This window comes from Patella vulgata, chromosome 1, assembly GCF_932274485.2.
Source record: "Patella vulgata chromosome 1, xgPatVulg1.2, whole genome shotgun sequence".
Classification (NCBI taxonomy): domain Eukaryota; kingdom Metazoa; phylum Mollusca; class Gastropoda; family Patellidae; genus Patella; species Patella vulgata.
Window position 1 is genome coordinate 40,710,552 of NC_065879.2, and position 225,843 is coordinate 40,936,394.

The 225,843-nt window shown below is 34.0% G+C and overlaps 3 protein-coding genes and 4 long non-coding RNA genes across 11 annotated transcripts; 3 read left to right on the forward strand and 4 right to left on the reverse strand.

Annotated features, from left to right (window-relative positions):
* Positions 1-16,566: 16,566 nt before the first annotated feature.
* Positions 16,567-68,521, forward strand: LOC126827225 (LIM homeobox transcription factor 1-beta.1). Of its 2 annotated transcripts, XM_050556467.2 has the most exons (8): positions 16,567-16,709; positions 27,682-27,776; positions 46,203-46,398; positions 63,884-64,101; positions 64,288-64,427; positions 64,749-64,826; positions 65,590-65,737; positions 65,943-68,521. In XM_050556467.2, exons 2-8 carry the CDS (start codon positions 27,704-27,706, stop codon positions 66,188-66,190), a joined length of 1,101 nt encoding a protein of 366 aa, XP_050412424.1. In that variant the 5' UTR covers positions 16,567-16,709; positions 27,682-27,703; the 3' UTR covers positions 66,191-68,521. The 2 variants fall into 2 exon arrangements, with proteins under 2 accessions (XP_050412424.1, XP_050412433.1); XM_050556476.2 differs by lacking the exons at positions 16,567-16,709; positions 27,682-27,776 and adding an exon at positions 37,633-37,729.
* Positions 68,522-70,975: 2,454 nt separating this feature from the next.
* Positions 70,976-74,271, reverse strand: LOC126816056 (uncharacterized). The gene is made up of 5 exons (XR_007678203.2): positions 74,106-74,271; positions 73,664-73,708; positions 73,329-73,348; positions 72,417-72,504; positions 70,976-71,193 (listed from the first exon to the last, which is right to left on the reverse strand). It is a non-coding gene; the product is annotated as an uncharacterized LOC126816056 (long non-coding RNA).
* Positions 74,272-80,874: 6,603 nt separating this feature from the next.
* Positions 80,875-84,799, reverse strand: LOC126821967 (uncharacterized). The gene is made up of 4 exons (XR_007680597.2): positions 84,670-84,799; positions 83,881-83,918; positions 83,314-83,402; positions 80,875-81,010 (listed from the first exon to the last, which is right to left on the reverse strand). It is a non-coding gene; the product is annotated as an uncharacterized LOC126821967 (long non-coding RNA).
* A 1,054-nt stretch (positions 84,800-85,853) lies between these two features.
* On the reverse strand, positions 85,854-88,187 carry LOC126820267 (uncharacterized). The gene is made up of 4 exons (XR_007679895.1): positions 88,133-88,187; positions 87,820-87,870; positions 86,481-86,568; positions 85,854-86,194 (listed from the first exon to the last, which is right to left on the reverse strand). It is a non-coding gene; the product is annotated as an uncharacterized LOC126820267 (long non-coding RNA).
* An 11,061-nt stretch (positions 88,188-99,248) lies between these two features.
* Positions 99,249-113,342, forward strand: LOC126808948 (uncharacterized). 2 transcript variants are annotated; one of them, XR_007674853.2, is made up of 4 exons: positions 99,249-99,379; positions 111,414-111,603; positions 112,278-112,507; positions 112,891-113,342. It is a non-coding gene; the product is annotated as an uncharacterized LOC126808948 (long non-coding RNA). The 2 variants fall into 2 exon arrangements; XR_007674852.2 differs by lacking the exon at positions 99,249-99,379 and adding an exon at positions 109,244-109,328 and having other exon boundaries at positions 112,891-113,341.
* Positions 113,343-114,122: 780 nt separating this feature from the next.
* Positions 114,123-209,665, reverse strand: LOC126808947 (E3 ubiquitin-protein ligase UBR4). Its single transcript, XM_050534018.2, has 116 exons — positions 209,546-209,665; positions 206,227-206,324; positions 205,314-205,417; positions 204,786-204,921; positions 203,902-204,274; positions 202,907-203,150; positions 201,746-201,805; positions 201,276-201,454; positions 200,897-201,008; positions 199,740-199,886; positions 199,103-199,226; positions 198,174-198,355; positions 194,376-194,461; positions 193,854-193,936; positions 193,081-193,166; positions 191,126-191,366; positions 189,526-189,649; positions 189,237-189,339; positions 188,882-189,029; positions 188,478-188,557; positions 186,876-186,998; positions 186,382-186,564; positions 185,641-185,763; positions 183,619-183,750; positions 183,232-183,323; positions 182,647-182,866; positions 182,247-182,334; positions 181,860-181,938; positions 181,427-181,517; positions 180,775-180,896; positions 180,351-180,457; positions 179,847-179,942; positions 179,093-179,217; positions 178,012-178,091; positions 177,382-177,573; positions 176,903-177,043; positions 176,675-176,723; positions 176,281-176,346; positions 175,510-175,580; positions 172,754-172,901; positions 172,235-172,465; positions 171,444-171,617; positions 170,893-171,144; positions 170,491-170,673; positions 170,221-170,280; positions 169,828-170,052; positions 169,110-169,197; positions 168,360-168,432; positions 167,892-168,072; positions 167,688-167,735; positions 167,282-167,509; positions 166,485-166,706; positions 165,665-165,749; positions 163,934-164,144; positions 163,117-163,183; positions 162,805-162,939; positions 162,271-162,436; positions 161,434-161,601; positions 160,269-160,390; positions 159,977-160,085; positions 159,091-159,242; positions 157,098-157,280; positions 156,560-156,619; positions 156,171-156,354; positions 155,459-155,603; positions 154,536-154,632; positions 154,127-154,234; positions 153,372-153,605; positions 151,395-151,562; positions 151,155-151,232; positions 150,228-150,449; positions 149,897-149,978; positions 149,412-149,600; positions 147,376-147,547; positions 146,684-146,831; positions 146,247-146,332; positions 145,495-145,582; positions 144,773-144,901; positions 144,116-144,180; positions 143,112-143,351; positions 142,642-142,780; positions 142,253-142,378; positions 141,876-142,007; positions 141,358-141,503; positions 140,658-140,769; positions 139,465-139,647; positions 139,250-139,334; positions 138,656-138,780; positions 138,415-138,541; positions 137,817-138,075; positions 137,463-137,604; positions 137,104-137,185; positions 136,585-136,758; positions 135,709-135,830; positions 134,616-134,769; positions 134,400-134,443; positions 134,098-134,181; positions 133,869-133,956; positions 133,633-133,714; positions 132,386-132,539; positions 129,260-129,385; positions 128,936-129,126; positions 127,996-128,068; positions 127,680-127,789; positions 127,360-127,459; positions 127,010-127,138; positions 126,718-126,807; positions 125,813-125,935; positions 124,234-124,367; positions 123,902-124,027; positions 118,916-119,110; positions 118,659-118,743; positions 118,053-118,192; positions 117,591-117,690; positions 117,273-117,432; positions 114,123-115,116 (listed from the first exon to the last, which is right to left on the reverse strand). The coding sequence occupies exons 2-116, from the start codon at positions 206,267-206,269 to the stop codon at positions 115,052-115,054; spliced, it is 15,348 nt and encodes a 5,115-aa protein (XP_050389975.2). The 5' UTR covers positions 206,270-206,324; positions 209,546-209,665; the 3' UTR covers positions 114,123-115,051.
* Positions 209,666-214,226: 4,561 nt separating this feature from the next.
* LOC126830097 (uncharacterized) lies at positions 214,227-221,467 on the forward strand. 3 transcript variants are annotated; one of them, XM_050560558.1, is made up of 8 exons: positions 214,227-214,375; positions 215,088-215,284; positions 215,835-215,887; positions 216,301-216,318; positions 216,480-217,767; positions 217,949-218,072; positions 218,384-218,731; positions 220,781-221,467. In XM_050560558.1, the coding sequence occupies exons 3-8, from the start codon at positions 215,854-215,856 to the stop codon at positions 221,054-221,056; spliced, it is 2,088 nt and encodes a 695-aa protein (XP_050416515.1). In that variant the 5' UTR covers positions 214,227-214,375; positions 215,088-215,284; positions 215,835-215,853; the 3' UTR covers positions 221,057-221,467. The 3 variants fall into 3 exon arrangements, with proteins under 3 accessions (XP_050416515.1, XP_050416351.1, XP_050416437.1); XM_050560394.1 differs by having other exon boundaries at positions 215,088-215,260; XM_050560480.2 differs by lacking the exon at positions 215,088-215,284 and having other exon boundaries at positions 214,292-214,375.
* Positions 221,468-225,843: the final 4,376 nt, after the last annotated feature.

Consider the following 225,843-nt stretch of genomic DNA (forward strand, 5'->3'; position numbering starts at 1 on the left):
CTCTGAAAAGGTTAAGGAAGCAAGCACAGAATAATGTAAGGAAAAAGAATTGAAGATACAAATCAGGCAAAATGGGTAGAAATAAAATAATGTGATACTACGGTGAATTAACTCTGGCCTCCACGTTGTGTACAAACTATTTCCAATGATCAATTGACTCTGGAAAACTATGTTTTTATGTTTATAGATCAAAAACAGGAAACTACAACATCTATGATAGTATCTAGGATTTATTATAATATCTACAGTCTGAGTTTAACAGGCCTAGAACTCAGACCCAACGGCTGAAACACCAAATTGTCTCTATCCCAACCTCGAACCAGAGGCTGATAGTACGTTCTAAGAATCCCGCATGCTGTCGGTATCCTGGCCTGTAAGCCAATGCGACTAACCTGATGTCTCTCCTATGATCTCCAAATGATGTCTGAAGGGAAATTTAACCTCGCTCTTTCTTATACAGAAAGTATAGATGTGTTAGCTGTTAGAACGCGACAATTACCATTTTTGTGTAAGTGTTTCGTATGGGCACCGTTTACGTCAACATTATTCTATTTAATTGGAATAATCGCCGATCGGCGACTTTTTCGTCTTACTGGCTTAACGGAAGTTTATAGTTAGTTTTACATGCACAATGGCTACATTTTACTTCTTGTATATAAAATCAGAATGGAGGAGATTTTGGATGAGTTTGGGCTGTCGAGCTATGTCAACATTTTCAGTTACTAGGGCAAATTAAAATTTATGAGTGTTACAGACAATTGTACTTTCAAAACCTGGAATTAGATTTAAAATGTACACGTCTTTATATCACTAAATATTTCCCCATTGATTTTAATGTTTATTCTCGTATCTTAGACCGACTCTAACATTTTCCCAAATTTTCGTTGGGTAGAACGCTTTCTGCCACAGATGGAGCAATATGTGGCAAACTCTTGCACAAAAGCATGTATACATGAGGTTCACCATGAAAAACTTGAGATACACAAGCTGGAAGTAGAGACAAGTAAACATGCAATTTTCGGCCCGTCATTTCAACCTAACCAACCTCTCAAAACATGAATATTCACCAAAACCTGGCAGAAAACGTATTTTCAAACCCTTTTCTTCGATTCTACACCAAAAAGTCAACAAAAATCGCCATGCAAAAGGGGGAAAGGGAGAGAAAGACTAAAAACTTTCGCCCTACATTCGTGGGTGACGGCGGAAAAATATTTGGTGATCTGTGTCCATATACAAGACTTAAAATGTAGCCATTGCGCATGTAACTAACTACATGTATAAACTTCCTATGCGAGAGTCGCCGTCGCGCTGGTTTAACGGCGACTCACGTGTTCGGAAAGTCACGGGTCGCCGTTAAGCTAGTACGACGAGAAAGTCGCCGATCGGCGCCCTTTTCGACGTGCTGGCTTAACGGCGACTCTCGTGTTGTATCTAGAAACATGACGATCTAAATGGACGCTTTCAGCCACCATAGTTTTCCGATTTGGTTTCCCCTTGTCAGTGGTGGAGGACGATTGTCTAGTCGTTCTAATGGGACGAAAAACCGAGGTCCCGTGTATACATTGGCATGCACGTAAAAGACCCCTCGGCAATTGGAATTCCAAATAAGAGTAGGCCGCTGTTCGGGAAAAAATTCTCTCGTAGCACACTGCATGGCGTATGCCCGTCTTAGCCCAGGGCAACCGGTGCAAAAGTAGGACGTAAACCGCATATACACTGTGAAAATTAACTGCGTACAATCCGGAAAAAGATTTGCAGCAGATTTGCCAGATTTATCCTATTCATTGAAACTATCGTTTCTCTGACACATACATGTAATATTGTTTACATGATCGAATTTAAATGTTTCTACGATAAAAACATACATTTACACGGACTCTGTAGTATATTGTTCACAGATTTAAAACACAAAAGAGGCGCGTGCAAAGGCCGTGTCGTTAAATCCAATAACAGACTGAGTATCTACCCATGTGCATTTGTCTTTACATAGAAAGACTTACCTTCACATCTTATTGTTTTTATCTGCATCGTCACCGCACATTCAAACATTCACTGTCAAAGTAAAGTCTGCGACACGCGTGCAATCACTAAATCCAATAGAATAATTTTGTGAATTGACAGAACAGTGCTGTTAATGGACAGACAAGTTATTCTGGGATATTACAGGTATTTTGATTAATAATACAATTTATATTGTTAATAAACAGATTATATCTGTTAAACATACATTATGCAAGAGCTGAATCTGCCTATTGCAGGTCTTTCTTTAGGCCTGAAATGTTATCTAAATTATCAATTAGACATTAATTAATTTACCCAGGCCATAATCAACTCTCGATGGCATCGGATTTCTCCGATATTAAATAGACTAAAACGGTTCGCCATACAAAAAGTTAATTTAAAAATGGGAAAGCGAGGCCAAATCCCGATTATACCAGTGCCCTGGTTACCACTGTGCACATATATATCTTGTCAAAACTACAAACAATGATAACTTGGCTGTGAATGAAGTAATTTGAATGAAATTTTCAATATTTTCTTTTTTTATCATCTATTTTTGAATTATTATAGCAAGAATGGACAACTCTTTATTAAACTTCAATGTATCTTTAATGGAGGAGCGAAACTTAGCTTCGAACAACCATTACGGTGGTTGAAATTATTGCACACGTCACGTGAAACCTTCAAAGACTAATATCTTCGCTCGCAATAGAGTAATGAAATGTTCAAATTATTCTTTTTACATTATCCATTTTCGAACTATTATAGCAAGAATGGCAAGCTCTTTATCTAAATCTTACATAATGTATCTTTAATATACTGAAAAGTATGTAAAAATACCGACGTTTGTTTCAACAGACAGAAATGCAACTAAAACAACAGATTTTAAGGTAAAAATACGAGTTATTTATCTCAAATCACAGATATTTCTGTGATACTAAGGATAATTTCCTTCAAATAACAAAAAGTTGTGATTTAAAAAACAGACATGTTTTACAGTGTACCTATTCACAGCCACCTTGATATATATTATCTGACAGCATGCTATACGTTATGGTAATATATACATTGTATACTATTATCTTTTCCCCATAAAACTAAAAATACAATGACATGTCTTATTGTGACATATAAGAAAAAAGTTAAATCACGTCCCATTCAAATCGTTTTTCGTTTTACATTATATATATACCGAATCAAGGTTTTGACATGATTAAACTTTGCAACACAATTAATATTCATTGCAATTTCATTGGTCATTATTTATGCATTGTTCAACAAAAGCTAAATAACTGGAAAAATAAAAAGATAACTTATCGATTGAGTGTTCCAGATTTTTCCTCAATCATCATAAAAGACTGATTCATTTTTGTCTAGCGTGAACATAATATTGATTACCATGGCATGAATGCAAATAGTCTATCTATATAAGTAGAATAATTGTCGAATTTTTGTTGATGACGGTGAAAGGAAAATTATCTTTGTGTAGCTGAATGACAATCAGAGTTTTGATCCGTAACGGCTGTGCAGATATATGAAGTATTGTAAAACTAGACATAGCGGCGTTCCGTAAACTGCCTGCCTGATCTATATACGGAAGTGTTGTCTGATTGGTGAAATACAGCAACCAAGTGGGTTTTCTTTTCGATTCAGCACAGTAAAAAATAATCTACCACCTTGCAGAGAACAGGCTCTCATCATATCGATGTTAAACATCTCTATGAAATGTGCCCACATCCGGAACGTCACAGAAAATAGTTAATTTCCAACATTTGGGTTTAATGTTAGTTTGGTATCTAATATGTCGAAACAATACATATTATCGATAATTTTGAATCATAAGGGGTCGACGAAAATTTCGGCTTACCCAATGATTCGTCCTTCGTAGGTAGGTCAATTCGTATAACAAAGGGCGAAACGGAAACCTTCTTTCTACCGCGTACAGATGGTTTCAGATTTTGTTCAGGGATTTTCTGAATGTTGACTTGGGCCTTTCAATGGTTCATCAGTCTATAGTCTTTGGCACCTAGAGATAATAATATATAGAGATCATGAAAATTGAATACAGATTGACAATGAAACGTGTTGGGATGTCTGTATAACGGGATATCGGTTTATATATATTATAAAGGGAGTTAATGAAATCATTACAGTTTACCAGAGATACACGGCTCTGTGCAAAACACACGTGCATCATTTCAAAGTACATTATAGTATATAATACAAGTCTTGGTATTATAATTTGTAACTGAAACTAGTGAAACTTATATGCAGTAATTTAAATTACCTCCGCAACAAAGAAACTAGTGATCCATGGTATGGTCGAACAAGACGACGTTTGTCGATTTCTATTCATTTCGTCTTTGGGCTTTATTGAAACGAGATGCCACGTGGACACTTGACATTGAATGGAAGTAAATAATATGTTACTCATTGCGACACGCCACCCGTTCTTTAACTGTTAGTCTAGAGCCCGGAGTAAGGAAAGGGACCAGTGAAAGACAAACTCGTCTTTTTCATACAAGTGTTAAGTAAATCGCTCTCAGTTCATCTTCACTTGTAAACTTTGCCCCGATTGAATGCTAATATCCGCTTCGTTTTCCATTCTCGGATGCCGAATTTCAATTTCGACGCCCAAATTAGCGAGAAAAGGGTACGACGAAGTTTCCACTCGAGTTCAAGTATATTTGCTCCATTGAGCGAAGAATCAAACAGTTTTTGGTGCCCCAGGGCTGTTTTGTCGTTTATTGAAAGTGTTCAATGATACAGGAGAATCAGCCCGAAGTGAATAACGGTGAAGTGGGTTGCCAATCATTTGTATGTTGAATATGTACGTTTCAATTGAAAAGAGCTGACATGTTAAGTGATGAGAAGTCATAAGGAATATAAACCCCTTTTATCATTTTTGAAGAGAATATTATTTGAGCATCTCTCAAATTTGATTTCTCTCTCAGATTGCTTTTCAAAAACTGAAAACAATTTCATAACCTCTGGTATAATGTCTGTAGTAGTATGATCAGACGAGTTTGAATATCTTTGAATAAAGTATAATTCTAATAATTATGTTAATGGGTCGAATGAAATTACTCGTAGTGCTGGTCCTTTAAACAATTCATTGTGTTATTAGAGACGAAGGGGTGGGGTAGGGGTGCTGATTACGACGTGTCATATTAGGTTTTGGGTTGAAAAAAACTTAATTTAGTGTAGTGTTCTAAACTTCGAACGGAATAGTAGGCGAATATCAAGCAATTGTTCGAATAGTTGCAATAGTTCCATAATGCAAGTATTTTTTGTTTTAAATCCCTCCATTAATATTTATCCAAATGTAAGTATTTTTGGACATATGTGACAGAATATAGATTTTGCTTTTGTTCTTTCGTGTCGGTAAGTTTATTTTGTATCTTGACCCTTGTTTGTGATGTAGTTGTATCATGCTCATTGATGAAAAACTTTGGTTTGTGGAGAAATGCCTGTGCTCTTAAAACCCTCATATTTCCTTCATTTCCATTCAGTTGAATTGATATTTTATATAGTGTTCGGCACGAATATTCGCTCGTCGAATATAATATTCGAATATTCGAATAGCAATAACGATATTCGAATATTTTCGAATATCTATTATTTATTCTATTTGCTCTCAAATATTATTAAAGGCGACTTCCCTTGCCACATTTACATTCAAAGCTTACTTAGATTACCTAACCGCAGCTTGTAAGGGTGCTACCCCTACATAGATCTACCGTCTTGAGAGACAGTTATTCGGTAAGTAGCTTGTTACCTATTTTGGTTAGCCAGTTAGTGCCACGATGGAGTTGGCTGTCTTGACCATAGAGGTGTATATATTGACAATATATACAACTCCATGGTCTTGACAAATATCACATCAAGGCTAATCTTTTGAACCACATGAAGTTAAAACATATACGTAGCTCCAGATACTTCCTCTGCAAGGGACGTGCGGTCAGGCAAGATTCAGCCAATTAAAAAGTTTTACACAAAGTTCTCCATGCAACAGCAAGAAGTATAACAAGATTCAGCGCAGCAAAAAAACATCACTGAGAAATTGATCAAGTTTGTAGCCAAGCATTATCAGCCCCTCTCTCTAATTGACAATGACCATTTTCGGGAATTGGTAGAATTAAGCCCTGAATCCATCACACAATTTGCCGTCAAGTAAAACACTCAAAAAAAGAATGGAAGAAATCTATGATGATGTCCGAAGTTAACCGCTGTGACCACAGATGTGTGGACATCAGATGAAAAAATGAATCTTGCATTAATTTAACCGCTCATTTTGTATCACCAGATTGGGAGATGGTGGCTAAGACTCTGGAAGTGAAATCATGTCAAGGTCCACATACCTCGGATAAACTAAAAGAGCATCTGGCGGAGATGGCAGGTGACTTGAGTATGGTTGAGGTCCGCGTGTACTTGATGCGATGTCATGGAAGGCCGAGGTCTTGTGTACGAATTGGCAGTTTACGTAAAAGATCCACTGGCAATTGCTAAAATATAATCTTGTGCATTGTTCACATGTCAACAGAAATTTCACGTATTTCATAATTAATTAGAAATCATAATAAATTGAATATAAACCACTTTAAATATATCTATATTAAAAAAATGAAAATATTCGAATAGTATTCGAATAGTATTCGAATACAAATTTCAAGACCCGTCGAATATTCGAATAGTATTCTTGTTCGAATATCCAAACACTAATTTTATATGCGTTACATGACACATAATTTCACATTTATTCTTCTCCGTGTGCTTCAAAAATAGCTTATCAAGTGTAATTTATAGTTCCTTTGTGTCAAAATATCAATTATCCATAACCTTTTTGTGATATCATATAAATGTTATGATGCATAGAATATGCATATATATATATATGTAAAGGGAATTTGTTGAAAACCCACTCACGGCGTATTCCATATTATATTCCCCTTATTATATTACTAATTCCGTATCTGGTGAATAACGAACAACGGGCCAGTTTGTTGTTCGTTATTCGCGAATACCGAACAACGAACCACGAGCTAACTTCACGTCGCTAATTTGTCTACAGGTAGTCATCCTCGGTATCCCCAGTGGTTTCATTCCTTTCTACTCCACTAACCCCTGGGTTAATCTATGGGGGAGACACGTTTTCAAGTTATCCGCCCTTAATGAGTGTGCTATTTTTGTCGACCAATCCCATAAATTGTTATTTGAAAAGGAAGTTGGCAAAGGGAAGTTGGCCTATTCTATATGCGTAATTACCAATTATATATTATGTTAATGAAGACTAGGCGTTCATATCATATTGTAGGTCCATTAGTTTTATCGAGAACGTCCGTTCGCTCCCGGAATTTTATGTCCACGTGATGTCTTAGACAAGTTATTGTGAATCAAATTGCCAAGTGAAAGTTCAATAATAATGAAAATAACAGAATGACATATTTCAGACAAAGAACGAATAGTAATAATTATAACAAAAGTCAAACATATAGATGTTATACATATTTGAAATCAACAACACATACAACAGATTTTGATAATACAATTACATATAAATAAGTTAGAAATATATATATTATTTACATAAATCATTGAGTAAATGGACATGAATATGGTTATCTACCCTTATAAAAATGAAGGCGAAACGATTGGTTTGTAAACTGTTTTCTGATTGGTTCGTAGACTGTAGCTACAATCTAGGCCAGGGCAGATAATTTGAAATCGTGGAAACCCTATGGATTAACCCGGGGTTAGTGGAGTAGAACGGAATGAGACCACTGCGGAAACCGAGGATGATAGGTAATGTTCAATGTGTACATAAGGCAGAGTATGCCTGATTGTTTTTGTTTCTATAACACCTGATACCATATTGACACCGCCTGCATTGGCTCAGTCAGTGCCAGAACAGTTGGGTATTGAACCCTATTTCATTTAATTTGGCGTTTAAATCTTTAAATGTATCTCTGCACTGGCATATGATATAGATATTGGATCATTTCAACTTTGGGTTACGTAAGAGGTTTTACTCTAGTGTTCTTAATACACTAAATTAAAGATACATTATGGGAGATTAGATAAAGAGCTGGCATTTGTCACTACAATAGTTAAAAACTAGATAATGTAAAGGGAATTTGCTGAAAAACATAGTCTTGATTATCCAATTCATGATTAAATCATGAATGAAAGTTGAGCAGCAAATGGGATCCTAATCCAGTAAATATCGCATAGGTTCATAAAAGTCTTGGGAAGTAGATTCTAACAACCTGTTTTGTCTACCCGAACAACGAGTTGTTTCATATTGGCGAATAACGAACAACGGGCCAGTTTGGCTCGTTGTTCGTTATTCGAAAATAACGAACAACGAACAACGAACTAACTTTACGTCGCTAGACGAATTTGGGAACAGTTTGGTCTAGATTTCTGAAACCAAAGCCCCTGTTACTATAATGTATTATAGAATGGTTAAACCTTATAAGTAAGCCTCATCATAACTCTCGGCTGTATTCACAACCAACCTACGCAGCTGGTTAATATTAATGGATATGGGCTATGGATAATACTATGTAGTTATTACAGCGTATCTAGTGGTATATAATAATCGCATTTTATTTTCTGCAGCGATTTCGGAATCTGCTCTGACTTTTTTTTCTAATCGTAAACTTAACCCTTGTTTTCTGTGGTGTGATCCTGAAATTGGCAAGGAAGATGGAATATACTCCAGTTCCATATTAATTCTAGTTAATTGTTTTTGGCATCTGATAAAATAAATGCAAACATGAGCATTGTTCTTGTCAAAAAAAATATAATATAACACGTTTCCTTAAAACCCCATTGTCATATTTTAAAAGATGTTTGTCTCAGAAACGCAATAGCATACAAAAACAGGTTTGGTAAAAGCAAAGAAGGTAGCATCGGGCGTACTTCCGGTGTCATTTCCATTTAAATGACTCGATTCCTAACAATTATTTTCCTCACATTCGCTTCATGCATAAATTAAGCAACCTTGTTTACCGAATTAGCCACGACTTATTAAACAGAACACTTGCAAAACGATCTCTAAGACACAATTTATAACCAGTCATAGCTCAAGGCTTGAAGACATAACGACTGATTGAAAAACAACCCCCTATCCTATTCTACCGGTTGCCAGTTACCAGGATACTTTCATCGCCACACGTGCAAGCTTCGGGCCGATAACTCGCACGTGCTGAAAATCAATACGTCAAGAAAGAAAACCGCAGACAAGTTAGAACTGTACTGTGTCAACCAAGGATTCTTTGCTAAATCTGAAAACGATTCCTCTCGTCTGCTTTTCATTCTTCGCCGTCGTCGGTTCTTTAAAGCCGTCTGCACGTTTAATGTTTTATCAATGGTGTGTGGAGGTTGACGCATTATGCGTCTGATCATTGAATAAAAAATGAGCATTTTAGGCCATAAATGGAACCGAGAGATAAAAGATGAAAAATATAATAAGAATAATTCGAGCGAAAATAAAAAATTATGTAAAAGTGATGCCTGGGTGAATTTTGCCTCGACACAGAATTATCAACACGTCTAATTAAACCGTATGAGTGTAATTATCCCTTTTTCAATATATTTCTCAGTTTGGGATGTTGTTGGGTAAAACTTACCCTCGTAAAAGATACAATGTCTCAGTAATATACTATATTTTGAAATTAGAAACATGGAATGCCAAAGTATCCGTTTCTCTTATTAAACAATTATTCGATTAAATGTTTTTCAGTTTAAAATGTTGTCAGGCAAAAACTTTCCGAGCAAACCAGCTACCAGCGAAATTAAACATTAAAACTTTCCAAAATTTCATAGTAGGCTACGAAGTGACTATAGTATTTAATTATTACGTCGAACTTTTAAGCTCGATCGAAAGATACGTATAACGCATATAAAAATATATTAAAGGTCCTCGGACTGCCATGAAAAGCAAGTATATCCCTTTAGTCTTATCTCCAATACTCAAACATCAAAGCATAATGTGGAAAAAGTGGAGGTTTATTTTAAACACCCTTCATTGAGTATTATTTACATGTTAAGGGAATAGATTTTTACAGTCGATATAAGACAGTTTATACGCCTAACACATGTAAAGGGGATCTTTTAAAGTAGCTCTTAAATATCTTTTATTATCAGTGTACACAATTCCAAGTGCCATGCAAGTCCTTTACGCGTTTAGTTGACTTTAACTATATAAATCTCGCCCACAACAATCGTATGTCAACAAACCATTGCTTACCCGTAACTTGGACCGTACAACAGGTGAGAGATCAAAGGATGCCGCTGTAAGCTAACACCTGTTATAGATACAATATCTATCCACGACGGTGGTTAATGGATAAAAAGAGGGAAATTCTATAGAAAAGAAACATACACTCTAATTTACATTATCAATTCATAACATATCGTAGCCATATCTAAATAGTGCATGTCTAGAAATCTACCAATTTTGTAATTTTCCACATAATATATGAAAAGGAGATGTAGGCCTAACTATAATATTTTTCTATGGCCACACCTTGGCCATTTTATTTTCAGTTTGACTTTTTCCAACAGAAAGTCGGTTATATATATTTATGCAATAACAGAGCAGTGGAACTTTCAAAACAGCATACAATACAGTGGAAATAAATATTTCGGAGCCATATTAGAAATGAAAATGAAATGGGGTTTAACGTCCTACTGTTCTGCTCCTATACTGGGCTAATGAAGACGGGCATACGCCATACAGTGTGCTATGAGGGAAATTTTGCCAGGGCAGCGGCAAAATCGCCTACTCTTATATCGAATTCCAACTGCCAAGGGATCTTTTACGTGCATTCTAATATATACACGGGACCTCGGTTTTTCGTCTCATTCGAAGGACTAGACAGCTGTCCCTTGTCAGGCCCTCCGTGAGCCATATTAGAATCGGTATACCAATTTTTAACGCTATATACTTTACCTGCCGATTACCAGGTTGTTCACTGTACCTGAAATACAACCCGTGTGAATGGTGAACAACTTTAAAAGCCTAGCAATTACTTCCAGAGTTTTAATGAGACATAGTAGCCTTAATTATTCAATATTATTGAAATATTAATTCTCTAATTTGCTGACAGAGTAAGTATTTTATCATTTTCTCGGTGTAGTTTAATAATACTAAGATTTGGTCACAATTACACGATCTGTTGTTGTCTTAAACACTCTAAAATATGCCAATAATCTAGATTATATTATTTGTTCACGGTGTAACTTGCTCACAAGCATATAATATGCGCTCTATAATAGTTATTCACAATAAATATATATTTACTGACGATGTAATAATTTATAATCTTTTTACAATAAAATAATTTTATAACATACTCATAATGTAATTATAGTTTGCTCACAATATAATGATTTTATACTTTGCTCATATGGTAAGCTAAGAACTATATTTGCTCATCAATAATTTTATTTCTGACGCTGTATAATTGTATTACATACATTTATTTAGAATGTAACAATTTTTTAATCGCAATGTAACAATACGATACATGTTCATGCATAATCAAATTTGAAGAATTTTCAAAATCTTCATATTATAGCATCTGAATATTCATCCCCTATATGACCCAAATGATCTTCATGTCTTCGGGAGAGTCCGGCATAATAAATTCTCGGTATGACATTTTAGAAAACGTGTTGAAATGGAATGACTGTGCACGGTGTTTTAATTTTGCGAGGATAGAGATGATGACTGTACTGATTTTATCAAATGTGCCTAAAATTGAATTATATTTAAGCGTATACATTAATTAATTAATATAGTAATCTTTGAAAGATTTGATATATGGAATGGAGACAATAATAGTACTTTTGTACTGAAAACAAATTGGCATGGTAGTGAGACATTATACATCTTACTGTAGAACTTATTTATGGTAGCTCTGTAAGTAGCAGAAGCCTCCGGCGAACATTCTGTTATGAAATGAAAATGAAATGGGGTTTAACGTGCTACTGTTCTGTTCCAACTAGGCTAATAGAGGCGGGGACATTCTGTCAGTTCTTCCAACATCTTTATTTCAATCAATCTAATGACATATATTTATATTGTATGTTTTAGTGATTGCTAAATAAAATTGAGTCCGGTAAAATATATAATTCGGAACATAACATTAACTAATATCAAAAAGGAATTTAATTTAATGACATTTTTTTTTAAATACTAAAAGAAAAAACCCCAACATATCTTTATTAACTAAAGTATATAATACAGCCTTATGTTTTACAAAATATATTTTGCAGAAATGTAAATATTATATGTAAGAGCTTACTTTCTGGCTTAACTGTCATATAAATTATTATTTAGACATTTATTCACATGACAAGCCTATAATCAACTCTCTAGACCGATATATTAAATGGATTAGAATTACCACCAGGCGCATGTCAAGGTTTGTATGTGGTAGGTTTGGGATGTCCGGGCCCCCACCCCCTCCCCCTCGCTTGCGCAGAGCTTATGCGTCAGATTAATGCTGTCCCACAGAGCTTGTGATTTTATACAATTCTCGGGTAATTCTCCAGACCTCATGCCAAACATAGTCTCCATCTTGGACACCCCCCCACCACCCCTTGTGCGAATTACTGAATACGCCCCTGGCCACGCCATTTAATAATTGGCGTTAAAGTGGATAGTAGAGACTTTATTTAATATCGTAGGAACAGTATTTGACAATCGAGACTATTTAAGTAAAAACTTCAAACTCCCAGAATAAAGTAATTTGACTGCAATATTCAACCTTTTCAATTTTCATTGTCTGTTTTTGAACCATGGTTGGAATTTAATGACTATCAACATACTACTAAAGGAAACCCTGTTCATTAGCCCAGCTTGATCAGAATAGTAAGACGTTAAATCCCATTTCATTCGTTTAATGAACAATCAAATATATGCGTTAGTTGAGTCTAATTGATATTTAATACGTCAATATTGCAAGAAAGAAGTAAATAGTGCATTGCAGGTAATAAAATACTAGGGATGTTAAACAAAAATCATTTTAATGAATAGTCCCTGTCAACCGGAAGCACTCCTGTACACGCCACACGAAACCCCGACCACGCACAGATTAATGATAGCTTTTCTGTCGTATCCAAAAGGTGTTCGATTATCGACTAGGGCTTTATTACTTCATCGCTATTGTTCTTTAAGTCAAGTTACGGGCATCTAATTAACTAGAGCATGATAATTGCTGCTACTGCTACCACTTCATGATGGTCTTCTGCCTCACAAGGTGCTAATAGCGCTAACATAAAATGGCCGCTGTATTAACCTAATCATCCAGATTAAGGCAATCAACGGTCAAAGATACACAACATATCGCTTAGATTTAAGGACGCTTTTTAAACTACTATATCCGGTTGTTGGCATCAACATCCGTGGGTTCACCTCTCTAATTTCTCTTTCTTCAGCAGTCGGAACGGCGTTACAGACTTCAAACGACCGGTTAACGGTAAATGAGCACGTGCCATGACGTAATGCCGGCAGGTGATCTCGCTCGAGTGATTTTTTTCCCACTACAATTGTTTAATGTGCTAAACTGAACGCTTCATTTAGTGTTTTTTCAACCAAAAAATGTGATATTTTATTTTTCAAATAATTGCTGTATGATAGTAAAAATGACGAAATAATATTTTTTGTTGATATTTTAGTCCTGGTTTTATTAATTTTATAATGATATAATTTTGTGTTTATATTTAAAAAAAATCCCGAAACATTCATATAGGAATCACATTGACTGAAACGAAAAAATGACATGCAGACGAACAGAGTTGCATTTTTAAAACAAATTCCTTGGCAGCTAAATTGTTTTTTGCTAAAACTGGTCACTGAAATAGACGTTGGGGTACGTACATGTGGTTATTAAATCATTAACGGGAATATTTTCAAATGTCCATATCGACAATATAATTTGTTTACTTCATTTTCTCGATTTAGAGGTCCTATTTAAAACAAAATTTATAACGTTACAATAAATACCATTTCAAAAAAAAAAAAAAATCCATATCCTAACGTCTAGCCCGACCTTTTTGGTGTATCAAGTCATATCGCTACTTTAAAAATGCAATGGGGTTTAACGTCCCACATTAATAACTAGACTAATTCATACGCCATGCAGTGTGCTATGAGGCTATGGCCTAATCGTATATTCCAATTGCCACGGTTTGTTTTACAGGGAACCTCGGTTCTTCGTCCCACCCGAAGGACTGTTCGTTTTCCCTTGCCAAGCCCTCCTTCCTGCACCATTGTTAAGGGGAACCGCGCCGGGAAATCCCGAAGAACGGGACCTCCAGATGGATTGTTTTGAGAAGGTGGCCATTTGGATTTGTTCTTAGCTCGTCAGATGTTGATGATATGATGTTTTAATTCTCGAAATTATATAATTATATAGTTGATTAGATCCAACTGAGGACGTAAATTAGTCCGAGTTGTTGCTTTTCATACGCCAAAATTCGAATTTGATCGAATATTGTCCACACAGTTTGTTAGCATCCTTTGAATATCGGACCAGTTTGTCATTCTGACTGTTTCTTCATTTTATGGAAAAATAAACGTTTAACGATTTTGATGAATTTCCGACACTTACTTCCAGTATCACCTCTCACCAATTTTTCGGTTGTAATTCAGTGTTAGGTTTGATTTGAATTTTTTGTTCAGGTTATTAATAGTAGGAAGACGGCTATTGATCTGTGATACTCTCCTCGAGTTAGGAAGCATTGTTTCAATTAGTCTCACTTATCATCAGATTATTTAGGAACATTAACAGGTTGTTCACCGTACTGAATAGATTTTGTAACAGTTCACTGTAATTAATCCTAAAGTTACCCCATTGACTTACGATTTCGAGTAAACTAATTCGCTTTTCAACAATTTAAAGTCATTTAACGTCACTTGAGGGATGTAGGAATTACTTGCAAACAATATAACTGTGCATGTTCAGCTTTCCGAAATGGAAATGGCGTATAGAGACTTTACCCCCCCCCCCCACACACACACAAAACCAACAAACAGAAACTAAAGTAAGTAAAAGGTCCTATGATCTGCCAAAAAGACAATTTAATCGAATGAAACTTATCCTATCATTCATCGGAATCATTTCATATAACAACCTAATTTTACGATTTTTTTTAAAATGCTTGTTGAAAGGAAATGACGATTTCATAAAATCGCCCCATAGGACAATGTTCTGGATATTTATAGATAGCCCCTTTAATCATAGAAAAGAATCTTGAGGTCGTCGGGGCATTTAAGACATTTTAGAGAGTTGTGTTGTGTCTTGTTGCCTGAATAACTATGTTAATTACGTGGCGTCTTCCATAATCATTACTGCTTACTGGTGATGTACAAGATTAACTGAACTGGAGTTGCAAATTGCCAGGAAAATATCAGAATCTAAAATGGTTGCGTAAAAGACAGGGTTGAGATTATACTGCGCGTATTTCCAGTAAGACCAAATGATATCATTTTCTAGATTTTGAAACTAGAAGAATAATGCTTTTAAACTATCATGGAAATGGCAGACAGGTTGCAGACAGATTGATAGTATCATTGAACCTATAGTATAAATATTCTGACGGTTCTGGTGATGTTGCGGGTAGGGGTGAAATTATTTTTCATAACACGTTGTCATATGCGAGTTTCGTGTGATCTCGATTATTTATTTATTTCTATAAGAAAATTACATTTGACGACATTAAAATATATATTACTTACGAAAGTAGTTTCTGTTCTCTAGAGTGAAACGATAGGTCAAGTCATTTGGGTAACTTGTGCGAGTGTCAATCATTTTGATAAATTTCATGACCGAAGATGTACTTTTTGCCCCTCCAGTCCAGAAAAGATAAAAATCGATCAAACGAGTAGATTATAAGATAAGTATTGTCTGTAGCTAGCCTAGTGCTATATATGGGCGTGGTAGCAATAGCACTTTTTATACAAAGTTCCGACTTTCTTCTTTCTCGTTATTGATACCATTTCGATAATAAATGAGCACCGGGATATTCGTTTCCTAGAAACAAACACAATTAAATAATATTAGCTTCAAATACCACTCTATCGGATGGAAACGAAAAACCGACTAAATACCGTTTCTTTGAAGTTCTGCTTGAGATGCCGTTTTATTTATGAGAAACTATAATATTTTTATAAACAGCATTGGCGATAGCTACCTAATGCGAGTCCCCACGCCTCGTCAATGTTACGGTGGATACCCCATAAAACCATTAAACATCAACGAGAAAGGGGTTTATCTTGTTTCACTCTAAAACTGATGTAAAAGACTCAGAAAAAAATAAAAGAATAACATCATTTGAATTTCGGGACAATGTCTTTTATTCTTAAACAAAATCCATAGTAGTTTTAGTTAAGCTTTATTTGAAAAGCAACTCTTTGAATTTGAAACAGGCTTTACGCACGGGAGCAGTTTATGAATGACAGCTCGGATTGTGAAGCGGTCGATCACTGCGGGACTATTTACAAAGAGCTCGCACGGCGGATTGATACGTGGCGGGTGCATTGAATGTCGATCAAAAGAGGGAGTTGTATAGATAATGTGGCAGACGACACTTTCAACCCGTGGTATGACGGTCACGCCGGGATACCTCACATAGTGGGATTATTTAGCTAATTTGCATATATGACCAACAAACGATATTAACCAATATAAGAGGTAAGTGTTTATTATTAATAACAACAACCGCCAATGTATAACATAAAAAGCAATGTGTGCATTGTCTACCATATATTATATATAGGTATATAAGTGCATTTATATACGAAATATTGAATTTATATAAAAGGCCCACAGCATTAAGCATTAAACAAGTCTTATGTTATGCTATATTGACTTTCAGTTGTTATAGCAGCTTAGCACACATTATTTGACATGACAGCAAAACTATGCGAATTGGTCTGTAATCTATACTAAAGACGCGTATCTATAAAATTCATATGGCGACAAGATAGCATTTTTTGAACGCTTATATTTTTAAAAAATGTATAAAATGTATGAATAATATTTAGATGATGACATAGAAACGCCAATAGGCCTACGGTTATCATTGCTAAACGATTGATGCACTGATAAACGTGGTTTTAATGTACCGCTAAAAGCAGAGTGACTCTATAATATGCAAGTTTATAAAGACATGAATATTTTATGCCGTTTTGATGTTAGGCAAGACCTATACAAAAATACTTTGTAAAAAACTAATGTTCATTCCAGTGTAAAATTTACCTGGAGCAATATTATATGTACGAAAACGAAGATACCCGAATTCCCATTTATAAGGTATGGAGGAATCATTCTTAAAGGTGCTTTTTTATGAATTTGCCCAGGTTCTACTAGTATGGTCGTACGCGTTTAACTGGAGAATCTAAAATGCAGCTTTCATAATAGAGTTATATTAGTTTGGAAGTTAGTTCCAAGCCGGAATCTGCTGTCTGGAACGTTTCACTAGCAGTGTTTTATTAATAATCCAAGCTTAGCCGGGACGACATTGTGAATAATATTACACCGTTTCCCTTTTTGTCATAATGGCAATAGATCTATCCATGACAAGTAATACAGATTTTGAAAAAAAAGTTGTCTGAAATCATCCCGGGACATTTTAATTATTTATTCTTTTATCCCTTTAGATATACTATTCTATATGTTAATGACGAAAGTCTCCATTCAGACCAATCAAATGATAAATATATAGTTTAATAAATTAATAGCAGACATGTTCTTATTTTGTCTTTTTAGTCATTCAATAAAGCTACTTTACCCACCAATAACCATATTCATTGTTAATAATATTATTCATTATAGGTTTTCCTATACGTTTCTATACGCTTGATGTTCACATTAGAGAGCTATTCATCTTGACAATTATATGATCATTATTATAGAAATATTGGCCCAACGTTTAAAAGAGGCACCAGATGCAGATATATACTCTATGGTACAGTTTTCATTTAGGCTACATATTAATATGTTTGGTTTTTTTACCCCCCCCCCCCCCAACAAAAACTGAATAAAATATAATATAATATAATCAATGTTACCTATAAAAGACCCGTTATTTAAACCAGAGCGATGTAACTAAAGTGAGCTGTTATAGATTTGTTGTGAATCAAAATTCTGTATAATTAGTTAGGTGTGTTAAAACATGATAAATAATAGCAATATATTCAAACTTTAATGTTAGACAATTTGCTCAAATTTCTCATTTTGTTTGAATAATAATTTTAATTAATTTGTTATGCAACATAAATGATTGTGTTGTAGTTTTGAATGGTTGAATTGTTTATAAAATAAAATCTTGGATTATATACTTGTTTCTTAATTCATTGAATTATATTTTTGTTTTGATTGAGAAGATGATTAACTTAATTATTGAATGACATGTTACTATAGAATTAAATAATTGTGACCCTTTAGCTTTGAATGAACCACTAATGAAAATGTTACGTAGTATGATTCCTTTTTCGAAGGGTTATTATATTTAATTTTTAATATTTAAAATGTATGCTAGTAGATTATCTATGGTACTTTATTCAGAATGGATGTACACATTCAGTCAGACAAACAGATTTAAATCAATATCTGATTGACATTTTGTAGGCAATAATTCAACACATGGACTACAAAATGAACAATGTTACGGTTAATATAGCATTAAATGTAACAGCTTATTCGCACATACACGAAAAAGTTATTATAATAAATCCAAAGAGAATTTTAAAAGATTAGTACTGTGTACAAATTCACATGAAATTTGTCCCCGCCTATACGGTGTATCTTTTCTCCTTTTTTTTAAAAAAAAAAGAAAAAAAGTAGACGAATTACAGTCCTGAAAGACATTTCTCGTACCTATCCCCCCCATTTAAGTCTCTTTTGAATTAGTAACACATAAAAGCGCGGAAAGGAAACCTATTTATCTAAAAAAAAAAAAAAGCTGACTGACTTTCCTAGAAAAAGTTTGATATTTGGACCAAGTCCCAAACCATGGAACTTTTTTGTTTGGAAAATCTGATATATAATTTTAATATATTACGATTTGGACAGTATTATATTTATTCTGTATTCATGTTTATTGTGAGTTAAGATCGGTAACATGCATGTGAAGCATGAATACATTTTGATAACATGTAAATCGATACAATTTGCAAAAATGTTTTACAATTGCCGGTAAATAACACGTATATTATTATCTGTGTGTTTGTTATTGATTGATACAATAAATGTTATGGTGCAACTAAAGTCATTATATAAATCAATAAAATTGCATGTTTTATTCTATATTTTTTTCTGTATATTTGAAGTGCACCAAATACATTTTATATAGAAGATATGCCAAAAAATAAAAAAACATAGTTTACAAAAGTTGTGAATAATTGTTTCATGCAAAAGTTCCCTTGTATACATTCTATGGGCTAAACTAAACTCATTTCCGGGGTTACATATGAAATGATATGCCAAAATTTAAACATGATAGTCACTCAATGGTTCTTCTTTATATGTTAATACATTCGTTAATTTATAATTTATCAAATATATTTTAAATATTAACAGTTTATTAACATAGATTATAAAAGTTTTTGTGCTATTAATTCATAACTTACAATATTATATATTATCTTTACAATAAGACATAGTTTTAGATTCTTAAACATTTTTGTACTTAAACTTTTCATTTTTTTCGATGAATATTATTCTCTTATTTATTTCAGAAAAAGTGAGTTTAAATTTATATCATTCATATGTTAATACATTACCGTTTAAAATCTTATATAAAAATAGGCATAAATGATCCTGACCAGGAGACAACAAATACATTAAAATGGAGGAATTCGGCAAAATCAAAATAACAAACATACTATATGCATAAGATTGCTTATGTATTTCGCAGAACATAACTGATTATAAATTACAGTAAAACAGAAACGGTTGAATCTAAATCAGTTTATGTACATTCATATTACAGTATTATATTTGTTGCGACCCATTTGTGGCCATTTCTATAGGTGCCAAAGAATTTATATTTAGCTCCTTTAAAACAATTTCAACTCAACCACATTTCTACAATGAATCCTACATTGAATTTTATCAATAATTCAAAAATATACTTTGAAAACTGCAGATTCACGTAATTTACTTATAAAATTAAACTGTCCAACTCGAAACAACCACGGAACGAAATAATATAAAAAGAAAGGCGAAAAATAACGAAACGAAGAGACAAGCTATCTAACATAATTTTATAAGCTATATATTTACTGAGTATTTTATTTGAAATCAAGTGAACAATGAAAATTATGTTTCATTTTTTATCGACTCGCATATAACGATGCTTGTGGCCATTTATGTAAATTTATAGTACTTTGGTTCAAAGTCACCCTTTACAGTTAAAATAATGTCTATATGCGGGCTTTTGATGTTTATTAGGCCTAAACGTTTTATTATATTTCGTGTGCATTTATTCCACTGTGCATTGTTTTTTCTTTGATAAACGTTATACATTTTTCTAAACAAAAAAAAAAATAAAAAAAAATAAAGGGTTTTGAAGTCTGCACTGAAATTGTATAAAACGAAAGGAAATCGCCTTTAAATTAGAGCCAAATACCCTTGATTAGTTTAAATGGTTATGATGTCTTCGTCTTAGAATTCATATTCAAAATAACATTTATGAAAAGCTTTCACCAATGTTGTTATTCCTTCGAAGTGTAATATTCCGATACCCACACACATTAAGCCACCTGACTAAAAAATAATCCCCACTTAATGTTTTCAAACTCTCAAAAACATATCGAAGTCACTGAATAGGGACATCTGGTTCACTGACACAGCCGTTAGTATACAATCATCTGGAGTAATGTGTCATGCATTACGGACAGAATCTAGGCAAGATTTTGTAGTCAAATTTGTAACCGATGTATAGTAGTACATGTACATGTATTTCTGTTTCTATATTCATTTCACGTAAGAGTTATTGTTATGATATTTTAGAATGTCCTTACTCTCATAAAAGGTTTCATCCATGCTAATGTTTGAGATTAAAAGATATCAAATATAAGTGAAGGATATAAAGGTGGCCATATCTGAACAAATTTGTTGATTCATACCGCGATTAGACTCTAACATTTTGCTTGGCTACATAATTTTCGTTTGCGGCTATCCATCGACATTCTTCGATATATTCCGGTAATTTCCGTGGTATTTGTATTTATGTTAGACATTATGCAAGCGGGAAGGTTAGCTTAGTAATTAAGAGAGGTTATTTCCTATTAAGATTTAGGAATGGGTAATCTTCGCCTGATGAATTCCGTAGCTATAGTTTTTTGGCGACACTCCTTCCCGCACAGTACCGCAAAAATACACACATTACACTTCAAACATACTTAAAGATACCATTCCGCGCACAAACTGGGTGATTTGATGATATATTTGGACTAAAATCTTTTCAAACTAATTAATCTATCAAAATTTTGCTTCACATCCTTCTCAAAAGGGGGTGGGGGTGGATGGCCAAATGGTTAGTATGTGCGCGCTGTATCATAAGGTCTGTCATTGAGTCAACTGGCGTTGTTTCGATTCCCCAGTTGTACGTGACAAGGAGTAGGGTCGCCTGTCCAACCTCGTGGGTTTTTTCCGGGTCGCCCGGTTTACTCCCACTGCTAAAGACCCCCTACGCGCAAGCAAATTATTGGAATAAAATTGAACAATGTGTTAGTACCGAAATGACCTAGTTTGTGTCGAGTGGACGTTAAACTCCATTTCTCTTCACCTTCTCAAAAAATTGTAATCACGATCGAATACCTTTGCTAGAAAAATATATTAAAAGAAGTCATGTTTGTGTCACGTGACTTGGCTGACGCGGTACCTAGCAACGGGTACGAAGCCGGAGGAGAATTCACTGCATATAAAAGACGACGTTTTTCGTCCCATCCGAACGACTAGACAGCTGTCCTTGTCAGGCCCTCCATCATGCACCACTGACAAGGAGAAACCACGTCGGAAATCCCGATGAACTTTCTCTGCCAATGCAGGCCAGCGTCTTACCCACTTAGCCACCGTGGTCCCCCACGAGAGCAGATCTCCCTACTCGTCGGGTTGCCGGTTATGGAAACTCTTACATTTTTCGTCCTGTATTCGCTCCATGGGCGTTTTTCAGGGAATCCAGTATTTTTCTAGTAAGATTGGATGTTTCTTCTTTCCATATATACAAAAATTGGCATACTTTTATTGGAAATAATCACTCGATAAATACTTTTATGGGAAAGTAGCTTTAAAAAGCGACGTATTTGTGGAAAATTAAAATTGTCATGCGTCTTGTATTATTCATTGTTCAGACACAAAAACACATCTTGTTCAAAATGCCGCTCACACCAAATTGCTAAATCTATATAAAGGTGGACTAGTTCAATGAAATGTTGTTAATTTTATATACTTTTTATAATCCGGTAATTCTGTAGATTTGTCTATGCAGATATAACCTTTCTGATTATTCGAATATTGTATAGAATAGGATTTAAACGTTTGGAAACATATCCTAGTATAGGCTATAATAATCGCATGTTTTCAACAGACGCTAAAGCATGAGTTGTGGGTTTCAAGTTATCATAAATGATAGTTTAATGATTAGTATTATATGTTGATTTTAGATAATGGTAAACGACAATGTTTAAAGGGACAATAACACTCTTGCTGGCTTGACAGCTCCAGAAAATAAATAATAGCCTTATTCTAAGTATTAAATGTTTAAGTGTCCTACCTGTTGTGTAAATTATCCATTACATCCTATTTACTTATCCAGAGGGTTTGAAAATATTTTTAAATCCAAGTCACATTTGAAAAGGTTTACGTTAGGCTTTTCAAATCACTTAGTTGAATTTTTCCATTTTTTTAAATTAGTTGTGATAAGATGAAATTTGTATCACCAATTAATTGGAATATTGTAAAATAGTACAATTTGTTGAACAGAATAAAGATTGGGACATATTATTCAGTTACAACAAGAGTGGTATTGAGCCTTTAAGGTATTTGTGACCAGTATCCGTGTAACATACTCGTCATAATACCAAATAAAACCGCCAAAATATTTACAAACGTCTAATAGAAAATAGAATTGATTTTACAATCATTTCCTTTTTACTTAGTTATTCTTTTAAATAGTGTAGATATGAGAAGTTATGGAAGCAGACGTTAAAGAACTAAAGTACTGTTACTACGGTAGTGTTTCAACATAACTACGCCTAACATAATCATGCGTTTACTTGTGCAGTGTTAGGAAGCACTGACGGATCCAGAATTTTCCGAAGCGGAGTGGGGGTGTAGAGTAGAAATTTCAGATCTCCATATTGAAGTGGTACAGTGACAATTCACGAGTGCAAAAATGAAACGCTATAGGTGCCATTTCCGACTATTTCGGGTCCCGGATCGCCCCCCCCCCCCCTTTGTATCCGCGTTTTGTAAGGTGACAAGTTCGGCAGTTACAGTTTTTGTATCGAGGTCTCTGCAAGTATGCGTAAAGAGATGGGTATTTTTGCAGACAATATAAACCATTTTAGGACAATAATCTGATTTATTTTGGGCAATGTCCATTCAAGCAAAAAAGGGTTCCGTGCACCTTTTATAATAATGGCACGGGCTTTCCTTGTCAGATTAGCTTTACTGTAACCGAAATAAGTGTGAAGATTATTTTTAAATAAATGCATATTCGACACTGTACTGATATTAGTCATTATGTGCCATTTCATCTAGTTCCAAATAAAATACAGTATTGTGATGTTAAATTCAACCAAATCAATTCTATATATTCTGATTATTCAGTTCATTCAACCGTCTATGTTTGATAGAGTTAACCCATGTTACAATATTCACAAAGTAATTCATGTGAAATTATCATTCAGCATACTTCTAAACATTACCATTCACTATCAAACTGCTCTGTGATTTCATTGTCAAATCTTACCAAATGGTATTGCGCTTTTATAAGCACTGATATGGGATTTAAAAAAACCCCAAAAAACAACAGGAAATGAAACGAAACATGAGTTTTTATGGGGTTATATTCTAGAAATTGTCCTATATGGATGGCAGGTTGGATGATTTGAATTTTTAGCAAACTTCCGTGGATTGGGTGGCGGGTTGGATTGATCATCGTGATTTAAGGCTTTTTAAGTTGCAGGGTTAGTGTTAAGGTTAGTGATGGCCTTTATAATGTAGGACAAGGGAATAACGGCCATTTCCCCCAAGCGAGGGGCCGATTAACAGACCAGCTTTGATGCAAAGTGAATGAGAGGTAAAATTTAGACAGGAATGTGACTTAAAAAGGCATTATTACTCTCACCAGGAAAAACAATATGATTATTTTTTAATAAAATAATTTTTACAATAACCATAGACTCAAAATGGAGCCATGACATTTTTGTCTGAAATAGTGCATAAAATCTAATTTGAACATACCCGATACAACTGGATAGCAAATCAGCCCAAATCGAAATTATTTTTGTAAGCAACCGGGGAAGAGCTCTTAAAGCAGCCATTTGACCCTTGTTCGTCTAACGGCAAATTAATGAAATAACACTTTATCAGATTCTTTCTCATGTCAATGTAACACCAACCTCCGTTCATAATTGGTAATTGTTATTCGTAATAGATACGGTTTGTTTATTTATTTATTATACTAACAAATATTTCTTCTTTTTCTACCTGTCTGACGTACTATTATGGTATCGCTGTATCAGATATATTGTTCTTGTTAGCCTTAACGATTATACTGTTTGATTGTGTGTAGGATATTAACGTAAAAGTTGCGTCTTAAGTGAAATGTACTGACTAGCCTCGCGGTAGATTTATGATCGGGGCTGATTTCTATATATACAAACTCCTTCCCATAGTTTTCCCCATTCACTCACTTCAATAATACAGGACCTAGTAGTGAAGTAGGTGCACAATGCACCTCTCTCCACCCGCCTTGATAAATGCTTATTTAATTACCTCGGTATTCAAAGGGGTACCTCTTACTAAAAAAAAAAACGACGCGAGCAAAATGTGATATAGTATTACTTTAATGTCATGAGAAAGTCCCCAGTCTGTAACGGCATGTATTTTTAGTAATCTACATGGTGTATTTTTAGAACAATTCAGAAAGAATGCAATAATATGTCCGTAGTATATGCGTTTATTTTCTTTATAAACCAAAAATAGAATACAGTTGGTATATTAAGCAGTGACATATACTATACAGTGCAGTATTATTAACACACGCTACATATTATTGACGTTAAACTTATCTTCAGGTTTCAAATCTCCGCTACACATTGGTTGTATTTAATAACAAATGTGGAGATTTTCGAAGAATAAACCATTGGTGCTCTTAGTGGAACACATATAAGACCTTTGCTGGGTTTGTCATTAGTTGTTATGTTTGGTGCTGTTCTCTGGCATTTATATGTTATGTTTTGTGGGACGATGATCAATCTTTAAAAAAAAATTACGATTAAAGCTAAAGCCAATGTTGAGATATAAAACTAGTTGAGTTTGTTCGGCTGTCGATAAAATAAGTAGCCTAAGCCTTATCTTTGGAAACAAAGGTTTAATCGCGTATATCTTTTTCCGTCACTGATCTAAATAATAAACGACATCAATCCCAAGTTTTAGTCATTGAAACTATAGGATGTATTTCAAATAATATAAGAGTTGTTGTCACTTGTCAGACATAAGCAGGCCAATGAAAAGAAATGAAATGGGGTTTAACGTCCTACTGTTCTGCTCCTATTGGGCTAATGAAGACGGGCATAAGCCATGCAGTGTGTTATGTGGGAAATTTAGCCCGATCAGCGGCGCTACGGCCTACTCTCATTTCGAATTCAAACTGTCAAGGATTGTTTTACGTGCTCGCCAATATATACACGGGATCACGGGTTTTCGTACAACCCGATAGACTATACTTTGTCCTTTGCCAGGCCCTACGCCCTACATCACTGACAAGGGGGGAACTCCAGGTTAGCGAACCAAAGTCCTACTCACTGAGCCACCGTGGCTCCCGCAGGTCACTGAACCTTGTTTACATTGCAAAAGCTTAATCGGCATATATTTGCAAGTCTTTGAATTCAAAAGTACAACAAAATATTGTTAGCCATTAGCCGTGGCGTGTTCAGGAATTTGGTGATTCATGGTGCTGACAACGTCAAGTCGGGGGAGGAAATTACCCCCGAATTTAATAAAATCAAAAGCTCCGAGATAACATTTCTGCTCATTTAGGTGCATGCATGTATAGGCCATGTTATTTTTTGGCATTATTTAGGTGAACCGATAAGAAAATAAAATATATGATCTGTGCGAGCAAGGGAGGGTCCGGACCCCCTGTCCCCTCCCCTCTGGACATGCGCCTGATGAGAACTCCTGAAAATGAGAAGTGGTATCAGAAATATTTGAGAATTAGGTAGGATGTAGATTTTGTGATCGGAGATTTCCGATATAAACAGGTTGCCTTCGAGAACCTTTTGGTTTCAGTAATATACCATATCAAAATATGGCATGATTTATTGATGTTTAGGCGAAAATGAACTATATGGTTACAAGAAAGAAAGAATCGACCAACCAGTTATTCCCTTTATGCATATGTAAATTTATTTACTAAACTGTTTATAGAAGTTATTTATTCTAATTTTCAAAACGCTAATACTCCATTATCTCTTGGTTTGTATATACCAGCACTAAACAAGAGTGTTAAACTGATTTCATTGTATAAGAAGAATGTACCATGTTTTTTTTAAACCATGTTAAACAAAACTTAATATTTATAACAAAAGTTTTATATGCTTAACATTCAGTTAATAAAAAAAAAGCACACTACTAAAATACAACATAACTGCAATTCAAACGCCTTTAATTTTATTTAACCCTCAAGAAATCGTAAATGAAAGTATGAATACACAGAATTAATAGTTCACTGCAAACCTTCAAAGGATCTCAACAGCTTTTGAATGTAACTTAATACTTTATAGGCTCTGTTTTATGAAGGTAATCTAAATTTTGATAAATAACAACCTCTTAAAAAATATCTTTATCAGAATTAATTTTTGTTTTAGATTTGAATTCTTCATTTACTGTGTCTCGTCAACAAAATACTTTGGTCACTTTGATATGACTATCATATCTATAGTTATTCGGGTAAAGCGAGAGGGGTTGGTACAAGGACCGCGGCGTTTTGACAACTTCGAATTACAACTGCCAAGTGCTCTTTTACATGCAAGCTAATGGTCAGACGGTTGACCATTTTTTGTCCCATCCGTACGATTAGGCACACTTATTGTCCGCTTCGCTAGGCCACAGGCCACAACGAGGCTTAAAAATAGTTGGGAATGAGTCTCTGCAATATCAATGACAAAGACAGGTGTACACAGGTGTGGGTGTGTGTTGGGGTGGGGGGTAATGGGCTGTGTTTTGCAAAATCGTCTTAACGAAAACATACATTAACAGGAACTTACATGCCTGAGATCGGTTCTTAGAAAAATCGATGTTTATGATGACTATCTACAGCTCTAGGTAACCCATGTTCAAAACGTTTACATAGTTCATTTTATTTGTAATATTATGGGCACAGGAAATCACCCGGGGTTAATTTCATCTTGAACATTATTCTTTACAGGGTGAGGTAGTCAAAGTTATTCATGGTTTCTGGGTTGTCTATGGCAGCAGGACTGAACTCGATTATAGATTCACAAGGGCTTCCAGAAAAACCAGGTAGGTCTGCTTCGTTTGTGTACTCTGTTGAGAGGCTTGTCATTATGATTATCAGGAATTTACAACAACGGTAAACAGTTCTCTTGAGATCAATACACGAACATCTGTCAATCGAAATACCATGGATACAATTTCAGATGTCGTGCCCGAAATTCCAGGTTGCTATGCACGTGGAAGTGACTTGTGATCATTTTATAATAGAGATTTTACGAGGGTATGCCCAGTGTGTTTTGTTTTTTTATCATTGACGTGATATTGACGTGATATACATGATAACTTAAAGATACATCCCGCGTACAAACTTTGTTATTTGATGATATATTTGGACTAAAAACATATTCAAAGTAACCAATCTATAAAAAATTTGCTTCAATTCCCTCTCAAAATTTTGTATTCGCCGGAGATACCTATAGCTATAAGTAAGCTTTGTTAAACGCAATGTATGTCAACTTAGCTTCATTGTGGGAGGGTCCATTTTTCAGAATGGATTTATCATTACTTACTGTACATTTACCATACATATTTCGAGGCCTAAGTAAATTCTTAATTATTTCTGTCAACTTCTTTTTCCGCCGTTTAATTGCAGAGTCTTTGTATGTTGACACCCTTCAATGTTCCCAAAGCCGCCTAATTATTTGATCAAGAAATAAGGACCGCTCCCTCACTTAAGCTGGCACACAATAAGCTGGCTAAAAACAGTCGGGTTGCCAGTTAGTGATATCCTGACAAATTTGTTCAGTGCTTGCCCCATGGGCATTTTTCGGGTAATCCAGTATTTTTCTAGCAAGACTGGGTGTCTGTACTTTCCATATATACCAAAATTGACATACTTTTATTGGAAATAACCACCCGATAAATACTTTTCCGGTTTTTGTTTATAAATTTCTATAACTGTTTAATCATTTGTTATTGCCGGTCGCCATCGTAGATGAATTTGACATGTTGTTCTGATAGGAATGGGGTTTAACACAATATTTCTGTCATTTGGAGACTAACATGCGGTTATTGTTTATGATCAATAGTGAAATTCTAGGGAGGAAACTTGTGCCAAGACATTGTTGTTTAAGTCTGCTTTTCGTTCGTTTGTTCGTTCGTTCCTGGAGTTTTACGTCCATTTCCACCAAGGGTGATATCGTAGACATGTGTTTCCTAAGAAACTTACCAGAGGAAACCCACAAAATAGACTGGATAAGACACAATGTCTTTGCAGGGAAGCGCCCAAGGTATATTTCATCCAAAGGAGAGGCTCCACGTGTACATTGCTACAATCTTAGGTGTGATAGGTAAATTTAGGTTTGACTGTCAGCCTGGCCCTAGGGCCCACTGCCTGTCCGACCTAGGTTCAGGGATGTGGTAGGTAAATTTAGGTTTAAATGTCAGCCGAGCCCTAGGGCCCACCGCCTGTCCGACCTATATATAGGTTCAGGGATGCAGGCAATATTTTCCGGTGTGACAGTTTGAGTTGACTCCTGGTTTGTGTTTTCTCCTGGGCACTTGCGCATGTCTGAAACTGATGTTTGCATTAACAACGAAACTATATCTACTTCCTGCGGTGTGAGTTGGTTCCTGATCACTGGTCAGTACAGGAAAAAGTACAAAGTGTACTTGATTAGAGTTTTGTCATTAATAAAAATACTTGTTTTCATGATTAGCTGTTGTTTTAGTGATCAGTAGTTACACGATCAACGGATCTAAGTTGATTGGTTTGAAATTGATACTTCTGTCGTTCGTGATTTGTTGCCGTTGTTTTTTTTTTAGTGATTAGTCGTTCTACACACGTACGATCAGTGGAAACCATACAAATTGATGATTGGCTTGAAATTATCAATTAATTCACTTCAACAGTTCCGTGAAAAGAAAGAAAGAATAGAATTGTACTTAGCACTGTAAATATCGGTAGATAATATCTAGAAATTGATTTGACCGTAAGAAAATCTTAGGGGAAATCCTATCACGAGGAGTCAATGCACACTGCGTCTGTAATGGTGTGAGGTGACTCCTACAACTGCGCATGCGCCAAACGGTAATCACACACCAGGGACCATCTGAAACTGCCACACCGGGCTAGGCGTTGTCGTGCCGTTGGCCTGATCAATAAAAACACCCCCCCCCCACACACAGGGCACCCGACTACCAGTAACCCTCAGGATGATCACTTATGGATCCCGTCCGTTGGGTCTTGGGGTAGAATCTCAAGTCTTCATAGAGTAGAACACTCTTTTCGTCCCTACGGTAGAGTGGTTCAAAGTCTGGCCATGTTTGATTTATGAGGATATAACCATCTGGACACGTGCTTTTAAAATATTGAAAAGGATGATCAGCTCCCATTCTCAAGGGAGTTAAAACTCTTATTGGCAAAACGAGTTATGGTTCTTGGTTATATTAAAGTTTGAAGCTTTGCTCTGGGACGCATAATTAATTCGGAATTCTTCGTTTTTTAAGATACTTCCAAATAACGTTAAATTTAACGCTTGTACAAAGGCACAGTCCTTAGTTTTTGAACAAAAGAGATATAGAGAGAGAAATAAAACTAAACAACTCGTAATATCAGTTATATTTATCAGTTACATTTTCGGCTGATTTTTATAAATGCACTATAAACATTCTAATAGCGGAGAAATTGGCGGTTGACCATATAAACGCAGTTTGCAGAAAGTACTTACCGTACTCATATTGTAGTCGTTAAATATCCTTTGTAGTAATCCTATTATGTTTCCAATAATTATCACAGACAAATATAAAAAAAATACACATCCAAAACAGAGCACACGTCACACGATCTAAAACGATTAGAATTCGAGTGCTATGACCGGTACCTTAATCTTTATTTTTATCAGACAAGTCTGGTTAATCAAGACTACGAAAAACCATTTCGTTCAGTTAATTTCCGGTCTCAATTTTTTTGGTGCGTATTTTAGAGCTAGCCACAATTTAACTTCTAAACCCACTGGATTTTGCGGTTAAATAAAAGTAAATTTCACAGTCTTGCGGTGTCACTAAGTTGCTGCGAGAGTGAGTTTAAAAGATCGAAACTACATGAGGTGACCCTGAACCGAGAACCGTTACAATATAAGTCATTGGTTACAATCAATTAAATAAGAAATAAAATCATCGAGTTTTAGCCAAAGTTTTAATCAATTTCGTAACTACGTATTTTTAAAAGTATATCGCGTAAGAAGAGAATTTTTTCAAGGGTTCATAGATAAATAAATGAATGAATATTGTCACGTGAATGTCTATTTTGGGCGAATGTTTGCTGCCTGCAGCGCACGTGCGACCCCGTGACTGAATAGTTTTCTGAGAATTCTGATCAGTGGAGATCATGTTGACAAGAGAAGGTTAGATTTTTATTAGCAAGATATTTGAGGCTGTGAACCACTCTACCTCCGGGGTCACATCATAATATCTCATCATAATATTCGTAGATTAACTCATGCATCTCGTATTTACTTACTCTAGGATAGAGTAGGTTCGAAACACCGAGGGCCGTGTTAAGGGAGCTCAGTTTATCCGTGTCTGCTATTCGTCTGTCATGGGTTCTTGTACGACCCCACCCGAATGTCTAAGCAATATTTTCCTTGTCCATCCCACAGGCGGTTTCCCGGACGAAACTATCACTCGACTCGAAAAAGCGGTGGACACACTAGCCGAATGATTCGGCCGAATCGTTCGGCCGAATCAATCGGCGTCGAAATTCGCCTAGTGTGTCCACTGTCATTCGGCCGAATGACTCGCCCGAATCAAACAGGTTTGATATATTCGGCCGAATTATATTCGCCTGGTGTGTCCGCTTCGCCGATGCATTCGGCCGAATATAGAATTCATTAGCCAATCACCACTCAAATCGAGAAGTCACGTGATAGATTGAAGCCATAGACGACGCCATGTTTAATCATGTGATGTGAAAGGTGATGCAATCGACAGGTTGAATCGGGCGAAGCATTCGGCTAGTGTGTCCAACCATTCGGCCGAATAAAATTCGTCGCCGATTGATTCGGCCGAACGATTCGGCTAATGTGTCCACTGCTAAACTAAATGATAACTGTACATTGTTCATATTGGGATTTCCCCTGATAAGTGTGTGTGTGATGGGGGGGTGGGTGAAAATTCCATTTGTTTTTTTCAACCCACGACGGGATTTGAAACCAGGACATTTAACCCGCGAGTCAAGTACGCTTACCACTCGACTACCGTGGCCAGTGACTGTTGTTTTAAAGTGATGTAAACTTCCCTTAAAAGAATCGTTTGATGATTAGTTTTGTAGAAATTACTATTTTGTTTCAATTGAGAACGATAGTCTAGTATTATTTATTTCGTATGAAACAAAGACTCTTTATTTAGATTTATACTAGTGCATCAAAAATTATAAACTATACTTTTGATATTGTAAATTTATGACAAGTTTAATAAAATTAGATTGCCTTTGCGTCGATTGGCTTTTACTTTCATTCATTTCAACTTCATTACTTTCATTTCATTTATTGCACAACCAGATCGATACGCTGATATACAGGAACCTTGTTTGAAGCCGTTATCATGTAAGCAAAATAGTTTATTAAAAAAAACATCAGTTACCATGGTATAGTAGACCTAACAGGTCTTTTATAGTCAGCACATTTGAACACAAAACAATTTTCCACAGGTTCGCATAGATAATAGTTGTGGTTGTACTTTTTTAAAGCTACATTTATTGTTTTATTAAGCCATTGACATAAAACAAATAACTATTTTAAAATTTTTAACCGCTATTTATTATTGTAAATTGTCCTTTCTTCTCTGTCATCACCATTTTTGAAATATAAATTAAATTTTATAGGCATTTGATAATGGACTTCCACGAAGCTTTAACGTTCGTGAAAGTATAAAACCGCCATGTAATGAGCAATAATATGACGAACTGGGTTTTTATTACCGGGCATAATATATCTTTGAAGAAACCTATAGAAATACCTTACCAATTAAATAGCTGGGTTCTATTATCCTTTTCCCACTCACGTAAACAAATAAATAACTGTCCACACGTGCTCCTAAGTTGTGATTATTATCGGTAAATCATATATATGATTGACTAGGAGATGGGGTGATTATTATAAAAGAAACACAGACAATAAATAGTCGTTATCAAATGTATACCCTATTATGTCCTCTTGTTTAGTCAATTTTCATCACAATATTCCGCCAATGGCACGCTTCAGTGATGCAAATGAGATCTCGAATCTACATCATTTCCCGCGACAATATCGGCCATAATACCTTGCACGTGTTGTCGTTTTTGAGATTTTTCTGTGTGCAATGCGCACCTGGAGGTTGACGAAAAGAATCGCTTCGTCTAGCGGCGGTTACATTATAATTGGCGCTTCTGTGTTAATTCACCGGCGCTCCATATTCTCTCTTAGCGGCGTATCTTAATTCCCGAGTAAAATTAAAATATATGGTGGTAATATCGTTGGCTGCCGACCCGACATTGAATTTAGTGCACAGTAAACAATGAAACCACCAATTTTAAACATTAAACACGGGGTTAAATTTCATATAATGTCCTCTAGGTTAAACTGCCTATGTAATTGGCAGACAACTGACAATATTTAACACTTGTAATTAAGCTAATAAAATCAAGAGATAAGGTTAGCGTAATATATTGTCTGACGTCACAATTACAGAGCGATAATTCTTATCCAGTCATGAAGAGGTCACAACAAAAAAACAAAAAAATAAATAGAAAAAAAAAAGTAAAAAAAACCCTCCACACACTTTAGGACGTGGTCCGGTGATATACAAAAATATGTTCCCAAAAATCCAACGTTTCCTTATTAAAATAAAAGTTTTACATAAACACATATACTGCCAATACCTGGTTAAAAGCTAACAAATATTGTATTTTGGATTGGAGTTGACATTATTTATGTATTTCTGTACAGAAATCTCCTTTTTTTCGATATACGATATATAAACCCATTATCCAAACTAATAACAATGATCATTCTGCATTTAACCATCTACTGTGAGATAAGATCTTTGCCCTAAATGACCGCCGTATTGAAAAGTTTGTGTACTATTTTGTTATACGGTTCTAATCTGTTTTTACATCTTTCATACACACAAAAACTAAATAAACATTTTCAATTCCATTAAAAATGAAAATGGAAGTGGATACAAATACTTCTCAACCTTCTTGAAGTATGCTTGGTGTTTTCGACTAAAATCGTCGATGGAGGAATTAAAATGTTGGTCAACTAGCTTTGTGAAGATGTAGCGTTTCCTATATTATGAAACGATATCTTTAAAATTATAGACACACCGTTCAATTTTCCACAAATTAGGTGCCAACATTAGCGTTGTTCAACTCTTCCTGAAAATAAACCATGCATGCTTACGAAGTGTGACGATTCATTAGATGACGCAAAGAAGTCACACGTCGTCGGTTTTTGTTCACCATTAAAAAAATGGCCATATTTGACCGCACGTGGCGACTACAATGGCTAATTGTCAAAGGTTGCCGATTAAATTATCTTGGTGTGTCCATGTGTATAATTTTTATAATTTTTAAACATTAGCAACAGAAACCTGATAGCATATGGTTGGGGGAGACGGCGACTTTTTTATGCACAAGTCAGCATTTATACAACCCTAAATTTTCGAAATTAAACAGTCATGGCGTGTATGTTACACTGTAACTAAAGGTTTATAAGATGTCTTTGTTCAACTGAAACGGGATGTAAAACCATGACAAGGTTTATAAGAAAGAAGGCTAGATACCAGGATACCTGACATCAGCTCTAGGTCATTACACACCTGATTAAAGGGTGAAGGATAAGAAAATTCGGCGGACCTATTCTGAAATATCACCTGAAAGGATTAAAAGTTTCTTTCTAGCTTGATCGCATGTTTTATGAAATTGATTAGAGAAACGGTTTTTATGGTATCGGGGGGTGGGGGGGGTGTTGGGGTGGGGGTGGGAGAGGGGCTAAATGTTTTCAATATACCGGAAAATACGTCAACCGTGACGTCATTTACAGAGATTGATAAGTATCAGCGTTTTTACAGTTGATTTGATGGTCTGTTTGTTGAGATTATACAAGGAAGGTTTTGTAGTTTAATCACATAACATACCAGGTGCGAGACAAGGTAGGATATATGAAATTATGGATGTTTACTAACAGTTAACGGTAATGTACTATTTCGATGTAACGACCGCTGTTATTGTAGTTAGCATAGGAGAACCACACTACACGCAAAACAAAATCTACAAGATAAACCTGCGGACAAGACAGAATACACAGAAAGTGAAAGAAATAAACAAATATCAAATCAAGTGAATGTAATTAAGCAAATCCTAAGAATGGGCTGGCTTGTACGAGAAACAGTGCAGAGTTGTTATATCTTTATTTATCTAAGACAAACAACGATGGCTATAAAGGATGAGAAATTAATGTAAATTAAAATGATCGATTTAAATAAGTTTTGGGCCAAACTGTTTCTTAATAAATGTGCGGTTGATGGTCTATATTTGACACTAAATCTGGAGGGGGGGGGGGGGTGATGACCGAATGTTAAGTCATTTCTTCGGTTGTACGTGGCAAGGAGTAGGGTCGCCTGTCCAACCTCGTGGGTTTCTCCGGTTCCGCCGGTTTCCTCTCACTGCTAAAGACCCTTACGCACTAGCGAATTATTGAAATAAAATTGAACCATATGTTAGTCTCAAAATGACCTAGTTTGTGTCGAGTTGACGTTAAACACCATTTCTCTTTCTCTCGTTTAATCTGGCATATTGGGGTTAATTTATCCCAATTTCTCTTACAGTTTTCACATTGTTGAATTCGATTCACATTTTATTATATAAAAGCTTTGTCACAAATTGCTTCAATGTGGTATCAAATTTGAATAGTGAATAACGAAGTCATTTTTCATTATTTAATCTATAAATGTATTTTTTGGGATGTCAAGATTTCCATGGGTCTCTCTCGTTGGGTTTTATAAAATCTATATGTATTGATTACAAGGGAGACATTTGATAACACCTGTAGCAAGAACCAGTTCCATTACATTTTCAATGATTAATAATAACTATCCATGAATATTTGACTACAAGCTAATTATACTAGTTAATTAAACCCGATTTATTCTTACAGTAGGCGTTTATAAATGCATTTCAAATTTTGATTAAAATCGATCAGAACTTCGCTACTTTTTTGAGAAACAATGACTTGCCCAGTTAAATAAAACCTCTTTGTTCGGGTCAAAATATAATTGAACTGAAATGAATGAGGTTTAACGTCCTACTTTTCTGCACCAATCGGGCTAATAAAGACGGGCGTTTCCGTTTTCTCTGTGTCGAATTCCAACTGCCAAAGGATATTTTACGTGCACGTCACACGTGAACTATGTATTTGATACCCCATCCTGTACCACTACGCCATGGTGAAAAAAGCTGGAAATTTCCTTCTCGGCCAAAACCGAAATCGAAACTGGGAAGTCCTGGTTGGTGAACCAGTGCCTTACTCACTGAGCAACCGTAGCTCCCAAAATAATCTCATTTTTAACAAATTTTATAAGTTCCCTTGCTCTGTGGGTGACAATCTGTCTAATTTTATACAAAAGTATAACGTCAAAGATGAGAATTGACCGCCGACTTTGTGTTCCTCTGTTGACCCACAAAACCAAAGTGAAATTAGTAAATCAGCCGACTTCGGTTTTATCTTTCGTAGCAAGAATTAAATTGTATTGAAATAATTCAATATTTTTTTTTACTTAAATCAGGGAGATTTAGCGCCTTTTTAAGCCAATGATCAAACGCCAGAGAACTAACTGGCGTTTAAATGTTTCTTAGGAGACGCAATGCAAATTTGTTTGTTCGGTTTCGGGAAGTGACGATGACAGATCATCTCTAACGGTGCCTATAGGAGTGGTTAAAATTTTTTGTGGAGAACCGCTTCTAGAACAAGATTTTTGAACAAATGTTTTTAAAATAATCATCGTCTGACGGCCAGTTATAATTTGTGATATAACTTGACAAGAGAAAATTTGATTGACAATCGGCGAAAGTATTAGTATAACTTATTGACTATTGATAGGAAATCAAGAAGTATATATGATGGCTATAATATGACGACAAAACTGGTCAATTGATAAGTGAATTTGTTGGTTAAAACAGTCATCTCTGTCCAATAGAGAACTCAACTAGATATGTGGCCGTATTACACGATTTAAGTTTTAGTTAGACCATTACGTTCTTTGACCTTAATTAAATTTAAATTAGTACATCGACAAATACATCTACTAATTAAGACAATAAATAGCTATATATCACACGTTTATATCACACGGTAGATTCGTAACGAAGATTTGAAGAAACGGTAAGTGTTGCAAAAAATGAAAAACACAAGTTATCCTTCTATATAACTGATAATACTATATTTGGAATGTATTTATCCAGTTCTATCGCGTATGTAAAAATGGCTGACACCAATATTGTCCTTTAAGGATGTCGAAATAATTGGTTGTCAGATTACTGGTTCGTCCATTACTATAAGCAAATCGGTTTCAACCCTTACTTGCATAAATGAAATTTACCCGGTTAATGGTCGTCCTTTATACGATTAACGGCAAAAAGTGAAACCGTTGCATTTCATTTTCTCTTTAAATTTCTTTACGGTTATTGTAAAAAAGGCCGAGAAAGAAAGTTATCGACAGTTTTATCGAACACAAATCTCAAATTTGGAAAATGTAAAGTAACAGCTTGAAAGTTTCAAATTGCGATTTTCGTGATTGTTTGGCAGCCGTTGGTCAATGCTGTTGGGTACTGGAGTGGATTATTGTTTATAGTGTAGTTCTATTTGTATCTAGAAGGGTATCTATATATAGATCAGAGATAATGTCAGTGTTCAGACAAGCATGGCGACATTCCGTTTAATTCGGGTTTTATCCGACAACCACATCTCGTAACCCTGTATCAGGTAAAGCTAAAGCTGTTTCCTTAACCAGGTTGGGATTTAAGATGTTATGTACATTTTAATGATATCATTATTGTTCATGAATTAATTTCAAGCAATTATGACGGTTCTCATTAAAATCGATAATGGAATTTTACATACCCCACCTCTTCTCCAGCAAGGCTTTTTTTCTATTCCACGAGTAATGTATACCAAAAGACAACATTTAGAAACAACCTATAGCAGTGATGAATTGACACCCCTAACCCTAGGTTTATGTATCCTTCTTGAGCATAGAATGTTTTTTTTTACAATATCTACTCTTTACTCTTAAAGGAGCTAAATCGCTAACATTTGGGACCTAGAAATTGACACAAGTGGGTCGCAACTCATATAATACTGTAATATGAATGTATATAAACTGATTTACATTCAATCGTTTCCGTTTTACTCTAATTTCAAATCAATTATGTTCCGTGAAATAAGCCAGCAGTCTCAATCGAATGCAAATTCCCAGCGTCTGGTTATTCCAGTCTTCATACGCCGTTTGGTTTGGTGCAATATGTCTAGCCTCGTTCCTCGGGTCTCTTGCTAGAATTTGGGCTGAAACGCATTATGGTACACGATTCGTGTACCAAGGGTAAAATATTTATTTTGTCTTAAATATTGGATATCAGAAGCCCATCTTTTTCCGGTAAGATCACAGCATCAATGTTGTTTTAAATTGACAAATAATTCGTGTTTTAAATGTTGAAGATTTTGGATGATATTGAGTTAGAGACTTAGCTATAACTTTAACATGGGTCGAGAACAACTATATTATAACTCATGTAACAACCAGAATTTATATGTATGTACAGGCGAGCTCTCGCGATTAAGTTATTTGACATATAATGTATCATTTAATTATATATCGAATAGTTTAAGAGATAGATGATCTAGTATATAACGACTTTCTTAAAGAGACAGCTGTCCGAATGCCATTAGTTATCAACTGTTTGTAGGGATGTATGTCCCATTGTAATTATATATTAAATGATTGAAAGGAAAGATGATTCAATGTAACCTTATTGAATGTCTAAAAATGTTGACCTAATGTAATTATATATCGGTCATTTTAAGGGATAGCTGGCCAAGTCTAACGATATCGACTATTATAAAGAATGCATTACTCAGATTACCTTTATATCGACCATTTTGAAGGGATAGATGACCCAAATTAGTCCTATATTGACTGTTTAAGGGTGCTGATCCAGTGTAATTAATTATCGGCTATTTTAAGTGATAGCTGATCAAATTTAATTATATATTTTAAGAGAAAAAATGACCAAGTGTAAATATATCGACTAATTTAAGGGATAACTGACCAAGTGTAAATATATTGACTATTTAAGGGATTTATGACCTAGTGTATCTAAATGTCATATAATCCTATTAGTTTTTTAGCTGGTTAAAAGAGCTTTACATTGAAACTAAACCAACCAAGTTTCCTCGTCATTTCCATCTGTGGTAGACGTAAACATTGAGCACTCTGTATCAGTTATAAAGATCGATAAGTTTTTGTCTACAACATTACACGTTATTCTCGATCAATAGGGTCAATAAATAGCTGTAGATTTGTATAGTTATATTTACTAACAACTTTCTAATGTTGCATGTACTTATTTTTTTATATACGGATAATTTTAGTAGAACGTTATTTGTTGTTCCGTTTCCTATGTATGGTTTCTAGGCGTGGTTCTCATTGATAATACTTGTGACATTAACGACATTAATTTTAAGTTTACATTCAACTTTTAGTTTAGTTTATTTAGTATTAAAACAATATTTGATTTTGTGCATTATAACACGCCATTTTACTGAAAGTTTAAACGGTTCATGGGTATATTGATTTCATATTGAATCTACATAGGGAATAATGTAGATACATTATCTACACGACTACGCGTACAAATACCAATACGGTAAACGTATATAGTTACGATAAACGTCGTATATTAGATACGGTAAACGTCGTACACACGGTAAACGTATACAAATAATTAAAGGCATACGTATGGTAAACGTTATATATTATATAGTTATAATCGTAACGGTAAAAATCCATTTCATACAAATACGATAAACGCACACGGGTATTATAAACGTGTATTGTTTTCGATTAGGGGTTTAACGTCTCCTTCCACTCTGAATATTGCAGACAAACACTTATTCTAGTTGCTGTGGGAGGAAACCGGGTTACAGTAACTCCACGAGGTTGAGAAAGTGCCCGTATCTCCATCCCACATACTCTCACACCAGGAATTGGTGCTATATATACACAATGTAAGGAAGCGGATACAGGGCGGGGTGAGAGGGGGGGGGGGGGGTACGACCCTTCCCCCGCATAGTTGGTGGGATAGGATGGGCATTCACAGCGCGAAGTAATGATATAGTACATGTGTATAAGACATTATGTGATAATTATCACAATGAAATTGAATCACAATGTGGCCCTACTAATTCCTTATAAAAATTGACGTCAAACGGGGTATTGGATTTCTCTCTTTACAAAGCTCGGTGTGTGTTGATGCCAGGAACCTGGCAAACCCGCTCCTGCAAAAATTCCTGGATCCACCCCTGTTAATACTATAACATATAGATTCATGAAATATAAACCTTAAGAGAGGATGGCGACAATCAGACGTATACATGTACAAGCAATTATATTTTGTAAATGTTTACAATATAATATTTACACTTTTTGTAGGATATTTAAGAAATAATTTCCGATATTTGAATTATCAATAATGTCGTTTAAAAACGCCCTTCATGGAGTGCGTGCTATAGGTAAAGAAAAACCCATTTTGTTTTGTTTCTGAATGTGAATTATCTGATATTGATTGTGTATAACATTTAGAATCTATATATACTATTATATTCACTAAAATCGGATTATATCCCACGCTGTCAGCTTTAATTTGTTTATCACTTAGTATAAGTGTCTGATTTAGCTGCTTTCTTATTACCTAGATTTGTTTGTTTGTTTACATGTAACAGATACAAACAAATTAACTAACATTAACGTTGAAACTCTATCTCACTCTCTCTCTCTCTCTCTCTGTAACCCAAAACAAAACTGCGGTAATGAGGGGTTGGGGGAAAATATATTAATATTGTGATGTTTAATTGTTTGATAATATACTGAATTATTGAAGTTATTTTAAACTTTTAGGACGGGGGGTGGGGGTGGGGGTTGTGTGGCCGAATGGTTGACGCATGCGCGTTGGATCAATAGGTCTGTGAATGAATCACGGTGCGCGGGTTCGATTCCCCGCCTGTATAACCTTGTGGGTTTCTCCGGGTCCACCGGTTTCCTCCCACTGCGAAAGAGGCCAACACACAGGCCAATTATTGAAATAAAATTTAACCATATGTTAATCCCGAAGTGACCTAGTTTGTGTTGAATGGACGTTAAACCCAATTTCTCTCTTTCTTTAAACGTTTGAATTGTTACTGATGTATTTTTAGTTAAAAATAAATTTCAAAATATTTCTCATCCTGAATGAAAATAAGTCCACAAAAAAGGCTCCCAACAATTCTGTATTAATAGCGTACCTTTCTCGGTGGGCGTTTTGAAATACTTGTGTATATAAACATAACCACAACCTGTCAATCTATGTGTTTTATCTTATTTGAAAGAATGTGTAAAATCATATCCATATTCATAATATACCTTATTATTGATATCAATTTATTGAATAAAGTATGCCAACAAGTCGTTAAGAAATATTATCAGCGTGAAGATTGGGGACTTGGGCTCTCACGGTGTCAGAGATATGGTTGTAACAGTTTGTTCTATTAGAATAACCACTTCATTAAGATAGTGAGAAAATTCTCTTACCACACGCCGTCTATGGATTAAATCACTTGAAATATTGTTTTTTTTGTTTTTTTTTGATCTTATCATGTTTGGGTAATTTAAAATACGAACAAAAAATATCCTTATATTATTTCCTGTTTTTTTCTTAATAAGCCAGATAATTTTTTTCTCCGTAAAATGATTAAAAACATACAATATGTTGAATTTTGCTAAACTAATCGATGATCCGATTAGGTCGAAGTTTGTATAATACTAAAAATTATAAAATAAATTGAAAAAAATATATGTTTCATTCCTTGAAAAATCATAGAAACATATGATCATATAATTTTCCCCACCCTGCTTTATGTTTATTTATAATGAACTATCGGTTATTTAGGTTAATTAACACTATATCGTAGACAAACTATAGATATTAACAGTTTGTCTTTATTGATATACGTATAACTATATAAAAGGCAGTCGGCGAAATGTATGGACATTATGTATAATTATTTATCAACGAAGAGGGATTTAATATTAAGCGAGGAACATTTAGATTTCTGTTAAAGAAGTTGTTGCGGAAACGATACGCTGAAATATTTGCATGTAATTTTCTGAAGTTCATTAATGTCAGGTAAGCGACACAATAGATTTATATATTTTCTAAATTTTATTTTTCTTATTTTTAATTTGGCTTGTACTAGCGTGTGCAAAGGGGAAATAGAAAATTGAATTCACATAATTATTGTCGAAACTAAAATGGCAATTTTTATTATAAGCACTTTATGATGAATTTATGATGATCTAAAATAGATTTCAATAAATATAGAACGCGAGTATTTTTTTTACTACCGTGTTATAACCGATGGAAAAACCTCAACATGGAACTGTGAGCTTATCGTTTATGAAATAATTTAGAATTTTATGACGGTAATTAATTTTCTTAGACGGATTACATTGGATTAGATTAAGAATATTTGATTTTCCTCATCGAAGAATTTAGTTATTATTAACTTTAGGTTTAATCTTAATTTTTGACTTTTAAAAATAAGGAAATGTGGATTGTTATATTTTAATAACTTTGAGATTAATTCTTTGTGTTTTTACAAATTGAGATTAATTAATAAATGCAAATAATAACTCCTATAAAAAGAAACGATTTTAGAAACAAACGTGACCATTTTCGTTTATACAAACTGACTGTCAAACACATTATTTATATGGCCACCTGTCTAATCTAAAGAGGAAATTTTTTGTTTTCCCAGTTTCATATCATTCATTTCTATCGGAACTTATCATTGTTTTGATGATTAGTATTATATGCTCATCTTTTAAAAAAATACAACCAACCTTGGGTAATATTAAGGACATAATTCAAGAGTTGAAAGTTCTTTTGGAAAAATTTGGATACTGTGAAAATTCTAAGAAAATTCTAAATTGTCTTTTTTAAAAAAAAAATAGATCCTACTATCCACCCATAATATGAATAAAATGGGATTATGCACTCTATAACTAAAGTATTTATATAATAATATCAATAAATTTTGTATCAATTAAACATTATAATATCATATGTATTATTAAATCTATAGTTTATTATTTTAGTATGTGTTCCCCATTAGTCAAAACGTTTTAATAATTGTTTTTTTTTTAAATATATAAAACATAAGACGATGAGGTAGTCGTCTCTCCTTTTTGCATAGAGCAGTTAAATGAAGTTGCCCATAGATTGGCCAACTGAAGGAACAGTTGGCCTTATACGGAATGAGGTTTTATCATTAGGAAATAGTAGGGAATTGAGAATTAAATTATTACGCCGAATAAACATGGGATGTAACATCTGTAAAGCCCCTAACAAAATATGGTTTGAATTAAATGACGAAACGACAGGAGGGTAATCTTGGACAAGAGAGGGGTCAAGAGGCAGGGTTTTGAAATTTTCAATAATTTGAGTCCACAGACCCACGGGAAGACAAATTTTACAGCCTGATATTGTTGTTGATATTTACTTATTGCCTTAGCTGTTCTTTAACACTATAACTCATTAACATAATAATAGTTAATCCTGGAAATCAGCTGAACTTTAACAGGTCATTGAGAACATTTTCCTTCAAGTGCTAATCTCGTGTGCTCACCATTAGAAAGGAAACGTTTTCAAACAGAACCTGAATTGAAATAAAGGCTTATTGTAGTCATATCAAGTCCCCTCTCTATTGCTATCATATTAAGTATAAACATTTATTCTTTTTATTCCTACTTGTTTTGTGCGACTGTTTATTTTTCGTATAAAGCCGTACTGAATTTTACATTCAACCCCGAAATATTAGCACTGATTAGCTCAATGGCGGTGTATCATGTGCGTGAGTTCAAGTACGGAGGGCGAAAACTTTAATTCACAAAAAAATGTCTACAATCTATTATGATATAGATTCTTTTTAGCTTTGTTACCTTGGAACAACATAATATTTGTTATTATCAATATCTTGTAAGGTGCAACAAATCAATTGATTTACGAATATATTAGAATTTCAAAATTACGTTCATCGTATTTCAACAAATAAAACATTGTAAATAATTTTATTTCTTTTTATTTTTTTATTTATTTATTTTGTTACACATAATTCTCCTTATATCTGAAAAAAGAAAAAACCCTGAATTGAGAATTTTTCAAGTTAAAAAGACGGCAACATTGTTTCAATATTTAAAAAAAATTAAACCTATCGATTGCGTCCATTACGATTATTGAATGAAGATTAATATTGCCTTTAAATTTTTCATTTGGCAAATAAAGTGAAAACAACACTTAGAAAATGTATTTTGTTGTGGCAAAATAGTCTTGATTTAAAGGTCCCTGAACGTGCAAAATATGAATAAGGGATTCATGAAGTTATTATTTTTTACGAAAATTAAAAATTATGAGCTTTTCAACAAATTTGACAGAAGCGTGACTTCAGATACACAAAATACGACGAAATTTACAAACATGTTTAGGACCAGTTAAATGAAGACCACTTTCTATTGTAAACACAGCTTTTCTTTGGAAATAAGTGGCTCTAGAATTTATTCTTAACCTTTCTGTAGGCGGAGAAAAGGAAGCTTCGGACAAACTATTCAGATTGATAATATTGGATAATTTAATTGAACATTTTGTCGTTCAAAATATCATTAATCAGCGACATTTGTCCCCCGTCCGCACAGATCATATGACAGTTTCAAGGAGGGTTTGACACTTGACCGTGTCACAAATGTCAAAAATAGAGCTCGGAAATTAAACGAAACGCGCTCCCTTAGTTTTCTCGGTCTTGCGGTCAGCGTGGTTTGAAAGAAAGGGATGTTTGGTAGTTAGAATAATGAAGTTGAATTTATACGCTTAATCCGATAAAAATGGCCATATTAGCTAAAAGCGAACAATAGTCATTGTTGCCATCCTTAAATGTCAGTTGTGTTAAAGGGTCTAGTTCAACCGAATATTGCCGATTTATTGGTGTCTTGGGAACCAAGTTGTTTGAAAACGTTCAAACGGTCCAACTTTATCTGGCCAAAGTCTACTTAACCTGATCGTGCAACAAGGAATAAGATTATACGCTTAACCCCCACGACCACCTGTAACTCAAATCATAGTACGATGTTCTTTTCATTCACTATACATAGAGAAAGTTGTATCTCTTTTATATGTGTTATCTTCTCATTCAGTTTAGCCCTTCATTCATTCAACCCGTGTTTCAATATTTTTGTTTGCGCTGCACGTTTTTCTTATGTTGGGGTTAGATAGGATTTGGTCGAGCTGGGTACAGAAGAAACAGAAGGAGAGATGGCGGAGGGATTTACCTTAAATGAGATATATTGTCATATTTCTATACCCATACTCACCTGAATGTGTGCCAAGTCAACATCAAAGAAGACCGCCTCTCAGGTGGCTTCAGGTGTGTTCGTTCGTTCAACTAGATCTCCTTATACCGTCAAAATACCTTTGTCGGGTAAACATATATTTCGTTTAGACAAAAATCAGAAAAGACCCCTTTTACACTAAAAATAACAGTGAAACTGAGAAGATAAGGGATAAAGTATTTTAAACTTTATGGAGAGATTTTTACAACCCCAAACAAAAGGGTCATCGAGTTAAAGAAAGTATCGGAACTATAAATTTACTACTCAATCCTTGACGTGAAAAACCTCGTTTGGGATTACACCCTTGTTCTACACACATTTCAATGACGTTTTCACGTTTGTACATCGCCGCGGCATTATCATTTTGTTGATCCTACATGAATGGTAAAATTTAAATGCAGTTAAGCAAATTGTAATCTTGAAATGAAATCCTTTAATAGTGGTAATTTTATTGAGATGTTTTGAAGTGGGCTCATGTCGACTGATTTTTATGTCAAGTTTTGGTGAGAAATCAGTCGGCCACTATCGCTGAAGAAAAATACCACATTGCAATAAGAGATTTTTTGTACAGAATTTTTTATTTTATTTTACTTTTGTTCCGCCGTGTAAGATAATTTAAACAGACCCCGGTGCTGTGATATTTGTGTTTTTATTTCTAGCTCTAATTTTCAATATACGGAAATATTCTAAATGTCCCTTATGTTTTAAAATAAAATGCATATTTCATGATGATTTAACGTTTTTTTTCTTTTTGTTCTTTTGCAGGAAAAATGCCGACACAAGCTTTACATAAGGAAATGTGTACTGGTTGTCAGATGCCGATTGAAGATCGTTTTTTATTAAAAGTTATGGAAAATTCTTGGCATGAAACATGCTTACAATGTGCTCTGTGTCAAATGCCTTTGAGTGGTTCCTGTTTTGTCAGAGATAGAAAATTATATTGTAAAACAGATTATGAAAAGTAAGTGGTTATTTATTCTTTTAAAAATAAAATGTATATAATTAGAATTTAAATCCCTTGCTTAGAAAAAATAACTTTTAGCTAGACTATCTAAAAGCAGCATTATTTGTCTATAAAAATAAATCAAGAGCTTCTAGCTATAATCAAAACATTTCTTTTTTTCAAAATTTAAAGATGGTGAGCGTAGTTCCATTCAACCTTCTATTTTTGATATGCATTATTTTGATGTTTATACAGTAACAAAAAAAGGATGTTTCTTTTTAAAAGCTGAAACACTGTCAAACACTTGGTTTTAATGCATGCGCTTTCACTTACTTTAAATTTATAAAATAAACATAGCAGTTAAAATAACTTCTTGAAAAATAATGTAAACATTATCTTTCAATATCAAAAAATATATTTACACCTATACTTAAGAAAAACAAACACAGCAAATTCAATGAACACCGAGTATATGATAGCAAATAATGACGATGTGCATTGAATGCATTAAATAATGTATGAAACTAATTGTGCCGTTAAATGGATAACAAGTTGAATTAAATTCTATAAAAGATAATAATATTAAAAAAGCACCTATTGTTGCAAATATTAAAGATAGGAAGAAAAAACTGACTGAGTTGTCTCTTAATTAAAAAAAAATTTGACCGTTAACGAGTTCTGACGGCAGATGAAATGAAAATATTTTATAGGATTGATTAGATTTCGATTAACTTTACTAATCCGATAAATTTAGTAACACGCAACCTATAATACAATGCTGTTTTTTTTTTTTTTTTTTTTTTTCATTTCGTTTTTCGTGAAATTGGAAATCCGACGATATGAAATTTCTCCTCTTAATTTCGGTGTTCCAATAAAAGATACCCTTGAATGAAACAATAAAAAATCTGCCGAGAGAAAACCTGTAAATAAATATGGCAATAAAACAAACATTGATCTAACATAATACACCCAAATTAGTCAGTGCGATTTATTAAAGCCAAATCTCCAGTTATTTCATCTGTTATTGGAAAAGATGTAATATGACGGTGAAATAAAATGTAATAATGTTTTTTTTAAACACCAGAAACGGAAAACGCAATATTAAAAGTGGACGTTCATAGAGCTGTGCTAACCATGTAAATGAGATCTCTTAACACCAGATAATGAGAGATCCAGCACGACAAGACATATGTCAGCTTTTATGTCCAATTACTCACTGGGGAACATGGCTTATTGTATCTCTTGTAAATATCTTAATAGAACAAACACGATTATTAGGTCAATTTGGTTCCCAACTTTCAATTATACGTTTAGCGCTTCTGATTTATTACATCGTTTCTTCTCCCCGCCAACCATTCACCGCAGCCTATGAGCTCGGGTCGTGAGCCGTGACGTAATAATGGAAATTATCCCCCAGAGGGCGATAATGATAATACTGAGCAAATACAACTGCATCCCGGAAACTAATTTGTAAACGAAATTATTCTCTCACATGTTATTGATATAGTATGGAGAGGCTTTGACTGACAATATGAAAAAGACTAATATGGCAGGAATCTAATAAAATGACTTGACATGAAGGACTACATGTTATGTTTGAAGTCAACAATTGAGCTACATAAAAATGTGTCTTGTAGACCCCCCCCCCACCTTCCAACTCTAATAAAAAAAAACCTATAACATACATTTCATACCTTCGTTATAATTACCAAATTGACATATTTAGATATAGTTTATAATTTTTAAGATATGAATGGGAAGGGTTCTTATAATTATTTCAAATAAATATTTTGAATTAAAAATTAATGGACAACAAACGCCACCCGGTTTGAAGATGGATTCCATAATTTAAAAATATATAAATTGGAACAATATTATCAACTTATATTATATCTTTGTTTAGGTAAAGGGTACAACACTAACACGTCTTATCTAAAATCATCATAATTTGTCCCCGACCTCTGTGTCAAAAATAGCCCATATACCCAAAGTGAAGGCCATCTTAAATAGTCATAAATCAATCGAGTTGGTTGTCACATTTAAAGGTATCCACGCGATGCTGGCAGCCAAGTTACAACTAAGAGCTTTGCGTTTCGTTTCTTTTCTTTATTCCAAAATCTAAACAATTGATTAATTGATTGTATAATCCTAAGTGTTTCAAGGCGTGATCTTGACCACATGCTGAACGTTGATCTGCCTGTTTTAGTCATAGAACCAACAAAAAGTGTCAATCAGAACAATCATTTGTCCAAATATTGATTGTGATGACAAATGTCAAGCAGACAGGACGGTGATTCTAGGACTGTTATGGAGAGTCTTGAACGATTATCGACGCACAGTACAATAACATATAGGTTCGATTATTAGCGTTTCTGAACCGGCTTCTGTAAACAGAGACATCTAAATATTTAATGTATACTTTAAATTCAATAACTGTTACTTGGTACAAGGTCTATGACATAGGTATTCCCATGTCTATTCACGAAACCTTCTGAATATATACGTTTAAAATTTCGATGATTGGTTGAAAATCTAGACGAGGGTCAATATTGTGAATTGAAGAACCAGCCAGAGCACGTTTCCGTCAAAATGGTAGCTTACACCATCTGGGACCATTTACATAATTTGATAGTTCTCCGACTGCTCACTGCGTCTGAGTTTTGTGTCTTTAGCTTGTGTTTCCAGTTGTCTCTGCGACGTGCTGTTAACCCTCAATTAATATAAGGTTGCATAATTATGAACATAGAAATTTTTCTTAAATGTACGTAGATATAAAATGAAATTGCAAGTGGTTGCGAATGGCGAAACATTTTCCATAAAATACCAGAAACTCTGTCCTTATTATCAGATTGTATACAACTGTATTATCGTTTACTTTAGTTATTTACCTGACAGGTGACGTGAACAGTAAAATAAATAATCATACAAGATAGGTTATGTCTTTTTAAGCATCATATACATAGTTTCTACCACGATAAGACATATCCACCCAATCTTACCGTAGTCTTAACTTAATCCTTAAACCATTGATAATTGTCCACCTTATCATACGACTTAATCACCATAGTTAGGATTGTAATGCTGTAAAGATATCCGTATCATCTAAATGATAATTGTATCCAAAACTAGAATTCTGGGCTTTGATGGTGAATAGGTATACGCGTTATGTATTGTATTGAAGTGTTTCTTGTAGAAGGTAGGGTATGCTTACGCTATATGAAACAACTATTCCTTCTTAAGGAGTTCACAAGACACACAACTAAAGCGTGTGTACTGTGGCCTAGCGTTGTTTATTAATTGGGTAACATCACCACACTTCGGAAAATTTGTACGCTTTAGTTCTGCTCGCCTCTCATAAACTCTTTTTCCTTTCGTGTAGTTTTTTAAAATTGCTATCTGTACTTAATATTTAAAAAATGTGAATGTGTTTGACGTCTCTTCCCTTTTGTGTTTGCGAAATTGTACGTTATCAAACCTAGATAGTCAAACCCTTTGGCCACAAATACTCTTATAATATTTTAATCTGGGAATCATTAATCGCCCAGCACCCATGGTGATAGTCTAATCCACACCAATCTAGTTCTATGTTAAATGTAAGTGTTTAGGGAACAGTGATATAGAGTGAAAAAAAAAACAATCCAGCCCCAGCCTTACAACATTCTTTTGAGGTTGGTTAAACATACATTATGCAATATCTAAATCTGCCTATTGCAGGTCTTTCTTTAGGCCTGAAATGTTTTCTAAAGTATTAATTAGACATTAATTAACTGACCCAGGCCTTAATCAACTCTCGATGGCATCAGATTTCTCCGATATTAAATAGATTAGAATGGTTCAGCGATACTTTGATTTCATCAAATATGGAGGACCGAGACTTAGCTTCGATCAACCAGTACGGTGGTTGAAATTATTGCACACGTCAGTCAAACCTTCAAAGGCTAATATCTTCGCTTGCAATAGAGTAATTTGAATGAAATTTTCAAATTATTCATTTTACATCATCTACTTTCGAACTATTATAGCAAGAATGGCTAGTTCTTTATCTAAATCTTACATAATGTATCTTTAATTTGATATTAGTTTTTTCCAAAAAAAGAACTAACAAGTATTGTTTATCATATTAAAACTTGTCCCTTTCAAGACGTATATATTAAATTAAACCACCATAAATAGTACACAAAGTCATGTCGAAAGTTTCAAGTCCCTAAAAGGAGGCCAGCCATGTTAATGTCTCGAGGAGATCTTGTCTCATTTACATAAGGGACCATCAAAAATCGATAGTATGTTCAAATAGGAGGAGATATTAGATTTGTTCCGTATTGCCTCTATTTACACGCTTTGTCCGCTTTTATTGTGCCATTACTCGTTCTTCGTTTTTCACCTATTCAAATGTTCGTATAAATAGACGGGCATCATCATTTGTGCATCAGTCACAGTTAATGATCGATCTGGCAGTGAGAAGCAAGTAAAGGGCGTATAGAGGCGTTCTATCGCCTCGTTAAGCTTGTTTAGCGTATGAAAAGATACGAGCCATCTTTAAAGCCGTTATTGAAATATGATATTAATCAAACAAAACAGTCGTCTTTTTCACACACAGCTTTATATTAGCCTGTCAACAAAAACACCCTCAAGGGAAAGCAACATGGGGTAGTGATGGCCATATAAGTGATTCTTAATGGTGTAAAGTAGCGTGTAAAGTGAAAAATACAAACAAACATCTTTATTTACAAAATAGTATATAACTTAATAAGTCAAAGCACGCCCCTTGTCGAACGTTTTAAATATAAGATTAAATGTATGTCTAAATAGTTTTATTACCATCATTGTTGGGCAATAGATAGATAGATTGGTAACACATCTAAGAGCAATCGGGGCTGTCTGGATTATTTTCGGCTGTTAAAAATGTAAAGAAATGCATCATAATACCTTTAATTGGATAGTTTCTTGGAACCACAATGCATTTTTGATATAGAATGTGATATCTAGAAATTTCTTGGCGGGCGGGAAAAAAATCACTAGATTAGCGATTCTATGAGCGCTACGATCTTATGCCGACGTCCATTTAAGAGAACAGGGCAGATTTAGATTCAGAATGAGCGAGGTGGTGACAAAGTTTAAATGGATAGGGGGAAAATGAAAGTGAATATTCAGTATAAGCTTGAATAAGTTTTCGAGGAGCGGCAGCGATTGTGTTAAGAAGGGCAAGTTAGAGATGTACGAAATATAAGGAGTGAAAAGGCCATCTTATAAACCTCTCTTAACTGTCCCCCTTAAACAAACATAACACTCTCAGTTTGACAACAACAAATCTTTTGATATACACTATATGAAAGAAGAAAAATTTAACATCAATATAAACTTACACTTACTTTGATAAACCTTACATACACTTGTTTATAAATGATAAATATTTACTTCAAAGTAACGCCGAAAATACCTTGCCACGAAAGAACATTTCATTCGCAAATTGTCATTAATTTAAAATGTTTAAAAGTTTAAAAATGCATGAAAATTGCATTTCAAAGTAGACATAGCATATTTTGCCCCCAAGCATTGACTTTTCTCGCAAAGGGATTATAAAATAATAACTTTGGTCATAATATATAAGATACCATAAATACCTAAGAATTGTAAAACCCATGATGACGTCTTTCTTTTAATAGTTTCAGACAGGTACTGAATACGTAACAGACACTATTCAAAGCTGTCGCCACGATGAGACCGACTGGCCAAAGAATTATAAAATGAAAAATCTACAAATATTCAAAAAAAAAAAAAAAAAAAAAAATAAATAAAATAAATTAAAATTTAGTCCAAAGAAGACTGGTTCGATCATAATTACTGAAATATGAAAAGAAAACCCAAGATGTCATTCCCATGATTTGTCAAACGCCCAAACCTCATTTACGTAGAAAACAATATGGTAAAATCTGTGTGATGTTTCTGAAAATATTCCGACACAAAATGAACATCCTGTTTTTTGTGTCTAATCTGGGCTTTCATATTATTATTGGTATTCTTTTTATATTGTTTCTCTCATCCAAACATTACCTTTAAGTAGTCAGTCAATATTTTGGTCACTGTCTCACACAGCTGTGCTCCTTTTATCCCGTGTCCACTTTTGAAAGGATTCCAGCAAACTAAAATGTCCATGTACAGCACATTTCCTATGTCCACAAATTAACATACTTACTATTGAATATAAAAAATGACATGACATATAAAATAGGGATTAGGAGAACAATACATCGCTATGTGATTTCACTGTACCGTGTAAGCGCGCTTCATATTATATGATGGAAGGGGTTTTTCAAATTCTTTATGAACTCCGAAACTTCGACTATAGGGAAACCCACCGCACAGGTCAAGCATAACCGATATCCGTAGGCTGTTATTAGCTGTAAATATGTTGAAAACATCACAATTCTATGTTGCGGCACTTTTAGTTTAATCTCATCATTTGTGTCACTTCCTCAAAAGAGCAAGAGATGAAAAAGGATAATCTTTGATCTCTTTTAGTCATTATGTGCAATGTGTGTATGGAGCTTAGAATCGCGATTCTTTGATTCCGGTTACCCCTTCACCAGCTGATAATTTTGTTAATAGAACAGGTGGCAAAAAATATTCTAATATTTTGATTTTATTGTGACCACAACAATATACTTTAAAAATATTTTGATGATTTTTGTAAGTAAAATAAACATGATCTTCTTTTTCCTCTCGCCGGACCGGCTTTCCCTACACATATAAATGATTGATTTTAGAGTTATTTTGTGGTTAGATAGTTTCTTCAAAACAAAATTCCTAATTCCACCCGTTTAACTTGAATAATTTTATAAACTTGTCGTTATTCTGGCAACATTTCCAGAAATATTGATGAGGTCATTGCTTATCTGACAGCCTCTTGAAAGTTGTGAAGTAGATAGATCCAAGTCAATAAAATAGACTTGACTGTAAATAACTACCAATTACTTGTAAATACTAGCTTATCATTGGTAAATAATGACCAATTGTAATTAAGAAAGTTTGATCAACATAATAGCTGCCAGGATCTTGTACTATCCTCTTCACGGTTTCTGTGATTATAGAGGCGATAACTCTGATCCCCGCACTTTTAATATAATAACCTTAAATTATAGCAGTTTTATTACACGTGTCACTGGATAAATCTTGTGTAATTGACCCCCAATCTAATCATGGCGTATAACTAGGGTGGGGTGGAGCACTTCCAAACCCAACCGATCTCTTCATCTGAAGTTCACATTATTACACGTGTCACTGTACAAATTTGGTGTTATGCAATCATGGCGTGAAGCTAAGGGGTGGGTGGGGGCACTCTTTAAACACCAAAGGTCTCTTCATCTGAATTTCACATTTTTTGAGGTGTTATTTTTTATGTAGGTTCCCGATTTTCGGAAATTATTGTTGTGTATACAGACAGTTACTCTGCGATTTCAGCAGAGCATCTGCACTCAAATTGTAATACCATGATAAAATATACAATCGCACAGCCAGCTGTCAGACTGGTTCTTTTTCACAGTCATTCTCCTTCATGGTAAATCTAGAGATTTGAGGATCATCAAAATCAAATAAGTCATCTTGGAATATGACTAACGTGACAAAAGTTGTATTCCAGCAACAGAGTTATGTCAGATTGAGTCTTCGTGTACTTCCGTTCTGTGAAGAGCCGTTTTGCTTAATTTTAATGTCATTAGCGTTATATCCGACACCTAAGATTTAACTAAATACGGAATGATCAAATTGTCAATTAACGTATCGACGGTGATATAAATATTTCTGTTGCACTAAAACATGTTTATCAGAACTTCAATGAAACTGTGATAACTTAGTTTCTTGGCTGGTGCATATCCAATCATGCGATTAAACGATTTTAATATTGTCAGTAATTAAGATGTACAGCCATTAAGCGAACTTTTGTCAACACCCAACGGCTAAATAGCTCAATGTCCTCGGTTTGTAAGGAAGATTCCATCATAAATAACTTTCTACAAAATTACACCGGAACGCCTTTTTACCTTAATGGCAAAATCTGTCATTGGCGGCCATTGTTTTTTAGATTGATCAGCGCGAGCCCGACGTGTCGTCAAACAATTACTTCCCCTTCTTTCTCGCGACTCACCCTCGACAAAAATAATACTGGTAATTACGTGTGTCGTTATTAATGGTGGATGAAATTAGATTACGATGTACAAAGGCTACCTTAAGAGTGACTTTTGTCCCTGTGTTAATAAATACAGGTCGATGATAGGAATTAAACATATGAAAGAAAGGAAAAGTCATTTAGCTTTGACTTTAGAAAAACCAACAAATCCATCTTCGTTAAGTAGCTTTATAGAGCTTTATAGAGATGTGTCAATACCGGTAGATAACAGAGTTTATATATTATTAAAGTTGTCTAATGAATATAAATGAGATTGTGGCGATTGAAGATGCGATTAGGAACTATAGTTGATATAATAATTAATCAAGTTTCGGATAATCAATTTTTTTAAGCACATGTTTTAAGGCGCGTGTTTTTATTTTCAATATGCTGGATATATGTAATTGACTTTGTTAGCAATATTTGAATTTAGAGATTTGAGTGTTTGATCATTTCTTAAACAAATGAGTATTAATTTAGAGCGAGTTCAAATACTAATGAAAAAGAATACAAAACACCCATGAAATTTAACAATTTAAAAAGCACAATATCAAATGCATTATAATTCATACAAAGCTCAACGTAGAATTTGATAACTCAACCCATTTGGTGTACATGTTCAGCGTCCATGCTATAAAATCAAGACATACTCCAGATGGAAACGTTCCCGGGTACGTGTCAATAAAATTACCATTGGCACAAAATCATCAGAAAATCTCAAGTTTATTGGTTACTTTCAGCACGTAGAAGTGAATACATTAAGGAGAACTTTCAAGATCCTTTCTTTTATTTCCCGATATCATTTACATACTCAAGTGCTTCAAAAATACAATTTGAAGAAAAGATCGAGAGTATGCAGTACACGAGCATTTTTTTTTAATCTCTTCGATCTTTCTGACTTTTTGTACGGGAAAGGTTTTGGTTCATGCTAGTGGGGATGCATAAATTAAGTGTTGTCGCGTGATCGTTACAATGTTTGCTGTCAAGGAATTGAAATAAGTCGTTTTTAATTCAGAAATACCCCTCTCTTGTAGTATTATATAGATTCGTGGCTTAGTTGCATAAAGTATAAAGTTGTTTCATTTTATTTGAATAATCCCCTGTACAACTATCACGCGGTTTATACAGATGGTCAACGCCATAATACCAAGGCCTGTACATTTTCACAGGTTAAAGGGGAACCTCTTGTGAAAGACGTGAAGTATGCATGAAGCATTTCATTCTTGTGTAAAAGAAGGTAGAAAATGGCTATTCTCTACCGTGTGAAGGAATAAAGGGTTATTTATTCTTCAGCGTGTGAGGAAAGAAAAGAGTGTTGTGATCGGATTTTCACCGTGTAATGTCGGCCTATTGTGAAAGGCAAGATATATTTTGCCTCTCCAGGTGTGAGGACCAAAGGGCGATTAAGAACAAGAGCGACAGTCCCTAAAGCCGGGATTAGCAAAGAGGGGGTCGCGATGAGGGGGACAGAGGTCGAGACTTTGCAGTGTTCTAAATTCTGATACCGACGTAGACTTTGTTGTCACGTTTTTTTTAAAAAAGAAAATAAGAAAAAAAAGTGTTTCGCTGGCCATTATTAGGATTGATCGAGACTATCGAGATTTTTCAGGTGTATATGGTGTATTGATGAAGTCAAAGAAAAAAAGGATCATCTCACAATGATATACTGGTGAAGTGGCCCATATTGTCACCTGTATGAAAACAAGTACTTTCGGCTGTTTTTATTGGTTACAAGATTGTTTTTTAGTTGGCTTTGTTTTGGTTTTTCCCTCGAATATAGCTATAACATCAAAACCTTGATGATGCCCCCCCCCCCCCACACCGGAAAGGTGAATCGTCTTTATCGAACTTTTGTATAATCATAAGTCTTATATACTTAAAAAAGTTAGTTTCTTTTGAGGCCGTATTTACTGACGACTAAGGAAGCTATAATTATTAGTCTTATATACTTAAAAATCTAGTTTCTTTTGAGGCCTTATTTACTGACAACTAAAGAAGCTATAATTGGATATTCCTATATAGACTTGTATGTTTGTATTTAAAAATATCAGTAACCATTCATTCCGAATAGTAGATTTTTTTTTAATTAGTTAAACGTGTGAAATCTACTAATTGTTTCTATCGTAATTTTTGAGGTATAGGAGATATGTGAAGCGTATAGCAATCAGATAGGAGCGACCGGGCTTATATATATAATTAAAAGCCGACATATTTAATATTAACCCATGGTGTTCGACATAATACCGATAGCTCACCAGGAAACCTTTGTCTCTACTGACAGGGCTTCTTGTTCCGGGCTGCTCTTATTAAATTCCATCGTCATAAATCTCCAGTTCCACTGATATTAAAAATTCCCCATGTCATAGCCGTCTTGGGTTTCATTATTTTTATGGTAGTACAGAAAACAAAGCGTCTTAAATTCAACATCGCATGGGTCTATTGCAAATAGACATAGTAAAACATTCTTGAGCATTTTCAGAATCGGTCTACCAAAGTAACCTATAAAGTTTACTCAAAACATGGTTCGGTTTGGCGTGTAAAATTATAATCTAGATTTTAAAATCATAATCTAGATTTAAAAATCATAATCTAGTTTTCAAAATTGAAAATTAACTAATTGAAATTAATCTATAAGATTAGAAAAATTAAGTTTAAAAAAAACAGAACAAAAAAATACATAGAAATAAATATAGGAAACAAGTTTAAAGGTAAAACAACAGTTCGTATTTGAGCTTCTCTAGTATTATGGTAACTCTTATGACCTTAATGCCCACAATTTGAAAAAGATCCGTTAAAAATTATAGCCTCTATCTCGTTCACGTGACGACGTAATAAAAATTACATTATTATAACTACGACGAGTTTTTGTGTGTGTTATTATTATTAAACATATTTGAAACTTTTCTGTAAAAAGTATCATTTTATTTTAATAGATTGACCATTATTTTTATACGCTACATGATTCTATAATACTTTACTTCCATAAAATATGAAACAGTCTTGTAAAATTATTTATTTAGAAACATAAGTGTATAAAGTATGTCCATTTTTTTTTTTTTTTTTTTATAAAACTCACTTTATTAAAACATTTGCGTAGTCTGAAAAAATAAGTTTGGTTGTAATGTTGTTCTACATGGATTGTTTTAAAACTGAGCTTGACGTAATGTTACAAATGTCATTCAATAATTTTCTATCAATGAATAAAAACTCAAGATTAGGCATAATGTTTTGGGGCGCATATCTTTTTAAAGCTATTATTATATACCATTACGGCGTTTGGTTAAAATTTTGTGTTCACGGGTATTTTTACTTTAAATGATATAAACACTGACGAGTATTAATTGTTACTGGAAGTGTTATTGAAGTATCATTAGTGTCACTTCCAGTTAGGCCACAAAGATGTTGGAATCTGAATTTCCTTGGTATGTAGATTTATATTTGACATTTATAGGATTATTTTACAGAATCATTTACAAAATAAGTTGGTATACTCGTGTTGGCTTTCTTGATACGATGTAGCATCAATCCCCGAACCTTTGGCTACGGCATTAAAGGCGCTGGAAGAAACATCACCAAGGAAATGGTAAAATGTTAACTACTGTCTAGCGAGATTTAATGTCGGGAAGTTGATGTGAAATTGAGCGGATAATGAAATTCTTTTTCTTTGAATTACGAACTTGGGATTAATGAGTGAGAGAACTAGCAGTTAAAACAGGTGCTGGATAACAATAGCATCAGTTTGTTTCCACATTATCCAGTCACAGACATAATGGTAAATTCCATATTGAAATGCAGATGTGTTCATGGCCCTTCTCGACTTTGAAACGGCTATCAGTAGCCAAAGTTAATTGACGTTGAAAAGAATAATTATGGATGAAAGGGCCGTGTGTGTCGAGGAAGAAATGGACACATTTAAATAATCAGAACTTCTCGTTGAAACCCGCACATTGAGTGACAGCGTCACTAACGTCTTCTACCATTTTAAAACAATCCAACCATTACTCAGAAGATAAAAATTAACAAATTCACATGGACTTCACGCTCTCACGTCATTAAACATTCGCCATTGTAATTAAAAGACAAAACCAGAGACGAACATAAAACAAAACGATTTCCGTTTCTGCCTTACTGCCTTTTCTTTCTAAGAAAAACATTTTAAATCACACCCTTTGATATAGCTCATCTGTAAAGTCAAATTTGCATATTTAAAACGTTTTTGTGAATGTCTCTAAAATGTTGCTTTTGTTCTATTTAAACATCCAATTGTTCTATTTAAACATCCAATAAAAAGAAAATAAAAAAAATGTCTGCGCAATTTTATAAATGTTGTTTGGAAGATATTTAAAACAATTTTACAAATCTTAAATATTATGTTTTAATCTGGAACATATCTGTAATTACTTGTGTCAATTGCGAAATGCCACTCAAAGAAGATGGGACGTATCTGGTTAAAATTGGAACATTTTGGTTAAAATTGGAACATTTTGGTTAAAATTGGAACATTTTGGTTAAAATTGGAACATTTTGGTTAAAATTTGTTTAATTCTGTATATATTTTGCCCCCCCCCCCCTGTGTTTTTCGGATTAAAATACGTTTTGATTTAGATTGACTATAAGCTTATAGTTATGTAAATGACTTTTTATGTTTCGTTGGGAATATAAATAAATAAATACCATGTCTGTTGATGGAACTTTCTTGTTAAAGGTCACAGAACACGTGCCACTCCAACTTTGTAAATAAGGAAAATTGTCTGAAGAAACAAAAACAAAAAGAGAATTCGACGCTCGCATTTCTGTGAGTGCGGTATTAATCACAAAACAAAAGAGTTTGCATTAACGGGCAATTGTAGTCTCACAGTGAATAAATCAAGTCTGCAGTGAATACTCTACAGCTGCGGTATTGGATAATTGATCTATTATTCCAAGGGAGAAACATTTGCATAATTTGTTGAAAGTTCGTATCGAACTCTTGTCGTGAGGGAGTTGTAACGGAAAAGATTAGATAGCGATCAACCTAACGGCTTTCAGCTTAAATCAAGTTTTTATTTTATCAAACAATTTGTGTACAATGTCGACTGAGCACCAACTTTATACCATTGCGCGATGCACTGTGGGAACACCGCTTGGTTCAAATGGATCTGTTGTCTGGAATCAGTCATGTATGAGTTGTCTTTTCCTTCTTACAAGGCGCTGTTATGAGCGGCTTTACTTAAACACGAGTCAAGTTAGTTCGTAGTTTTTGTAGACAAATATATATTGTTGTAATCCCCAAAACTCAACGTAACAACGATGACAACAGATCAACAGTGCTATTGATATTTGGGAAGCGTCAAAGCCTGATGTAAAGAATAGACAGGTCATTGGAGTTAATGATTTGGTTTTTAACTCACATGTTTTACTCAGTTCTGCCATTAATGTTCAATAACCACAATATAGTATGTTCTAGTTTGTGCCGAACCAAATTTATGCAAATACCCTTTTAAACACCATAACCACACGATTTCCTCATTATGTTCTGATTTTGTGTTGTTAATCTGTCTTCGATTTATTAGGCTTTGTTATTGAACACAAATAAATGCCACTGGCAACATAAAAATACATTTGAAATTGACTATTTTGTGTCATTTTAAAATTAATGCACCCATGCATCAACTATGGATAATCGAGACTCTTTACAGTTATTTGAGTGAGAAATCAACTGCCCATTTTCTTTGATCTTTCAGAAGATAGCCGCCGCGTTATCTTACATATAAAATATATGTGTCTTAAACAAACTGAAAGTTAAGTTACGATATGGCTTGTCATCCATACATAAGCTAAACGAGGAGTAAAATGGCTGATTTAATGACAGCCATCTTGAATTTTGCTGCGTAACGCATTTTTCCCTTGTGTATCGAAGTATTAATGGATTAATTTTATGACAGCGCTTACATTCTGTCTAAAAGGTTATTGTTTGATAAACACTGACTTCAAACCCACCAACCTGGATTTTCCTCCCGTATTTTTGTTTGAAGTCTTCAAGTTGTTTGCATTTTTATAAATTTATGACTTGTGAATTCTTTATAGTATAAGTGGGTGCTAGTAGAATATAGTTGTTTGAATAATGTTTATGTTAAGATACCACTGATGTCCAGACTCCAGATTCGTCAATCATGCAAGCTTTTCATAAAGAAATAGAATAACTTTCGAATTCTGAATACAGACGTCGTACGTGTAAAGTAATTTATGAATGATGAACAACTTTATCTTAAACTCCATTCAATAGAAGTTTGTGACTTTGGGATATCTTTTTGCCGTTTTGGATTGCTAGAAATGGCACGCTTTCTCTTATTTTCAATCAGAGATATTGTTTTGCCGCTTTTGATTGCTGGGCATAGTATATATACCAGAAGAAAATTAAACCTTAACTCCATTGTATACGCTTTATGTCAGTAATCCGAGTAAATAATCTTCAATGTTAGAATCTGATATTGATGGCATCATTTTCAATTGAATATTAACTCATTTTATGAAACGGATGCCTTTATGTCAGTTATTGATACCGGTAATCCGATATTCCGTTAATATCACGAAAAACAATGATCCGCAGTGAAAAAATAAATTGACTCTGTATACTAGAGAGGAAAATATTGACATTGTTTGTATATCAATATGATTTACATTTGATATTTTAAAACTAATATGACTGTAATCAATTCTATAGATCAAGAAAACAAGTTGGATTTTTTTTTTTGGTGCTGTTTTAAGTTCGTTTCGCAGCGAATCTTTCTCGTGTATTTGAACTGCCAACGTTTGGTAACCAATGTAATGTTTGATGAAGTGTATAGCTGGCGGTTTTTAATAAAGTCAGAACATAACGGTTGACCAATCAGCACATGTAACTGTCAATACGGTTTCCAGGCTAACTTCACCAACCGTTATAATATGAACACAGAGGGATCTTCAGAATATTAAAAATCTCACAAAACGAAATGAAACCACGAAAAATTGCTCAAAGAAAACTTGTCTGTTTACACTCCACGGGAATTATCCAGAGGCTCGTTTACCAAATATGGTTATCCATCTTAAGATTGGTCTGAATTCACAGATCACCTTGGCAACAATATCAGAAAAGAAAAGAGAATGGCTTTATATTTCTAAATTATACTGCTTGACTCAAAAGACTTTTGGCTCCACTTTTTGGGTACTTGTACGCTCCAGTTGTTGCACACGCGATAGGTTAAATGTCATTTTGAGATTAACATGCCCCGCTCATTTTAATAATAATAATAATAATAATAATCGTTTTCTATAGCGCTGAACATTCAGTCAGTCTGACTGCTCTGTGGCGCTTAAGATAACACATGGATGGAGACCACAGTGGTTTGATAGTAATCTGCCCATTTTACATTATACTAGATAAATCGCACAATATTTTACCGCCATTTCAAGTTATTCTTGATAAATCTCACAATATCTTGACGACACGGCCAGATTAAAGAAACGGTGTTTATCTTTGTGGTAAAATCTAATGACTTGGTTATATTGATATGTGACATGCTATAATAGTTAGATCATAAGCTTCAAAAGAAAGGGGTTAATCCTTTGCTAATCCCTTTATGGAATTCAGTCTTTCTTTGACGCCAGTGATGGTCACTTTCTTTGTAGCAAAATAGATATCAGTAATTTTATCAATGGCTTTTTGATAAACGCATAGTATTTTTTTTATGTCATAATCTAAATAATTACCATAAAATAAGTATTTTGTTTCTTTCAGTTTCTCATAAATAAAATGAAATGAAATATTTATTATATTTTTGAAAATCTGTTGTAGCCCTATTTGCAGTTTGAATATAAATAAAACAGTAATAAAATTTTTATTCCTATAGGCCTATACATATCACAGTGTTATGATTATTACAATAAATCCGTATTAAAATTGTAATTTTAAATATAAGCCTATAGTGTTATTTTAATAAATCCGTATCAAAATTGTAATTCCATATATCATACGCGTAGTTTTAGTCGTATATTTAAAGACGTAGTCTGTATGGCATAACATAATTATTTGAGATGATTAATTAACACATCAGTACAAAAAGTTTTTAATATATAGTTACAATACATTGTTATAAAACAATAAAAATTTCTTGGTGCATTTCATACTACCGAATGTTGGTCAATAATTTAGATAATTATATTTCTATCTAAAAAATGAAAAAATCCGGAAACATTACCACTTCGTTTAATCATTACAACTCGTATTACATAATACTACTTATGTTTTAAGAGCTTTAGGTCATTAAAACATAATATAACTTATAGGTCTGGTATATATTTTTATGTACATTATAATCTCATAAATCTTTGTCACAACTTACAAATATTGTTAGGCATTGAGTGACACATTCGAGTGGCCATACAGTGCATAGAAATTGATTTACACTCTCGAGCATTATGCTGTAGAATATTTTCTCCATGGTGTGTTGGACAGGACGACAATAGACGAAGAATATCGTTCAATGTTTATCCACTATAAGACTGAATTTAAATCGTTCTTATATTGACTTGAGTACCAGTTCACACCTATATATTTCTCTTATATTTACTAAGCTAGAGTATCGATTTTATTTAAGAGTCCAAGTTAGCCTATATATACGATTACCTTTACACCAACTGTCCAATTTGAAGTCTAGCAAATACCGAAATCTTAACAAAGCATAAATTAATCAAGAAGTCAAAATACACTTGTATTCGACCTACACAGCAACATATGTGTACATGGTCTTACAATTTAATAAATTTGAAAATATTGAAGAAACAGGTGTTTGCTTTATTCATATCTAAAGATTTATATCTTCAAGCAAAGTTCTCAAACTACAAAAATATCACGAATATTTTTTCTTTCAAGGCAACAAAATCTATGAGCATTGTATTTGGTTTAATTTTTAGTTTTAGCTTCTACTGGAAGTCACTTTCTTCCTATATTCCCGATCGATCAGTTAAACGTAATATGTTGACGTCAAAAGAGATACATAACTCACAAACTATAAGGTCATGTTCACGCCATAATATCAATTTAAACAAAAACAAACAACATAGCATTATTTATGAAAGATTTGCTTTCTGTGTGACCCTTCATATGTGCATGACTCCATGAGAAAAATAGTTTTTTCGAAAACATTTGATACCACATAGCTGACACGTTTATATACTACGAAGTAAATGAAGTAGATAGAAAATCAGGTCACTAAATCCTTTAAAGAGGGTTTTTTGTAGTTGACGAGCGAGAATCGTAATTTTTAAAATATGGGTTGATTTAAGTGTCATAGATTTTTATTTTGTGATTTAATTTATTTTCAGATTATTTGGAACAAAATGTAACGGATGTCTTCAATCTATTCCTGCCAACGAGTTAGTTATGAGGGCTGCCGGTTTTGTTTATCATCTGCGCTGTTTCTTGTGTATGGCATGCGGGCACCAATTACAGAAAGGCGAAGAATTTGTTGTTAAGGACGGCCAACTCTTCTGCCGGTTAGACTTTGAAAAAGAATTTAGTATTTTACCAATGAGTCCGAAAAGTACGTATTTATTCATTCATTTAATTAGTTTTACCCGCAATTCCGTGATGCATATCATAAATATTAAAAATATCTAAATTTTTGATAAGATGTACGCATAATGCAAGCCTTTCGGATCTTCACGGGCTTTCCTAATGTCTAATTTTCAATAAACTTGTATTTAACATGCTTCTTTTAACCATTCAGGTGATTGTAGTGATTTTTGCTATGATGATAGAGATAGTAGAGATTCTAAAGGACCTAAACGACCTCGCACAATTTTAAATACCAGTCAAAGAAGAAAATTTAAAGCAGCATTTGAACTTAACCCTAAACCATGTCGAAAGGTAAATATTTCAACATAAGACATTTGATAGGGTAAACTGGTTTTATTCGGCCATTATAATTTTCCATCCATTGGCACGTATGACGACATTGGCGATGCTATTTAGCCCTGTAAATTGTCGGTACGTTAGCATTGTTATTCATGCCAGTTATTGCCCTTTTTTCTTGAAACTATATACACTGTCTAGACCTATACAAATGCCAGGATAAATACTATATATTTGTCTAATCTTTCTGTACTATCAACCGGGATACAATATTTCTGGGTTTTTTTCTTTATCTTTTTCTTTATTTACAACCTATGATTTTTCTTCTTTTACAAGGTACGGGAAGCATTAGCAGCTGAAACTGGTCTTAGTGTTAGAGTTGTCCAGGTTTGGTTCCAGAATCAGAGAGCTAAGGTATTGTGGAATTTACAATCATTATGTATTTGCCAGTTAATTAATGCTACACGATTGTGCTGAATTTATCTATCATTCTTTGTATATTTGAAGTACTGGTTAGTGTAGGTTTAGTATCGGTCACCCAGAACCCCCTAGTCTTAGAATATTTGCCTGAATGATAGAGACTAGTGTAGGTTGTGCATGATTTGCATGCTACGGCCATCTTGTTTTGCGATTTACTTTGGTAATGTAACCTATAATTGTTGACAGTAGTATCATTAAAAACAATCGGATTAAAATACAGATCTATATTTCGTTTCGTTTTTATACTTTCGATGTCCTACACTACATAAAGATCTGACCAGTTGTTTTGGGAGGTCGCGTCAGAGGCCATACAAGCGGCTTTTGGCCCTATGACGTCAGACATTTGATTAACCAATCAGCATGGATGTTTCTAGTGGATTACTCACAGTTCCGTGCACCTCACGACAAAAGCTCGTCGTAACAGACCGTTTCATTGGCTAACCCCTTACATCATATATAAAGTATTAAAATAATTGTGCATGATTTCTAATTTTCGAAAATACCAAATTTCTGACTGCAAATGTGCACTCAGATTTGAATTTCATTTCACCATTTCTTTGTAAACTGAACGGAACTGAACCATTTTTGTACTGATATTCCTATTAAAGATTCCAGTTTAAAAATACTGTAGTTTGCAAGGGATTCCTATAGCAAGCAAATCAGGTTCTGAAACTTTATTTATGATTAATTTTTACAGGTGAAGAAGATCGCACGTAAACAGAATGTAGAAACTAACAATAACAATGATGGCAAAAAATCTAAAAAATCAATAAAACGAAAATCTGATGATGATAGCGATTCGTCTGATTGTGGTGGTAATAACGATAGTGATGAGGGTATACCAAGTAAGTAGAAAATATATCATTGCACGAATATCTTACTCTTCATACTGATTTATTTATGTAAAATAAGACATTATAACTTTATGTTTTAAACTTTTATTCTTATATTTATTGAAAAATTGACACGGTTATTCTTGCACAGAATGTCCCTTTAACATTATTCATTATTTATTTTATTATTTATTATTATTTTGGTTTATTATTGTAGGTTTACCGTCTATGAATGATGGCCAACAGTATAACCAGCTTCACCAGTTTGATAATCAAGGTCCTTTATACAGCGGACAAGCTCTCCCAGAATCCATGTATCCAGAAACCCCAATGGACGATAATGTCGACTCCATTGATCACATGTTAATGTCGGAAAATCTTACTCATAGTTCCATGGCAGGCAATTTAATAAACCCCATAGATAAACTATATTCTATGCAGAGCTCCTATTTTTCTGCCGATTAATTTTATTTCTTACGATATAACATTACGAAGTAATAAGATTTTGAAGGACGTTTCAATGGTGTGATGAATCAGTTTGCGTTATCTTCCTGTGGCTTGTAAAAAGTAACTTTTGACGTGAAAAACTTGAGAAAATAAAACGTTATTATGACAGTCTTGCCAGCATAATATTTCATTAAATTTTATTTATATTCGGAAGAAGGCAGGACAATGAAGTGCGAAGAACGCAACAGGAAGTGACTAAAGACAAACTGTGTGATTTGACCAACAGATAGTAGGTCTCCGATTCCACAAAAAATACCAGCCATGAGATAGATGTGCGATAGAGACACAAAATAGACTCACTAGTGTGTTTTCTTGTGTTCTTTTCATTTTATCACGAAATGTGAAGACAGGGGAGGAGTATCGCATGGAATAAAACGTCACCGATGAGTGAAAAGACAAACTGAAGTGATAGGTCTTGTAGTATCTCGAATAACCATTATCGAGATATTAATGATGTACTCTTAATCACAGAAAACCGAAGACATTAATTATTGTTCCAATATATTCCACGTATAAAGTACGTTATTTAGTGCAAACATTTGTATATATAGTATATAGTATTTATTAAGAACTTGAAACCAAAGTTATATCTATACATACCGTATAACAGTGAACTGTTTGAACACCGTTCGTTCAATTTCTCTGGTTGTGAGATAACTTTATAATGAGTATATATGTATATATACCAGTGCCGTTTGGTATAATTGATGTTTTGTGAATATATCTTTCTATATGTCTTGTAATTCTAAATCTTTCTTTCTCTCCATATTTACTACTATATACTATGTGCAATATATGAATACATTAGATATTATCTCATAGGTTTTATTGCAGCAAATATTCATATAAGAAATGAAAATTTTAAAAATATCCCAAAGTTCTGATAATTATTATAACAGATTGGCTTTGCATGACCTTTGATCGAGGATGGTTGCACGTCATATTTGTTAAATCTATCAAAACCTCCCTCCGAAATATCAAGGGAAACAGGTGCTTTGAGTGTTTGGAAAGATGTTAATCGGTATGCTGCATTTATTGTTTGTTTTATAAATTCCCTTTTTTAGTGCGGCTTAAGTAACTTGTCCAAAAACCTGTCTCTTATATTTTTAAAATTCGAAGTGGATCCGTAAAATCTATGAAGGTATTTCTATAAATAATACAGCGGTGCGAAAAGACAAAACTTTGTTTACAAGATGCCATGGGAACGACATAATGTTATAGTCAGATAATATTAACGATTTATTTCTTTACGAACGATCGTATTTGATATTACACAAATATCCTTTTTGAAGCTCGTTAATTAATAATTTAAATTAAAAATTTTTGAGACTAATTTATAGATGTTGATAATAATAGAGACTTTTGGCAAGCGTAAATTCCTTGTCCGTATCGTGTATCCGTATCGATTTTGCGTGTGACGTCATTAGTGCGTGTGTTTTTTTCATACGTGATACGGCAGCAATTTTAGACGTTGAAATGTTGTGCTGTAGAGTTTTTATGAATCAATGTGTATATTTGATGTGATTTTAACCACGATAAAGACTGGAATTTAATCATTACTTTTGATGAGATTTTCGCGGAATGTTCATATTTTTCCTGTCTGTCTGCATACTGGTTGATCTACGTGCTAAAATTCAGGAGGTGGGACCTTGCAAATCTGTAAAAGGGGTATATACTTTCTGAAATCGTAGATTAGTGAAACCAAACATTGCTGTCGAGTCAAAGTCGAAGATACTTAATAAGACTTGACACTATTTTTTTTTAAATTTTAAATAGCTCAGCGACTGTCGAGCGACTTTACTCCCTTCAGGAATTTGTAGGCTAGGCACTTGACTAGTACCTTTGTTGATCTTGGTAGATAACTGCCATCATGCTGTAATAGAACTAAGCTCAGCCCAGCTACCCATATGTACGCGGCGCTAAAATCTACCAAAACTTCAAACCTACAATGACGCAACGTATCACATGACACGGATGGGAAAAATTCCACTTGCCAAAAGTCTCTAATGTATACGAAAGTTTCACTTATCGCATTCCAAAAGAATGGTCGCAGCCTCTATACTAGCGATCCCTGAATATATTTCATCACAATTATTACATTAATCTGCTTTCTGCTTTATTTAAAACAAAATTAAGTCTACTATACTTTAAAACATGTTTTGCTGATCATTTCTGAGAACCATGTTTCTTTGTGTCTCAGTATATCTTTATTTATTACATTCCACGTCGTCTGTTTGTCTACTTTGATTTTGTTGTTATACTGTTATTCTACCTCTTTTATTTCTTAAAAAATGCTGAATAAAAATATACGAAACGAAATTGTTTTGTTCACAGTATCTAACTTTTGTTTGATCCTACATCTGGAAAATTAAAGATGTATATTATCACGTGTATGCTCCTGACCTATTAAGAGCTGTTTCTAGTTGTACTTCTGAACCATGTTGTGTTTTCCTGCATTCGTTGTCTTTCGCAGTTATTGTATATATAAAAATATATTCACAAAGAATCACCCTATCTCATTCTTTTACTAACACAGTATTTCAGAATACCGTATAATTTCAACAATTAATTATTAAAGGCGTATTTATGCGAATTGACTTTCCATCTTCTGCTATCTATGTTATTAAAGATGCTAAGCATGTAGTTGGAGCAGAAAGAAAACATTTTTGTATTGATAGTCATATCTGACCAATGCGTGTAATATTATTATACCACAGTATCATAATTTGTCGGGTGCTATATACCATAATCACGTCACACAGACCGACTTACTGTGAGCCAAAAATTAAGGGATCAATTTTATATCTAGTTCCATGGATATCCCTTTGAGAGATTGGTTAACAAAATTCTTCTGATATTGCTGACATCGACAAAGTTGACCAGAGCGTTAACGTACATATTACTGGTTGCATGGGGCAAATTTGATTTCGAAACCCTATCAGATCCCAAGGTTTTCGTCCCATTTTTTTCCTGATTGACTGCCTCTCGCACGTCTGATTCCGAATTCTTTCATTTTGTTTATCAATGGCGCTACGGCCACCCTTATTTCGATTTTCAACTGTCAAGTGTTGTATTCGTTACTCCTCCCATCCGAAAGGCTAAACACTATTCAGCATCTCTGACAAGGGGAAACCACGCCAGAAAATCACGAGGAATTATCTCGGTCAACACCTAGAGCGTACCCGAGACATCCTGGTTAACGAGCCAGCGCCTTAACCACTGAGCCATCGTGGCTATTTCTGCATTCGCAAGTGTCAGCCCCCATGCCAGTTCTCGGAAAAAGAAATACAAAAACTTAAAGACGATGTTCTATCATCAAAAAGCTATAAACCTAGTGATATAGATTTTATATTCTGTTTCGGTCGCAATAGTATAATGGTGTGATAATTTGCCAATTGCTAAAATAATTAATGTTTCTTAAATTAACCACTTCAAGATCAACTGGCTAGCAAGTCGTTAACCTGTCACCACTTTTGATGCCGTCATTGGGTATCCCATCTATTGTTTTTGTTGATTTATTATATTGTTTAACCCTTTATGCATTGTTCATCTATCGACATGTCAGTTTTAATTACAACGTTTGCTTTTATCCTATTATCGGAGTTTCCTTAAATATAACATAATTTGTACATTGAAGGCAGTCTCTAGTTAGGATCCCTTACTAAGTGTAGTAACTGGCCTGTCAGTACTGTAGGACGATATATGTATATTTATGTTCAGGTATATTAAAGAATTGAAGAATCATTCGAAGTCTGTTGTACCGAAGAGAGAATTTACACCTCTAAAATAGTACAGAAATGAACAACTTAGCGTATTTGGAAATGATGCTAAAATGTACGAAGGCCCAGAAGTTTCATTCCAAATTTCAAATGCGAAATTCCAAATTCATGTCTTAACAATAAAATAGCAACTTGGCAGCCCCCTCCCCCTCAATTAAAAAAATTAGAATTTAAATAAATCGTAATTTTACACAACTAATTAGTGCTAGTTTACCTATCTGATGCCTGGGCCGGATAAACACCCGTTCCAAATTACTAGATTCGAAATTCCAAATTCGAAATTCCAAATTCGACATAATCACGTGACATTAGAATCATCATGGCTTCTACAGAGAAGATAAGTGTCGCCGGTGTGGCGGATTTGACCTATAATTTTACACAACTAATTAGTGCTAGTTTACCTATCTGATGCATGGGCCTGATAAACATACGTTCCAAATTACTAGATTCGAAATTCCAAATTACTAAATTCGAAATTCTAAATTACTAGATGCGAAATTCCAAATGCGAAATTGTCTCAGGAACCTGGCTGGCACACACACCGTCACGCACACCCCCTGCAAAAATTCGTGTTCCGCCCCTGATAGTCTGCCAAGTGTACACCGCTTGTACATCTTGTAACTACAAGATAAAGAATGTACGGTAAAGTCCGTGTCGAGTAAAGAATTTAGATATAAAAGTAAAATAACTGATGCCTGGAACAGAATCTAGTTCACTTTATAGAAGAATATCGTTAAGACAATTTCAACAGTTTGTCGTTAGTTTGTAATTGTCTCTAAATTGTCTGCTAAAACCTTAGTCTCGGTCACCCAGAACCTCATAGTCTTCAACGTACGGAGAATATTTTTTCTGGATGATAGAGACTACTAAAACCTAATAATCTGACGCCCATTAAAATAATTACCTCGGGACTATAGTTCGTTCCTGGGTCAAAAAGACACAAAAAATTGGATTGACAAATAAATATTTTTGCACTATGGTCTATTTATTTCTAGATGAGCTAGAAATGAAAATTTTGTATCTGGACATACATACATAACACTCAAGATAGTAAAAAGTTTTCACAGTAGCGACCAATAGTTCCAATTCTACAAACACATTGGAAATTGCCATCATCTTGTGGTTGACATACACCATGGTTCAAACATGGTTTATATTGGGAACACAGGTGTTCAGATTTACCTGAAATTTAAAAACAATCTGTTATGTTATGTTGTGTTTGTACAGGTTGATTGCTTTGTAAAAATGAAGATATAACGGAGTTCTGTACAGAGTATGTAGAAGTTCATGTTATTTTCACTGTCTCACATTCATCAACCAGTCAATGCATGTCTCGTGGGTGGAGCCACGGTGGTTCAATGAGTAAGATGCTGGCTCACTTACTAGAATGTGCGGGGTTCGTTCCTAGTGTTGGACTAGAAAGTTCCCTGAGATTTTTCAGCGTAGTTTCCCATTGTCAATTGATTAAGGAGGATAGCCTGGCAAGAAACAGCATCTAGTCGTTGGTGAATATCTAGATCTTGTGTTATCGTGCACGTAAAAAAAAGCTTGATAGTTTGAATTCCAAATAAGAGTAGGCCTAGGCTGAATATCCGTTGTCCGGTAAAATGTTTCCATTAGCCCGGCTGGTACAAATATTACGTATATAGGCTCGAACAAATGATACAATAACATGATACCATATTTAATTATAAAAGAAATACGTGTTATGGGTTAAACCCCAATACGTCGATCTTCAACAAAACTACACTTTACAATTTACAGAGCCATTGCTGTTCAGGACAATGGGAGTTATCTCCCCAATATTTTAAAATTTCCATGATTCTTTTCATACAACTTGATTGAATATACTCCAAGAATTATAAAATATTTTTTCTAGTAGAATGCTCAATAAAATTTTACATTATAAATGTGTGAAGATCACGCATGTAATCTAAATGTATTTAATATGATTTAAAATAACAGCATTGCCTCCCTTGTATGCGTGGGCTCTAATAATAAAAGGGATATAACTCTCGTTTCCGATTTTTGATTCGGGTCAGTCGTCTAGTAAAGCCAAAAATTGCACTTCTTTCTTACACTGACAGACAAATTACATTTATGGAATCTTAAATTCACATACTATGTGCTTTGACAGTGATATTTATATCATCCAATCAACTTTCAACTGACTCAGTTATCCTGTAGTGCGTTTGAAATATATTTATAAAGAAATATAGACAATTTCATGTCAACTCAGTTCAGGAGATCTGAAAAAATGATACGCATTCCGCATACTTTGGCGATATTGCAAGTCTTGATAGCAATAGATACACCCAACCCAAAGCGTTTTGGGACCTAAATCAAAAGGACCCTCTTAATAGTAGCATTTATAAGATATCTGTCATTGTATTATGGTTACTTACTGACACATTTTAGCAGGGGATAACAAGGATCCTTTTTACAAAACACAACTTCTGTTACAGCCGTCTTACCATCAACACAATCTATAGACTACAAACAACACACTGTTTTGGTGAATAATATTGTTTTACCGTCGTTACACCGAATGCTGAGATTTTTTTATTCGACACCCGATGTTATTTCTTTGTGGCGGGGTGGGGATTCCGATCCTTTAAGTCGTGTTTTTAAATGGATACGACACAAGACAGGATAGTAATCAGGACTTTGGAAGGGCTACGGTAGTTTATATGTTTTAAAACATAAGGAACATCATGTAAGATTTAGATAAAGAACTGGCCGTTCTTGCTATAATGAACTTTATTCTGGGCGAAGTTATGACCGTTTGAAGATGTAGCGTAGGTCGTGTATTATCGTTTAGTAATAGTACTTGAAAACCGAGACTAAGTCTCGATTCTCCATTTTAAAGTTTGTAAATCATCACCCGATGATCTAGAGGGCTTCTCATGTGAATAAATGAATAATTTATTTGAAGCCACAACAAAGACCTGCAATAGGCAGATATAATGTCCTTGAATTGTAGAATTCGTTTTAACGTAAGTGATTGTATTGCCGAACTGAAAAAGAAAGTAGGCACGACACCTTGGTCCAGACAAAAAAACCTCTTCTAATCAAAATTCGAAATGGTCCAATTTTGTCCGTCGTGTTACCACTTCAATATGTTGAATTGTCGCTTTCTTAACAAAACCGAGGCCTACCTATGTACACAGTAGCGAGTACCCAAAAGAAATCCTTAAAATCGCAATTCTGGAAAGAATAGGTGGAAACCCCGCTCTCGTCAGAACAAAAGTTTCCCCCATGCAATAGTGCATGCAATTCAGCAAATCATGCATTTTATTAGAAAAATAAATACTCACCTGATGCAAATGGGTTAATGCTGAAACGGTATAATAATTTTTTTCCAATATTTAATTGATAAAGAAATAACACATTTAGGAGTTATAGGAGAAAGCATATACATATTTCAAAAAATAAAATTGATTAAGCAAACATCTGAATATTTTGGATACCAACCAAGACTAACAATCACCATTCTCTGTAACTCAAACAACTTGCCACTATAAGTTTATCTTTTTTGGGTTGTTTTTGAGTACCGCTATTGCTGCATTTTAATTACTTCTTTCCAAACAGTTGCTTAATCGGTCCCAATGAAACATTACATAATCCATATGATATGTAAATTTATACTCACATTCGACGCCATACAGGAAATAGAATGACAAGATTCCAACTAAAACTGAAATGGATTATTGTGATTTAACTTTCATGACGATTTTGTGATAAAAATAATCTTCTTTAGAATATATTTTTGTAGTCTTGATATTATATTACTGAGTTTTCGATCTCCGTGTTGGCAGGGAGATTTCCACGGAATTTTCTAGCCCGACAAGTGGTGCAGAGCGGGAAATGTGTCAAGGAACAGTGTCGTGTCGTTCAGTCGGGGACGTAAAATGAAGTTGCCGTGTGTTGGCTCTCGTGCACATAAAAGAACTTTTCAAAGTTGGAATATGACGAATTTTCCTCTTAGCACACTGCATGGCATATGCCTGTCCTCTTTAGCCCACTTCTTTGTGCAAAAAAGTAGGACGTTTAAACCTTATTTAATTGCATTTGATGTTGTAAAAGGTTCTTACCTAGATTCTTCATTTTTACAGACTTATTACTAAGTTAATAATACGAACATATGGTCATTTCTCATGGAATTAAAAGATAGCTTATCAGACGTTTCTTTTTAAAAAGTAGAATAACGTAGAACTGTATGTTAAAGTTATATAACCTCCACAAAGCAATTTATTTTCGTCGTAGATATTAGGTCGTACAGAACGTCTATATATATATATATTATCACGTCCTTCCGGAAAAGATTTCTCATCACGCGATATTCACAATAGACTTTTTCAATTAAGTTGGTTTATTATCTAGGGGAGTGGTTTCGATTCCTAGCTTGTACGTAGAGTCGCCTGTCCAACCTCGTAGGTTTTCTTTGCCCCCCCCCCCCCCGGTGCTAAAGACCCCTACGCGCAATAAAAGTGAACCATATGTTAGTCCCGAAATGACCTACTTTGTCTCGAGTGGACGTTAAACCCCATTACACTACTTTCCAAGAGAATTCCTTTCTTTAAAGGGGGAGACTAACGATTTTCAACAGGGTTTCCATAATTCTCAAATATATATTCAGAAATAACCCCCTCTGTAACACAAGCAAAAAGTTTTTGTAAGCGAGAGATTACTTTTTATACGTCCACATTCATAATGTGAACGTATTATGCCGTCGCCCCTGTCTGTGTGTGTGTGTGTGTGTATGTATGTATGTGTGTGTGTGTGTGTGTGTGTGTGTCTGTGGTTCGCCTACAGGGCGCAATTCTTCATGGATTTTCTTCAAACTTGGTATACTTATTCCTTATACCCCAAGGAAGATCCCTATTGTTTTTGGTGCATGCCCGACCCCCCGGGGCAGAGCCACGCCCATTTCTAGTATTTGTTTGTTTGTCGTCTACAGGCCACATTTCTTAACTAATAATCTTGAAACTTTGCATACACATTCTTTGTACCCTAAGGAACATCCCTATCGTTTGGGGTGCATGCCCAACCCCCAGGGGCAGAGCCACGCCCATTTTCTTTTCGTGTGTCTTTGTGTCGCCTACAGGGCGCAATTCTTACTGGATTTTCTTCAAACTTGGTATACTTATTCCTTATACCCCAAGGAAGATCCCTATTGTTTTTGGTGCATGCCCGACCCCCAGGGGCAGAGCCACGCCCATTTCTAGTATTTGTTTGTTTGTCGTCTACAGGCCACATTTCTTAACTTATAATCTTGCATACACATTCTTTGTACCCTAAGGAACATCCCTATCGTTTGGGGTACATGCCCAACCCCCAGGGGCAGAGCCACGCCCATTTCCCATTTTCTTTTCGTGTGTCTTTGTGTCGCCTACAGGGCGCAATTCTTAAGTGATCATCTTCAAACTTTACATACTTATTCCTTATACCCTAAGGATGATCCCTATTGTTTTTGGTGCATGCCCGACCCCCAGGGGCAGAGCCACGCCCATTTTTTGTATTTGTTTGTTTGTCGTCTACAGGCCACATTTCTTAACGTATCATCTTGAAACTATTCATACTTATTCTTTGTACCCGAAGGAACATCCCTATCGTTTAGGGTGCATGCCCGACCCCCAGGGGCAGAGCCACGCCCATTTTCTTTTCTTTTTATGTCTGTGTGTCACCTACAGGCCACAATTCTTAATCAATCGTCTTGAAAAATTTTCATATGAATTGCTTATACCCTAACGATGATCCCTATTGTTTTTGGTGCATTTCCGACCGGCAGGGGCAGAGCCACGCCCATCCCTAATATTTATTTATTTGTTTGTCATCTACAGATCGCATTTCTTATCGTATCACCTTGAAACTTAGCATACATATTCCTTCTATCCTAAGGAACATCCCTATTATTTGTGGTGAATACCCAACCCCCAGGGGCAGAGCTACGCCCATTTTCTTTTTTTATGTTTGTGTGTCACTTGCAGACCGCATTTCTTAATCGATCATCTTGAAAACTTTTTTATACTTATTCCTTATAGCCTAAGGCTACTTTTTTATATTTATTCCTTAATCCTAAGGCTGACCTCTATTATTATTTTTGGTGCATGCTCAACCCCTTGGGACAGAGCCACGCCTAATGTTTGCGTGTCTTGTGTTTTGCCTACAGACCGCAATTCTTAACAGATCCTTTTGAAACTTTGCATACCTTGTTTTAAAATAAAAATGGTGTTCTGTTAATGTGAACGAAATGTTAAACTGATAGCAGTCCTACAACCCAGTTTTATATCACAGACCCTCAATGCAAACTGGACCATATCAAACAAAACAGGAATGTGGACGTATATTGCTGCGTTAGCGATGCTCTTGTTTTTTTATATTAAAATATTAAAACCGGAAGTGGTGTAATTGGTTCTTTCTGCGAGCGTCGGGATACTTATCGTCGGTTGACACCCGATTTACCAGTCTATTTTGTATGCCAACTGTATAAAAATATTAACTAAATAATGATGACTATGTCCATTGTTACGACCTAATGACCTCATAGCTATAACCATATTGTGGACATAAGCTGCGTTCAATATTTAGCTGACTAAAAACTGCTATTCTCTCCGCTATTTAAAGTACAACATTAGTGTCGGTCATTATCACATATGTGATAGAACTGGTTAAACACGTTCCAAATATAATTTTAATACATAGATCATTGCTATGATAGATACGTAAAATAGGTTTGAACAATCTGAAGTGACGAGCGCAAAAGAAAAACTCGAGTTATCCCTCTATATAACTGACTGAAGTGACGCCGAAAATAAATAGGGTTCCTCTGCTTATGACACTAATGATTCAAAAGGAATTTGAACAATAGCCACGCAAAGTGTGGAGATACGCCCACGCAGCATCTATGCCTCAACAGCAGATTATTCGAAAGGAAAACTTGGTTGTTTAATAAATTGAATAAGGATCTATCATTCTTCAAGAAGCTAATCTCTATCGTTTTCACGAGCTTGTTGTATCTCTGGGACAGAAAACCTTATATTGCTGAAAATAAACAGGGGCCATCCTTGTCGCGGAACATTGAATTTCGAAAATCCGTTAAAAGCAAGGTTTTCAAAGAATGGAGACTATAACTCCGGAACGGAAGATTGCCAACCATTGAATATCAATAAAATTCATGACCCCAAAGCTTCACACAAAATTTTAAAAGTGAAGCCTCTATGGCGTGAACAAGGCTTTCAGGGAGCGGGCGGGGAGGGGGAACGGAAGGTCACAGAATGCTGAATATCGATAGGGTTCGTCCTCTCATCGTCACATATTTTAAAGAAATACAAAGAGGGATCTCTCGAACAGAAGTTTGCGGAGTACTGAAAATCGAGAGGTCCTTGTGCTTCACACCACATTTGAAAAACAAAATCAGTTAAAAACTGTAGCCTCTATTGCGTTAACAAGTTTTTCGGATAAGGAGAATAACTCCAGAACGATAAGGTGCGCTAGAGCGACAGTGACCGTCCTCTCATGGCTCCAATGCTTTACGCTAAATTTGAAACAAATCTGTTAAAAACTGAAGGCTCTATCGTGCTATTAAGGTTTTCGGGAAAGTGTGTGTGTGTGTGTGGGGGGGGGGGGGGCGACTCCCAAACGACAGGTTGTGGGGCGCTGAAAATACGTTAAAACTACGCGCACACATAAAAAATACCCGAGATCTCGAAAACATTTACACAGGATGGCAATGTTCCAGAGAACATTAACTCGAATTCTCGAGATCGTTAACACAGGATGGGGGATTCTCGAGAAAATTATTAGGGGATTTCGAGAACATTAAATTGAGTTCTCGAGAAAGTATCACAGGATCGCAGGATCTCGAGATCTTCTACAAAATTTTGCATGACCCCTATACGCTTCCGTAAAGTAGAATCTTCGACAAAGTAATTCCATCCACAATAATTTGCTCCGTTTTAGCACCGAATACAAAGCGGTTTTTAATCATCTATTTTTTTATAAACAGTTGGGGCATTCAAAATTAAATAGTACTACATTAATTACTATTATATTTAGGATCGATATATACTTTATTGACTATTTTAGTCTTAATAGACACAAAAACATAATATGGAACACAATTACTATTTTAATCAAGGCTATTGTGATGAAAATTTACTGATGCAAACGTTTTGGCTCTCCACAATAAAGGAAGTATTTCAGATTGTACTAACTATCGACAGATCTCACTGTTAAGTAGAGTCTCTAAATGTTTGAAAAATGAATACACAAGTATATATTTATCTTCCTCCTCGACAATTCACTATTAACGAAGTTCCAAAGTGGTTTTATGAAATGAGACTCGTGATGGGCATTATGTAAGGCTTTCGACAGGGTCTGGCATGCCAGTCTCTGTCGAAAGTTGGACGCTGTTGGTATTAAGGGGAGACTTCTTGGAGTGGCTGCTTCAAAGTTATTTAATTGATAGAACAGTGTGTTGTTGTCATAAATTATAGTCAAATATAAAATTATTCGCAGTTGATACATCTTTATATATGTAGATTAAAGATCCTACACAAGGTGCCCAAATTTTTAATTCAGATATTGAGAGAACATACATATGGACCAAAAAAGGACTGGTTTCTTTTAATCCCGATAAAACTGAAACATTAACCATTTCTTCCACAATTAGGCACGATTCGATGAAGTATCTCATCACAAACATTTGGGGCTTATTTTTCAAAACAATCTTAAATGGAACATACATATAGAAACTTTTTGTAATAAAGTCTAAAAAATTCATCAACTGCTTAAGATCACTCAAGTACCAACTAGGAAGAAAATCACTCAAAACAATATATACTACCTATATTTTACCGCACTGTGATTATGCTGACACTATTTAGGATGGGTGCACGGAATACTTAGCTAACCAGTTAGAATAATTACAATTAGACGCTTTGCGCACAATATGTGGCGCGGTGGGGTGGGGTGGGGTGGGGCGGGGGGGGGGGGGGGCTAGCCATAATTTAGTCTATAAAGAAGTTGGTATCTTACCTCTAAAACAACGCCGTGATGTTTCTATATAAAATAATCAACCACGTAAACCCCGATTACCTTTATGGTAATTTAAACAAAAAGCAAAGTAAATATTCATTAAGAAATGATAAAAAAACATCCATACTATTTTTGTAAAACTAATCTATTTTATAACTCGTTCTTTCCTTCAACGTGTCGTGCAATCTAGATCTTTCTATACGTAAGTCAGATACGTTGTTCATTTTTAAATAAAAACTCTCAAAACATGATCACTTTGTAAGTTCATATTACAATATTGGCAAAAAAGAGTTCAAATCATTCATTCAATCAAATAGTGATTTAAATGGACATGAATTTTCAATTCACATAACCGATTCTCCGACCTGCCGATGTCGATAAAATTATGATGATCCTTATCACTTTCTCCTGCGGTATGACCCTTATATTCAGATTTACGAAATACATTACCAACAGAATACAGTAACACCAAATTTGTATTGTATGGCTCAAAATAATTTAATATTTTCTAAGGTGCAACAATTTTTAGAATTTGAGTACTGTAATCATCCGTTATTATTACCATTACTAGCTTCTGTGGTTTACGCTGCAACATCTTTTATTTGTGAAAATATCCTTTCATAATTTAATGAATTAATAACACTACATGTATTTAAGTAAACTAATTGTAATTATATTGTTTTGTTGAAGGGAGAAGGTGGTATAGGCCGAGCTTGTTCCCCAATCCTATTCTATAGAATACAGCTAAAAAATATATATTCACTGAAAGACAGTGCAATCAGTGAATATTTATTACCATTTGCTTGATAACGTTGAGAGAACCCTCAACGAAACGCCGCCTTATCAAAATAGTAATAGTGTTCCATGTTATATTTTTTTGTTATTACGTGCGACAATTGCAAAATGCCACTCAGAGAAGATATTCATCATCAATATGGAGACAAGGCAGCGAAATCAGTGAATATTTATCGTCATTTACTTGAGAACCCTCGACAAAACATCGCCTTAATCAAAATAGTAATTGTGTTTCATATTATGTTTTTTGTGTTTATTACGTATGTCAATTTGTAAACGGCATCCAAAGAAGATATTCCTCTTCAATATGGAGATGAGGCAGTGAAATTAGTGAATAATCATCATCATTTACTTAATAGGGCTGAGTAGTAAATAGTAATTGTGTTCCACATTATGTTTTTGTGTTTATTACTGCTAATAATAAATGCCGCTCAAAGATGATATTCGTCGCCAATATGGAGAGGGCAGTGAAATCAGTGAATATGCATCACTATTTGTTTCACGGTTCTCCCAACGAAACGTTGCCTTAATTAAAATAGCAATTATGTTCCATATTATGCTTTTGTGTTTATTACAATTACGTGTGTCGATTGCTAAATGCCACTCAAACAAAATATTGTATTTTTTGTTTTTAAAAACATTTGTAGTTTGTAGTCGTCGGTCAAGTGTATACTGAGCTCATAAAGATGTTTCTTGCAGGCTCGTCGGAACGAAACATACATTGGATCGGGTATACTTGGCATATATTTGGAAACATTTTACATATTAAAAAAACAGTTAATATTGGTAGCCGGAATAAGCTGCGTTTTTTGGAATATTAGAACATAAAATATGTCTTGGTGACATCTATAAACACCCCTAAGAGCACCTAACACTGTAAAATATAATTATTTTTATTTTTTGAGAGGTCGTGAGTTGTTAAAGGTGGAGTATTTTATTTATAGAATAACAAGACACCGTTAAATTCCTTTGATATTTTTTAATTGATGTCATACACCATGCATTTGACGGAAACAGAGTTACATTAAAGGCTAAATGATAACTTCTTCGCAGTAACGTCCAAAGTACCACGATGCGCAGATACACCTGAAATCTCCATCATCTTGTGGTTTACATACACCATTGTAACAGGGTTTATATTGTGAACACAGGTGCTCAGATTTTTCTGTAAGAAAGAAAGCAACTGAATTCTGTATAATTATTAAAACATGTGTAAAACATATGCATGTATATCAGAAACACACACGAATAGTAATCATGGTTTTAATTCATTCTGCTATCTATACGTCGGTAGTTTTTGTGGTCGATGGTACAAAACATGGGGGTCATAAAACACCAGGTACTTTTGTTCCGAAATGCCCTGGCCTGATTAGTGGCGTTAAATTCCCCTCTCTATCTCCGTTACTGAAGGCGTGCGAAATCATTATCATCTTCAGATTCAGAGAGAGAGAGAGAGAGAGAACAAAAAGTATAGCAACACCGGCCATCACCCCCGAATATAGTGCTAGTGTTTGATCAGATATCGTTGCTATTTTACGTTATGGGAGGTATTCAATCTTCCTGTATGGTAAGACAAAAACTAAAGTTTAAGTAGGGGATTTAATAGATGGAAAATGGGGCGAAACCAAGTCCAAACAACAATGGCTGGTATACATCAGTTGGAAATCCTGTTTAGCTCATTTCATTTTATGTTGAAGTTGTTTACAGAGCCGTCAAAACAGTAAAAATTCAATAACTGGTGTAGCCTCAATAAGCCTAGATTATCTAGGGCTCTCCTCCTAACTGACTTAATGAGTGGTTGGATCTGAGCTTGTATTAGTTTGTCTCATTCTTGGTGTAGTGTCTGGTCAACAAGCCTAGATTATCTAGGGCTCTCCTCCTAACTGACTTAATGAGTGGTTGGATCTGAGCTTGTATTAGTTTGTCTCATTCTTGGTGTAGTGTCTGGTCCAAAACATCAAGATTCTGCACGAAAATGGCCTAGATATGTTCAACTGGTTAATCAGACCAGTGCTTATAGCTGATCAAGGTGTGTAGCAATGACCTACTAACGCAGAAAATCAACAATGACACGCGATTGTCAAAGTGGGCCATTACAACTCTGTCCATGATCTCAGTTCGTTGGTATCGTTGGTCATTGAGATTAGCTTACATATCATAATAGAGTCGCCACTAAATTTAGAACCTGCTCTAGGATGTTCCTCTGTGGATATGTCAGGTCCCTACGTCGGCATATCCGTGCTCCGCCAGCCTTCATTAACAAGAGAATGATACTCTTATCCTATCAGTGAATTATTCGACATGACGCAATTTTCGAATGATGGTCGTGCGACCTTATGGTAAGTTGACAAGGGAGGTCATCGCCATACCAAGCCCATTTGAATCGATTACGATCTGTTCTTTCGGTGGGATAGGGAGAGGTAAGTTAACCATTCCCCTTTCGACACAGTGCTTGGCGCAAAAAGAGCAACACCTTCTCTTGCAGACGTCCTGCGAGGTCGATAAGAACATTTACGGTCCTTTACTTCATAGTCTGTTGAAATTTAAACGATTAAAAGGTACATTAGTTAATAGCTAAATCTGCATATTGCAAGTCTTTCTTTAGGCTTCAAATGTTATAGAAATAAACGCTGTAGACCCTCAGATGGTTTGGATATAGCTTGGATTTAAACAGTCTTCAATTTAATTATGAAATCAATAAATGGCTGGCCAAGCTCACATTTACCGTTAATCACTCTCGGAGACTACCGATGAAAGGACTGACAATCGAGTTACCATAGTCATTGAGAATGTTACTTGATCATCGAGAATATGCGGGTGGAGCTGCCGTCTGCCAATTTGACGATCGGCAATTTCTAGTACAAACTTCCAACAGTAACAACTTCCAACAGTAACAACTTCGTTCCGAATAAAGTAATTTGACTGAAATTTCAATATTTTCTTTTTTTGAATTGTTATAGCGAGAATGGTCAATTCCTTATTAAACTCTTAACTAATATATCTTTAATGGTCGCGGGGGTGGCGACTCAAATGTCGTACAATCTGTCTCATAGACATAACTTGCCATCTTTTCGCTGTAGTGATTTGTCGACGCTCCATTGAGAAATACAGACAGTGAACACAGCGATTTTAAAACTTCCCACAATGCAATGGTAATGGCCCCTTTCCCCAATCATGCTTTTTACGACGCGGGCGCTTCGTACTTTCCTTGCGGCGTAGATTTGTTAAGTGCTACATTGGCAGTTTTCACTGGTATGTACTACATTGCATGTAGGACGTCACAATTATTATCATTTCACTTTCATTTGAGCGCATAAACATTCGGGTGTTGCGATATTTTTCTCTGTATATCCCCGCCATGAATCCATTTCCAACCACGCTCCTTAATTCGTTTTCGACAACTTTCAAAATCTTTGTATTATTTTGAAACATTGCAATACAATATATTCTAATGAACGAGTTACTTACCGACACATTTCAATCCCGGATCACATAGTCTAAAAAAAACAGTGCGCTGCCAATGCTACAGTCGTTTCACCCTCGGCACATTTTAATATCTACAAATAACAGGCATAATAAAACAGATGTAATCATGCAATAGTAAAGATTAGTTTATACCAAGGATTATTTGTCGTCGTCGTCAATAAAACACTTAGCGTACACCAAATATTGTGCATGAGAATTCCCCACGATCGCGTCAACGTCATAGTTCAGTTGTCACAGAATAGAAGGAACGGCTTGAAAAAAGCATTTAATATGAATTAGATTATTCAGAAAAAGTAATCCTTTGCATATTCCGGAAGTTGAATTATTTAATTTGTCATCTCTTTCTTTCGCAAATAAAGCACCCCGTAAATACGATATCTTCTGAATACACAAAAGTACACCTTTTCAAAGGGATTGGAACACTTCTGATTCTAACTGGTCGAGATTTGACAAAATGAGTATGAACTGACAGGATGAAGTCACGGGATTCAAACTGGTCTCATTCCTGATGAGACGGACAATGTACATTAAATTTATAATGATTCTCACCTCACGCTGATTAGGTATAAAAGTAAATGGTTGAATCGCTGAAACAGTATATAGGTGTCATTATTTATTTATATACTTATATATTTCCACCTGGCAACACATGCACATATAGCCGAAACATGTTTGTAATCAGACTTTAACGTGATTCGCCACGAGTAAATAACGTTTTCAATCCAAGCTAGGACTGAGAAGAACCTTCAGGATATACTTAAACCCTGCTTCGAATTTCTACAGCCATAGCGTGGACACCAATAGCTATAGGGATGAACCGGGGGTTTTACACTATACAAAAGACTAGGAACTGCTCGCCATCCAGATAAATCTGCTTTTCAACAAGGCGGTTTGATTTATTGTTCGAATAAAGATGTGGGAATTGAAGGAAATTGATGCCAAGGATAGGGAATTCAAAACTCATATAGTAAAGCATTTAAGTTTGTGGAGAAATATCGATACTAGCGATAACAATCGATCTTAATCGATAAAAGTACAAATAGACCAAGGAAAACGAATTAAAATATATGGGCCTAATCGCCTATAATTATTAACGTTAGCCCTCAATGTACACTAGTTTTATCCATGGAAATAATGTTCCTGAGATGTCAATAATAGGCCTAGTGATATTTCCAATCTCGGTTGCTCGTGAGTATATTTCAGAATATTAGAGAACGGTAGTCTGTAGCTTGATATCCGCGTCTGTAATAAAATCATGTTTATACAGGAAATTTAAGCGAACATTTAAAATAAAGAAATCAAAATGACCGTTTCAACACAGAGGAAAGCTATACTTACCATTACCGTTGACTTCATACAGCAAATAGACTGAGACGATTCCAAGAACTGAAATGATACGTCAAGATTTAATTCTGGTCTTAACGGCATGCGTGTGGTGGATACTTAACCATATGAAGTTGTTTTTATCTAAGCCGTCACCGGATATTTCTTCGGTGTTCTGCAAAATTATGATCGTACACAAATGGCGGAGTGATTAAATGGAATTTTTTTTAATGTCCCACTTTTCTGCCACAATATTTATGTCATACCAGTTTTTAAGCATAATTTTAAGCTTACCTAAAAGCTTCATTTTAACAGACATGTTACCACCCAGGGCTTGTGTTCAGTTCACACAATAACTATATAAGATACCTTATCATTTGTATTTTTATTTAAAAATTATAAATGAGTGATAGCAACAACATGTCAATAATACAAAATTAACAAACAACATACTTTCAACCTGATCTCGACTGCAAATTCAAACACTTTGCAAACAATACTGTGGTACCATAAAGTTGGAACTAAAAGGATTTAGCTAATTCTTGAATGTTTTAATCTTCCGTTTTGGATACCACATATAAGGGATTGGCGGAAGGTGGGCGGGGTCTCTTGGGGACATAAGATTTGTCTTTGAGCAGAGGTTCCATCTTACAATTACACGTACTGATTATTAAAGACCAACTGCTTGGAATGAAATTTCATGTTGAAATGTCCATTCAAAGTTTGCACTCTTTCTTACATATAAAGGCATTTGAACTTGTTTCACAATTTGGGGCCGACTTATTTCTTGGATAACGCTTACTTTATGACAAAAATAAACGAAAAAAATATTTCTTGGACAACGCTTACTGTATGACAAAAATAAACAAATAAAATATTAAATGACATGTACATAATTTAATAGCGAATGTTTACATATCACCAAGAACAATAACAACTAAACCTTGAAAGACCCGTGAAGCGTTAATGTACCAAATCACATATTATTAAATTTGTAAAGACCCCGACTTCACCCATTAACACCTGCGAACAAAATGGTGTCATATCCAATTTTAAAATATTCTGCTTGTTATGCAGTTGAGCTAAATGTCATCAATTACTGGAAGCGGGTATGACTTTATTCATTTTTCGAAAATCGAAACAAAAGGCCGAATAATATCAGCCTTCTGCATGGAAAATTGAATGAATGTTTTGATGTGTTCTATTTAGTCTATTGTTGATAGTTGATCCGGCATGAGCAACTATGCCCTCAGCAATCCCATCTACAGATAAGACGGGGTGTAATTCGAGGAATGTAACGTTTATTTTAGTTATAGAATAAGAAGGTAGTCAATTTGATTACTTTATTTTATTCACCAACGGATAGTTGACGCGGAAAGGAGTAGTTAGTAAAGGATTTAAGGCAGTATGATAAAATGTTCGCAGTAGCGACCGATGTTCCAGATTTGACAAGTACATTTGAAATCTCCATTATCTTGTGGTTGACATACACCATTGTGCATACATGGTTTGTATTGAGAACACAAATTTTCAGATTTTTCTGTAATAAAGAAAAATAAATTCAAACGATATCTAGTTTCAGGTGAATGTTACACCTTCACTGACTAGCATCGTTTTATGTATCTAGATAGATCCAGTATTATAACAACACAGAAATTATGTAAAATGTTGCTTAAATTTTGTATAATGAATTTGCACAACTCTCTATTAAATAGCATGTAAGCAACCCACCTGTGTATTATTATAAAAAAAGCTTTGTATTTGCCATTTTATTTCTTACGTATTTACATTTTTCTTTTTTATTTATCAACATTAGGCATACTTACCGACACATTTGAGTATAGGATAACACGGTGTTGTAAAACAGTTGACTACGTGTGATATTGTAGTCTTATTCTTACCACAATCTAGTGTCTAAAAATAATAAAATAGTTTTAATATTTACAACTAAATCAAGCAACAGTTTAATAAAGTACCACAAACGGACAAGCCTTGAAACAACATTTCCCGTTTGTTTTACTCGGTAAGCATCAACGTTGAAGGTATATTAATGTTTTCTGGAGCACATGCGACCGATAATACTTAACGTCCGAATTTTCTTGTGACCAGGAAATTAAATTTATGGACAGGTTAGCCGCTCTTTAGCCATTGTTTATCACACATTGAATGGTAACACCGCTCATTCACTCGTTGTTTTACAATTGCATTTGACATTGTATGATTCATTCATATAAATGTGTTTGGATCGTAACATACTTTTTTGAATACATTTCTAATCGAGGAAATATATCTTTAAAGCGGATATGTATAGAGTTTGTGTATTGGTGAATGAATGGTAGAAAGGAGTGTTTGAGTGGTCTACCCACTGCTAATCGAATTATTGAATAGATGTGGCAGTTAAACATAAGGCTTTCTGGTTAGGTGACTTTCCGATACCTCTGTTTTCACTCAGAAACTTTGCAATTTGTTCATATTATTTTACGTGCCCACGATTTTTCCGAAAGATCGATCAGCTCATTTAGAGACTCCAAAACGTACAGGGGAGTGGGGGGGGGGATGGCCGAATCATAAGGTCTATCATTGGGTCATCTGGCGTGGTTTCGATTCCCCGGTTGTACGTGACAAGGATTAGGGTCGCCTGTCCAACCTCGTGGGTTTTCTCCGGGTACTCGGCTTTACTCCCAATGCTAAAGACCCCTACGCGCAAGGAAATTATTGAAATAAAATTGAACCATATGTTAGTATGTTAGTCCCGAAATGCCGTTAACCCCCTCTCTCTCTCACCCCCAAGAAGGAATATGAACTATAAATTAAAGAATGAATACAGTAAGATCTTTTTTGTCTACGATATCACCCTTGGCGGAAGTGGACGTAAAACCACAGGAACGAACGTAGTAAGATTTGTAATAGATTGAAACGTAAATACAAATTATGCAGATTTTCAGATACACGTTGAAGATCAGAGTAAATGCAAATATAAAACAAATAAAAAGTTCCAGTCTCATATAGCCTTGTTCACAAAAACTTAAAACTAAGAATGCAAGAGCTATAATTTATACTATGATTTTAACGTCTAACCAATGAAAAGGCTGCATATTTCAAATATTTTAAGTCGTGAATAAGGCCCCTGGTAAAAATCTGTCACTGGTCACGGATGTTACTCACCATTCCCGTTGACGTTATACAGGAAATAGATTGACAAGATTCCAATTAAAACTGAAATGAGAGTATTGTGATTTAGCTTTTGTTAGTAGCCTAGTATTCGAGCTTTACTAAATATAGACACGTAATTTTAATCATCGCTGAAACAGACAATATGACAATATTTATTTCAAATATTTAATGAATACGCTGCATTGATTACTTTGTTTTGATTATGTAGAGATGATTAGGCAGACACAATTTGTTTTTCATCCAGTAATGCTCGTCTTAAGTGGTTATTATCATAAGTGGATATGATTAAACAGAAACTACTTACCTAGAAGCTTCATTTTAACAGACGTATTGTCGTTTTGTTGATAAGAATGGCGAGGTCGAAACTCAAACAAAACACCTGTGTTCATTTCACACAATAAATATAGATAAGTTTTAGCTCTTCAGAACATTCTGGAGAGTGAAAACACTGTATAAAATCACTGAATGAAAAAATCTTTTTGTTATTTCTGATATATTGTGTATGACGTAGGTTATTTCTGATATATTGTGTATGACGTAGGTTATTGCTGGTATGTTGTACCGTGAAGCAGGGCCCTTGAGAGGACAACAAATGTGCTGGGGGCTGGGGGAAAGGTGCCCTGCCTTTCGCGAAATCTCGAGGTTTACCAGGGTCAGGGACGACATCAAGAAGTTGTACTGCCAGGCAGTCGGCGAAATAGTTAGAGATTTCGGTCTCGATAAGCTCACCATCAATAGTATAGAAGGTACGATTAGGGCCTCAGTATCCTTGGTAGATACCGCCTTCGCCCTGGGGGTAGATAAAGGGAGTAACCCATTGGCGCCCAAGCATCTCTCCTTAACTCATTTTGAGGATAACTGGTCAAATTGGACTCGCATACACACGGACAGATCGCACAACCCCGAGAACGGTACGTCGGGTCTCGGGGTTTATATCCCGGGAAAAGAGTTCATGTACCAAATAGACTGCCAAACATGTGCTCTGTGTACGCTTCGGAAATGAACGTGATCAAAGAAGCCGTAGTGTGAATATCCAGCCAAAGGAAATCAAACTTTGTTGTCCTCAGTGACTCTCTAAGTAGCCTGGAATCAATAAGGAACCAGAGATCGGACGACAATCCCGAACTATTGACCCAGATCTACCTAGAGTACGAAGGGTCTCTGGCAAAGGGCAGACAAATAGTATGGACATGGGTCCCGTCGTACGTAAATCTAGCGGGGAAGGGAGAGGCGGATAGGCTCGCCCTAAAAGGGTCACAACTGGAAGAACCAAGTGTCAGCTCTGAATAGGAAATCTCCCTCGCGGAGCTCAACACATACAGATTCAGATCCGATGAGTCCTTAAATGCTAAGTTATCTGTAAATCACCACAGTAGGAAAATCTGCCGGTTATCAACAAAGCTGAAGGTGAAAGAAACGCTCAGTACCGTACCTTTAAGCCTATAAGGTTCAGCTGCGACACGGACGTATCTCCAGCTCATATTCTAGTAGACTACGCTCGCCTTAAGGGGCCCATACACGTTCAATAATTCCGTCAATATTATTGACCCAATAATATATTATCTCAATATATTGAATCAATATTATTGACAGGAATTGTTCATACACGATTCAATTTTTCCATCAATGGTCATTTTTCAGAATGGATGCCATGTTTACTCTTCCAAGGTTGACGATGGAATGAAAATATTGACGCAATTATTGACAGATACTCCACACACGATCAATATTGTCATTCAATAAATTGACCGTCCGTCAATATATTGATGAACCATCAATAAAAATCAAAATGGTTTTGATCCGTCAATATATTGACGCAATGATGGTTACATCAATATAGCCCACACACGTTCAATAATATTGAGTCAATATATTGAGTCAATAATATTGAGTCAATATATTGAGTCAATAATATTGAGTCAATAATATTGAGTCAATAATATTGAGTCAATAATATTGACGGAATTATTGAACGTGTATGGGCCCCTTAAGATTAGTATCCTAGATATTATGAGTGTTTTACTCTCTGAAAACTCGAGGTTTAACCCCAAGACTCAACGGACGGGATCCATAAGTGATCATCCTGAGGGATACTGGTAGACGGACGTCCCTACGTGAAGGGAGGTAGGGTGCCCTGTTGGGGGTGGGGGGATCGGGCCAACGGTTCTAGGGCCCGGCTGACAGTCAAACCTAAATTTACCTACCACACCCCTGTTAATATTTTGGCAATGAAGAAGACAAATAAAACATATTATGTATCAAATTATAAATCAGGTCCTCGCCTAATTCAATTTCGCATCCATTACCCGATAGTATTACAGGGTAATGTGAAAAAAAAATTGATCTAGTTGGCAAAAGATTCCTTTTTTTAATTGAATAACACGAATTTGTGCTGAATTATGGATTAACACTTTCTGCGACATTTTTCGGGCATCAATTATTATTTGTGAATGCATCTGCAACCATCTGATTGGATGGTTGGAATTTAGGTCGGCAGAGGCTGGGATTTCGGTTAAAAAACCATTGAACAACTTTGAAGTCGCTTAACGCACGGACTAGAAGAGTAGAAAAACGCATTTGCGGTCTTTAAATTTTCTCCGGGAAGGCGAGGCACCCATACCGCGAGACGATTGATTGGTTGTTGGAAATTCAGGTCAGCCACTAAAGGTAGACTATATTGGATCACATTGAAGTTGCTGTATTCAAAGGCTGAAATTGTAGGAAAACGCATTTGCGATAGTGGACTGTAAACGATTGATTGGTTGATTGAAATTCGAGTCGATATCTTAATTAGGCTATAATTGGAGGGGGGGGGGCGCCGCCGACTGTAACCCGATTTTTTTTTTCGGGCATTCTGGGTTCTGCCGCCCCCCAACCCCCCTAACTGTCACCGAGCCCATACGCCTATGTTCATCAGATTTTGAGATCAACTTTAATCAGGTCAGAAAAACTCTGTTCAGTTTCTGGATGCTGCTGGTTACTTGTGCATATTCCTTGCAGGACTGACTTTTGGTTTAAACCCGAATGATATTGTTACGCAGTTAGGTATTGGTTGTTAAACGAACTATTGATCAGTCATAATTTTGAACATTACGGCAGTGATGGGTGGGATTAGGTCTAATCCAAAGAAACACTGTGAGGTGTATGCACTAACTGTGACACTGCCAACTCTAAATTTTACAATGTGACGCTGTATAAATGAAGATTTTATTCAACTGGTAAAGATTAAAGGTCGTTGATGATGAGAACTATTTAAAGGTCATTGATGATGTGAACTATTGGAGTACATGTAAATGTATGTATACTATGCTAAAGATTACAAAGGTAGTTGTTGATGTAGTCAACCCGTATGACTAGTGGGCCGTATGACTAATGCGAGGACACCTATATTACATGCGTTATTGCTGATATGTTGTATACTACATTGGTAATTTCTGATATATTGTATATTACATGGGCTATTGCTGATATGTTGTATATTAAATGGGTTATTTCTAATATATTGTATATTACATGGGTTATTTCTGATTAAATGAATTATTTCTGATATATTATTATTATTATTATTATTGTTCGATTTATATAGCGCCTCATTACACGTGAAGTGTTTCTAAGCGCATATCACAAACATATACTTCAAACACACAGAAACAATCAAAATCAGGAGAACATAATTAAACACAATTAAACACAGCTGCCTGTTAGGCGCTATTATTCAAAGGTTTATATCCAACAAATCAACCGGCTAAACTCTATATTGAACTCAGTCGAGGTTTTACCTGATGAACACCTACACCAAGTAGAGTTCAAAAATAAAACACGAAGTTTAAAAGAATCAACTTCATTAACAAAAATTAAACAATCAAAAACTAAACAGATAAACCAAATTCAAACGAAACAAATAAAACAAAGAAAATGAAAAGAGCAGTTCATTACCATTCTACATTAACAAAATAAAGAAAAACAACTTGTGAAAATTTTTTCAAAAAATAAGAGCAAAGTAACACTAATGTTAATACTTTTTTAACGAACTCAATAATAAACATTAAGAGTGTCTAATGAATCGAATCTAATACATTGACTAATGACTGAAGAAAATGGAGCATACATTAGCTGACGTCAAACAGTGTAGGTTCAAATTAATTTTATAAATTAATGACAACAAGTTAGGGGATACATCCAGGGCTGTCGGTAATTTTTCACAGTAATTAGCAGCACTGCTAATCAAAAGTTCAATTGTATATTACATCGGTTATTTCTGATATATTGTATTTCATATGGGTTATTTCTGAGATATTCTATATTACACGAGCCATTGCTGGTATGTTGTATATTACATGTTTTTTTATAAATAATATTTTATTCATAAATTGAGAACAGACATGGCGTATTTAACCCTTTTCCTACACTCCTATTACATAGGTGATTGATACGTATTTAAATGGAGTCTTCCCATATCGCCGACTCAACAGAATTTGGAAAGTCGACCGCGGCACTCTTTGATGGGTTAAAAACGGATTAAAAGCATTAATGAAGCAGGGACCAGTCATTATTAAAATATAGTTCACTTAAATTGATTTTTATCAGAATTCAACTCGCTCACTAATTAATAAAATGAATATAGTTCACTTAAATTACATGAACTTGAATTTTGTCAGAATTCAACTCACTCATTAATTAATAAAATAATAGGCTACAGTTCAACTGTAGCTGACAGGTGATCGAAATTCAGTTCATTGTGATTATTTCTCATAATAAGTATAAATACGTAAATCATTCCAAGACATTTCATATTCATTTCTTTCTACGATGGCTAATGCAGTTACAATCTAAGTTTATTTCTACAGCAACAGGTGGCAGATACCTATGTGTTGCTGATTTTAAGTATAGACTGAATAAGAGAAAGAATAACAACTTAGTGATACGGCAGTGCTGTGAAAAAAGCAAGAGATGCAGGGCTACAGCATCTATCATTAACGATATAGTTAGCAGAATAGACGTCGACCACAACCACCCACCAGCCCATTCCGATATACAAGTAAGTTACTGTGTTATAAAAAGCATCTTTAAAATTGCACTTCAATTTCTTGTAATTTCTGTTGTAAGCTTCTAATTTTATATTCTACTATTTATACATTATTATTAAAAATAAATCTTATTTTATAGATTACAGAAATGATGCAGTTCTTAAAGGAAAAGGTCCAGTCTACCACAACTTCGATTACGCAACTTTATCAAGAAGAAATAAACGGTAAACGGAATGGTGAATGGACAGAAGATAATATAGCCACTATGTTTAACACTTTATGTGTGCAAAATGTTAAAATTATGTGTTATGTTATGTGTTAAAGTTACAATTTCATAGTTTTAAGTTATATTTTTAAATTGTATTAAAATGAAGCCCTAAAATAGATGGTATCTATAAACAGTCCTACCTTGTTAAATATTAATCCTATTAATCCTATAATTCACTATTGCCAGTTGAGAAATTGGCAAAAATATCATTTTCAACTTCAAATTCAAACGTTTGAAGATAGCTATTCAATGGCGGGGAATAGGAAAACAAGGGAGGTAATTGGAGGTAATTGTGTTATTATTTCCGGTGTGAAGAAAGATAACCTATAATTGTACAATAGTGAGTTGACAACCTATTGAGCAAAAGACATAGCAATAATTATGTTTTGACTTTCTTAGAAAATATGAAATTGTAACTTTAAAGGTTGCTATAAATCTTAAAAAAATAAATGCTCCCAAAATTATCTGCTTAATTAGTTTTATCCTTCAGCTTGGGTCTATTGTTCTTGGCCACTCAACCCCTTAACGCGATCAAAATTTTTCCCCTAAAACTCGACGAGTCGGCGATATGAGAATGAACCCTATCAAACATTTGAATCAAACAAAGACGTATTAGGAGAACAACCTCGTCCAATTTAAATGGACAATTACCAATACGGCATTTATATTTCGAGAGCTATAAAGAGGAAAATCCGAGGAACTTTCTGGACATACACCGGGAGCAAATCCGAGATCTCCTTGTTAGCGAGCAAGCGTCTTACTCACTGAGCCACCGTTATCCCCTATTTACTATATTATAAATAATGCTCGAATAATATATTGACAATAATATTAGGGCTTCAGGTTATGTCTACAGTTTGTTTACATAATAATATGTCCAAATGTATTACAAAAATTATTTGCAATTTTACATTTCAATTACCGATTATTCAATTGAGGGGAGTGTTTGCTTTTTAGATATTCCTTAAAAGAATTCAATCTCTTTTCAATTTACTTCAAGTAAAGTATCGAATCGGGTTGATCTGATGTCATATTTCGATTGTTAGGTAAGTATATACGGAAGTCGGCTTGTTTATTAAGTTTCGTTTCATTTTTGGATTGCTGCGTCTATGAAAACAAAATCGACTAAACCTGAACAATGGCTTTGTCTATAACCGTAGAAAGATTTATACTTTAAAATCCAAATCATAATTACGGATCCAAAATAATTTTGCAAACACGTAAGAGGGTCTCTAAAAGACCACGAAATAGGTTACACCAACGAACATCCAGGTTTTAACATTTTCCTAGTCATGTCGCAAACTCTTTGCCCATTATCGCATTCACAACAAAATTTCTAAAAAAAAAAAAAAAAAAAAAAAAAAAAAAATTTGTGCGACATTCACAAACTTTAAAACTCACAGTGTGACCGAAGAGATCATTATATAATAAATTGTTATACCATTAATTCAATAGAAGATATGATGATAACGACGAATGTGGTGGTTTCGCCATGGTGACGTAATTGATAATTGTTTTAACGTCCCGAGAAAAGTTCCTAGAAACATATTGTAAAGCGCCTTTGAACATTTTATGAAATGGGCATTATATAAATCTATGATAATGATAATAATATAATATGTTTTTTGTATTTTAGGACGGGTTTTGGTGGTTGGTAATGTTGACCTCTGTGTTGAAGTTAGAGATTAGTTTCTTGATCTATGCTTATTGCTAGGAGTGAAAGATTGTGAATTATACCCGTCCGATTGATGTGAATAATGATCAAGATGAACATCAAGATAGAACATTAATTTAATTAAAAGTTAATTTTAAAGTCAAGGAGCTTAAGATTAGAAACCAGTCGGATAAGTGAATTATAAATACAAATATATAATCGGATTTCACGCTTTCAAGTAGGGTTACGGGCATTACAGGGTTGAGATGACTTCTGTTACGTTAATATAATGAAATTAAGTTTAATGTCTTATATACTTTTGTGCAATAACAAGCTAATGAAGACGGGCATATATAATTTGAGTGGGTAGTGACGTTTCCGCATACTCGTTAGCGAATCCCAACTGTCAAGGGGTCTTTTTCATTCACCTCGAACCTTGGGTTTTCCACCCATTCGAGTCACAACATACTACCCCTGTACAACACCTGTTTTACATAATTATACGAATAGAATTAGCTCTTCTCGATATACCACTTATTTTACAGATATGATTCTAATCTGGAAAGGATGCAAATTGTTTAGCCTCGTGTCACTCGGTAATACCTGCTGTTACCTTAAACAGTTTCGTTATGAAATATAGGTTCCTCGCCTTCTTTTGTCTGATAACCTAGTAACCTCAGTGGGGGCGAGGGTGTTTAATAAACATTAATCGCTGTTTAACATAGGCAAATATTATACACTTCACCCGATGAGAGTTACGTCCCTTTGCCAACTTCCTTTGCAATGAACGATCTGTGGGATTGGTCGATAAAAATAGCACTATCATCAAGGGCGGATAACTTGAAAACGTGCCCACCCCCTCCCCACTGAGGGCACCGAGGATGTGTCTGTTCCAGCTGATACTTCAACTCGAAAATTGCTTGCCATTTTTTTCATTCTTTAATTAAAATGGCTAAAACTTGTGACATACTTAAAATTTTGAGACTTTATAGCTCTGTTAGAGAGCAAAGTCTGGGAATGTGGCATTTTTTAGAAAATGTTTTAGTTTTCAAATTTTTTGCTTGAAACTACGCGAAAACATTTATGTACTGATCAGCTGGCAAAACATGCCAAACACGAATTTACTTAAAATATCTTCCGTCCTAGATAAAGCCTTTAGCGTATAAACTGGGTAATAATTATCCGACTGACCCAGATTTACAATAATCTTCGAAAACGTGCATTTTTTTTTACCTTTTCGGAAAACTTTTGCGGGTTAAAAATTTATCTGCCCTTGTAAATGAGCAGAGCAAGACGAAAGCCAATTTTCGAATTTTGTTTTCCTACAATTTGAATCATAAGACTGAACATAACTGTTTTTAAAGGCGTATTAGTCATCAGAGCAAACGAAAATCCATAATTCATTTCCGGGAGTGTCAATATACATGTACATGTATTCCTTTATCATTATCTATTTTTAAACTATTATATTTAAACTAGCAGGCATATATGCCGTGTTATTAATTTTATAACTGTCTAATAATATTTTATGAAAGTAGTTTTATTTTTGTTGATGTTTTCATTGGGAATTACGCTACATAGAAAATTAGTTGATCACCATGCCAGTTTTAGCTCATGTTAAAATTTCCAATAGTTCTCAAGGCAAATTTTAAGCCACTGAATAACTATGCAAACCCTCATAACCAGTGGATATTGTGAACCGAGTTATTTTTGAGTATGTCCTGTAGCCTCCTTCCAAAATTTCATCACGTGTCTGAGGCAATAGCAGGTTAAAATTTGTATGTAGCTTATATGGTTATCAAAAAGTTCCGACCCTCGGACCGATAACTAGGCCAAACATGGCTGTTTACAGTACCAAGATGTCAACAAACCACGATTTCTCAAGAGAGAAAAGCTATATAGCCTGATCTGAATTTAATTCTCACAAGACAGAGAACAATGGGATGACCATTCCAGTTATTTCACAATGTTTTAGCCATTTTAAATAAAAACTAAAGAAATGGCAAGCAATTTTCGAGTCGCAGTACCACCTGGAACAGACAGTAATTAAATCAGCACATCATTCCATTTTCTCGCCTAAAATGACCACCATCTTAGAAATATCTTCATGGCGTGGTGGAATAAACTCTGAAATATAGTCATGGCCCATGCCGATATTCATACAGTGCCAAATCCGACTTGATATGTCGATAACATTATAAACAAGTTAAAACTAAGAAATAAGTTGCAATATTATAGGCCTAATAACAGCGCCCCTACTATGAACACCCACATAGATAAAATGTAAACATTGTTTTTTGAATAAAAGTAAACATAAAAACCTTTAAAACCAAACTCATTCCACGATTTCTACCCGAAAAGCCGGCGGATTGGAATTCCGTAACAAAACAGACCGGCCTATAAACCTTTCAACTATTCCAGTGACGTAATTATGGTATTTCCCTATGACAAAGTTTGTAATAAGACTTATTTTCCAAGAGAAAACGTTTTTAAGTGTTTGAATATTTGATTGTACACTGACTTTTATTGTACTGGAGGTGATTTGAAAAATATCGATAACCATGTTGGTAGTTTTTTGACACCTCTACTTCTTGTTACGTACTAGTGTGTGATCGAAACTGTAACACTTGACACACCAACGGGGTATACAAACTCAACTCAACCACGAATTGTGTGTTATAGCCTCTCCATTCCTGTTACCTATGCCGATTCACGTTGCCATGTAAAGGTTCTTTCACAGTAGGCTTATTGGAATTATTTGGGCGTTTTGTTTAGGTTGGTGTGCGTGTTGACGAGGGAGGAGGGGGTAATGATAATCTGTTCTTTAAACTCCCAAAAAGATATAAAACACTAAAGGCTATTGTTATATGTAACAGCATTACAAAAGAAATTCGACTGAAGGCCAAACACTTTGAACCACATCGATGATATCATTTATACATTAGTGTAATGAAAGAGCAGATTTAATGCAAGACAGTTTATATTATGCAGGTTGCGAAATACAAATCAATGATACCAATAAATACACTATAGTTTATATTGCCACTGTTAACTGAACTTCAAAAGCAACAGTACAAAAGCGAAATAAAATGAAACGAAATGGGGTTTAACGTCGCACTTTTTCATATCAGCCCGACTAATGAAGACGGGCATATGTCATGCAGTGTACTGTGGGGGACATTTTGTCCGGCCTACTCTTATTTCGAATTCCTTCGCCAACCTATACGACTATTCACGCAACCTTGCCAGGCCCCCCATCTGCACTACTTAAGTATAACGTTTAAAGGGTTTTCCTTACGACTACCATACATGTTGTTTTCTTCCAAAATTCCCCCCATAGCACACTGTATGTCCGTGGTTCCGATTCCCCACTTGTACGTGACAAGGAGTGGGATCGTATGTCCAACCACGTGGGTTTTCTCCGGGTCCTCCGGTTCCCTCCTACTGCTAAAGACCCCTACGCGCAAGCGGATGAGAATAGTAGGACGTTAAATACGGTCAAATCCCATTTCATTTCATTTCCATTTAAAAAAAAAAACATTATAAATTCCATATAGATTATATAAACCCTGTCATTACCGGTATACTTTTTTATATTGTGAATCGAAAAACCGATAACTTTTAATCATGTAATTTTGTTTACGAGTTAACGATCAGTTCTTTTCTTTTCGATTTGTAAGACAATGCGTGTATATGGGATGTATTTTATTCTACCGGGATACGGTTTAATAGGCTTCCGCTATATAATGATTTACGTATAAGTCGTCACGGTTAGAATGAAGAAGTGCGCTATGACACTGTAAAAACATCGTTGTCAGACTGGTGGTTTTAAGACAAAATAACCCTTTACATAGGGTTTCGATCCCGACGTTGACCGAGAAAGTTCCTCTCGGGGATTTTCCATCCTGGCTTCCACATTGTTAGTGGTTCGTATTGGACGAAAAATTAAACATGTTTACAAATTTATCCCTAGTTACCCATAGACACATCCTATCGGGATCTTAAGAATGGGGCACCCACTGCATAATGCAGTTATGGGCATATTATTAGTACCCAGAGGCCCCACCCCTCCCCACCTCGCCCGACAATCAGTAAAATATTTACAATTCCCTTTCGGGGTTTAGGTAGCGAATCCCGTGTAAAAATGCTCCAGTTTTGAGTGCATTTCTATCTATGGTTAATAATATTTCGCACATGTCGCTATGAAAACCCACCCCACCCCTTCCACTCTCGATTATCATAACACACCACTAGTGTGTTTGTTCCCGGTTAAAATCAATTCAACTAAAACAGAGCTTATGTGGCCATATTATTTTACTCTAAGTTCAATAACTTCTTATAAGCTTCTCCTTCTTTTGTATGCATAATTAAAAGGTTTATTTCATTATGAAGAGAAAGATCGATATATTAAACCCTAGCTTTATGTGATTGAAAAATTAGTATATATTAATAGATCAGTCATTAGGATTTCACGGACGGACGTCATCAAGGTGTCATTTATAGAGCAGTCGGTTTTCAGTTTCTCTTCTTTTGTGACTGATGGAATGGAGAGGTATATTGTTAATTTTGTGATTCTTCATGTCACAAATTATGTTCTTATCGGTAAGTGTAATTAACATATAAGTAATTTAGAAACTTGCAAAATTTTTTCTTGAGGGGTTGAATGGGATGCGTGTGCAGACTAGTTTCATTATGCCCCAAATTGATTTTGAAGGAGGGGGGGGGGGATTCGTTGTTTTATAATTCTAGATATAGCGATTATTTAGGTTTCATCTATCCAGATGAGTTAGATTGAAAAAACAACCGTCACTGACCAAAATATTAAACTTATTGGAAGGATTTAAGTTTTCCTATTGTTAATCTTCCTTTGTATGCTGCAATATACCCCAACCATCAATCATACTATTCTCAATATGCCGTTACAAATGTTTTTATTTTTTGCAAATGGGGATAAAAATGGTCACTAGCACTGGTGTTCAATATAATCTACGATCTACAATGTGTTTAAATCGCTCAGAATTCAAATACAATAATTGAAAACATACAAGATTAAAATCTTATAATTACGATAGCCCTTTATTCAAAACAAAATGCTACTTCAAGGTTCATAATATCAACTTTTAATATCTAAACCATTTGTACAGATTTCCAACAAAGGAAACTAGTCATCTGGTAGCAATAATTATTTCTTTATTATTCTTTTTAAAAAGGGGGCCAGTAATCAATGACACGATTTGGTTAACTGTGCCCAGAGAAATCGAACAAGTCTAATACACTATTAGCTTCAACAAAGCATATCATTTTATTCAGCGTATGTAATAGTAATTGGTGGAATATAAACTTTAACCATTATTCGTACAGATTTCGAAAGGCTTTTGATGCTGTTTCATGTAGATTCGTTAATAATTCTTTAATTTTGGACAACTTATAGGGAAATTGGCGAAAAACTGATTTCAAGCCCTGCTTTAAATAATTTTGGTAAATCGAGTGAGTTCCTTGCGATTAGGCGTAGCTGCAGACACGGATATCCGTTATAATTTAATAAGAAACATCAAATGCAGATGACCCGGCTCTAACCACTTGAAAAATCTGCTTAATTAATTCGCAAAATATTATGTTTCATATCTAAACCAGGCAAAACGGCGGGTAGGTGGGGTGGGGATGATTGAAAGATTTCTAAATGTTAAAATGAACCCAAACCACTTTAAACTGGAAAATATTGGGTTTAAGACACTAGGAATACAATATAGCACTAATATTGAAAATTAATTAATCTGAAAATTACATGGTTCAGGTGATTTTTGAAACATCAAAATCTTGCAGGGGTAAAAGAGTGAGTTGCTTCTTTACCAGATAACAGTTAGAGGGATGATTTTTATACGCCCACATTTTAACATGGACGTAATATAATCGTCGCCCCTATCCGTCTTGGCGTTTCTCCACCCGTCCACAATTTGTTTGATGAAACTTGAAATATAGATTTATATAGGTTTCTGTCGATATTGGCATGTATCGGATCGTAACTTCATGGATTATGGCCCCTGATTGTACGAAAAATCACGTTTTAGCGTGTGGACACGTCACAATTGTTATCCGATTTTGATGAAACTTGAAATATATGTTTATAACCGAACGATCTCGGTTCCAGTCAATATTTGCTCATAACTTCCTGGCCCCTGATTGAACGAAAAATCACGTCTTTAGTGTGTGTCCCTCTAGAGGTCACAATTTTTATCCGATTTAGGGGTCTAGGTCGTCGGAGACGCGTTCTGGGTGATTTCTGCCTCATAAAATTACTCTGCAAAGTAGTGGAGTTGTAATTCTTGCCCAAATCCCTTAAAGCGAGAATTTCAAATTTTCTAAGAAAGTCAAAACATAATTATTTCTATGTCTTTTGCTCAATAGGTTATCAAATCACTATTATACGATCATGGGCATTATTTCCCACCCTTAAAAATCTATGACACAGGAAATAACAACACAATTACCTCCCCTGTTTTGCTATTGACAACATGGGGCAGCCATTTTCCAACGTTAGAATTTGAAGTTAAAAATGATATTTTTGCCAATTTCTCAGCTGGCAATAGCGAATTATAGGATTAATAGGATTATTCTTTAACAAGGTAGGACTGTTTATTGATACCATCTATTTTAAGGCTTTATTTTAATACATTTTAAAAATATAACTTGAAAATTTGCAATTGCAACTGAAAACACGGTCGATGGTGGTTTCCTGTGATGTTGAACTGGAAAAATATATGCATAAAAACATAGACCAGGCACACTGTGTTAATTTGATGGTATTAATTAGTATTAACAATAGGCGATCTGTATTTATACATCAACGATATAGAGGTTGTTGCGTTTTCCATCATTGGTATACATATAATATATCGCAGTATATACAACAATTTGAGAGTACGGACAAGTTTAGTTTCAGAAAAGTTTAGTTTCTTGTGTCTCCACTACGGTATTCAGACAAGTTTAGTTTCTTTTTTTCCACTCTAGCATTCAGACAAGTTTAGTTTCTTGTTTTCCACTACGGCATTCAAGCAAGTTTAGTTCCCCGTTTCTCCACTACGGCGTTAAGACAGGTTTGGTTTCTTGTAGCTCTACTACGGAGTTGACAATTAAACAAATAACCAATTCCACATCCATACAGTTGATTATATATAGTATCGCCATCGAGGCAGTGCTTGTGTCACGATGGACACTCATGACGAGGAAAAGACTGTGGCCAAAGGGGCGAAACAGAGTAAGCGCCAATCTTCAGAACCAAAAGATATACAAGTAGCACGAAAAAACTGTTATCAATGAGAATGTTCTTTCAACCAAAACCTGTAACTAACGCAACTCCAAAGCATTCAGAAACTGTTGATGCTGAATGGCCGTCCTGTTCAGCCGAATCCACATCAGCCGTAAACACTGACAAAGCCGAATTGTCGGTTGATTTAAAGATACCTGTGTTGGTAGAAGAGCGCAAAGACGATGTTAATACCACCGGAATGATACCAGTAACATTTCTATCCTCTCTGCTTCATCAACCATTTGACAGGACATTTCCGAAACGCCAGTTTGGAAGACAGTATAGAACTTTTGTATCCTCTTGGTTCAAGAAGTATCCGTAGTTACACTACTGCGAAAGTGCTGATATGGCCCTCTGCTACCTCTGCATGAAAGCACCTCTTCTAGGCTGTACTAAAAAGGATGATAGGTTCTTAAAGACAGGGTTCGGTAATTGGAAAAAGGCGATTGAAAAGTTTGATAAACACCAAAAACGTTTATATCACAGGACTGCGTTGGAAGAAAACGCCCTTGTCTCAAAATGTGGTGACATTGGAGAAACCTTGTCTACACTATACATCAAAAGGAAAAGTATGCAAACCGTCAAATTGTCCTCGAAATTCATGGGACTGTACGTTTTTTTTTAGCGCCTTGGGCTCTACCGCTAAGGGGCGACGACGATCAGGAAAGCAATCTTTGGCAATTGCTCAAATTCCATGAACAGATAGATCAAAGTGTTCAGGATTGGTTGAAAAAACCTACCGATACTTACATCAGAACGAGCAGCTTCAAATTATGGCACTCGGTGTTTTAAGGAAGATTGCGGCAGATATTCACAAAGGGGTGTGGTATACAATCATGGGCGATGCGACTGTTGATGTTTCAAACAAAGAGCAGCTTGTAATCTGCATCCGTTGGATCAACGATCAGTTGAAGGTAGAGGAAGCATTCATTGGAATGTACCATGTACATAACATCAAGTCTGACACGTTAGTGGCTGCTATAAAGGATGTGCTCCTTCGACCTAACCTTTCAATGGCAGACGCCAGGGGAGAGTGCTATGAGTATGATGGAGCTGCTAACATGGCAGGTTGCAAAACCGGGTAGCCTCGCAGATCCAAATGGAAGCACCAAGGGCTGTTTTCACACATTGTTATGGTCATAGCCTACAGCTAGCTATAAGCGATACAGTGAAAGGTATCAAAGAAGCAAGGGATGTTTTGGACATTATACAAGAAATAACAAAGTTAATTAAGTACACCCCTAAGCGCAACACACTCATGGACAAACTAAAACGACTCCTAGCCCCCGACACCCCAGGTTTCCGAGTCCTTTGTCCATCACGCTGGACGGTTTGTGACAATTCCCTTTAAAGCGTCATGGATAACTACGACGTGTTGTGACCATTATGGTAGACATGAATAGACAAAAGGGTACTTGTGTCCGATGTTAAAGGCTCAATACCACTCTTTTTGTAACTGAATAATATGTCCCAATCTTTATTCTGGTCAACAAATTGTACTATTTTACAGTATTCCAATTAATTGATGATACAAATTTCATCTTAACACACCTAATTTAAAAAATTGGAAAAATTCAACTAAATGATTTCAAAAGCTTAACGTAAACCATTTCAAATGTGACTTGAATTTTAGAAATATTTTCGAACCCTCTGGACAAGTAAAATAGGATGTAATGGATAATTTACACAACAGGTAGGACACTTAAACATCTAATACTTAGAATAAGGCTAATATTTATTTACTTCAGCTGTCAAGCCAGCAAGAGTGTTATTGTCCCTTTAAGGCAGGACTCATTGGAGTTCAACACCAGATGGAAACCTTCTCATTTTATTTCTGTACGAAAGCAGCGTGTCTTGTTCTGAAAATGACAGACAATCTTTCGAAAACATTGCAGCATGGATACATGTCAGCGTCTGAAGGCCTAGAGATAGCCAAAGGTACACTGGCACTCGAAAAGATGAGATCAGACACTGAGTGGGATGTATTTTCGAATTTCGTTTGTCAGGAAGCCACAAAACTAGGACTTCCAACATCCACTTTACCACGACAGAAAAGAAGGCCTAGTAGATTAGAGTATGGCACAACCGCACCAGAATATCCAGCCACGCCCGAAGGTCACTTTCACCGAGTATGGAACGAAATCTTTGATACGGCAAAGGAGGGTATCAAACGACGTTTTGACCAGCCTGGCTACCAACAGCTTAAGAACCTCGAAACTTTATTACAAAGGGGGGCAAATGGCGACCAGATCGAAGAAGAGATTCAAACAGCGGTCAAGACTTACGATGGTGATTTCGATGCCCGCCTTTTGCTGGTGCAGATGACGTATGTAAATGAGCAGTTTGGAAGCCCACTGTGAAAAGGCTACTTGGAGGGATGATTTGGGCTTCGTGCAAAAAATGTCTATTCCACAGAGAATCGTCGTATCAGAGGTAGTTAAATTCCCCAAGTTACTGTTGCTGATTCCTGCCACTAATGCCATCAGTGAACGATCGGTTTCAGCCTTGCGCCGTTGCAAACGCGCTTAAATCACTGCTTGCTGCTGCACATACACAAAGAGCTTACTGACTCTATCTTAGGGTAAACAGACACGAACATATGAGTTGCTCGACGATTTTTTGTGTGAGATTGGTATCAAAGACCTTATGATTTGTTCTGACGGGACAAGAAGATTGTTCTACTCTGTGACGACTTGAGGTTTTCCCCAATACCCAAGTGATGTCGATTGGCCTGGAAAGTGGCGTTTTTCTTTTTGGGGACAGCCAATGGCGTCCCCTACCCCTGTTAGTCTAAAAATATAACTAGGCTTCTCTGGCAAGTTTCTTAGGAGACACTTCAGCTTGTGACATTTCGCCGAACCTAACTGATTAGAAATTACAGTAAAAACAGAAACGATTGAATGTAAATCAATTTATATACATTCATATTACATTATTATATGCGTTGCAACCCATTTGTGTCAAATTCTAGGTCCCAAATATTAGCGACTTAGCTCCTTTAGGTTCATTTACTTATTCTCATTGAGTTCATTAAAAGGGCTGGTTTCATAACATTTCGTTTAGTCGTGAGGGACAAAATTTCTGCCTTGAGCGGGTCAAATGTCATTAGCCATGTTTCCGTCCATGTATTGATCTGGGTCATCTGTTTTTAGGTAAAGAGAGGTATCGTCAGCAAAAAGTCGGATGTTCGATTTTATATCATTCACAATGTCGTTGATATGATAAAAATAATAAAGGCCCTAATACCCTGCCATGTAGGACACCAGGGGGAATGCCCCCGGAGTCCGAGGGGATTCCGTTTATCAAGATAGTTCTTGAACAACGACAACAATCCTCCTCGGACCCCAGCAGCTTCCAGCTTGTGACAAGAGTCCGGCATACCAGACTCTGTCAAAAGCGTTGCTGATGTCACAAAAGACGACCCTGATATATTTGTTGTTATCAATGGCTTGACAAAAAAAGTGACTAAGATCTATTAATTGGAAGATAGTTGAACCCCTTGGATATTCGCACGTATCAGACAATAACTTAGTGGATTATGGTCCCTGACTGTACGAAAAATCACATTTTTAACTTGTGGATCCTCTCTTGAGGTCATCATTTTTATCCGATTTTAAAAACCGTTCAAATATATATCACTGTTGCACCATAATAAAGGGTGAGTTCAGATTTCACAATAACCGGACCTAAACTAGCTGACAAAATGGCCGCTCCTTGTACGCAAATTGTGTAAAAGTATGTAATTCAAAGGTTGTAGAACCTCTAGAGGTCATAACTTTTGTCCGATTTTGACGAAACCTTAAAATATATGTTTATATCCCAAAGATATTCGCGCATTTCAGACAGATATAGCGCACATTTGATATAGCGCACATTACTGCCATGCATTCAATGGCGCTTCACAAAGTCTTACACAAACGTTAAAGAAATGCTTTACGAAAAAAATATGTTTTGAGTTTCTTATGGCATTGTTTCACACTTTCTGGAAAGGTATGGACCCTAATTGTACAAACAATCGCGTTGTTTTTATAGCTTTTCCTCTATCCTCCTCTTACAATATGTGGGCGTATCTTGCCTGGCAAGCGCTGGATTTTATAAAGTTTCAAAACGTACAAAGCTGTCATTCTGGAAGGCAATTTTTAAATGTATAAATATTGCATTACGTAAACTACAATCAAAAGCTAAAGATACAGATAATTTTCTACGTATTCCATTATGGTACAACTCAAATATAACAAAATCAATAATGAAACAATATATTTTGATGTTTGGCATGGTAAAGGAATAACATTTGTATGTGATCTTTTTAGATAAGGAGTTTAGATCTCTCTCCACTCTTTATGGATTTATAGAGATTAAGAAAACCTTTTTTTTTATCTAAATGAAACATTAAAATTAATATAGATCTTAAAACATTTGATCCATTAAAATATTTAATTCAACAAGGGCAAATCATTTCTATACACATTTCTTAGATAAATTTGCAATCAGATCTAGGAATAACCATAAATCTGCTCGATTCTTCACACAACGTCAAAAACTGTAGCATCTATCGCGTTCACAAGATTTTCGGCAAAAGGGGGATAACTTCAGAATGCTGAATATCGACAGGGCTCTTCATTGCAAGACCCAAATGCTTCAAGCCAAATTTGAAAAATGCCAAATGCCTCGGTTCTTCGTCCCCGGGAACGATTATACGTTGTCCTTCGCCAGGCCCTGTCCTGCATCACTGACAAGGGGGGGACCATGTCGGTAAATCCCTATGAATTTTCTCAGCCAACACCTGGATCGAACACGGGACCACCAGGTTAGCGAGCCAACGTCTTACAGACTGAGCAACCGCGACTTCGAGGTCGTGGAAAGATGAAAGTCGCTCTCCTATTACCACAATACTTAACAAGAAATTCAAAGGAATCCGTCAAAAGTAACCTCTGTCAGGTTCACAAGCCAGTTGACGGAGACCGACGGACAGGGTTACGACATAATACGCCCAGGCTGGAATATGGGCGTTTTAAAAATGACAACAAAGATGGGACCAAATATCCTTATGCTTCATTCTTATGGAAGACGAAATTGGACAATATTCATGCATTTGTGTTTCTACGTCACATTTTTAACATTTTATATACGAAAGCAATATTTTAAACTGGAGAGTACGAAAGCCCAGAAGGCTCATTCCAAATTCCAAATTCCAAATGCGAAATTCCAAATTCCAAATGCGAAATTCCAAATTCCAAATGCGAAATTCCAAATTCCAAATTGGCAGCCCCCCTCAATAACACAAATTAGAATTTAAATAAATTTTACACAACTAATTAGTGCTAGTTTACCTATCTGATGCCTGGGCCGGATAAACACCCGTTCCAAATTATTAGATTTGAAATTGCAAATTCCAAATGCGAAATTGCAAATTCCAAATTCGACACAATCACGTGACATTACAATCATCATGGCTGAGAAGATAATACGCCCACAGCAGCTAAATCGTCCGGCAGTCAACAAGAGTTGTCGCATATAATTTTTACTTTTTGCGGTAATGAAACATTTATAATACACTAAAATCTGATTAAGAGTAACAACTCGTTAGGTAATTATCAGAAAATCATTAGAATTTTTTTTATTTTTATAAAGTTCTGCCCCATGCTAACGTTTAGTATACGAAACATTTAATATCGCGGATTTAGCTGTTCAAGTTATCAAAATGCAATGAAAATCAATATACTTGTTCGTCTCATGATCTTAAACTCTGTGTATCAATCTGAAGTCAAGCGGATGATAACTTTAACCTCTAGAGCGTCACAAGATTTTTCAAAGTGATCAAGGGCCATAACTTTGGATAATAACTTTAACCTCTAGAGCGTCACAAGATTTTTCAAAGTGATCAAGGGCCATAACTTTGGCAGTAATTATCGGAAATCGTTGAAAATCAATAGGCTTCTTCGTCTCATGACCTTAAACACTGTGTATAAATTTAAAGTCAATCGGATATTAACTTTAGCCTCTAGAGCGTCCACAAGATTTTTCAAAGTGATCAAGGGTCATAACTCTGGCAGTAATTATCGGAAATCGATGAAAATCAACAGGCTTCTTCGTCTCATGACCTTAAACACTGTGTATAAATTTAAAATCAATCGGATATATTATCTTTAGACGCTAGAGCATCCACAAGATAGTTTGATGTGATCAAGGGCCATAATTCTGGCAGTAATAATCGGAAATCGCTGAAAATCAATAGTCTTCTTCATTTCATGATCTTAAACACTGTGTATAAATTTAAAATCAATCGGATATTAACTTTAGCCTCTAGAGAGAGAGAAATGGGGCTAAACGTCAGCTCGACATAAACTAGGTCATTTCGGGACTAACATATGGTTTAATTTTATTTCAATAATTCGCTTGCGCGTAGGGGTCTTTAGCAGTGGGGGAGGAAACCAGAGGACCCGGAGAAAACCAACGAGGTTGGAAGGCGACCCTACACCTTGAGACGTCCATCTGGGGATTCGAAACCACGCCAGTTGACTCAATGACAGGCCTTATGATACAGCGCGCACTAGCTAACCATTCGCCCCCCCCCCCCCCCGCCTCTAGACGCCGGACAGACGGGCAGGCGGACGGACGGACAAACGGATGGACGGACGGACGGGGGCGACGACAATATACGACCACATTATACGATCGCATTTGGAATTTGGAATTTCGCATTTGGAATTTGGAATGAGTCTTCTGGGCTTTCGTATAGGTAAACTAGCACCAATTAGTTGTGTAAAATTACAATTTATTTAAACTCTAATTTTTTAATTGAGGGGAGATGCCAATTTGCTATTTTATTGGTAAAACATGAATTTGGAATTTCGCATTTGGAATTTGGAATGAGCCTTCTGGGCTTTCGTAGGAGAGTGCTGTTTACATTCTTATATGTCAACATTTCATGCCAAAAATCAACATTTCAAACGAAATATTATGTTTATGTTTCATTTTCGGCGATTTATCGGTAACATTTATATATCATTAGATAATAAAAATGAAAAATAATTTCTTAATTTTATTCCACAAAGAAATAAATTCATTAGTTTGTGAAAGTAGCTAAACAAAAATCTGGAATACCAACTGTACGTGTCAAGTAAAAATAATGAATTACCAACATTATTACACCAGAGGGCGTTAGCGTATGTGTACAACTTTGATACAAATTATAGATTAGTCTCGTTAATAAGGCCCAACAAGGGGGATTTCTCGACAGAAAAGGTAAGTAAATAAACAACAACGAATAGATTCCATTTAAATCACAACATCATTCATCTGTGCCATACCAGCATTTGAAAATTGTGCAGGTCTAATTGGTAAAGACGCGAAAAAGTAAACACATAACGACAGTGTGAAGTTAGCTCAAATTTCCTTTTTGTGAAGTTAGCTCGATTTTAGTTTTCCGTTTTTCGATATTGGCGAATAACGAAAAACAAATATCTACAGAATGTCTCCAAAACACATTTGATTAAATAAGTTTTCTAAATGAGGATGTTTGAGCAGAGGATTCACACAAAAACTGCTCTTTCTCCTTGTTTTTTTTAAAAATTTATTTATTGGCGAATCTCGAAAAACGAGTAGTTCATTTTTCGATATTCAGACTTCAACCTCAAAAATCTAGATTTTATTCATGTTTATCTACAAAATGTCTCCAAAACACATTTCGTTTTCTAAAACGAACTAAAGATATCTTAAATGGAGATGCCTGTGCAGTGGATTTACACAAGAAATGCTCTTTGCCTTGTTTTTTTGATAATGGCTAATGCCGAAAAACGACCTACTCGTTTTTCAATCTGATTAAAACACAAATCCATTTATAGTTTAAAATTTCGTTATACTTGTCTTGTCTTTACACTAGGATCAGGATGGGTTGTTATATAACACGTGCTCAGGTTAATGTGAAGGATTAGCCAATGAAACAGTTTGTTACGGCAAGTTTTGGGCGTGAGGTGCACGGGACTGTGAGTAATCCACTAGAAGAATCAACGCTGATTGGTTATTCAAATGTCTGACGTCATTGGATCAAAAGCCGCTCGTATGACCTCTGACGCGACCTTCCGCTAGAACTGGTCAGATATTCATGTAGTAGATACCATCGAGAGTATAAAAAAACGAAACGTAATATAGAGTGGAATTTTAATCAGATTGCTCGTTTTTCGACATTTAGAATTGAATCTCAAAAAAGCAGATTTGATGGATGTATATCTACAGAATGTCTACAAAACACATTTGATTAAAATATTTTCTAAAACGAACTAAAAATATCATAAATGAGATGCCTGAGCAGTGGATTCTCACAAAAACTGTTCTTTCTCCTTGTTTATTGATATTGGCGAATGTCGAAAAACGAGCTACTCGTTTTTCGTTTCAAACTTCAATCTCAAAATCGCAGATTGGCCAATATAAAAAAAAACAAGGAGAAATAGCATCATGATTAATTACATCATAATTACTAGATGATTACTAGACGATTAAGGGTTGTTCCAAGATATGTAGTAAGAAAAGAGTGCATGGGTTATACGCCGGATGTAGCGATCGGATTTTACCGCGTGTTCGCTCTCCTTGTCTGACAGACGACCCATGGTGCTACACATTTGCCAATATCGAAAAACGAAAATCGAGCTAACTTCACAATGCCACAAATAACATCGTATTTTTAAATTACAAAGTTATTTGTAGGCCTATTGTTACTATTAAGTATTTTTGCTTCATCGTTGCATTAAATTAATGTCAACACAACAAGGCACAGTTAATGATATATAAATATTACTCATAAAATGCCGGAAATTTTAATAATTAATGATATATATATGTCACCGATAAAACGCTGAAAGTGAAAGATAAAGTCAATATTTCGTTTAAAATGTTGATTTTGTGCATGAAACAGTATCTTAAAAATAAAACAAAATTCTATATTTTTAAAAATAAACATTTCAAACCATTTCCATGCAAACTCGTGCTTTGTATACACAAGCATGTCTGTTGAGATGGGAGCCACAGTTGCTGGGTGAAGGTCGCGGCGTGGTTTCCCCTTGTCAGTGGTGCAGGACGGAGGGCCCGACAAGGACAACTGCCTAGTCGTTCGGATGGGACGTAAAACCAAGGTCCCATGTAAAAATTGGCGTGCACGTAAAAGATCCCATGGTAGTTGGAATTCGAGATAAGAGTAAGCTGTAGCGCCGCTGTTCGGGCCAAATTTCCCCATTAGCCCAGTCGGAGCAGAGTAGTAGGACGCTAAACCCCATTTCGTTTGTTTGTTGACACATACCCGAGATAATTAATATTATTTACTAAATTATTCTGTAGGTGATACAGCTTTAATTGATAATTATTGTACTGGAGCCGGCTATGATACATATTGTTTCTGGACTACAGACCAAACTGGATCTTTTGATGATGTTAAATCTTATTGTGAGAACGATGGAGGCAAGTTGACATATTTTCGTAGTCAAGAGATGGAACAATACATTTACAACAATCGGAACACACACCTTTTGTAAGTTACGATAGCTTTTTTGTTTTTATTCTATCACACACTTTACTTCATGGCACTAAAAATTTACCTAAATCAAAAGAAATTTTTGAAAAGGTTCATCCATTTTTCGGAGCCACGATGGAGTAAGACATTGGCTCGCTAACCTAAAGGTTCCGTGTTCGATCCCTGCGTTGGCCGGGAAAGTTCATCGGAATATTCCGGCGTGGTTCCTCCTTGACAGTGGTGCAAGACAGATGCCCTGGCAAAGGTCAACGCATAGCCGTTCGGATAGCACGAAAAACCGAAGTCCTGTGCAAAATTTCCTTCATAGCATACTGTATGACGTATACCCGTCTCCATAAGTCCAATTGGAGCAGAACAGTAGCCTAGGACGTTAAACCCCATTTCATTTCATTTCATACATTTTTCGACATCTGAGTTGTCAATTTTGGAGATTAGCCCCAAAGAAGTTGCTGTTTTGTGTAGACCCAAATTGAACTCCCACAAGATCTTCTGATCCTAATATTAAGTTTCATCTAAATCGGGTCAATAATTGTCGGTTCTAAAGGGTCCACAATCTTTGTACACAATTTACATTTTGCGTAAGAGGCAAGGACCATTAACATAAATTTGACACACTAGTCTTTGTCCTTCTGCTATCATGATTATTAGTAGTATTTTTTAATACATTTCAGTAAGGGCTACACAAGGATATACGTTGGTATAACAGATTTACAAACTGAAGGAACATGGCTAGCAATTGGTGACAAAAAAGTATCGTGGTTGAATTTTGCCGACGGTCAGCCAGATCGGGGTACTCAAGAAAATTGTTTGTTCATGCAACTTGACAACACGGGATATAAATTACGTGATATAAGCTGCATTAACTTTGATATCCATGGACTCTGCGGGAAGAAAATTATCGGTATATGCATAACTATTTTCCTATTAATTTCGATATTAATAATTTCTTTGTTCATCACATATTTACTAAGTATTGTTTTCATACCCATTACATTAAATATTTTATCATTGCTTGATAAGACTAGTTCAAGTCTCGGACCAGTGCAGCTAGATAAAGATTAGTCGAATCGTCTATCAGTAATAAACAGTAACCGTATTCCACATTGGAGTCTTATATATTTCAAGTTCCAATCAACCATTATAAATATTAACTGAAAGGTCTTACAGGTTATTATATTTCATATCATCATCTGATGTTGGGGTGTAAGCAGATATTTCTGCTGCAAGGAATTGTCTACTCAGTTTTAAATTATAAAATTTAACTCTTTTTTTTTTTTATTGCAGTTTCACCAAACGTATTTACAGCCAAACAAGGGAAGCTGAATAATCATGTTTTTAGAAGTTTTCAAGCTTACAGTGTCAGTCATTGTACGCTTAATTGTTTTCAGACAGATGCCTGTAAATCGTGTAATTATGACAAAACAACCCACATCTGTCAATTAAATGGAATGACCAGGGAGATGGCGAGTTTGGCCGACTTCTCAAGTTTTAGTGGATTGTATTTGTCCTTCAAGACAAAGGAAGAATCCTTATAATCATAAAACATCCTTTTATATGAAAAAATGATGATATTCGAAGATTCCCGATTGAACTTTAATTTCAATGATTAATAATCATATTGACTTGAAATAGAATAATCCTATCATGTGGATTTGGTTCCTTTAAGACTTTGTCCATGCTGCAAAAGGACACTAATCACCAACCAACTAAAATATTTTGACTAAAGATAATATAATCTAAATAAATATAAAAAAAAAAATCTTTTGGGGGTTAAATCCAACGTGTTCCCGATTCCCTATAAATGTATATTCTTCGATGGTTCTTTTTGGAACAGTATCTGATCGGACGCTGTCCTCTGGCCGTTCCTATTTATCCCTATTAAGCTGCAATATGAAAATAACGCTTTATCCCTATCTCTGTTCTAAGGCTATTCAGGCATCTTTACCGTCCATGCCCCATTGTGAATAAGATAGAAATCACAGTTTTAAACCAATCTTTTTCAGATTTGATGTGCAGCATCAGGTTTATAAGATTTCGAATCATATCCATATTCATGTTCCGGAATTACGCACCTTTGCTGAAAACTTACTGAACTGGCTACAGGCTACAGTTTTTAATGGTATTTTTTCTTATTTTGGTGTGTATCATTGAGGTCATGAGAGCGCGAACCCTATATTCAGTGATCCCTGATATTCTGTTCAGAAGTTATCGCCTCTTCTGAAAATCTTGTGAACACGATAGAGACTACAGTTTTTCCCTGTTCTCCAACCACCTTTTTTTGCCAAATGTGGGCATATCTTGCATGGCAACCACTTGTTTTTTGTACTCTTCAATGGACTAAATACCATTTCCACATTTCCAGACGGCCGATGTCACTTCGTCTCCTGGAGATCCACTATCAACAGTTGCTTGCTTCACTTTCAAATAATCAATTCCACTCTGCCCACCCCTCTTTGAAAAGGCACGATCTGCCATCAACACTAGTATATGAATTGAAAGGATAACACAGATACATATACCATTGAAAGCAGTTTAGTCTTATTTAACAACATCGATCATAGTTTATATTGGTATACCAATCAATATATATTTATCAGACCAAGGTGAATAAAGCAAATAATAGGTGAGAAGAACAATCTATAAATAAATTATTACATGACCTTGCATAATCTTTTATACATGTCATCATTTTAGTCAAAGAAAAAAGAATTAGTTTTCAAAAATTAAAAAATAATAATAAATATTGTAAAAGTATTGATATAGAATTTTTAATGTGACTTGCACATCCTATTTCAAATCATAAATTACAAAAGAAAATCAATACTAAAATTTAGATACATGTAATTCTTTTTATCCAGATTTGATAGAAATTAGACACTTTTAATTAATAATAATTTTACCCATACTATTACCTGATCAAACCGAAAAATAGCAAACTTTTCTTTAAGCCAATATTGAAATATAGTAAAACTTGACATATTATACATTTAGTGCAAACAAACTTATTCACAAAATAAACCATTATATCTCTTTTTATCTGAGATGAAACTCAACACGGACCTATAAACATAGGTAATACTAACTGAAAACATATATTCAGTGGCTACACTATTACTTTCTTATTAATCTAAATGTTAGTTTGCCCCAAAATAAATTTTTATAATTCCAAGTTGTCACTATCAGTATAAATGACTACAATATCTTGGATCATGATGATATCAAAGTGGGATATTTCAGAAATATGTCCCAAGTCCTAAGAATAATGTTTCAATTAATCCAAAATTTAAATTATTTTTTTTTTGAAATGACAGTGATGTACATAATTAAGACATTTTACAATAAATCATGACACTAATTAATAAACACTAGTTATTTAATAAGCAAAGTATAGTTTAAGGTAGTGAAGCTAATAAATAATAGTTATTCAATAAGCAAGGTATACAATTTAAGGTAGTGAAGCTAATAAAGAAGTGAAATGAGCCTCTGGGTTTGATACATCTTCCAGCAATCCTGAAAGTAAAAATATATATTCATTATAAAAACATCTATAACCAGTGGCTGCCAGGCAAGATATGCCCACATTTTGCAAGAGATGGATAGAGAACAAGCTAAAAACAAAAGCGATTTTTCGTACAATCAGCGGCCATATAATCCAGAAAGTTACGGTCTGGAATGCGCAAATAATCTTTGGATTATAAAAAAACATTTCAAGTTTATCAAAATCGGATAAAACAACCTTGGTATTACATACTTTTACACTATTTGCATACAAGGAGCATCCATTTTGTCTGGCAGTTTCGGTCAGATTTTTACAAAATTCAAACTCAACTTTCATTGATGTGTAATGGTGTTGTAAAAGAACAGTTTTTAAAATTGAATACAAATTATGATTTCTAGCGAGTCCACAAGCTAACAATACGATTTTTCGAACAATCAGAGGCCATAATCCAAGAAGTTACGTTCGGACATGCGCGATTATCAAAAGGAACCAAGATCTTTTTGACATAAACATACATTTCAAGTTTCATCAAAATCGGATAAAAATTGTGGCGTCTAGAGGGTCCACAACAACCTTGATATACAATATTTTTTACACTATTTGCTTACGAGGGGGGCCATTCTGTGCAACAGTTTTGATCCGATTTTCACGAGATTCGAACTCAACCATCATCAGGGTGTAATGGTGATATATTCACATGGCTTTTTAAATCGGATAAAAAATGTGACCTCAGGCGGGACCACATTTTCCGTACAATCAAGGGACATAATTCAGGAAGTTATGATTCGATTTGTGCGAATATCGACAGAAACCAAGATCTTAGGATTATAAACATGTATTTCATGTTTCATCAAAATCGGATCAAAATTGTCACCTCTAGAGGGCCCACAACCTTGATATACCATGTTCCGAGTTTACAAAGCATTCTCATACTTAAGTTAAGAATTTACTCAAAATTGTTCGCCTCATTTTAACTAAAATATAGCCCTTTATAAAACTTTTGTTGTTTTAATGTATTAAATATGTCAATAAGAAACTATGTGCAAAGTTTTATATTTCTCATAAACAGTGATTGAAAGTTGAGTAAATTCTCAACTTAAGCCTGAGAATGCTTTGTGAACTTGGGGACCATATGTTTACACTATTTGCGTATGAGTGGCGGCCATTTTGTCCGGCAGTTTTGGTCCAATTTTCACAAATTCGAACTCAACCGACATTACGGTAAAACAGTGATATATTCGAATGGACCACTACCCAAAAATGTGGTTTTTCGTAATCAGGGGCCATAATTCAGGAAGTTACAATCCGATATGCACAAATATTGAAAGGAACCAAGATTTTGGGGATATAAACATGCATTTCAAGTTTCATCAAAATCGGATGAAAATTGTGACCTCTAGAGTGTCCAAGAGCTAAAAACAGGATTTTTCGTACAATCAGGGGCCATAATCCATGAGGTTATGGTCCGATACATGCCAATATCGAAAGGAACCTAGATCATTGGGGGATAGACATATATTTCAAGTTTCCTCGAAATCGTATCAAAAATGTGACCTGTATAGAGTGTCCACAAACAAATTGTGGACAGATGGACTGACAGACCTCCAGACAGGGGCGACGACATGAAAATGTGGGCGTATAGAAATAGACAGGAAAAAGGCTAGAGACCTGACTGTGTCTGAAATGAAATGGGGTTTAACATACTACTTTCCTGCACCAACTGGGCGAATGAAGACAGGTATATGCCATGCAGTGATTTTCTGTTCCATCTGAACAACTGGAACCTGTTCCTTCTCAGGCCCTCCGTCCTGCACCACTGACAAGGGGAAACTATATCGGAAAATAACAGGTGACTGAGGTGTAGTTAACCTTGACAAAACTGAACAATAAGCTAAGCAATGGTAATGGCAAGTGTTGTACGCTAGGCAAGGTATGCTGATTGGGATGGATTTATAATCTGATTAACCAAAAATCAGCTTTTCTATCACTCAGACGATGTGCTTGTCAAAACTAAACTGGAATCTTTGCAGCAAATAAGTTGTGTCCAACTCGTTAATATTAAAGTTTAAGATCATTGCCTATAGAATGTTTGGAAATTGACGATTGTACTGAGTGAATGTTACATGAAATCCATTACTTGACTATTACAAGGTGATAATTGACATACCCATAACATCAAAGAATTCTGTGATAGATTCACAAGGTATGATCTCCTCTTGATAAATAGCTAAAACACGATCACATGTCTCTAATACAATCTTATCATTAAATCTTAAATAATCAGCAAGACTATTACTCCATGTTCCATCTGGTGGTACAGTTACTTTCTATAATAAAACAAACAACAACCATAATATCTATTCAAAACATTTTTTTTTTTTTAAATGGAATTTGACGTAGGAATATAGAAATATATTTTCATGATAATCAAATCATTTTTTTTATAATAGACATTAAATGATATACTTTTTCTAAAGATGTTTACCTTAAATAGTTTCAGGAATAAACTATTAATAAGTCCAAAGAATATTATAACTGGTTTATAGACTGAATATTCCTTCAATGTTTTACTGGAATCTGGTATACTACAATAAAAGAAAGAAAATATTTACATGTTGACTGACTACTTATATACACAAGGCTGGGTATAACAGTGGCATTTCCATCCACTCATTGTCATATTCCAACTGTCATGGGTTATTTTATGTGCATGCCATCATGCACACACAACTTCTTTTTTCATACCATCCTAATGACTATATTCTGATCCTGCACTACACTGGTTATGCACCACTAAGAAGGGGAAATCATGCTTGGAAGTCTTGAAGGGAATTTCGCGTCCAACAGCTGGATCGAACACAGGACCTCTAGATTACTGAGCCATAAGCAAAATGATATTTACTACCGAATTTTACAGCATAGATTTTTCAAATTTTGTAAACCTTACCTTTTGGCGCCAATAGAACAAACTGTTCTAACATGTGATGCTATTACTAGATGTTCCAGGAACTTCATTCTATTCTCCATCCATTTATCAGAAGTAAAGATTAACATAGCTAGAACTGGATAGTACAATGGACCCTCTGTCTGCAATTTCAAATAAAATGGTCAAAATCTATATGATAAATTGTTAAAATAAAAAATAAATAAAAATGTAAACAAAAAAGAATTAATTGTATGATTTCAATACAAAAAATTATCATTCTGTAAGTGTTGTTAAATAGTCTTAGTATATTGTTATAATGAAACTACACCCTCACTCAAGTAGAATTAAAGTTACCATGTTCCAAACCATTGAAAATTATATTGCCTATCTCTACTTAGGTTAAGTAGAAAATGCCATCATCGAAGAGACAGTCACCTTTATGAAAAACTACACCAAGTTTGAACTTTCTACCTTAATTAGAAGCAGAGTTATTGTGTTCCACAGAGTGCAACACATAGACAGATACATGAAATGACAGACCAAATTTAATAGTCCTCTGCTTTCTTTGCGAGGTAACATCATTGTAGACTACAAAAATCATAGCATATATGTTCGTAAAGATTTTACCTCAAAACAATTTTCAATCCATTTATCTTTGGGTAAATCAAGGTAATTACCAATATTCTTCTCTTCTCTACTAGTAAACCTTGTACTGAAATATTCAAATAACATGTTACATATCAGTTAAGAACATAGGTAGCAGTATGCTACATATACATATATATACCTGTTGATATGTAACATATAGAAGATAATACATGCCTGTTGATATGTAACATATAGAACCATAATATATAAGATCATATTTATTAGATGTTACATACCTATTAATAACATACAGAGCCATATGTAACATATAAGGAATAAGATGCATGTTACTCTGTCGACCACCACCTCCACTATCCTCACTAAATAACTTCTCATTAGCGAACCTTAGTAATAGTAGTTTTAAATCATGTACTGTAAATGGGTAACTAGGATCACGTACACCAGTACATTCTTGTAGATAGTTGTTATGTCTAGAAGAAATAAAAAACAAATTAAAAACAGCAGGAAAAATAGAGGTGGGACGGCAACAATCCCTTAAAAGAGTAGCAGAGGCTGGACAGGCTGGTAGATCTGTGTAGCTGCTGGAAATAAAAATATAAAAATCCACGCTCAACAGTAGTACGTACAAACAGGTTTGTAGTTGCAATAAGAAGTGGTTTATTCTTCATAATGTTTTGGGTGATATGACCCTTTTTCAAATGATAAATTAATTAATCCAGTGTCGCCTTTATATTCGCAATAGTAGTGCGTCACAGGATTTTTAAAATTTATACGATATACAAATGATTTTTAAAAAACAGACGATTATTAAAATTAACAGAGTAAAATGATTAGAGTAATCAGGGTGTTTACGATTTTTAGATTGGACTAGAGATAATAATAATAGAATAAACTAGACCTGTTCTTGAATCAGGTTTGATAGTTTTTATACAACCCAATCATACACTTCTACATTAATTTCAATATCTAGTAGATTAATATGTTAATAGAACGCAGTTTTTATGGGATACAATCACTAGTTTATTTCTAAAAGCACGACGTTTCGACAAGTATTCTCTTATTGTGCTTGATAACGATAAGAGGATACTTGTCGAAACGTTTCATAGATTCATATGTCTTGTTGTCCTATCTTTTTTTTTTAAAGAATCTTAAAGAAAAAAGGATTATTACAGTTTGTCAAAAAGTCCCTATCTTATATTATAGGAAAAACATTTCAGCAAGCAAAATTTGCACATAACCTATGTTTACAGACGGATTGTTGTAAAACTTTCAGAATAAGCACCAAATGGCTTAGTTAATCGTTTCCCATCAACAGTTTACCCAATTTCAAAGTTAGACATTCTTTTTTAAACAGGGTGGTGGCCATGCAAGATACGCCCACCTTGGTTTTACACTTTTACACTATTTGTGTACACTGAGCGAGTAGCTATTCTGTCGGGTTTCTTTTGTTGCAATTTTTGTTCCATCTGAACCACTGAACATTGTACTTTGCCAAACCCTCCAATCTGCACCAGGGACATGAGGCAACCACAAGGAACTGTCTCAGGAAATACCGGTAGCTAACCGTCTGGTTAGCGAGGCAGTGCCTTATTCACTGAGCCACCACGGCTCTTTTGAAAAATAAAAGTAAGATTAGATTTTCAAAAAGGTTAAAACAGCGGCACAGGAGAGCTTAGTTTTAATGGTATTCAATGAAGACGTCATGTAGACAAAAGACGTGTTATATAAATATGTGGACAAACAATTACATACTCAAATGACTTATTTTCACTGTAGAAGCCAAACACATATTTTGGTAAACATTTAGGCTACACAAAATAAATGTCTTGTTTCTCGGGCAACTGACAGCTGAAACTATAAGGGGGAGGGCGGGTTATTTTTTTTTTTACCTCATTTCTGGCTAGAGGATGGTGCAAAATAAAATTTGGCTATTGTTGAAAATTGTTGGGGCGGGAGGGCGGCCTTGTAATTTTTTTTTTTTTTAATGAGAAAGTCATTACTCGTCTACGGTTTTGCTTTCAGTTATATATTATACATACTTAGAACATAAACCCAAAAATCAAGTCTAATTAAAATTGGCTTAAAATAAAATTCCGTACGACTATTAATAGACGTCCATAATAACGACAATATTTTAAAGAGTAAGCCTCTGTCAGCATGTGTATCAAAAATAATCATCACGGTAAACGACACTTAGATCTAAATCTAGTTTCGCTGGTTTATAATGATTGACCTAATTCCAACCAATGCATGTCACGTGTCATCGGGATTCGGGAAATGACTGTTTCTCGGGATATTCGGTGTGTTTCTCAGGATATTCAGTGTTCTATCTGGGGTTTATATCGAATGACTATTTAAATTTAACTAACAACTGGTCAGTAAAACCATCAAATGTGTAATCCAATTATTATTTTCCGCATTATCAAAACTAGCGTTAAATGTGCTAATGACCCAGATTCTGACTAAGGTATGGTGACTATCGTATCGTATTCGTAGCCACAAGTTATAATAATTAACCTGTTCTACGATTCATTGTTTTATAAGTAGGATTTTTTCAAACATGGACCGACTGAAGCCGGCAATAATGAGCCGATTAAGATCGAATGATTGAAATACATTGCATTGTTGTCAATCACTTTCGGTGTTTAACACGAATCAAATTCTAGTTCACAAGGGGAGGTAATTAAAATCACGTGATACAAAAATGGAGGTTCTTTCGATATCAATAAAAAAGACCCGTAAATGAGCGTTTGCATCTAAATCAGTTTAATACGTTTGAATGGATATTCACGTATGGGGCATGTCGATACATGCGGCATATTCTTTTTATGACTTGCTTATCGATGTTCGGGCGGGCGTTACATATTTTTTATTTTTCATCAAGACTAATAAATAGGCCGCACGCGCAACCAATTTTGCGTGCGGGCGGTGCCCGAGAAACAACTAATTTTATTTGTGTTGCCTTAAATTAAACATAAACAATATTAAAGGTGCTGTGCCATAATCTATCACATTAATATTTTTCAAAAGATGCACAGGACCTTTGTTTAAAAACTTATCTTGATAAAACTTTCAGAATAAGCACCAAATGACTTAATTTATCGTTTGTCATTGACATTTTACCCGATTTCAAAGTCTTACACTTTTTGAAAAAAAAAAAACCTTTATGACGTCAAACATCAAAACTCTAAACACTCTGATTGAATGCGAATTGTGAATGCTTTCCAAAAATATGACAATATTGAAAAAATTGTTGGACGAGTAGGATTTTGAAGATGGTGGCACTTATGGTGAATTTTAAATTGATGAGATTACTCTTAAAAGTTGATAGACGACTCTTATTTACAAATATTTTTAAATAAGGCAAAATTAAAGAAGTTGAAGATAATCAGAAATTTTTTGTTGACATTTTGGCTTAATCCACCCATTTGTAATGTATTCTGAAAGTTTCAAGTCAAAATCTTCAAAAATAAAAAAAGTTACACTCAAGATTTTCACTCTTTTCACTTTTGGGCTTAAAATTGAGCCATACGCATGCGTCGTAGAGGCCACAATGTCTCAACATAAAAGTTAAGACATATGAACAACTACAAATATTGGTGAAAACCGCATTCAAATTGGTTGAAAAACAAAAAAGTTTCCTTTGATGTCTAATATTGGTCTATTTTCGTCAATGACGTCACCTCCTGTTATGATTTTTAAAGTTTTAGTCATTCATTCACCTTTTGAACTAAATACCTTTCAGATAGTATAGAGTTTAAATTCTGTAGAATATGTACTTCTTCCATATTCCATGGGGGAATATAAAAGCTAATTATATAAATTCTAAAAATTAATGGTATCAAAAATGATAAATAAATTGTGATATGAAAATATAAATTAAAGATTTTCTTAAATTTCAAGCCAACTTCCTTCACCTTATCAAATTTAATGGACAACTTCAACTCCTAAGAAGTAAACTGTAAATGATCCTTAAATTGCCGTATCCACCACCAACTGGTACTGGCTTCCACCATAGAACTTTATCCCTTACCCTAAAAGCTTCCAGATAATACGCACGGGTCTACATATATTTGTCTACAACATATCTATTTCCTAAATTCTTTCATTTTTAACCGCTCCATACCAGAAGAACTAACAACTACCTTTTCCTTAAAATTTGTTTTAATACTCTGGGAACACTTTGCTACATATTTGAAAAACAAAAACCTATATTTGCTGATTATTGGAAAGACAGATAAAGCTATTTAAAGATAAAAAGAAGAAAAAATAGGAGATATCGAAGCCAGCACCAAAAAAGGGAAAAAAAATAATCTGAAATCTCACAAGAAATCCACGATAAACTGTTATACATCATTTTATGGCAAGATTTATTTTAAAGTGGCTGCCAGGCAGGTTACGCCCACATTTTGCAAGAGATGGATAGAGAACAAGCTAAAAACAAAATCGATTTTTGGTGCAATCAGGGGCCATAATCCAGAAAGTTATGGTCTGAAATGCGCAAATATCAAAAGGGACTGAGATTTTTGGAATATAAAGTTATGTTTTAAGTTTCATCAATATCGGATAAAAATTGTGACCTCCAGAGGGTCCATAACCTTTGTATTACATACTTACACAATTTGCATACAAAGAGCGGCCATTTTGTCGGGCAGTTTCATTTCGATTTTTACAATCTAAAAATTGTAAACACCCTGATTACTTTAATCATTTTACTCTGTTAATTTTAATAATCTTCTGTTTTTTTAAAAATCATTGTTTGTATATCGTATAAATTTGAAAATCCTGTGACGTCACTACTATTGTGAATATAAAGGTGACACTGGATTAATTAATTTATCATTTGAAAAAGGGTCATATCACCCAAAACATTATGAAGAATAAACCACTTCTTATTGCAACTACAAATCTGTTTGCACTACTGTTGAGCGGGGGATTTTTTTTATTTTCAAATTAAAAATAGAAAATATTCTCACAAACTCTAAAGAACACAAACCCAATGTTGCAGAATAGAAAGAAATTTACCAATTACAAAAATAATGATCAATTCATGTTACGCTCAGAAAATAAGCTGAAAACTAAGGGACCAAAAGGAAATGGGCATCCATTTTATAGAAAGTTAGTGTTAAATATGGTAACTGTTTTAAATTAATAGATCATCATTAGCCCAATTGGTGAAGAAAGCGATGTAAAAATAGTTATGATTCTAAATAATTATAAATCAATCCTTTTCGGAAATAAAGTTTGTTTTTTTATCTGACCTGGCAAGACAACTAGCAAACACTGATTCTTGTACTTGAGGTCCCCACATTGGTAATAATCCATTACATTTAGTATTAGCATTCTGTAAAGCAGCACTTTCCCATTCTTCTCTACCTCTAGCATGTCTGAAAACACAAATATACTAATATTAATCAAACATCCTAATAAATAAAGAACATAAACTTTTCGGTAGGATTTTTTCTTTGAAGATTTTAACCTCTGTCCAGTATCTCTCAAAAGACCCTCTTTTGCCAATATTAAAAATACTTTAACTATAAATTATATCAATTGATATAATTAAATAACACAAGATACGTGTAGAAATACTGACCTGACAGCAGCATTATGACAATCAACATGAATAACGTTAAAATGGGATACGGTTGTATATCCAACAGTTTTTCTAGGTTTATTCTCAAAATCATCCAGATTACAGCGTTTAGTGTAGGTATATACTGCTAGAACCTAGAATACAAATACAAAATCTATTTCTCATGACATGTTAAAGAGACAAGATAGGTTGCCAGGCAACAAAACATACACCCACAGCAACTAAATCGTCCGGGCAGTCAACAAGGGTTGTCGCATATTTTTACGGTAATGAAACATTTATAATAATACACTAAAATCTGATTAAGAGCAACAACTCACAAAGTAATTATCAGAAAACTATTAGAATTTGTTTGGTTTTTATAAAGTTCTGCCCCATGCTAACGTTTTGTATGCAAAGCTTTTAATATCATGGATTTAACTGTTCAAGTCATAAAAATTCATTGAAAATCAATATACTTGTTCGTCTCAAGATCTTAAACTCTGTGTATCAATCTGAAGTCAATCGGATGATAACTTTAGCCTTTAGAGCGTCACAAGATTTTGCAAAGTGATCAAGGGCCATAACTTTGGCAGTAATTATCGGAAATCGTTGAAAATCAATAGGAATCTTCGTCTCATGACCTCAAACACTGTGTATAAATTTAAACTCAATCGGATATTAACTTTAGCCTCTAGAGCATCCACAAGATTTTTTGAAGTGATTAAGGGCCATAACTCTGGCAGTAATTATCGGAAATCGTTGAAAATCAATAGGTTTCTTCGTCTCATGACCTTAAACATTGTGTATAAATTTAAAGTCAATCGGACATTAACTTTGGCCTTTAGAGCATCCACAAGATTATTTGAAGTGATCAAGGGCCATAACACTGGCAGTAATTATCGGAAATCGCTGAAAATCAATAGGCTTCTTCATCTCATGACCTTAAACACTGTGTATAAATTTAAAGTCAATCGGATATTAACTTTGGCCTTTAGAGCGTCCACAAGATTTTTTGAAGTGATCAAGGGCCATAACTCTGGCAGTAATTATCGTAAATCGTTGAAAATCAATAGGATTCTTCGTCTCATGACCTCAAACACTGTGTATAAATTTAAGGTCAATTGGATATTAACTTTGGCCTCTAGAGCGTCCACAAGAGTTTTTGAAGTGATCAAGGGCCATAACTCTGGCAGTAATTATTGGAAATCGTTGAAAATCAATAGGCTTCTTGGTCTCATGACCTCAAACACTGTGTATAAATTTAAGGTCAATTGGATATTAAAATCAATAGGCTTCTTCGTCTCAAGACCTTAAACACTGTGTATAAATTTAAAGTCAATCAGATATTAGCTTTAGCGTCTAGAGCATCCACAAGCAATTGTGGACGCCAGACCGCCGGCCGGACGGGGGCGACGACAATATACGACCACATTTCAATGTGGGCGTATAAAAAACAATATATTCAACACAGGAGAATATTCTGAAAAACAAATGTGTCCCAACATTTTTCATATAGATCCACATTTAAATCTTATGTAACTACAATCATAGATCAGAGGCGCAGTTTAACAGAGAAAGATGTGAAATACTGTATTACCTTTTGTGCTTGATATCTATAACCCTCTCTACAGATACAACAGGTTAAACCTGTTTCTTCCTTTAATTCTTCCATCTGTTTTAGTACATTACTCTTTACTGTTACTTGACCTTTTTCATTAGTCTATAAATACATGTACCATTATTAATAAGCAGTATAATGCATGCAATAAACAGACAGGAGCTTCTCACCAAAAGCAAAACAAACAGCACTGAGCAAGTTTTAAAACTCTTCGAAATTTAAGATCATAGCAAAAATGTCTTAAAAAATTCAATAAATTCATTGGTAGACAGGGAAATAACTCCCAAAATTTGTGTGCAAAAATTCAGAATTTTAAGAGGTGGAGAGTCACAGACAGAAAGCAATTTAAATTATCATTAATATTTCAAAAGTTACCGAAATATTTCTCCAAAGACAAAATATTGTGATGAGGCAAATGTTTTAAACACCATTTTCCAAGAAACTATAAAAATTATTGAGAAAAACTCTTTGTCTGGTTTTGGGGTTATCATTAAAAGAATAAGCAGTCCGAAAATGAGACATTTATCTTTATTAGTGCCAGAGATATGGTGTACCTACGTTTTTCATACTTTTTCCAAAAAAATGTGTTACCCTGGCAACAAATTTTTTATTCTTATCTTTAATGTTAGTTTTCGCTTGTTTATTACATTTCCTAACTACTTGTGCCATCTTCAATTCACTAGCTTTAGAATTTCAGAAAGCATTTTTCGGATAGCTTCACCCCTTAATAAAGTTCCTTCTTTTGGCCCAACATGCACAAACCCACAAAATATTAAAAATCACTGAGATCTTTTTGATGTATTGCCATTGACAAACACTTAAGACATAAAAATATAATGTTTAAATCTATTATGAATAACTAGACAAAAATTATGAGTACTTACAGTCATTCCCAGAGCTCCTAACTGTTTCTTTCTAACTGCCATGGCTAACCTTTTCTTCTCTGCCTTTGTCTGTTTTCTTATATCTTCAATCTATACAATTAACAATATTAAACATTACAATATATATAATACTCTATATTTTATATTTACATAAAATATGATTTTATATATATATATAAAGTCAAAAGATTTTCATGAATAAACTTTTTATACTATGTATTAAAACATTAAATTATCACACATTTAAATTTTACAATAAATACTGATTACAACAACTGATTTCTTTACAAACCTTTTTAGCTGCTTCTTCATTCTCTTTAAGAGCATCAAGGAGATTTTCAGCTAGTGTACCAATATGTTTATCAGATGATACTTGTTCCATTTTATGTAAAATAGGTATACACTTCTGTGCTATCAATCCCTAAAAGAACCCCCCCAAAAAACAAATAATATTATTTGAAGAAACTAAACTATTTTATAGACTTATAATACAATACAAACCAGTTGCTAATATATCATAATATATAAAACTGAATTAAATATTTAATCTTTTTTAATTTAGTCCACTGAAAATAGCATTGATATCAGAATTTGATAGTTTCCAGCAGATATAAACTGTGAAATAATAGAGTAAAACCTTACTTGTGTTGGTTTATGTCCCGGACAAAGACCAGTCAATATTCGCAAGATATAACCTAAAGCAGGTTTGGTTAAAAACTCTTTCCATACTTCAGAATCAGTTCTGTAAAGAGAGCAACCGTGCTATGAAACATGCCCAAATTAAACACATACAAAATAAATACCCATGACTTTACATTTTTTTAAGTGTATATAGTTCTTTCTTTAAATGGCATTTTACAAGCCCCACCATCTATATATCATTGGGACCAGGATAAAGACCAAAAAGATAAAATGACAATGTATAAATTGACAAAAGACAGATTATAAAATGTTTAACTTACGCTAGTAATGTTTTGATAGCTGGAGAATGTTCTAGTATATACTCCACACATGACAGTACGATACCCTGTTCTATTATCATATCTTTTAAACGACTTCCATTAGCATTATTCTATAATATATATCATCAACAAATAATATATATATATATACATACAATTCAAAATCTAAACACCAAACAATGCAGAATATTTTGTTAAAAAGATTTTGGGGCACTGATAAATCTATGAAAATTCTTTGTTCAATGAAAAAATTATATATTCTGATGGAGTTTTCAAGTCAAAACAATTAGATTTAATGTAATGGAAATACACCAACCTCAATACCAGAAGCTATAACACAGAAACTGTCTAAATGAACTTCTTCATCTTGAGTATGTTCAGTATCAAACCTAATAAAGAGAGAGAGAGAGAGAAAATGGGGTTTAATGTCCAGTCAACACAAACCACATCATTTCAGGACTAATATATGATAAGGGGGATTTAGCGGTGGGAAGAAACAGGATGATCTGGAACAAGTCCCAGAGGTTGGACAGGCAACCCTACTCCTAGTCATGCACAAGTGGGGAATCAAAATAACCCCACTTGACTCAATAACAGACCTTATGATCTAAAGCACACATGTTCACCCATTTGACCCACACAACCCCCCAAAACCTAATAAAGAAAAAGAAAATATTCAAATTGTTCTAGTTGGAAAAAAAGGTACTCTTAGTTTCTTTATTTGTTAATATATAAGGCTATACAAAAAAAAAAAAATTCTGGTCTTCGGACAATTATTCCCAAAAATCTGATGTGGGAGTGAGGTTTTCTTTTTTGTTTGTCATTGATCCCTGTGACTAAATATCTTCTTGCAAACATCAAATATCAAGGTTCTTCATTTATTCATCATTTACATGCTATTTATATAATTACTAATTCTGTTTTACCTAAATTTACAAGCATTAAAAAGGAAATGTAGTCCTTTCCCTAATAACATTTTATTATTCTCCAGTGCCTTTTAGCTTTCGTCAATTTAACATTTATGAAGGTTGCATACTTGATAATTGAGTTCAAGTTACAGTTTGAAATATGAACAAGGGGTAAACAATGGTTTTATTTTTTTACTTTAAGGCTCAATAAAGGATCATTTTAGTTTGTAATGGGCATTTCTACTGGAGATTAGACAATATTTAAATTGGTTATAGGTGTTTTAATTGGTTATCACATTAAATGTAGTTTATCAATCAAGGGTATAAAATTTTTTTATAAGTACTAACTTATTGAAGCGCATATAGGGTTTAAAATGATTTAGTAAAGCAGTCATCTTGTCCTCTTCACCAAATGCTAAGAATGGTATCAGTCTCATCAGAGCTTGTAGAACGTTGATATTATTTCTCACAAAACTACTGTTAATTCTATCTAATAATATCATCAACTGATCCTTATCACCACATAACTTGGAAAACTCCTGAAAAATATATATATATATATATATTACATGAAAACATATAGGTCCTCAATGATTGGTCCTCTTTAACATGACAAATTACTTGATGATACAGATCACACAAATTTTAATATAAGATTGAGTAGAAACAAACCGTATATTTCTCAGGAGGTTGTTGACTAGCTTCTAATAAGATGACCTCCATTATATGTAGTATCTGTTCAGTTGTAGTTTGACCTTTCGTTGCACTTGAAGCCCCCTCTTGTTCTGACCATAATGCCTATAAAAAAGTTAACCAAACATATTTACAAGTTCTACTAGTGATTACCATGTGTAGTACAGTAGTACTAACTAAATAACTGTTTATAAATGTACCATAATTTTCAGTCACTCACTACATACATAATCCTGATAAGCAATTATGGAGATAATTTCTAAAAAGCTCAAAATTTCAGAGATCATTTCTGAACAGCTCAATATCTACACATCATTTCTAAATAACTCAACATTTAGAGATCATTTCAAAACTGCTCAAAATTGGAAAACATACAATGTTGATCTGAGACTATTCTAAGTTTCCTTCAATAAAGTTTGAGGATTTGAATAATTAGTTTAGATCATAACTTTTTGTTATATCTATTATCTTAAATTAAAAAAATTAATACATAATGTAAAACAAGCGGTTGCCATGCAAGATACGTTCACTTCTTGCAAGAGATGGACAGAAAACAAGCTAAACAAGCCAACAGTGAGGCTGATGTCCCCCGCCGAAATAGGAAAATAATTAGAGGACACATATAAATTTATCACAAATTATCTTTTACAAAGTATTGAACAATCAAACAGTATATCTTTACTTATAGTCTAACAATCAAAGTAGGAGAGTTATTGTTTTCCAAAGTCTCGACCAATCAAATTGCGTATCGCTCTGCTTACCCTGAGCAGAAAATGCTCATTATCAAACTTAGTCAAGGTATTACTGTAATGAAACTATACACCAAGTTTCATCAATCTCACTTAATTAGAACTAAAGTTATCGTGTCCCAAAGCATCAACCAATCAAATTGCTTATCTCTGCTTACCCTAAGCGGAAAATGCTCATCTTCGAACTCCATCAAGGCATTGACCTAATCAACGCATACACCAAGTTTGAACATTCTAGCTCAATTAGGAAGAGAGTTATCGTGCCCCAAAGTATCAACCAATCAAATTGCTGCTTACCCTGAGCAGAAAATGCTCATTATCAAACTTAGTCAAGGTATTACTGTCATGAAACTATACACCAAGTTTCATCAATCTCACTTAATTAGAACTAAAGTTATCGTGTCCCAAAGCATCAACCAATCAAATTGCTTATCTCTGCTTACCCTAAGCGGAAAATGCTCATTTTCGAACTCCATCAAGGCATTGACCTAATCAACACATACACCAAGTTTGAACATTCTAGCTCAATTAGGAAGAGAGTTATCGTGCCCCAAAGTATCAACCAATCAAATTGCTTATCTCTGCTTACCCTAAGCGGAAAATGCTCATCTTCGAACTCCATCGAGGCATTGACCTAATAAACACATACACCAAGTTTGAACATTCTAGCTCAATTAAAAGTTATCGTGTCCCGAAGCATCAACCAATCAAATTGCTTATCTCTGCTTACCCTAAGCGGAAAATGCTCATCTTCGAACTCCATCAAGGCATTGACCTAATCAACACATACACCAAGTTTGAACATTCTAGCCCAATTAGGAAGAGAGTTATCGTGTCCCAAAGCATCAACCAATCAAATTGCTTATCTCTGCTTACCCTAAGCGGAAAATGCTCATCTTCGAACTCCATCAAGGCATTGACCTAATAAACACATACACCAAGTTTGAACATTCTAGCTCAATTAGGAAGAGAGTTATTGTGTCCCAAAAAGTGTGACGGACAGACAGACGGACGGACAGACGGACAGACAGACGGACAGACAGACGGACAGACAGACGGACGAACCCATTTTAATAGTCCCCTGCTTTCTTCGAAAGGCGGGGGACAAAAACAAAGCAATTTTACATACAATCAGGGGACATAATCCAGGAAGTTATGTCCGATATGCACAAATATCATAAGGAATAGAAATCTCTGGGATATAAACATATATTTCAACAAAATCAGATAAAAATTCTGACCTCTAGAGGGTCCGCAACCTTGGTATTACATACTTTTACACTATTTTTCGGGCAGTTTAGGTATTATTTTCACGAAATTCAAACTTAAATGTCATTTAAAATCGGATATGGACGGTCCATAAGCTAAAAACTGGATTTTTTGTACAATAAGGGGCCATAATCCAGGAAGTTGCGATCCGAGATGCGTGAATATCGAAAGAAACTGAGATCTTTGGGATATAAACATTTTTTCTAAGTTTCATCAAAATCAGACAAAATTTGTGACCTCTAGTGGGTCCACAACCTTGGTATTCTTTTACACAATTTGCGTTCAAGGAACAACCATTTTGTCAGGCAGTTTCAGTCCGATTTTTACAAAATTTAAACTCAATCATCATCAGGGTGTAATGGTGATATATTGAAGCAATTTTTAAAATCAGATAAAAATTATGACCTATAGGGGGATCACAAGCTAAAAACGTGATTCTTTTGTACAAACAGGGGCCATAATCCAGCAACCTAAGGTCCGATATGCACGAATATCGAATGGAACCCAGATGTTTTAAGTTTCATCAAAATCGGATCAAAATTGTGACCTCTATGAGGGTCCACAACCTTGATATTACATAATTTAACACAATTTGCGTACATAGAGCAACAATTTTGTCCGGCAGTTTTGATCCAAATTTCATTATGATGTAACGGTGACATATTTGAATGGTTTTTTTTTAAATCAGATAAAAATTGTAACCTCTAGGGGGATCACAAGCTAAAAACGTGGTTTTTCGTATAATCCAGGAAGTAGCAGTCCGATATGCGTGAATATCAAAAGGAACCAAGGTCTTTGGGTTATAAACTTACTTTTCAAGTTCCATCAAAATTGGAAAAAAAAATTGTGATCTCTAGAGTGTCCATAAGCCATAATCCATGAAGTTACTGTCCGATACATGCCAATATCGATAAACCTATATTTCAAGTTTCGTCAAAATCGGATAAAAAGTGTGACCTGTAGAAGAGTGTCCACAAATAAATTGTGGATGGCAGATGAACGGCCAGATGGACAGGGGCGACGACAATATACGTCGACATGAAAATGTGGGCATATAAAAAAGATAAATATTAATGTATAAACATACGAGATTTAGTGCTCCTAACATGATATTGATTCCATCTAATTCTGTTTTTATTAATTCCTGTCTGTTAGCCTTTACATTTACAGCATAACCAAATAACTTCAACAGAACTTCCATCAGTTGTTTACCTAATACTAGATCTTTTATAGACGCCATTCTGTAACAAAAATTCATCATTTGATATTAGCATATTTTGTTTAGGCCTTCCAAGGATTTCACTATATTTAGTGTATGGGTGTTAAATAAAACTGCCATAACAAAGAAGGTGACTGTGCCCACTGTATTCTTTGCCTTATAAAATGTTACTGATTAGAAATTAGGCTGTCAGTGACAAATAAGCCCTGGTGTGCCCAGATCTTAATCTATGTCTAAATCTAAGAAGACAAGCCAAATGCGAGGCTGATGTCCCCGCCGAAATTCCAAAATAAATAGATGACATTAATTAATCGCACATTTATTTTTTTCAAAAGTATCGAGCAATCAACCTACACACTAAGTTTATTCCTCTCTACCAGATAAAATCAAGATTATCTTGTCTCAAAGCATCGACCAATGACATTGATTAGTTCTGCTTAGCTTCAGCTCGAAAAGTTAATCATTGAACTCAGCCAAGATATTCACCTAATGAACATCTACATCAAGTTTAACCATTCTACCTCAATTAAAAGCAGAGTTGTTATGTACCAAATCGAACTTAGTCAAGGAAATGATATAATGAATCTATATTCTGAGTTTCGTCGCTCTCACTTCATTATAACCAAAGTTATCGTGCCCCAAAGCATCAATCAATCAGATTGCTTATCTCTGCTTACCGTGAGCAGACCATGTTCATCATTGAACTCCATCAAGGCATTCACCTAATGAACACCTACATTCTATCTCAATTAGAAGGAGAGTTATTGTGTTCCAAAGTCTCGACCCGTCAAATTGCTTACCGCTCTGCTCACCCTCAGCAGAATATTTTCATTATCGAACTTAGTCAAGGTATTGATGTAATAAAGCTATACACCAAGTGTCCTCACTCTTCACTTAATTAGAACTAAAGTTATCGTGTCCCAATGCATCAACCAATCAAATTGCTTACCCTAATTTTCTGCTTTCTTCGAAAGGCGGGGGACAAAAAAAAAACATCAGGCCTAATTTTTGTTTCAGGCCGAATACTAGCCTTATTCATTGCAAACAAACACTGGTTGAATACCAAAATTTTTTCAAATTCTGTATGCGAAACTTTTATAACTAATAAATCATACCTTTCTAGCATGACCTTTAGTCCTCCACATTCAGCTAAAACGGCAGCCATCTTAAAAACTTCCTCCTTATCAATATCTTCTTCTGAAGAGAGAAATATAACATTATGTTAGTGGAAATCAATTTTTTAACACGCCATATTACTATAGACATCAAAAATCTATACTTTGTGCAAGTTTAATAAAGTTATGTTGATAAGAAAGATGAGCCTACCTGAACTAGACACAAGTGAGCCTACCTGAACTAGACACAAGTGAGTTAACCATATCTTCTGTTGCATCTCCTAGAAGACCTCTCATGCGATATATTATAGGCATTGGTTCTCCCTGTAACAACAATAATCAAAGTTAGTCTCCAACCAACAACTAAAATATTATTTTAATACTTTGTGCAAAAAAATACATAAAAGTAACTATATTTAACAAATAAAAGACTGATTACACCAAAGTATATATGACTGTACTAACCTCTCCATGATCTGGTAGCCATATCTTTTTGTATACTTCTTTCACTGGTAAATCTAGACTTATGATTTTCTTATTAACCAATAACTAGAAAATACACAATTAATAAATGGAATAAAATGGGATTTAATCTCTTACTGTTCTGCTCCGACTGGGCTAATGAAGATGGGCATAATCAATACAATAACTATGGGTACATACATTTAAAATATTTCTTAATTTTTTACACAATATTACTTAAGATTTACTTCTTAAGAAGAAATGTAGACAACATTATTAAAAAAGTAGTTGAAATATCATCTTACCTCCATTCCTGTGTCATCATCTAATAAGGCAATCAATTCACAATCTACAAAATAATATAAAAAGATTAAAAAGAATTATTTGACAGTAATAACATAAAAATATAACAAGTCAACTTTTGTCATTAATATTTGTCCCCAATATATGATATGTATTTCGAAGAAGTATCACATTTATATTTAAAAATTTTTAACTGATGGTCAAATTTTTTAACATACCTTGACAAATTTTGTTTTTGATATCTCTCATTAGTGGACCTAGTCCTGGTTCATTTGTACTGTATGGATTACCCAACATTCTACCTTGTAGAAAATCTTCCTGTTGTGGATCTTTCTCTAATATTAGGAAAAATTCACCAACATCATTCTCTTCCTGTAATAATCAAATCATTATATCATTACATTGCAATATTTCTGATGATTCGTGGACTGTAATGTGTACATTTTAAGAGAGATATTTGTCATGGCAGGCAATTAACATATAAATAATAATCAATAAATTTAAACTACAGAACAGTTATTTTAATTAAAGCAATCGTGAAATATAAGATGTAATTAGTGTAATTACTTTTGTTTGTACTAGATAGGTAATGTGTATTTAAATTTCTAAAATTAAAACTTCTGTTTTTGTATGGTTGATAATATATAATATCAAACTCAGTTTATTCTTAAATTGCTAGAATGTAATGGGATTTGTTATGATTCGGTATGAAGTTATAAAGGATCTTTAAATCAAGTAACTGTGTGTTTGTTGTATGTGTTGTAATCAAAATTGTAGAATTAATTAATAGATTATCATTAATCAAAATATATAAATTGTATATAAGCATTTTTTGTTATTAATTTGCTAGCTGTATATTATTATACTAATAAATGATTTGTATCTGCAGAGTCTTTATACATATACCTTTAATCCTTATTTTTTAGGATTTATAATTTCTTGTTGTGGATCCAAGATCACTTACTTTTACATCTTTATACATATACCGATATACCTTTACTTCTAATTTTGTAGGATTTATATTTGCATGTTATGGATTTGTGATCACTTACTTTTAGATCTTTATATATACCTTTACTCCTAATTTTGTAGAATTTATATTTTCATGTTATGATTCTGTGATCACTTACTTTTTAATCTGATCTATAGCAATTAGTACTCTCTATCAACTGTCATTCAATCAGATATTCTGTCTACATTTACTTGTATGTAAAGTGCATCGAAGCACTTTGGGGAAGACAGCACTATGCTATATAATATTTTGTGATAATAATAACAGTGTGGACTATAACAAAGAATAACATTACTTACAGGATAAATAATACTACACAATCTCTCAAATATAAATACAGGTGATCGACTGTCTTCCATTGGATATTTCTCCACTGTTTTAACACATACAGACATAAACTCTTTAGTTTCACAATCAGTACCTATCAATATAACATATATTTAATATTAATACAAATTAAAGACCCACAACAGTAACAAAACTGAAGAATGTATGCCCCAATATTCTGAAAGTTATGGAGTGGAATTCAAATCTGGACAGAAAGGCAAAACTCTTAAGGAAGGGACATATAAAGTGTGTAACAGTCACCCTATCTAAAATATAAAAGATTTCATAAAAACATTTTGACCCCCAGTATACAAAATTGATTTAAGGTAACTGAACTCTTCATAATGCAACCAGTTTTTATTTAATATTTATCCAAGAGTAACCTTTTTTAATAATATAAGTAGCATATATAGATCTTTCTTGTATTGCTTCATGTCGGTAAGTTTATTTAATTTTGGTCATGTTTGTGATTGCATCATGCTCGTTACTGAGAAAAGATGCTTTGTTAGACATGTATGGGCAACTTCCATGATTTTCATAAAACTGAATTTGTGATGAGTTACATGACATATCTCTCTATCACAAATTTATTCTTGTGAGTGTCTTTTTATGGTTTAATCAGTGTAAGCTATAGTTTCTCCATGCTGGTATTACACCACGTTGTCAAAATTTCAATCATTTTGTCATATTTTTATGAAAACATTTAATTTTTTTACATGATGTGTAGAATATGCATAACTATAATATATCTTTTCTTGTCAGTAAACTTTTTCCAATACTTTGGTACAAAACACTATTGTCATTTTTTGGCGGTGATTTTTATTTTATTACTAGTTTTGGATACTAACCTGTTGTTAATTCTTCTAACAATTCTAAGAGTTTTTCCTGTGTTTCATCAATTAGTTTAGTTCTCTGTACTACCAGTTTTCTCAATGAAAGATAACCATTTAATATATAACCAACTAATTTATTCTTATAATGATGTTTTAAACTATCCTGTTCTACAAACAAGGACATTAACTCTGAAAATATACAAATAAACAAATACAACACAATACTCTGGTTAGTTTGTATTCCACTCCAACAACCCGAACATTCTGTCAGGAGTCAAGAATCCAATGCCATGACCACTTCAGACACCACAATATAATGTATATATATAGAAGGCAATGTACCCAGTCAAATATAACATAGTCATTTTCCACAGAGTTTATATAGATTCCCCTTGATTTAACTACATCAACTGTACAGTATGCATGTTCTATAATATTTTAAAGAAATGTACCCTACTTTTTAATAGAGTATATTATTTACATATTGACTTGTATCTTTACTGAAAACTCCTATTTGCTATAAGTACTACCTACCTGTGAGAGATTTAAGAGCAAAACCTTGAGCTAAATCTGAACTTAGAGTTGTATCTTCTAGAAGTAATATCTTATCTACTTCCTATACAAAAACAAAATAATAATTATAAATAAATCAAAATATTACCAAATATTATTAACTCTAACTCTAATTTCAAGTCAATCAATCATTAAATGTGGGAGTTTAAGCTGGGCACAATTACTGCTTTTCTCCCCTGTCAACATTTTCATTTTGCAATCAAACTTATTGAAATTCCTGGATCCATACTACTTGTGCATTATGTCGCTCATAAACTTAAAATCACTTCAATTTCATGTTAGGATTTGTTAAATAAAATACCATAAATATGAAGACCAACCTTAGAAACAAGATCTCCAAGATGCAGTAGAACACCTTTAATAGCTAGGTAATATTTCCAGTGATCAGGTCCGATCAATTTCTTATATAGAGATAAAAACTCACAAGCACTTTCACCACTTTTACCAACATCATCTAAATATCTGGATAATCAAAATAAATGTTTTTTTTCAATAAACTGTGCAGTCGCACAGAATTGTCTGAGGAACCAAGGTTAAATGTCTTGCAGTCTGAATTTTAAGCTATGTGATTGATCTTAACATAAAAAAAATAATAATAAAAAAATTAAATGAAAACTACTAATGACTTATATTTTCTGAGACTCAAGCAAACGTGAAATTACATGATTACTGACCTTGTCAACATGTCAATGACCTCTTTCCGTCTGCTTGGTACTTGTGCAATAGCTTCTATAATACTACAAGCAGTTTGTCGTGCTGAACGGGAACTTGGTGAAAACATTGCTTGTTGCAGCCATGTTGATTGTGTCAGTTTCAGCGGTATAGCAGGTGTCTTCCACATCTTCTGTCGCCATCTTGTACCATATTTCTCAATCAAATATCTCTTTCTTATCTCCTTCTTTTCTTCACTTTTCTTTTCTTCTTCTACTGAAACTATATCAGGAATATAGAAATTAATTGAGGTATAGTGTCTTGAATATATTTATCCTTCTTCATCCACAAATAGAATGCAATGAATTTAGTATATCTGTATGTTTCATATAGTATAAAGTGATTTCTTCCATAAGTATGTGTTATAGTTTATTGCTCTACTCAGTTACTAAATGCCTCTAAATGATTATCAGTCATCAACATGAAGATGTTGTAGTGTCCTCTATTGGGAGGTCTTGTCAGCTTAAAAATGTTCAGAGGATACTCTTCTTCAAATTGTCACCCAAATAAAATAGTTATGGTTCTTCCATAAGTATGTGTTATAGTTTAGTGGTTACTTACCTTTTCTTGGCAAATGTTTCTTAAAGTTTTGGTAGGAATATCTGACATCACCGGCCAGCCATTTTCTTACATCCATGTGGAATTTAGCTGGTAACAAATTCTCTGTTCCACCATCACTTCCAGAATCCTAGAAATATTTCATTACCATATAAATATGATTTACCATTTCTACTAGTTCTACATTGTCATTTGTATATAGAAATAGAAACTGTCATTCAACAAGAAATAAACATTTGTTTACCTTAGCCTTCTTTTGAGAAGTATCTTGTTTAACTAAACCTTGTAGAATACGGAGACATGGTAGAGTTATATTATCCATTATAATAGGGCTATGTAGATGCATTCCTATCAGAAACAGTCTCATCACTACAAAATATAACACATAACAAAATTAGTAATAATAAAGTATCATTTATCTCAAAAAGCTTCAAAAACCGTGGATTCAACAATGTCTAATTTCTAGCCTATTATTTGTATGCTTATTGCATTCATCATATGGAACCTTCAGATAGTTGTGTAGGGCTAGGTTAATTAAGTGTGGTTTAATAATCGAGGCCGAGAGCTAGTCCGAGATTTTTCATATATATTACACAATGTCTTGCTCGAAACCATTAAACAACTTAAAATGCAGACACCATCCCACATATTCATTTAAATACAATCATAACGCGAGTCCAATATTTCATGTAGTATAAAACAATGTATGCTAACATCAAAGGATGACATCACATCTATATTTTAAAGATTTCTAAAAGTTTTCCACACAGAATTTACCCCACAGGGTTCAGTTCACTATATCTATTGTATATAATTTAACTATAAAACTAATACTAACCACATCTAACTCTTTGTTCCCAACAAATATCATCTTGTTGTAGTGATGTTGATAATAATAATATCTCGTGACGTACTGACGATCCCTATAAATATGTTTAAACATTTAGAGTATCATAAATCTAATTAAATTCACTTCACTTTAATCAAAAAATAAAAAAACAAGTTCTGTTTTAAGAAATAACAGAATGAAACATTGTGTAAGCTTATACATACCAGATCTGGATTTGACTGATGTCCTCTAATGGCTGCTTTAATTCTATTCATGATAAGTTTATTCATCTCTTCAGTACTGCGTCTGTCATCTTTAGTTAGCAGACATAGTAAAGATCGTACTTCATTTCTCACTGGTAGAGCTCCATGTCTTAGATTAAAGTCAATTAATTGTTGAATCATTCCCTTTAATTAATAAAGGAAATAACAATTTAGACTGGAATTTAACACCACTGTCATTTCAGGACTAACATATATATTTACTTAGTAAATTTTCATGCTTGCTGAGTTAAAAAGTAGAGGAGAACCGAAAAAAGCTGCCCTTAATGAACAAATTGAAAAAAATCACTCCCCTAAAAAAGCTCTCCCAGTTTCGGTAAGAAGAGTGATTTAGAAATTAAGGAGAGTGATCTGATATTAATGAGAGTGATTATTTGTATGTATAGGAAATGGTTCTGAAGATCAATAACTGCATGTAAGGGGTCATTCTGGTTACATAAATGATAATAAACATCGTCCACTAAATAATAGCACTCGTAGTCGTACGGTCAAGTCAAACTTCTACTGTCGTCAATAACTACAGTACATACAGTATTCCAATAATAAAATATTTGTCGACATTTCTAAATATATATAGCTTGTATAATTTTGTTTAAAAACATAACCCCTATTCAAAATATAATCATAAACGCTCAAACTTTTACTATCATCTAAAACTACATACAGTATTCAAAAAAAAATATTTGTTGACATTTCTAATTATATTTATATATACCGGGCATATGTATAAATTTTGTCTAAAAAACATAACCCCTATTCAAAATATAACCATAAACGCTCGAAAATTCCATCAAAATATAATCTATTTAATTTTCATGTGCCATCTCTTGCAATATCTCACGTCTCACGAGAGTTCTACTTTACATCTCACATGTGGTTTTTAGATTCAATAAATTTCTATCCATGCCATCCATGGTGAACCGGGGAACTACATTCATGGAATCAATTTGCAGGGTGACATATCTCTGATCTCATCTCAAAGTGTTTGACCATTCAACACCAACTGACATAACCCACTTTTAAAAGACAGGGTACTGGCACAACTTAGTATTTATTATACATTTAAGAAAAATGTGAAAGAAAAATGATATCCAAATCTTGTACCAAAATATAACTCATATTACATAATAAAATACCTGACTGCAAAGAATATGTCTCATGTTACCATTGGTAACCAGAGCTCTAAGTAAAGTTATACAATGTTCTACAGCAGCATTAGCACATCCATAACAGTTAGATGATTTTGGTCTGAAAAATAAATTTATTAATCAATCAATTTTAGGCCATTCTGTTATATAGTTCTTGTTCTTTTTCTATAGTATGGTGTATACCACACTTAATCCCATATATGACTACGAGACTAACAATATGCTGGGAATAGTTGAGTCCAAGATGATGTCTTACAGTGTTTTTGTTTATTGTACTTAATGTTAATAAATTCTGAAAATATGTGTTATTAGTTTCTGAAATCTACATACCTACGATTTACACAATTTGTTTTTAAAAAAAATTGTTACCATGGCTGCTGTTAACAAAGTATATAAATTGACACTTTTAAGTATTGCATTGTCTCTTAATCATAGATAGTTTCATAAAAATCAACCATTATTAAAGAAAAGATTTTTTCGCCTATTCAGAAGCTATCCTACAACTTTACAACATGTCTTTATAAAACAATTTCATGGACCAGATATTATTTCAACATCATTGCAGCATAGGTGATAACATTGATTTTTTTACCTGAAAGAAACCCAATTCCATAGAATCCTTCCTTACCCTTATATAATTATCTGTAACACTGACTCAACACTAACACCTATCTTTATTTCAACTCACCCTTCCTTGAGGATTTTCTTGGGGACAACTTGAGCTTGTGTTTCTTTAGATTTCACTGATGTTCCTGGTGCTTGACCTTTAGATGCTACAGCTTCTCTCTGTTGTCTGTCATATTCTACCAGTTCTCTACGACATGCCATCACTTTCTATATAAACATACAATATATAATATTTTACAAGAATATTATATAAACCATACATGGTTTATGAAAATATCTAATTAAAGCTATCATGAAATTCCCCAAAGTAGTTGAGTCCAATAGTATAATTAATATCATATTAATGTAAGGACTCATTCCACATATAAAAAAGAAATCTAATCAAAACTAAAGTAGACCTCTATAAAATTATGTTTTCTTATTCAATTTCTCCAATTTCTTCAATGGAATTACGCAACCAATTTCCTCAATTGGAACTTGTCTGATTGGAATATCAGAACAAATCATAAAACATGTTGTTCCAACTTGAAGTAACGAATAGATGGTGGTCAATGATGCAGATTTGTGTAAAGTATTTACCTGTATTATTTTACTGAGTTCATCAAATGATGATTTACATTCTCCACAGTATTTCTGTGCTAGATGTTGTATAGCTTTATTAACATTACTAGCTGGTACACCGGTTCCACTTGCTATTGTACCTACATCATCCTGTATACATACACAAAATAATATAAACATTACACACACATGCTCCAACATTAGCAGTTTCTTATAATGGTTTTTGTAACTTGATTGTATGCTAAATTCATGGCCAGTGAAAGATATCATGGACCTCAAAGTGATCATTTTCATTGCTCAAGTATGGCGACCGACATCAGTTCATTTCCATATATGTGATCAAATAAACCAATAGTTTATGAATCATATAATTAAAGGAAATCAAAAATAATTACCATAAGTCTTTCACAACCATGTTCTGTAACTTGTATGAGTAGATTTTCTAGTACTGGACGATGTGATTGTAGTTGTTTATATATTCTATCAGCTTTCTCTAGCAGAGTATTTATCGTTGTTATAGCCTATAATAAAGAAACATAGATACATGTAGGCTCCAGCAATTATTAGACTCCATTCATAATGTTTTTCTACATTTCCAATAATATAAATCAATACATGTAAATTAATGTGTTTAATTGTATTTTTCCGGCTACAATGTGATTTATTTTCTTTTTTGTTTTTAGCATTTTTCGAAATCCTGAAAAAAGATAATGCCATCATCTTAATAATAAGGAGTATTATATGCCTGCTACTATCACAATAAAACATAATATAAATAGACTACCTTTTTCCGATCATCTTCATTTTCTATTGGGTCAACTGCACAGCAAGGTTTAGCCGTCAGATTAAAATCAAACTTAGCATATTTACAGAAACCACATGCATTACACAAGAAAGGATCCTTCTCATCATAGTTAATAGCTCTGTAAACATAGAAAATACAGGGCTAAATACTAAATAATTACTTAACATATTTTATTTTTTTGGTACAAGCTTTCATTAAACAGGATGCAAAGAAATATTGTTTATCCTTCCCTATATGCCAACATTATTTTGTGACTGCAAAGAAGTCTTTAGAAATGAGAAGAAATTGGAGATTTCAGTGAAAACCCAGAAAGTTAATTGCAGTGTGTAAATGTACATGCAAATACATAGAAGATCATAGCAATATTTTAACATATATATCAATATATCAATTAAAGAATGTCAATCTTCTATAGCATTTTATTTATTTAACAAATGAACAAATCTTACCTGCACTTATGACATTGGTAGACATTTTCTCCACAGTTGCTACATACTCCAGGATTAGCTGGTACCGAGGCACTACATCGTGGACATTGTAATGTTTCTGATGTAGCTTGTAGATTATCATAGAAATCAGCATATTCTATCATCAGATTACAAGCTACTATAGGTATAGGAAACTCAACCTTTACATCTGTCTGTCCCGTTGTTAGAGTTACCTTTCTTGCTTTATGCCACAATCCTGGTCTATAATGGGAAATATGAGAACGAATTATATAAAACAAAAAAACTTTTTAAAGGAGAAATCCCAGATACATTTCAGGGAATAAAATGTGTTTGTTCCTTGTGAAAGACTATCATTAGATCTATATCACTTTTTCACAGAAATATAACCTTTTAGATTCCATATGCAGTTGACGATAAGTTGCCAAATTTCCCTAGAGAATCTGGGGCCTGTTTCACGAAATTTTAACTAAAGATAAAATCCAAATTTTAGTAGATACTTCAATTTTGATTGGCTAAGCACTAAAATCAACCTAATACTATCCAATCAAATTACTAAAATTTGGATTTTATCTTAGTTAAAATTTTGTGAAACAGGCCCCTGAATGAATTATCAATACCTTTACTATCCAGTATCTGACCAGATAGCTTATGCAGTACATCCAGATAACCAGAATTTCAGTTATCCATCTTAATCTTTGGAGAATATAATGCTGAATTTCAATTTTAGGTCTTTATATCAACCATAAAATGTACCCTCCAGTACATCCATAAATTTAATTCAATGTAATCCTAAGGTGTCTAGACAGCAATTTCTATATACTTTCCTAGGTTATAATAGTAACTAATCGCTTGGACTATCAAGCCACTCATTAACATTTCAGAAAATATTGTAAAATGACTCAACTCTTCTGACAGTGTAATGTTCTAATAAATGAAATTAAAGAATAATCAATGGTATCCTTAAACAACTAATACAATAATAATAAACATATATATATATTTACCTGTTTTTAAGTTCAACAACAGCCTGTACAGTTCTATTATTATAGTAGATATTCATCACTCGTACCTGTAATATACATGTATGTATAATGTATGTATTCCATATACATATCTATATAAATATGATATTAATCAGCGACTGCCAGGCAGGATACGCACACATTTTCGAGAGAAGGATAGAGAACAAGCTAAAAATATCGAAAGGAACCGAGATCTTTGGGTTATCAACTTACATTTCAAATTTCAACGAAATCGAAAAAAAATTGTGACCTCTATAGTGTCCACAAGCTAAAAACGTGATTTTTCGTACAAACAGGGGCCATAATCCATGAAGTTTCGATCTGATACATGCTAATATCGACAGCAGCCGAGATCTTTTGGAGATAAACCTATATTTCAAGTTTTGTCAAAATCGGACAAGAATTGTGACCTGTAGAGAGTCCACAAACTAAATGTGGACGGACGGACAGGGGCGACGACAATATACGTCCACATGAAAATGTGGGCGTATAAAAACATTTACACAACTTGTATCAGACAAATCAATACCAGTAACTTTTAAAAGATCCTTTTTAGTAAACATAATTCAAAGTAAAGTTTTGTGTAATTTACAAAATAGGATTAACAATCAATGTCATCAGAAATTTGTTGTTACTTACCATTTTGGTACGTTTTAAGTCACTAATACGTAGAGCTATTTTAGATATAGTATGACTACCGACTAGTTTAACAATTTGAGTTGTTGTGGTAAATTTTGAATCTACTTTAATAGCTGATAACTTGAGGCTCTGAAAGTAAAGTATAATGTACTTGATACCTATATTGTACCTAAAAATATGTATTTTATACAATTATCCATTCAAAGTAAAAAAAAGGGTTGTGGTGCCCAAGTCATTGATTCCATAATGTAGTGAGGTTTTTGAACGTTTAATCCTGTGTAATTCAAACAGGCACCCAAGGGGTTTAATATATTTAGGTACGGGTTAGTACCAAATAGTTTAATTGTATGGCAATCAAGGTTTGGACTAAAATGCCTTGGAAATTGGAATGGGGGAGGTGACTGGTAATCATAAGCAGAGAGCGAGATAGTATAAGAGATAATAGTGGCTATATGAAGACCTGGTTATCCCAGGTGCCAGTGACTAGTTTCGTTCGTATTGAACTCTTCAGACTGATTGAACTCACATGGCCGGCTTTTTTATTTATACTATTCCAAAACCCTGGTTGGATTTCCATGGTGACATATTATCCATTCAATTAATACAATCAATAACTAAGACTGATCAATTTCCTGATAAATGGGGTACAAGATATTCAAATGACCCAAGATAAAATTGTACCTCAAATAAGGTGACCTTATTTTAATATAATAAAAACTTACAGTGTATGAAACCTCTGGATTATTACATACTAAACATGGATCACTCTCTAAATAATAACCATCAAAATCTACTAGTCCTTGTAACATACTGAAATATATATATGATACAAAGTGGGGTATCATACCTACAAAACCTCTAATTGTTTTTTGTTTATCCCCTCACAAACACGGTTATTTAATCTTTTGGAGCCACAGTTGCTGAGTGAGTAAGACATTAGCTCGCTAACCTGGAGGTTATGTGTTTGATTCCTGCATTGGCAGAGAAAGTTCATTGGGATTTTCCAGCATGGTTCTCTCTTGTCGGTGGTCAGGACTGAGGGCCTGGCAATGGGCAACATATAGTCATTCGGATGGGACAAAAAACGAGGCTAGGCAGTTGGAATTTGATATAAGAGTAGTCCGTAGCGACACTGTCCAGGCAAAATTTCCCTCAAAGCATATCGTCTTCATTAGGCCAGTCGGAGCAGAACAGTAGAACGTTAAACCCCATTTCATTTCATTTCATTTATTCTATTTTCATTAATACTGGAGCGTTATATCAACCTTGTCAGTGAGACTATTACCAATGTGTTCTTCTCTTTGTTCAACACCATTATTCATCAGTGTGATAATAAAAAAAGAATTTGATGTAAATTTACAGATGGAGGAATTCATACATTATTTGATTTCTTGGATATATAGTAAGATATTTAAAACATAAATAATAATCTTGAATAAAATTTATAGAAATCAGATGTTGAGAATAAACTTACTTGTAAATAGGAGCATTAGGATGATTTGTTAATATGTGGTTTTCTTCTTTTAATACAGATGTAGCTTTCATCAAATATTCTTGTACCTAATTATACACATATAATACATAAACATAGGAAAATGTTCATATATGTAAGTAGAATTGTCTGTATATTATATACAAGCCAGCTATATAATATCAATTTTACTTAACATTTCTTAAAGCAAGGTAAAACATGCCCAACAGTTGGTTCATGGTCTGTCACAATATAATCTGGTATGTTTACTGTAAATAACGATTACTATCTAACTTTTGTGAAAATTCATCAAGAACTAAAACTTAGGGTAATATCCATACTTCAACAATAAAAAGTCAGTACTTTTGCTAAAACATGCAAAACTTTTAAATGCAAAGGTATGTTGGAAAATATCAAGGAATTAATATATTGATACAAACCTTAGCTTCAGATATTTCTGGTGTTTTAAGAAGGAAGAATCCCAACAGATCAACAAACTGAGCTGCTTTACGTCCATATATAGGTAACTCAGACCATAATCCCCACATCAGATTCAACATACTCTCTTGTACAGCCAGGCTAGAATTTCTACAAAATAATGAAAATATTGGAGAAAAAAATTACATTGACACAAACTATTCAACAGTTTTATGTCCAAGTCTTTTTTTTTTCTTCAAAAATCAACTTGGATACTTCGATTATAACAAAAGATATTTTTGTTGTCAAGTAAGTGAAGTAAGAAATTGGCTGGGATAGGATTTTCATCCATTGTCCTTCACATTTCAACTGCCATGGGTATCTTTTATGTGCATGTATAATATCAATAAAGTAACTTGGCTCCTCATTTCAACCTAACGACATGAGTTTGCACTTCTCAGCTGGACAATTTCAATGCCATACAGTTAGTAACTGACAAAAATAGTCCAAGTAAGAACCGTAGGGTTTAGAAAATTAGATTCCGTACTGAAAAATGCTGTGCATTCTACATACAAGTTTTAGACAAAATACACATATTTTGTTGGAAGATGGGCCTATAAAAAATGGAGTTCCCACTTATCTAGATAATAAGAAATGTTAGAGCACTTAACCATAATGGTAGATTTAATGATAGATTTAATAAAGAAAAACCAACCTGTATAACTGTAGTACTAGACTATGTGCTAACCATCTATTACTACTTTGATTAGATTCTAATAAGAATGTTCTCACAAACTTGACAAATAATTTCTCATCTAGAACTTTATTAAACAGTTTAACCAATCTAATACACAATCCTTCATCATATTTATAACTCTCTTCTCCATCTGCAAACAGTAAGTACTTTCAAATAAACTCAAAATTTGCATTAAAATCTAATATGTTGTATTGCTAACAGAAAATAACTGGTTATTTTTAATAAAATTTCGAGGAATAAATCCCATATAATAGTAGATATACAAATTTTAAGATCTGTTTGTCAGAAATCATGACGGTCAAGATAGTCGAATTCTTCCAAAGGTATCAATCGAATAAACATGAAAATTTCGAACAAAAAGGCATGCTCCAACTGAACACTATCCTGACTAAGCACCATAGTTGAAACCAGTGATGGGATTTCAAAATTTTACTTGTCGGACATTTTACAGAAAATAAAGGGGCATAACTCTTATCGTTATTTAAGCAGACGAATTCGTACCACAATTAAAAGTCACATGTCAAAATATTCAAATCCCGTACGTATTAAAAATAGGTGGACCTCGCTATTTTTCATATTTAATTCCTGTACAGTATTCAATTCATACCACAATTAAAAACCACATGTCAACAAAATATTCAAATCCCGTACGTAATAAAAATTGGTGACCTCGCTATTTTTCACACTTAATTCCCGTACGGCATTCAAATTTATGTCAGTAAATGTCCTACAAAATTAAGCATTTTCGTGATATGGTGAATGAAAGCTTGCCGATCCTGCTTCGGCATCAAATTCACAACCATAATATTCCTTTAGAATTACGTGTCTTCGTTTATACGGCAGCAAATGAATGCAGAACTTCCGAAATAGTTAAATCACTTGTAACCAGGCATAGCTAACTTCAGCGAATAACACTCTTTGATAGTCACGACAGAGTGACAGGCATCATAGGCAACACAGCAGAATGATTGATGCCTACAAATACGTAAGAATTTCTGCTCATATAGCTATTGGTAGCCCCTCCCTTTTTTGTTATTTTGCTGGGTGCATACTAGTCTCGGTCACCCAGAAACTCCTAGTCTTCAACATATTCGTAGAATATTTTTCTGGATAATAGAGACTAATAGCCTACGTGACTCATCACACGGCTTCATAGTAAGCACTGCCTAATAATATGTTAAGCAATATTCGTGCCGCGCTCGAGATCAAGGGAAAGTGCCACTGTGGATGAGAATTTCTATATGGATTCTTAAAAGACGTAAAAGATATCGTAGACAAAATGACTGTCCATTGATTTAGGGTGTTATTTACTCTTACGATATGTGACATCTATGATTAGTTTATTATAGATGATGTCGGCTCACATCAATGCGATTAAGATGCCCGACAAATGAGAAACCACGAGGTTTATAATCATTCTTATTGAATTGATGAATAGTCCGGCAAAAGGAAAGTAATGACTTCTGTTTAAGATTAGATTGATGAATTGTCCGACAAAGGATTAAGTCAGTCAATCAAGGCAGATTAAGTAGTTAAATCAAGGTAGGTTTATACTATTGACGGTATAACACGATAAATACGTTGATCACTTAATTACCTACTAAACCCAGCGGATTATCGAAAACAATCGGGTTGAGTGGTAGTTATACACTCAGTAAACTATATTAATTTCGGAATTTTGAATATTATTCACCATGTCTTGATGTCCGATTGGGCATATTCCCGGTCGGACAATTTTGGGCGTTTGGAAAAAAGATTCGGACAAGTCCGGAATATACGGGCAAAATCCCATCACTGGTTGAAACACTTGATTTCCTCATGATTCTCCTCACATATTTGTTTTCGGGACTGACAGAGCCATGACAAGGCTCAATTCAGTGTCATTTGGTTGCAATTCCGTTAATTTGAAATGTTTCCGACCAACAATTGAGGATCCCAATGTATTCTGAGATAATTAAAATGTTATTTGTGGTATAAATGATCTATTATCCTACCATCATGTTTATCCTTGTCTTTAGTTTTATGTTTAACTGGTGAACCTGTAGAACTACTAGATGTTACTATAGAGGGATTAACATGATTAGCTTTAGATCCACACAGTGCTATTTGTAATAACTGTAGTAGTGTAGGGGCTACACCTTCATCTAATGCTATACTAGCTTTCACCAAAAACGCTACAGTATCTGAAAATAGAGATATTAAAATTAGAACTGAATAAAATCTTGATATGCTCTTGTTTATCGAATTTTCAATGAATTTTTATGTGGACATTATAATGTACTTGATTTTGCCCACCTGGGGTCTACACATTTCTTACATCTACAGTTCAGGTACATCATTTACTCTTGATAGGCCCCTGGAACATAGGGGGCAACACTTTAGCATAATCTACTCTAGTCTTGTCTTGTCTTGTCAAGTAAAACTGTCTTCGTACGTAAGTAATTAAGAATGTACATTATTAATCAAATGTAAAAATTACCTTGTTCCTTTTCACAGTATATCTGCCAATTATAGGCTCTATTAGAGGCAATTTCACTACATACTTTTTTCAAGTGCTCAATCTGAAATTGTTATAAACTTAATTAATAGTATGACAGAGTTGATATTCAGATAAATTCTTAGAATACATTAAAGCAGTTATTTCTATATAGAATGTTATATTGGACGTATTATTTCATTAGTAAAGTGGAAAGCTGATTCAATCTAATTTCAGTTTTTAAACCGGAAGTGAAAATCAAAATTTATATTCGATTTATAAATCTTAATATTTTGGTATTATCTATAACTCTATGTATAGAAAGATGTCTTACCAATGTTAAAAGGGTATCATATGGCAGTATAACACTTCTAGGTATAATATCTGTAGTAGTATCTAATCCACCTTTCTCACATATCTCTACAACAGCTTTAAGATGAGAACCTATAGCATGTTGATCTCGTAACTGTCTATATTTATCTTTACTTCCACAAATAAACAGTAATAACTTTCTCACTTGTCTTTTTACAAAGGGTGTCTGATGGGTCATCATATACTGAAATTGAAGCAAGAGGACTCATTTATCAACATCCTGTGGCATTGAATATAAAAAATATAGTGAGATTTTGTTTCCAAGTAAACACAGAAATTATCAAATATAAGAAATTTTTAACTAACAAAATGCACAACTACAAAAATAATATGCGCACAAGGTTTCATAAACATTACTTGCACAGTTTTGAGAGATAATTTGGATAAGAAAGCAAATAAAAGCATCTATTTACTTTGCATTAGATGAAACTAATTGTGTATTATAGTAAAATCTGAACTATATATAACTCTAACCCCCTTTTGTCCAGATGTTGACAGTTGTTGGGTGACTTGGTGATTAAACAGATGAATATAAAACATGTAAATCTATGAAATAATCAGGTCAAACACAAAGTAAAGAGAAAGAGAGAGAGAGAGAGAGAGTTTAATGTCCACTCAGCAACAAACTAGGTGATTTAGGGACTATAACACATGGTTTAATTTTATTTCAATAGTTCACTTGCACTTAGGGGTCTTTAGCAATGGGAGGAAACTGGAGAACCCGAAGAAAACCCACAAAGTTGGACAGGCAACCCTACTCCTTGTCACCAACAACCGGGGAATCGAAACCACGCCAGTTGACTTATGATACAGCGCGTACATGCTAACCATTTGGCCATCCACCCCCCACACACAAAGTAAAGAGTTTTAATTATGTTATAATCAGTACCTCTGATAGTACAGTATTCCAACTGGGATCAAACACAGCATTAGGAACTCTTTGATCAGAATCAGATATTTTCTTTAACTATAAAAAACAAGCATTTCAATATTTAGCTCGGGAATTATCCAATGATATTTAACAGAAAAAAATCTTCAAACATTAAATTACTTTTATTATACCACATTATATATCAATACAGTATTTTCAAGTTGTTTTACAATATAAAGTTCAGCAAAATATTCCTACTTGATATGGTAGTCTAAGAACCATTTCTGTTAGCAGTTGCGGATAGTCTTCAAAGACATCATTAGCATGACCTTTAACATATTGTCGTAAGAAGAACGGAGACATGTCTGGTGGAGGAAAACATGGGTGTGGTTTTAATAGCTGCCCTGGAGAAGTACCTACTTCCTCCTGTAAAAACAAGTAAATAATCAGATAAAGAGAGAAATGAATATTTACAGAATCAAAGAGCAGTAGCAGAAATCAACAAACATTTTCCCCTTTTCTGAGCAATTTTGGTGGCAACATTCATTTCAAAGTGATATTTGAGTAAACATTGAAATTGTAATGTAATCCTGGTTTTATTTCATTTCTAATGAACCCTAAACTTTACATGAGCTACATTTGTTCTGTAAATACTGAGAAAATGTATTCTAAGAGTAGAATTTACTGTACAGTGGACTCTGTCACATCCGACATCGTACGGGATCGTTACAATAATTCGGATCACACAGCGTTTCGGGAATACCGAGCTTTCTCCAAAACCGGAAATACTGTAACTTCAAAAACCGGAAGTATTTTTATATTGTAGCTTTGAATCACCAGAATGCTATTCCCCTTATAAATGATAAACTTTTCTGTTCTTTCAAAATTTTATTATATTAAATAATTAACAATAACAATGCATGCGTACAATATATTCATAAAATCTTTTACATGTAATATCAATGCATGCGTACAATATAATTATAAATATCAATGCATGTAATCGTTTAAAGTAGTTTGCTTAAGATTACTGAAAGCATATCGTAAGGCGGAGTCCTGGGCAACATCTTCTAACAAATGAATTGTTGCGATCATCTTTTCGCCCTTAATCTGTGCGAAGTGTTTAATGTCGTTGAGAATGCGTAGGAATTTTGAATAGGTCAAGTCTGTCGTTAATGTATATTCTTCATCGTCCCTGTCTTCGGTCAATTGTCCACTCTGTTACGTGTTCATTTATAATCTGTTGTCTATGTCCAGTTTTTCAAGCCAATCAAAGTAAACGGCACCTGTCATCCAAGCTTTGCGATTGGCCGACCAATTGACTGGCAGGTTGATCTTGTCCACTCCCTTAAAACATCTCGGGTTAACTGCTTGTGCTTTACCGATCAAAGTAATCAACACAGACCGGCTCTTTCGAGTTTTAATCTCACCGATAATTGATTGGTGATTACTTGTTAATCTTTTCTGGCTTCACACCCATTGTGTTTTAATCTCACCGATAATTGGATGCTTCACACCCACCGTTTGAAGTACGGATTATACGGTGTCGATTAAATGGAAATTATGTGACGGGACGGCTGATTGATTTCGGAATCCGGAACATACAGAATTCGGATTTACCAGCGATTTTTTGGCTGAAGTAATAAGGAAATATATCGGGACATGAAAATCATACCGGATGTCACAGCAATCTGGAGTGATCAGAGATCGGATGTGACAGAGTCCACTGTATAGTGTAGTTAAAAGTTTGATCAACTAATTAGTTATTAGTGTCAAATAGCAAATACACATGCAAGGTAAATACATTAAAAGGTTTAGCCAGATTTAGAATTTGTTTGTTTACTGGCTTATTTCTCTCTTTGTAATTATTTTGTAGAAAAATGTCTTTTTTTCTCTTAATCTTTGAGCCTTTAGACAACCCCAAACCACCCTAACTAGGGTTCTTTAGACCACTGCAAAGCTTTCTGACATGTGCACAGCTGTGGTGTTTGCAGGAACTAGTGCATGGTTCTATAATATAGAAGGTTATTCACATATCTTGGGTGGTTTGATGTGTTCTAAGCAACAGCAGTTTTGGAAGGTTTCAGGATGTACCAGTATTAATATACCACTTTTCATGAATTTTCTGGTTTGGTCAATATTTACATGTACCAAATGTTAGGGGGTTAAACATGATATTAATACAGATATATCTATGGTTTTTGTTTTTACATGTAATATTTATATACAACTTACCTCTAGAATGGTGTTTGTTTTCCAGAATGGTAATAATTTAGTAAGAATGGATAAACAGTATTCTATTGCTCCACTAGATAACAGAGCTGTACCAGTACAATTACTGGTAAATGATGAAGTTTCATTAGATGGTTTAGTACCAGCTCTGGTTCTTGATAACAACACACTCAATAATCTCAGTAATATCAACTTGACTTCATTTCTCTCCCCTCTTGATGATACCTGTATCACCTTCTAAAATAATATAATGAACAAATTCAATATCTGTATCACTTTCTAAAATAACTTGATAAACAAACAATGATGCGGATATACTGATATAACCAAAATATACTGATTATTTCCATGAGTAGAAAATGCCCATTGAACTGCGTTAAGGCAATTAGAATCAAAAATTGATGATTATATCACAAATTATAGACAAATCAAATCACTCATCTCTACTGAGCAGAAAATGTTCCTCATTCACTTAACGAACATGTAAACCAACATTGAACATTCCACTTCAAGTCGACAGACAATTATCACTAAGTAACTTTATTTTTGTGAATTCAAGTTGTGTCTATTACATCAATAATTGTCACAACTATAAGGATAATGTTACATTTCCAAGGAGTCTACACTCAACGTTGTTTCATTCAATATTCTCTGCCACTGATTCACACTTTAGTTGGATTTCTCAGAGAGCACAAAAATGTCAATTTGATTTGTTTGTTAAGTTCAGTATGATTTATATAAAATAAACCATCACTTACCAGATTTTTAAAATCTAACTCGGCTAATATAACAGTTAATAGATTATCTAATGCCGCTTTATCTTTATCATCTTCACTATCCAGGTCTGATGTCAACATTAATACCACCTGTTACAATATATAAATACAATACACTTATCTTTATGAATTGACAGAATTATAACTTGACAAGACAGAATTGAGTTGCATCACGGTTCTATTAGTTTAAATGTAGTGCTAGTACAATAATCTAACAAAAAAAACTATCCATGTCTTTATGACTATAGAAGATATTGTATTCAGATGGTTCCTGCCTTGCCACCCAAATAAATACGGCTTACTGGATTGTCATCTTAGAGTGATTGAGAGAATTCATTCTGGAACTTTCAATCAAACATCCCCCTAGTGGTGTAATAAACTGACTACGTACCTGCATGAATGGTATAGCTCTAACTCCACCAACGTCTCTTATGTCAGGTAAATACTGTAATAATCTTTCTAATAGTTGTAGACGTAGTGCATGTAATCTAACAAATATAATCACATATTTTATAATTTCATAGAAATAATTAATATTCATGCTTGACAATCAACCTAATTATTTGCATTAAAGATGCATTATGTAAGAGATAAATCTGCCTATTGTGTGTCTTTTTTCTCTCTTCAAATTCTATACATTTATTCACATGGCAAGCTGATAATCAACTCTCTAGCCCATCGGATGGTTGTGATTTAAAAGGGTTTGAATACCTTTGAGATTTTAAAATTTAATGATAAAATGGATAATTGAGATTTAGTCTTGATTGTCAAGTGTTGTTGTTATGATAAAGGATGATCTACGTTACATATTCAAGCAGTCATAACTATGCCTAGAATAAAGTAATTTGAACAAAATTTTCAATATATTCATTTTACATTATTCATTTTTGAACTATTATAACAAGAATGTCCAGTTCTTTTATTTAAATCTTACATAATGCATCTTTAAGTTTTTTTACCTATAAAGTAGGTGTTGAAACTGCAGTATTTTATCCATTAATCTGACTAAAACTTGAGCAAAAAATGTGCTAGAATTGGGGAGCCATGGTGGTTCGGAGGATGGAGGGCCTGGCAACGAAAAGCATTTAGTTATTTGGATGGGACAGAAAACCATATACATCACGGCCAGCATGTTAAAGATTCCTGTCAATTGGAAATCTAAAAAAGAGTAGGCTATGAAGCTGCTGCAAAGGCAACATGTCTACCATGGAACACTGCATTGGTATATACCTGTCTTCAAGCTATTAGCCTGATTTGTTAAACCCCAGTACATTTCATTTTAGGCTACTTTAATCAATATGAATTATTATTTACCTGCAGTTAGTATCATAATCTGTGTCTGCTTCTGATAAATCACCTTCATGATGTAGAGAACCACTAGGTCCACCAACACTACTCGTTTCACTTCTAGCACCTGTTGTATGTGTATTATAACCATACGCACTACTTCTGCCACTTACTATAATAATATAAATAACTTTCTTACTAACGTACCTTATATCAACATTAAAAGCAGCATGCACAAATTTCACCGGGTATCAGTTGATACACATAGGTTTACATCAAATACCAAAATATAAAGAAATAATCTAATCAGAAATGATTGCTAACCAAAACTGTTTCACAGGGATTACAAAAATTTGATAACGAATTATGGCTGGTGCTTATATTCAATATGTGATTTGATAAATGTGACTACCATTCTAAGGCTTATACACAACACAATTTATAAGTAAAACAATCACTGGTTTGTATACATATAGTACTTATAGACCAGATTATCTACACAATACTCTCGCTGTCTGTTTGTAAACCTGTTTAGAATTAAAGTCAAACTGACCATTTATATATATTTCTTTGAAAAACTATGACAGAACTTCAAATAGTAAAACATGACTAGCATCAAAGCATTTCACAGAGAAATAACCAGTTTTATTCATCAAAATATATGTGGATCAGCTCATACAAGTCAATAATATGTCCGTGTAGACATTAAGCATGTTTTGAGCTGAACTAAGCTAAATACCTGAGATAGAGTCAACAGCACTGCCACCACTTTCGGAACCAGCACTACCACCATGTTCTGCCGGTGATGTCCGTAGATTAGAACCATCTGTTGCAGCATTACTACCTATCTCATCATCACTACCTGGTGCTGAGGCCGTAGTATCTGATAATGGTCCTTCTTCTAACTCCATAGATGATATACTCTACAGACAAGACAATAAACAAGAGCTAGGTAAATATAACAGTATTATAAATATATAAATGTTAAATATTGGAGAGAAATGAGTATATATATTACTGCTTTTGTCATAAATATGGTAAAATATTCAAGGGCAGATTTATGGCAGGAAACATTGAGTCCTTGTCAAGAAAAGATCCATTGGCACAGTAAATATTACACAGGCTTACCTGACCCTGGCTATCTAAACTTAGAGCTTGAAGGTTGAGTTCTCCTGGTGCATTACCAGACTAAAACACAGATTCAATATATATTATATTATACAAAAGGCCTCAATCATATTGTAATCAACACTTAAAATATGATAATCTCGACTTTATTCATTAATGATACAGCAAATAATCAAGATCATAATAGATAGACTGTATTTGTGATTGCGTAGGAAGCGTGACCCAATTTTATTACCTTAAAAACACAGCCTTTCGTGTTCGATTCCCGAGGTAAAATACTACCATGCGTTTTCCAAATAACAGTGATATATATCTACATAGATTATCATGCCATTCGAGACATTTTAATGTGTAATAGTTTTATATCCACCACTATTGGTAATTGTATCTGTATCGGCCGATATATTTCACAGTCATAACAGACCATCACTACTTTAAAGCATTTTCTCCACTAAGGGTAGTGAACATTTTTAAAAGCTTATCCTTTAAGAGGTGAAAAAGTGATAACAGCTTGTTGTTCTATTTCAAAATGTCTTACCTGATCTTGTAAACTAAGTGCTATGGCTAGTTCAACCATAGCTTCATCATCAGCATCAGGTGGTATCTCAACCATAGGAGCATAATTACCATCCATACCCCATAAACCATCATATCCTACAGGCATAGCATTACCATGTGCTCCATTCACATTAGCCTCTGCTTGTACCTCCTCATTATTATCCTACAAATATTACAATCATTAATATACACTGAAACAAAACATTGTTATATACAGAAACAAAACACTATTATATACAGAATTAAAACACTGTTACATACAAGCCATTAATTTCACATTTAAAGACATATGGTATCCTCGACAATCAAAAGCCTAAACTAAATACACAACCATTGAATGGAAAAGATATTCAAACTACAGAGAAAAACATATTGGTTACTAAAAACATGATATTTTGCAAGATAGGAATTGGAAACCATATCTAAAAGCCATTAAAAGAATTTAGCAATAGTCAAAATGACTCAAAATATGTGTATAGAAGCTACATGACTCATCTATCCAACTTGCTGTTGACATTTAATGATTTCGTTCTTATTCTATTTATTGTGAGCTTATTAATCATTTTTTCAGTGAATAATTTAATTTTTCTAGGTCATAAAAAATATTATACTTTTAGTTGAAAATAAGTATTCAGTACATGACTTATGTAACTTTGAAGGAACATATCATTAAGGATCCATTGTGGATATTAAATAGAAAATAATTGTTGTAAAAAAAGGATGTTGCAGATGCTTGAATTTCGGGACTAACATATGGTTCAATTTTATTTCAATAATTCACTTGTGCGTAAGGGTTTTTAGCAGTGAGTGGAAACCGGAGGGACCCAAAGAAAACCCACATTGAAACCACGCCATTTGATTCAATGCCAGACCTTCTGATCCAACGCGTCAATCATTTTCCCCCACCCCCATGCTTGACAAGTCAACAGTGAGGCTGATGTCCCCAGATGAAATCCAAAAATAAATAGATGACACATATTAATTAATTGCACATTTATCTTTTTCAAAAGTATTGAGCAATCAAACTGATTATCAACTATACACTAAGTTTCATCACGCTCTATCAGATAGAATCAAAGCTAAAGAAATTGCTTCGCTTTGCTTAGGTTTAGCGGGAAATGTAAATCATTGAACTCAGTCAAGACATTCACCTAATGAACATCAACATCAAGTTTAAACATTCTACCTCAATTAAAGATACATTATGGGAGATATTTATAGAGAGTTGGCCATTCTTGCTATAACAGTTCAAAAGTAGATGATGAAAGAAGAATATATTGAAAAATTCAGTCAAATTACTTTATTCTGAACATTGTTGTAATATTTGCCTAGAAATGGTAGCGAAATGTGTCTTCACCTTCGCCGAACGTTTGATTGACAGGCGTTAACTCCACCTACATATATCGATTATCAAGTAAAGTTTTCAATGGCATACGGAAACGCTTTACAGCGGCCTCGCTAAGTACACTCTATCATTTAGCCTCGATCTAACTGACGTATTTTCATCAGGTTACCCCTTATCTGATTTAATCAATTAGTGAAATCCTATTTAAATTCGAGCTGTAGCCGAGCCATCCGTGGGTCTACAGAGTTGATTTTGGTCTTGTTGTTTAAATAAAGATCTAATTTATAATTTCTATAACATCTGAAGCCTAAATTAAGACTTGCAATAATCAGATTTAGCTCTTGCATAATGCATGTTTAAAAGCAGAGTTGTTATGTTCCAAAGTCTTGACCAATCAGAACTCAAGTTATTGTGTTCCAAAGCATCAACCAATCAAATTGCTTATCTCTGCTTACATTCTAGCTCAATTAGAAGGAGAGTTATTGTGTCCCAAAAAGTGTGACGGACGGACAGACAGACTGACGGACAGACCCATTTTAATAGTCCCCTGCTTTCTTTGAATGGTATATTATGATTGAGAGACCAGGCAAAATGAGTAATCAGAGAGCTGGTATACTGATCTACTCACCACAACTTCATACATTTCATCCGACTCTGGATCAATTTCTGGTGGTTCTACATGTCCTAATTCTGGTTGTTCTGTCATAGGTGTATCTGGTGTGTCACCTTTACCTGGACTATCATCATCATCTTCATCATCATCGTCATCACCTCCATCACCTATTATATAACATTTACTTTGAACTATTTTACATTTATTCAAAATCAAACAAATTAATGCACATAAGTGGGTACAGAAATGAAATGGGGTTTAACAAACATCAAAATCTATTGCAACAACCAGACTTATGAAGATGAGCATGCAGTGCCTAGACAGCAGTTTCACCATCTAATTATCATCACAGAACAACTGTCAATGGTTTTCTTTCATGTACACATCAACAAGTACACAGCTGAACCCCAGTTTTCCATACCATCCAAAAAACTAGATCTTTTTCCTTGCAAGGCCCTATGTTCTGCATCACTGACAAGGGGAATCCAGGCAGAATAATCCTGAGGAATTGTCATGGCCAACACATGCATTATGGTAAGTTAGCACCATACTCTGAGCTGCCATGGTTGTACACAAATGAATACATACAATGAAATGGGGTTTAATGTCCTACTTTTCTGCTCCGACTGTGCTAATGAAGACATTGTGCTAAAAGGGAAATTTTGCCTAGACAGCAACACTATGGCCTACTCTTATTTCGAATTCCAACTGTCAAGGGTTCTTTTACGTGCAACAAATGTATAACAACAGCCCAAAAAAATTCTTAATTCTGTTTAATAAATGCCAAAGCAGTACTGATGTTATATTTTCATGCAGAGTGCAACTCCACAATTGATTATTATCTGAATAATTTCTTTCATTTCTCATACAAAACGTATATCTGATAGTAGCTATAATATACCTGGTGAACTACATCTTGGGGGTGATGGTATAAACACACGGCGTCTGCGATGTCTAGGTCGTAAGACATTTATCATTGCTTGACGACAAGCAAAACTAACAACAGGGTCCTAAAATACACAAAATATCTTCAGTTAGAAACCACAAAATTGTGTTTGATGGATTGAAATTTATTTACAGTTACACTTATACAAATATCAAATGAAAGATGTTAATAATTGCTTTAAGCAGTTAACTATGATAGCTTAAAGTTATTACAAAATCCAATAACTTTACGCTTATTTGATACTTACAGTTGATAATAAAAGTTTGACATAATGTTTAGTAGCTAAGTTAAGACAGTCCAAATCACACATTGTAAAGGCGTGGATAATCTTGACTAAAGCGGCAACAGTAGCATCTATATGGGCCAATCCTGAAAACAAAACAAAAATCTATTTTTAAAATTTTTTATATAGCAATTTGATTTTCAAAATCTTTCAAATCCAAGACATCAATATTAAATTAAATGAATAGGGTTTAACTTCTTTATTTTCTGCACCATACAGCGTTAGGGCTGGGTATCGATAGTGATTTTTACTATCGATAATCGGCAATGAAATGTCGGTCGATAATCGATAGTATTGAAAACAAACTTATTTTCACGGTCGTCATCAAGACTGGATACAGTGTAAGTTCAAAGTTCAAAACCATACGAAGTTGCGAAAGATCGTTTGCTCCTGTCTAAGGAGATTTATTTGGAAAACATTAATAAAACTTGTTATATCACGTATATATACGTACATGTAAATTGATGTTGTTTATTATTAAAATAATGCAGCCGTGGTTCCGAATGAAGAAATATCGTAAATAATTATGTTAAGGGACCAAAATGAACTTTTTCCGATTCAAAACATTGCGTACGTGCGCGCGAAAATATCAATATGGCAGACGAATTCTGAAGCTTTCAAAGGGAAATAACTCTAACTTTATTTACGCATCCTGGTATCTCCGATTTAGCGATATTCAACAATAATTTCTTCAAAACTAAAGTAACGTTTCAATGAGAGTGAATTTATGAAAACGGCTGTTCAATAAGCAGTCACAATTTTGTTATGTGTTACATTGATACTTGATAGTAATTAAAGTGAGCGGTGTATTATGATTAACTGAAAGAAAACATTGACATTTCAAACGCAAGAAAAATAAACGAAGAGCGATAATCGATAGTAACCCACCACTATCGATAGTGCTTTTCTGGGCCGTCCAATCAGCCCAGGAAATTCCCTAAGTACTTTTTAGGCCAGCATCAGGACCAAACCTGAGATCTGGTTAGTAAGTGTCTTACATACTGAGCAATCGTTGCTCCCAAGACATCAATAATTTATCTATATTTTGTTGAAGACATATTGTTTAGATGTGTCATAATAATTACCTACAATAATTACCAATAATGTTTAAATGTATGATAATAATTACCTGGTAGACAGACTGGTGCTAACATAGGATTCGCTGGTTTAGCAGCGTGTAGTTTCCAGAAAGCTTCTATTAATCGTGATGTAAAATGATGTTTTTCTGTTTGTTCAATGTTTAATACACGACCAAGTTTCTCTTCTTTCTCACTGTCTAGATCTGTCACTTCTAAATCTAAAATATAAATATAACTACTGATTCAAGGACATTAATACAAAACTTTACTTCCAAAATTCTCTGCTTACATTTGCAATGTGAATAAGAGAATTTTGCCTGGATAGTGGCATTACCGACTAGTCTTATACATACAATACCAATTTGTACGTGGAATTTCTTTTTTAAACCGGAATGACTAGATATACACTATCAATATCTGTTGTGACAAAGGCAGATTGGGCCAGCAAAACTGAAAGGTTATTCACAGGATTCAAACATGGGCAATTCTGGTGATGAATCTAGTGTCTTTACCACATAATCACTGAGGCCCCTTTGATGAAATATGGCATTGATGGTTAGCTAATTGGACTCCATGTTGACTTTAAATAGTTACATCTTCACACATTTAATATGGTACATCAAAGATCGTTCACAATTATTTTGCAGCACAATATTATCATACTCTTTACTGTAATTTAGAATTGTTTTGAAAAAAACTGAATTTTTTTTCTTTCAAATTGGATGTTTCTATAAATCAATAATGAGAAATAGAGTAACAGAATAAATCATTTAAACTAAGTAATCTATTTCAATTCAGGCATTTAATTCCTAATATTCACAGAATACTTTTTTAAATACATCATGAAATCCTTCAAATTCTTTTTGGCAAGTTAATTAAATACTCACTTTCACCAGTTAGTTTATCTCCTTTCTCAGCAAATTTAATCAGATTTCCAGCTCGAGATACAGCTACAGATTGAGCTGTTACAACTAATCTCTGAAATGATTCTACATCCATATCTGTTCCTTCTTTACTTAATTTCTGCATTACATGCACTAGTTGGGCTTGATCCTATTCAAAATAAAAGGAATAAATCTATTTCAATGGGCATTTAAACCATGACATATTTACATGGTTTCCCCTTGTCAGTTGTATAATATGGAGGGCCTGACAAGGAACAATGTCTAATTGTTTGGATGATATGAAAATCTATGGTCCTGTGTACAGATTTGTGTGCATGCAAAAGAACCCTTGACAGTTGGAAATCAAAATAAAGAGTAGAAAGCAGTGTCGCTGTCCTGACAAGATTTTCGTCATAAAAAACTGTATGGCATCTGCTTGTCTTCATTAGCCCGGTAGTTGTGGAAAAGTAGGACGCTAAACCACATTTCATTACGTTTCTTACACTTTACAAATATAAACCTGATAACCATACTAACCTTATGATTATGATAATTTTGTTTATTAGAGAATAATGAAGATAATAATGATTTAGTGTTTTGTTGAACTGTGTTGGGCGTTGGTAATGTCAACAAACTTGTAGCTACTTCTAAAGCCTTTTCTCTGCTTGGATCCTAAATAATGAAAAGTCATAAATAAAATAAAGTTAAACAGACAGATCATGTTACGATAGACATTACCTACATTTAGGTAGTAATATGATTTTGAAAACTTTATTTCAATACTAATATCTTGAACAGTGAAACTGGAGGTACAATGTTATACAAATAGATTATTATAAAAATACTTACCTTTTCTTCCACTGTCTTGGTAGTGGCAAATGCTCCATCTAGTACCTCTAAAGCACTTCCAAGTAACCTGTTAAAAATTAATATCTTACATTAAAATTGAATCATCATGCAAAAGGTTTAATAAGTTCTATTTTTATGAATATATGATTATTAAAAGTGAAGTCCAGCTATTGCAAATTCTTTATATTTATACATTATCTTCTAAAATAGCTTCTACAATGCAGAACCAGTAGTATACCTTACTTATGCTTTAATTAGCAAATTCAGACTGCCTGTAAAGTTATCAGGGTAAAAAAATCCTATGCTTACTTCATAATTGCTTGTCTGTAAACATGTGGCTGAACGTGAAAGTGAATACACCCAAGAAAGCATTCATATCAAAGACTATTATAGCAAATGCACAGCTTGTTTGTAGTAACAATCATGGGAAATGGAAGTCAAATAAAATTCAAAGTATACCCAACTAAACTGGACAGCATTTGTTGTTTATGATTAATTTATGCATACCCTTTATAAGTAAAACACATTTTGTTGTGTGAGAGAGAGAAATGGGGTTTAACGTCCACTCGACACAAACTAGGTCTTTTCGGGACTAACATATGGTTCAATTTTATTTCAATAATTTGCTTGGGCGTAGGGGTCTTTAGCAGTGGGAGGAAACCGGAGGACCTGGAGAAAACCCACGAGGTTGGACAGGCTACCCTATACTCTTGGTCACGTACAACCGGGGAATCGAAACCACACCAGTTGATTTATGACAGACATTATGATACAGCACGCACGTGCTAACCATTTGGCCATGAATATAAAGACTTACTTGTCAGCTGTAGTTATAGGTAATGGTTCTGTAGGTAGTGTATCTGTAGTAGGATTAGTAACAGTTATAGCAGTTGTTGGTGTTTTTACTGGTGTACTACCTTCAGGAAACTCATCTGGTTCTTCTGGCCAACCAAATACTTCTTTAGTTTTGGTATAAATCTTGATAGAGTCTACCATTGTAAATCCTGCTGGATCTATACTTGCTCCAACTGTAACATGAAGATATAGCATAACACCACACTATCGAGTAAAGGGTGTATATATTCTGATTCAAATGAATTGTAAATGGGGAGCCCACACCTGTTTCAGTGATGACACTGTTTAAGCCTTAACAAGTCAGTGACACCTTCAGTACGTTGAAACTCTTACTTAAACGTTAGAGCTGCAATGATTCATCGATGAATCGATGAACCACGATGTTTTAAAAATCCATGATGCACGATACAATCAATGTCCGTATCGCGATTCGTTATCCAAATAATAATTTCACAAAAATGGACTGACATTCCTTTAAATACGTAAATAAATGCTTGAAGTGGCTTATAGCTATTTCGTCAAGATTAAAATATCAGTCTGGTTAAGCAAGTCGTGCTGGAAATTAAGTTACGTTCAAATTACACACTTGAATAATATGAGATAAAAACATACAATATTGTATGTTTTTATATTGTTTTATATTTATATCTTATATATATATATATATAACGCGATTTGCTATAATATTATTGTATAAGAATGGCGATTTGTACATACTGCATACATTGATCAGCACATATTTTCAATGTATATATTAAAATCTTCGTAACGTTATTTCCTTTGCTGTTCTGTAATCTATGACTGACATGACAACGAGAAAGCTTTTCATTGGCAGAAATTGTTGTGGCAATACGAGCCAGTCAACTGAAATTTTTTCAAAATGAATTCACAAAATTCAAGCCACATGATCGACAAAAGCAATATTGAGATCGAAATCCCCCATATAAGTCACAAGTAAAGTACAGGAATTTTTTAGGATTTCCCATTAAACATGACAGCAATGAAATCCGTTCAGTTGACCGAGAGAACACCACATTTAAAGTAAATCATAAAAGCAGGCGTTCAAATTTTTACAGTAAAAGACTTTCAAAATTTAACAGCATATTTTAAATTTATTTCCTATATCACGATATTAATCGTACCGTAGGCCATGAATCGTGATGCGCATCGTATCGTGGCCTGGCGAATCTTTACAGCACTATTAAATATACATTATGCAAGAGCTAAATCTGCCTATTGCATGTATATCTTTGGGCCTGAAATGTTATATCAACTATTAATTAGACATTTATTAACATGAAAAGACCTTAATCAACTCTCGATGCCATCTTATGTGTCGGATTTTCACGGGATTTGGATCTCGGTTCAGAGTGGAGCAATTTGACTGAAATTTTCAGCATATTCCCTATACATTATCTAGTTTTTAACTATTAAAATGAGAACTGCCAGCTCTTTATCTAATCTTCCATAATGCCTTTTTACTTAATTATGAATGAAATAGTCTGATCATTTAAAGATTAATGTTTTCTTCAGGACAATATGTACGTCAGTTTTGCAATTTCCCAAGTCTGATCACAACCTAAATTCTGAAAAGCGTTATTTAGACAGTTGTGCCCAAAGTCAATGCAGAATTTCACTTTAGCAGTAAACAGTTTCCACAATAAATAGAATTTAAATCAAACATGTAACTTACATGTGATGTTCATTTTTTTATCAGCAGTAAGGGATTCCTCTCTTGTAAATGGCATATCAAACCAGCGTGGTCGTGTCGAGTTCACCTGAAATTTATAATAGATAAAAAAAATATATAAATCAATATCAAATTTAGTAATCTTTTAATTGTATGTGCAATGGTGTATCTACAGGGCTAATACAAACAACAATTATCAGCAGGAATATACACGTATATACATGGATAGCAAAATGAAATGAAATGAAATTGGGTTTAACGTCCTACTGTTCTGCTCCTAAACTGGGCTAATGAAGACGGGCATAAGCCATACAGTGTGCAATGAGGGTAATATTGACCGGGCAGCGGCGCTACAGCCTACAATTATATCGAATTCCGACTACTACCAATGTGTACACAGGACCTCAGTTTTTCGTCCCATCTGAACTACTAGACAGCTGTCCTTGTCAGGCCCTCCGTCCTGCATCACTGACAAGGGGAAACCACGCCGGAAAATCTGGATGCACTTTCTCGGCCAATGCAGGGATCGAACACCCGACCTCCAGGCTAGTGAGCCAGCATCATACCCACTTAGCCCCCTCGATCCCCTAAATAGCTTAGGCAATAGATACATGACCCTGCACTGATTGTTTGCATTTTCACTAAGTAATAGCAAGGAAGGCTTCAATTGACAATTAGTTTAATTTTGGCACTTGCTATATTATTTTTATACATGCTGCACCATATTCTCTGACAGTTTGTGTTGTATTCATGTACTGTTGTTAGGTTTAGGTATTTTTAGCAACAAAACAGAAACACGAGAAAGAAAATTGTAATAACATACCTGAATATTTCTACCAAAAACTTCAATAAAAGATGGTGATCTTTCAGGTGTTTGTGTTCCAACTAGTACTCTAGCTCCCACCATGACATTAGTATTATTGCTATTGGTTATTTCTATAGTAAAACCAGCAGGTTTAGTACTAGCTATATACATTCCAGTTGTATTTAACCTATGTTTAACTTGTTGAACATTATAAATCTGCAGAACATCATTTCCTCCAAACTACAAGAAATAGCAATATTTATATCTAACAGTTAGTTCTGTTTTTACAGAGTACTTCCGCAATACTTTATTTGGATTTGCTACAGAACAGAAATTTGTATCAAAATTAATGCAACTGGAGACAGGTCTCATTTCTGAAACATTAATTACTTGATTTATAGCAGGAGGGGTGCACTGGACCACTTCAAGTGACACATTGCATCTTGTGATAATAATGATCTAGTATAAAAAAAAGAAACTGTAATTCTCTGCTGCCCTCAATAACTAATGCAATTGACAAAAACAAATATTAAATCAAAATCATAATTATAATTAAGGTAAATAATGTTTCTCTCAATGTTAACATTTTTTTCTTAATTTAATATTTTGAAATCATATAAGACAACTAAGTTGCAAGGATAATATTTGGCACATGCAATGTAATAAGGTTGGACACTATTTGAACAACTAATTTCTGCTATATTTTACTTGTACAACTATGTATAGACAGATTCTTATAGCCATTTCAATCAGTAAGGTGTAAAATTGAAATTCACAATAGAATTTAATATTAATTGTGTATTATTTGTACTAACCTCAACATCATTAGATTGTTGACAATGTTCAAAGAAATCGACAGGGAAATTGACGATAGCTGATGGACGTCCTGATTTAGCCACCTTTTTCTTTTTTGCAGGTTTTAATATGGCTATGGGACTCTGTGGTTGTAAATATGGTGATAACCAATAGTTGGTATTATCAACATTCGCCATATAAATTCTTAAACTACCATCTTCACATAGTAATATCATTGTCGTTCTTTGCTGGAAAAAGAAAAGACATAACTGGTAATTATTTTAAATTCATTCATAAATTCAGTTCAGAAAAAAAATACTGGACTGGTTTGAGTGTTACCACATTCATCTAAACTCTTTATTTCTATACATATCTAATGATGATTTTAATAAAAAAATTATCAAAATACAAAGATTCAAGTTTTACCTGATCAGAGTTTGAGGCAATATGACGTATAGCCACTACATCCTGTATCTGTAAAATAAATAAAGAACAAAATAACCTATGTGCAATGTACAAAATCAATAGTGATTTGCAGAGATTAAAACACTTCAAAAGTTATAAAATACATAATAACTTAACATTGAAAAATCCTATAATTTTTGGTCTTACACAAGTCAAATAACAAACCTTAGCTTTAGCAGGAAGAACTTTAATTTCTTGCATGGATATAGATTCTGGTTTCACCATGAGTACAACAGGGTTATTGGATGTTTGGGCCATACAATATAATAGCCCTGTATGTCCAGGAACTTCAGACCATTGTACTAGAGGTTGATGGTTATTGCCTCCTTTTCCTCCACCATTACTACTGTAGAGTATATAATACAACATATATAGAAGGTGTCATTTGTTAATTACATATCCATTTTGTGAAAAAACTTATAAAATTTACTTTTTGAAACTAAAAAAAATCTAGATACAATGGTAAAACTGAAATATGACCTATAATTAAGTGCAGGGGACACATTTAAAGTTTAAATTCATCACACAGAATCTGAAACCATGATTGTCTATCGGAAACCTGACGTAAGTTGCCACTAGTTACTTTTGATCTTCTGCTTAAAAAAAAAAAAAATCAATGTGTATTATACTTACCTTTTAAATGGAATAGGTGATATATTTATCACCTGACTAAAATCTTTAGCAACTGGTGCAACAAAACTCTTTCCTTCAGAAGAGAAAGGATTATAAATATTGAGCCATCATTCAAAAACAGAAAATGCATTCACTACCAAGTAGTTTCTGTTAACCAGATCTATATTGTTAATGCTCTTTAGTGCCTGGGATCATTGGTCCTTGACCAAGACTACAATTATGATAATTTGGTACGGTATGCGTGTGCACATGTCCAAATTTATAGAGTTAAATATTGACTATTTTTTCAAACACATCATTTAAAATGCAGGTACAAAACTTCTAATTAATTTCAAGAAAAGGTATGCTCAACGAAATAACCCAAATATTTCTTTCTTAATTATATTTTGAAATCCAGCAGATCGATAAATCATTTGAGATTTTTAATTAAAGAGTTGTATTTGTATAATTATCTAGTGTATAACTAAGGTGTAGTATTTATATAAGTATCTAGTGTATAACTAAAGTGTAGTATTTGTATAATTACCTTGTGTATAAATAACTAAAGCGTAGTATTTGTATAATTATCTAGTGTATAACCAAAGTGTATTATTTGTATAATTTATCTTGTGTATAACTAAAGTGTAGTAATTTTAATAATTACCGTGTGTAGTATTTGTATAATTAGCTGGAATATAACTAAAATCTAGTATTTGTATAATTACATGTAATTTGTGCATAGCTAAAGAAGAGTAGTAACTATATACATACCTTGTGTATAACTAAAGAAGAGTAATTGTAAAGCATGTGAATAGTAAACTGATACACCACCACCAGCTACCTGGTTTGATACTACTTCCTGCCATAAAATAATATACAATATTTATTATTTACATCTTTAATATACAATATTTAGTAAAACAGCTTTTTATATTATTAGTGGTGTTGTTGACACAGAATAATCAAAGGATACAAGCTGCAATTAAAGGGGCATTATGGGAGATTAGATAAAGAGTTGACAGTTCTCGCTATAATAGTTAAACAATAGATAACGTAAATAGAATATGCTGAAAATTTCAGTCAAATTGCTCCACTATGAACCGAGATATCAGCTTTTGAATTTTAGGATAGACTCGATCATCGTTACTAAAGTTCGTAGGATAAAAATTCAAAGTTTCGATTATCCATTTTTACGTTTAATTATTTTTCAAAAAATTTATTCCAATCTGCTAAATATCGCAGGCTAGCGATGGCATAGAGCGTTGATTACGGTCTGGATAAGTTAATTAATGTCTAATTAATAATTTAGATAACATTCCAGGCCTACGGGAAGACCTGCAATAAGCAGATTTAGCTCTTGCATAATGTATGTTTAAATTTGAATAAAGTTGACAACTTTCCATGCTAACTCACAAACTATTCTCCACTTTGCTTGAATCTTTACAGAAAAATAAAAGATTTTTTTAGTTGTACCAAAATTCTAACTGACCTTTAAATCAGGATGTTTAACCTCTAATACATTAGTTATATAAAATGGACCATGTACGGCACTACTAGCATCTTCCATTATCTGTGTATATATATAGCCTGATGATGACATCAATACCATATAACGACCTTCTTCAGAAAATATAAAGGATGCATCTCGGACTTTACCACTCGGTAGCAGAAAATAATACTGAGGGCTTAACGCATCTACTCCTAAATCATATATCTGAAATAATAAAAAACAATTTAAACAAATGAAAGACTCAAATTCCCATCTTTTGGATTTTCCAAATGACTAGGTTACATCAAAAATATCTATTTGTAGTATTTGTCATAGAGTATTTTTGTATTTATATTGAACAATATGATTACTGGTTACTATAAATAGACATACCTTTACAAAATCGGCTGTTACAATCGCTAATTCAGTCTGTGAACCTGGTAACCAGAGAGCCTACAAATATATTAACGCATCAAAAATAAAAGTATTTACTTATTTGTATATTTTTACAGAACTTTTTGATAGATTCAGGCAATCTAAAAACGGGATTTATTTGTTGGTTGTTTGATAATCATATAAATAATGTTTCCTGCAACTAATAAAGGATGTTATCTTGTAAAAGTTGACACTATATATAAGTGTTGTATTAATAATAATACTTACCTTTATAATAAAGTTTCCTGTAGCTAATGAAGGATGTAATACTAGATGATCTCCGACTGTACCAACACCAGTAAAAGTTAAAACATGACAATCTTTTAAACCACAAACTGCCAGAAAATCTTCATTACAAGGATTACCAGTTATAGATAGTACAGTAAATGGTATAGGTGCTGAATACAATCTCTACAATACATAAAATACTCAATAAAAATAACATACCATTACATATTTTTTATGATGAACATGACTTCAATCATTGTAAATATACTTTGAATCATCCTCAACAGTGATACAACAGCAGAACTGAAATATCCAAAAGTTGATTTTAGAAAAATATTCTATTGCATAATTTAATAAGAAAAACTGTATTGTACTATTGATAATTATCAAGGGAAGACTTACCGTGAGAGTCAACTTTTTCTTGCTCGAGTCCGCTTGTTTTAACAGTGCCGAAAGTTGTAATATGGTGATTTTACCCTTCTCATGGCTAACTGCTAGATGTTGACGTTTACCATGTGGGGATGATAAAACACACATAGCAACCCGACGTAACATATGGGCTGTGATTAACTGACGCATGGTTTGACCCTGATCACCACTGTAGTTCATTCTAACATTTTCAAAAGCTCCTTCTTGAGATCCTAGAGTGACAGTCTGAAATAAATATAATACATAACCTATTATTAGTAAATGTGAACTGTTTTTAATAGTACTGACAATTTATTGCCCTTAGTGTGGTAGATGAACTAAACTTGATATATTGTATTCTTTAGTATGTTAGTCTAATTACATCATATATTTTTTTCAAGTGATAAATGACATAATATGCCTGGATGAAAAGTATTATCATTGTTTTTAATCATTTCATAAATCGTTTCACTATATGTACATAAGGATAGTACTACAGTTATAAAGCATTTTTGTAAATAACAGTCCACTCAGTGTATGCATACCATAAGTTGATCAGTTGATATAAGTGTTTTATTAGCTATATCATGTAGATTTTGTAAAGCTTTCTGGGCTCTAGCTGTACTTCCTATTGGTGATACATCTTGATAGTTTTCTGTTAATGGCGGTAAAATTCTCTCTAACATATCTAAAACAGCATGTACTGTATTAGATGATTCCTGTAATATAAAAGTAACATGCTAACATTTTTGTATTCAGCTTGACAGCTAGGTTAATTCTGACACTTTTATGAGACTGTAGAGAACTTTGACATTTCCTTTTATACGAACTGTGGAGTATTTGTGAATAATTTCTTCTTCTGTTTTGTTGGGAAGTTTACCTGTACTGTCTATTCAACGTGAACCATAAAACACAAAAAGTTGATGGCAAGACAAACACTTTTGATGTGGGATTATGTTCATGAATTATCATAAATGGAATCAAATTATGTAAGCTGACCCAATTCCATCAATAATGAAAAGTTAATCATTAGGCCAAAATAAAAAATACCTGTGTTTACAGTTACCCTAAATTGACGACCCTAATCTTTTTTTCATCATTTCCCAGGCCCTATAACTTGGTCTTGGTGTGGTTTTCTGTGGACAAATTCCAACACTGACATTTCAGTATAATTTTCAAAAACCTTACTCAGTAATTAAGCTAGAAATGCTAGGAAATACAAACCCCACTATAAAAATAATAAAAAGATTTTACGACCAACCGACCCTCTTTTGGGGGGCCAAATAACCATAACCACAGGTATTAATTTTTTGGGGGGGTCTGAACTGAAATTTACCACATGATTTATAAATTCATCTCGGAGGTTTTCTATTTTTTGACAGAGAGCTTCTCGTGTCTTGTTAACTTCCTCTGCTGACTTTGTCTCATCTGGTTTATTTTCTGGATTGGGTGAAGACAGACGGCGACGTAGTGAACTAGGATGGAGGGTTTCCATAGAGAAAGGTGACTGAGCCGCTACATTAGAAGAACAATCCAATCCACTTTGGTGTGTTCTTTTAACCAATGCCTGAAAAATTTACATAAACTAAACATTTAACATGCATAACAACTTTGATGTTCTTTTTAACATGAACCTATCAATATTGTACACCCTTCAACCTGGCTTCCGATAAGCTTTACAAGCAGAGATTTTTTATACTACATGTTGAGTAAGCTCTCCTGAAAATGGGCCCTGAATGGGAATTGTGTTTATTATTAACATGGGTAAAAGAGTCTACTCTCTACATTACATGTATGCATAAGGAATTAAAAATAACTTTAACTTTAATTCTTTCAACACTACAAGATAGCGTACCTTACAAGTTCCATCATCTTTAGCTCCACAATCACAGAAAAAAGAACCAAATTTAGCATAAGTGAGATCGTGATCTTTGTGACAAACCCGGGCACATATAGTACACACACCAACACCATCTACCATTTTACATGTATGACAATGATACCTATAATTATAAACATTAATAAAGTCATGTCACATATATACAGTAATAAAATTTCATCTATGACAATGATAAATATAATAATAAACCTTAATAAAGTCATTTCACATATACAGTGGACTCTGTCAATCCCGACATCGTACAGGATCGATACAATATGTCGGATTACACAGCATGTCGGAATATTCAATTGCCTCATTACTGGAAGTATAATTATCATTATACCTTCATATACCATAAGTATCATTGTACCTTCATATACCGGAAGTATCATTGTACCTTCATATACTGGAAGTATTATTATAATGCACCCTTGAATACCCAGAACTTAAAATATGGGAACGCTTTCTGTACATTAAAAAAGTACCAAGGATTCGATTAGTTTTGCAAGCGGTATATCATCATCAGAAGATACATCAACCCAAATAAAAAGCACTTGTCATCCAAGCCTTACGATTGGCCAACCAATTGACTGACAGGTTGTTTTTGTCCACGCCCTTAAACCACTCATGCTTCATTCTTTACTTTTGATGTCTTCAAACTTAACGTTTGAGTAAAATCGTTTCTTACTGCCGTTAAAGTTATCGGCAAACTTCTGTTTGAATTCATCTTTTCACTTTAAAATGTCTGATACTATAGTACGGCCAATTAAATACTTAACGGCTAATTCCTTCCATGTAGGTTGTGGAACTTTCTCAAAATCTGCTATAATTTGCTGCTGGACATCCAGCAGATTACATCCAAGAGATTATAAAATTATCAAGGTAATCTACAGAGACCGACACATGTTTTATGCTCACAGATAATTGATTGGTGATTGCTTGTCGGTTAACACCCACTGATTGAAGGCCGGATTATCCAATGTTAATTCAACGCAAATTGTGTGACGGGACTGCTGACTGATTTCGTAATTCGGAATATTCAGAATCCGGACTGTTAAACTCTTTTGGTTGAAGTAATAAGGAAATAAATTGGGACATGAAAATGATGACAGATTTCACAGAATGCCATAGTATTCAGATGTCAGAAGTATAATAATACCAACGGCTGCCAGGCAGGATATGCCCAGATTTTGCAAGAAATGGATAGAGAACAAGCTAAAAACAAAAACAAGTTTTTGTACAATCAGGTGCCATAATCAAGAAAGTTATGGTCTGAAATGCGCAAATATCGACAGGGACTAAGATTTTTGGAATATAAAGATATGTTTTAAGTTTCATCAAAGTCGGATAAAAATTGTGACCTCTAGAGAGTTCATAACCTTTATATTACATACTTATACACAATTTGCGTACAAAGAGCGGCCATTTTGTCAGGCAGTTTCGTTTCAATTTTCCCGAAATTCCAATTCAACCTTCATTAGGGTGGAATGGTGATATATCTAAATGGTTTATAAATCGGAAAAAATATTGTGACCTCTAGAGAATCCACAAGCTAAATATGAGATTTTTCGACCAATCAGGGGCCATAATCCAGGACGTTACGTTCAGATATGTGTGATTATCAAAAGGAACCAAGACCTTTATGATAAAAACATATATTTAAAGTTTCATCCAAATTAGATAAAAACTATGGCCTCTAGAGGATCCACAACCTTGATATACCATATTTTTACACTATTTGCGTACATGGGGGGGGGGGGGGCCATTATGTCCATCAGTTTTAGTCCGATTTTCACGAAATTCAAACTCAACCATCATTAGTGCATAACTGTGATATATTCACACGTTTTTTTTTTTAAACGAGATAAAAATTGTGACCTGTATTGGGACCACAATCTCATAACGCGATGTTCCTTACAATCAGGGCCATAATTCAGAAAATTATGATCCGATATGCGCGAATATCGAAAGGAACCAAGATATTTGGGATATAAACATGAATTCCAAGTTTCATCAAAATCGGATGAAAATTGTGACCTCTAGAGGGTCCACAAGCTCAAACCGTGATTTTTCGTACAATCAGGGGCCATAATCCATGAAGTTTCGATCCAATATATGCCAATATCGAAAGGAACCGAGATCTTTTGGAGATAGACATATATTTTCACGAAATTCGAACTCAACCATCATTAGGGTGTAACGGTGATATATTAAAATATTTTTTTAAATCAGATAAAAATTGTGACCTCTAGAGGAACCACAAGGTAAAAACGTGATTTTTTGTACAATCAGGGGCCATAATCCATGCCAATATCGAAAGGAACCAAGATCTTTGGGTTATAAACATGCATTTCAAGTTTCATCAAATTCAGATCAAAATTGTGACCTCTAGAGTGTCCACAAGCTAAAAACGTGATTTGTAGTACAATCAGGGGCCATAATCCATGAAGTTATGGTCCGATACATGCCAATATTGAAAGGAACCAAGATCTTTGGGAGATAGACCTATATTTCAAGTTTCGTCAAAATCAGATAAAAATTGTGACCTGTAGAGTGTCCACAAACAATATACGTCCACATGAAATGTAGGCGTATAAAAATTTCATCCATGCTGCCGATGTGTTTTCTATTTGGATGGAAAAAAAACCTCTATCTAGTTTTCATTATTATATTTTGATAAAAACATCAAATATCAATAGAAAGAATTGGATTTCTATAAATATACATACCAATGTTGATTCATAAATTCTTTCTGTGTTACAGTAAAGGTACATAATTTGTTGTTTAATGTCTCTTCATCCTGCAAAATAACAAATAAACCAATCAGATTGCATGTTCAATAATTAAATTTTCTGAATCCCTCAAAAGGTGTCAATCAAGTAAGCACAAGAATCTTGAGCAACAAGCCATGTTCCAAGTAAATTTGTTACCATCTAGTACCAATCACAACAGTTGTAACTTTTGATTTTGTCACAATTTTATTCACCCCATGTTTATTTTTGGAACAAGTAGAAATATGTGACCTGTGAGGCTAAATGAGTCGGAATGCACAGATTCTGATATTGAGCTACAGACAAAACAAGTGAAACTATTAATTTTGGTTGAAATTGAGATTTTCACAAAAATGAGTCTATAAATATACTATCTATCAACCTAAAAGATCAAAATAACAATAAAACATATTTAAAAAAACCTTTATTTGGACCTTTTATGAGAGTACTGTATTCATAAATTTTTCTTTTTCCTTAAAATTCTCAGCGAATTAATTATTTTTCTTCGCTTGCTGTGGGACAATCAGGTAATACTTGGCATCGTTGTGAAGCGTTACATCTCTAGTTTATAAATGTGACTGAGTTCAAACGAGTTTAAAAACGTAAACAACAAGTCAGGGCAGTGTAACTCATTCACTGATTGGTCCAGACATCCGACATGGCATATCATAAATTAATCAACTAGGTTAAACCCAAATAAATGTTATATGCAACCTAGTTTTTACTTACAGAATCTTCTCCTGCCGATTCATTATCATCTTGAGTCATCTCATCATCCCAATCATTATCTCTCTCCTTTATAAATATATACACATTCTAATTAATGTACAAACAATTAACAACTGTTATAGTTCTAACTAATTATCCATTTGCAATTATTTGAATGCATTATTAGTCTGGATAATCCAGTCATTTACATACTTGGATCAACATCATCATATCGCAATTTTCACTGCTAAAGTGTGAACAAGATAACTTTCACCTCCAAACCTGTGCTGGCTAGGAGAAAAGATCTTAGGTTAAGTTTTAATCTACAGTGATTACTCCAATTTATGTTTAGATACTACTCACTTCACTCCTCACAATCATTAAGTCACTTCCCTAATGAAATATTAAAACTTACCTGTAAGAGTATTTGATCTCCATCAAGAGGTGGTGTGGTAGCTCCAATTCTGTTAAATAGATAATTATATCATTTATCAGTAAAATTCAATTAATTATTGTAAATAGTAAATATAATATATACTGATTGCTACAGTCCATTTTGTTTATATTAATAAGATATTATTGTCATATTTCAATAATTATTCATAACAACATCAATATTTCATCACAAAATTCTATAAATTACCTGTCAGAAGACTTTTTTAAAGCTGATAGTATTTGACCCACGTAGCTTAATATACAACATAATGTTTCCAGTATTCCTTCTTCTGATGAATCATTTTTCAAAACTTTTTCAAGAACATCTTTCTTTGATAAATATACCTTGCTATAAAAATTAAATAATCATACATCAGTATCATCATTACGGGGGTACTTATTATTTGGAATAATGTCTGGATGGCATTGAAAATGTTCAGCTAAGATATATTCTTGTCAATGTACATTATGGGGATATTTAAATATTAAAAACAGATTATTTAGTTAGTAAATAACATTGAATGCTTTTGTAAGTGATGATTGCCACAGGTGGATCTACTGATATACTTTCACTTCAATGTATGTACTTCAATCACCAAAAGTTAACTACCAACATTACTAAAAATCTAAGATTATGATATATAATATTTTTCTTGTTTCTTTTTATACTATAAATAATTGTCTCACCATATATCCAGCCACTTGGTTGCTTCTTTAAATAATTTCAGATGACCTCTGCCCTGTCCAGTACCAGCTAATGTATGCATGACAGCCATTAAGTCTGAGAAGGTATTTAGTTTATCAGATTTGGTGAGTAGAGGTTCACACATCGGTAACAGAGCATTTAATATCGTATCTGCTACAGTATCACTTGCAGGTCTGTTAACAAAAATAATAAAAACTAGTAAACTACAAGAGTAATTGTTATACATATAAATGTGTTGTGTTATAATAAAAATTATCTATTTGTGAGTAACTCTATAGCTAAAATGGACACCTCTCTTCCCACTATTTGAGATACAGCATGGAACATCCCAAAAAATATTTTTGATTAATTTGACTTTCCAGCACAAAGGCATCCATTTTTTTGTTTTTAGTTGCTATTAAAATAAAAATTGTGATGTGTACTAACATCAAGGCTAATTATGTCTGTCATTTCTTAGATAAAAGCATATGTCACACATACCAATTTCAAAGATCTTTCAATACAAAATTTAAATTGATGCATAGTTGTAAGGTGATTTTGATGTTTTAAAATATTGTTTTTTAAAATACTTCTTTGAAAGTTTGAAATATATTAAGAAAATAGAGTCCTACCTTTTATCTTTGACTAGGTACATAGATAAAGTTTGAAGGAGCTGACGATTTTCTTTAACATTACTCTCTTCATCGCTTTCCTAAAATATAAATCATTAACTAGTTTTATTACAAATCACTGGCACAGTGAATAAGTATTAAAACAGCTATATGCATTAGAATCAAAACAGTTCTGTGTATTTGTATTTTTCTTTTCTATCACTATTTATGCATTAAATATTTACACAATATAACGATATAACATTTAATAACGGGAACTGAAAACATGACAATTAAATGAAATCGGGTTTAATGTTCTACTTTTCTGCATACAGTGTGCTATGAGGGAAGTTTGGCCTAGACAGCAGCACTATGGCCTACTCTTGTTTCGAATTCCAACTGTCAAGGGTTCTTTTACGTGCACGCCAATGGGATCTCATTTTTTTCATAGCATCCAAACGAATGGACGCTGTTCCTTGCCAGGCAATCCATCCTGCACCACTGTCAACAATGGGAGCATCCAAGATCTCCTGGCTAGTGAGCCAGTGTATTATTCACTGAGCCACTGAAAATAAGCCTGACCTGATCTTATGTATTAGTATTAAAACAGTTCTATGTATGAGTATTTAAATAGTGCCGTGTTTATATAAGGACTGGTTTTGTCTATGGTGATGCCTAATAGTGAGTTCAGAACTTCCAAACTTACAGAATTGCAATTGAATGACACAGAATTGAGTCAGTCTCGATAATAGATATGGTGTAAGTAAATTATGATCTAAATATTCACTGCTGGCACTACAACTCAGTCAGGTATCATGTAGTTGCGCTGTTTTAGCAGGAGTTTTTGATGATTCTCAACAGATTTTAACAATTTTCAAACAATGATTTGAAACTAAACATTAAACTCCTGCTAAAACAGCACAACTACATGATACCTGAGTTTTAGTGTGGCATGTTTCAGAAGTGGCGGTTGTCTGCATGTTAGTCACTGTTTGTGGGATTCAAATTCAATTCTGTAAGTCAATAGAGCATCCCCTAAAATGATGAGATTTATATGTTATAAGAAAGTTTTTCTATTTAAAGTCACTGTTTGATTACTTACCTCTGAAGAAGGATTGGTAAAGATTTTCTTCAGCAATGAATGAAGTAAAGTTTGATCGGCTGTGTTTAAACTTAGAAAACAGTTACACAATGCTCCATAACTTTTATCATTAGGATTTCTCTCAGCTGTAATAAAAGAAGACATTTCAACACATTTCATGAAATCTTTTGCCATACTCTTGAATGAAAAGATTAATCTGACAACATGACATATAATTACCCCTTAATGTATTGATTAATTTTTTCACTTTGATCCAGACTTGCTTCAAAGAATTTAATGATAAAATACAAAAAATAGATTATATGAATAGCTGTTATGTGCAAAAGACTTAAAAATTGAGTAATAATATGGAAATAACGCTTAGGATTGTCATGTTTTAGAAAACAATTTCTTGTTAAAATCTGTAATGAAAAATATGCAAAAACTTTACCAACTGACAGAAATTTCATGAGGACTCTGGACTCAACTTGGGCAGACCCAATCAAATACTCAAAGAGTTCTATGAGCCATACCACTCATAATTAAGGCAAACATATCATATAAACTGATCTGTATGACCAATACAAGAAAAATATTATGACTGAAACTATTCCCACAGTTTATAAAACCACTTCTGCTGGATAGTAACAATATGATTTTAAAACTGTTAAAACGAGAAATTATTGATAATATATATCAGACTGTGTATAGGTACGTCACTAAAATAGCTGTGACAACTCGTCAATTATATCAAATATAATTCATATTACATTACCTAGTCGATAGATTTTATTGAAAAATTTTAGTACTTCAGTTGCAAACTTGGGAGATAAATTGGTTCTTGCAATAGTCAGGAATACAGTAGTTAAATCTGCAAAATCAACATAAATTTCTTTGTTAAAATAGTCAATTAAATATATAAAATATATAAAGTGGCAATAAGATTTTGCTGATCATTTTCAATATTTTAACATGATTAAAGATGATTTCATTTTAGCTTTATGTTAAGGTTGTAGAATGAGATCTGGGATGTTAAAACACGGACATATGTCAAAACCCAAAACATGTTTTTACAATAAAAGGAAAATATTTTGTGACACGTTGCCAGATTCATACATACTTTGAATCCTTTATAACAGGTAAGCTCTTTTAATGCTTAATGAAAGTACCATATTAGGGCTACTACTGTGCAGAGATTTTCTAATTGACATTTACTTCCATCTTTAGTTGAAAGGAAATTATTAATATGTTAAAGTGTGACAACAGAAGCTATAATTACCTGATGTTGAGCTATAGCACATTTCAATAGCCTTCTTTCCTGGTGATTTCTCAATATTACTTTCCATAAACTTCAAACATTCAAGTAGAATATTTTCATCTAGTCCACTGAAATAACACAAAACATGAAATGGGTTAATTTTTATAGATATGGTGAAACATTTTTTGCAATATTTTAATGAATAACCTACACCTACAAATCTATGAAAAGTAAGATATTTCCCAGCACTTGAGAATGTACAGTTATGTATATTCCATGTTCAATTTGAAGTTTAACATTTTTTGTAATAATTTAATGAATAAACCTAAAATCTATGAAAAACTGAAATATTCTCCAGATTTGTACATTTTATGCTCAACCATAAACCGATATTGTTACCAAAAGTAAAAACATTAGAGAATATAAAATACTTTGTATAACTAACCTGTCAGTATCAGAATAATTCTCTATTAAATCATTACATACACCAATAACATGCTGATACATATTTAAACCAAACTTCTCTTCTTCTACAGGTCCTAAAAACTTCTCTAGAGAGAAAGATACCTGAAACATAATACCAAAACTATTGACAAATAAATAAAACTTGTCATTAGATTAAATGACATGGTTATCATTTCTCTATAATTTTATAATAGATAGACATAGATGACTATGACAGCTACTTTATTCTACTTTTAATATGGATGATTTACTGGCATCAGCGAGGTCTTTAATTTAAGGAGGATCTCAAACGAGGGAGTCTAGAATTTTGGTAAAGTTTAATTTGAAGATATTGTCAGTATTCATCTATTGCTAAAACATAGAAACAGATGGATAATCCCCCTTTAACACATGAAGGTAACCATGTAATAGTTTTGATACCAACATTGACCCATAGATGCTATAATTACTTCAAATAAGAATTGGTTTGGGCATTACTGTGAAAAAATATCAATACATCTGAGGTTTACACATGGAAATATAGCTGTTTCAGTTAATGTTTTAGTACTCAAATTAATTCATGGAATGTATCTATCTGCTTCTTTACAAAACTAATATCATCATCGTATATATCAATAAATAAAAGAATTTACCATTTCTGCTAGGTATTCTGTCGTCACATCATATAATAAAGGAAACATAACTCTCACTAACTCCCGACTACTAGCACTGTCTGGACACCATCTGTAAATTTACAAACCAATAACATTAATATTTAATTATATTTGTTCAAGTATGGGTATTTTTTAAAGGATATCTAATTATTTATCACATTCTAAACTTTACAACTTGCCCAAAAAATATATTAGGAAATAAAATCAGATTAAGAATTAAAAACACAGACAAAAGTGGTTGTCAAAGGGAAAATTGGTTAATCTTTATAATTCCTTTCTGAGTCAAATTATTAATTTTGCACAAGCTACATGCCGTATCCCACCCTATATGACTATAATGTTTGATGAACATGATCAATCTTGATCAATCTGATCATGAAAAGAATATGAATCATAATACACTGCTACTTACTCAACCAGATCATTGGCAAACCTAACTAAAGACTGCAGTAGATGTCGTATTGAAGCATTTATACAAAAACTTGATTGTCCTGAAATACAACAAATATCATTTTACTTCAAATTCAATTTTTATTTGGTCCAATTCTTCTACAAAGACATAAATTTCATTAAGCCTGTATCTAGAACATACTCAGTTATTCTTGAGTCCCTTGAAAAATCGATTTTTTTTTTATGCTTCATTTATTTGACTATGCAATACTGATACCTAAATTGAGGAAGGTGAGATTGGAAGACACAAGGACTCATGGCCAAGAGAGACTGGGGATTGGTCTAAGATTCTGCAGGAAAAGCTCCATAATGTTTCTCTCCCTTCCCTATATATGTTTTATATACTGACCTGATAAAGAGACCATATGAGCACTATGTATAGCATCCATATAACTTTCACATGGTAGAATATCATTACCGTAATTAGCTGGATTTCTCTGAAATAATATCAAATCACATTGAGAAAACAATAAGAGGAAGGAAAAATAAAACGATATCTAGGCATTAGGTGAAATCAATTGGATTTTTGGATCTTCTGGATCTTGATAAACAGCCTCTTATAAATATGTCCAATGTTAATTATAAAATATCAAAACTTAGGAAATAACTGTAAGAGCATTTTGAGAAGAATATCCATGGATATTCATTTTTCAAATCCCACTCTCCAGAAATAAATAACTATTGCTGCATTCATACGTCAACATTCTTCTCTTTAATTTTTAATGTGTATTTTTGTTCAGACTACTTACCCATGCCTGCATGGCTGGAAATTCATTGCCACTGTTATTGTTCCATTTTTCAATGGTAGTGCGAACAGGACTTGGTGTCATAGTCATTAAACTGCTACCTAATGCTAAAACCTTTGAATTTCTATTTGATCCAATACTCATCACAGTGCCAAAAGCCTTCAGTTTGTATTTAGTCAAATTAGCGGAGTCCACACCGGCAATTTCATCTAATACACATGATCTGAAAATAAAAGTTATCAATAAATAAGTACAACAATTATTCTAAGCAATGATAACAATGTGATATTGGATGATCTAGTACAGTAAGCATATCCCATTCCAGGTCACTATTTATAATTCATAGCTAAAAAAAGCAATAATTTAAACTTGGATTTCAGAAGCCTAAGCAAATATGCTAGATTTTTTATTAATCACAAATCAAGTTGTTTAAATACAGAAAGTACAACAAATATTATGTCAACTTTTCAAATAAGATGTTCTGTTTTTGAAAAACTAACTTTGATGACTATCCCCAAAAATGACAACTAATCATCCGATTCATCTGCCAGCAATTATTATTATTATAATCAAATAGAGAATATTTACCTCACATAAACATAATAAGCTTCAATCAATTTAAATGTAGCTGGTATCAGATCTTGGGCTATATCCATCACTTTATGTAAATCACTTTCAGACTGTAATAAATAACAAATAATTCGTAAAATCTAAAAAGGCTCATTTAAAATTATTAATTCATCATCAATTAGCTATTTCTTTTGAGTAATTTTTTTTAATCTATTAATACAGGATGACCTATGTAAAGTTAATAACAGTACTATTTGAAGATCCCCTTAAGCACAGAACTCTTAGAGTTGTATTGATACCGGAAATAAATCATCAAACTTACCTTACTAAATGTATTATCTAATGCCCCTTAAGCACAGAACTCTTAGAGTTGTATTGATACCGGAAATAAATCATCAAACTTACCTTACTAAATGTATTATCTAATGCCACCTGCATTTTAGCTATAATAGCATCTAACATTAATATTGATGAGAGTCCAGGTAGTTTATTATTTTCCAATATATCTTTCTTGTCAACTTCAGGTAACTGTTTTAACTGTGAACAATACAAATAGTCAAATATAAAACACCAATAATAAATAGTAGATATTTAAAATTAATTTATAAGACAAGAGAATTTTAACATATAAAGAGATAACATTGAATTAAACATTTCTGGGTTCTGAAATAATTGTAAATAATGACAGTCAAAATAAATTTGTATTAAGATTAAAGATACATTGTCCCAAATTCGGGTGATTATTTCCAATTAAAGTATGGCAAATTTGGTATATGGAAAGTATAGACACACAATCTTACTAGAAAAATACTGGATTACCCAAAAAACAACCATGGGGCAAGCACTAGGCAAAAATGTCAGAGTATCAGTAACTGGCAACCTGACTGTTGTCTGCCAGCTTATTGTGTGCCATTTTGACTGAGGGAGCAGTTATCATTTTTTGATCAAATGGTTAGGCGGTTTTGGGAACACTGAGGGGTGTCAACGTACAAAAGACTCTGCAATTAAATGGCGGAAAAAGAAGTTGACAGAAAATAATTAAGAATTTACTTAGGCCTCAATATGTATGATAAATGGACAGTAAGTAATGAAAAACACATTCTGAAAAATGGACCCTCCATCAATGAATTGAGGAGACAGACATGGCATCTAACAACAGTTTGTTTTTAGCTTGAGGTATCTCCCCGCGAAAACGAAGTTTTGAGAGGGATTTAAAGCAAATTTTTGATGGATTAATTAGTTTGAATATGCTTTAAGTCCAAATATATCATCAAATCAAACAGTTTGTGCATATGTACATTTTAAACAACTTTATCAAAGGAAGTATCATATCACCAGTGTCCAACAAATGACATCATTATCACTGACATCTAATTTTTGATTACTTTTATTGGATATAGAAAAGATAAGCTTGAAGTAATTAATGGAATTATTAAAACTGAATACTCTTTGGTTTCACCAATTTGAATAAGGCTCATACATATCATATTGGATGTTAAATGTTGCTGTTAAAGCTTTCACAAGGAATACAACTCTTGAAGTAATTAACAAAAATTTCACAAGATTCTACAAAATGAGACAAGGCTTCTCATCTCTCTAATGTCAACAAGACATATACAATTAAAAAAAATTGGATGATAACTTTATTAGTCCACAGAGTGTAGATACCAGCGGCTGCCAGGCAGGACATGCCCACATTTTCGAGAAATGGATAGAGAACAAGCTAAAAAGAAAGTGATTTTTCCTACAATCAAGGGCCATAATTCAGGAAATTACAATTCAATATGCGCAAATATCGAAAGGAACCGAGATCTTTGGGTTATAAACTTACATTTCAACTTTCAAGAAAATTGGATAAAAATTGTGACCTCTATAGGGTCCACAACCTTGATATACCATATTTTTACGCTATTTGAGAACAAACGGTGGCCATTTTGTGTGTCAATTTTGGGCCGATTTTCACGAAATTCAAACTCAGCCGTCCTTAGGGTGTAACGGTGATATAATAATATGTTTTTTTAAATCGGATAAAAATTATGACCTCTATAGGGTCCACATGCTAAAAACGCGATTTTTCATACAATCAGGGGCCATAATTCAGGAAGTTACGGTCCGATATGCGCGAATATCGAAAGGAACCGAGATCTTTGGGTTATAAACTTACATTTCAAGTTTCAACAAAATCGGATAAAAATTGTGACCACTATAGGGTCCACAAGTTAAAAACGTGATTTTTGGTACAAACAGGGGCCATAATCCATGAATTTTCTATCCGATACATGCCAATGCCAAAATATCTTTTGGAGATAAACTATATTTCAAGTTTCGTCAAAAATGGATAAGACAGGGGCAACGGCATACTACGTCCACATGAAAATGTGGGCGTATAAAAATTGATTTAGTGATGTCTGATCTTGTCATTCCTACCTGTTCTTTGATAAAGTTCATACCAAGTCTAACATCATAGTTGATAGTATTAGCTGCTTTATTAGCATTAGATATTAACTTATCAGCTTGTACAGTTGTATGTCCTTGTTTAACTACACAGTCCTATAAATAAATAAATAAAAATATATGTTCACAAGAAAACCAGCATTAAAACAAATGAAATGAAATGGGGTTTAACGTCCTACTGTTCTGCTCCGATCTGGGCTAATGCAGATGGGCATACACCATACTATATCGAATTCCAACTGTCAAGGGATCTTTTACGTGCATGCCAATGTGTAAACGGGACCTCAGTTTTTCGCACCATCCGAACGATCGCCAAATCAAACAATAAAACAATGATTTGGCTGGTAAAAGAGAGAGAGAGAGAGAGAGAGAGAGAGAGAGAGAGAGAGAGAGCAGTTGAGCAACCACTTAACACAAACTAGGTCATTTCGAGACTAATATATGGTTCAATTTTATTTCCGTAATTCGCTTGTGCGTGTGTGTTTTAAGCTGTGGAGGGGAACCAGAGAAAACACATAAGGTTGAAAAGGCGACCCTACTCCTTATCATGTAAAAGCTGGGGATCGAAAACCACGCCACTTGACACACTGACAGACCTTATGATCTAATGCGCATGCCTTAGATGATTTGGCCAACCTACCAAACCCTGCATAAGAAAATGATAGAAAATAATTGAACAGCTCTACTTATATAAATCAATATATTTATACTTACAGTGATCCAACCTATGAAACTTTTATTTCCTAATCTTGGTGCCCAACGTAAATTGTGTAGAATATGTCCATTTCCTATTTGTAGTGAACTTTCTTCTAATAATTTTAAATATTTAATAGAGGGGGGTAAACTGGCAAGCAGACGCCACATTAATAAGAAATGGTAGTGCATGGCCGATCCATCCTGGAAGAAATTGTATGAGAAAATCATTAAAATAAGAACATTATATTAGAAAAATCAGGCTTCTTCCAACATAGATTTTCTGATTCATATCTTTAGACTTTTCTTTCAAAAAATCTAATTTTCTGCAGGCACGTAGTTCATTATTTTTTTTTCTATAAATCTACATTATCTCATTGTATTCATACTGTTTGATCAATGTTTTGTTGAGTTGTTTCAGTGAATTGTCTCTTGGTGGGGATTTTCCCCCATAAAAATAATGTTTAAGGGAATCTAGTTTTAACCAGGTGTTTATATATTAGAAAGCAATTTACCAAAAATGTAAGTTTGTCTTTAACTTTATCACATCTTGAACCAGCTAGTAGTAATGTTATACAAGCATCATATAACTGATTATAATCTAACACATCCGAATTACTTAATAGGAAACTACAAGCCTGTGACAAAAAAAAAATGAAAAAAAATGAAGAATTCATATTATCATCACATTTTATCATGGCATTCAATTTATCGATCCTTCATATGACTAGATACTGTAAATGCTTTGTATTATAATAATAGCACAACTTGAATATAATAATAATGTGCCCAAATTCCCTGTTTATAAGGGAAGTAACTCTCATTACACTAGGAACGTTGCATTCGGCAAACTGGTTTTGTCGATAAAACTCACCATGGGTACTTAATAGTGTTGAAACTCTGGGCATATTTTGGTATTCAGCTACCCATCTGTACTATCCGAACATATTCAGACTATATTCAGACTATTCGTGTGTAATTTAAAACTTAATTTTGGCGTTTTAGAGCATGCAAATTCGTCTTTTGTACGGAGTGTGGTACGTATAAAGGCTAATAAACCATAAATAATTATTCAAATAGAGGATTTGATTTATCAGACATCCTTTTGGCAATGTTAATGTTTTTAATAGCCTATATTTTCATTGTCACTAATAACCTGAATGCCATCGTCTTGAAAAATAAATATGCCCGCATGCGGAGGGGGAGAAGGCTTTCGTCAAACTTTTATACCCAGAACAGTTTTATTTTAAAACATTGTCTAAATAACAAGAAAAATCATTTCATAAGTTTTCTAAAACTTTATTTATCTGAACCAATTTTTTTGAAATGATCAATCCTTTTATATTTTGTTAGAAACAAAAAGTTTTATATAACAAACCATAATAAATGGCACCATATGACGGAAACACACATAAACTGTTCAAACAACAAGTTTTAATTGATTACTGTCTAAAACTAGTTACAGCTTTTTATTTTTCAAAATCTCAATTAAGAATATTAGATGATCGACCGTGACAGGATCCAGATTTGATCTTTAGTGATAACACACGCTTCGATGGTACCAAGGTGGCTGGAATACTAACATAAGATTTAGCCAGTCATGGCTAACTAAATTTAGCAGATGAAATAAACAAAGACCACATTTATACCGTGTAACTTTGCGCGAACACGCTGAATAGCTACAGCTCTAATAATCGGCAAAGTGCCTAACTGGGAGCTCGCCATGGGCCATGGCATTCATCTAATATTTGAACTGTGCTGCTTACGATTATTTAAAAGTACTAAAACAGTTGTGGGTAGAAAGACTAAAAGCTTTAGATCTGTTGATAAGTTTCAAGCCTTATTTGCAGGAAATTATTGCTCATTTAACCCTATATAAGAAAGTAGCGACAAGAGGGGTCGTTTCAAAATAACACAAACAGTTATGAAAAAAAAACATCGGATAGCATGAATAGTTAAAGTATCTGAATATCTGCGAGATTATATCCATGAAAGGATATTCGGATACAAGTTTCAACACTAGTACTTAACAGTAACGTTATTATAGGTGTCAACAAAAGTCGACTTGGATCAGCTAACAGTTAATAAAAGAGGATATACACATTAACACTACTTACAAATCCATCTATTTTAGGGGCTTCTTGGTTGTTTATATCACCAGGTCCAAGGTTGTAGAATCTTGGTTTTAATAATCCAACTGAAATATACAAACATATCTGGAATCATGTTTTGATAATAGAGAGGTTATCTCTAACAATTAGAAAGTAAGACAATGTTTTACTCATTAGATCATTTTGAGATGAATATGCAATTATTTTCATTATCTGTGCAATACTAGAATATTGTTCATATAGAAGAGCTTCTGTCAACTTGTTTTCTAATTCTATATGACAAGTCCCGTAGGGTTTCCCCTGAGAATTGAGAGCATGGCCTGAAATATCCTGATGGTTCTCCTCAACTAAACTAAAACATCTTCACAAATCATAGATACATTAAACTATACTTCAAAAATCCTACCTACCATCATTTAGTTCTTGTGGTGTGAGATTTTTACGAAAGTTGTCTTCAACTTCTCGACAAGGAAAGAACTGTGTAGCTTTAGATAAGTTACAACCATCTCTATCAGTACCAGGGGGTATAGTATGTACTGTAAACAGATTCCACTGTACCTACAAACAGAACAAACAATTAAAATCTACTGAAACACACATCTAGTTTACAAATTCTCTGTTTTTCATACATGGCGTTGAAACCAGCAGTGTGTATTGTAATTGTGTTGTATTTTGTTGGGCAGTTACTAGACTAGGTTGGAAACATTATTTACATTTCAGTTCAAATCAAGTAGTGTAATGAGAAAAAACATTCTAAATACTAACCTGTTCCATCAGAGTTGTTGGTGGATCATAGAAATAATGTAACATATATTCAAATATTAACATTAATCTACTCAATGGTAGGGGAACAGTTTCTTCTAATTTACTGAAATTAAAATATACATTCAATTTCTTATTCTTTTGTCTCACACAGTTCCTCTATAATGCCCATTAATCTGCTAAGAACTGATATTTTGGTGGTTTTACTGATATTTTAATATATTTGTTACTAATAGCTGATTATTTTCATTTAATTCATAACTTACACTTTATATTTACTTCAATAACTTACACTTTATCTTTTTCAGCTACACTAATAACAGTTTGAGCAATGTTTAATAATAGTTGTTTCTTCTGCATTAGTGGTAAACTGTGAAACAGGAATAGTAACAGCTGCATATGTTCTACATTTAAATCTGTGAAAGACGTACAAAATACATAAATTATGTTTATCATTGTTTGAAATACATAATTATTATGTTATCAATGTTCAAAATACATAATTATTACATTATCATTGTTCAAAATACATAACGTCACACATAAGTGATAACTACAGGTGTCAGAGAAAGAGGCTTTTGACATGACCCCTAGTTTGGCAAGGTAGTTTGGTCTTGGGTTTGATAAGCTGACTACAATTTTGATAATGAGTGACCAATTTACAAGTGTTTAATTTCTCTATCACTGTTCAAAAATAAACAACCCAATTGATTATTGATGTATAATGTTTAATTTTTGAACAGTGGTCAGGAAATTAAATCTAAATGCTTGTAAATTGGACACACATTATCAAAATTTAAACTGGACACAAGTACAAATTAGATGATTTTTGGTGATTTTAAATGATTTTTACAATTTTTCGAACAAAATTTTGATATTGAATGAATGTTAAAGAATTTAATGCTAAATACACAAGATTAAATGATTAAATCCTAGAAAGTGTAAGAAGACCTGGTTTTTGGCATGACCACTAATTTGGCGAGGTACAGTCGAAAACCGGAAGTATTATTATAATGTAGCTTCGAATCCCCAGAACATTATTCCCTTTAAAAATGATAAACCTTTCTGTACATTCAAAATTTTATTACATTAATTTTTATTTCATTTAACATGTGTAGGCATTTTGAATAGGTCAAGTCTGTCGTTAATTTATCTTCTTCATCGTCTTCAGTTGATCGCACACTTTTCTTTGATGTCACGTGTTCATTGATAATCTGTCGTTCTATGTACAGGTCGTCGTCACACGGTTCGGATAGATCCGTAGGGTGAACAAACTTAGGTATTCAGGTTCAATCTGCATGCGCAACGAATGTTTCCAACAGGCACTAGGAATATTTTTACGACTGTGAATAATTTGTGGGTATTCTTGAGTATTTGTTACAACTGCCTTACAAGCGATTATAAAATTATCAAAGTCAAAGTAATCAACAAAGACCTATGCGAGCGAGTTTTAATCTCACCGATAATTGATTGGTGATTGCTTGTTAATCTTTTGTGGCTTCACACCCAACGATTAAAGGCCGGATTATACAGTGTTGATTCAATGGAAATCATGTGACGCGACGGCTGATTGATGACGTAATTCGGAATAATCAGAGTACGGATTACTCAAAGATTTTTTGGCTAAAATAATAAGGAAATAAATCAGGACATGAAACTGATGTCGGATTTCACAGAGTGCCGGAGTATTCTGAGGTAGTTTGGTCTGGGGTTTCAGGCGCTTTGGTCTTGGAACCCAACAGTTGGTCACACAAACAAAACTCTTTCCAATAAAGCAAAGAAATATTCTAAACATGAATAAATTTAAGGACAAAAAAAGGTACACCTTGCAAAACGTGAAGGCTCTAACAAACTAAGATGTTTTATTCACAAAGTGTGATTTATTTACATACCATCAAATTGTTCACTTTTATTATCAAAGTTACAAACAGCATTTTTCAATGTAGACAAAAATCTGTTCCATATTTCAACAACGGCTCGATCACTGTTTGATGTTATAGATTTTGTTTCTCTTTCTTTCTGTTGCTTTAATAGTAGTATTTCTGCTAGTACAGCTAATGTACGTGGATATACAGTTAATGGCCATGGGTCAACTGATGATGGACTGATCCCAAGTTGAATTAACAAAACATCCTATAACAAAAACACGTTTCTTGTCATAAAACAGGCAACAAATTGACAGGAAAGTCAAATTTAATAAAACCAGCGGCTGCCAGGCAGGATACGCTTACATTTTGCAAGAAATGGATAGAGAACAAGCTAAAAACAAAAATGATTTTTTGAATAAACAGGAGCCATCATAATCCAGAAAGTTATGGTCTGAAATGCGCAAATATTAAAAAGGACTCAGAGTTTTGGAATATATAGATATGTTTTAAGTTTTATCAAAATCAGATAAAAATTGTGACCTCTAGCGGGTCCATAACCTTTGTATTACATACTTATACACAATTTGCATACAAAGAACGGCCATTTTGTCGGGCAGTTTCATTCCAATTTTCCAGAAATTCCAATTCAACCTTCATTATGGTGGAATGGTAATATATCTAAACGGTTTTTAAAATGGTCTGAAATGCGCAAATATTAAAAAGGACTCAGAGTTTTGGAATATATAGATATGTTTTAAGTTTTATCAAAATCAGATAAAAATTGTGACCTCTAGAGGGTCCATAACCTTTGTATTACATACTTATACACAATTTGCATACAAAGAACGGCCATTTTGTCGGGCAGTTTCATTCCAATTTTCCAGAAATTCCAATTCAACCTTCATTATGGTGGAATGGTGATATATCTAAACGGTTTTTAAAATGTGAAAAAAAATTGTAACCTCTAAAAATGCAATTTTTCGACCAATCAGGGGCCATAATCCAGGAAGTTACGTTCGGATATGTGTGATTATCAAAACGAACCAAGATCTTTATGATAAAAACATATATTTAAAGTTTCATCCAAACTGGATAAAACCTGTGGCCTCTAGAGGGCCCACAACCTTGATATACCATATTTTTACACTATTTGCGTACAAAAGGCGGCCATTATGTCCATCAGTTTTTTCTGATTTTCACGAATTTCGAACTCAACCATCATTAGTGTATAAGTGTGATAAAAATTGTGACCTCTATAGTACAATCAAGGGCGATATTTCAGGAAGTTACAATCGGATATGCACGAATATCGAAAGAAACCAAGATCTTTGGGTTATAAACATGGATTTCAAGTTTCATCAAAATCGGATCAAAATTGTGACCTCTAGAGTGTCCACAATCTAAAAACGTGATTTTTCGTACAATCAGGGGCCATAATCCATGATGTTATGGTCTGATAGTGATACATGCCAATATCAAAAAGAACCGAGATCTTTGGAAGATAGACCTATATTTCAAGTTTCGTCAAAATCGGATAAAAGGATAAAAATTGTGACCTGTAGGGTGTCCACGGGGGCAACGACACTATACGTCCACATGAAAATGTGAGCGTATAAAAATCTAAAAAAGTCTGACCAGCAGAGCATTTACAAGTTTTATGTGACAGAGTCAGTGACAAATTCACAAGCATTGAGCTATAAAATTACTTACCATTCTGCCTAACTTAAGCATAAAATGCTCATCATCAAACTTAGTCAAGTTATTGATATAATGAAACAAAGGCATTTTTTTAATGAATATCTACAAAAAGTTTGAACATTCTACCTCAATTAGAAGAGTTATTGTGTTCCAAACAATATGATGAATGAACAGACATACTCATTTTAAAAAACTTTTCAGACTTCGCAAAATACAAGTGATTAGGCCAAATTCAACAATATCTTATTCTTATTCTGAGCCTTTGATGTAAATAGTCTTACCTGTAGGTTTTCAGACAGACATTCTGTAGCTATCAAACTATGATTGAACTTAGCTAGAGCCACTGATATACCATCAAATACTTTATCTGTAAATAACCATACTAATCATTTTTAAAATCAATGTTTCTTGAGTTCACAATTATAATTTGCAACAAACAGCAAGTTTTTCCCGGTAATTTTCAGTTTTAATATAGTTGAATGTTCTCCTAGGATATTAAAGGAGATTTCCAGGCTTCGCCATTTGTTTATATTTTATTCATTATCTAATTCTAAAATTATTCAAATACAAATCATTTTGACTTTAAATAACCATGAAAAGATATCAATAGGGTATATCAGTCATTATTTATAATCAAAGTACTTTTTATAATCAAAGTACTTTCTTATTGTATATTCAAACATTCACTATAGTATTTATGCTTTTGCTATAACTAATCTCCTGCAATAATAGAGAGTAGTTATTATAGCAAGATCACATGGCTTTGATGATAAATAGTAACTGACAGTTACCTTGAGGATGTCACATCCTGCATAGTAATTTGCTAATTCAAGTAGAATTTGGGGGTTTGTGCATTTTAATATTAGATAGTATGAATTAATAGGGTTTTCCTTCAACTTAACTCTGTAATAATATATAATTTCAGGTATTATTCAATAGTTCGACTCAATAACTGCTTTGTTACAAATAATTTATTCTTTAGTTTACTTGTTAATACAATTAATACACAAAAAAAACATTTAAAGTGAAAAACCTAGCATTAGAAATGATTTACCTGTGCCTGATTTAGTACATTCTTTATCTAATTCCTTTATTAAAGTAGCCAAACTACTGGCATGTTCTTCATTCAGTGATTTTCTGTAATAAATGATCAATAATATCAACCATAGGTTCCACTTCGACCGTATATGCCGGTCGGGACTGAGGGCTATGGAAAATGACCGTAACTAGAAATGATGCATCGGTCATTTTGCATGCCGGAAAAATAGCTTTTTTTTCAAAACCCGATTTTAAACATGGCTACGTTCGACCTCCCCTATGTAACTATGAAATTGTACGGCCAGTACAGAATAATGTTCACGTATATAGAAGCCACATAATCTCAGGATTAGAGTTATAGAGTTGTATACATAGTCGTCAACAGATTATACTGAGTGTTGTGTTGATAATTAATGATGAGTGTCTGGTGGTATCAACCCAGAACAAAAAAATAACACAACAATTATTCAAGACTTTCATGTAGCCTCATCTATCAATGCAATTTATAAAACTTTTAACACAAAAATACATGACTTACCTGAAGAGTTTTCTAACTTGTTCATCAGTTGAATTTATCATGTATGTGTTACTGAAATTTAATATACTGGTTGCCAAGCTTACAAACTGAAAATCACAATATTAACAATATATAAAACAATATGATTCCCATCTATTAAAAGATTTCTAAAGATATAGTGATGTTCCGATTATAAGTTGCCCATTGTTAGAAATCTGTATTGGCCAATACTCAGCCATTTTGCCAATATCTGTTCTAAAAAAACATGGTAAATATCAGCATTTGATTTCGGTAAAACCAATAGTATCCATATCCTCTCATAACTCATACTCCTCACAGTCTTTCGTTTGATTAGATTTAATCCCACTCAAACACTGCCAAATTAATATCCCAAATTATGACTGGTTAACAGTCCGATCAAAACCAGTACGCAACAAAATCCATCGGGATTAACCAGAGTTTTAAATATGTTACCGTAAAGTGTCTGGTGACAAATGCAGCTACATTACGCTCAATTAACTAGTGCACAACAGAATATTGCAGAGATTTTATTTGTCTCTGTACTAGGATCTGGAAGAGTTGTTATATAACGTTGTTCTGGATAGCGTGAGGGATTAGCCAATGAAACCATCGGCTACAGCGACTTCTTGGCGTGCAATGCACGGGTCTGTGGGTAAGCCACTAGAAATGTCAACGCTGATTGATTAATCAATGTCTGATGTCATAGGGTCAAAAGCCGCTCATACGATCCCTGATGAGACCTCCAAATACAACTGGTCAGATCTTCAAGGGCCATAATTCAGGAAATTACAATTCAATATGCACAAATATCGAAAGGAACTGAGATCTTTGTGTTATAAACTTACATTTCAAGTTTCAACAAAATCAGGTAAAAATTGTGACCTCTATAGGGTCAACAACCTTGATATACCATATTTTTACGCTATTTGAGAACGAACGGCAGCCATTTTGTCTGTCAATTTTGGGCCGATTTTCAAGAAATTCGAACTCAGTCGTCCTTAGGGTGTAACGGTGATATAATAATAAGTTTTTTTAAATCGGATAAAAATTATGACCTCTTTAGGGTCCACAAGCTAAAAACGCGATTTTTCGTACAATCAGGGGCCATAATTCAGAAAGTTATGGTCCGATATGCGCAAATATCGAAAGGAACCGAGATCTTTAGGTTATAAACTTACATTTCAAGTTTCAACAAAATCGGATAAAAATTGTGACCTCTATTAGGTCCACAACCTTGATATACCATATTTTTTACGCTATTTGAGAACGAAGGGCGGCCATTTTGTCTGTCAGTTTTGGGCTGAATTTCACGAAATTCGAACTCAGCCGTCCTTAGGTTGTAACGGTGATATAATAATACGATTTTTTAAATCGGATAAAAATTATGACCTCTATAGGGTCCACAAGCTAAAAACGCGATTTTTTGTACAATCAGGGGGCATAATTCAGAAAGTTATGGTCCGATATGCGCGAATATCGAAAGGAACTGAGATCTTTGGGTTATAAACTTACATTTCAAGTTTCAACAAAATCGGATAAAAATTGTGACCTCTATTAGGTCCACAACCTTGATATACCATATTTTTACGCTATTTGAGAACGAAGGGCGGCCATTTTGTCTGTCAGTTTTGGGCTGAATTTCACGAAATTCGAACTCAGCCGTCCTTAGGGTGTAACAGTGATATATTAATACGATTTTTTAAATCGGATAAAAATTATGACCTCTATAGGGTCCACAAGCTAAAAACGTGATTTTTCGTACAATCAGGGGCCATAATTCAGGAAGTTACGGTCCGATATGCGCGAATATCGAAAGGAACTGAGATCTTTGGGTTATAAACTTACATTTCAATTTTCAACAAAATCAGATAAAAATTGTGACCTCTATAGGGTCCACAACCTTGATATACCATATTTTTATGCTATTTGAGAACGAACGGCAGCCATTTTGCTGTCAATTTTGGGCCGATTTCCACGAAATTCGAACTCAACCTTCCTTAGGGTGTAACGGTGATATAATAATACGGTTTTTTAAATCGGATAAAAATTATGACCTCTATAGGGTCCACAAGCTAAAAACGCGATTTTTCGTACAATCAGGGGCTATAATTCAGGAAGTTACGGTCCGATATGCGCGAATATCGAAAGGAACTGAGATCTTTGGGTTATAAACTTATATTTCAAGTTTCAAAAAAATCGGATAAAAATTGTGACCTCTATAGGGTCCACAAGCTAAAAACGTGATTTTTCGTACAATCAGGGGCCATAATCCATGAAGTTTCGATCCGATACATGCCAATATCGAAAGCAGCCGAGATCTTTTGGGGATAAACCTATATTTTAAGTTTCGTCAAAATCGGATAAGAATTGTGACCTGAGGAGAGTCCACAAACAATTGTGGACGGACAGACAGGGGCGACGGCATAATACGTCCACATGAAAATGTGGGCGTATAAAAAACGAAACAAAAAATAGATCTGTATTTTAATCAGATTGAAACGACGGGCTATCCAAAATAGCTACACTATAAACATTAGGTAATCTCCGCACACATGGAATCTGTTTATCATCTCTTGGAACACACACAGCAGATCAAAGAAAAGTGCTGTCATGTTACGCATTGTGTTTCAACAAACTGGATAGAATACGACATGTGCTTTTTTTATAAAATAAATAACTAATGATTTTCTTCACAAAAATGGATAAATATTGAATATTTAAAGGTATGCAGTAATAATTTGTACAAGTAGACACATTTAAGGAATTTAAAATGGAGACTGAGCTAGTTTCAGCAACGGCCAAGGGTTAAAAGTTTCTTGAAATCAGCACATGATTTTTACCAAAAAAGCTCTAGAACCAATTGATGGAAATTGCTGAAATTCAATAGGCCTCCATTTCACAAATTCAAATGATGCATATTATAAATTTCATACATATCGGATGATAACTTTCATCAATCAAGCATTAACAAGATTGAACAAAGAGAAATTTATTGTAAATTGATGAAATTCAATAGGCTCCATGGTTTTACTAATCTAAATGATGCATATAAATTTCATACAGATCAGATGATAACTTTTTTCGTTAGAGTTAGAGCGTTCACAAGGTTTAACAAAGTGAAACAAGGGCTATAACTCTAGACGTAATAAACAGAAATTGCTAAAATTCAATAGGATTCTTTGTTTCACTAATTTAAATAATGCATCTAAATTTCACAAAGATCGGGGGATAACTTTCACAAGTTTCAACAAAGTGAAACAAGGGCCATAACTCTATAAGTAATAAATGGAAATTATTGAAATTAAATAGGCTTCTTCATCTCACTAATGTAAACAACTTATATCAATTTTAAAACAATCGGATAACAACTTCTGGCATTAGAGCGTTCACAAGAAATTGTCGACGACTGACGGACAGATCGAAGGACCGACAGGGGTGACGGCATTATATGTCCACATTTCCATGTGGGCGTATAAAAAAATCCCTTTGTTTTACTCAGGAGAGATTATATTGGACGATGAGAATGGACACGCTCTGTCAAAGACACAAGTTTTCAATCGCAATACAGCAATGGCTAGAGAGAGATTTCTCAGGCCATTGGTTCATGAATATGCTCATAACAAAACAGTTATGGCTCTAAAGCCAGAAGGGTTTGATGTGTTGGGTATCAAATTATAATACATGCTAAATACAAAAAATTCCACCCTCTTATTGTGTCATTAAACTAATTCTCTGTTCAATCATAATATTACATACTTTCATAAAAACAATGTTTATAGACAATAGAGTAATACTGACCCCATCAGGTTCCCGTTTATCAGGGATTAAATAAGAACTATCTCCAGTACTAACACGTCTAGATCTCTTACTATCAGAACCACTATCAACTCTTGGTGGTAGGGGTGGTGGTGGGTTAGTACTAGTTGTATCAGTTTGGGGTGTCTCTTGAAATAACTGACCTAACATAGAGTCTTGATCATCTGTACAAAAATATATGCATTGTCTATTATAGATTAAATGTTGCACACATACATGTATAACTATTCAAGGATTAACCATAGCTAAATTATTCAAATATTAAACACAGAAAAATTATTCAAGGATTAATCATAGCATAATTATTCAAACATTAAACATAACATAACTATTCAAGGATTAAAATCAGAGAAACTATTCAAATATTAAACATGGCATTATTATTCAATGATTAACCATAGCGAAAGTGTTCAAATATCAAACATAGCAAAATTATTCAAGGATTGAACAATACTCAATATCATTCTTAAAAAAGCAATATTCTTAATTATTTAGAAAACATCTTCGCATGAAGTAAAACCATATTATATTAGTCAACTGCAAACTAATCTATCCTTCAAAGTTACCCTCTTGTCAATTTCTTAAATTATTTGGAAACCAAAATGGTGTTTGTTTATACATGTAATAAGAGACATTATCGAGAAATAAAAAAGGCATATATGATTATGAGAGGGCTGTACATGTACCAGAGTCTAAATCATCAGAATTTCTACATTCATAGGTATATCTAAAATAATCAGTACAGTTCAAGGCTGATAAATAATTTGACTTGCATAAACATATTGCTACCTTAATGAAAGGAAAACAAAAATCATTTGGAAGCTTCTTGAAGCTTTGCTGTAGATAATGTTAATACCAACATCTGGCGTATTACGTTTTCTAGAAGTTATTATATAACAGTATTTACTTACCATCATCACTACTTTCATCTTCACTACTAAATTCATCTTCATAGAAAGTATTAGAATCTGATGTACTACTACTGCTTGTTTCCGAACTATCTGATCCATGTTTTAATCTCTTTAATAAGGTAGCCTGAAATATTACAAATATTGTAGCAAATCTGTTACACATGTAACAAGATATGTTTACTCTTTCCAGAACATCTAATACCACTGTAATTTAATCAAGTTTTCTTGAAGTGAGTTACATAATAGTTTGATTCACCTTGACATTTTTCACTTTCATGCCTTTTGTACATGTATACCGCTTTTTAATAAAATTTAAAGCATTTGTATAGTGCATTATTTTGAGAGAGGTTTGTTCATTGGCATGGTTGCTATGTCAAGCCCGAAGTCAGGAGTGAATAAGAACGTTTTCAGATTGAATTTAAATAATGACACAGATTTTGTTCCTTGACTAAGAATGCCCTGTCAACCTGTCTGTTTAAATTTGCATGATTTGTGCTGAAAACATGTACTATCTATCCATTGTTTGACTGTATTATTTTTTAAATATCTGCGTCACTGATATCTAAATTATGTGTATTCAAACCAATGATCCAAAATTGTAGAACATTGTTTTTTAGAAGATTGTTACATAATTTACCTTTTTAAGTGACACTGCTACCAGACTAAATAAAAGATCTATTATATTAATTGTAGAGGTGAGTTTTCTCACTCGTTTCCAGGCTGTCAATGGCATAGTGATACAAGAATATACATCCATACTCGTCTTAACAGTTTTCGACGACATCTAAAACAATAAAGATGTATGCCATCAATTATAAATACAAGAGAAAATGTACAACAAATAATGGAATCATTTTATATTAGGGTGTTCCACCATAAATAAATATTTCGACAATTACACCACAATATTTATATATATATCTACCAAGCCTTAAATCAGTTTTGCATATTTATAGTCACTAAATAAACGGTCATGTTGTACTTAATAAGCTAGGACCATTTAACCATCGATAAATAATAGTCTGAAAAATGGTTACGAGTGTCGGCCATAACATCCGGGCACTTTTGAGTAAAAAATAGGTTACGTGCCCTGGTTTTGAAATTAGTCTCGCTTAACCAGTCTATCAACAATTCTCCGCCTGGTTGTCAGGTCGGAATAATAAAGACTACTTTTTCACGAAATGTAACAAAAAGCTGGAACAAGAAATTGAATTTAGAAACATGCACTAAGGCAACTCAACAATTGTTTTAAGAACCTTGTAAAAGTAAAATGAAACTACTGCTAGTATCATGTTCTTGCCAAACCCGAGTGTTTCAGAGACAGTATTTGTACTAAACCAAAAGATGACGCTCCTAACAGTATAGGTAATGATAAATCAATTTGAAAAATAAAACGAACGTAATTTTTAAAGCTGCTGTAATAACCAAAAAGCTTAATATTTGCGCTATTCATAATCATCAACAACAGATTTTTTTACAGCTGTAGAGAATTTCACGTGTGATGGTTATTTATAGGCTCTTGCACTGAGTGTTATCACACCGCGTGACTAGCCAGAAATCACTCCAAGACAAGCCACTGAAGCGTGCACATTCACCGTGTTGAATTCAACTTTCAGTAGGAAAAATGTTCGCTGCATGAGGCACTCTATTTATATAGCAGAGAATTGGGATTTAACTATTTTCTGTCACATTCCTTTTATTAAAATCAGAAAAAGAATAACAAAAAGTACTATAAAACAATCTTTTAGAGATAACTAAATGCAATCAAGTTTGTTTTATTTATTTTTTACTTACTTCTAATGGACCAGGTGAACCTTCTACTTGTAAATCTTCTAATAAACTTGTCAATAGTGAGGCTGTGGTGGAACCAAGGGCAACAGATAAAACACCAAAACCTTGGAAGGTACTGTAATGATGAGGTATATATGATCAGTTACATAAGTTGGCTTTGTTGGTTTAATTTTATTGTTCTTTTACATAATATGTGAAGACAAGCCGATGCAGAAATCAATGACTTTCAAGACTCATATACTTTCAAGTACTTTCCAGTATCCAAATTCATTTTCAAGGAAATTTATGGGCCCAACCCAACTGCAAGGCTTTTCTAGGACTCGTGCAAACAATGTTAATAGGTGAATCTTAGTTTGACTTTTTGACTCACAAAAATATTTACCTTTTGCCAGAACTTGGTCTGGATGGTGTTGTGCTTTCCTTTGTTTTTTGACTACTTTCTTGACTTCTGCCTCTGATTGAGTCTTTTCTTTCTAATATCACAGCTGGTGTTAGACTTAATAAACTTTGAAATCCCTTCAATAACACCCAAGTTGCCAACAGATTTAAATTCTGGGCCACCTGAAATAAAGATTTTAATATTGCATGTCATAAGAAATGCTACTTCTAACTTGAGATTTCATCATTGTAAAATGTAAATGGCTTTTAGGCATGCATAGAAACAAAGCCTCGATTTATGACTTACAATGTCTGTGACAGATGGCCACTCTTGGCAATATCCTTGTACTTGGTTCTATAAAATTTCACATATACATATATTTACCAGTAATATATTGTAAGAGCTTGACACTATGTACATGGGAAGATAAATGAATGTATTATTTATTTAAGAGTTTTAATTAATATACTTACATTTCCACCAGCTCTTGTAGAATTTTTAACTGCAGCAGATACAGTGTTTAATATTTCCAACTGAAATATTTATTAAAACTAATAATTATGCACACTAAGAATAGAAAGGATACAAGATATAAAATTAATATCCTAATATAGTCAAATATAAAACTGAAGAGCTAAACAAACATGTGCCATGAGTAATACTGTTTGGATGGAATGTGCGCATTATAAATATTCATTATTATTATTATTATTGAAGTAGCTAAGTCTCTAACTTAATATCATCCAAAGTATTCCACATTGAAAACACAAATTATTTGTCAATTTAAATCAACATTGATGTCGTGATCTTACCGGGAAAAGATGGGCTTCTGATATCCAATATTTAAGACAAAATAAACATTTTACCATTGGTACATGAATCGTGTACTATAATGCATTTCAGCGTCATTTGTAACAAGGGACCTATTCCAGAAGTCATGTCAAATGGTGACGCCATATTTTATATGGAAATAGACTGGAATAACCAGACGCTCGATATTGCCATTTGATTGAGACTTCTGGCGTATTTCGCCGAACATAACAGATTTGAAATTAGAGTAAAAATGGAAAAGATTGAATGTAAATCAGTCTATATACATTCAGATTACATTATTATATGCGTTGCAACCCATTTGTGTCAATTTCGAGATCCCAAATAGTAACGATTTAGCTCCTTTAAATAATGGTACTTTCAAGTCTGTGTGGCTCATTTTAAAACCAGGCTATGTTGATGTTTCTTGCCAAGTTAGCTGTGCTATAAGGCAGGGGGTATTTTGACTGGGTAATTTTACTAATTTATGCCTATATTTTATAGATATATTTTGTAACCAACATAATGAAAAAAGGCCTCAATCATTCAGTGGACAAAATTTTTAAGGGGGGTCATCTTCTATATCCCATGATTTCCAGTCATACCAATCGTTATTGACGTTGGTAATGTCAGGTTTCTAATCATCAATGGTTTTTATTAATCAAATTAATCAAATGCATTTATGTCATAAAGTATTTAGTGGCTTGAGTAGTTTGAGTATCTCCATTGATTCAAATCATTAGCAGCCTTTTTAATATTACACTTACTACGTATAACATCACATACCTCAAAGGGAAATAATAACTCACTTATCTCCTACTTACACTTTTTTGAACAATACTGATGCCATAGCCCTCTATTTCTTCATCTCTTGAGGCTGATGGCTGACTGGCTACGGGCTTAACCATGTTATTGATAGTATTAGAGATGGCTACAGTCATTGATGCATATAAACATCCCAATGTTACGTCAATAATTTTACCCAGTCTTTCAGTAGTCAATGGTTCTAACATTGGTAGTGAAAATGCTCTCCATACTATCGATACATCACTCAATAAACAGATATAGCTAGAAATATAGACACATAGTTATATGGACAACAATTACTGTTGGTTATTTCGTCTTTATCAAGCAAGTGATATTAATAACCAATACAAAATGGTTGGCAATTTTCTAAGCAGTAACGAACTGGTGAAAGTTCAACAGAAATCAATTATAATCTTTTTATATATCAGTAACGTTTTCTACTGCTGTTACATGGCAAGTAGAATAACAATGTAACTATTCAAAGTTATGTCCATCAACCTCTTGTTGCTGCCACCTGTCACTGAAAATGCCAGGCACAGATTCAGGCTTTGTCCGACACAAAACCTCTGGTGCCTGTCATTTTGTACAGCACTGATTTGTCTTTTTTATTGATATTATTAATACATCTCCAGCACTTAGTTTAAAATTTCAGGTACTATTTCATTAGTGCTTGACATTTTATCAGGTACATTTAAAACTGTCATTTTCAGGCCTGCTGCCACTGACATCTTGTAAATACTTTAAAGAACAGAGTTTCTGTGAAATGTTATGCTGCAGCACTCTATTCTTTTCTGAAATATTAAATAACAAAATGATTCTGCCTTCATTTATAATTGATGGTGGTTCTATTAAAATTACCTGGTAGTGTAAGGGAGCCTAGAAACAATGTTCAACATGTTTTGCACCAAATTTTTACATATTGGGGTTAATAACTATATGCATACTTCATTGGTAGGGGATCAGTCCCCACACTACCCATGTAATATTAAAAGGATAACCCTTAGTATCCTACCTATTTCTGGTTGTAAGAGCTTCACATAAAGTTGTGGGTAAAGCAAAGTTTTTTCCACCACATGCTTCTTTATATCTTTGAGTATATTTTCCTAAAAATACCAAGTCTACACAGGCATTGAGTAAAGTTTCAGCTCCATTTAATTGTAATAAAGCCAGTCTATTTCTCTGTCCAACCAAATGACTGATTTCTTCAGAAGAGTCAGGTAAATGTATAATAGTGTTGCCATCAACATTAACCACCTCTACAGGAGGTTCGGGTTTGTGTGAAATAGCAGATATCTCATCAAAAACAGATGTAAGCTGATTAAAGAGGTTACTGCCCTTGTCTAATCTGGTTTTCTTTGTGTCTATCTGGTCTTGGTCTTCAGAGTCTAAAATAAAAATAAACAATTAATAGGCTACATTCGACATTTATAAAACTATATACATGTAAATATCATAAATACACTTTCTTGGAATTTTTATAAGCCATTGTTGATTAATAATCTGTAGCATTATTCTGTATTCTTGTAACATTTAGTACAGATTATTGTTTTTTTTGTCATGGAGAGAGAAAGAAAAATGGGGTTTAACATCCACTCGACACAAACTAGGTCATTTTGGGACTCACACATGGTTCAACTTTATTTCAATAATTCGCTTGCGCGTAGGTGTCTTTAGCAGTGGGAAGAAACTGGAGGACCCGGAGAAAACAGATGAGGTTGGACAAGCGACTTTTTGTCATGGAGTTTCTCTGCATTATCTATTAAACCAACAAAAACATTCTCATTTTCACAAATGTATCTAGACTTTAGAATATTTCCAATGCCCAGACTAGCTGTATAACATACAGTGGATTACCTACATCGCTCCACAAATGTTTATTTCATAGAAAATTCTTACCATTTGATTGCTCTGTAATTTGTCTGACTGTCGGTGTTTTGGCAGATTTTAACATAGAAGTAAAGGTCACAACATCACATTTAGGTAAACATCCACTTCCTTTACATAGACCTTTAATTAATATCATCAAATATTTCTGAAAAAAAAGGAATAAAACGTCATTCATTTCTGCTATGATCACCCAGCCAGTCTGGTGCGTATACTGTATAATCAACATGACAAACCACCATCCCACCATGTACCCAGTTATAATATTAGACAATGCGTAATGTTTGTCAACAATTTCTTAAAACAATTGGCCAAGAACTTCTTGTATAACAAACTGATATGGACAATGAACTAGACCACACAGCATATGTGTGTTAACAAACACCTTGTTAATAAGGTATGAAAAATATAAGTTTATATTATATTGTGTAGAGGATAACCTTGGTCACATTATTACACTTTTGTAAAAACTCTTAATATTCTTTCTCATTTAGCAATAATAGTTTAACAGAAAGAAAAAATCATTATTTTCTATTTCACCTCTGATATTGTGCAACTTTCTGTCTTTGTCTGTAGTCTGGAAAGTAAAAATTCCATGACAACTCTGGATGCTGTCGTAACTTGACTGATGTTTGATTTTGATACTGAAATTAAAACGACATTCAATAAATTAATGGAAATTAAATGAAATGGGGTTTAACGTCCTACTGTTCTGCTCCGACTGGGCTAATGAAGACAGGCAAACGCCATACAATGTGCTATGAAGCAACCGAACAACTAGACAGCTGTTCTTGTCGTGACCTCCATCCTGCATCACTGACTGACAAGGGGAAACCACGCAGGAAAATTCAATGAACAATAAATTAATGGGCATTATTTAGATTCTTTATCTTATAATCTGTCCTAATGAAGTCTGCTGTTGCTTCTGTAAAATGAAATTAATACATCGTTAAAGTGTGAGTATGAGCAGAAAGAGTGAGTTACACTCTAGACATTTAACTGAGCATTTCACAAAATTCTGATGAGGGGTTTGCAAGAAATATTCCTTTTCATCTGGGAATCTCCCGCTCTTGTCTTTGTAAACCTGCATGCAGTGTGAATTTAAGGTGTGATTAATGGCAATCTTCAATTCTTGAGGTTCAGCATTATACATTTTATTCCTATAGTGCAGCATCTAGGCTTTGATCACAAATTTGGCATCAAAACAGACAAAGAACACAGATAGACTGTTGGCTATTACACACAGTTGAAAATCGGGAAAGGGAATTGTTTAATGATAAATCTCCATTAATAACTGATTGTTTTTGTTAATGGTGGTTGTCATTAGAAACATATTCCATCATTTAAACTGTATAAACAAAAAGCTTGCTCTTTGAGCATTCAACCAGTATGAGATCAGTAATATAGACAATACATTGATAGATTTGAAAAACAAAATGATAAGATTACTTACAGTTACTTGTGCTTGCTCCAAGAAAATGGGAGGACAGGGCCATAAAGGATGAATAAAATGGTTCATAGCTGTCATCATGGTGTAGTATATCCTTTTCACTGAAAAAAATAAACAATAAATACTTAAAGATGCATCATGTAAGATTTAGATATATCCTTATATATATAATAATAATTTAAAAATAGATAATGAAAGAGGAATATATTGTCAATTTCAGCCAAATTACTTTATTTTCAGGTAAGTTGTGAATGTTTGAAGAATAGCATAGCCTGTTGCTACCATTGTTACGATAATAAACAAACCATTTTTAAATTAAATTATTAAATTGCGATTGTGTTTCAATCCATTCAAAATCCCAATCATCCGATGGACTAGAGAGTTGATGATAGGCTTGTCATGTGAATAAATGTCTAATTAATAATTTATATAACATTTGAGGCCAAAAGAAAAATCTCAATTGAAAGTTTCAGCTCAGATTACATAATACATCTTTATGCTTCCAGTAGGTCTATCGTTTATCAACAACAAAGTACAATAGATTTATCTTAACTGTTCTACTAAAAAAACTGAAATGAATTTCGCTTAATGTCTGATATAATATGATTCTCTTCGTGGTTGAATATTCGAATCTAACATGCAGCTTCACTGCAAACAATCTGATAAAAATTTATTACATGTATCTTCCAAATCAATTACTTTGTCGCTTTTGTTTACAAATGAGAATTTAATAAACTGAGTGGAATAGTATCACTAAAGTCTATTCACAACATTATTTCTTTCTTGTGGCATAACTCTGACACTATTCTATACAACTGTTAAATATATATATTATAGGCCTATAATTTGTTTAATATTAAGTAACCATAAAATGATGAGATACTTGAAGGCCATTGTTTGGTTTGTCACTTGAGATTAGGATTAAAGTGTAGTATGACAATTGTCTTTTAATCTAACTGATTAATTGCCTGCAGATTAGCATAAATCCTTGATTACAATACATCTTTTAGATGTCTAAAAAAGGGTCTTACATAAAAATTTAATAAAAGAAAATGTTTGATGCCTTCTTATTTTTTTATCATAATTTGTTAAATCTGATTTAAATCTGTTTTTTTAAATTATAATGAATTGGGTTTGTATCAGATACACTTAATGTACTTCTTTGGTGCTATAAAATTTGGGGCTTGTTATATTGGAAATATATATATGTGCCATAAAATGTTATTGAAAAGTAATTGAAATGTAATTGACCATTACATGATTTTTGGAATGTAATTAACTACATTTCCATTACTCATTACTTTTGAAATCTTCCATTACTGGTACTCATTACATGGACATTACTTAAAAATGTAATGATTACAACCCTGTAAATAAGCTTATCATTTCACACAAATCTGATTTACATGTATTTTTTTAAGCTTTATTTCAAAAGTGGGGGATTGGACACATTAAAATTCTCTGTTTTGTAAAAAGTTTATCCTTACACTGTACAGTATCTGGTAATAATACATTGGACCAGCATGAATACTATTTATTTCATTTAATATTCCGATTTCTTAACAATTATGTAGTCCAAATCATTACTTGTATACAGGTAATAGGCCTAGAGGTTTATGTTGAAAAATTTGAAATGATCACCAGTATGGTACCGATTCTCACTACCGGTATCCATTTACCTGTAGGCATCATCGGAGTAATACTCAGGGAAACCTTGACAAAAGTTTGATTATCAATATGATATAACATTTTGAACATTGGGTGGCGAGACAAATGTTATGACAGAGTTGATAGACAGACTTTTTGTGTTTAATGTAAGCAATATTTTGAGGACAATAAACAAGTGTTACCATGATAAATGTTATCTAAACTAGACCCAGTAATTTTGAAAAAAGTAACAGTATTAACTACTGTACTGGTGTGACAGTTTGAATTGACTCCCGGTGTGTGTTTGCTCCTGGGCACTTGCGCATGTCCAAAACTGTTGTTTGCATTAACAAAGAAACTATATCTACTTCCGACCGAGTGAGATGGTTCCTGATCACTGATCAAGTATTTGGTTAGAGTTTTGTAATACATAAACATACTTGTTATTGTGATTAGCTGTTTTAGTGATCAGTAGTTACACGATCAACGGATCTAAGTTGATTAACTTGAAATTGATACTTCTATGATCTATCCTTGATGATTTGTAGTGTAGCCGTTGTTTTTTTAGTGATTAGTCGTTACACTTTTAATGTTTAACAATGTTTTAATAATTAACTATTTTGCAGATTGAATATTGGCCTTTATATGATTTTCTGTGTATCATTGTTGTTTTAATTTTGTACTTCTTTAAAAAAAAATTACAACCTTACATCTATGTGTTTTATTACTCAAATACAAATCCTTTGTCAAGCAAACCATGGGATCTAAATCTGAAACTAAATCTGAAAACACCCATTTCATGAACACAAATATATATTTATTACGCGATTCCATGCATAGAAAAGAAAACGGTATAAATACTCCTTGTAAATTTGGGTTCAAACATGATGCAAATTTCACAAGGGACAATTATTTTGTATTCAATTTTCGCATTTGTGGACAGGAATATACTGAATAATAATAAAGATCGTCAATTTGTATTTCTACTTTTTATCGAAATAAACAAACAATAGAAACTCGACACCCTCTCCTGGTAGTAATACTGTAAATATTGGTAGCTCGTAATTGTGTAGAAACCGATTTGACCGTAAGAAAATCCTATCACGGGGAGTCAATGCACACCGTGTCCATAACAGTGTGACATGACTCCTACAAATGCACATGCATGCGCTAATGGTAATCACACACCAGGAACCATCTCACACCGGTAATATTTAAATCGATGTAGCAAATATTTTTTGTAGACATTGTCTATTATTTATACCAGGAAATTAGAAGTAGATCTAGAACTTAATTTTCCATTTATTTATATTTAGATTTTAGTCACTGCCCAGCCTATACATACAGTATCAAGTAGGCCTATGCCATGTAAAGTATGCTTGGGTTACAGAAATGAGTTCTGACAAAATAATGGTTCTGATTCTAAACTGGCCATAACTCGATCTTCAACGAAAAGTAAAACATAACAGATATTTCCAGTCATCAATGATTTATAATTGTATTGTGTTTGATACTATGCGTACTAGCCTACTCTATTATTATGGACTAGAAGAAGGAAGTAGAGTGGAGGCTTAGTTCTTGACATAAACGTCTTGTTCAGTTGTTGACTGAATTGATTGTAATGTAATGTCTAAAACAAGGAACATGGATAGTATAAACTATTTAGATCAAATACCTTTTTAATATAGCTTTCGTCAATTCGGGAATATCATTTTTGTTAAAAGAAGAATACGAGGCGTCTAACAATGGTTTAATTATTGTTGACCACTGCAGTCCCAACCCAGGACTTTCGGCCATTTTGTCTTCAATGAAATTGCGACGTTTGAGAATTATCTCCCTTTAAAAATCTGAAGAGCGTTCTACGCATAGATATCCTATAAATCTATGGTTCTACGCTACTCAATAAGCCTAAGTCAGTCATTCTTCAATTCACTTTGAAAAAATATAAATAGCGAAAATTAAATAATGAGATTTAATTGGGGACTCTGTTGTTGTTATTTAGTTACTTGGTATCTTGAAGGGTTGGTCAACTTGCAAACTACAAACCGAGACTGCAAATCGGGTGTGGATCGTTTTGTCTCTTTAGTTTAAAACTTATTTTTAGTAGTCGTAGTAATAAATATAGCCTACCGCCCCGTTAAAATCCGTGGGATATACCGAAGACGTCAAACAAACTAACATGTTTAGATCATAAGGTATGTCATTGAGTCAAGTGGTGGTCTCTCGATCGGACCTCGTGCGAGGGGTTAAATAGTAGCGAAATATAAAGCTAGCTCGAGTGGGCGCGTGTATAGTTTCGACTTTTTTTCTAGTCTGCTTGGTGGATATGTAATAGTGTAGGCCCTATGTTCCGGGAAGTCGACAAGACGGAGTTTTTCTAGCGTGGTTCCCCGTTTTACGTGGAGGATGGTATACTGGACCAGTAGTTCATTCATTTATTGGAATTGATCAAACTGTTTCACATTCTTTGTGAGGACCGATTCCCTGGTTGTACGTGACAAGGAGTAGGGTCGCCTGTCCAACCTGGTAGGTTTTCTCCGTGTCCTCCGGTATCCTCCCACTGCTAAAGAACCCTACGCCCAAGCGAATTATTGAAATTAAATTGAATCATATGCGCCCAATCAAGAAACCAACGCCCGAAGAAATATCTGAAAAATTTCCAGGTCAAATTCACGATGGAGATGAGATTGATTCAAGCCCGGACCAGGCGTGATAATCTTCAAAATTCAAATAAGTCGTCGCACTCTAACCCGATTCCGAACTATTCGTTTTTCTCATAAATTATTCTAAAGTCGTATTCCTTCCTTTAAAATTTTATAATGTTCATATCAGAATAGTATAATACGCCAATATCGCAAATTCGGCCTCAAAATTGGAATTTTCCGTCATTTTCATAGTTCCTCTCCTCAGGTTCAAACCCTATTTTCCAAAATTTTCTGGGGGAAGAGCATCCTAACTTAAGACAAAAATCAAAAACGTCCATTTTCACCTTTGACAGTGTATCTCTTTGCCAGTGAAATGGGCCCGTCAGATAAGCCGTCCATGTGAACTGTTTATGTTCATGTGTAGGCAATTGGCCTGTTATTAACATACAATGGTTACCTCTAATAAAAACAGCAATGCATTTCCGCAGTTTTGTATTGTTTCTTAATGTCCCCTACATCTTTTGAAGAGTATATTAATACACTGTTAAAAATAATAAGATAGTTTACACCAATAACACTATATAGATCTAATAGATTGAAATCCTTTTTAATTAAACTTATCCAGCCAAATCAAACTGCCGTTGTGCCAGGTCGTCATATTCGTGAAAATATCAGGATAATTGATGATTGTATTGAACTAGCTAAACAAAGAAACATTATTGGATTTCTTTTAGAAACATATATTTTAAAAAAGCATTTGATTCCATTGATCATAAATTCTTGTATATAAAGTACTACAATCTTTTTGATTTAAAAACAACTTCATACGATGGATTAAAAACACTATACAAAGATATAAAATGTGCAATTTTAAATAAGGGTTATACACCCGCCCCCCTACTTTCCTCTCGAAAAAAGGGATCAGAATTTGGAAATACATGTAAATCAATAAAAAGCATTGCCTTTGCAGCCGATCTCACCGTTCTTAAATATGTCAATCTAAGCACAAGTCCCAGGCAAGGTATACGGCTTGCTTACCAACCTTAAACCTGTTTCTGCTTCAAACAAGATGACTGACCGTAGAAATGAAATGAAATGGGGTTTAACGTCCTACTGTTTTGCTCCTAAACTGGGCTAATGAAGACGGGCGTACGCCATACAGTGTGCTATGAGGGAAATTTTACCCGGGCAGCGGCCCTACGGTCTACTCTTATATCGAATTCCAACTGTCAAGGGATCTTTTACGTGCATGCCAATTTGTACACGGGACCTCGGTTTTTTGTCCCAACCGAATGACTAGATAGCTGTCCTTGTCAGGCCCTCCGTCCTGCATCACTGTTAGGCTTTGCGTTTTTAATGGCTTTGCGTTATACTAAATATATTGACAGCAAAGTTTCACTTGAAAAACAAATTGTCTGGGATAATAAACATATTAAACTACATAACAGTAGTATAGTTGATAAAGTTTTAATCCAAAACAAATATCTCTATATGTAGCAGATATCATTAACAATACTATAATATTGATGCATTAAAGCAAGTAATAAAAACACTTACAGAAACCTAACTACACTGATCTGACTGCAAGATTTGTAATGAGGCTCTAAAAAGCCCCCATTGGAAAAACCTAATTACGTGTTTCGACCGAAGTGTTTTTTTTATTATTTTGGGGGGCGGGGGGTAGTCAGTTTGTGCAGCCAAAACTGTACATGTTGCAAACATTCTGCCAACGTAGATGTGATTGACCTCCGTGGGTCTATTTTTTAAATATAAATTGGGTCATTTTTGAGTTTTACGTATGGGACAAAATATAATCTCAGATTGTCCACATCTCGTTTATTTCTCAACGGATCATCTGCTGAAGACCCCTACGCGCAAGCGAATTATTGAAATAAAATTAAACCATATGTTAGTCCCGAAATGACCTAGTTTGTGTCGAGTGGACGTTAACACCCCCTCTCTCTCTCTCTCTCTCTCTCTCTCTCTCTCTCTCTTTGACATTCGGCATGTTAGCATCAAAGATTTGCGAAAGTTTTCTTCATCATTTTTTCGATATTCAAGATGGCGTATCTCCATCACTATTTGATGTCTTAAGTTGAAACTTTGTAGGAATAAGGAATACATCGATTTTTCCCAAACATGAATAGTTCTTAACCTTTTTTTATACGCCCACATTTTCATGTGGACGTATATTGTCGTCGCCCCTGTCTGTCCGTCCGTCCGTCCGCAATTTGTTTGTGGACACTTTACAGGGCACAATTCTTATCCGATTTTGACGAAACTTGAAATATACAGGTCTATCTCCCAAAGATCTCGATTCCTTTCGATATTGGCATGTATCGGATCGAAATTTTATGGATTATGGCCCCTGATTGTACGAAAAATCACGTTTATAGCTTGTGAACACTCTAGAGGTCACAATTTTGATCCGATTTTGATGAAACTTGAAATGCATGTTTATAACCAAAATATCTTGTTTCCTTTCGATATTCGCGCATATCGGATCGTAACTTCCTGAATTATTACCCCTTATTGTACGAAAAATCGCATTTTTAGCTTGTCTTCCCTCTAGAGGTCACAATTTTAATCCGATTTAAATAGAAAACGTTTTAGTATATCACCGTTACGCCTTGGTGATGGTTGAGTTCGAATTTCGTGAAAATCGGACCAAAACTGCGGGACTAAATGGCCGACCCATAGTGTAAAATATGGTATATCAAGGTTGTGGACCCTCTAGAAGTCACAATTTTCATCCGATTTGGATGAAACTTGGAATGCATGTTTATATCCCAAAGATCTTGGTTCCTTTCGATCGTATCCTGAAATATGGCCCCTGATTGTACGAAAAATCGGGCTTTTAACTTGTGGTCCCTCTAGATGTCACAATTTTTATCTGATTTAAAAAAAAAACGTTTTAGTATATCTCGATCTTACTCCCTAATGATGGTTGATTTGGAATTTCATGAAAATCCGACAAAACTGTTGGACAAAATGGCCGGTCCTTGTGAACATCTGATCAAGGTTGTGGACCTCTTAGAAAATTGAACCATATGTTAGTCCCGAAATTACCTAGTTTGTCTCGAGTGGACGTTAAACCTCATTGCTCTCTTTCAAGCTCTCTCGCCTGACCATCCATATAGTCAATCTGTTTCACAGAGATCTTCTAATATCTCTGTAACAGATGACTGTTTCGACCCGTGACGTCACATCGCGCGGCGTCAATCATTGGCTCAATAGCGCGTGCATTGTTTACATAAGACGTTACTGATTCGCGCTAAATGGTGAATTTTACTTATTTTAATACCCATTTACACTAAATAGGACATGATTATTACCTACTAACAATTCAAACGTCTTTATTTATTTTTCTAATAAATGAAAAAAAATGTTTTAGAATTTAATTTGACGGAAGAAAAAAGTTAATATTGGGACTCATTAAGTCGCATCGATGTCATCCTTATTGTGATTGTAGCGGCCTAGCGAAAATTCACTGCTGATCAGTGTGCCATAGTCTTTTACTAATTCCATAGAATTCAGTACCCCAGGCAGATCATTGTGTGCAAAAATCAGACACGCGCCTCTGACCGATTTGTTGAACGAAAAAAAAACATCGTTTGACAATTGCGAAATGGGCGAGAAATTTAGAGCTTTTTGTCGTACGCTACCTAACAGATCACGACAGAAGATAAAATTGTTATAAAGAATTATGTAGGTCAATTTCACTTGGGATAAATATTTGACGAGAGTATCAGCCTCGTTGTCGTTTTTTTGGGTCAGTGCGTGGGTTGAGGTAAGCGGACAAGCTGGGGCAGAAAAAGAGCTAAATTCACCAGGAAGAACAAGAAAAAATGATACAACAGGTATAATCAAATCTCTTTTACGACATTCCCATATATTCGCATGTATAAAACGGCCGTTTTTTGCCGTGTGCAGTTTTGATTGTTAGGGCTGATTAGCGTAATGGGGATTTCTATCGCATTCCATTTCCAACGTCGAAAAGGATCAGATAAATTATGAAAAATGGCGACAAGAGAAGTCAGTAAATTTGCACAGCGTTTTCGTATGACTACGTTGTTACAGATTATTCGCCTAGATTGTCTCCGATTAATTATTGTTTCACTTGTCTTGCAAATTTCATGCTTAAATGTTTTAAGAAAGCCAGAAATGCCATTTACTTTAGGCTATTAACTCAACTGTATTACTGCACTCGATTAGTATTAATCAATTCAATGTACAACTACGACTAGTAAGTAACTACATAGTATAGCCGACATAGGCCCAATACCCAAATTATTTCAACAATTACTGACAAGTTTAAATTGTACTGCATATTAACAAAACTAGTAAATTCAAGGAAACTGTGTTTATTTTGTCTCCATTCCTCCAGCAATTTGAGGACAACAGTACCGGTACTCCAGGTATTGAAATATTGATAAAATTAATTATATATTTGAATAGTTTATTTGATTTAAACTTGAATGAAAATCATTGAATAAAATGTAAACTTGATAGATCTATAGTGTACTTTGCTGATACTTTTTGCACTGTTTATTATTTCTGATTGAATTTTAGGTGTGAAGCCAACTACTTGGACCATTAATTAACAGAAAAAAGTGTTAAATTAACACTTTGACTCGTTTGTGACGATCAATTAAATAGGCACTGTGCCTTGTGATCATTCTGCCATACGAGAAACTTGAGATATTTTGGAGACTAAGCAACAAATAAAATCTTGATTCCTGAAGGTAAATTCCACAGAAAGCAAGAGGGTAAACTCCTTCACAACATCTTTCGTTTGCATTATGATTTTTTTTTATTAATTTAATTTTTTGGAGAAGTTGTTTGACAAGAAATCCTTAAATACTTTGAAATAGTCCCACAATATATTTCTCTTTTAAGAGACAAAGTTAAAGTAATTGTTCATTTATTATTACTAAATATTCATTATTATCACTCATTCATTTAATGCTTGTGAAATGTTTTCAAGATCATGTTATTATATCATTGATATATTAGTAGATATCAATATTTAATAGAAATTTATTCAAGATATGTAAATATATCATAAGTTTCATGAGAAGAACATTTAAATGAGTGTGTTTCTTGGTATACATGTAGATCTATGAGTTTTAATCTTGATGTGAAAGTAAGATATGCGTGTTTGTAAGATTGATGCTAATTATTTTCTTGAGTATTATGTGGCTTGATTAATTATAAATATTTAAACAAAGGTACAGTTAAGTTGAACACTTCTCCACCATCTTGCTCTATCCTCTGCAAGACAGGTCAGCCTTTCATTGTTTCTTTGTGTTCTTGTAGGTCATTTATAACAGTAAGGATGGCAGGAAGAGGATGGGGCGGAAGAGGAAGAGGTGAATAACAATTATTCCATCTTGAATTTTGAGTAATACCCGTGGCAGTTTTCAAATAACAATATTGAATAGATATTTTAAATTTCTTGACAATTATCTAATAAGATTGTTGAAATTGGTTTGTGTTTATTCTTTTGGAATGTGGAGTGTTTCCCAAAATTAGTTACACCTTGTAAGCACTTCTTCTTTTGTTATGCAAGATCAGATGTTATATAACATGGGATCTATAATTACAAGATTATGTCCAGCAGACCAAAACATCAATAAAGAGCTCTGAAATCTTTCTACATCACCAACTGCAAACAATGACTCCATTTACGCTACTGTTGTCATGAGTAATTATTTAGTCATAAGATTTCCTTTAAAACTAATCTCTTTTTAAATTGTAATCTTTCTATTGTTCTATGTTTCAGGAGGACCAAGATTTCATGGTATGTTTTATATGACCATTTCTATTTTTTCGGGAAGTTAATCTTTATTTTTTATTTTTAAAAGTTATGGTTGTAATTTGCTTTTACTTTTAGTAAATTGGACCATGAATGAAAAACAATCTAATTAAAATTTTGGATATATAATTGAACATATTTTGTAGGGAAAAGACCAATGGAGTTTCAAGGTCAGTGGCAACCTAAGCGACCAAGGATGGGGCCACCTGCATTCGACTATGGTCCAGACCCAGGAATGAGATTTGGATTTAGAGGCCCACCACCACCACCACCTGGATGGGGTCGCCCACCTATGATGGGCCCCGAGTATGATTATCCCCAAGAATGGGCCAGCCCGGAAGAAAATCTGCAAAAGTTTATTGAATTTATGTTGTTTTTTCCACCACAAGGGGGTAGTATCAACACTATACAGCGATCTTTAAATGAAAGTGGTATCGATCTGAGGTTACAGTGTAAAATGGATGATGTTAAATGCGAAGATGGCGAAACCCAAGTTGAAGGAGAACTGCATCTTGGAGCTTTCTTTTTAGCCAAAGGTAGACGAAATACACGTAATCTTCTTAGAAAACTTTTGTTTGATATTGCCTATTACAAACTGATGACAAAAACTGTATGTGAGATTTGTTTGATGAGTAATGATGAACTTCGACCTGCCGAAGAGAAGAAAGAGGAAGATTCTGAAACTAATATGGAGACATCAGATGATACTTCTGCTAAAGAGGCCACTGAAGAAACAAAAGGAGAAGCAGTGGACGGTGAAAAATCAACAGAAAGTAGCACTGAAGCTGACAAACCTAAATCTGAAGACAAAAAGAAAACTCCGTTAGGCCGCAGATCTAAAATGTCCTTTAAATATTTCAGTCCCAGATTGAAGGAACGTTTGAAGCACATGAAACAGAGCCTTCCCAAGGGTAAGAAAGTCTATAGTATTGCTGATATGAATATGGCCGCAGCATCATGTGGTATGACCCTAACGCTAGTTTACTACAAGCAATCTGAAGCTTCAACAGAGACAGATCCTGTTACCTGTGAAATTTATGCTGATGAGATGTATTTGAGTAAAGGTGAAGGGTCCGATTCTAGAGAAGCTGGTAAAAATGCCTACATCAAGTCTCGAGATTATTTACTCAACACTCCAGTACATGTTATCATCAAGGATCAAAAACGATTATCTGAACTGAATAAAGACGATCCTCTCATCTTGGATATAGTTTATCGAGGACCGTTCCACGAGATCGGCTCCAACAGTGGTAATCTCAAGTCATGGCAGTTGTATCCACCAAATGAAGAAAAGGGTACATTTGATGTTATTGTTTTGGAACATGAGGAGCAGAAAAACCAAGCTTTCTTTAAGATACTAGAAACCAGTGCTACACAGAATGGAATGGCTTTAGAATGGTGTGTTTCTGGACGTCATGACGATGCACCACAAAGGTAATATATCAATGATTTTTGTCATGAATACATATTTCAATTTACTGAACATGCATGTACAATCAATATTTCTTTTGTAAAGTTGCATTATAATAAACAATTAACAGATTTTTGCAGAATGTGAACTGTTTTGTATTCATTACTAATATATGTATTTAGAATGTTATTCTTTACTCTTTAGGTGTCAGATTTTCCTACAGAAGAGAATGATAGCAGATGTTAAAGCACAGAATAAGATCAAAGCAAAGAATGGTGCTGCCAACCATGCCCTTCAACGTTTCTCAAATACACAGACAGTTATCAAAGTAAGTTTTTATACGCCCACATTGAAATGTGGTCGTATCTTGTCGGTTCATCCGTCCGTCTGGTGTCCACAATTGCTTTAGCGGCTAAAGTTAATATCTGATTGACTTTAAATTTATACACAGTGTTTAAGGTCATGAGACGAAGAAGCCGATAATTACTGCCAGAGTTATGGCCCTTGATCACTTGGATAAATCTTGTGGCTGCACTTGAGGCTAAAGTTAATATCCAATTGACTTTAAATTTATACACAGTGTTGAAGGTAATTGGATGAAGAAGAATATTGATTTTTAACATATTTTGATTTTTGCAGTATACAAGTCGCGATTACACCAAGACATCAATAACTTATGAAGAAGTTCAGCAGAAAGCTATTAAACTAAAGATGGAAGATCCACAGAGATTCAGTAATAAACAGGAGGAAACCATGGAAACTGATGCTGCAGCAGAAGAATTATCTGATGAAAAGAAACAACAGCTTGAAATGGAAGAATGGATAAACCTAACTCTAGAAAATGAACTGAAGAACTTCTTTAAAGAAGACACCCTGGAAGAGATGATAATGGCATCTGATTTCCCTGAACGTGAGCAGAGATGGATTCGCAAGAAGGCCTATCCCATGGGAATTCATTCTGTTCCATATACCAACAAAAATGTACAGGTAATTGTAAATATCTCTGAACATTGGCATCTTGTCTTGGTTTCATATTGTCCATATTTCAATGGGACAGGTTTTATTGTATGCCCATATTGAAATGTGATCGTATTTTTTCACCAGGGTGAAATTATCATCTGGTTGAAAATGATAAGTGTTCATGGTTACAAGACCCAGAATTTTCAATTTTTCTGATAATTACTGTCAAAGTTATTTTCCGATTAGTTTGTGAACTGCCTGAAAAAAATTAATTGTTGCAGGTGTATACTTAATTGATTTGCCATATATATTTAACTGTTTTGCTTCAATTTATAAGAGATTATGGTTTACACCTTTCTCTGATCCCATCTTGCCGCTCAAGGGATAACCTTTTCAGTAGCTGTGACATTAATACCTACGAACCACAACTTAATTTTTCAACGATGGCACCAAAAAATCATTCCCACCTCAATTGGAATCCTTAAGGCCGTCGTTCGCACTTCATTTGGTGAATTTTAACAATAAAATCGTTTTTGAGGTTTTATGATCATCTGCGAGTAACACTATTTAGGAACACATACCAGTCATTTTTTTTACAAAATTCTTCTTTATTTCTACAAAATTTGGTTCTGAATGATCCCACCCTTTTTTATTTTGCCCTAATTCCGCTAAAACTATTGATATAAATCTAAAAACAATAGGCATTTCATACGTGAAATACTCGGCTTCCGACCGGTAAACTGTCGCCATGTTGGATACTGTTAGAAAGCTTGGGATCCCCCCTATTGAAAGGAAATGACGTTTTATGGGGGTGTCTTGAAACCTTTCTTCTGTATTGAGATAAAAATAGCAAGCAAGAACAAGTTTTGCATACCTAATGAGGTTATTTTGAGAATACGTTATTTGATTGGTCGGTCACATAGGTCAATGGTGAAGTGTCCAATCAGAAGCGGGCAATCCTCTAGGTCAGGTCAATAGGCATGCGCACTAAGCTCATGTCCCAAATCAATCCTGGTTGCTATATTACTGAACCGTACGTCACTGTTTATCAATATTTTCAAAGATTTTCAAATAAAATGCGTTTGAAATTGTTAGATGACTAAATAAGTATGACAGACACTCATAATAAACAAAATGAAGATGAATATTCGTCTGCTAGACCTAGTAGTGGTATGGTTGCAATACCATTACCAGGTAGGCCTGCTGTCAGTGATTATATAGTTATGGTTGTTTTGAATAACATCTATTCCTATGTCAATGTTCGGTTGTAAATTTACACACAAGAAATAAAATAAGAAAATACTGTATATTGATAAGAAATACATTAGAAAATATATATATTAAAAGTCAGTTTATTAATATTAAATAAATGAATTGAAAAGATCGGCGTAAGTTGTTCTACTGAAATACTTCAACTTCAGTTGTTGATTTCTCAAAACAGTTTTTTTCTAGAGTTACCAATTTTAGTCATGCTATATCTCTGAAAGTTATCGTCAGATTTTCTTGAAACTTGGAATATAACTTCCTATATAATAACTTTGTGCAATAGGAGAATTTTATTGAAATCTGCAAAATAGTTCCCGATATATTGTTGCCATAGCAACTGTGACACGTGAAAGAATTTTGAAGTTAACATTAAAATGTGTATAACTTGCTTTCTAATTATTATTTTGTAATGAAACTTGCCTATTGCACAAAGGAACATGTCAGTAACCTCTCTGCTTAATTTTAAAACATTCTGTTAAATAGTTTCTGAGAAACTGGATGACTAAAATTATACGCAGAAATCCAAGATGGCCGCCGTTTCCATAGCAACAGGTACCCCCAGGAAAATTTTTCGGCCGTTTTTGTAATACTCAATGGATGTGTTCTTAGATGTGTAAGAATGGTGACTTTACCTCAATTATTAAAAAAACTGAAATTTTCTACTGTCCACCCCCTTAATGCAACTGGCTGTTTCAAAAAAAATCCATAGTCAAAGATTCTGAAAGATTTGTAACGCATCTAAAAAAAAAAAACCAAAACATTGAACAGTCACTATTACTATTATTAACAAAATATTTTCTTTCATTTTAGGTACTGTTTCAAAGAAAGACACACCATGCTGAAAATATATTGAAAATTCTACTGGAGAATGATGGTGCGTTTGGACGTTACAAACTTTATCAAATCCGAACACCAGAACAGAAGTCGGCTAAACGATTTTTAAATGCTGAAGAACAGGCTAAAGCTGATGAAGAGAAGGCAAAGAAAGAAGCTGAAAAGGCACAGAAAGAGGCTGAAAAGGCTGCAGCCAAGGCAGCAGCTGAAAAGAAAGAGGAATCAACCGATGAACAAATGGTGACAGAATAAAATCTGCCCTTTAAAAACACTGTACTACATATTTTATATTTTTGTGGATTCTTTATTTGTTATTCTACTAATGCTTCATAGAAGTAATTAAAACAATAAGAGGCCATTTTCAAATTATTATTTAAAGATCTTCATCTGTTACAGTGAGGTTTGTCCAATTGCCAGCTCTCATTACGATCATGAAATGTAATTTTTACTTAATGTTGTTTTTATCATTGTGTTGTTATCTTTTTATTTGAATTTATTTGTAAAAACAAATAGTTATTAGTCAATCATGTCATTTTTTTTCGGTGAACATTTTTCATATATCATTTATAGGAAATCACATCACAAGGTATATCAATAATATCATGCTTCATTTGTTAGATCTGTAGTTGCATGAGGAAATGTGAATAAAATCAATTCCTGTTATGTTTTGTTTACCTTGCATGTGGCCCTGTGTGTTCTTGCGAGAGGTGGAAATACTGAGAAGAAATCAAGTTACACTAATCTTACCTAGTCTAATCTTATGGTCATGGGTGGAGTGCAGAGGGCTTTCTACAGCAGATATTCATAGTAGGGTGTTTGATATCAACATTTGACTGCTAAAAAGTCGAGGGATAACATGTCCTGTTCCACCCAGCAGTTTGTCAAGTGAATCTCTTGAGGGTGGAAGTTTTAGCTTCACAAAACCATTACATGTAACTTATGGTGCCGAAGCGTCATATTCACAGAAAATATCATGGTTAAAATTGCAACATTATCGTAGTAAAAATGGCCATTTTTGAGATTTTTTCACTTGTGTATATAAGATAATACATTTTATGGATATTTGAACACCTTGAAAATCACTATAACTAATATTAAAACAAAAATTAACAATGTAAAAAATCTATTTTTGTTTTTTCCCTTTCTACTTTTTGCCTTTGTAAATTCACTGTAACTTTTTCATCTTAACATTTTCAACTATCGATTTTCTCCACTGAATTTCGACTATCACAATTTCTACAATCTAACTAAATCTCAAAAAACTAGGGGATATTGAAATGCAAATACCTATGCAGGTTGTGATATGATAAATAGTCCTGGACACTTGACATGTTTTGAGAGTATGTTCACAGATGAAGAACTTATCGCCCCAACAGAACCACTGAGCTGCACATGCGACACGCAATAGCGCCATACACGTGGGAGGGGTTCATTGTTAAATTTGACACTTCAAGGAAGGGTTGATGAAAACTGCCGCTTGCTGGTTTATGTATCCATGTTCGCATTCCTATCATTTCTTGCATAAGATTTACTGTTTAGCGTATCTTTGCTTTGGCGTGCGTGTTAGTTTATTTTCATCGAGAGACGTGTTCGTCAACTGACAACACCGCAAGAATTGGCAGTGGCACTGCAAGGGGAGTGGGTCAGATTGCCCCAAATTGTGATTGGACAATTGATTAGAAGCATGCCACGATAAATTACTGAATGTCTGAGGATTGGTGGAGCAATTACTCATTAAGACAAAAATCAAAAACAGCCATTATCACTTTTGACGGTTTCTCTGCTAGTGACATGGGGGGCCGTTATTAACATACACTGGTTACCTCTAATAAAAACAGCAGTGCATTTCCGCAATTTTGTATTGTTTCTAAATGTGGTCGTATATTGTCGTGGGTCCGGCGCCCACAATTGCTTGTGGACGCTCTAGAGGCTAAAGTTAATATCTGATTGACTTTAAATTTATACACATTGTTTAAGGTCTTGAGATGAAGAAGTCTATTGATTTTCAGCGATTTCCGATAATTACTGCCAGAGTTATGGTCCTTGATCACCTTGAAAGATCTTGTGGACGCTCTTAAGGCCAATTTTAATATCCGATTGACCTTAAATTTATACACAGTGTTTAAGGTCATGAGACGAAGAAGCGATTTCCGATAATTACTGCCAGAGTTATGGCCCTTGATCACTTCAAAAAATCCGATTGACCTTAAATTTATACACAGTGTTTAAGGTCATGAGACGAAGAAGCCTTTTGATTTTCAGCGATTTCCGATAATTACTGCCAGAGTTATGGCCCTTGATCACTTCAAAAAATCTTGTAGACGCTCTAAAGGCCAAAGTTAATATCCAATTGACTTTAAATTTATACACAGTGTTTAAGGTCATGAGACGAAGAGGCCTATTGATTTTCAGCGATTTCCGATAATTACTGCCAGAGTTATGGCCCTTGATCACTTCAAAAAATCTTGTGGACGCTCTAAAGGCCAAAGTTAATATCCAATTGACTTTAAATTTATACACAGTGTTTAAGGTCATGAGACGAAGAGGCCTATTGATTTTCAGCGATTTCCGATAATTACTGCCAGAGTTATGGCCCTTGATCACTTTGAAAAATCTTGTGGACGCTCTAGAGGCCAAAGTTAATATCCGATTGACTTTAAATTGAAATGTCGTCGTATATTGTCGTCGGTTCGGCGTCCACAATTGCTTGTGGACGCTCTAGAGGCTAAAGTTAATATCTGATTGACTTTAAATTTATACACAGTGTTTAAGGTCATGAGACGAAGAAACCTATTAATTTTCAGCAATTTCCGATAATTACTGCCAGAGTTATAGCCCTTGATCACTTTGAAAAAATATTGTGGATGCTCTAAAGGCTAAAGTTAATATCCGATTGACTTTAAATTTATACACAGTGTTTGAGGTCATGCGACGAAGAATCCTATTGATTTCAGCGATTTCTGATAATTACTGCCAGAGTTATGGCCCTTAATCACTTCAAAAAATCTTGTGGACGCTCTAGATGCCAAAGTTAATATTCGATTGTCTTTAAATTTATACACAGGGTTTTAAGGTCACGAGACGAAGAATCCTATTGATTTTCAGCAATTTCCGATAATTACTGCCCGAGTTATGATCCTTGATCACTTCAAGAAATCTTGTGGACGCTCTAGAGGCCAAAGTTAATGTCCGATTGACCTTAACTTTATACACAGTGTTTAAGGTCACGAGACGAAGAATCCTATTGATTTTCAACGATTTCCGATAATTACTGCCAAATTTATAGCCCTTAATCACTTTGTGACGCTCTAAAGACTAAATTTATCATCCGATTGACTTCAGATTGATACACAGAGTTTAAGATCTTGAGACGAACAATTATAAGTATATTGATTTTCAATGAATTTTTATGACTTGAACAGCTAAATCCATGATATTAAAAGTTTTGTATACAAAACGTTAGCATGGGGCAGAACTTTATAAAAAAAAACAAACAAATTCTAATGATTTTCTGATAATTACTTCATGAGTTGTTGCTCTTCATCAGATTTTAGTGTATTATAAATGTTTCATTACCGACAAAAGTAAAAATATGCGACAACTCCTGTTGACTGCACGGAGGATTTAGCTGCTGTGGGCGTATGTTTCGTTGCCTGGCAACCTATCTTTTGAAGAGTATATAAGGACATGAGCGCGTATTAATGCTCCCTGAAAGGGACTATGGGTCCAAAACCTCATAAATCTACGTTGATATAAATAGCTAATGCCCGTCAAACTCCTTGGGATCAATAACTTTCCTTCTAATCGAGAGAATGTTCAAACTCAATACCTTGGAGTTCGAAGATGAGCATTTTCTGCTTCAGGAGAGCAGAGATATTCAATTTGATTAGTTGATGCTTTGGGGCACGATAACTTTAGTTCTAATTAAGTGAGAGTGATGAAATATGGTGTATAGTTTTATTACATCAATACCTTGACAAAGTTCGATAATGAGCATTTTCTGCTCCGGGTAAGTAGAGCGATAAGCAATTTCATTGGTCGAGACTTTGAAACACAATAACTCTCGTTCAAAGTTTAAACTTGGTGTAGGCGTTGATTGGGTGAATGCCTTGATGGAGTTCGAAGATGAGCATTGTCTGCTCAGGGTAAGCAGAGATATTCAGTTTGATTGGTTGATGCTTTGGGACACGATAACTTTAGTTCTAATTAAGTGAGAGTGACAAAACAAGGTGTAAAGTTTCATCGCAAAAATACCTTGACTAAGTTTGATTATGATAGCATTTTCAGCTCGGGGTAAGCAAAGCGATGAGCAATTTGATTGGTCGAGACTTTGGAGCTCGACAATTTTGTGCTTAGGCAAAGTAGAGACTTCTGATAGATCGAGATTTCGGAACACAATAACTCTCTAATTGAGGTAGAATGTTCAAAATTGGTGTAGGTGTCTACACAGAGTAAGCCTTGACATAGTTTGTTCATGTGCATTTTCCACTTCGGCTAAGCAGAGATGAGCAATTTGATTGGTTGAGACTTTGGAGCACGATAACTTTGGATCTAATTGGGTGAGAGCGATGAAATTCTGAGTATAGATTCATTATATCAATACATTGGCTAAGTTCGATGATGATAATTTTCTGCTTAGGCTAAGCAGAGATGAGCAATTTGTAACACGATAACTTTGGTTCTAATTGGGTGAGAGCGATGAAATTCTGAGTATAGATTCATTATATCAATACATTTACTAAGTTCGATGATGAGAATTTTCTGCTTATGCTAAGTAGTGATAACCTATTAGATTGGTCAAGACTTTGGAACATAACAATTGAGGTATAGATGTTCATTATAGGCGAATGTCTTGACGGAGTTCAATAATTTTATTCATATTTCCCATTAAAGCTAAGCAATTTCTTTGGTCGATGCTTTGGGACAAGATAACTATAACTTTGATTCTAACTGATGGAGAGTGATGAAACTTAGTGCATAGTGAACATTTTATGCTTAGACTAAGCATAGATAATCAGTTTGATTACTCGATATATTTG

Coding starts and splice junctions, on each gene's coding strand:
- LOC126830097 (XM_050560558.1), top strand. CDS start 215,854: ATGGCAGGAAGAGGATGGGGCGGAAGAGGAAGAG. Junction 217,768..217,948: donor CATGACGATGCACCACAAAG/GTAATATATCAA, acceptor TTTACTCTTTAG/GTGTCAGATTTTCCTACAGA. Junction 218,073..218,383: donor ATACACAGACAGTTATCAAA/GTAAGTTTTTAT, acceptor TGATTTTTGCAG/TATACAAGTCGCGATTACAC.
- LOC126827225 (XM_050556467.2), top strand. CDS start 27,704: ATGGTTTCTGGGTTGTCTATGGCAGCAGGACTGAACTCGATTATAGAT. Junction 46,399..63,883: donor TGTAAAACAGATTATGAAAA/GTAAGTGGTTAT, acceptor ATTTATTTTCAG/ATTATTTGGAACAAAATGTA. Junction 65,738..65,942: donor TAGTGATGAGGGTATACCAA/GTAAGTAGAAAA, acceptor TTATTATTGTAG/GTTTACCGTCTATGAATGAT.
- LOC126808947 (XM_050534018.2), bottom strand. CDS start 206,269: ATGGCCCTGTCCTCCCATTTTCTTGGAGCAAGCACAAGTAACT. Junction 204,275..204,785: donor AATTACAGAGCAATCAAATG/GTAAGAATTTTC, acceptor TTTTTATTTTAG/ACTCTGAAGACCAAGACCAG. Junction 156,620..157,097: donor CACTTAGTTTACAAGATCAG/GTAAGACATTTT, acceptor TCTGTGTTTTAG/TCTGGTAATGCACCAGGAGA.